The sequence below is a fragment of the Cyrtonyx montezumae genome, unplaced genomic scaffold (assembly GCF_038088225.1).
Source record: "Cyrtonyx montezumae isolate F1298 unplaced genomic scaffold, pur_monq_1.0 scaffold_71, whole genome shotgun sequence".
Lineage (NCBI taxonomy): Eukaryota > Metazoa > Chordata > Aves > Galliformes > Odontophoridae > Cyrtonyx > Cyrtonyx montezumae.
Genome location: NW_027072080.1, coordinates 20,165 through 308,522, shown reverse-complemented (window position 1 = coordinate 308,522; position 288,358 = coordinate 20,165). Strand labels below are relative to the sequence as shown.

General features: G+C 45.2%; 1 protein-coding gene and 1 pseudogene across 1 annotated transcript; one reads left to right on the top strand and one right to left on the bottom strand.

Annotated features, from left to right (window-relative positions):
• Nucleotides 1-78,590: 78,590 nt before the first annotated feature.
• LOC136058195 (E3 ubiquitin-protein ligase KCMF1-like) lies at nt 78,591-269,694 on the bottom strand. Its single transcript, XM_065751487.1, has 7 exons — nt 269,529-269,694; nt 159,552-159,719; nt 133,849-133,988; nt 97,847-97,948; nt 92,293-92,467; nt 80,889-81,168; nt 78,591-79,205 (listed from the first exon to the last, which is right to left on the bottom strand). The coding sequence occupies exons 1-7, from the start codon at nt 269,542-269,544 to the stop codon at nt 78,944-78,946; spliced, it is 1,143 nt and encodes a 380-aa protein (XP_065607559.1). The 5' UTR covers nt 269,545-269,694; the 3' UTR covers nt 78,591-78,943.
• On the top strand, nt 89,943-90,790 carry LOC136058196 (DNA replication complex GINS protein PSF2-like; annotated as a pseudogene).
• Nucleotides 269,695-288,358: the final 18,664 nt, after the last annotated feature.

The following is a 288,358-nucleotide window of genomic DNA, read 5'->3' as shown; positions in this document are numbered from 1 at the left end:
GGGAATTAAGGGAGTGGAAAGAAATGAAAGGTTGCAGTGCAAATGGGGGTGGAGCGAAGTGAAACGGGAGTGGAAAAAGGGAGTGGAGAGAACTGAAAGGTTGCGGTGCAAATGAGAGAGGGGCAGAGAAATTTGGTTGTGGAAAGAAAGGGAGTGGAAGGAAATTAAAGGTTGCCATGCAAATGGAAGTGGAACGGAAAGAAACTGAGTGGAGAGAAATGAAAGGTTGCATCGCAAATGGGAGCAGATTGGAGCAAAATGGGAGCGGAAATTAAGGGAGTGGAGAGATATGAAAGGTTGCGGTGCAAATGGGAGAGGTCTGAAATGGGAGCGGAAACAAATGGAGTGGAGAATAGCGAAAGGTTGCATTGCAAGTGGGAGTGGATCGGAGCAAAATGATTGTGGAAACAAATAGAGTGGATAGAATTGAATGTTTGCGGTGCAAATGGTAGTGGAAGAACAAAATAGTAGGAGAAACGAAGAAACTGGAGAGAACTGAAGGGTTGTGGTGCAAATGGGAGCGGTGTGAAATAAGATTGGAACCAAATGGAGGGATGAAAACTGTAAGTTTGCATCAGAAATGGGAGGAGAATGGAGCGAAATGGGAGTGGAGAGAACTGTAAGGTTGTGGCACAAATGAGTGCGGAGCAGACCGAAATGGAATCGGAAACAACGGGAGAGAAAAGAACTGAATGATTGCAGTTCAAATGGGATTAGAACGGTGAAATGGGAGTGTAGGGAACTGAAAGGTTGCGGTGTAAATGGGAGCGAAGCGAAAATGAAGCGGAAACAAAGGGACTGGAGTGAACAGACATGTTGCGGTGCAAATAGGAGTGGAGTGGAGCGAAATGGGAGTGGAAACAAAGGGGGTGGATAGAACTGATGGGCTGCAGGGCAAATGGGAGCGAAGCAGAGTGAAATGGCCGTGCAGAGAACTGATATGTTGCGTTGTAAATGGGAGCAAAGCAAAGTGAAATGGGACTGTCAAGAACTGAAAGGTTGTGGTGCAAATGGGAGGAGAGCAAAATAGGAGCAGAACCAAAAGGAGTGGAGTGAACTGTAAGGTTGCATCGGAAATAGGAGCAGAGCAAAGCAAAATGTGAGTGGAAACAAAGGGAGTAGAGAGAACGGTTGCGGTTCAAATGGGAGTGAAGCAGATCGAAATGGGAGTGGAAGCTAATGCAGTGCAAAGAAATGAAAGGTTGCGGTTCAAATGGGAGTGGAGCGGAAACAAAGTGAGTGGAGAGAACTGAAAGGTTGCAGCGCAAATGGGAGTAGATTGCAGCAAAATGGGAGCAGAAATTAAGGGAGTGGATAGAATTGAATGTTTGCGGTGCAAATGGGAGTGGAGTGAAATCGAGAGGATAGGACTGAATGGTTTTGGTGCGAATGGGACCAGAGGAAAAAGGGAGATAAAACAAAAGGTGTGGAGAGAGTGGAATGTTTGTGGCGCAAATGGTAGCGGAAGAACAAAATAGTAGCAGAAACAAACTGGAGAGAACTGAAGGGTTGTGGTGCAAATGGGAGCGGAACGAAATGGGATCGAAACCAAATGGAGGGAAGAGAATTGTAAGTTTGCATCAGAAATGTGAGGTGAGCAGAGCTAAATGGGAGTGGAAACAAAGGGAGTCGAGAGAACTGGAAGGTTGCAGCGCAAATGAGAGTGGAGCAGAACGAAATGGAATCTGAAACAATGGGAGAGAAAGGAACTGAATGATTGCGGCACGAATGAGATTAGAGCGGAGAAAACTGAAAGGATGCGGTGAAAATGGGAGTGAAGAGGGCACGAAATGGGAGCGGAAACATAGGGATAGGAGAGAATTGAAATTTTGCGGTGCAAATGTAAGTTGAGCGGAGTGGAATGGGAGCGGAAACAAATGGAGTCAGGACAAGGGGAAAGTTGCAACGCAAATGGGAGCGGAGCAGAATTAAATGGGAGCTGAAAAAATGGGACTGGAGAGAAGAGAAATGTTGCAGCGCAAATAGGAGTGGAGTGGAGCGAAATGGGAGCAAAAGTGGATTAGAGAGTACGGAAAGGTTGCGGCTCAAGTGGGAGTGGAGCACAGCGAAATGGGAGTGGAAACAAAGGGAATGGAGAGAACTGAAAGGTTGCATGGGAAATGGGAGCGGAGCAAAATGGGAGTGGAGAGAACGGAAAGGTTGCGGTTCAAATGGGAGCGGAAACTAAGGGAGTGGAGAGAACGGAAAGGTTGCGGTTCAAATGGGAGCGGAAACTAAGGGAGTGGAGAGAACGGAAAGGTTGCGGTTCAAATGGGAGCGGAAACTAAGGGAGTGGAGAGAACTGAAAGGTTGCGGTTCAAATGGGAGCGGAAACTAAGGGAGTGGAGAGAACTGAAAGGTTGCGGTTCAAATGGGAGCGGAAACTAAGGGAGTGGAGAGAACTGAAAGGTTGCAGCGCAAATGGGAGCAGTTCAGAGTGAAATGTGAGCTGAAATTAAGGGATTTGAGAGATATGAAAGGTTACGGTGCAAATGGGAGAGTGCTGTGGATATCAGGGTCCGAGTGGATTGCTCTCGGGCGGGGAGCACGACAGGACTCAATACATGAATGATCAGGCTTCAGTTTATTACCCGGACAGCCTTATTCTTATAGTGTTTAAGACAGGGGTGTACAGAGAATAGCACACAATCATTGGCTGAGAGCCTCAGAGAAAGACAACTTTGAGCAGTTCCCAACAATTAACAGCAGTGAGAAACCATCCTGAGGGAGGTAACTCTTGTTATCATCCTAATCCTAAGAAACGAGGCAGGAATGCGTCGACAGCGGATGTGAAAGGCAGTGCTGGCAGGGCGTCCCCTGTTTCAAAGTGCACTTTTCCTCTCCCACTCGCCACAGACCATCTCCTGCTTTTACTTTTCTCAAGGTTCAAACAGTGTAGTTTCCTTTGAGCATGGTATCAGCGTGGCCAGTGCATAACACAGAGCCCAAAGGGAACACCTGCTAGCTAAACAGAATAGATTACCAAGGACAGCTTACTCTAAAAATACCTATAGTTACAATTATCAGCAGTCCTGTGAAGCCTTCTTCACTGAAAGCAGGGTGAACAACATAATCACAGAAGTTTCCCATAGACATCTTGGCAGCTTGGCAACATCATGTCCGCTTTGAGTTGTTTGTCACTTGGCCCAGGAGCATCATGACCTCCTATCAACATCTAATACTTTTCCATGAGCATATAGTCTGTGCTGCAGTGCAAACTGTGCTCGTACATATCACTGTGACTTCCCTGCTCCTGCAGCCATTTCCCAACAGGAGAGGTCTAGAAATGGCTGCCCAAAAATATAGGAGTGGATTGAACTGAAAGATTGCGGTGCAAATGGGAGCAGAGCAAAGCTAAATGGGAGTGGAAAGAAAGGGAGTGGATAGAACTGATAGGCTCTGTTGCAAATGGGAGCGAAGCGGAGCAAAAAGGGAGCGGAAACATTGGGGTAGGAGAGAACTGAAATGTTGTGGCCCAAATGGGAGCGGAAACAAAGGGAGTGGATAAAACTGAAATGTTGCAGCTTAAGTGGGATCAACGTGGAGAGTAATGGGAGTACAGAGAACTGAAATGTTGCGACACATATGGGAGCAAAGCTAAGTGAAATGGGAGGGAACTGTAAGGTTGCGGTGCAAAAAGGAGCGAAGCGGTGCAAAATGGGAGCGGAAACATAGTGATAGGAGAGAACTAAAAGGTTGTGGCTCAAATGGGAGCGAAGCGGATCGAAATGGGAGTGGAAGAACAAAATAGTAGCAGAAACAAATAGACTGGAGAGAATTGAAGGGATGTGGCGCAAATGGGAGCAGAGTGAAATGGTAGCAGAACCAAATGGAGGGAAGAAAACTGTAAGGTTGCATCAGAAATGGGTGCAGAGCAGAGCGAAATGGGAGTGGAAACAAAGGAAGTGGAGAGAATTGAAAGGTTGCAGCGCAAATATGAGCGGAGAAAAATGGGTGTGGAACCAAATGGAGGGGAGTGAACTGTAAGGTTGCATCGCAAGAGGGAGCGGAGCTGGGTGAAATGGTTGTTGAAAGAAAGGGAGTGGAGGGAACAGAAATGTTTCCGCTCCCATTTGCACCGCAACCTAGGGATAGGAGAGAATTGAAATGTTGCGACGCAAAGGTAAGTGAAGTGGAGTGAACTGGGAGCAGAAACAAATGGAATGGGGACAATGGAAAGGTTGCGGTGCAAATGGGAGCGGAGCAGATTGAAATGGGAGCTGAAAAAAAGGGACTGGATAGAACAGAAATGTTGCAGTGCAAAAAGGAGCGGAGTGAAGCGAAATGGGAGTGGAAACAAAGGGAGTGGAGGGAAATGTAAGGTTGCGGCACAAATGGGAGCGAAGCGGAGCGAAATGGTTGTGGAAAGAAAGGGAGAGGACAGAAATGAAATGTAGCAGTGCAAATGGGAGTGAAGCGGAGCAAAATGGGAGTGGATTGAACTGAAAGGTTGAGGCACAAATGGGAGCGGAGATAAGTGAAATGGGAGAGGAAAGAAAGGGAGTGGATTTAAGTGAAAGATTGTGGCGGAAATGAGATCGAGCAGAACGAAATGGGATCGGAAACAATGGGAGAGAAAAGAACTGAAAGATTGCAGCACAAATGGGATTAGAGCGGAGAAAAAGGGAGTGGAGAGAACTGTAAGGTTGCGGCGCAAATGGGAGCGGAGCGAAATGGTTTGGAAAGAAAGGGTGTGGACAGAAATGAAAGGTTGCCGTGCAAATGGGAGTGGAACGGAAATATAGTGGGTGGAGAGAACTGAAAGGTTGTAACGCAAATGGGAGCAGATTGGAGTGAAATGGGAGCGGAAATTAAGGGAGTGGAGAGATATGAAAGGTTGCGGTGCAAATGGGAGTGGAGTGAAATGGGAGCGGAAACAAATGGGAGTGGATTGAACTGAAAGTTTGCGGCGCAAATGGGAGCAGAGCCAAGCATAATGGGAGCAGAAAAAAAGGGAGAGGAGAGAACTGAAAGGATGTGGCACAAATAGGAGCGGAGCAGAGAGAAGTGGGAGAGGAAACAAAGGGATTTGAGTGAAGTGAAAGGCTAGGGTGCAAATGACAGCAGAGCGGACCTAAATGGGAGCAGAAAGAAAAAAGTGTTGAAAGAACTTTAATGTTGAGGCGTAAATGGGAGCATAATGAAATGGGAGCTAAAACAATGGGAGTGGAGAGGACTGAATGGTTGTGACACAATAGGGAGTGGATCAGAGCAAAATGAGAACAGAAAAAAAGGGAGTGGAGAAAACTGAAATGTTGATGCGCAAATAGGAGCGGAGTGGAGATATTTGGAAGCAGAAACAAAGGGAGTGGAGAAAAATGAAAGGTGTTGACTGAAATGGGATTTGAGCAGAGAGAAGTAGGAAAGGAACCAAAGGGAGTCAAGAGAAGTGAAAGGCTACAGGGCAAATTACAGCAGAGCCGACCTTAATGGGAGCAGAAACAAAAGGGTGTTGAAAGAACTGAACGGATGAGGCGTAAATGGGAGCGGAATGAAATGGGAGCTAAAACAAAGGGAGTCGAGAGAACTGAAATGCTGCTGTGAAAATGGGAGCAAAGCAAAATAAGAGCAGAGCAGAGCGAAATGGGAGCACAGCGAAATGGGGGCATAAACAAAGTGAGTGGAGAAAACTGAAAGGTTGCGGTGCCAATGAAAGCAGAGCCAAGAAAAATGGGAGCAGAAAGAAAGGGAGAGGAGAGAACTGAAAGAATGCGGTGCAAATAGGAGCAGAGCTGAGAAAAGTGGGAGAGGAAACAAAGGGAGTCGAGAGAAGTGAAAGACTACGGCACGAATGACAGCAGAGCGGACCTAAATGGGAGCAGAAACAAAAGCGTGTTGAAAGAACTGAAAGGATGAGACGTAAATGGGAGCGAAAACAAAGGGAGTGGAGAGGACTGAATGGTTAGGGCACAAATGGGAGCAGAGTGAAGTGAATTGGGAGCAGAAACAAAGGAAGCGGAGAGAACTGAAAAGTGGCGGCACAAATGGGAGCAGGGCCAAGCAAAATGGGAATGGAAACAAAGGGAGTGGAGAGATCTGAAAGGTTAGATCGCAAATGGGAGAAGAACGAACTAGAAGCAGAAACAAATGGAGTGGAGAGAACTGAAAGGTTGCAGTGCAAATGGGAGCAAAGCCGACATATTTAGGAGGAGAAACAAAGGGAGAGGAGAGAACTGAAAGGTGTCAAAGCAAATAGGAGTAGAGCTGTGTGTGTAAGAGAAGCAAAAACAAAGGGAATGAAGGGAACAGAATGACTGAGGTTCAAATTGTTATAAATAGATTCAACGGACTAGGAATCAAAAATTCAACTATTGAATTTTATTAATCAAATTGAGCAATGAGGCAATGCAGCGCTGGGCGACAGGGGACTCTGTGTTCCACCAACTGTCACAACAATTGAACCAATACCCGATCCTTTTATGCAGTCCGTCTTCCCTATACGTGTCCTTGATCCAGTTGTTGTTAGGGGGTCTTCTTCTGCCTCCCGGTGGTCGTATGGGTTGAAGTAAGTATTCTTCCTCCATATCTTCCTCTTGACCTTGTCTGGTGGTTTTTCCTTCTCTGGTATGTTATTCATATGAACAAATCTCATTGGTTAATTGCATAATCACTAGTCCTTGAGCACTTGAGCGTGTTTAGGCTAGCTCCCGGTTTTTGTGCAAGTGTTGTGTTTTCGCAAGCTAAGCTTCTTTATACGTTACATGCTAAATCACAAACTACAGTTACTTATTTACAGGTTCCTTCCCTCTTACCATGAACAAAAAGATTACTTTCTCACAATTCCCTCCTTTTTCTTTTATTACTATTTTTGTTCGTGGTATCCCTGTACCTCTCTTTCATGAAGCTCCAGATAATCCCCTGTCCTTGTTTCATGGAGGGGCTCATATTTGGCCCTCAAGAGCATCAAATGGAAAGCCTCTAATCTCCTTTTCACTATAGAGATTAGTTTATTGAAAATACAAGGCCCAAAGGTTAACACTAGGATCAGTAGTATTAAAGGACCTGCTATAGTGGACAAAAGGGTTGTCATCCATGGGGAGCGATTGAACCAAGATTCATACCAACTTTGTTGCTCTTCTCGTTCCCTTCTCCTCTGTTCTAGTTGTTTTCGTAACTCTGTCGTGGTGTCAATTACTACCCCAGTATGATCTGCATAAGTGCAACATTCTTCCCTTAGAGCTACACACAGTCCTCCTTGTTGTAAGAATAGAAGATCCAGTCCTCTTCGATTTTGGAGTACTACCTCTGATAAGGACCTGACTGATTTCACTAATCCATCTATTGCCTTCTCAATTCGGCTTAGATCCTCATCTACTGTGTGTCTCAAGTCCTTGAATCCCTGTTGTTGGGTTACTAGAGATGCTACCCCAGTTCCCATCCCTGCTCCCCCAACACCTAATAGCACTGCTATTGTTAGTGCAGTGAATGGTTCTCTTTTTATTAGATGGTATTCCGGGGTAATCTGACGCTCATATACATAATCCTTAGGATGATATGATATTCGGGGAAGAATTAAAACTTGTATGCAATATTCTGATGTCTCATTAAAATTATCAATCGACAAGCATGGAGTAACTCCCAGGTTATTACAAATCCATTTTGTGTTAACTGCAGGAATGAGCCATTTGGCTGGCTTTTTCGGATCTGAGATTGATACCTTTACTTGGCAAAGGTGTTTTCTTTTTTCGGGTATACTTCCTACACACATTCCTTTGCCTTTCACCTGTGCCATTGATAATCCAGGTGTATTTTCTTTTCCCTTTCTCCAAACACATTCCCTGGGGTTTGTTCCATTACTTCGTCCTGGCTTAGCAGGGGATCCTACGGCTTCATAAAAGGGCGGTCTTGCTATATAGCACAACCAACATCCCTCAGTTAGATTTGGGTGAGTCTCATTTAGGACTTTAAATGTGGCCTGCATTATTTTCCACAGTGCGTTATATTCTTGAGTGGATTGATCATCTGGCCAATTAGTGGATTCGTTTTCACTCTGGGTCTCTTTTACTCCTGGGGTTATATTATTAGGACGCTTTGTTGTGCTCGTCAGACTTTCAATGTTAGCAACTGGATTGGGTCCTATAGGTACTGGGTCATGTGAGACTGGTTCCTTTTTTATGAGGAAGTATCCTCCCCGGTCTTTTCCAGATTCCCATAACCTGGCTCCCCAAAGTTTTCCCGTCAACCATACTGGATCATTAAGTCGATCCCTGATAACATCGATTTGTATTGCCTGGCAATTACCAATGCTTACTGGTGCACTACTCCATGATTCTATTACAGGAGGGTTACAACCGCGGGGGAACCATCCGAGAGTTATATATTTATCCCGTTTCCCTCCGGGGGTAAATCCATGAGCTACTGTCTCACAACCCCAATATCCACAAAAATAATGTCCAGGATAATTACAGTAAGGTTTCCCAGGGTTGGATGCAGGGCAAAAATAAAATCCGATCCTGTTTAAGCAAGGTTCTACCGGAATAATGTCGCAGGGGTTGCATCTAAATGAGGGACTTCCTGAGGTTATGACTACATGGAGGACCCGATGATCTTTCCATCTTATTAATGACCATTTGAAAGGTTCATGGCTTTCATGATTTGTCTCTGCTGTTACAATAAGGGGTCCTATAAGTTCTTCAATCATACATAATTTGAGAGCTAGGAGAAGTCCACTGCTGGATTTATTTAGCTTTTCGCCATTCTTTCTTTTCTTATTCCCAATGCTGTTCCCCATCCAGCCTTGGGTCTCCAAAAGTTCTGGTGCCATCTCAGTGTTTACGTTCCATGGGAGTTCCCTGTTTCCGCCTTTTATCCCTCTGCCTCGCCCGCCAACCAGGTTGCTGCTGGCTGCGGGGTAACCCATCTTCACGGCAGCAAGGATCTCAGGGGCAGGTATCACTCCTCTCTCCTTCCGGTGGTGAGGTATTACACTGAGGCTCCTTTGTGCACTTTATTTTTATAATACTTATGTTGGGTGGACCCAAAGGCTCATCGGGGTGATGATAGTAAGATTCAGAATTTATTTCTTCGAAATATATCTATCACTAAATTGGGGATCCCACTTTTAACTTTCGAGCTGCCACCTTCCGGTTTGGGACCGGAGCAGTCAGCTCGCGCTGCTCCTCCCAACAGGGCTGACACATACGCCTAGGAGCCCTCCCTTTTCCAGCAGTGAACTTACCACAACTCTTTACAAATTTCACAACAGGAGCAAGCAATAAGTGACAATTGCAATTTAGTCATTTACAGATCGCCCCTATATCATTAAGTCTTGCGTTATTTTAGTTTTCCCTATAGGGTTAACATGCAAACCCTTCTAGATATTTACTCAGTCAATCCCTACAGCCGTGCATCAGTTATATTCAGGGCAAATTTGGTAGACTGACCTCACTTAAAGTTCCATCAAACATTTGTCCTTCAAGTTTTAGGAAATGACTTTCATTCTTCTCTATACATAAACACAAATTCCTTTCCCACACTTAACGACTTTCCATAAGTAATACACAATTAATGACAAAATTAATGCTATCACAAACCCTATTAAACACTGTACAGCGAAGGGTAGGTGTTCAAACCATGCCCCAATCATTTTGCTTCTTCAGGTAGATTGAGATTTCTTCATCAAAGAGATTATATTGGTCTTCTTCGATTGTTCACAGAGGTCCCTGTGATGAAACAAATTCCCCAGATTAAGTTTTGTTTATTTCGATTTTCTGGACAACTTTATCTTCAGATCCCCTGCTTGGCTAGTGACTTCCCATTCATTGTTTTCTACTGGACCTTTAACACGACTGGCGTGTGTCCATCCTTTTTCTGCAGTTCGAACTGCCGTATTAGTGGTTAAGAGTACTAAATAGGGTCCCTCCCAACGGGGTTGTAAAGTGGCTTCTTTCCATGATTTTATAAGAACCCAATCTCCTGGTTTAATCTGATGTAGTTTAATATCAAGAGGGGGTCTTTGGGTTATTTGACCTCTTTCCCACAACTCTTGTCTATATTTCATTAATTCACTGATATAGGTATTAATGGTCTTATCCAAGATATTTGGATGATCATTAGGAACTCCTGCATCGTAAGGCATTCCATATAACATTTTGAAAGGAGATATTCCAATATCGGCCCTAGGTTGTGCCCTAATATTTAACAATGCTAAAGGGATACATTTTATCCATGAGAGTTTAGTTTCTAGTGTCAGTTTTGCCAATTGCTTTTTCAACTCTCCATTCATCCGTTCCACACGCCCCGAGCTTTGGGGATGCCAAGTAGTGTGTTCTTCCCACTTTATTCCCAGGGCTTCCGTCAAGTTCTTTATAATTTTAGATGTAAAGTGGGGACCTTGATCAGAGTCAATGACCTCAGTGACTCCGTATCTAGGGATTATTTGTTCTAAAAGGATCTTTGCAACAGTCTGTGCAGTCGCTCTAGAGGTAGGGAAAGCCTCAATGAAATGAGTGAGGTGGTCTATAATAACTAAAATATATTTGTAGTGTCCTACTTTGGGGAGTTCTGTAAAGTCAATTTGGACTCGAGAAAATGGTCTTACCGCTAGGGGTCTTCCACCCATAGGTACCCGTCTTTGTACAGCTCTATTGATCTTTAGGCATATAGGGCATCCTTGGGTAATTTTCTTTGCTAAGTCGTGGAGACCTATAGCCATATACCTGGTGGCGAAGTGGTCTACCAGACCCTGGCTTCCCCAGTGAGTTTGTTTATGTAAGTTAGTTAGGATATTAAAAGCTATCGATTTTGGTAGAACTTCTCTTCCATCTGATAGATACCATTTCCCTTCCTCGCTCTTAGTTACTTCCATTTGAGTAAGTTTCTGTTCTTCCTTAGGAGTGAACACGAGAGGTGCTATCTTCGATTCTGTATATTGTGGTTTATCTTTTGTTAGTACTAATACACGCAATGCAGCTTGTTTAGCCTCTTGGTCTGCCATGTTGTTTCCCCGCGTTTTATAGTCAATTCCTTTTTGATGCCCCCTTACATGTACTACAGCTATTTTAAGCGGTCCCCTTAATGCCTGCAAAACTTCCCTTATTAGTTCCTGATGTACTAAGTCCTTTCCCTGGGAGTTAATTAATCCTCTTTCTTCCCAGATTTTTCCAAAAGTGTGTACTACTCCGTAGCTATATTTAGAATCGGTATATATTGTTCCTGATTTTTCCCTCCAATCTTCTTAAGGCTTGCAGAACCGCATATAGCTCACAGGCCTGTGCCGACCAGGAGGGGCTCAATGGTCCAGATTCCAGTACCTTTAAGGTTCTCCCGTTTATTAGTGCATATCCTGATTTCCTTTTTCCATCTATCACCCTGGAGGACCCGTCTACAAAGATCCTTTCTCCCTCATCTAATTCTTCCTCCTCTAAGTCCGGTCTAATCTTTGTCTGATTCTCAATAGTTTGAAGGCAATTATGTAATAATTGTGATTCCTCGGGTCTGCCATATAAAAATTGTTCAGGATTTTGTAAATTAGTAGTTTCTAGGGTTAAATTTGGTGCTTCTAGCAAAATACCCTCATATTTCAGTAAACGAGAATCTGAGATCCACTTTTCAGCTTTCTGTTGTAAAACATTCCGGATATTATGGGGGGACAACACCCATATGTCGCTGTTAAAGGTAATTTTTCTGGCCTCTTCTACCAATAAAGCACATCCTACTATTGCCTGCAGGCAAGTGGGCCATCCCCTACTCACTGGATCTAATAATTTTGAAAAGTACCCTATGGGCTTTTTCTTTCCAGCCCATTCCTGAGTCAGGACTCCATATACTGTATCATCGTCTATATTGACAAACAAATAAAAAGGTCTCTTAAGATCAGGGAGACTTAAAACCGGGGCATTGACTAGATCTTCTCGCAATGCCTGCCACTTTCCCTCGTCATCTTCACCCCAAGTTATCCTTCCCTCGAGGGTTAACTTTTGATATAAAAATTTTACTTTCTTACTATAGTTCTCAATCCATTGCCTACAATATCCCACTAATCCTAAAATCTGCCTTATTTGTCTTTTACTCTGGGGGGGTGGCAGGGACGATATTCCTCTTATTCTTTCTGGATCTATCTTCTTTTCCCCCTTAGCAATATAGTGACCTAAATATCTGACTTCTTCTTCTACAAACTGTAATTTTGTCTTTGAGACTTTGAGGCCTTTTGACCCTAGAAAATTAAGGAGTTTAACACTTTCTCCCCTAACCTGTTCCTCCTCTTTTCCCGCAACCAACAGATCATCAACATACTGGATAAGAGTAATTTCTGGAGCTGGTTGATATTCTTGCAAAATTTGTTCTAGGGCCTGCCCGAACAGATTTGGGGACTCGGTAAAGCCCTGTGGTAGTACTGTCCACCTCAGCTGCTGTTTTCTCCTTGTGTCCGGGTCTTCCCATTCAAATGCGAAATAATCCCGGCAAGACTCATCTAGAGGGCAAGTCCAAAATGCATCTTTCAAATCAATTACGCTATACCATAGGTTTTCAGGGCTTAATTTACTCAATAAGGTATAAGGATTAGAAACTACAGGAAAGCGAGATATTGTCCTCTTATTTATTTCCCGTAAATCATGTACCAAACGATAGGTACCATTAGGTTTCTTTACTGGCAATATGGGAGTGTTGAATGGGGACATGCAAGGTTCCAGTAACCCCTGCTTTATAAGCCTCTCTATTTCTGGCTTTAGGCCTCTCCTTCCCTCCAATGAAATGGGGTACTGTTTTATTTTTATAGGAATTTCAGGGTCTTTAAGTTTAACTGAAAAAGGAGGTATTTCCAGACGTCCTACACTTTCGATTGTATACCATACTTCAGGGTCAATCCTTTCTTCATCCTCCACCCTTAAAGGGCAAAGTTCAATCTTTATTTCCATGTTCTTTACTTCCAAGCTTATCCCCAGTTCTATAATTAGATCTCGTCCCAACAAATTGAATTCAGCTTCTGGTACAATTAGAAAATCTCCCAATCCTAATTTAGATTCTGTTTCTATTTTTACATTTTTAACGACTCCTACCTTAAAGGGTTCTCCCTTAGCTCCTACTACTAGGGCTGTTTCTCTGGACAATTTACATCCAGAGGGTAGTTGTTGTATGGTGGATCTCTCAGCCCCCGAGTCCACTAAAAATTCTATCTCTTCTTGTTGGGGACCTATCTTTAATTTTATCAAGGGCTCACGGTGTTTCTGGGTCCCCAAGAGGTAAAGCCCCTGACCTCCCTAATCTTCTTTAAACACCTTTTCATCTTGTATCCTACTTCTACAATTTTTCTTTAGGTGGCCTTTCTTCCCACAGTAGAAACAAATCCGTTCTTCCTTTCTTTCTTTTGCTCCCCCGCTCTTCCCCTGATTAGAGGGAGGCTTTTGTAATGTTCGCCTTTCCTGCTTGTCTAATTCTCGGCTCTCTCTAACCGCAGCCACCATCATCCTGACTTGCCTCTTTTGGTTCTCATCGTCCCTGCGAACATAAACCTTCTGAGCTTCCCTTAATAATTCATCCATTCCTCTGTCCTGCCAATTCTCAATTTTTTCGAGTTTCTTTCGTATATCGTCCCAGGCTTTGGCCACAAACTGTGTTTTCAACAAAGCTTGTCCTAACGGGGTTTCAGTATCTAACCCTGAGTACATTTGTAAATTCTTTCGTAACCGCTCCAGCCAGTCATTAGGGGATTCCTCTTTCTTCTGTCTTTCGTTGAATGCCTTATTGATATTCTGGCCTCTAGGGACTGCTTTCCTAATTCCTTGGATAACTATACTTTGTAAATCTTGCATATGTATCCGGTGATTTGGGTTTTGGTGGTCCCATTGGGGCCTTTGTAGGGGCCATTTTACATCTGCCTGGGGTCCCTGGGCATGTTGGGCGTCCCAAACCCTCATTCCTGCAGTCCTAATCATATGTTTTTCTTCAGTTGTAAATAAGATGCCTAGGATGGACTGTAACTCATCCCACGTATATGTATTGGGGCCTAGAAATTGGTCTACCCTTTCCGCAACCCCTAATGGATCTTCCAAAAGTTTGCCCATCTCTTTCTTAAATTCCCTAACATCTCCCGAATTTAAAGGTACTGAAATGAACCCCATTTGCGGATTGGGACCCCCCATAGGTACCTCTCGTAATGGATATAGATTCTGTTGACGTGTCCGACTCCTAGTTTGAGGGCCCAAATTAGGGTCCATTTCCTGATTATCTGGATTGTCCTGATTATTTATTTCAGGCTGTGGAAAAGGGGGATCTATCGGCTGCGGTGGGACGTATGGTGGGGGTCCCATAGGGATCTCCTCTTCTCTACGAGACTTCGGTCTCTTAGTCTTTGTATCTATTTCGGACAATTTGAAAATTGAAACTCCCGGTCCCCCTGCGCGTGTGACCCAGATAGCTGCATATTCGCTTTCTTCCTGACTAAAGGGAGTCTTAGCGTTTACCCAGAAATTTAGACGCCGCTGTACCCAGTCTTCACTAGATCCATATTTCGGCCACCAGACCTCGGGGCCAATCTTTTGATCTCCCCATACTTCTACACAATAATGAATCATCTTGGCTTTACTCTTATTTCCTGTCCCAGGATAATACCTCCACATTTCTAACATGAATGCTAGAGGAGAATCCTTCGGGACTGGAGGACGTTTCATGGCTACAGGGGCCTTGCTTTTTCCCTGTCCCATCTTCCGGAGTGCCTTCACTCAGCCGTGTATGCGTTCCACTCGCTTCCCCTCGTTCGTGGCTCACGCCTTCGCAGGCAATGAGAACCGCACTACTAGAGGGTCCACACTCGCTTGGGTTAGTCCGAGCTACTGGCCCCCTCTCACACACACACCATTCGTCACACTCCGGGAAACCCGACCCCGACCGAACGGAAAACCCCTGCCAAAACGGCAGTTACTTACGCGTCCCGCGTCTTCGTCCGCACTTCTGTGCACAAAATTTATGGGGTCGACCGGTCCTGTCTTGCCTTTTTGCTCATAAATTTCGGATTGTCGGTAGGAGTGAGGCAGGGAATCAAGAGTGGGGCCACCAATTCCGGCGGGGCGCCTCCCCAACCCTCAGAACCCGGCCATTATTCCTATCCGAGTCACGGCACCAGTTGTTATAAATAGATTCAACGGACTAGGAATCAAAAATTCAACTATTGAATTTTATTAATCAAATTGAGCAAAGAGCAAAGAGGCAATGCAGCGCTGGGCGACAGGGGACTCTGCGTTCCACCAACTGTTGCAACAATTGAACCAATACCCGATCCTTTTATGCAGTCCGTCTTCCCTATACGTGTCCTTGATCCAGTTGTTGTTAGGGGGTCTTCTTCTGCCTCCCGGTGGTCGTATGGGTTGAAGTAAGTATTCTTCCTCCATATCTTCCTCTTGACCTTGTCTGGTGGTTTTTCCTTCTCTGGTATGTTATTCATATGAACAAATCTCATTGGTTAATTGCATAATCACTAGTCCTTGAGCACTTGAGCGTGTTTAGGCTAGCTCCCGGTTTTTGTGCAAGTTTTGTGTTTTCGCAAGCTAGGCTTCTTTATAGTAGTGTCTATCCTTTGTGGCAAGTGTTTTCGCAAGCTAAGCTTCTTTATACGTTACATGCTAAATCACAAACTACAGTTACTTATTTACAGGTTCCTTCCCTCTTACCACGAACAAAAAGATTACTTCCTCACAAAATGGGTGTGGAGTGGAGTAAAACAGGAGTAGAGACAACTGCAGGGTTGCTTTGCAAATGAGAGCAGAGGGGAGCAAAATGGGAGCGGAAACAAAGAGAGTGAAGAAAACTGAAAGGTGACGGCATAAATGAGAGAGGAACAGCTTAAAATGGGTCTGGAAATAATAGGAGTGGAGAGAACTGAAAGATGTCTGCGCAAATGAGAGCAGAGCGGAGTAAAACGGGAGTGGAAAGAAAGGGAGTGGAAAAAACTGAAAGGATGCAGCGCACATGGGAGAGGAACGAACTGGGAGCAGAAACAACAGGAGTGGAGAGAACTGAAAGTGTGTGGCGTAAATGGGAGCAGAGGAAAGCGAAATGAGAGCAGAAACAGAAGGAGTGGAGAGAACTGAAATGTTGCGTCTCAAATGGGAGCAGAACTGAGTGAAATTGGAGCGGAAACAAAGGGAGTGGAGAGAACTGAAAGGCAGCGGCGCAAATGGGAGCAGAGCAAAATGGGAGCAAAACAAAGAGATTGGAGAGAACAGAAAAGTTGTGTTGCAAATGAGTGCGGAGCAAAGCAAAATGGGAGTGGAAACAAGGGGAGTGGAGAGAACTAAAAGGCTGCGGCGAAATGGGAGCAGAGCGGAACAATTGGCCTCTGCAACTCGTCGTGTGGGGCTCCATACAGCAGATTTCCATCTGCGGTGCTTACCCACAATGTGACACGATCCATCTGTGAACAGGGCGTATCTCTTTTCGTTGTCTGGTAGTTCATTATATGGTGGGGCTTCTTTAGCACGTGACACCTCCTCAGCTGGCGTTGTTCCAAACTTTTTACCTTCAGGCCAGTCCATGATCACCTCCAGGATTCCTGGACGGTTGAGGTTCCCCATCCGAGCTCTCTGTGTAATCAGTGCAGTCCACTTACTCCAAGTGGCATCAGTAGCATGATGGGTAGAGGGAGCTGTTCCTTGAACATCCAACTCAGCACTGGCAGTCGAGGTGCCAGGAGGAGCTGCGTTTCAGTAACGATTACTTCGGAAGCAGCTCGAACCCCCTCGTATGCAGCTAAGATCTCCTTCTCAGTTGGAGTGTAACGCTCCTCAGACCCCCTGTACGCCCGACTCCAGAATCCAAGGGGTCGGCCTCGGGTCTCTCCAGGAGCTCTTTGCCACAAACTCCAAGTGGGACCTTCCTTTCCAGCAGCAGTGTAGAGGATGTTCTTTACATCCTGTCCTGTCCGCACTGGCCCCAGGGCCACAGCACAGGCTATCTCCTGCTTAATTTGTTCAAAAGCCTGCTGCTGCTCAGGGCCCCACACAAAATCATTCTTCTTCCGCGTCACCCGATAGAGAGGGCTCACAATGAGACTGTAGTTTGGAACATGCATTCTCCAAAAGCCCACTACACTCAGAAAGGCTTGGGTTTCTGTCTTACTGGTGGCTGGAGACATGGCAGTAATTTTGTCAATCACATCTGTAGGGATGTGACGACGTCCATCTTGCCACTTTATACCTAGGAACTGAATTTCCTGTGCAGGCCCTTTCACTTTGCTTCGCTTGATAGCAAAGCCAGCTCGTAGGAGAATTTGGATAATCTGCTCTCCTTTCTCAAAGACTTCCTCTGCTGTATTGCCCCATATGACAATGTCATCAATGCACTGCAGATGCTCAGGAGCACCACCCTGTTCCAATGCAGTTTGGATCAACCCATGGCAAATGGTTGGACTGTGCTTCCACCCCTGGGGCAAAGGGTTCCAGGTGTACTGAACGCCCCTCCAGGTGAAGGCAAACTGTGGCCTGCATTCTGTGGCCAGAGGAATTGAAAAGAAGGCATTGGCAATGTCAATGGTGGCATACCACTTGGCTGCTTTTGACTCCAGTTCATACTGGAGTTGTAACATGTCCGGTACAGCAGCACTAAGTGGGGGTGTGACTTCATTCAGGCCACGGTAATCTACCATAAGCCTCCATTCTCCACTGGCTTTACGCACCAGCCATATGGGGCTGTTGAAAGGTGAGTGAGTTTTGCTGATCACTCCCTGGCTCTCTAGCTGATGGATCAAATTATGAATGGGGAGCAAGGAATCCCTGTTGGTGCGGTACTGCTGTCTGTGGACTGTTTTTGTAGCAATTGGTTCCTGTTGCTCCTCCACTTGTAGCAACCCCACAACAGACGGATCTTCTGATAGGCCAGGTAAAACAGATAGCTGCTCAATGTTGTCTGTGTCCACAGCAGCTATTCCAAAAGCTCATCAGTACCCCTTGGGATCCTTAAAGTGCCCCCTTCTGTGATAGTCTATACTGAGTATGCATGGAGCCCCCTGTCCGTTCACTATAGGATGCTTCTGCCAGTCCTTACCAGTGGGGCTTATTTCTGCCTCCAACACAGACAATTCCTCAGAGCCCTCAGTCACGCCAGAGATATAGATCAGTTCTGTCCCTTTATAACTCGAAGGCTTTAGAGTACACTGTGCACCAGTATCCACCAGTGCCTCATATTTTTGTGGTTCTGATGTGCCAGGCCACCGAATCCACACAGTCCAATACACTCTATTATCCCTTTCCCTCCCCTGGCTGAGGGCAGGGCCCCTCTATTGGTTACCTGTAGTGACAGAAACATCTTCACTGGTCGTTGGTCTGTGTTGTAATTCTCTCACCCGTGCTCGCAGCGCAGGGGTGGGTTTTTGATGCCATTCCTCCATATCTTCTCCTTTTTCACGTAAGTAACTCCACAGAGCCGCGCGTGACATGAAGTTAGTGCTGTCATTTGCTCGAGCAGGACGGCGTTTGCTTCTGAAAGCTGCAATCTTTTCAACCCTATCAATCAGTCGGGATACTTTCTCTAACGCATCTTCCATCTGTCCTTCTAACCTTGATATGGCTGAAATGGAAGCGTGTGATGGTGGAAATTTTTTGTTCAAAGTTTTGAAGTGTAAGAATCAGTTCAAAAATGGGGTGTATTCTGTCTTGGTCCTCATATCTGTTGAATGTTGTCACTAGTGTACCGGCGTACCTTTCTGGTGCTGTTTTTGAAAGCTTCTGACATATTTCGGGTGTACTCCTTACTTTCTCTGGATCATGGTCCCAATCTTCAGGATCAAACGTGGGATCATACAGCATTTCTGCCACAGCTGTTTCTCTCAAATACTGGATGCCTTCCTCAATAGTTTTCCATCTTTTCACTTTAGGTGCCAGGTCACTCTCTCTCTCCAGAACAGTATATATACCTCGGTAAGCATATGCCAAGCCCCAGATAAGCTGTTCCACCTCAGATCTTTCTGAGCCACAACACCCATTACTCAGATACAGGCCTAGCTACTCAGGATCCTGCAAGTGCTCAGGAGTAAAATCCCATGTCACTGGGGGGACCCCATGCTTCTAATTTCTTTCCTAAAACTCTCCAATTTCCCTGCCATTCAACATTCTCTGTTTCTGGGAAAAGCTTCCTCCATGCGATGTAAAATCCTTTTACAGAGAGTACGTTCAGGAGGACTAATATCCCAATCGTTAACATAGTCCCTAAGCTGTAATCTTGAAAATTCATAAGGAACTGAGAGGAGAACCTGGACACACATTCAAATATTGTTTGGTTTGTTAACATGGTATCGTTTGTTACATTATCCGGGGTGCCCAGGTATCTGGTAGATGCCACCATCACTCCTTTTAGTTTGTCATATATGGACCAGGCTCCATAGATCAGACTGGCAAGCTTAACCAAGTTCCAGTACGTTTTGAGCACTAAAAGGGAAAAAGCAATGAAATACAATCCCTGTAAGGGCAGTTTTAAGAGAAACAGTAAAAACATTTTTTTTTTCTTTTACTCAAACAAGCTGGCAGCACCTGAAAAGTTTACAAATATCCCAGAAGAACTGGCAGTATGCCTGGACTTCAAGGTTGTGTTTTGCCGGACAGTACCTGCAGTACAGATAAGCTTCCTAACAAAAGACAGAGATTCACTCTAAAAGTATGTCTCTGTCTGGCTAAGGCAGCTAGTCGAGCCCCACGTTGGGCGCCAAAACTGTCACTGGTTTGTGGGACAGTTTGACCCGGTCCCGTGACAATTGAGGCAGGGGACCCACGGGCCCACACCCCGGGAAAGGGGAAAGGGAAAAAGGAGAAGGGAGGTGGGCCTAGGAACAAAACAGCAGCAACGATCTGAAAAGGAAAGGTAATTTACTAAATAAGATATCAGAAAGGAAAATAACACAATATAATATAATTGGAATTGAGGCAAATGAATCAAATAAAATGAGCAAGAGAGAGAGTGTCCGATAAACCAAAGGCCTTACACTAATGCTGAATGCGGACGGCTGCAACAAACACCCACTGCCGAGCTCGGTCCCGAAGGGAAGAGAGAGTCCCGTGACCACAGACAGTTTTTATCTTTCCCTCTGAGTGTAAACACGTAAGAACGCAAAGCATCGCAAAGTCCTCTGGGGAATGTAGTACTTCTTCTCTTCTGAGACAGGCATACCTGGAACTATCGATGATCCACAGAGCTGGAACATTAACTCTTTAACTCTAAATGCACTACTTGATGTTATGATGTGGAATACAAGTACCAAAAATCATAAAACCATGACATTCCACCCCTTATTCAACATCATTCCATCATGCTTAATATGTATATACATAAAGAAACAATGATTAACAAGCATTAAATACAAACACATACAACATACATATATACATAGTAATAGAATTACTGAGGGCGCTCTCCCCACATCAAATTCCCTTGTGGTACACACTGAACATCCCCATTCTTCTGCATCACCCACCAGGTAGATTCAGGTCCCTGAGCAAAAACAGTTCCACGGAGAGGTTTGCCCTCTCCAGAAGCTGGAAGAACCCAAACTGCTTTTCCCAACATGTTCTTCACATGTACTACAGGGACCTTATCTCCTTCTACAGTAGGTAGGTGTTGTGGTTTTGTGGTTTTGATGCCGGTATTCCACATCAGAGCATCATGCAGCAGTTAAGGAGTTAATGCTGGGGGAGCAGCAGAGGGGAGGGACGGAGCTCCACACGATGCGAGGCGGCGCTCGGTCTGGGCGCGTTGCTCTGGGCTGCCGTGGAGGTTCAGCACATGTGCTTCCCCTGCAGGTCCTCCTTAACGTAAGCTCATAGCTTTTGGTTTGGAAATTTTATCTCTCTCTCAATTGTTCTATTTTATTAGATTTAGTAAAGTTACCGTTCCTTCTCAGATCGTGCCGTTGTTTTCTTGTAGACCCATCTCTTCCCGCTGTTTCCCCCTCCCCCTCCCGGAGCGCGGCTCTGCTCGGGCGGCCGCGCGGCCACTGACTCAGTTTCTTTTTCTCTCCTCTCTCCCTTCTCGGTTTCCTTTGGGTCACTGTCACGGACAACACCGTAACAATTATTGGTGGAGAATGCGGGCAGTGCAGTATTGGCACTCCATTGTAAATCTGGTGCAGAGTGGACTAAGGTTTTTCATGTACCTTATAGCATGCTGGCGTCTTTTTAAGCTCCTCGCGTTCAGTACCGGAGTAATGTGGATATACAGCTACTTTAGTGTGCTGAGGGGGTTACATGCCTCCTACCTAAACACCCTGGCTAACGTGACAGATTATGCGGCATTTGGAATGGTTTCCAGTTACTCTTTTCAGGTCTTTACCTATATTCAGGATGTCAGCCTGGCAGTTGTGGCAGCTGTGTTATCTATTTTTCTGAATGCTCTCTTGGCAATTTATATCATGTGGAGGAAGCCTTCCTCAAAACCAGAGAGTGTTGAATGGCAGGGAAAGTGGAAAAAATTAGGAAAGAAATTAGAAGCGTGGGGACCCCCGGTGTTATGCAATTTTGATCTTGAGCACCTGTGGGATCCTGAGAAATTCAGTGAGTGTTTAGGTAAGGAGTCATGTGACTCAGGACGATCTGAGAAGGAATGTATTGTTTGGGGTCTGGCTTGTGCTTATCGAGCTATAATTGATATTCTGGAGAGAAATGGTTTCCAAACCAAGGTCCAAAGCAAAAATGAAAACCTCCAAGTTAGACCTGACCAATCACAGGAAGCACCAGTATCAGTGTCGGTTGCCCCTGTGGAAGGCCAGAAATGGACACGGCCGTCCTCGCGCCTAGAACGGAAAGAAGAAGAAGCAGAGAAAAAAAAGGAAGATCCAGGCGAGGGGCCCTCCTCAGCACCACCACCATCACCACCACCACCACCACCTAGAAAGGCCACTAAGAAAAGTGAGAGATATGGAGAAGACAGCGATGATGATGGAGTCGCTGTTACCACTACTCGTCGGCCCCTAATGATGACTGAAATCCAAGGTTCAAGAAAGGAGTTTGTACGGCGCTCAGGTGAATCTATTGTCACCTGGTTGCTGCGGTGTTGGGACAGTGGTGCCAGCAGCGTGTCCCTAGATGGCAGCGAAGCCCGCCAACTGGCAAGCATTGCCCGAGACCCAGCTATCGACAGAGGAATTGTCAGATGTCTGAATGGAGTCGCTACTCTCTGGGAACGAGTACTAGTGGCTGTAAAGGATAGATACCCTTACAAAGATGATCTGGAGCCTAAGGTGGAAAGATGGAACACCGTGGAGAAAGGCATCCAATTTTTGAGAGAAACAGCCGTAGTAGTGATGCTGTATGATCCCAATTTCGTCCCTAACAATCCACACCAGGACCGTGATCATGATAGAGTAAGGTGCACACCTGATCTATATCGCAAGCTCTCAAAAACAGCACCAGAGAGGTACGCAAGTACACTGGTAGCAATGTTCCATAGATTCAAGGGTCAAGACAGGAGACTCCCAGTTTATGAATTGACTATTACACTCCAAAACTTTGAACAACAGTTTCCACCATCACGTGCTTCCATTGCAGCTATAGTAGCAGAAGAAGTAGGTGAGATGAAGAAGACACAGAAAACTATACTGGAGGAACTGTCATTACTGATGAATAGGGATGAACCTGTGTCAGTATTGGAAGCACCTGATGAAGACGAGCATGACCCAAAGAATCTGATGAAGCAATCGAACAAACTGTTGAAAGTCTCGGCCACCAAAGGCAACCGCCCCTCTGCATGAGCAAATGACGGCAGTAACATCATGTCACGTGTGGCCATGTGGAGCTTCTTACGAGAAAACGGAGAGGACATGAGGAAGTGGCATAAAAAACCCATTCCTGCATTGCGAGCACGGGTGAGAGAAATACAGCAGAGATCAGCCACCGATGAAATTGCTCCCGTCACTGCAGGTAACCAATAGAGGGGCCCTGCCCTCAGCCAGGGGAGGGAAAGGGATAATAGGGTGTATTGGACTGTGTGGATTAGATGGCCTGGCACATTAGAGCCACAAAGATATAAGGCACTGGTGGACACTGGTGCACAGTGCACTCTGATGCCCTCGAGTTATAAAGGGACAGAATTGATTCATATTTCTAGAGTGACTGGGGGTTCTCAGGAACTGTCTGTGTTGGAGGCAGAAATAAGCCTCACCGGTAAAACCTGGCAGAAGCATCCCATAGTGACTGGACAGAGGGCTCCATGCATACTCGGTATTGACTATCTCAGGAGGGGACATTTCAAGGATCCCAAGGGGTACCGATGGGCTTTTGGAATAGCTGCTGTAGATGCAGACAACATTCAGCAGCTGTCTGTTTTACCTGGCCTGTCAGAAGATCCGTCTGTTGTGGGGGTACTGAAAGTGAAAGAGCAGCAGGTACCTATCGCTACAAAAACAGTGCACAGACGGCAGTACCGCACCAACAGAGATTCCTTGCTCCCCATTCATAACTTGATCCGTCAGCTAGAGAGCCAGGGAGTGATCAGCAAGACTCACTCACCTTTTAACAGCCCCATATGGCTGGTGCGTAAAGCCAATGAAGAATGGAGGCTGACGGTAGATTACCATGGCCTGAATGAAGTCACACCCCCACTGAGTGCTGCTGTGCCAGATATGTTGGAGCTGCAGTATGAACTGGAGTCAAAAGTAGCCAAGTGGTATGCCACCATTGACATTGCCAATGCATTCTTTTCTATTCCTTTGGCCACAGAGTGCAGACCACAGTTTGCTTTCACCTGGAGGGGCGTTCAGTACACCTGGAACCGTTTGCCCCAGGGGTGGAAACACAGCCCAACCATCTGCCATGGGCTGATTCAAACCACACTGGAACAGGGTGGGGCACCTGAGCACCTCCAGTACATCGATGACGTTGTGTGCGGTGATACAGTAGAGGAAGTTTTTAAAAAAGGAGAGGGAATAATCCAAATTCTTCTGGGTGCTGGTTTTGCTATTAAACGGAACAAAGTGAAGGGACCTGCCCAAGAAATTCAGTTCCTGGGAGTAAAATGGCAAGATGGACGTCGTCACATTCCAGGAGATGTGATTGACAAAATCACCAGTATGTCACCGCCCACTAGCAAGAAATAGACACAGTCTTTTCTGGGTGTAGTAGGTTTTTGGAGGATGCACATCCCAAACTACAGCCTCATAGTAAGCCCCCTCTATCAAGTGACTCAAAAAAAGAATAATTTTGCATGGGGTCCTGAACAGCAGCAGGCCTTTGAGCAAATTAAGCAGGAGATAGCCCGTGCTGTGGCCCTGGGGCCAGTACGGTTGGGACAGGATGTGAAAAACATCCTCTACACTGCTGCTGGAGAGAAAGGTCCCATTTGGAGTCTGTGGCAAAGAGCCTCTGGGGAGAGCCGAGGCCAACCCCTTGGATTTTGGAGCAGAGCGTACAGGGGTTCAGAGGAGTGCTACACTCCAACTGAGAAGGAGATTTTGGCAGCATACGAGGGGGTTCGGGCTGCCTCTGAAGTAATTGGTACTGAGACACAGCTCCTCCTGGCACCTCGACTGCCAGTGCTGAATTGGATGTTCAAAGGAAAGGTTCCCCCCACCCATCATGCTACCGATGCCACCTGGAGTAAGTGGATTGCACTGATTACACAGCGAGCTCGGATGGGGTACCTCAACCGTCCAGGAATCCTGGAGGTGATCATGGACTGGCCTGAAGGCAAGAAATTTGGAACATCCCCATCAGAGGAGATACCACGTGCTAAAGAGGCCCCACCATATAACGAACTACTAGAGAATGAAAAGACGTATGCCCTCTTCACTGATGGATCGTGTCGTATTGTTGGGAAGCATCGCAGATGGAAGGCTGCTGTGTGGAGCCCCACACGACGAATTGCAGAGGCCACCGAAGGAGAAGGAGAGTCAAGCCAATTTGCGGAGGTAAAGGCAGTCCAGCTGGCCTTAGATGTGGCTGAACGGGAGAGGTGGCCCATGCTATATCTTTATACTGACTCTTGGATGGTGGCAAATGCTTTATGGGGGTGGTTGCAGCAGTGGGAACAGGACAACTGGCAACGGAAGGGTAAACCTATCTGGGCTGCTGAACTGTGGAAAGACATTGCTGCCCGAACAAAAAGGTTGGGTGTAAAGGTGCGCCATGTAGATGCTCATGTGCCCAAGAATCGAGCTACTGAAGAGCAGAGAAATAACCATCAGGTAGATCAAGCTGCCAGAATTGAGGTGTCTCAGATCGATTTGGACTGGCAGAACAAAGGAGAGCTATTTTTAGCTCGGTGGGCCCATGAGACCTCAGGCCATCAAGGAAGGGATGCGACCTATAAGTGGGCTAGAGACCGAGGGGTGGACTTAACTATGGATGCCGTTGCACAGGTTATCCATGACTGTGACACATGTGCCATAATTAAACAGGCCAAGAGGATGAAACCCCTCTGGCAGGAAGAGCGATGGGAAAAGTATAAATATGGGGAGGCGTGGCAGGTTGATTATATCACCTTGCCACGAACTCGCGATGGTAAGCGTTACGTGCTCACCATGGTGGAGGCGACCACTGGGTGGCTTGAGACATATGCAGTACCCCATGCTACTGCCCGAAACACCATCTTAGGGCTCGAGAAACAAGTCCTATGGCGACATGGCACTCCGGAGAGAATTGAGTCCGATAATGGGACTCATTTCAAAAATTCTCTTGTGGATATCTGGGCCAAAGAACACGGCATTGAATGGATCTACCATATCCCCTACCATGCACCAGCTGCTGGTAAGATCGAGCGCTACAACGGGTTGTTAAAAACCACGTTGAGAGCAATGGGTGGTGGGACATTCAAGCACTGGGAGAAGCATCTGGCAGAAGCCACCTGGCTGGTCAACACTAGGGGATCAGTCAACCGAGAGGGTCCTACACAGTCCAGCTCCCTACAGACCATAGAGGGAGATAAGGTCCCTGTGGTACATGTGAGGAGCATGTTGGGAAAAGCGGTGTGGGTCCTTCCAGCCTCTGGAAAGGGCAAACCCCTCCGTGGAACCGTTTTTGCGCAGGGACCTGGGTGCACCTGGTGGGTAATGGATAAAAATGGGGACGTCCAGTGTGTCCCACAAGGGAATTTGATGCTGGGGGAATGCAGTATGTAATTACGTGTGTATGTATGTATATATATATATATATATGTTTCTATGTAACTTATGTGATTACTGTTTGGTTATGTATAGATGTGTGTTAAGCATGATGTGATGATGTGGAATAAGGGGTGGAATGTTGTGGTTTTGTGGTTTTGATGCCGGTATTCCACATCAGAGCATCATGCAGCAGTTAAGGAGTTAATGCTGTGGGAGCAGCAGAGGGGAGGGGCGGAGCTCCGCACCGGATGCGAGGCAGCGCTCGGTCTGGGCGCGTTGCTCTGGGCTGCCGTGGAGGTTCAGCACGTGTGCTTCCCCTGCAGGTCCTCCTTAACGTAAGCTCATAGCTTTTGGTTTGGAAATTTTTATCTCTCTCTCATTTGTTCAATTTTATTAGATTTAGTAAAGTTACCGTTCCTTCTAAGATCGTGCTGTTGTTTTCTTGTAGACCCATCTCTTCCCGCTGTTTCCCCCTCCCCCTCCCGGAGAGAGGCTCTGCTCGGGCAGCCGCGCTGCCACTGACGCAGTTTCTTTTTCTCTCCTCTCTCCCTTCTCGGTTTCCCTTGGGTCACTGTCACGGACAACACCGTGACAGTAGGGAACTGGATTGCCTTACATGATGTTATGATGTGGAATACCAGTACCAAAAATTATAAAACCATGACAGGAATGGAGCAATTTGGGAGCAGAAACAAAGGAAGTGGAGAGAACTGAATGTCTGCAGCGCAAATGAGAGCGGAGCGGAGAGAAATGGGAGCATAAACAAACGAGCTGAACGAACTGAAAGGTTGAGGTGCAAATGGGAGCGGAGCGAAGTGACTTGTGAGCGGAAACAAAGGGAGTGGAGAGAACTGAAATATTGCGTTTCAAATGGGAGCAGAGCGAAGCGAAATGGGAGTGGAAACATAGGGAGTGGAGAGAACTGAAAGGTTGCAGTTCAAATGGGAGAGGAGCAAAGCGAAATGAGAGTGTAAACAAATGGAGTGGAGAGAACTGAAAGGTTGCAGTTCAAATGGGAGAGGAGCCGAGATATTTGGGAGCAGAAACAAAGGGAGAGGAGAGTACTGAAAGGTGTCGGAGCAAATGGGAGCAGAGTGGTGCGTAGTGGGAGCAGAAACAAAGGGAATTAAGGGAACTGAATGGTTGAGGTGCAAATGGGGGTGGAGTGGAGTAAAATGGGAGCAGAAACAAAGTGAGTGGAGAGAACTGCAGGGTTGTGTTGCAAATGAGAGCAGAGGGGAGCCAAATGGGAGCGAAAACAAAGTGAGTGGAGCGAACTGAAAGGTGTCGGCACAAATGAGAGAGGAACAGCGTAAAATGGGAGTGGAAATAATAGGAGTGTAGAGAACTGAAAGATGTTGGCGCAAATGAGGGCAGAGCGGAGTAAAATGGGAGTGGAAACAAAGGGAGTGGAGAGTCACAGTGTCCCCAGAAACCCCTAAGCAATACATTTGCAGCATTGGATGTTGAAGAGGTGATAAGGGGTGAAGTGCAGGAAGATTCCCGCAGGAGGTCACCAATGGCAAGGCAGTCAACTCCGTGCATTGAGACTGCTACTACTAAGAAAGAAAGGAAGGTGATCGTAGTGGGTGGCTCCCTTCTAAAGGGAACTGAGGGCCCCATTTGCAGACCAGACCCAAACCGCAGGGAAGTATGCTGTCTCCCTGGGGCCAGGATCAGGGACATTGCTAGAAGACTCCCCGATTTGATATGCCCCACTGACTACTACCCATTACTCGTAGTTCAGGCAGACTGCAATGAAATATCTCAGAGAACTATGAAAAGAGATTTCAGGGGATTAGGGCGATTAGTTCAAGGGGTGGGAGCACAAGTGGTGTTTGCTTCCATACCTTCTGGGGAGGTGAAGGACACAGAATGGTCTAGGAAAGCACAGGTGATGAATAATTGGCTGAGAGGTTGGTGTAGAGACAGACACTTTGGGTTTTTTGACCATGGGACAGTTTACTCGGCTCCTGGCCTGTTATCTGTTGATGGGATGCACCTATCTCAAAGGGGGAAACGAATCCTAGCACGGGAGCTAGCTGGACTCATTGAGAGAGCTTTAAACTAGCTGTGACGGGGGAAGGGGATAAAACAGGGCTCACTAGTAAAGAGCCTAAGGAGGCTTTGCTGGAGAAAGGGGTGAGGCAGATATCTCAGCTGAAGTACATCTATACCAATGCACGCAGCATGGGCAATAAACAAGAAGAGCTTGAAGCCACTGTGAGGCAGGCTAACTATGACCTTGTGGCTATTACAGAAACATGGTGGGACCTCTCCCATGACTGGAATACTGGGATTGATGGCTACAATCTCTTCAGAAGGGATGGACAGGGAAGAAAGGGTGGTGGCATAGCTCTCTATATCAAAGAGTGTTTTGATGTTGAAGAGCTTGAGGTTGGAAATGATAAAGTAGAGTCCCTATGGATAAGGATCAGGGGGATAGTCTTTAGGAGTGACATCGTGTTGGGGGTCTGTTATATACCACCTAGTCAGGATGAAGAAATAGATGAGGTGTTCTATAAACAACTCGTAGATGTTGCACAATGGCCAGCACTCATTCTCATGGGGGACTTCAACTTCCCTGACATATGCTGGAAATATAATACTGCGCAGAGGAAGCAGTCCATGAGATTTCTAGAATGTGTGGATGATTGCTTCCTGACACAGCTGGTGCAAGAGCCTACCAGGGGAGATGCCTTGCTAGACCTACTTTTCACTAACAGGGAAGGACTAGTAGGAGATGTGAAGGTTGGAGATTGTCTTGGCCAGAGTGACCACGAAATGGTGGAGTTTGCTATTCTGGGTGACATCAAGAGGGTGACTAGCAAAACTACTACCTTGGACTTCCGGAGGGCAGACTTTGACCTGTTCGGGGTGCTTGTTGCAAGGGTCCCTTGGGACTTGCTCCTGAGGGGTAAAGGGGTCCAGGAAGCCTGGATGCTCCTCAAGATGGAAATCTTAAAGGCACAGGAGCAGGCTGTCCCGGAGTCCCGTAAGTCGAGCCGGAGGAGAAAAAGACCAGTGTGGATGAACCGGGAACTTTTGTTGAGACTCCGAGAGAAAAGAAGAGTCTATGTCCTCTGGAAGATGGGTCAGGCTACTTGGGGTGACTACAGAGAACTGGCCAAGATTTGCAGGCAGAAAGTTAGAAATGCTGAAGCCCAGCTTGAACTTAGACTGGCTACTGCTGTAAAGGAGAACAGGAAACCCTTTTACAAATATATTAACAGCAAGAGAAAAACTAAGGAAAATTTCTCTCCTTTACTCAACGAGGCAGGGAATGTAACCACAGATGATAAGGAAAAGGCTGAGGTTCTCAATGCCTTCTTCACATCTGTCTTTAATAGACAGAGCAGTTGTCCACAGGGTACTTGCCCTGACCTGCAAGTCTGGGATGGGGCGCATAATGCACCCCCTGTGATCCAAGCAGAGACGGTCAGAGATCTACTCCTCCATCTGAACTGCCACAAGTCCTTGGGGTCAGATGGGAAAAAAAGAGTGGAGAGAACTGAACGGCTGCAACACATAATGGGACTGGAGCAGAGCGAAATGAGAGCGGAAAAAAATGGAGTGGAGAGAACTGAAAGACTGAGGCACCAATGGGAACACAGCGGAGCGAAACAGGAGCAGAAAGAAAGGGATTAGAGAGAACTGAAAGGTGTTGGCGAAAATGGGAGCGGAGCAGAGAGAAGTGGGAGAGGAAACAAAGGGAGTCTAAATAAGTGAAAGTTTATGGTTCAAATCGGAGCTGAGCGGAGAAAAATGGGAGTGGAAACATAGCGTGTGGAGAGAACTGAAAGGTTGCAACAAAGATGGGAGCGGAGAGGAGTGAAATGGGAGCAGAAACAAGGGGATTAGAGGGAACTTTTATGTTGTGTAGGAAATGAGAGCAAAGCAGAGTAAAATGGGAGCAAAAACAAAGAGAGTGGAGAGACCTGAAAAGTTGCGGTGCAAATGGGAGCAGAGCGGAGCGAAATGGGAGCGGAAACAAAGGGTAGGTTGAGAAATGAATGCTTGTGGTGCAAATGAGAGAACAGCGGAGTAAGAACGGAGCAGAAACAAAAGGTGTTGAAAGAATGGAAAGACTGAGGTGCAAATGGGAGCGTAACAGAGTGAAGTGGGAGCGGAAACAAAGGGAGTGGAGAGAACTGAATGATTGAGGCACAAATAGGAGTGGAGCGGATAGAAGTGGGAGAGGAAACAAAGGGAGTCAAGAGAAGTAGAAGGCTATGGCGCAAATGAGAGCGGAGCAGAAACAAATGGGAGTAGATAGAACTAAAAGGTTGAGGCGCAAATGTGAGCGGAACAAAATGGGAGCGAAAACAAAGGGAGTGGAGAAAACTTAACTGTTGCAGCACAAATCAGAGCGGAGCGGTGCAAAATGGGAGCAGAAACATAGGGTGTAGAGGGAACTGAAATGTTATGTGGCACATGAGAGCGGAGCAGAGCGAAATGGGAGCGGAAACAACATGAGTGGATAGAACTCATAGCTGTCAGCGCAAATGGGAGCAGAGCAGAGCGAAATCAGAGCGTATACAAAGGGAATGGAGAAAACTGAAAGGTTGCAGTGCAAATGGGAGAGGAATGAACTGGGAGCAGAAACAAAGGGAGTGGAGAGAACTGAAAGGCGGCGGCGCAAATGGGAGCAGAGCGAAATAACAGCAGAGCAGAGCAAAATGGGAGCAGAGCAAAATGGGAGTGGAAACAAAGAGATTGGAGAGAACTGAATGAAAAGTTGTGTCGCAAATGAGAGCGGAGCAGAGCGAAATGGGAGCGGAAACAAGGACAGTGAAGAGAACTGAAAGCTTGTGGCGCAAATGGGAGTGGAGCGGAACAATTTGGGAGCAGAAACAAAGGTTGTAGAGTGAACTGAATGGTGTCGGCACTAATGGGAGTGGAGTGGAGCAATTTGGGAGCAGAAACAAAGGAAGTGGAGAGAACTGAAAGGTGTCGGTGCAAATGGGAGCAGAGCGGTGCATAATGGGAGGGAAAACGGATGGGAGTGAACTGAATGGCTGCTGCACAAATGAGAGCGGAGCAGAGTAAAATGAGAACATAAACAAGCGGGAGTTGAAAGAACTGAAAGGTTCACGCGCAAATGGGAGCGAAGTGAAATTGGAGTGGAAACAGGGAGTGTTGAGAACTGGGAGGTTTTGTCGCAAATGAGAGTGGATTGGAGCTAAATGGGAGCATAAACAAAGGGAGTGGAGAGAACTGAAAGGATGCGGTGCAAATGGAAGCAAAGTGAAATGGGAGTGGAAAAAAAGGGAGTGGTGAGAACTGGAAGGTTGTGTCGCAAATGGGAGTGGAGGGAACAAAACTGGAGGTGGAAAAAGGGGAGTGGAGAGAACTGAAAGGTTGTGGCGCAAATGAGGGTGGATCGGAGCTAAATGGGAGGGGAAACAAAAGGTAATTGAAAGAACTAAAAGGTTGCAGTGAAAATGAGAGCGGAACGAAATGGGAGCGAAAAAAAGGAGTGGACAGAAATGAAAGAATGTGGCTCAAATGGGAACAGAGTGGAGCAAAATGGGAGCGGAAACAAAGAGAGAACTGAATGGTGGTGGCGCAAATGGAAGCGGAATGAAATGGGAGCAGAAACAAAGGGAGTGGAGAAAACTGAAAGACTGGCACAAATGGGATCAGAGCGGAGCGAAATGGGAATGGAAACAAAGGGAGTAGTGAGAACTGGAAGGTTGTGTCACAAATGGGAGCGGAGCGGAGCGAAATGGGTGCGGAAACAATTGCAGGGGAGAGAACAGATATGGTGTGGCGCAAATGGGAGCGGAGCGGAATGGGAGCAGAAAAAAAGAGAAAACTGTAAGTTTGCAGCGCAAATGGGAGTGGAGCAGAGCGAAATGGGAGCGGAAAGAAGGGGAGTGGAGAGAACTGAAAAGTTGCGGCGCAATTGGGAGCGGAGCTTCCAGGTACACTTGTGACAACGTTCAATAGATATGAGGACCAAGACAGAATACACCCCATTTTTGAACTGATTCTTACACTTCAAAACTTTCAACAAAGATTTCTGCCATCACACGCTTCCATTTCAGCCATCTCAAATTTAGAAGACAGATGGGAGATGTGTTAGAAAAATTATCCTGTCTGATATATAGGGTTGAAATGATTGCAGCTATCAGAAGCAAATGCAGTTCTTCTGGAGCAAGTGTCAGCTCTAACTTCATGTCGCGCATGGCGCTGTGGAGTTACTTACGTGCAAATGGAGAAGATATGGAGGAATGGCATCAAAAACCCTGCACTGCAAGCACGAGTGAGAGAATTACAACACAAACAAACTACCAGTGAAGTTCTTCTGTCTCTACAGGTAACCAATAGAGGTGCTCTGCCCTCAGCCAGAGGAGGGAGAGGGATAATAGGGTGCATTGGACTGCGTGGATTTGGTGTCCTGGCACACCAGAACCACAAAAAAATGAGGCACTGGTGGATACTAGTGGACAGTGTACTCTAATGCCTTCGAGTTATAAAGGGACATAACTGATCTATATCTCTGGAGTGACTGGGGGTTCTCAGGAATTGTCTGTGTTGGAGGCAGAAATAAACCTCACTGGTAGAGACTGACAGAAGCATCCTATAGTGACAGGACAGGGGGCTCCATACATACTCGGTATTGATTATCTCAGAAGGGGACATTTCAAGGATCCCAAAGCATACCGATGGGCTTTTGAAATAGCTGCTGTAGATGCAGACAACATTCAGCAGCTGTCTACTTTACCTGGCCTGTCAGACAATCCGTCTGTTGTGGGATTGCTACAAGTGGAGGAGCAACAGGAACCAATTGCTACAAAACCAGTTCACAGACGGCAATACCGCACCAACAGGGATTCCTTGCTCCCCATTCATACCTTGATCCATCAGCTAGACAGCCAGGGAGTGACCAGCAAAACCCATTCACCTTTCAACAGCCCCATATGGCTGGTGCGTAAAGCCAGTGGAGAATGAAGGCTTACGGTAGATTACCGTGGCCTGAATGAAGTCACACCCCCACTGAGTGCTGCTGTACCGGACATGTTACAACTCCAGTATGAACTGGAGTCAAAAGCAGCCAAGTGGTATGCCACCATTGGCAATGCCAATGCCTTCTTTGCAATTCCTCTGGCCACAGAATGCAGGCCACAGTTTGTTTTCACCTGGAGGGGCGTTCAGTATACTTGGAACCCTTTGCCCCAGGGGTGGAAGCACAGTCCAACCATTTGCCATGGGTTGATCCAAACTGCATTGGAACAGGGTGGTGCTCCTGAGCATCTGCAGTGCATTGATGACATTGTCATATGGGGCAATACAGCAGAGGAAGTCTTTGAGAAAGGAGAGCAGATTATCCAAATTCTCCTACGAGCTGGCTTTGCTATCAAGCGAAGCAAAGTGAAAGGGCCTGCACAGGAAATTCAGTTCCTAGGTATAAAGTGGCAAGATGGACGTCATCACATCCCAACAGATGTGATTGACAAAATTACTGTCATGTCTCCACCCTCCAGTGTGTCAGAGACCCAAGCTTTTCTGGGTATAGTGGACTTTTGAAGAATGCATGTTCCAAACTACAGTCTCATTGTGAGCCCTCTCTTTCGGGTGATGCGGAAGAAGAATGATTTTGTGTGGGGCCCTGAGCAGCAGCAGGCTTTTGAACAAATTAAACAGGAGATAGCCTATGCTGTGGCCCTGGGGTCAGTGCAAACAGGACAGGATATAAAGAACATCCTCTACACTGCTGCTGGAAAGGAAGGTCCCACTTGGAGTTTGTGGCAAAGAGCTCCTGGAGAGGCACGAGGCCAACCTCTTGGATTCTGGAGTCGGGCGTACAGGGGATCTGAGGAGCGCTGCACTCCAACTGAGAAGGAGATCTTAGCCGCGTACGAGGGGGTTCGGGCTGCTTCCCGCAAACCGTTGACACTATGCCACTCTTTGTCCCCAAAGAACCCTTTTGAACTAGAAAACAGTCCCTCTCCTTTACCCAAGGCTATTAACCCCGGCACCTGCTTAATGGTGCTAGAATCTACCCCCTGCTTTCCTACGAAGCAGTGTAAAAGGTTTAGGGTTTCCTCTCCCTCCATGGTGCACTGCAACCCACATCCCACCGCTGTACATAGCGCCCACTCCGGGATTTACTTGGAGCTCTACTTCTTAGCCCTCCGGATCCGAGCAGGCCCCTCTTCAGTGGGTCCAGGCAGCAGTCTCCCAACTCGTAGATGTGATGCTGGGGCTTTTTATTTGAGCAGACTCCTCTCAGTCAGTCTAGACAGGTGCCTCCCAACACACAGACACTATGACGCTGGGGCTTTTGATCTGACCGCTCGCTTCCTGAGTCAGTCCTCCAGTCGTACGGTCCCCAGGTCCTGGTCTCTATTCGGGCGCCACTTGCTGAGGATCCTGGGTCCAGATCGATTGCTCTCAAGCGGGGAAGCATGACAGAAACTCAATATGAGTGATCAAGCTTCAGTGTATTACCCGGACAGCCTTATTCTTATAGTGTTTAAGACAGGGGCGTATAGAAAATATCACACAACCACTGGTAGCCTTGAGAAAAACAACTTTAGAACAACTCCCATCAATTAACAGCAGTGAGAAACACATTCTGGTGGAGGCGACTTTTGATATCATCCTAATCCTAGGAAACCAGGCAGGAATGCGTCGGCAGCGGATGTGAAAGGCAGCACTGGCAGGGCGTCCCCTGCTTCAAAGTGCACTTTTCCTCTCCCACTCGCCACAGACCATCTCCTGCTTTTACTTTTCTCGAGGTTCAAACAGTGTAGTTTCCTTTGAGCACCGTATCAGCATGGCCAGCGCATAACACAGAGTCCAAAGGGAATACCTGCTAGCTAAACAAAATAGACTATCAAGGACAGCTTACTCTAAAAATACCTATAGTTACAATTGTCAACAGTCCTGTGAGGCCTTTTTTGCTGAAGGCAGGCTGAACAACATAATCACAGAAGTTTCCCATAGACATCTTGACAGATTGGGTTGCTCAGCTGTAGCAGTTCTTGTCTGCCTTGAGTTGTTTGTCACTTGGCCCAGGAGCATCATGACCTCCTATCAATATCTAGTACTTTTCCATGAGTATGTAGTCTGTGCTACAGTGCAAACTATGCTCGTACATATCACCATGACCTCCCTGCTCCTGCAGCCATTCCCCAACAAGTCAAGGCTTCAATAGTTAACACGCTGAATGTAAGAAAAGATACAAGGTAATCATATAATAATGACAAGAAATACTATTAATCTTATTAACAAAAGCACAAACATATGTTTCACCTACAGCTTTAAGTTCCTGAAAACTAAAAAGAGTCTCCGAGGATCTCATTCTGTGTAAATCAGTAACTGATTAGGAAGAATCTTTTTATTTTTATATACTCTGATTTAGTGATTTTTTAATGTTCCCTAAGATTCACATAATACATGCCCTTAAAATCCTCACAATCATACCTTTGATTAATAATGGAAGATCAGTGGTGGCACAACTTTGTAAAGTTGCCTGTGAGATAGAATCAACATCAGTGGGCAAGCCTTCTGGAGGATCACTAGTGGTATTGCTTTCCTTTGCCAGCTAACATCCTGACTTGGTGAGTGTGGCTAAAGCTTGAGCAGTGCTATTTCAGGATATGTTTGGATCTGAGAGACAGGATGTCTCAGGAGTAGAGGCAAACAAACTATGCATTCAGGGCAACACAGAGGGTTAGAGTTTTAGTCACCATACACTCACACACACACAGACATCCATTTTAGACAAGTGTAAGCAAGAAGCAGAAACATCCTAAGCACCTGCATTATTAGCTATTGACCCTTGAGAAATGACAAGTCGCCAGAGAGAAGAGACAGAAGGAACATGCTGGCGGTGGATGTGATAGGCAGTGCCAGCAGGGCGTCCCCTACTTCAAAGTGCACTTTTCCTTTCTCACCTATCACAGATTCTCTCCTGCTTTTACTCTTCTCAGGGTCTGCAGAGTTTTTTCCATTTTTACACTGCATCCGCGTGGCCAGTGCGTGATACAGAGCCCAAGTGGAACACGTTTGCAAAACAGAATAAACTATCAAGTTTAGCTTTCTCTAAGAATACTTATAGTCATAAATATCAGTTGCCTTAAAACTATCAGAATACTTTGTTCCTTCCCAAGTTGCATATTGTATTGTATTGTATTGTATCGTATCTTATCATATCATATCATATCATAATGCTTCCCAAGAATTAGTTATTACATTAATCATTGATCTGCAAAAATTTGAAAAGCTCAAGCCATTGCAGCAAGCTCTACAACCTGAAGTGACCCATTGATGATATGCACATCTGACTGCCATCGTGTAGCAGTTGCACGCCAGAGAACTACTGCTTGGTGTGTCTTGCCTGAGCCATCTGTAAATACAGTAACAGCATTAGGTATTGGAACATGTGAAAGTAGAACATTTCTAGTAAGGGACAGATCACTCAAATTATGCAGTAACTGATGTTTGGGGGGATGAATGGAGGTTTGTCCGGTATAATCAGCCATAGCAGTCTGCAAAGCAAGTGAATGCACAAGCATCCAAGCTAGATCTGTTTTAGTACTGGGTATGTAGATGCAATCGGGATCAGAAGCTTGTAAAATTTGTAAAGGATGTCAACCTCGCCATATTAGCATTGCAAACATCTCCACTTGTGATGTAATGGTTTTTGAAAAGGTATGCAGTAAGAATACCCATTCCAGGATAATGAGAGGATCTTTTCTTAAGGTGTCCCATTGACATAACAAGCTATACAGCTGATAGGAATTTGATATTATTACAAGAGATACTGGTTTAAATGCATTTGCTACAGTCAACTAACATATTGTTGGACTATTAAGCATTCTCTGCATTAAAAAAGTCCAATGATATGTCTGAGCAAGGCTTTGTTGGATATTGTCAGCATTTGTAACTCCCGGAAAAAGAAAATGGTCCCATCCGTGTATGTCACCGGTTTGCGGGACAGTTTGACCCGGTACTGTGACAATTGAGGCAGGGGACCCACGGGCCCACACCCCGGGGAAGGGGAAAAGGGAAAAAGGAGAAGGGAGATGGGCCTAGGAACAAAACAGCGGCAACGATCTGAGTAGGAAAGCTAATTTACTAAATAAGATATCAGAAAGGAAAATAACACAATATAATATAATTGGAATTGAGGCAAATGAATCAAATAAAATGAGCAAGAGAGAGAGTGTCCGATAAACCAAAGGCCTTACGCTAATGCTGAAGGAGGACAGCTGCAACAAACACCCACTGCCGAGCTCGGTCCCGAAGGGAAGAGGGAGTCCCATGACCGCAGACAGTTTTTATCTTTCCCTCTGGGCGGAAATATGTAAAAATGCAAAGCATCACAAAGTCCTCTGGGGAATGTAGTTCTCTTCTGAGACAAGTACACCCAGAGCTATTGATGATCCACAGAGCTGGAGCATTACCTCTTTAACTCCCAATTCACCACATGATGTTATGATGTGGAATATCAATAATACAACAAAAATCATAAAACCATAACAGTGTAACAGAAGAACATACTAACAGGAGAGCACTGTTCCCATTCCTGAGGGGGCCCATGACAGCTGCTGGGATAAGAGTCACGTTTATATTGGTCAGCATCACTGACTGGGCGGTGGCCACATCTACTCCTGTGCTGCCGGCGGTAGCTGGTCTCAGTTTGCTGACCAGGCAGGGGCCGGCTGATTCGGGACCGTATTTGCTGTCAAAGTGCGCCGGCTCATGCTCGTTTTCCCATTTCCCAGCAGATCAGAGGGCCGTGCAGCAACAGGGAGTTTAGATTGGCAGTCTCTCGCCCAGCGTAGCCTCTTTCTGCACCGGGAACAGGGTTGAGGCGGAACAGCACAAGCTTGCCTAAACTTTTTACAGTAGTTTTGTAATTGACCGGCTTCCCCACAATTGTAACACTTCATTTTCTGAGCTATCCCTAGATCGAGTTGGGACACCAGCCTGTGCTGCTCTAAAGCACCGTAGTATACTGTAGAAAAAAATTACTTTCCCACTCCCTTCAAGTTATCATCAGGAGGGAAAGTGTTCGATTTGTCTTTCGGATCCATTGAACCAGGATCCAAAAGATCCTCTGGTTCTGCTTCATACCTCATCTTTAACATATCCGGGGTGGAGAGCGGCAGGGGCGTGGCCATCGTTGGGGGCGGAACATAGGGCGTCACCGGCGCGGATTGCAGAGGGGGGGGTGTTTGGGGGGGGATGACTAGCGGCAACGGCGCAGGGTGGGGGGGGGAAGAGGCGGGGGTGCGGCAGGAGGTGTCGAGTTCCCTGCTCTCCAGGCAGGGGTGAAGTTGGAATTGCAGATCGAGTCCCGGCAGGAGCTGCTTCCCATACCGAGGGGCGGTGACGGGTGTGGAGGGGGAGTGCATGGGGAACAGTCAAAAGTATTTGCCCTTCCTTGACGAGTTTGTTTGAGCGCTTCCGAAATTTGGTGCCACACGAGGAAAAGTTTGGCTTCTGTTTTGTCTTTAGTAGCAGCCTCCCAGTGTGCTATGCCAATTTTGTCCCAAAGCTCCTCATCAAAAAAAGCCCAGTTATCAGAAACTCAGGGACATTTTTACTTATCCATTTAAGAGAAGTAGCTAATGCTGAGCTAGACACAGACAGATTCTGAAACTTTAAAATTGTCTATAACGCTTCGAGATGTACTTGTTGCTCCTTCATTTGGGCACTCCCCACAGTTCCTGACTCCTCACCATCTGTCCTGCAGAATGGTGCTGTTGCACACGAAACCACCCCTCTGAAGTTCAGTCGGGTGGTGCCGCAGTCCCGCAGCTTCTCAACGCTGATAGATACACCTCTCTTAGAAAGTAAACTGAACAAAAGTTGGATTGCTGCCTCTACTTGTTCAGTATCAGTAATTTCACCAGCCCGAGACCCCTCTGTGACCTTTATGGAAGAGGATTCCAGTGCTGCTTTTATTTGGGCTGCTGTTGAACAAATGGGGTACCCTACGCCTGGTGATGGAAAGTCTAACAGGTTTATCGTAGTCGTTGGAGATGTAGTCGGAACAGAGGGAACAGACAGGGCTTGGACAGCTGCCGCTGCAACCTGGCGTTCTGCCTGCGCTTTCTTCAAGCTATTGATAATGGCCCATCAGGTTGGACTTAGCAGTTTTAATTGTTTTCCTTCCTTTTTCTCTTCTATAACTGTGTCCCACATACGATCTCCAATCTCACACCATTCAGAGACACTGAATATCAGTGCAACCTCTGCTAAATGTCCATTTTTGGGGGGCCTGTTTTTCCAGCTACAAAATGTCCTATTGGAGATGCCTGCTCACCTCTCTTAGAGAGAATACTTAGAAGCAATTTCTCTGCAGCTTCCCACTCCACGGTGGCACAGAGGGCAGGTCACAACCCTGCTTCCAGCTACTGCAACACTTACGTCGTTTAGAACGCTGCGGTGCCAACCGTCTGTGAAGCACCAGTCACCTTCCTCATGTCCCAAGCTCAGCAGTGGCTTCAGGGTCCCTGTTCAGGTGCCAGATGTTGTGGTGACCCCAGGAGGATGAACCACGGCCGCGTCAGAACGATCTTCTTAAGATGCCGATGCAAGGACTCAGAGAGACATCAATATGATTACACAGCTGAGCCAACTTCATTGCGCAGGTTACATACATATATACCCCTGACACATACTACTTTTAGAATAACTGTTAAGCAGTGGTTCTTGCTCTATCCCTGCAAGATAAGCAGTGTCCAATTAGTTGCACGTTTCCCACACATACCAGGGCCATCTGGTTCCACCGCAAACTTACTCCCTCATCGTTGCCCGGTCAACAGTGCACCACAGATGGTCAGAGACCTACTCCTCCATCTGAACTGCCACAAGTCCATGGGACCAGATGGGATCCACCCAATGGTGCTGAGGGAGCTGGCAGAGGTGATTCCCAAGCTGCTTTCTACCATCTATCAGCATTCCTGGTTATCTGGAGAGGTCCCACAAGATTGGAGGCTTGCCGATGTGACTCCCATCTACAAGAAAGGCCGTAAGGAAGACTCGAGGAACTACAGGCCTGTCATCCTGACCTCAGCATCAGGGAAAGTTATGGAGCAGATGATCTTGAGGGAAATCACACGACACGTGCATGGCAACCAGGGGATCAGACCCAGCCAGCACGGGCTCACCAAGGGCAGGTCGTGCTTGTCCAACCTCATCTCCTTCTATGACTGGGTGACCAGACAGGTAGATGAGGGAAAGGCTGTTGATGTAGTCTACCTGGACTTCAGCAAGGCCTTTGACACGGTCTCCCACAGAGAATACTGTGGAGGAAACTGGCAGCCCGTGGCGTGGACAAGTTCACTCTTCTCTGGGTGGAGAACTGGCTGGAGGGCCGTGCCCAGAGGGTAGTGGTTAATGGAGTTAAGTCCAGCTGGCGTCGTGTTACGAGTGGTGTCCCCCAAGGGTCAGTTTTGGGGCCCATCTTGTTTAATATCTTTATTGATGACCTAGACGAGGGAATTGAGTGTACCCTCAATAAGTTTGCAGATGACACCAAGTTGGGAGGATGTGTCAAACTGCCTGAGGGTAGGGAGGCCCTTCAGAGGGATTTGGATAGGCTGAACAGCTGGGCTGAGCTCAATGGGATGAGGTTCAATAAGACCAAGTGCCGGGTCCTGCACTTTGGCCACAATAACCCCATGCAATGCTATAGGCTTGGGGCAGAATGGCTTTGAAGAATGTAGAGAGGAAAAGGACCTGGGGGTGTTGGTTGATGCTCGGCTTAACATGAGCCAGCAGTGTGCCCAGGTGGCCAAGAAGGCCAACAGCATCCTGGCCTGTATTAGAAATAGTGTAGCCAGCAGGAGCAGGGAGGTGATCATCCTCCTGTACTCAGCTCTGATACGGCCGCACCTCGAGTACTGTGTTCAGATTTGGGCCCCTCACTACAAGAAGGACATTGAGGCCCTGGAGCATGTTCAGAGAAGGGCAACAAAACTGGTGAGGGGTCTGGAGCACAAGTCTGGAGCACTGGTGAGGAGCGGCTGAGGGAGCTGGGATTGTTTAGTCTGGAGAAGAGGAGGCTCAGAGGAGACCTTATTGCACTCTACCACTTCCTGAAGGGGGGTTGTGGTGAGGAGGGGGTGGGCCTCTTCTCCCTGATAAATAATGACAGGACGAGAGGGAATGGCCACAAGTTGCGCCGGGGAAGATTTAGATTAGACCTGAGGAAACATTTTTTTTCTGAAAGAGTGGTCAGGCACTGGAATGGCCTGCCTAGGGAGGTGGTTGAGACACCATCCCTAGCGCTGTTCAAGAAGCGTTTAGATGAGGTGCTAAGGGATGTGATTTAGTAGTTGGTTAGGGATAGTGATAGGAGGATGGTTGGACTAGATGATCTTGTAGGTCCTTTCCAACCTTATGAACCTATGAACCTATGAACCTATGAAAAGTGAGAGACATGGAGAGGACAGTGATGATGAAGAAATCACTGTTACCACTATTTGTCGGCCCCTAAAGATGACTGAAATCCAAGGTTCAAGAAAGGAGTTTGTACGGCGCTCGGATGAACCTGTTGTTACCTGGTTGCTGCTGTGTTGGGACAACGGTGCCAGCAGCCTGTCCCTAGATGGCAGCGAAGCCCGCCAACTGGCAAGCATTGCTCGAGACCCAGCTATCAACAGAGGGATTAGTAGATGTCTGAGTGGAGTTGCTACCCTCTGGGAATGAGTACTAGTGGCTGTAAAGGAGAGATATCCTTACAAAGACGATCTGGAGCCTAAGGTGGAAAGATGGAACACTGGAGAAAGGTATCCAATTTTTGAGAGAAACGGCTGTAGTAGAGATGCTGTATGATCCCAATTTCATCCCTACCAATCCACACCAGGACCGTGATCCTGAGAAAGTAAGGTGTACACCTGATGTATATTGGAAACTCTCAAAAACACCACCAGAGAGGTACGCAAGTACACTGGTAGCAACGTTTCATAGATATGAGGGCCAAGACAGAAGACTCCCCGTTTATGAATTGATTATTACACTTCAAAACTTTGAACAACAGCTTCCGCCATCACATGTTTCCATTGCAGCTGTATCAACGGTAGCAGAAGAAGTAGGTGAGATGAAGAAGACACAGAAAAATATACTGGAGGAATTGTCCTTACTGATTAATAGGGATGAACCTGTGTCAGTATTGGAAACACCTGATGAAGACAAGCATGACCCAAAGAATCTGATGAAGCAATTGATAAAACTGATGAAAGTCTTGGCCACCAAAGGCAACCGCCTCTCTGTTGAGCAAATGACAGCAGTAACACCATGTCACGTGTGGCCATGTGGAGCTTCTTATGAGAAAATGGAGAGGACATGAGGAAGTGGCATAAAAAACCCACTCCTGCACTGCGAGCACAGTTGAGAGAACTACAGCAGAGACCAGCCAGCAACGAAATTGCTCCCATCACTGCAGGTAACCAATAGAGGGGCCGTGCCCTCAGCCAGGGGGGGGAAAGGGATAATAGAGTATATTGGACTGTGTGGATTAGATGGCCTGGCACATTAGAGCCACAAAAATATAAGGCACTGGTGGACACCGGTGCACAGTGCACTCTAAAGCCCTCAAGTTATAAAGGGACAGAATTGATTCATATTTCTGGAGTGACTGGGGGTTCTCAGGAATTGTCTCTGTTGGAGGCAGAAATAAGCCTCACCGCTAAAACCTGGCAGAAGCATCCCATAGTGACTGGACAGGGGGTTCCATGCATACTTGGTATTGAGAAGGGGACATTTCAAGGATCCCAAGAGATACCGATGGGCTTTTGGAATAGCTGCTGTAGATGCAGACAACATTCAGCAGCTGTCTGTTTTACCTGGCCTGTCAGACAATCCGTCTGTTGTGGGATTGCTACAAGTGGAGGAGCAACAGGAACCAATTGCTACAAAAACAGTCCACAGACGGCAATACCGCACCAACAGGGATTCCTTGCTCCCCATTCATAACTTGATCCATCAGCTAGAGTGTGGATAATGGCAAGAGTGCAAGCCAGACAGAGCTGCTGGCTATGCAAGAATTTGACCACAAGCCTTGGATGCAGGCTGTGTAAAATAAGCTGACAAGGTAGAGATAGCCACGTCTGAGGAGTGAAAAGAAACAGGACACTGTAACAGAAGGCGATAGGGAACTGTTTATTTAGACAATCAGGAGTGCTTTGTATTGTTAAGATGTTTAACCTTAAGGAATGTAACTGTCGCCCAATCAGATCTTAACACGCGCTGCCTTTCTGTGTATATAAGCTTTGAGTTGTTGCTTAATAAATGAACATTAGCTTGCATCAAGGTGGGTTCCCATCCCTTCATTGCAGGAAATGGTGACCCCGACATTCAGGACTTTGCATATACCGGCTGCAAGACCCCAAGAACTTAAGAATTAGCTGCTGAAAGGAAGCAGGAAAACAAGGAGTACCTTGAGAATCAGCTGCTGAAAGGAAGCAGGAAAACGGATCCGTACAATCACCTCGAGATTGGTAGGTGAGCTTGGGGTAACTATGGAAAATTAAGTATCTTGTGAAGAGTGGGATGTTTTTTTATATTATGAGGGATTTAATCCCAAAGCATGAACAGACTGTTTCTAGCACTGACTTAAAACTCATCTTGCGGTGGGTACAGGATAAAATCCCCAGTACGGATTCTTCCACCATTTTTATGCTAGAATTATGGGATCAAGCTGGGGTTAAGTTGTGGGACACATCCACCTGAGACAATTCTGATGCGCAGAAACTTTTAACCGCTTGGAGAACTGTCTTTGAGATTCTTAAATCTAAGGAATCTAAATCATGCACTCCTTCCCTTGGTATAGAGGGGGAATCCTCCTCTGATATGACTCCTTAGTGACCCCCTGTTCCATCTGCTCTGTACCCCCCGCTCTGCAAGCTGCTCCGCTGCCGCCCTCTGCCCCACCCACATTGCTTGCTGCTCCCAAAGGATCAGTTTGATCCCGGTCCAGTAAATCTGGTGAGCAAACAGAACTTTTTCCCTCCTGAAGATGGTTTGAACGGGACGGGAGGCAGAAATGTTGCTGCTCCCACAGTGTACTACGATGCTTTAGAGAAGAACTGGGTCATGTACAAAAGGACTGTAAAAAACCTAGGCAAGCTTATGCTGTTCTGGCCCAACCCTGTCCCTGTTGTGGGAAGAGGCTACACAGGGCGAGAGAATGCCAATCTCAATTCCCTGTTGCTGCACGGCCCTCTGATCTGTTGGAAAACAGGAGGAAGAGCACGTGCCCCAGCAAACTGAGACCAGCTACCGCTGGCAGTGCAGGAGTGGATGTGGCCACCGCCCAGTCAGTGATGCTGACCGATACCAACGTAACTCTTATCCCAGCAGCTATCGGGTCCCCTAGGGAACAGGCGCAGAGCCCTCCTGTTAGGACGTTCTTCTGTTAAATGAATGGGTCTTTTTATTTTACCGGATGGATGTTACATTAACAGCAGCAGAACAAGGAGAGATGTTTTCAGTGCTAATACAGCGAGGTCAACATCGTTTGCAAATTTTACAAGCTTCTGATCCAGACTGCAACTACAGGACAAACCTCTGGTCATCCCCCAAAACATCAGTTACTGCATAATTTGAGTGATCCATCCCTTGCTAGAAATGTTTTACTTTCACATGTTCAAATACTAATGATGTTACTGTTTTTACAGATGGCCCTGGCTGGACACACCAAGCAGTGGTTCTCTGGTGTGCGACTGCTACACAACAGCAGTAGGATGTGCATTGGGTCTTTCAAATTTTTGCAGAGAAAAAGATTAATATAATAATTGACTCTTTGTATGTTACAGGTATCATTCGGAGAATTGAGGGATCTTTTCTTAAGGAAGTTAACAACCCTGTTTTCTTTGCACAGCTCAAACAAGTTTTGCACTAAACAGATGTCCCTCATGTTCATGAATTTGTCCGTCTCAAATATGTGCATAATAACGGAGCTGCATATACCTAAAAAAAAAAAAAAAAAGAGGGGGAATACGGGATCCACCACAAGAAAGGTTATGTAAGACTTTGCTTATACTTAAGTTTTTGAATCCTGATCATACAGATACACCTCGAGTAGACTGTCATTTTGGGGCCTCCCCAGTGCTCAGAGAAAGGCTGATAATTAACAATCAGAATATGGACACAGGGCATTGGGAATGTCCCTTACCACTGATAACTTAGGGTCAGGGATATGTTTGTGTTTCCACAGGGACTAGCCCTATATGGGTTCCAGCATGATATGTTTGGCCTCATCTCAAGGCAAAAAATAGCATCCAGACTTCATAATAACTGGGATTGTGTGTTTCTTACATATTGTTTTGTAAGTTGTTGTATTGTAAATAACTTAGGCATGCCATAGTGAATGATGAACAGCTGGATTATTAACAGCTGGATGGTATATTAGTAAAAACACTGGTCACGGAATGACAAAAATGTGTGCTTTTCCTGTGTTACCAGTGCAGCCTTTAGAAATAGAATTATTAGGTATTATTTAGGTTGTTATTAGCTATTATTTAGGTTATTGTGTGCAGCTTTTTCTATTTTTAGTGGAAGATTAAATATAAAAATGAACAGGATTTGATGTTTCCACTGATGGAATCTATGGAAATAACCTTTTTAGTTTAGTTTCATCCTTTCATCATTAGTTATAATGTTATTAGCCTATCAATGAGCCTTTTCTTAGTTTGTCAAGACAAAACCTGGAAAGGAGTCCCAGACAAAGGGATGACCCTGGCCTATAGAATGATTCACTCTCTTTCATCCACTAATCAGAATTTTAAAAATATGACTATGCATCACTTGAGACAAAAGCACACACTATCTTACTTCAACATATAATTCTAACAGAGAATGCTTGAATATTGCCCAACAGATATTTTAATTCACTGATTCTTTCAATTGGCATCTAAAGGCCCCTGATAGAAGAATGATCTTGGGAAGGAACAAAGTATTCCGATAGTTTTAAAGCAACTGATATTTATGGCTGTAAGCATTTTCTGAGAGAGCTGATCTTAGTAGTTTATTCTGTTTTGCAAGCAGGCGTTCCACTTGGGCTCTGTATCATGCACTGGCCACGCAGATGCAGTTTAAAAATGGAAAAAACTCTGCAGACCCTGAGAAGAGTAAAAGCAGGAGAGAATCTGTGATGGGTGAGAAAGGAAAAGTGCACTTGGAAGTAGGGGACGCCCTGCTGGCACTCCCTATCACATCCATTGCTAGTATGTTCCTTCTGTCTCTCCTCTCTGTCAACTTGCCATTTCTCAAGTGTCAATAGCTAATAATGTGCTTGCTTAGGATGTTTCTGTTTCGTGCTTACACTTGTCTAAAATGGATGTCTGTGTGTGTGTGAGTGTATGGTGACTAAAACTCTAACCCTCTGTGTTGCCCTGAATGCATAGTTTGTTTGCCTTTGCTCCTGAGACATCCTGTCTCCCAGATCCAAACATGTTGCGGTGACCCCAGGAGGATGAACCACAGCCGCGTCAGAACGATCTTCTTAAGATGCCGATGCAAGGACACAGAGAGACATCAATATGATTATGCAGCTGAGCCAACTTTATTGCGCATGTTACATACTTTTATACCCCTTGAACACATGCTATTTTTAGAATAATTGTTAAGCAGTGGTTTGTCACGGTGTTGTCCGTGACAGTGACCCAAGGGAAACCGAGAAGGGAGAGGGGAGAGAAAAAAAAGAAACTGCGTCAGTGGCCGCGCGGCCGCCCGAGCAGAGCCGCGCTCCGGGAGGGGGAGGGGGAAACAGCGGGAAGAGATGGGTCTATAAGAAAACAACGGCACGATCTGAGAAGGAACGGTAACTTTACTAAATCTAATAAAATTGAACAATTGAGAGAGAGAGATAAAAATTTCCAACCCAAAAGCTGTGAGCTTACGTTAAGGAGGACCTGCAGGGGAAGCACACGTGCTGAGCCTCCACGGCAGCCCAGAGCAACGCGCCCAGACCGAGCGCCGCCTCGAATCCGGTGCGGAGCTCCGCCCCTCCCCTCTGCTGCTCCCCCAGCATTAACTCCTTAACTGCTGCATGATGCTCTGATGTGGAATACCGGCATCAAAACCACAAAACCACAACATGGTTCTTGCTCTGTCCTTGCGAGATAAGTAGTGTCCAATTAGTTCTTCTTTTCCCACACATACCAGGGCCATCTGGTTCCACCGCAAACTTACTCCCTCATCGTTGCCCGGTCAACGGTGCATCACTTCTCAAAATTCAGTGATCTGAACATGCTGTTTTGTTCGCACTGCTACAAAGATAAGCACACACAACCTCCTTCCCTAAGCCAGTTCTCCACAATTCCCCCTTTTTCTTTTTGCGCTAAGAAAAGAGCAGAAGGTAGTTTGGACAGTAAGTGTTTTACAGTGCCAAGTATAAATTTACTGCAAAATCATAACATAAATTGCATTGGTAACATAACTACACCTTGTATGCAGCATCCCAACCACCTGATTTACAGCTTCCTTCATTTTGTGTAAAACTTTGTAACAGCATTGAAAGGTTCTTTTAGGTTATCACAAACTTAGTCAAGGCTTCAATAGTTAACACGCTGAATGTAAGAAAAGATACAAAGCAATCATATCATAATGATAAGAAATACTATTAAACTTATTAACAAAAGAACAAACATATTTTCTGCCTACGGCTTAAGTTCCTGCAACCTGAAAAAGAGTCCCTGAGGGTATCATTCTGTGTGACTCAGTAACTGATTAGGAAGAATCTTTTTAATTTTATATACTTTGATATAGTGATTTTCTAATTTCCCTAATGTCACCGGTTTGCGGGACAGTTTGACCCAGTACCATGAGAATTGAGGCAGGGGAGCCACGGGCCCACACCCCAGGGAAGGGGAAGGGGAAAAGGGAAAAAGAAGGGAGATGGGCCTAAGAACAAAACAGCGGCAACGATCTGAGTAGGAAAGCTAATTTACTAAATAAGATATCAGAAAGGAAAATAACACAATATAATATAATATAATTGGAATTGAGGCAAATGAATCAAATAAAATGAGCAAGAGAGAGAGTGTCCAATAAACCAAAGGCCTTACGCTAACACTGAAGGTGGACAGCTGCAACAAACACCCACTGCCAAGCTCGGTCCCGAAGGGAAGAGAGAGTCCCGTGACCGCAGACAGTTTTTATCTTTCCCTCTGAGCGGAAATATGTAAAAATGCAAAGCAGCACAAAGTCCTCTGGGGAATGTAGTTCTTCTCTTCTGAGACAGGTACACCCAGAACTACTGATGATCCACAGAGCTGGAGCATTAACTCTTTAACTCCCAATACACCGCATGATGTTATAATGTGGAATATCAATAATACAACAAAAATCATAAAACCATAAAACCTAAGATTCATATAACACGTGCCCTTAAAATCTTCACCATCATAGCTTTGGTTAATAATGGAAGATCAGTGGTGGCACAACTTTGTTAAGTTGCCTGTCAGATAGAATCAGTATCAGTGGGGAAACCTGCTAGAGCATCACTAGTGGTATAACTTTCCTTTGCCAGCTAACATCCTAACTTGGTGACTGTGATTAAAACTTGGTGCTGCTTCAGGGTATGCTGGATCTGAGAAACAGGACATCTCAAGAGCAGGAGCAAGCAAACTGCACATTCAGAGTAGCACAAAGGGTTAAAGTTTAAGTCAACATACACTCAGACACACGCAGACATCTATTTTCAGATAGGAGTAAGCACAAAGCAGAAACTCCTTAAACAAGTGCATTATTAGCTATTAACCCTTGAGAAATGGCAAATCACCAGAAAGAATAGAGAAAAGGAACATGCCAGTGGTGGATGCGAAAGGCAGTGCTAGCAAGGCGTCCCCTGCTTCAAGGTGCACTTTTCCTCTCTCACCCATCACAGATTTCCTCCAACTTTAATTCTTCTCAGAGTGTGCAAAGTTTTTTCCATTTGTACACTGCATATGCGTGGCCAGTGCATGATGCAGAATCCAAAAGGAACACCTGCTTGCAAAACAGAATAAACTACCAAGATTAGCTCTATCTAAAAATATTTACAGTCATAAATATCAGTTGCCCTAAAGCTATCAGAATACTTTGTTCCTTCCCAAGATCATTCTTCTGTCAGGGGCTTTTAGGTTACTAATATAAGTGCTAATTAAAGGAATCAGTGAACTTAAATATCTGTTGGGTAATATTTCTCTGTTAGAATCATATGCCAAATTGAAGTAAGATAGTGTGCTTTTATCTCATGTGATGCATAGTTATGAAGAACTATCTTGATTAATGAATTGAAAGAGAAGTGATCATTCTAAAACAAGATCATTCCTTTGCCTGGGATTCTTTTTCAGGTTTTTAACAAATTAGAAAAGAGCTAATTGATAGGCTAACAACATAACTGTGCATTCTAAATACATTAAAAGTGCTATTTCCATAGACTCCAACATTAGTAACATCAAATCCTATCTAATTCACACTCGATTTACTACTAAAATAGAAGAAGCACACAGCAACCTAGATAATGCCTAATAATTCTGATTCTTAAGGCTACATTGGTGTCACGCTCCAATATAAAGGAGGGAGACGAGGTTCTTTATATGTATATGTATACCCGATGGCGAGATTAAGACACAACAGGTCAAATGTTAGCCCAACCAGTTTATTACAAATACTAGTTACTTAGGGATATGGGGAAGGGAAGGTGTGCGATAGAAAAGAGATGAAAAGCAAGGAAACTTGGCAGAAAGCAAGAGAGATATAATCACCACCGTGGATCCAGAGAGGTTCGTAGTAGGTCCGTTGATCTCAGGAACTTGTCTGGTCACCGCGGGGGATGGGAGATGGCAGCAAGCAGGCCTCAGGGTCTGTCCTAAGTCTCTTCGGGAGTTCTCCTCAAAGATTTTTTTCTTTGGGAGTTCTTCTCCAAAGTTCTTTTCTGAAAGTTCTTCTCCCCCCCCAAAATCCTTAGTTCAGTGAAGGCCTTTTATCCCCCATTTCTCAGGAGTTTATTTGTGTGACATGTCTGGCCCAACAGATAAGCCAGCAGCGGATGTCGCCTTCATTGCCATGCAGGAGCATTGTCTTTGTGGTGGTCAGCTTCTCCAAGCCGTACTCCCACGGAAAAGACTATTTGCACCTATTTCTGCTTATCTTTACAACCATAAGCAGAGACAATGGCACCATAACACCCATCCAGATAACCGGCAGTTACCAGTCAGAGTCTTGTCACCAGAAAAGGCCTTACGAAGCAAGCTTTGAGACAAAAGAAAGGAAAACAGTTTCTGTCTTTTACAATTGATAACACAGAAAAATCACCCATTTTTATCATAACATGATCAGTGTTATTAGTGAGATACCATTCAATGGCTAATCCAGCTGTTTCTCATCACATACTATGGCATACATAAGTTATAAACAAATACATCAATCTGCAAAAAAAAAAGACAATAAGATAGAAACACACAATCCCAGTCCTTATGAAGGTTGGATGCTATTTTCTGCCTTGAGATAAGGCCAAATGTATCACGCCGGAATCCATGTAAGGTACTCATGTTTTCCTGTTGATCCATGCGATGAATTGTAGTTATTTCTGGTCATGCCAAGGGCGAACACAGTGAGCAGGAATCCAAATTGGTCCATTCTGATCTGTAGAGACACAAGAATAACCCCTACGGGAGAAGATAGTGTGGCTGGTCCAGACCATTCTCCTGTCGTCGGATCCCTATATTGAACTTTGGGCGATCTTTGGATTAATCGTAAGCTAATACCAGAGTGGTGTATTACAACAGGGGGATTAGTGGTATCCCCTCAGATAAATAAAAAGTTCAAAGCAAATAGAGCTTGATACAAACGCTCATGGATATTTAGAGTTGTCGGTACCTTAGATATCTGCATTTTTAAAGTAGCATGTGCTCGTTCAATAATCGCTTGACCTGTGGGAGAGTGTGGGATACCAAATAAATGCTGCACACCACATTTCTGCAAAAAGTCTTGAATGGATTTTGATCGATAGGCTGGTCCATTATCTGTCTTGATAGTATTAGGTATACCCATAATTGCAAAGCTTGCTCTGCAATGCCGAATTACATGTTTCGCTGATTCTCCCGTCTCAGCAGTAGCCCACAACATCCCTGAAAAAGTATCAATACTGACATGTACATATTTTAAACAGCCAAATTCTACAATATGGGTAATATCACTGCCAGATTTCTAAAGCTTTTAAGCCTCTGGGGTTAGTCCCTATACCAAGACCTCCATTATGATGACTGCATTGTGGACATGTTTGCACAATCAGTCTTGCATCAGCTTGACTGATATGAAACTGTCTCTGCAATCCTTTTGCATTTTGGTGAAAAGCTTCATGTGATACTTCGTCTGCCTCAAACAAATTCACTGGAACCGTAGTCACCAATTTGTCTGCTAACATGTTTCCTTCCCCTAAACCGAATTCTGTGAGATGACTTCTGATGTGGATCACACAATATGAGTGCTCTCTTGCTCTTAGTAGATCGCGTAATCTGATAAACTGCAATGCTAACTCCTCATTTCTCGATTCCCTCAAGTAGGAGTCCTCAATTCTTTTACAGATGCCGGCAACATACAGGGAATCAGTGTCCAGATTTAGGGGCTCATCACACCAATTCTCGAATGCTCATAGGACAGCCTTCAACTCTGCAATTTGTAGAGAATCAGCAGCCTTTATGGGCACATAACGGTGCTTCCATGTACCATCCCACCATGTACACACTGCTTTCTTTGTCTTTTTTCCTGCATCAGTATAAACTGTCCTCCCCTAACTGGTTGATCTGATTGTAATGGGGGCTTTACCCACTGCGTTTTCTCTAAAAATTGAGCTATCTTTGCGGAAGGCCTCAATGTATGTACAACACCGCCATACCCCTCTAGGACACTAATTAGTGGTGTTGAATGTCATAGTGTCCATTCTAACCAAACTTTTGCAAACGGCAGACTGATATCATCAGGCTCTCTCCCTGAAATAGCAACCACACGCTCTCGGCCTTGAACAATGAGTAAAGCTGCCATCTCTGTTCGTGTCAAAAGTGATGACTTTGGTTGAACAGCAGGAAACACCCATTCTAAAAGAAAAAAATTTTTTGGTGAACGATGTTCTCTCAGCTTATTAGATATAGGTAATCTGTCATTGCTTTTCTCTTAGTTTGTCAATGGCATCCTTCTTAGACATTGTAGATATTGCTGCCTAATATCCCCCACATCCCCCTTTTCTTTTTGCCATTGACAAACAACTGCAAAGGCATGAGTACTTTGGACATAGATAACAACCAATAACCTAAGGTCTGGACAATACCGATAAGATATTCCTGCTTTGATTATTTTGCTGATTTCCTGCAATGTATCAGTAGCTTCCTTAGTCAAGGTAATTTTAGTATTGGTGGACCGTTTTCTCCTAAGTAATTGTACCAATGGTTCTAAGTGATGATGCGTAATCCCTACTGTAGGTCGTAACCACTGTATATGGCCCAGAACTGTTTGTAAAGCAGTTACATTGTGCACATTCACATCAAGCTCTGCAACTTGTGGTCGAATCATTGCGTCAGACAAAGACCAACCAAGATACAAATAAGGACTTGACCGTTGAACCTTCTCAGGATCTACCTTAAGGCCGAACTCCTTAAGATGTTCAACAATGACTTTTTCCCATTGTTTTGTGAATGGTTCCTGTTGGCAAAAAAGAATATCATCCATATAATGGTAGATAATAGTATTAGGATTTTGCTGCCTGATTGGTACCAACACCATAGCTACAAAAAGTTGACAGAGCGTTGGAGAATTTGTCATGCCTTGCAGCAAAACAACCCATTCATATCTCTGTGCAGGTTGCATTTTGTTTATGGCAGATACTGAGAAGGCAAAACGTTTACAAACTTGCTCTGCTATAGGAATCGTAAAAGAGCAATCCTTAAGGTCTATGATCAGTATATGCCAGTTTCTGGGCAACATACATAGGGATGGCATTCCAGGTTGTAAAGTTCCCATAGTCTCCATCTGATCATTAATTTTTTAGAGATCATGTAGTAAACGCCTGTCACCGGTTTCCGCCTGTCACCATTGCAAAGTCCTCTGGGGCATGTAGTTCTTCTCTTCTGTGACAGGTACACCCAGAACTATCGATGATCCACGGAGCTGGAGCATTAACTCCTTAACTCCCAATACACCACACGATGTCATGATGTGGAATATCAGCAACACAATAAAACCATAACAACACCATTTTCCAGATTTTTTAAGGATTACAAAGATTGGAGTATTCCAGGGGCTTGTAGAGGGACGAATATGCCCTGCCATCATTTGTTCTTGAACCAATTGTTGTGTTATTTCAATGCGCTCTTTTGTCATAGGCCACTGTTCCACCCATACTGGCTCGTCAGTTTTCCAACTAAGAGGAATCGGTGGCGGCTCAACAGTGGCCACTATCCTAAATTTTGATTTGTTAGTTGCACACCCAATTGACTGAGTATGTCTCGTCCAACCAACATTTGTAATCCTCCAGGCAGAGGGGCTACATGCACCAAGCATGGCACTGGTCTCTCATGTACTATTTTTACTGTTACAGGATTAACAGCCTGTTTAGTTTCAGCTGCACCTCCCACCCCGCTAACTCCAGCTACTACCCTTGTCGGCCAATCCAAGGGCCACTTGTCTGTTGCCACAATCAAAATGTCAGCCCCAGAATCGAGCAATGCTGTTACCTGAATCTGTTTTAATTGACAGCATAACATGACACTGATGGTAGGTCGCTCCCCTAGATCAGTGACTAAGCAGACCGTTGCCCCTGTGGAACCAAAAGCACCTGACCGCTCACAGTCCATTACAGGATTCTGAGGAGTGGCCGGAATGGGGATAAGTTGCCCAATTCGAGTCCCTTTAGGGATAAAGACTGGAGCATTAACTGTAAAAACCATAGCGTAAATCACCCCTTTATAATCGGCATCAATTACCCCTGGTATTAGAACTACATGTGATACTCCGAGAGACGACCGTCCCATTAGTATCGCATGTAGTTTACAAGTGGTAGATAGTGGCCCCACAGCATCTAATGGGACCTTTTGCACCTGTGTATCTGTTAAATGAACATCTACTGCTGTTGCCACATCCACTCCGAGGCTTCCTCGGGTTTGTGGACAGTGGATATAGAGATATCCTGTTCCCTTGGCCCTGATATTTGTGTCCCTGCGCGACAGGGTTTCGTGCTGCACTTCCCGTTTCCCTGCTTCCTACAGGTTTTGGAATCGTGTGTAGGTTGGTTACATTTATCACACCACACCTGTTTTGTACACTGATGCCTCATATGTCCAAGCGATCCGCACTTATAGCATTTAATGGTTTCCCAAATTCGTGGTTCCTTCCTGCTTTTGCTTATTGCTGCTTGCACAGCAGCGGCAATATGTAATGCTTGTTGTCTCTGTTCTGTTCTCACTATGTGTTGTAACATAACCTCTACCGACACACCCTGTGGAAGGGTCGCAAGAATTGACTTGGTAGCCGCATTAGCATTATCATGAACCATTACTCGAAATAATTGCTGTTTCGTCTCCTCTGGTAATTCACTATCACGAATCGCAATCCACATACGATCAACAAAACGTGTAAAAGGCTTGATGACCCCTTGTCGCACAGAAGCGAAAGCTGGATCTCTCTTTCCAGCCAGTATAATAGCTTCTAGCGCTAGTTGGGCAGATAACTGATGAAAATTCCTTGGGAATGTGAGCTGAACCTCCCCACTACTGTACTGCCCAGCACCTATCAGCATATCAGTGGTAAGACCATAAAGGAGATCGTTGGGCTGACGAGTTGTCACCGTGACTTTACCTGCCCGATCTGCCCATTCCTGACTGAATAAAAGCAGTTCAGAAGGGGTTAGTAACATCTGCAGTAAAAATCCACTGAATAATTCGTTTAGACGCCTCAGATTTTAAACCGTATTCAGTAACAGTCTTTTTCGCCTGCTGCAATAGCTTCCAGTCGTGCGACTCTCATCGAGCCGCACCAGCCTGGTCATAGATGACTAGACACAGTACACGGGAGGCTGCTTGCCATTCCCCATCTAATATTGTGTCCCGTATAACTCCAGACCAACGAGAAGCCGCTGGCCGGGGCCCTGCTGGTGGTATCAGCAACAGTGGAGTGGATGGAATGGCCATCTGAGACCCCGGTGCTGCAGGTGTTGCAATCTTAAGCTCCAGTTGCCGAAGTCGTTCTGTTAGGGATTTAATACCCTCTTCTAACTGCGCCTGATTTGTATGAATCTCTCCGTCAGGCTCAGTTTCCGAGGGTGGCATGACAGCGGCTTGTGGGGGGGGGGGGGTGCGGAGAGGGGCAGCTTGCGGGGGGAGAGTGGGGGGGGGGCGATGAGCGGCAACGGCACAGAGTGGAGGGGGGGGAAGGAGGCAGGGGTGCAGCAGAAGGTGTCGAGTTTCCTGCTACCCGGGCAGGGATGAGGTTGGAATCCGAGATTGAGTCCTGGCAGGAGCTGCTTCCCATGCTAAGAGGTGGTGGCGGGGGCAGAGGGGAGGAGCATGGGGAACAGTCGGAAGAATTTGCCCTTTCCCGTCGAGTTAATTTGAGCACTTCCAAATCACGTCTATCCTGCTCCTTTACTTGTTCAGTACCAGTCATTTCAGCAGACTGAGCCCCCTCTCTGCCCTCTACATAGGAAGATTCCAATGCCACTTTTACTTGGGCTGCTGATGAACAAACGGGGTGCCCTATGCCTGATGATGGAAAGTCTAACAGGTTTATCGTAGTCGTTGGAGATGTAGTTGGAGTGGAGGGAGCAGACAGGGCTTGGACAGTCGCTGCTGCAATCTGTCGCTCTGCCTGCATATGGTTCAAGCTATTGATAATGGCTCGCCAGGTTGGGCCTAGCGATACTAATTGTTTTCTCTCCTTTTTATCTTCTGTAACTGCGTTCCACATATGATTTCCAATCTCACGCCACTCAGAGACAGTGAATATCAGTGCAACCTCTGCTAAATGTCCATTTTTGGGGGGCCCATTTTATCAGCTCTGAAATGCCTTTTGGAGATGCCTGCTTGCCTCTGCTAGAGAGAATACTTAGAAGCAGTTTCTCTGCAGCTTCCCACTCCATGGTGGCACAGAGGGCAGGTCGCGACCCTGCTTCCAGCTATGGCAAAACTTATGTCGTTTAGAATGCTGTGGCGCCAATCGTCTGTGAAGCACCAGTCACCTTCCTCATGTCCCAAGCTCGGCAGTGGCTTCAGGGTCCCTGTTTGGTCACCAGATGTTGTGGTGACCCCAGGAGGATGAACCACGGCCGCGTCAGAACGATCTTCTTAAGATGCTGATGCAAGGACTCAGAGAAACATCAATATGATTATGCAGCTGAGCCAACTTTATTGCGCATGTTACATACTTTTATACCCCTTGAACACATGCTATTTTTAGAATAATTGTTAAGCAGTGGTTCTTGCTCTGTCCTTGCGAGATAAGTAGTGTCCAATTAGTTCTTCTTTTCCCACACATACCAGGGCCATCTGGTTCCACCGCAAACTTACTCCCTCATCGTTGCCCGGTCAACGGTGCACCACTTCTCAAAATTCAGTGATCTGAACATGCTGTTTTGTTCGCACTGCTACAAAGATAAGCACACACAACCTCCTTCCCTAAGCCAGTTCTCCACACAAACATACCCCGCAACAGCACCACTCATCCAGGTTACAGGAACAAAGGGATGGGGAATGGGTGGACAAATTATTCTCAGGATGGGATCTCACAGGATGGCTTCGCAACACCTTAAAAATGATGTGCTATATAGTGCTGACTATTGTAACATTATTGCTTTTACTTCCTTGTATTTTACAATGTGTGCAAAAAATGACTGACAGTGCTACAAAGAAAATATTCATAGTGCAACAGAAAGGGGGAGATGTGGATAACGGCAAGAGTGCAAGCCAGACAGAGCTGCTGGCTATGTAAGAATTTGACCACAAGCCTTGGATGCAGGCTGTGTAAAGATAAGCTGACAAGGTAGAGATAACCACGTCTGAGGAGTGAAAAGAAACAGGACACTGTAACAGAAGGCGATAGGGAACTGTTTATACGTGTCACGCTCCAATATAAAGGAGGGCGACGAAGGTTCTTAGATTATGTATATACCCAGCGTGAGATTAAGAAACAACAGTTCAAATGTTGGTCCGACCAGTTTATTACCACTATAAACCAGGGAGATGGGGAAGGCGGACACTGTTAAGAGTGATGGGGAAGGGAAGGTGAGCCATCGGAAAGATAGGAAAGAAGCAAGGGTTTGTACAAAGCAGGGATAGTCACCAGCCAGGATCCTAGGGGCAGTCCAGTTGCAAGCGGCTCTGACGGTCCGAGGCAGAAGAGCAGGGGCGGCAGAAGCGGGGAGAACAGCAGCAGCGGCAGGCAGCCTAGAGCAGCAAGCAGCTGTCCTGGAGAAGCGGCACCGGGTCAGCACAGGAGAAGGGGTGCAGGGTCAGCACAGGAGATGCAGCGAGGGGTCAACCCCAGGAGGGGCAGCAGCGAACAGCTCGTGAGGTCTCTCCAAAGAGAAGGCCTCTCCGGGAAGCAGCAAGCAGTGATCAGCTCAGGAGGTGTCTCCAAAGAGAAAGCTTCTCCAAGAGGAAGCCGCTCCAGAGAAAACCCTCCAACTTCGTGGCTGCAGGACCCCTCTATTTATCTCCCAGATTTCTCCAGTCTACATGACGAACCCCTCGAACCCCTCCTGCTTGGGCGTCAGGCGGGTATCGCCTGAGATGGTTATCTCCCCCTGGAGGTGAGTTCCACAAAAGAGTGTCCAACGGCCACTGAGCTGCAGCTTAGGCTGCCCCTGGACATGCCCATCAGCTTGTCCCATAGACAAGGGATTTCACAACCCTTGCCCAGGACTAGCTTGGACATGTTCGGACATGTTCATCAGCAACCTTTGAGGCAATGGTATAAGATATTAGTCTCTTACAAGACAATTAGGAGTGCTTTGTATTGTTAAGATGTTTAACCTTAAGGAATGTAACTGTCGCCCAATCAGATCTTAACACATGCTGCCTTTCTGTGTATATAAGCTTTGAGTTGTTGCTTAATAAATGAACATTAGCTTGCATCAAGCTGAGTTCCCATCCCTTCATTGCAGCACAAGAGAGCCAGGGATTTATCTGCGAAATCCACTCACCATTTAACAGCCCCATATGGGTGGTGCATAAAGCCAGTGGAGAATGGAGGCTGACGGTAGATTACCATGGCCTGAATGAAGTCACACCCCCACTGAGTGCTGCTGTGACAGATATGTTGGAGCTGCAATATGAACTGGAGTCAAAAGCAGACAAGTGGTATGCCACCATTGACATTGCCAATGCATTCTTCTCTATTCCTTTGGCCACAGAGTGCAGACCACAGTTTGTTTTCACCTGGAGGGGCGTTCAGTACACCTGGAACCATTTGTCCCAGGGGTGGAAACACAGCCCAACCATTTGCCATGGGTTGATTCAAACCACATTGGAACAGGGTGGGGCACCTGAGCACCTCCAGTACATTGATGACATGGTTCTGTGGGGTGATACAGCAGAGGAAGTTTTTAAAAAAGGAGAGCGAATAATCCAAATTCTTCTGAGTACTGGTTTTGCTATTAAACAGAACAAAGTGAAGGGACCTGCCCAAGAAATTCAGTTCCTAGGAGTAAAATGGCAAGATGGGCGTCATCACATTCCAGGAGATGTGATTGACAAAATCACCAGTATGTCACCACCCACTAGCAAGAAAGAGACACAGTCTTTTCTGGGTGTAGTAGGCTTTTGGAGGATGCACATCCCAAACTACAGCCTCACAGTAAGCCCCCTCTATCAAGTGAACCAAAGAAAGAATAGTTTTGCATGGGGTCCTGAACAGCAGCAGGCTTTTGAGCAAATTATACAGGGGATAGGCTGTGATGTGGCCCTGGGGCCAGTACGGATGGAAGAGGACATAAAGAACATCCTCTACACTGCTGCTGGAGAGAAAGGTCCCATTTGGAGTCTGTGGCAAAGAGCTTCTGGAGAGACCCGAGGCCGTCCCCTTGGATTCTGGAGAAGAGCATACAGGGGTTTGGAGGAGTGCTACAATCCAACTGAGAAGGAGATTTTGGCAGCATACGAGGGGGTTCAGTCTGCCTCTGAAGTAACTGGTGCTGAGACACAGCTCCTCCTGGCACCTCGATTGCCAGTGCTGAACTGGATGTTCAAAGGAAAGGTTCCCTCCACCCATCATGCTACCAATGCCACCTGGAGTAAGTAGATTGCACTGATTACACAGCGAGCTCGGATGGGGAACCTCAGCTGTCCAGGAATCTTAGAGGTGATCATGGACTGTCCTGAAAGCAAGAAATTTGGAACATCACCATCAGAGGAGGTAGCATGTGCTAAAGAGGCCCCACCATATAATGAACTACCAGAAAATGAAAAGACATATGCCCTGTTCACTGATGGATCATGTCGTATTGTTGGGAAGCACCGTAGATGGAAGGCTGCTGTGTGGAGCACCACATGCCGAGTTACAGAGGCCACTGAAGGAGAAGGAGAATAAAGCCAATTTACGGAGGTAAAGGCTGTCCAACTGGCTTTAGGTGTGGCTGAACGGGAGAGGTGGCCAGTGCTTTATCTTTACACTGACTCTTGGATGGTGGCAAATGATTTATGGGTGTGGTTGCAGCAGTGGGAACAAAACAACTGGCAACGGAAGGGTAAACCTATCTGGGCTGCTGAACTGTGGAAAGACATTGCTGCCCAAACAAAAAAGTTGGGTGTAAAGGTGCGTCACATAGATGCTCATGTGCCCAAGAATCGAGCTTCTGAAGAACAGAAAAATAACATCAGGTAGATCGAGCTGCCAAAATTGAGGTGTCTCAGGTAGACTTGGACTGGCAGAACAAAGGAGAGCTATTTTTAGCTCAGTGGGCCCATGAGACCTCTGGCCATCAAGGAAGGGACGCGACCTATAAATGGGCTAGAGACTGAGGGGTGGATTTAACTATGGATGCCATTGCACAGGTTATCCATGACTGTGACACATGTGCCATAATTAAACAGGCCAAGAGGATGAAACCCCTCTGGCAGGAAGAGCGATGGGAAAAGTATAAATATGGGGAGGCGTGGCAGGTTATATATTCTATCACCTTGCCACAAACTTGTGATGGCAAGCGTTATGGGCTCACCATGGTGGAGGTGACCACTGGGTGGATTGAGACATATGCAGTACCCCATGCTACCGCCAGAAACACCATCTTAGGGCTCGAGAAACAAGTCCTATGGCGACATGGTACTCCAGAAAGAATTGAGTCTGATAATGGGACTCATTTCAAAAATTCTCTTGTGGATATTTGGGCCAAAGAACATGGAATTGAATGGATCTATCATATCCCCTACCATGCACCAGCTTCTGGTAAAATTGAAAGGTACAACAGGTTGTTAAAAACCACGTTGAGAGCAATGGGTGGCAGTACATTTAAGCACTGGGAGAAGCATTTGCCAGAAGCCACCTGGCTGGTCAGCACTAGGGGATCAGTCAACCGAGAGGGTCCTACACAGTCCAGCTCCCTACAGCCCATAGAGGGAGATAAGGTCCCTGTGGTACATGTAAGGAGCATGTTGGGAAAAGCGCTGTGGGTCCTTCCAGCCTCTGGATAGGGCAAACCTCTCTGTGGAACCGTCTTTGCACAGGGACCTGGGTGTACCTGGTGGGTAATGGATAAAAATAGGTTCATAGGTTCATTGGTTCATTAGGTTGGAAAGGACCTACAAGATCATCTAGTCCAACCATCCTCCTATCACTATCCCTACCCACTGAACTACTAAATCAAATCCCTTAGCACCTCATCTAAACGCTTTCTGAACAGCGCTAGGGATGGTGCCTCAACCACCTCCCTAGGCAGGCCATTCCAGTGCCTGACCACTCTTTCAGAGAAAAAATGTTTCTATCTAACCTAAATCTTAAACCTAATCTAACCTAACCTAATCTAAAATGGGGACGTCCAGTGTGTACCACAAGAGAATTTGATGCTGGGGGAGTGCAGTCTGTAATTCCATGTATATATATGTATATATATATGTTTGTATGTAATTTATGTTATTACTGTTTTGGTTCTGTATAGATATGTGTTAAGCATGTTGTGATGATGTGGAATAAGGGGTGGAATGTTGTGGTTTTGATGGCGGTATTCCACATCAGAGCATCATGCAGGCAGTTAAGGAGTTAATGCTGTTGGGAGCAGCAGAGGGGCGGAGCTCTGTACCGGATCCCAGGCTGCTCTCTGCCTGGGCGGGTTTTCTCAGCTGCAGTGGAGCAGGTCAAGCACGTGTGCTTCCCCTGCAATTCTTCCCTAATGTAAACTCCCAGCTTTTGGTTTGGAAACTGTCTCTGTCTCTCAATTGTTCAATTTTATTAGATTTAGTAAATTTACCGTTCCTTCTCAGATCGTGCCGTTGTTTTTTTTTTGTAGACTCTCTGTTTCCCCCTCCCCCCGGAGCGCACAGCTCTGTTCGGGTGGCCGAGTGGACACTGGTGGTGCAGTTTTGGTTTTTTTTCCTTTCCCTTTCTCTCTCCCATCTCGGTTTTCCCTTGGGTCACTGTCACGGATAACACCGTGTCAGGTATCCAAATCAAAACTACAGTTTACAGAAGCCGATGTTAAATATTTGGGACATTGGATTAGTCAGGGATCAAAGAAGCTAGACCCAGAGTGTATTTCAGGAATCTTGGCATTATCTCACCATAGGACAAAGAGGGAGGTAAGATAACTACTAGGTCTAGTGGGGTATTGTAGACAGTGGATAGAAAACTATAGATGTATGGTAAAATTTTTATACTAAAAATTGACTGCCTCCAAGATTTGTTGGGATGAGGAGAAGAACTCCCCAAGAAAGAAAAAAAACTTGGACAGAGAAGAACTCCAGGAGAATTCCCTGAGGGGAAAACCTCTGTGGAAGATCCCCTCTGGGGCCTGCTTGCTGCAAAGCTTCCTGGCTCTCTCCCATCACCCGCAGTGACCAGAGAGTTCCTGAGATCAATGGACCTACTACAGATCTCGCTGGATCCACGGTGGTGATGCTCTCTTCCTCTCTTACCTCCTGCCAAGTCTCCTTGCTTTTTCCATCTCTTTTCTATCGCCCATCTTCCCTTCCCCGTATCCCTAAGCAACTAGTATTTGTATAAAAATTCGGACATTTTTGCGTGCGCCTCTTGGGGAAGTGAGAAACTGTAGCTCTCCAAGAAGTTTAATTACTGTAGCTTAAGGAAGCTTGTTTTTATCTTTTGCGTGCTCCCCTCAGCAAGAGGGAGGAGTGATTGGAACAGCATTTACATTTGCTTAATAGATGTGTTGTGCCTCCCTGGGTAAGAGGTGATGAGGTGTGAATTGAGCTTTTGAGTACCTCCTCTCCCTCAGTGTAGATCTTTTCTGTGTAATGAGAAATGAGCAACAGTGTAGTCACAATGAAAGGTGAAGATGTATTATTTGACCTTTTAGAAAGGCATGGTGCCAGACCCTCATTAAAAGGGGTAGACTGGGTGTAAGAAACTAATATTTTATATCACTGCCTCAAAGTTCGCTGATGAACATGTCCCAACATGTCCAAGCTAGTCCTGGGCAAGGGTTGTGAAATCCCTTGTCTATGGGACAAGCTGATGGGCATGTCCTGGGGCAACCTAAGCTGCAGCTCAGTGGCCGTTGGACACTCTTTTGTGGAACTCACCTCCAGGGGGAGATAACCATCTCAGGCGATACCCGCCTGACACCCAAGCAGGAGGGGTTCATCACATAGACTGGAGAAATCTGGGAGATAAATAGAGGGGTCCTGCAGCCACGAAGTTGGAGGGTTTTCTCTGGAGTGGCTTCCTCTTGGAGAAGCTTTCTTTTTGGAGAGACCTCCTGAGCTGATCACTGTTCGCTGCTGCCCCTCCTGGGGTTGACCCCTCGCTGCATCTCCTGTGCTGACCCTGCACCCCTTCTCCTGTGCTGACCCGGTGCCGCTTCTCCAGGACAGCTGCTTGCTGCTCAAGGCTGCCTGTCGCTGCTGCTGTTCTCCCCGCTTCTGCCGCCCCTGCTCTTCTGCCTCGGACCGTCGGAGCCGCTTGCAACCGGACCGCCCCTAGGATCCTGGCTGGTGACTATCCCTGCTTTGTACAAACCCTTGCTTCTTTCCTATCTTTCCTATCGCTCGCCTTCCCTTCCCCATCACCCTTAACAGTGTCCGCCTTCCCCATCTCCCTGGTTTATAGTGGTAATAAACTGGTCGGACCAACATTTGAACCGTTGTTTCTTAATCTCACGCTGGGTATATACATAATCTAAGAACCTTCGTCGCCCTCCTTTATATTGGAGCGTTACACTGGGCACGGTAGAACTGACATAACCTGCAGAGCGTTTCAGACCATATTAATGTCCTGCAGAAAAACGGTCATACCCAAGCTGGAAAAGGGAAGGTATTTATTTGTGCAGTACTGGATTCGGCTCTTGTTGCAGCCATAGAATTCCATGACCAGCAGTTGAAATCAGAAAGTCAAACTATAGAGTCTCTTCAGGAATTGGTTAAGACTCTGCAGAAACAGACAGAGGAACTCAAAAGGCAATTAGGAAATAAAAAACATAATGCTAGCTCTTACTAGAAGCTCTGAAGGGTAACTGTAAGGATACCAGTGACACTGGTATTCAAAGTGTGCCTCAAGAAAAAATCTATCCTCTAGGACTGGAAGGTATAAAAGCAAGTCTAGACAAATTATAAGCCTCTGTAAGAGACTAATATCTTATACCATTGCCTCAAAGGTTGCTGATGAACATGTCCGAACATGTCCAAGCTTGTCCTGGGCAAGGGTTGTGAAATCCCTTGTCTATGGGACAAGCTGGTGGGCATGTCCTGGGGCAGCCTAAGCTGCAGCTCAGTGGCCATTGAACACTCTTTTGTGGAACTCACCTCCAGGGGAAGATAACCATCTCAGGTGATACTCCCCTCACACTGCAGCTCAATGACCGGAGAACACTCTTTTGTGTGGTACTCATCTCCGTGGGGAGATAGCCATCTCAAGAGAAGCTTACCTGGCAGGCTAGCACGGGATTTGCCAGGTAGGCAAGAGAAATGAAGGATAAAAGAGGGATCGATCACCATGAGATTGGTGTGGTTTTGTTGGTGTTGCTGTGTTGGTGCCCTTCCATCGGAAACCTCATGAGCTGATCCCTGCTGCTGAACTCCCTCCTGGGCCTGCTGCCTGAGACATGCTGCTTTCTCCTGGACCTCGCCACTCCTTCGAGGTGTTCTACCATCTGAACCCTCACGAGCTGATCACTGTTTGCTGCTTCTCCGGTGCTGACTGATGCTGTTCCTGTACTTTCCCCGCGCTGCTTCTCCTGTGCTGACCCGGTGCCGCTTCTCCAGGACAACTGCTTGCTGCTCAAGGCTGCCCGTCGCTGCTGCTGTTCTCCCTGCTTCTGCCGCCCCTGCCTCGGACCGTCGGAACCGCTTGCAACCGGACCGCCCCTAGGATCCTGGCTGGTGACTTTCCCCGCGTTGTACAAATCCTTGCTTCTTTCCTATCTTTCCTATCGCTCGCCTTCCCTTCCCCATCACCCTAACAGTGACCGCCTTCCCCATCTCCCTGGTTTATAGTGGTAATAAACTGGTCGGACCAACATTTGAACCGTTGTTTCTTCATCTCACGCTGGGTATATACATAATCAAAGAACCTTCGTCGCCCTCCTTTATATTGCCTGTTGACATTTCTAATGGCGTAGTCGGCAGGATACCCTTCGTGAGAGTGTTGTCCTTCCAGATATAATTTGAACCTTTTTTTGTGTGTGTGTGTGCCTCTTGGAGTTGTGAGGAGTGATATTTTTTCATTTAAATGTGTGTACCTCTCCAAGAAGATCACTCTGAATTCTGAATTTGATTACTTAAGTGTGAAATTTGAACCTTTTTCTCTGTGCACCTCCTGGAGTTGCAAGGAGCGATATTTTTGAAAACTTAGATGTGGGCACTTCTCCAGGAAGACCGCTCCAAATTCTGAAACTTCACTGTTTATGTGTATACCTCTCGAGGACTTGTGAAATACGTGCATGCTTCCTCGGGAAGACCTCTCTGCATTTGGTGTTTGATAACTAAAGCTTTTTCCTGTGCGCCTCTTGGGTAGTGAGGAATTGTGTACCTCCTCAAGAAGTTTGTTTACCTTAGAAAGTGTTGTTTTTAGCTTTTGGCTTTTTGTGTGCTCCTCTCAGCAAAAGGGAGGAGTGATTGGAACAGTATTTACCTTTTCTTGATAGGTGTGTTGTGCCTCCCTGGGTGGGGGTGAGGTGTTATTTGTGCTTTTGAATACCTCCTCTCTCCCTCGGTGTAGACTTTTTGTGGGTATTGAGAAAATGTGTGGCAGTGCCACAATGAGTTGTGAAGATGTATTATTTGAACTTTTGGAAAAGCATGGTGCTAAACCCTCGTTAACAGGAGTAGACTGGGCACGGCAGAACTGGTATAACGTGCAGAGCGTCTCTGACCGTATTAGTGTTCTGCAAAAGAATGCTCGTACCCGAGTTGGAAAAGGGAAGGCATTTATTTGTGCGGTATTGGGCTCTGCTCTGGTTGCAGCTGTAGAATTCCGCGACCAGCAGCTTAAAGCCAAGCTTTACAAGCATTGCATGAATCAGTTAAAGTAAGTCAGGAATTGATAAAAGCTCTGCAAAATCAAATTGTAAACCTAGAAGAGCAAGTAGAAAGAGAAAAACATAATTCTGATCTGTTGCAAATAGCTTTAAGGAAGTGTTAATGAGTAAGGATGCCAGTGGTACTAGTGCACCTCAAGAGAAAACTTATCCAAGGGAGGAATTGCAAGGTATAAAGGCAAGTGTAGACAAGTTAGAAGCCTCCCCAGCTCAGTTGCGTCCTTTAATAAAAACTGAGTATTCCTACGATAATAGCGAGGATTTAGATCCTCAAATGAACATTAAAGAAATCCCTTTCTCTACTACTGAGCTAGCAAAATTGAAAAGAGATTTTGGCCGCTCTCCTAAAGAATCAGAAACAGAGTACGTATGGAGGGTCAGCCTCAGTGGTGGAGATCAGATACTTTTAACTGAAAAAGAGGCTGAAGGTTATTGGGGACCAGGAGTATTTTTAACTACTGGTAACAGTCGTGCTCCTTGGTCCCTTACACAGAGAGCTGCATATTGGGCAGGTGGTCTTAATCCCCTAGAAAGGGGAGACCCCCTTGCCATTACTGGAACTGTTGATCAACTAGTAGAGAATGTTCAGAAGGCTGCCTGTCTCCAAATGATGTATGACAGGAAGCTACAGTTACACCATGAATCACCCATGATGTTGCCCGTTGATCCTGAGAGAATGACCCCTCTAATCAGGGGGCTTCCAGAATCGCTGAAACCCATAGGCATACAGTTGCAAGGAAAGATACAGGCTATGCCTCAGGGAGAAAGAACCCGGGCAATGTTAGAAGGAACTGCAACCTCTAATAATTTGCAGTCAGGATGCAAAGTATGGACATGGGGGGAGGTTGCCCAAGAGTTAATTAACTATGGAAGAAAATATGGGCCGGTGGTTTCTTCCTCCAGTAAATTTGAGCCAAGAGGAGTAAGGCTTGCAGCAGCCAGACTTGTCCTCAGGCCACCTAGCCCAAAGCTTAATGAGACTAAAAAGCTTTCATGCCCACTAAGAATGGGTAGGCGAAGCATTGATCATAAACGTAATGGTCTTTGGACTCTGGGCTGGAAAAAGGGCATTCCACGAAAATTGATGGATGGACTGACAACAGATAGGCTTGAGATGCTGGTGACTGATTGGCCTACTAGATTTGAGGAAAGTAAAACCCCAGGTCCTAGTGCTCCTCCCATAGCACCAGAAGAGCTGCGGGAACCATCGGGAAACTAATTTCTTCACCTCTCTCAAGTGAGCGGGGAGGTGAAGGATGGATGCATATTAGAAAGCTCACAATAAAAGGAAACGATCTATTAATTACTTGCATTGTTGAACCCAATTTAGTTCCAGTAACTTTTCTGGTGGATACAGGAGCACAAATTTCAGCTATCAAAAGGGGAGATGCTGACCGTGCGGGTGTAGCCCTATCCTGCAGGAAAATCTTTGTAGCTGATGCTATGGGAGGTGTACATTCACAAACCACGGCAACAGTGAGACTAAGGTTACCTGGGGAAGAACAGTCTCAGGATGTCCCCATGGTAGTGGGAACTCTCCCGCTTAATTTGTTAGGATTAGATGTCTTGAAAGGTAGAAGCTGGACTGATGACCAGGGAAGGAGCTGGGTATTTGGCACCCCCACTCTAGACATTCGCTTGTTGCAAGTAGCACCTCAACTTCCACCCTCCCACCTTACCTCTGTTAGACCTTACCCTTTACCTTTAGGAGCATGTAGTGGTATCAGCCCAGTTCTGGCAGAATTAAAAGAAGAAGGTATTGTGGTACCTACCCACTCCCCTTTTAATTCTCCAGTGTGGCCTGTAAGGAAACCAAATGGCAAATGGAGACTGACTATTGATTATCGCAGGCTTAATGCCAACACTGGACCACTTAACTGCAGCAGTACCCAACATTTCTGAATTAATAGCGGCTATCCAGAAACAGGCTCACCCTATTATGGCCACCATCAATGTTAAAGATATGTTCTTTATGGTGCCCTTGCATCCTGATGACCAACTCCGTTTTGCCTTTACATGGGAGGGTCAGCAGTATACCTTTACTCGCCTCCCTCAGGGGTTCAAGCATTCTCCCACTATGGCTCATCATGCTCTGGCAAAAGAACTTGAACAGATTCCCTTAGAAGAAGGAATTAAGATTTATCAATACATTGATGATATAGGAGGAGACCAGCTGACTACAGTAAAAACAATGCATGACAAAATAATAAAACACTTAGAAGGACTGGGTTTGACTATTCCTCCAGATAAAGTTCAGTTTCCTTCTGCTGAAGTAAAATTTTTGGGTATCTGGTGGAAGGGTGGTATGGCCTGCATTCCACAGGATACCCTCTCAGCTTTAGATCAACTTAAAATGCCAGAGAATAAAAAGGAATTACAGCATGTTCTTGGACTTTTAGTATTCTGGAGAAAACATATTCCTGACTTCTCCATTATTGCCCGTCCATTATATGATTTATTGCGGAAGGGAGTGTCTTGGGAATGGTCTCCAGTTCATGAAGAAGCCTTGCAGCTTCTAATTTTTGAGGCTATCACCTATCAGTCCTTAGGTCCTATCCATCCCTCTGACCCTGTACAAATAGAATGGGGATTTGCTTACTCAGGATTGTCTATACATCTCTGGCAAAAGGGTCCAGAAGGTCCCATTAGACCTATTGGATTTTATTCCCGTAGCTTTAAAGATGCAGAAAAACGTTATTCTCAATTGGAGAAGGGGCTATTTGTTGTTAGCCTGGCTTTGCGGGAAGCTGAGCAAACCATACGGCAGCAGCCTATAATATTAAGAGGTCCATTTAAGGTTATCAAGTCTGTTATGTCTGGTACCTCTCCACCTGACGGGGTGGCACAACGAGCTTCTGTCCAAAAATGGTATGCTCAGATTGAACACTACTGCAATATCTTTGTAGTCACAGAAGGTGCTCCAAAAACGCTCACAATACAAGAGGATATTTTCTCTATGACCGATACTGACCTTCCCTCTATGATTCAAATTGCTCCCCCCTACTCAGATCAGTTGCAGAATGTTTGGTTCACAGATGCCTCCTCCAAGCGTGAAGGAAAAATATGGAAGTATCGTGCTGTGGCCCTACAGATAGGGACTGATCTCACTATTACCACTGAGGGTGAGGGGAGTGCTCAGGTTGGGGAACAAGTAGCAGTATGGAGTGTGTTCCAACATGAATCAAAGTCCACTACACCTGTGCATATATATACTGACTCATATGCTGTTTTCAAAGGCTGTACAGAGTGGCTGCCATTTTGGGAGAAAAATGGCTGGGAAGTTAACCGCATCCCAGTCTGGCAAAAGGAAAAATGGCAGGAGATTCTCTCTATTGCTAAGAAGGGCCAGTTTTCTGTTGCATGGGTTGCATCACACCAGGAGGATGGGACCCCTGTTAGTCATTGGAATAACAAAGCTGATGAACTTGCTAGGATTGCGCCATTGAGACAGGGAGAACCAGATAGTGACAATTGGGAGAGACTTGTAGAATGGTTACATGTAAAAAGAGGACATACAGGTGCTCTTGATCTCTATCATTAGGCCCAAGCCCGTGGCTGGTCTGTCACCAGAGAACAGTGCCGCACTTGTATTTCCGCTTGTGATTTGTGTTGCTTCTGGACCGACACCCCTTACAGGACACTCCTCTTCATTTAAGGGAGGGAAAGCACCTGTGGGAAATGTGGCAGATTGATTACATTGGTCCTTTTCGTAGATCTGAAGGCAAACAGTATATGCTAGTAGGTGTGGAAGTAATCTTTGGCCTATTACAGGCTGAATCTTTCCCTAGAGCAACAGGGGAAAACACTATAAAGGCACTAAAAAAATGGTTTAGCATTCTTCCGAAACCTGATTGCATCCAGTCAGATAATGGTTCCCACTTTACCTCAGGGGTAGTGCAAGAATGGGCCAGAGAGGAAGGAATTCGTTGGGTTTTTCACACCCCGTACTACCTGCAAGCTAATGGTATTGTGGAACGATCTAATGGCCTCCTTAAGAAATTTATAAAACCAGAGAAGGCTAATTGGTCCACCCGTACCTCTGATGCAATCAGAAGAGTCAATGATCGTTGGGGAATCAATGGCTGTCCTCGATTTAACGCTTTCTATCCCAAGGCCCCATCACTTTTGCCAATTACTGTCATGGTTTTATGATTTTTGGTACTGGTATTCCACATCATAACATCATGTAGTGCATTTAGAGTTAAAGAGTTAATGCTCCAGTTCCGTGGATCATCGATAGTTCCAGATATACCTGTCTCAGAAGAGAAGAAGAACTACATTCCCCAGAGGACTTTGCGATGCTTTGCGTTCTTACGTGTTTACGCTCAGAGGGAAAGATAAAAACTGTCTGCGGTCACGGGACACTCTCTTTCCTTGGGGATCGACTCAGCAGTGGGTGCTCGCTGCCGTCCGCCTTCAGCGTTAGCGTAAGGCCTTCGGTTTATCGGACACTCTCTCTTGCTCATTTTATTTGATTTATTAGCTTTAATTCCAATTATATTGTATTATATTGTGTTATTTTGCTTTCTGATATCTTATTTAGTAAATTAGCTTTCCTCCTCAGATCGTTGCCGCTGTTTTGTTTCTAGGCCCATCTCCCTTTTCCCTTTCCCCCTTCCCCTTTCCTGGGGCGTGGGTCCGTGGGTCCCCCGCACCAATCGTCACGGAACTGGGCCGAACCTGCCCGTAAACCGTTGACAATTACTCTTAATCCAGACAAGCTAGGAGAGCCCTCTTACTCTCCCGGCCAACCTGTGTTGGTCGACCTGCCCAATGTAGGGTCAGTACCTCTGACCCTAACGGAATCTCTTAACAAATATGCTTGGAGGGCCAAGGACACCAGCGGAAAGGAATATAAAGTCAACACTCGCTGGATTATTCCCTCCTTCTGACCGTAATAACAAAGCCTGACTGGGCAAGTCGATGTCTCATTTTTGTTTTTCAGAAGACCTCCGTGGGACTCAAGCTGAACACAGTGGCAGCTGATTTCAATTATTGGTATTCTGTTTATTGTCTATGCAACATTCGGGTGAAATGTTATTTCTGCTAATCTGGGGTATTATGGGGGCTGCAACCTCTATAACAATCAGTTATCCCCTTTTAGAATCTGAGAATGGAGAAAATGGTATAAAAAACTCTTTTTTCCAACTGGCTGAGCAGGTAGCAAATGTCTATAACCTCACTAGCTGTTGGGTCTGTGAAGGACCCATGGGACTTGAAACCTGGCCCTGGGTATCAACCCCTATTGAACCTAAATGGCTGGCAAGCAACTTTAGTGGAACTAACCACAATACCCACTGGGAAGATAAGAATATTTCTCCATGGCCAGTTCAATATCCTGCTATGGGAATGTATTGTTTGAATCGTACTCAGGTGGGTGGCATCTATGTCGGGACTAGCAATTGTACTTGGATTTATCGTAAAGGGGTTCTTGATGTGGAGGGACAGTTAAGGGGTGATCAGTGGGCATGGTATAATCGGTCTGGAAAAAGACAAGGGTTTTCTCATTTTTGGTCTTCCACCAACAACACTTTGTTCACCAAAGATGGTGGTATGAAATGTACCTGGAAACCTGATGCTGGAGCTTGGAAATGTAAGTGGTGTAGGGATGAAAGTGCTATTGGTAATGGCTGGAACTGCAATGTGCCAGGACATCCTTTTGGACCTCTCAACACCACATACTTCCAGGCTAATGAACATGTAAATAAATTGGCCAATGGATGGAATGGACCTTTTGAAAATGGCTCGGTGGCACTAAAGGGACATTATTGGATTTGTGGTCATTATGCATATAAACGACTTCCTGCAAACTGGACGGGGGTATGTTATGTTGGAGTAATCCGCCCACTGTTCTTTTTGCTCCCAGGAAAGGATGGCAATGAATTAGGTGTCAGAGTATATGATGATCTTAACCGACACAGGAGGTCTATTGATACCTCCCTAACACGTGGTAGTGGCCAGACTTGGGGCAAAGATGACTGGCCTCCTCAACGTATAATCAAACATTATGGACCAGCTACCTGGAACCCCAACGAGTGGGTTAGTGGTGCTCAAGAGCCCATCTATAACCTAAACCGTATTATCAGATTACAAGCTGTCCTTGAAATCATTACTAATGAAACAGCATATGCCCTTGATCTCCTTGCAGACCAAGCCTCACAGATGCGGGCAGCAATACTCCAACATCGCATTGTTCTGGACTACCTGCTAGCTGAAGAAGGGGGTGTCTGTGGCAAATTAAATGATTCCACTTGTTGACTATAATGGGAAAATTGTCAAGCAAATTGCTCACGGTATATGAAAAATAGCACATGTTCCTGTTCAAACTTGGAAAAGCCCAGACCTTGACATCTTCTCCTGGTTCCCAGGTGGCCCATGGGTAAAACGTATTTTATTCTATATACTGTGTGCTATTGCAACTCTTATGTTTGTTCCTTGTATGATACCATGTTTTATTCAACTAATACAACATGTAGTATCTTCTATGTACTTTACTTCCTCCTCTGCTGATGGAGAAGTGAGACATATCAGTACGACAATTGTAACCAAGACTAAAAAAACGTGTGTAACAATTATATGAACATTTTGATTCCCTACACCCCTCCCTCCTTTACCCTTCTGCTTCCTATCTTTTTCTCACCATCATGGATCACCAGTGTCCAATTTTTAAGCAACCTTTGAGTCACGAGGTGGTGTAAGAGACTAATATCTTATACCATTGCCTCAAAGGTTGCTGATGAACATGTCCGAACATGTCCAAACTTGTCCTGGGCAAGGGTTGTGAAATCCCTTGTCTATGGGACAAGCTGATGGGCATGTCCTGGGGCAGCCTAAGCTGCAGCTCAGTGGCCATTGAACACTCTTTTGTGGAACTCACCTCCAGGGGAAGATAACCATCTCAGGTGATACTCCCCTCACACTGCAGCTCAATGACTGGAGAACACTCTTTTGTGTGGTACTCATCTCCGTGGGGAGATAGCCATCTCAGGAGAAGCTTACCTGGCAGGCTAGCACGGGATTTGCCAGGTAGGCAAGAGAAATGAAGGATAAAAGAGGGATCGATCACCATGAGATTGGTGTGGTTTTGTTGGTGTTGCTGTGTTGGTGCCCTTCCATCGGAAACCTCATGAGCTGATCCCTGCTGCTGAACTCCCTCCTGGGCCTGCTGCCTGAGACATGCTGCTTTCTCCTGGACCTCGCCACTCCTTCGAGGTGTTCTACCATCTGAACCCTCACGAGCTGATCACTGTTTGCTGCTTCTCCGGTGCTGACTGATGCTGTTCCTGTACTTTCCCCACGCTGCTTCTGTGCTGACCCGGTGCCGCTTCTCCAGGACAACTGCTTGCTGCTCAAGGCTGCCCGTCGCTGCTGCTGTTCTCCCCGCTTCTGCCGCCCCTGCTCTTCTGCCTCGGACCATCGGAACCGCTTGCAACCGGACCGCCCCTAGGATCCTGGCTGGTGACTTTCCCCGCGTTGTACAAATCCTTGCTTCTTTCCTATCTTTCCTATCGCTCGCCTTCCCTTCCCCATCACCCTAACAGTGTCCGCCTTCCCCATCTCCCTGGTTTATAGTGGTAATAAAGTGGTCGGACCAACATTTGAACCGTTGTTTCTTAATCTCACGCTGGGTATATACATAATCAAAGAACCTTCATCGCCCTCCTTTATATTGCCTGTTGACATTTCTAATGGCGTAGTCGGCAGGATAACCTCCATGACTCGTCTCCCTACTTTATATTGGAGCGTGACAGCCTCCCCAGCTCAATCGTGTCCTTTAATAAAGACTGAGTTAATCGTGCAGATGAGGAGGCAAAAAGGGCAGCACTTTTAATACTCACTAGAGAGGAAATAAGAACCCAAGATGACAAAAAGGAAACATCAAAAATCTATTCTCAAAAAGAAAGAGAGAGCTTTGAGGAATTAGGAGTAAAATGGACTGATAGTAAGTGGATTTTGCCTGATGGCTTGGAATTATTACCCAAGAACTTTGCCTGAAGAATTGTGCAGCAAATGCACCAGAGAACCCACTGGGGAACTAGGGCATTGGCGGATCATTTCTTAAAATTCTATGGGTGCATAGGGATATTTGGAATAGCAAAGCAAGAAACTAGAGGTTGATTAATTTGCCAAAAGTTTAACAAACAAAATCTACGACAAACACCATCAGGAGGGAGACTATTGGCACAGAGACCTTTTGAATGAGTACAGATAGATTTTACTGAATTACCAAAGGCAGGAAGGTATAAGTATTTGCTAGTAATAGTAGACCTATTAACTCATTGGGTAGAGGCATTTCCCACAACTAGGGCCACTGCTCAAACAGTGGCCAAACATCTCTTGGAAGACATTATCCCTAGATATGGTTTGATAGGGGTAATCAATTCTGATCAAGGAACCCATTTTACCTCCCGAATTTTAAAAGGTTTAGCAGAAGCCTTGGGGATAAGGTGGGAATATCACACCCCATGGCATCCACAGAGTTCGGGTCAGGTAGGGAGGATGAATGGTACCTTGAAGGCCCAGTTAACAAAGTTAATGTTAGAAACTAAGATGTCTTGGATAAAATGCCTACCCTTAGCCTTACTTAAGGGTAGGAGTATGCCCAATTTGGAACACAAGATATCCCCCTATGAGATGCTATATGGAATGCCTTACTCTCAGGGAATTCCCATTGATCATCTCAAACTGGGAGAGAGTTCTGTACAACAAAATATTACCACTCTAACAAAGAACTTGGAAGAGTTAAGGGAAAAGGGGATGTTAGCTCAAAGTACCCGCTTAGAACTTACAATACATAAGATAAAGCCATGAGATAGGGTGCTAATAAAAATCTGGAAAGAAACTTCCTCATGTTGGATTTGCAGAGGATCTCATACATAGTCATGAGGTTATTGGACAAATCTATATATCTAGAGAAGGAAAACAATTCAAACGATATTTAGGAGCTACCCCCTGCAAAATGGTATTAACCACAAACTCCGTGGAGGGACTGGGATATTGGTGACCTGTCTCTTCCCCCCGGAGAGAAAAGAATTTTGGGAAGAGCTGGGAAGGAATGCCTCAGATTGGAGGTCTCCTGATGGACTATTTTGGATCTGTGGTAAATGAACATATAACTGATTGCCAAAGGACTGGAAAGGCACATGTAATATCAGGGTAGATAAAAAGAATTGCCCATGTTCCGTTCAGAGGTGGAACTCAGTTCTAAAAGATGATTGGTGGAACCAATTACTTGGGGGTGCAGGGTTAAAATGACTGGGTTTCATGATATTTTGTGGGATGATTGGACTAATATTCTTGCCCTGTATGATTCCATGTCTTATTCGGATAATACATCCGGTGATACAAGGAATGCAGATTTCTGCAATGCCAATTGATACAAGACACGAATCACTGATGGGATCAAAAAGAGAAATGGGGGATTGTAAAACCTGTGGATGTGATTCGTGTCAAAAGACACAGTGTCAGGGATGCCGATACAATAACTGTAAACTAGCCTTAACCACAATCGGCAGAGAAAATCGCTTAATGGAGTAAAATTTCCTTATAAGGCATGGAAGGATAAAGTGAGAACAGAACTCTATCTGCATTTCAAACACAAAACCTTGCAAGATGGAGCCGGAGTGGCATTCCTCAAACCAAGGGGTGGCAGAGAGAAGCATTTCAAACACAATCCTTGCAAGGCCGAGCCTGGAGTGAACCAAGGGATGAATCAGAGGGCATTGAGGAAGACAAACAAACTTAATCCTAAAGACCACCTGAAGGAATGTGTGACCCCCTAGCGACTAGTCACACAAGCGTGGAATAAAATGATTAACCGAAAGGAGGAGGGGACTTCAGGGAATTTTAAATAAGACACTGTATAAAAGAAAAGGGAACCACCTGTCATAAACGCTCAGAGTCCAATCTGAGTTTTTAGAATATTTTATTATAATCAAAAGGTGAAAAGCAATAAGCAAGCAGCGCTGGGTGTGCCGGGGAGTCTCGCTCCACCAACGACACACCGCAAAGAAAGAAAGAATACCTATTTAAAAGTATAGTTCATACATATTCATCACATTCCAAACTCTGATTTATAGAGAGGATTACACTTAAGGGTTGATTTTGATGTAAATCTTCAAACCTTGAAGGGGAAGAGCCCCTCACTGGTATTTTGTTAGGAGGGGTAGCGATAAGCTTAACACAGCTGGTCCAACAGATAAATCAGTAAGGGAGTAGCACCTTTGGCGCCATGTGGTCCTTTTCCAGGGATTAGCTTCCCCAAGCTAAGTACCCCGAAAAAGGGCCACTGGCCCCATCTCTTGGTGCATTCCAGGCTAATCTTCCAAGGTCTGTGTTAGTTTCACCCCTTGGTGTGAGGAATACGCTTTTTGTTACACAAGACTGGTGTAGATAAATGTAGATAAAGTTCTATCCTTCCATGTCTCACAAGGACGTTTTACTCCTTTAAGTAACTTTGTATACCAATTGGAATTAATGCCAGTCTGAAGGTATTGTGTCAGCAGCTTTGACTTTTTATCTTTGACACGAATCACCTTTACATGTTTCGCACACCTTCTCGGGGTGCGCAGTCGGAGGAGTGGAGACTCCTTGGCACACCCAGCGGTATTTGCTTATTGCTTTTCGCCTTTTGATTGTAATAAAATATTGCAAAAACTCTGATTGGGCTCTGGGTGTTTATGACAATTGGGAAGGAGTTTCATTCCAGAATTTCTTCTGTAGCTATCTGGATAGTACATCATAATCAAAACATCAACAGAACAACAGTCCTTAACATGCTTTATTGAACTGTTTGTTTTGTTGTGTTGTTTTTTTTTTGTCAATATATTTTAATGTGCAGAATATGAGCCTGAAACATCTGTGTTTTGATTTTTATTTAAATTCTCAACAATCATAGAATCATAGAATATCCTGTAAGAGAGTATTCTTTTTTATGCCATTGACTCAAAGCTTGCTGATGAACAACTCTAAGCAAGTCCTGGGCAAGGGTTGCGAAATCCTTTGTCTAAGGGAAATGCAGATGGGCATGACCTGGGGCAATGAAAGAGAGATAAGTTGCAACTTAATGGACAGAGAACACTCTTTTGTGTGGTAGTCATCTTCGGGGCGGGGAGATAGCCATCTCAGAAGATACTTGCCTGACATCCTAGCATGGGGGATTTGTCACGTAGGCAGGAAAAATGGAGGATAAAAGGGATCGATAACCATGAGGATAGGTGTTCTTCCATCAGAACCTTCACGAGCTGATCCCTGTATGCTGACTCCCTCCTGGGCCTGCTACCTGAGACCTGCTGCTTTCTTCTGGACCCTGCCGCTTCTTCCTGGCTGCCCGTCGCTGCTGCTGTTCTCCCCACTTCTGCCACCCCTGCTCTTCTGCCTCAGACCATCAGAGCTGCTTGCAACCGGACCGCCCCTAGGATCCTGGCTGGTGACGTTCCCTGAGTTGTACATATCCTTGCTTCTTTCCTATCGCTCGCCTTCACTTCCCCATCACCCTTATTGTTAACAGTGTCCGCCCTCCCCTTCTCCATCTCCCTGATCATTATTTGTAATAAACCGGTCAGACCAGCATATGAACCATTGCTTCTTAATCTCACACCGGGTATACATATAATCAGAGAACCTTTTCTCCTTTCTTTATATTGGAGCATGACATATCACAATTTGGAAGGGACATATAAGGATCAAGTCCAACTCTGACTCTAGGCAGGACCACCCAAAAACCGGATCATATGTCTGAGAGCATTGTCCAGATGCTTTTTGAACTTCATCAAGCTCATAAATTCCTACTGTCTGTAACTCCTGAAATAATCAGAAGGTTAGCGTAAAAAGTTACCTTAAAATGTTTTCTATTGCAGAGACTAAATGAAGACAATCAGAATCGAAGAATGGAACTAAAATTTCAACCTATGGGGAGTGGGTTTTTTTTGCTGTTATCTTAGATTAACATATCAATTCTCTTTGAAACATCGTTAGTAACAACATAATTTTCGAGTCTAATTTTAATCAGAAGTTGTGTGCACTTTTGCCTTCATAATCTAACTTTTTATTCCAAATAACCAAAACCTTGTTGTCTCTTTTTTGGGGGATATTATAATAATCCATCCAAAAACAAAAACCTTATTTTAAAACATAGGATTATAACAGTATAGTCAAGTAGGTGACATGAATCAATTAAAAAGGTTTTATTTTTTTATATCAGAAATATAACCCAAAACCCCAATAAATAAAGGCTGATAGGAAGTTAGCATTATGAATTCAATTATAACACATGGAAGTATCTGGGAAGTCAAATCCTCAAGCTCTCCTGATACCGAGAATTATCTGCAAACTATGAAACAAATACATAACTCAAAATGATAAGGACTGTGAAAACTTACAACTAAGACAGCATAATCCAGGTTAACATCTCCTTCACAACAGTGAATATATGCATAATCTACACTTGAATAAAGTATATGTAACAGTTAAAAGAAATTAATCACAAAAAAAGAAAGCTTTAAATAATGGTGAACAGAATTTAGTTATGGGGTGCACAGAAACATTGTGGTAGATTCTAAGTAGTGGCTCTTGGTTTTTTGTTTCCTACAGATGTATATAAAATTGAATTCTACATGGTTATGATGTCTAACAGGGCAACATATTTGTTACAGTATAGCAAAACATCACACCCTGGAAATAACAACACAGCCCACTGCTGAGTTTGCATTAATACATTGGGAGAGAATACAGAAAAGTCATTGGTCATATTTTACTGAATGGCCACAAACTGCTAGTGAGCATTAATCTTATTTGTCAAGTTATTTTTGAATAATGAGAAAGTGTTGGGATTTTATAGTTTTACTCCTTGTACTTTTTAATTGTTTTAAATGATAAAGTCACTAAAACTCATGCACATTGCAAAAGACATCATGCAATAGTTCAACCATTCAAGCAATTTTTATTCATTAATATTCATAAATACACACAGCAGCTTCATTAGAGATTTTTCATTTTTCCCCCCTTCCATTTGAATGCAGAATATTAGGAGAGCTTTTTGCATGTCAAGCTACAGGACACAGAGCTTTTCTCTCTGTGCTGCAACCTATATTTACCTGCTAATAGTAAAAATTGGTTAAGTGGAAATGATTAGCATATATATCTTTTCACTCTTCTTTTGAATGTACACAATGTAACAAGAGTGACAGACTTGAAATAACAATCACCAAAACAAACCCAAGATAGTTGTTGTCCACTTTCATTGGCAAATACAGCACAGAGGACATTGTCTGCAAAGTGAGATGCCATCAAAGAGGAGGCGGAAGAGGCTCATTTGCTTTATTATTCTCTTTTAAATTTAGATTTTCTAAAGCGACATCTAGTGGCATAATATCTACACATCCCATAGCACCAAAATCAGCAAACTCTTTCCGCTCATCCTCATCTGAGGAGGAACTTTCTTCCTGCATCAAAGTGGACAGTAGAAGCTCTTGAACAAATAAGCTACGGTCTGCCTGTTCACTTTCCTTTGACTGACGCTCTGCTTCTGACATCTTAGGATCATTCAACCTGCATAGTGGCATAGAAAGAAAGAACACCTGCAGTTAGTGAAAGCCCATTTTATTATTACTGTCTAGCATCTGGACTGATGAATGTTGAATAACATCTGAAAACCATTCTTTTTGGAATCAACCAAGAATACTGATGTGTTTCTTTTGACACGTACATATCTGACAATGCCTGAAACTCCTGATACAAGAATGCAGACATTTAAATATTTACTCCTAGTTACTACAAAAAAATGTCATAGAAGTTGATTCTATGGCTGAATGAAAAAAGTAGCTATTTCCAATGTTTCTTACCCTTCAGATATATTTTATTTTTAAAGGGTGTTAAAATTCTCTAGTCATCCTGGAAGTGCCCATTTTGTCCCCAGTACAACTTCTAAATTCAAACCTGGCATAAAATGCATTATTTCACACAGTGCCCAGAGATTACCAAAGCACAGTACATGCATGCACCATCACTTAATAGAAGGAAGGAAATTACTTGCTTCAGTTCTATCCTACCTGACAAGATCAGTACTGAAATTTAAACATACTTGCATTAAAATTATTATTTTCAAAAAGTTTTTGATTGAGACATTATTATGAGTTTATAATCAGCATGATAGCAATAATTTGCCCCAAACCATCTTTATAGACACAGCAACTGTCTAAATATCTGTGCTTTCCCAACATCCAATTGAAAAAGTAATATTCCTTATGTTTCTCTTGAAATTGAGAAACAGCAAGTAATATTTATTCATTGCCAGGGAGCAGACATACAGCAGGTTTGAAAAGGAGATGTTACAAATGCAAAAAAAGCATAGTATCTCAACTATAAACTTCATTAGGTATCTGTCAGAAGTAGATCCATGGCTGGAACTATAAGCAGCTGATAAAGCTATAGCTCAAGTTATAAGACTAACCTCATTTCCAAGGTCTGCAGAAAACAACTAATCCATTTTCCAATCTAAATCTTTAAATACATTCCTAGACACGTAGAAGAAATGCAGCATGCCTGTGAGGCTGCCTCTCACTTTCACGAACACTGAGACTCCATGGGCTATTTCTGCAGCCAACTCTTGGGAGTTGGTTTTCTGAAAACAGAAGAATTCCCTTCAGGCCAGCTACCAACTACTACTCAGATAATATTTCCTTGGTTTTGCTTTACTCCTTATGGTGTGGATCTATCTAATTTTTGTGACTATATTATAAGTGTGTACATAAACACCTAACTGATACATAAACTGAAAAAAATGCCAATCACATTCTTATGATTACAGTACACAACAAGATGTGCTATTTAACATTAGTCTATTATTTTGAAAACTACAACAAAGTACAAACTACTACTACATCTTTAAGTACAAAGTAATCAGGTTTAAGAATAATTCAGTGGATGAAATTTAGCGCTTTTAATGGTGCTGCACTGAAGTGTGAAATATTTTTCTTTTACATAGAGTTATGAATTACAGATGTTCTGCAACAGCTATTGACCTCTAACACAAGTGTATTCTGTACAATTCAACGATTAGTCCATTAATCCTGGGATATATTTATCTGCAGTTAAGGACCCTATTTTGCTACACTAAAGCACATGCCTAACTAAACACATAGTAGTTTCACTGAGTCCTGTCTCTAACAGGGCCAAGGAAAACAGAAATGGCAGAAAAATTAAACCCTAAGTTAAACCCACAGAACAAGTTACCTTGTAAGAAGAAACTGGGAATTCTGAGTAGTCTGCTGATTGTTTTCTGTGTTAGATGAATTGGTTGCTACTATAGATTGTGTAAGAGTGGTGGGGATGCTGCTTGTGTTAGTGCGTCTAGTTGCATTGCGTGCAGTCTCCAGTTGTTGTCTTGCTGCTTGTGCATGCTGTCTCTCCAATTGCAGTTGCATCTGCAACTGCTGTAATTGAGACGCAGAAGGGCCAGAAGAGTTGAGCTGCCCTGCAGAGCGTCTCACACCTGATAATTGAGATAAAAGTTCTGCCAGAAGAGAGAGAAGTTTATACAGTGAAATCTGATTAAATACATATACATATAATTCAACAACATAAATATGTCCTGAATACTAGTGTATTAATTCCCTTGCTTTCAAAACCCTTCCATTAAATTAATGAACAAAATATTTATGATTTGAAAAGCTTCATGGGCTATCCACTATCCCCATCAGGGATTTGATTTAGTAGTTCAGTGGGTAGGGATAGTGATAGGAGGATGGTTGAACTAGATGATCTTGTAGGTCCTTTCCAACCTAATGAACCTATGAACCTATTATAAGCATCCCATGTCTCAAAGCCCATATGGTAAGAAAGATTAAGAGTCATCTAGAGTAACTGTACATAAGATTCAGAGCTTTTTAAAACAGTAAGAGTCAACCTATAGGGAATGTCCTATAAGCAATATCCTGTGCAATAATTCTCTAAAATGTTATCTTAAAGTCAAAATAGTTACTAAGAAAACACTTCAATTCTCACTTCAGTTGGTGGTTTTATTCTCCACCCAATATGCACCTTCAATGCGTATTCCAGAGGATAGTTGTGTTGCAGAAAGACATAAATATTGCAGCCTTGTTTCAGACATTTCTAGAAAATATTTTGTTCAGAAAGCTTTTTCAAATGCTATATGACATAAAAATATTTTACCAGAGCAGGCATTTTTGTACCTTTTGACCTCTACTTGAAATACTTGAAATAGATAAATGTTAATAATTATAAATAAATAAAGTCTGGCATGAATTCCTTTCTTCCAAAGTTCAAGACCAACAAATTCTGTCCATGCTAAGCATTTCCCAAAATAAATGTTAACAGTAAGTGATTTACTACAGATTATATTCCACAAAAAGTTGAGTACCACTTTACTGAGTTTAGTGCAAGAAAGACAGAAGATTAATTTGTTCCCCATCAATCATTAAAGCTGCAAGATATTATAAGACATAAAAAATTTCCATCTTACTTTCAAGATAAAATCCTTTGAAACTAGACATTTCTTAGGGAAATTAAGCTCAGTGCAGTAGCTCTTAGTATCAGGAACTTTTGATATGTAAACAGTAAATGCTCAAGTCACTACTTCTGGTAGTATGTAGTAATTATGACCCCAATAAAAAAGAAAGACATAACTGCCAGACAAGGCAGGTGTACTTATCTTCACTTTGTAAAATTACTTTGCATATAACCAAACAGTATACTGTTAGCAGATGTGAGCTTAAGACACAGTCTTGGTATGAGATAGACACCCAGCCAGACTACACTACATTCGCTGAATGCAAAAAAAACCAAACATGACAAACAATCAAACAAACAATCAAACAGGAAGACTCAAAGGAAAGCCATTTTATTACACATTTTATGTTCCTAAATGTGGGAATAATGCCTTGTAACTCAGCACTTACATAGCTGGTGAAAACATCATAAAGTCCTGGGAGAAGTGAAAACAAGTAATATGGTGAAAAGATCCTTGGGTGCCTTGCAGTCGCGCACTGTTTTGTTATAGTTAACTAATGAGTTGTTAAGTACTGTCTGTGAGCACAAGGGTATAAGAAGGGATCCTGTTCATAAAAAAAAACACTTCTATTTCCCTGACTCCTTGACTGAACCCTGGCACTGGTGTGGTTACCCTGCCACACCTAAATGGGAAGGCCTTGTGAGACTGTAACAAATTAAGGCAGTCACTTCACACTTAACTGAGCTGAACAATAAGTCTTGCATGCTGGGACACACAAACATCCTCCCTTCTTACACCAACTCTAGTGCTTTTCAGATTTGTGACCTAACTTTAAGTTACTAAAAACAGTTTCTTTCTCCTTTTTTTTTTCAGTTTCTTAATAGACAAATTATTTGTGAAAATCATAAAGCAGATTATATCCGTAAATACTAAAAACACCTGCATGATCATTGATAGTTAAAAATGATATATCTTGCCCACCACAGACCTCCTATGCCAAAATATGAAACAAAATGTTTACAAAATAGAATTACATAAGAATTTAAAGACTTAAAAGACCTCATAAAAATCACCAAGTCTGTACGGCAATCTGATTTGCTCAATTAATATTTTTAAATGTATATCAATAATAATTCCAGTTGAGCTAATTTCATCTTGCTGAACTCAAGTATAGCACTTTATATACTAAAAAAGGTAACATTCTTCATTTCTTCTATAAATATCTCTATGCATACTGAAAATTAAAGTTAGATACAGTAAAGTAAGTAATGGCATTAAAGTAGGTAATGATGGCTATAAACAATCACATTTAAAAATATCTACATACATATATGACAGCTGTTCCAAAAGTAATGCCTCCTATTTTATTATGTTGGTCCACAATGTCAAAGGTAGATGTTGGTGCAGTAGAGGTTGAACCTTCCCAACAGTCTTCCATTACATTTTGTTGCTGTGCAACAGATGGCAGCAGAGGGACAATCTGACAAAATGATGCCTGACATGGAAGTGCATATGAAGGAAAAATGTGGAACTGAATTCCTACATGCAGAAAAAAAATGCACTCATTGCTATTCATTGACATTTGCTGAATGTTGATGGATGTTAGCACAGTGAGATGGTAGTCTCAGTGACATGAGAGACAAGCCACGTTCTGCATGGTCATGCAGACTTTTATGAGCACAGCATGCAGGCTCTTGTTCATTTTTGGAAAAAATGCATAGCATGGTGGTAACTATGTTGAAAAATAGTGGTTTGTAGCCAAGAATTTGGTCTATCAAATAGTGTTATTGTGCTCTTAGTATCTGTTGTAGTTTCCATGGAAATAAATAGGAAGCTTTACTTTTGGAGTGATATATGTATATGTGAAGAGAGGTAAAGAGACCTGGGACTTTTCAGCATGGAAAATAGAAGGCTCAAGTGGGACATTTTATCAATGTGTATAATTGATGAGAACTGGCAACTCTCTAAGGAGACCTTGCTGAGTGTGCAAGCGCTCTCAATTCTCACATGTAAGAAATCAAGCAGGGAAGGACGGAAACCAGCATGACTGAGTAAGGACTTACTGGTCTAACAGAGGTGTAAGAAGGAAATGCACAGGTAATGGAAGCAGGAAGTTATGGCTGGGGAAGAGCATAAGGATGCTGCCCAGATGCATAGGGATGGGATCAGGAAAGCTAAGGAACAGTTGGAGCTGAACTTGGAAAGGGATGCAAATAAAAAGAAGGGATTGTACATGTATATTAGTCAGAAAAGGAAGACTAAAGAGAATGTACTCCTCTGATAAATTATATGACAGAATTGGTGACTACAGATATGGAGAAGGCTGAGGTACTCATATGTTCATAGGTTCATAAGGTTGGAAAGGACCTACAAGATCATCTAGTCCAACCATCCTCCTATCACTATCCCTACCCAACTACTAAATCAAATCCCTTAGCACCTCATCTAAACGCTTCTTCAACAGCGCTAGGGATGGTGCCTCAACCACCCCCCTAGGCAGGCCATTCCAGTGCCTGACCACTCTTTCAGAAAAAAAATGTTTCCTCAGGTCGAATCTAAATCTTCCCCCGGCGCAACTTGTGGCCATTCCCTCTTGACCTGTCATTATTTATCAGGGAGAAGAGGCCCAGCCCCTCCTCACCACAACCCCCCTTCAGGAAGTGGTAGAGTGCAATAAGGTCTCCTCTGAGCCTCCTCTTCTCCAGACTAAACAATCCCAGCTCCCTCAGCTGCTCCTCATAAGACTTGTGCTCCAGACCCCTCACCAGTTTTGTTGCCCTTCTCTGAATATGCTCCAGGGCCTCAATGTCCTTCTTGTAGTGAGGGGCCCAAAACTGAACACAGTACTTGAGGTGCGGCCGTACCAGAGCTGAGTACAGGGGGATGATCACCTCCCTGCTCCTGCTGGCTACACTATTTCTAATACAGGCCAGGATGCTGTTGGCCTTCTTGGCCACCTGGGCACACTGCCGGCTCACGTTGAGCCGAGCATCAACCAACACCCCCAGGTCCTTTTCCTCTCTACATTCTTCAAGCCATTCTGCCCCAAGCCTATAGCATTGCATTGGGTTATTGTGGCCAAAGTGCAGGACCCGGCACTTGGTCTTATTGAACCTCATCCCATTGAGCTCAGCCCAGCTGTTCAGCCTATCCAAATCCCTCTGAAGGGTCTCCCTACCCTCAGGCAGTTTGACACATCCTCCCAACTTGGTGTCATCTGCAAACTTACTGAGGGTACACTCAATTCCCTCGTCTAGGTCATCAATAAAGATATTAAACAAGATGGGCCCCAAAACTGACCCTTGGGGGACACCACTCGTAACAGGACGCCAGCTGGACTTAACTCCATTAACTACTACCCTCTGGGCACGGCCCTCCAGCCAGTTCTCCACCCAGAGAAGAGTGAACTTGTCCATACCACGGGCTGCCAGTTTCCTCAGGAGAATACTGTGGGAGACCGTGTCAAAGGCCTTGCTGAAGTCCAGGTAGACTACGTCAACAGCCTTTCCCTCATCTACCAGTCTGGTCACCCAGTCATAGAAGGAGATGAGGTTGGACAAGCATGACCTGCCCCTGGTAAACCTGTGCTGGCTGGGTCTGATCCCTTTATTGCCATGCACGTGTCATGTGATTTCCCTCAAGATCATCTGCTCCATAACTTTCCCTGATACCGAGGTCAGGCTGACAGGCCTGTAGTTCCCCGGGTCTTCTTTACGGCCTTTCTTGTAGATGGGAGTCACATCAGCAAGCCTCCAATCTTGTGGGACCTCTCCAGATAACCAGGAATTCTGATAGATGGCAGAAAGTGGCTCGGCAATCACCTCTGCTAGCTCCCTCAGCACCCTTGGGTGGATCCCATCTGGTCCCATGGACTTGTGGCAGTTCAGATGGAGGAGTAGATCTCTGACCGTCTCTGCTTGGATCACAGGGGGTGCATTATGCGCCCCGTCCCAGACTTCCAGGTCAGGGCAAGTACCCTGTGGACAACTGTTCTGTCTATTAAAGACAGATGTGAAGAAGGCATTGAGAACCTCAGCCTTTTCCTTATCATCTGTGGTTACATTCCCTGCCTCGTTGAGTAAAGGAGGGAAATTTTCCTTAGTTTTTCTCTTGCTGTTAATATATTTGTAAAAGGGTTTCCTGTTCTCCTTTACAGCAGTAGCCAGTCTAAGTTCAAGCTGGGCTTTAGCATTTCTAATTTTATGCCTGCAGATCTTGGCCAGTTCTCTGTAGTCACCCCAAGTAGCCTGACCCATCTTCCAGAGGACATAGACTCTCTTTTTCTCTCGGAGTCTCAACAAAAGATCCCGGTTCATCCACACTGGTCTTTTTCTCCTCCGGCTCGACTTACGGGACTCCGAGACAGCCTGCTCCTGTGCCTTTAAGATTTCCATCTTGAGGAGCATCCAGGCTTCCTGGACCCCTTTACCCCTCAGGAGCAAGTCCCAAGGGACCCTTGCAACAAGCACCCCGAACAGGTCAAAGTCTGCCCTCCGGAAGTCCAAGGTAGTAGTTTTGCTAGTCACCCTCTTGACGTCACCCAGAATAGCAAACTCCACCATTTCATGGTCACTCTGGCCAAGACAATCTCCAACCTTCACATCTCCTACTAGTCCTTCCCTGTTAGTGAAAAGTAGGTCAAGCAAGGCATCTCCCCTGGTAGGCTCTTGCACCAGCTGTGTCAGGAAGCAATCATCCACACATTCTAGAAATCTCAAGGACTGCTTCCTCTGCGCAGTATTATATTTCCAGCATATGTCAGGGAAGTTGAAGTCCCCCACGAGAACGAGTGCTGGCCATCGTGCAACATCTACGAGTTGTTTATAGAACACCTCGTCTATTTCTTCATCCTGACTAGGTGGTCTATAACAGACCCCCACCACGATGTCACTCCTAAAGACTATCCCCCTGATCCTTATCCATAGACACTCTACTTTGTCATTTCCATTGTTTTTTTTTTACTCAATAATTTTTTTGCCTTAGTCTTCACTGGCCAGTCACTCTTCCCACATCCCTGAAGTCCCTGAACCACAAGAGAGACTGGGGAGCGAAATCTGCCCCACTGTGAGTGAAGATTGGGTTTGAGACTACCTGAAGATCCTCAACAACATAAATAAGTCTACAGGGCCTGATGAGATGCATTCCAGGGTCCTGAGGGAACTGGCTGATATAGTTAACAGACCACTTTTTATCATATTTTAAGAGTCATGGCAGTGCAGCAAAGTCACCTGTAAATGGGAAACATCACATTCATTTTTTAAAAAGGGTACAAAAGAGAATCTGGGGAATTATCAACCACTCAACTGCATCTTCATGTCTGAGAGGATTAAGGAACAGATCTTCCCTCCTGGAAGCTATGTTAAGGTATATGGAAGACTAGGAGATGATTTGAGGTGGTCAACACAGTAAGGGTAAATCATGCCTGACCAATCTAGCGTAATTCTATGAAGGAGTGACAGCATTGGTGTTCAATAGAAGAGCAACTGATGTCATCTACCCAGATGTATGCAAAGTATTTGATACAGTCCCACACAACATCCTTGTCTCTAAACATGGAGAGACATGGATTTCACAGATGGACCACTTATGACATAAGGAAGAGTTGTAGTCAATAGCTTGATGTCCAAGTTGTAAGCGATTACTATTTTTTACACCACTGCCTCAAAGTTTGCTGATGAACATGTCCAAGCAAGTCCAAGCAAGTCCTGGGCAAGGTGTTGCGAAATCCTTTGTCTAAGGGACAAGTAGATGGGCATGACCTGGGACAATGTAAGAGAGATAAGTTGCAGCTTAATGGACAGAGGAATACTCTCTTTTGTGTGGTAGTCATCTCCCGGGGGAGATAGCCATCTCAGGAGCTGCTTGCCTGGCATCCTAGCATGGGGGATTTGTCACGTAGGCAGGAAAAATGGAGGATAAAAGAGGGATCGATAACCATGAGGATAGGTGTTCTTCCATCAGAACCTTCACGAGCTGATCCCTGTATGCTGACTCCCTCCTGGGCCTGCTACCTGAGACCTGCTGCTTTCTTCTGGACCCTGCTGCATCTTCCTGGCTGCCCGTCGCTGCTGCTGTTCTCCCCACTTCTGCCACCCCTGCTCTTCTGCCTCAGACCATCAGAGCCGCTTGCAACCGGACTGCCCCTAGGATCCTGGCTGGTGACTTTCCCTGAGTTGTACATATCCTTGCTTCTTTCCTATCGCTCGCCTTCCCTTCCTCATCACCCTTATACACCCTTCTAATACAGGCCTATGGCCTGTATTAGAAATAGTGTAGCCAGCAGGAGCAGGGAGGTGATCATCCCCCTGTACTCAGCTCTGGTGCGGCCGCACCTTGAGTACTGTGTTCAGTTTTGGGCCCCTCACTACAAGGAGTACATTGAGGCCCTGGAGCGTGTTCAGAGAAGGGCAACAAAGCCAGTGAGGGGTCTGGAACACAAGTCTTATGAGGAGCAGCTAAGGGAGCTGGGATTGTTTAGTCTGGAGGAGGCTCAGAGGAGACCTTATCACACTGTACCACTTCCTGAAGGGGGGTTGTGGTGAGGAGGGGGTTGGCCTCTTCTCCCAGATAACTAATGACAGGACAAGAGGGAATGGCCACAAGTTGCGCCGGGGAAGATTTAGATTAGATTTAAGGAAAAATTTTTTCTCTGAAAGAGTGGTCAGGCACTGGAATGGCCTGCCTAGGGAAGTAGTTGAGGCACCATCCCTAGCGCTGTTCAAGAAGCGTTTAGATGAGTTGCTAAGGGATTTGATTTAGTAGTTTAGTGGGTAGGGATGGTGATAGGAGGATGGTTGGACTAGATGATCTTGTAGGTCCTTTCCAACCTAATGTATCTATGAATCTATGAATCTTATTGGTAACAGTGTCCGCCTTCCCCTTCCCCATCTCCCTGGTCAGTATTTGTAATAAATTGGTCAGACCAACATTTGAACCATTGCTTCTTCATCTCATGCTGGGTATATATATAATCAAAGAACCTCATCTCCCTCCTTTATATTGGAGCGTGACACAAGAGGAAACCATTGATGAGTGGTGCCCCTCAGGAGTCTGGGACTGGTATTATTTAGCATCTTTATCAATGACATGGACACTGGGACTAAGCAAGTTTAGAGATGAAACCAAGATAAGAGGTACAGTTGATATTCAAGAGGGAAGGGATGTGTCTTAATTTCAGCTGGGACGTAATCGTTTTCTTCAGAGTGTCTGCTATGATGTTTTGGTTATAGAAGAAAAATAATGTTGATAAAACACCAATGTTTAAAGTCGCTGCTAACTAGTGTTGTACAGAGCCAAGGCCATTCTCAGTGAAGGGCCCAAGGAGCTGGGAACAGAATTAGGACAACTGACATAAACTGGACAAAGGGATACTCCATACCATATGACATCAAGTGGAAGGAGGTAGGATTTCATCTCATTGTCTTCCACTGCTTGGGAGGCTAGATGGACATTAATTGGTGGGTACTGAGCAATTGCTTGTGCATCACTTGTTATATACATTTATATATATTTTTTTCAAAATTATTATCCTTTTCCTTTTCTCTGTCTTAGTAAATAGTTTTATCTCAACTCATGAGTTCTACTTCGTTATTTTTTCAATTCTCTCTCCTATCCCATTGGGAAGGGGGTTAGTGAGTGAACAACTTTGTGGTGTTTAGCCACCAGCTGGATTAAACCACAGATATAAGGAAGAAATTCTTTACTATAATGGTGGTGAATCATGGTAACAGGTTGCCCAGAGTGGTTGTGGTTGCCCCTTCCCTGGAAGTGTTCAAGGACAGGCTGGACGGGACTTTGGGCAACCTGATCTAGTGTCCATGACAGAGGTGTTGGAACTAGATGACCTTAAAGATCCCTTCCTGAATTCCTTCCAGTACTCAAAAGGAGCTTATAAACAGGAGGGAGATTGACTTTTTTACATGGACAGATATTGATAGGACAAGGGGTAATGGCTTTAAACTAAGAGAGTAGATTTACATTAGATATTAGGTGGAAATTCTTTACTCAGAGGGTGGTGAAGCACTGGAACAGGTTGCCCAGAGAAGTTGTGGATGTCCAATCCCTGGAGGCATTCAAGGTCAGGTTGGATGAGGCCCTGGGCAGCCTGATCTAGTGGGTGGCAACCCTGCTCATGGCAGGGGAGTTGTAACTAGATGATGGAGTCATTTAAGCAGAGTTCCTAGCCAAGAAAGAACTGGGGGAATCTGTGTCTTTTCAACCCTGGTTTGCTGGTGTAAGTGCCTGTCTGGTTGGCCATCAGTCTGAAGCAGAGGTAGAAATGCTAGCTGATTCCCCTGGAGTGGATGGACATAGAAAAACTGGAGGAAATTTGGGACCAAGAATGCACCAGGACACCTTCACTCCCATGCCCAGTCCCAATTATGGGTATTTCACAAAGCTGCTTTTAAACTATGTCTCAAACGACATCCCCAAAGCTGAAGGGATTCAAATGCTGGTGAAGGATACATGGGACACATGGATGGCCAAGCTGCGGCTGCCTGCAGACAGCTTCATCTGACAGCAGGAGACCCATGCCATGCTGAATAACGTAATGTTGATGGAGATCAACACCATTGGGACTTTCCTTACTCAAGCTTTAGATCACATGTACAAACTCTGGACTAACCTCCAGTCTGACAGGAATGCCAAGTTCCAGGATTTCTGAGCTCCTCCATCCATGCTAGCCCTCCAACCATGTACATCCACCTGGCCAGTTTCCATCTTCCCGTGCACATCTCTCAAAACCCCATGAACCTTGTAAGCCATCGGTTGCATGCAGCCCATCCTTGGCATCAGCTGCAGGCAGACAGGACTTACCCTGCTGCTCACATGCAGACTGGAGAGTGAGCAGAACAGGAATCACTGCAGAGCTGGCATGGGACATTCCCTGCATAGGAGCTATGTGAAGCTCTTGCTCTCTCTTCGCAGAGCTTCACCTCTCTCCTTGGCTCAGAGAATGCTGCCAGAGATGTGTGCAGATATAGATGGTGGCTTGCCAGCACCCAGATGCTGGCTAATGATGTTGGGCAGATCCCTCTGCCCTGCAAACTGTGGGTGTACTTCATAGACGGAACTTCTGAGGGCAGCACAGGCCACACACTGACTTGAAAGCAATGTATTTCAAGGTAGTGCTTCACTGTGGATTTGTTCAGAGCCCTGAGATGGGGAAGATGCATTGGCAATGAGACAGCTGGGAGGCACATCCATCTGCTTCTTGGAGAAGGACAAAAGAAAATGACTTTCCCCTCTCCAAGCCAGCTTTTTTTGTACTATTATACATCTGACTTTTTTTTTTAAGCTGGAACTGCATAAAAAATAAAAACAAAATCAAATGAAAAAAAAATGAAGAAAATAAAAAAGGAGTTGGACTAGAAGACCTTTAAGGATCCCTTCCAACTCAAACGATCCTATGATTCTATGACATTAGGCGGAAATTCTTTATTCAGAGGGTGGTGAGTCACTGGAACAGGTTGTCCAAAGAAGTTGTGGATGTCCTGTCCCTGGATGCATTCAAGGCCAGGTTAGTAACCCTGTCCATGTCAGGGAGGTTTGAACTAGATTTATCTTTAAGACCCCTTCCAACCTGAACCATTCTACGATTCATCTGGTTTTCTCCTAGAACCAAAATATAGCATAATACCAGACACTCTGAAGAAAACAATTCCATCCCAGCTGAAACTAAGACAAGAAAGCACTTTCCTTCTGTGAGGTGGTCAAATACTGAAACAGGTTGTTCAGAGAGGTTGTGGAGTCTCCATCCATAAAAATATTTGAAACTCAACTGGACAGCATCCTTAACAATCTGCTCTACATGTCCCTATTTGAACAGGGAGTTGCACCAGATTATGCTGAGATGTCCTTTGCAACCTCAACCACTCTTATATCACTTGTGAATAGGTCAGTCATGTGAACCATGTCTAAAAGTCTCTGAATTGAAAAGCACAAGCTAAAGGCCAGTGTTTTTTATTTCAGAAGTTCCAGGTACAGAATCTAATCAAGGATACTGCTCATCAGGAAACATCCATCAGTTATGATGACAGTGGGAAGCATATACACACACACTCAACTTTAAATCATGGAAAAAACAAGGCACCTACTATTATTTTGGATTTTGTTTCAAAGTCTATTTAATGAGACTGGACTAAAATCAGCGGTTACAGCTCTTACCAGCTATAGGATCCATGGTTTCTCTATTGCTTGTAGAATATGAACTCTGAGAAGATGAAAGCCCACCAGTGGAACTGCTAGTAAAGTGCATGTTTGATCTACGTGCACGGGGGCCTCCCAAACCCCGGCCTGGGTGAAACATTCTACGTACATGTCGGACACCACTAGATTCATCATAAACAAGCAGTTAAGGAAAATCATTTGCTATCGAGTATTAAACAGCAAAAAAATGTAGTAGGGGACAATGATTCAACTTCTTAAGTGTGATGCAATAATAGCCACAGTGCCAGTCAGACCTATAGATACGGACCCAAGGCACTCAGTGTTACTCACACCAAATTCAACTTTCTTGGGCTTCTTATCATGTCTAAAAAGTCAGGATGAATTTCCTGTTTCTTGTATAAAAGTTTTCAACCAGGTAATTTAAACAGATGATACATGTTCAGCAGAAGACATTACTCAATAGACACAAGGATTTGAACATCAAAATTAGGATTTGTTTATAATCACTTTCAACTCCGAAGAGAATTTTTGAAAAAAATTTGAAAAAATACCTTTTCCAGTTCCCTAATATAGAATGGCAAGGAGTCCTCTGAGATGAGCTGACATAGTTCTTAATTGCAGAGGACCTGGGGTTCCTACATTGAGAATCTGCTCTCTGGATAAAAGAAAGAAAATCTGGCCCACTACTATCATCAACTACACCTCTGACAGATAGCAAAATTAAGACCATTGAATTCCAAACCTCTTTTTGGAATGAAAGCTTTATATTATGGGAAAAGAACAACTCTTGGGGGAGATATTTCTACTGTACTTGATGGATTCACATGAAGATGCTATATCAGAAAGCGTAGGCTTCTAGCCTTTTGTAGCTGGGCCTATGAAATCATTATCCTTAAAAAGAAATTTATCAGATTTCTGTCATAATTTTCATTACTCTAATTCTTTTTTATAAGTGTATTTATTCTTAACAACATGTACATGCTTGCAAATGTATGTTCATCTCTGAGCATTAAAAAAAGAAACCCACTTCATTTATTTCTGCATTGTCCTGCATTTCTAGAAATGTCCTATAATCCTTTGTGCTCAGTTTTCAGCTAAACATTTTAAACCCACTTACACTAGCAAAAAAAAAAAAAAGTAAAGTATAGTGATAGTTGGTGATTTGACACCTGTGCTCAGTTTGCTCTTAAAATAAATAACACTTCCAGGTGTGTTACATTATTTTGTGAGCTTAGTAAATAGCAATTATGGACATCCATTTTTCTCTTTTTAGTAAGATTAGCTTTCTTATGTATATATCAGTTGTCTTATATAGACATATCTTGTCTACATAACGGTTCTATGTATCAGAGTTTGACATCTAGAAATGTAACACTTTTCATTGAAGTCATTCCGTAGATCGCAACAAATGGCAACAGAGGGACAATGTGATAAAATAGTGTCTGACATGGAAGTGTGTATGAAGCAAAGGTGTGACACTGAATTCCTCCACGTGGAAAAAAATTACACCCATTCACATTCATAGACACTTGCTGAATGTTGATGGAGACCAAACAGTGGATGTTAGCACAATTAGGAGGTAGGTGGTGCCTTTCAGCAGTGGCAACAGTGACATGAAAGACAAGTCACATTCTGAATGGCTATGAACAGCTGTCATACCATGAAATTAAGAGCAGCTTAATCAGCTATCTGTGCAAATTGTCAGTTTGCAAACAGGGAACTGTGTACAGAGCTGAATGTCAGCTTCAGTGCATTGGAATCAATGGAGGCAATGTTGGAATATCACAAAACTTGTGCCAGGTGGGTCTCACAAATGCACACACACAAACAGCAAGAACACTGTATGCAAGTTTTCCAGAGCCTATTGAACCAATATGGGGTGGATGGTGACAGTTTCCTAGATTTCAACACTATCAGTGATGTGATGTGGTGTCACCACTGCAAGCCAGAGTCAAAATGGCAGTCCATGGAGTGACAACATGTGAATTACCCATTGAAGAAAAAGTTCAAGATGCGTCCCTCAGTGGGTAAAGTGATGTGCACTGTGTTTTGGGATAGGAAAGGTGTGATCCTTTCCTGGAACCTGAACAAACCATCAACTCTCACTGCTACATTGCAACACTGACTAAGCTGAAGGCTCAAACTTCCAGAGTCAGGTCAGAGAAGATGACAACGTTTATTATGCAACATGGTAATGCCAGGTCCCATGCCAGTTTGAAGACCATGGAGAACATTGCCAATCTTGGCTGGACTGTTCTACCACATCCACTATACAGTCTGTATTTGATGCCTTCTGACTTCCATCTATTTGAGCTGATGAAAGATGGACTGTGTGGGCAACGCTTTCCCAGTAATGATGCTATCATAGCAGCTGTGAAACAGTGGGTCAGATCTGCTGGTGCAAACTTTTATGAGTGTGACATGTAGGCTCTTGTTCATTGCTAGCTAAAATGCAAAGTTAATGGTGGTGACTATGTTGAAAAATTGTGTAGCTGAGAATTTGCTCTATCAAATAGTGTTATTGTGCTCTTTGTATCTGTTGTATTTTCCATGGAAATAAATAGAAAGCATTACTTTTGGAGCATTCTACATATATGTTTTAATTTTTCATTTTCTGGAGCTACTAGTACAAGAGAGATGTGGAACTGTTGGAACAAATCCAGAGGAAGGCCAGAAAGATGATCAGAGGGCTGGAGCACCTCTTCTATGATGAAAGGCTGAAGCAGCTGAGGTAGTTCAGCCTGGAGAAAAGGCAGCTCCAGGGAGACCTCATTTTGACTTTTAAAGGTACTTAAAGGGACCTTATAAAAAAGATGGAGATTTATTTTTTACACTATCTGACAGGGCAAGGAGAATGGCTTTAACCTAAAAGGGGCAATTCAGGTCAGATGTTAGGAATAATTTTTTTACTCAGAGGGTGGTAAGGCACTGGAACACATGCAAAGAAGTTGTGGATGCCTCAACTCTGAAGGCATTTAAGACCTGGTTGGATGGGGCCCTGGGAAGCCTGATCTGGTGGGTGGTAACCCTGTCCATGGCATGAGGGTTGTAACTAGATGATCTTTAAGGTCCTTTCCAACCTTAGCCATTCTATGATCCTATGATTTCTATGATTTTAATTTTGAGAGAACTGGAAGCAAAAATGCCCTATCCTTGGCCTAAATATGTAATTTTATTAAATACTTTTAATGCAATTTTTCACTTGCTGAAAACAATGGAAATCATATAGCTCTAAGTTTGCTGAAAGTGTGCCATAGGATGAGCCAGTGGGGAAGAAGATTGGTGTGGCTGAACAGGGAACTTCTGCAGAGACTCTGGGAGAAAAAAGTGTTAGCCTACTGTGGGAGAAAGAACAGGCAACTCAAGAAGAGCACAAAGAAATTGATAGGATATTCAGGGAGAAAATTAGAAAGGCAAAAGCTCAACCTGGCCACTGTAGTAAAAGAAAACAAAAATGTTTTTACAAATATATTAACAGTAAGAGGAGGGCCAAGGAGAATCTCCATCCTTTGCAGGATGTGTCTGGGAACATGACCACTGAGGATAAAAAAAAGGCTGAGGTTCTCAATGCCTTCTTTATATCTGTCTTAAATAGTCAGACCAGTTATCCTTGGGGTACTCAGCCTCCTGACAGGGAAGCCTGGGATGGGGAGCAGAATAAGCCCCCACGATTCAGGTAGAAATGGTAAGAGACCCCCTACTCCACCTGGACTGTCACAAGTCCATGAGGCCAGAAGGGATCCACTCGAGGGTGCTGAGGGAGCTGGTGAAAGTGACTGCCAAGCCGCTTTCACCATCTATCACCAGTCTTGGTCAACAGGAGAAGTCCCAGATGACTGAAGGTGACTCCCATCTACAAGAAGGATTGTAAGGAGGATCCAGGGAACTACAGGCCTATTAGCCTGACCTCAGTGCCAGGGAAGGTCATGGAACAGATAACCTTGAGTGCAATCCCACAGTATGTACAGGACAACCAGGGGATCAGTTTAACAAGACCAAGTGCTGGGTCCTGCGCTTTGCCCACAACAACCTCAGTCAATGCTACAGGCTTGGGGCAGAGTGGCTGGAAGGTTATGCAGAGGAAAAGAGTCTGAGGGTGTTGATTGACACTCAGCAGAACATAAGCCAGCAGTGTGCCCAGGTGGCCAAGGCCAATGGCATCCTGGCTTGTATCAGAAATAGTGTTGCCAGCAGGAGCAGGGAGGTGATCATCCCTCTGTACTCAGCACTGCTAAGGCTGCACCTCAAGTACTGTATTCAGTTTTGGGCCCCTCACTACAAGAAAGACATTGAGGAGCTGGAGTGAGCATGTCCAAAGAAGGGCAACAAAGCCAGTGAGGGGTCTGGAACACAAGTCTTATGAGGAGTGGCTGACAGAACTGGGACTGCTTCTTCTGGAGAAGAGGAAACTTAGGGGAGATCATCTAACTCTTTACAACTACCAGAAAGGAGGGTGTGGCGAGGTGGGGGTCAGCCTCTTCTCCTGGGTAACTAGTGATAGGATGATAGAGAATGGCACCAGGGGTGATTCAGGTTGGATATTAGGAAAAATTTATTCTCCAAAAGAGTGGTTAGGTGCTGAAACGGGATTCCCAGGGAGGTGGTAGAGTCACCATACCTGGAAGTGTTCAAGAAACATGTAGATGTGGTACATGGTTATGGTTTAGTGGGCAATATTGGTAGTAGGTGGATGGTTGAACTAGATGATCTTAGATCTTTTCCAACCTTAATGATTCAGGTAAACAATTTATAGAGATCACAGCTTTTCATGATAGCTTGTACATCCATAGAATACCTTCTGAAATTATGTTGTAGGTATATGCACAGCAAAAAATCAAGCCATGTTACTATTCCTAAGGACAAGTAACACAAAAGAAAATTGTTAAGTGTAAAGAAACTGACAGTTTGAGCTCTTATCATCAAGAGTAGTTATATCACCACATTCTGGAGATATTTGAAAGATAGCCCTAATTCCTAGAAAGACTCCTGATAGCTGTTCTAATTATACCTAAAATATGTCAATAACAGCTTGAAACTACCCCTATTGAAATACAGTGATAAAGTTAATCAAACACTTAAAATCACTCATTTCAACAGGGTTTAAAGTATCCTCTAACACATTTATTTTTTGTGAAATTTACTGCTTTAAGTCACATCATCATCTATAAAATACTAATGCATTCAGATTGCTACTTTCACCTACACTAAATGGCATCAGAACTAACAACCAAGGAGGGTAAAAACTGCAGTGCAGAATGAAGTAGCTTAGTATCAGAAACAACTTTAAAGGTTTGGTTATCAGGAATAGAACAAAAACAAACACATGCCCACACTGTCCAGCTACAGATTGTGCATGGGCTTTAGGTGATTATATATATGCAAATTTTCAAATATACAGACCCCAATATACAGACCAATATTATTAGCTATATACCCCAATAACTAAACACAACTTCTAAAAAATAAGCAAAACAGATGTAGCCACTTGACTACAAAAGTCAAAACAAGTAGTTACAACTATCAGTTTTTTCCTCAACTTAAGAAAGGATATTAAATCTCTAGGAGCTCTGTGTTCCAGTGTAAGATGAGCTGCAAAGTCATCTGTGACATGATTAGGATCCCCTCCAGGTAATGCTGCACATATTGGACAAATCTGAAACAACAAAGTAAGAAAAACAAAACAAAACAAATGCAACCAACTTTAAACAAATCACAAAACACATCATTCCAAGTTGATTGCTTGACTTGATTTCTGATACTTTAAATATCACACTCTAATCTTGTATCTAGACAGCTAAAGGTTTAAAGTAGTAAATGTGTTCAAATGCATCTTTTAATTTTGGCATCTTTTCAAGATCGACTTTTCTTTTTAATTATGCTTTAATAATACCACAGAAATCAAAAAGTAAAATTTTCACATCTCATTTGCAATGTTTCGGCTTTAAAACATGCATCCCAAGGCCCTAAAGGAGCTGGTTGATGTGGTTGCCAAGCCATTCTCCACGGTATTTGAAAACTCGTGGCTGTCAGGCAAAGTCCCCAGTGACAGGAAAAAGGGAAACATCACTCCTATTTTTAGGAAAAGGAGAAAGGAAAAGCTGGGGAACTACAGGCCAGTGAGCCTCACCTCTGTGCCTGGGAAGATCATAGAGCAGATTCTCCTGGAAAAGATGTTAAGGCACATGATGGACAAGCAGGTGATCTGAGACAGCCAGCATGGCTTCACCAAAGGCAAACTGTGACTCACCAATCTGGTGGCCTTCTATGATGGAGTGATGGCATTGGTGGACAAAGAAAGGGCAACTAATGTCATCTACCTGGACTTCTGCAAGGCCTTTGACATGGTCCCCCACCACATCCTTATCTCTAAATTGGAGAGATATGGATTTGAAAGCTGGACTATTCAGTGGGTAAGGAATTGTTTAGAAGGTCACATACAGAGGGTTGTTGTCAATGGCTATGTCCAGGTGGAGGCCAGTCTCAAGTGATGTCTCCCAAGGGTCCATCTTGAGACTGGTATTCTTTAACATCTTTATCAGTGACAGATGATGGGATCACTTGGTTTGGGACAATCCCAGATATGTCTACAGACTGGGAGAAGAACTCCTCGAGAGCATCCCTGCGGAGAAGGACTTGGAGGTTCTGGTGGACAAAAAGCTTGACACGAGCCATCAGTGTGTGTTTTCAGCCCAGAAGGCCAACAGTATCCTGGGTGGCATCAAAAGAAGGGTGGCAAGCAGGACGAGGTAGGTGATCGTCCTCCTCTACTCTGCCCTTGTAAGACCCCATCTGGAGGGGTCTTACAGGTCTAGGACCAGGTCTAGGACCCCCAGCATAAGAAAGATGTGGAGCTGTTGGAGTGGGTCCAGAGGAGGGCCACAAAGATGATCAGAGGGCTGGAGCATCTCTCCTACAAAGACAGGCTGAGGCTGAGCTTGTTCATCCTGGAGAAGAAAATGCTCCAGGGAGACCTCATTGTGGCCTTCCCATACTTAAAGAGAGCTTATAAAAGGGAGGAAAATCGACTTTTTACACAGGTAGATAGAGATAGGACAAAGGAGTACAGTTTCAAACTAAAAGAGAGGAGATTTAGATTAGATGTCAGAGGGAAAGTTTTCACTGAGAGGATGGTGAGGTGCCAGAACAGGCTGTCTGGAGAAGTTGTGAATGCCCCATTCCTGGAGGTATTCAAGACCAGGCTGGATGGGGCGGGCACTGGGAAACCTGATCTAGTGGCAGGCAACTGTTGTGGTTTTGTGGTCTTGATGCCTGTATTCCACATCAGAACCTCATGCTGGGAATTAAAGAGTTAATACTCTGGCGGGGAGCGGAAGAGGGGTGGAGCTCCAGACGAGACCCCGGCCGCGCTGGCCGGGGCAGTTTCTTTTGTCCGGCTTCTGAGATAGAGCACGTGTGTTTCTCCTGTAGTTTTGCTACCTTAAGATTCTCAGATTTTTTTATACTTCTGTCTCTCCCAGATTGTTCGATTTTGTTAGATTTAGTAAAATCACTGTTCCTCCTCAAATCGTTGCCGTTGGTTTTTTTTTTAGATCCATCTGTTATCCGCGTACCCTTCCCCTCCCCCACTCCCTCCCCCCCCCCCCCCCGGAGCGCACGGCTCTGCTTGGGCGACCGCGTTACCACCGTCGGTGCAGTATTTTTTTTCTTCCTTCCCTCTCCTGTTTTTTTACTTGTGTCCCTGTCACGGATAACGCCGTGACAGCAACTCTGCCCGCGGGAAGGGGGTTGGAACTAAATGATCTTTGAGGTCCCTTCCAACCAAAGTTATTCTATAATTTTTAGGAAATAATACTGAACAAAAGGTAATGGTATTTTAAGGAGAGTTTTTTGTTACTTTTTCTTTCCCCTTTCACTCAGAATTTCAATTTACTATATTCTACTTTCCAAATCTTTCAACACTACAAAAGCAATACAAATGTACATATAGCAGAACAGAACAGACATTTTATTATGATATGTAAGGAGGAAAAAAAATCGCCAGTTTATCATTAATGCATTGGATATAAAAGATGCTCTGAAAAAAATGCCTCCTATTTTATTATTTTGGCCCACAATATCAGAGACAGATATTGGTGGAATAACAGTAGAGGTTGAATCTTTCTGACAATATTCCATTACATTTTGTTGCCATGTGACAGGTGGCAGCAGAGGGGCAGTCTGACAAAATGACACCTGACATGGAAGTGCATATGAAGCAAAGGTGTGTCATTGAATTCCTCCATGCAGAAAAAATTGCACCCATTGACATTCACTGATGCTTCCTGAATGTTGATGGAGACCAAACAATGGTTGTTAGCACAGTGAAGTGGAGGTGGTGGGTGTTCTGTTTGAGGAGTGGTATCAGTGACATGCAATCCACATTCTAGATGGCCGTGCAGCTCAAGAGAGGTGATTCTGCCCCTCTACTCTGTACTGGTGAGACCTCAGCTGGAGTATTGCATCCAGATGTGGAGTCCTCAGTAGAGGAGAGACATTAACCAATTAGAGTGTGTCCAGAAGACAGCCATAAAAATGATCCAAGGGATGGAACACCTCCCTTATGAAGACAGGCTAAGAGAGCTGGGGCTGTTCACTCTGAAGAAGAGAAGGCTCCAGGGAGACTATGATAGAAGCCTTTCGGTATCTAATGGGAGGCTATAAGAAAGAAGGGGACAGACTCTTAAGCAGGATCTGTTGTGGTAACACAAGGGGGAAAGGTTTCAAACTAAAAGAGAGGAGATTTATTTTGGATATAAGAAAGAAGTTTCTTTCCAATAAGGCTGGTGAGGCACTGGAACTGGTTGCCCAGAAATGTGGTGTGTGAAACATGTAAAGGTGATTCGTGTCAAAGATAAAAAGTCAAAGCTGCTGACCCAATACTTTCAGACTGGCATTAATTCCAATTGGTATACAAAGTTACTTAAAGGAGTAAAATGTCCTTGTGAGACATGGAAGGATAGAACTTTATCTACATTTCAAACACCAGTCTTGTGTAACAAAAAGCGTATTCCTCACACCAAGGGGTGAAACTAACACAGACCTTGGAAGATTAGCCTGGAATGCACCAAGAGATGGGGCCAGTGGCCCTTTTTCGGGGTACTTAGCTTGGGGAAGCTAATCCCTGGAAAAGGACCACATGGCGCCAAAGGTGCTACTCCCTTACTGATTTATCTGTTGGACCAGCTGTGTTAAGCTTATCGCTACCCCTCCTAACAAAATACCAGTGAGGGGCTCTTCCCCTTCAAGGTTTGAAGATTTACATCAAAATCAACCCTTAAGTGTAATCCTCTCTATAAATCAGAGTTTGGAATGTGATGAATATGTATGAACTATACTTTTAAATAAGTATTCTTTCTTTCTTTGCGGTGTGTCGTTGGTGGAGCGAGACTCCCCGGCACACCCAGCGCTGCTTGCTTATTGCTTTTCACCTTTTGATTATAATAAAATATTCTAAAAACTCAGATTGGACTCTGAGCGTTTATGACAAATTGGTGACCCCGACGTGATGCGACTGGACTCGAGCGGGACATCCTGACTCCCGGGGAGGCGCCCTACCTTTTTGGTAGCCTCGGGAGAAAAGGATCCTTGCCCGACCTTTCGCATCACACGAACTTGGGAAAGCAATAAGCAAGGAAAAGAGCTCCCTTGGAAAAACTGCAGTAAATATCCTGTAATTCTTGTGCACGAAGATCCAGGCGAGAACATCGGACTGTGAGTATCGCTTGGTTGGGAGGGCGAGTTCCGGGGTGGAGAGAATTAAGTTGAGGAAAGCCTCTCGAGAGGGTGGTTAGAAATTCCCGGGGACCCACAGAGAGGCCCAGAGGAAGGGAATAGATCACCTAGAATTAGGAGGGGAAATAGCTTAAAGAAGGAAACCCCGGAATAAGAATATGGGGCAGAGAAAGTCTAAGTCTGCTGACCCCAGGAGGGACCCACAGAGAGGCCCCAAGGATAAGGAAGGGAGCAAATTACTTGAAATACCCCCAGACAGTCCGCTGGGGTTAATGATAAAATACTGGGGACATGGGGCAGAGAAAGTTGAAATCTGCTGACCCCAGGAGGGACCCACAGAGAGGCCCCAAGGATAAGAAAGGGAGCAAATTACTTGAAACACCCCCAGACAGTCCGCTGGGGTTAATGGTAAAATATTGGGGAAATGGGCCATCCCAGAAAGGGAAAACAAAACAAAAATTGATGGTCCATTATTGTGAATCTGTTGAAATTGTTGAAATGTCGGGTGGAAAACAAATAAGACCTGATCGGGTGCATTGGCCGATGTTTGTGAGTCGTGAATGAGTGTGCTGGATACGTGAGACGCAGCATCGCTGCGGAGCGAGTGCGGAGTCCCGATCCGCGGTTCCGTCCTCCCGCGAGGGAAACGGCCGGACGAAGCGAGTGACAACAACTGTCATTGTTCTCTTTGTGTGTACACCACTTGTCTTTTGTCTATATGTATGTCATAGGTGTAAAGGATGGGAGTTTCTGTCTTTTAAATGAGGAGGGCAGACCAATAGAGGAAAGGTGTCCATAGCCCTAAACGGGACTTTAAGCTATAAGATCAACTAACATTGTTTCTTAGGCGAGAAGGGAAACGGGATAAGGTAGCATATAGAAGTGCAATTGTTAACGGTATACGAAAGTGTAATTGAGGGTATGGATTGTGGGCAAAAGGGTTAAGGAGATCCTGATACTCCAGTGGGCAGGCAATAACCCAGTTTGTGGCCAGGTTTTGGACGGACATTAGAAAGAAATCGGAAAAGTTAGAAGACTGGCAGGAAACAGGGACTAGATGAATTACTGAGAGAAGCACAGAAAGTATATGTAAGGTGGGATGAGGAGAAACAAAAAGCAAAGGCCCGAATATTTGTCGCGGCTGTGAGAGGTGAAAAAAGGAGGAGATTCCTAAGAAAAGAGAAAACCTTAGGAATACTAAGAGCATTGGAAAGCCTCTGCAAAAGGGATCCGAACGAGGAATAGAATGTTATTATTGTGGGAAGAAAGGACACTGAATCGAAATTTAAAATAAATAAATGAATAGATAAACACGACAGGCTGGATGCGTTTAAAGAATAGAGGTGTTGGGGCTATATACATCCTGGGGACGAGACCAACTAAAGAGCCCATGATAAGGTTAAAAGTAGGTCCCCAGGTGGAAGAAATTATATTCTTAATAGATAAAGGAGCTGAAAGGTCCACAATACAGAAACTACCTAAAGGGTGTATAGTGAGCAAGGATAAAAGCCTGGTAGTCAGGGTGAAACATGAACCCTTATGGGTCCCAACTGGAAAAAAGGAAAAAAAATAAATAATAAAAATGAAAATAAAAAGGTGTAACGATTGAAGCTGAAACAAAAACTTGTTTAGGGAATTTATTAGTGGTCCCCGAGGCAGAACATAACTTACTGGGGAGGGATTTAATAGTGGTATTAGGAATAAACCTTGCCATAAATGAAGGAGAGATAGTTTCAAGACTGTGTGTTCTCACGCAAAAAGATGAGGAAGAAATCAATCCCCAGCGGTGGCATCCGAAAGGAACCACAGGAAAACTGGGAATTCCACCCATAAGCGTTAAGCTTGGGGAAGTGAGGAACTGTGTAGCTCTCCAAGAAGTTTATTTACTGTAGCTTATGAAAGTGTTGTCTTTAGCTTTCGTCTTTTTGTGTGCTCCCCTCAGCAAGAGGGAGGAGTGATTGGAACAGTATTTACATTTGCTTAATAGCTGTGTTATGCCTTCCTGGATGGGGGGTGATGAGGTGTTAATCGAGCTTTTGAGTATGTCCTCTCCCTCAGTGTAGACCTTTTCTGAGTACAGAGAAATGAGCGACAGTGTAGTCACAATGAAAAGTGAAGAGGTATTATTCGACCTCTTAGAAAGGCGTGGTGCCAGACCCTCATTAACAGAGGTAGACTGGGCACGGCAGAACTGGCATAATTTGCAGTGTTTCAGACGGTATCCTGCAGAAAAACGGTCGTACCCGAGCTGCAAAAGGGAAGGTAATTATTTATGCAGTATTAGATTCGGCTCCGGTTGCAGCCATAGAATTCAGTGACCAGCAGTTGAAATCAGAAAGCCAAACTACAGAGTCACTTCAGGAATTGGTTAAAACTCTGCAGAAATAGATAGATGAACTCAAAGGACAATTAGAAAATGAAAAACATAATGCAGCTCTCTTACTAGAGGCTCTGAAGGGTAATTGTATGGATACCAGTGACTGGGAGGAATAAAAGCAAGGCTAGAAAAATTAGAAGCCCCCCCAGCTCAATTGCATCCTTTAATAGAAACTGAGTTAATCGGGCAGATGAGGAGGCAAAAGGGGCAGGCTAACTAGAGAGGAAATAAGAACCCAAGATGACGAAAAGGTAACACCAAAAATCTATTCTCAAAAAGAGAGAGCTTTGAGAAATTAGGAGTAAAATGGACTAATAATAATTTTGCCCGATGGCCAGGAATTATTACCCAAGAACTTTGCCCAAAGAATTGTGCAGCAAATGCACCAGAGAACCCACTGGGGAAGAAGGGCACTGGCAGATTGTTTCTTAAAATTATATGGGTGCATAGGGATATTTGAAGTAGCAAAGCAAGAAACAAGAGGTTGCTTAATTTGCCAGAAGGTTAACAAAAGAAATCTACAACAAACACCCTCAGGGGGAAGGCCATTGGCACACAGACCTTTTGAACGAGTACAAATAGATTTTACTGAATTACCAAAGGCAGGAAAGTATAAGTATTTACTAGTAATAGTAGACCAATTAACTCACTGGGTAGAGGCATTTCCCACAACTAGGGCCACTGCTCAAACAGTGGCCAAACATCTCTTGGAAGATATTATCCCCAGGTATGGTTTAATAGGGGTTATTGACTCAGATCAAGGAACTCATTTTACCTCACGAATTTTGAAAGGCCTAGCAGAAGCCCTGGGGGTAAGGTGGGAATATCACACCCCATGGCATCCACAAAGTTCGGGGCGGGTAGAAAGGATGAATGGTACCTTGAAGGCCCAGTTAACTAAGTTAATGTTAGAAACTAAGATGTCTTGGATAAAATGCTTACCTTTAGCCTTACTTAATATTAGGAGCATGCCCAATTCAGAACATGGGATATCCCCCTATGAGATGCTGTATGGAATGCCTTATATTCAGGGAATACCCATCGATCATCCCAGATTGGGAGAGAGTACTGTACAGCAATATATAATAACTCTGACTAAGAACTTGGAAGAACTAAGGGAAAAGGGGCTGTTAGCTCAAAGTACCCCCTTAGAATTTACAATACACAAGATAAAGCCAGGAGATAAAGTGTTAATAAAAACCTGGAAAGAAACTTCGTTAACCCCATGTTGGGAGGGACCTTTTCTCGTTCTCTTAACTACAGAAACAGTGTGCGCACGGCAGAGAAGGGCTGGACTCACACCTCCCGTGTAAAAGGCCCCATCGACACTAAGGACTGGAAGGTTACATCGTCTCCAGGAGAACTGAAAATATGAATTCAACGATAACGTTCATGCAAGGGACTAAATCGCCCCCTTTAAGGATAAGTGTGGATGTTACCTTGTTGCATGACTTGTATGTGTTATTATTGTAAGGAGAAGTGGTGATACCACTGCAGGGGGGGGTGTCTGCAAAAGGGAAAATTTTGCAATGAGTAGTTGAAGGTAGGACGATTATATATATATATATATATAGGGAGGGAGGTAACTGCTCAGGGAACTCAGGCTCCTGACAGAGACGGTGAGAGCTCTTCATTCACAGGACCAAGGAACAGGGAGCAGAAAATATAAAGAATAGAGGACTACCAACAAAACTGGGTGCCCTGTAGTGTTCGACTTGTGAGAATACAAATTGGGAAATTTTGGGCAGGGGTGCGCAGGATATGACTGCTCGTATGGAGCCCCTGAAGACTATCCTTGCTGCCGAGAAGATGGTTTACCCCGCTGCCGGATGCAACCCGGTAGGCGGAGGAGGCAGAGGGATGAGAGAACGGTGGGGTACAGTGATGCTCTTAACCATACTGAGCTATCCTGGCAGTGGAACTGCAAACCCATGCTCAAAGTGCTACCAATACGTTAAATACAGTCGAACCACAGAATGGGCATTATCATTCCATACCCACATAAACGCGGCCTGTTATGATAGGAACGCATTATAATTGCTAGGCATGACCTCTGGGTGGCAGCTAACAAAGGAAAAAGTGGATTTGTAAATGGCCATGCTTGTCCAAAGGGAGAGGAGAACATCTGTTTCACTAAATCAGGGATGTGGGGATATTCTGATGGCGGGGGGGGTCCAAGATCAATACAAGGAAGAGCTAGTGAGAAATGTTACCAAGCAACTGCAGGTCAAGCAAAAATGCAGGAAAACAAAATACAGAAGAACAAAATGCAGGAAAACAAACAGTCACCCCTCTATGATGAGGTGAGAAAAATCCTAGGGGAATCTGGACCTACCAAGGAGGTTAACCTGTTCATTAACCTCATGCAAGAAATTGCCACTGAATTAAATATATCCTCATGTTGGATATGCGGGGGGTCTCAGATGACAGAACAATGGCCCTGGAGAGGGGAGGGACTAGAACCATGGCAATTACTAAATTGGAATCATACTCACAGGTCAACTGAAATGAGACCAGAGGGATGGATACTTAGTCATGAAGTTATTGGACAAATCTGTATATCAAGGGAAGGAAGGCAATTTAAACGACATTTGGGAGTTACCCCCTGCAAAATGGTATTAACCACAAACTCCACGGAGGGACCGGGATATTGGTGGCCCAGCCCTCCCCAGGGATATTGGACAAATAATTGTACATCTCTTACTAAACACTCCCTATGTTGGAAGAATGAGAGCAATGAAAATCCCTTCAGGGAAATAGAAGCCTTAAAGGAATTTTGGGAAGAGCCGGGAAGGAATGTCTCAGATTGGAGATCTCCTGACGGACTATTTTGGATCTGTGGAAGACGGGCATTTAATAAATTGCTAAAAGACTGGAAAGGCACTTGTACTATTGAGATAATACAACCAGCCTTTTTCCTATTACCTAGACAACGGGGGAAAACTCTGGGAGTGCCACTATACGAAACTCTGGCTAGACAAAAACGAGAATTAAAAATAGGAGGGACTCAAACCTGGAAGGATGATGACTGGCCTCCACAGAGAATAACAGAATACTACGACCCAGCTACGTGGGCCCAAGATGGTAGTTGGGGATATAGAACTCCCATCTATATGCTGAATCGAACTATTAGGTTACAAGCCGTGGTAGAAGTAGTAACAAACAAACAAACCAGCAGAGGCCTTAAAATTAATAGACCGATAACTCTCACAAACCAGGGCAGCAGTATATCAAAATTGGTTAGCTCTAGATTACTTACTGGTGGAGGAAGGAGGGGTCTGTGGAAGGTTTAACACCTCCGAATGCTGTCTCGAAATAGACGATAGCGGACAAGCCATAACAAATATTGCAGAAGAGATAAAAAGAATTGCCCATGTTCCGGTCCAGAGGTGGAATTCAATTCTAAACGATGACTGGTGGAATCAATTATTTGGGGGCGCGTGCTGGAAACGACTGGGTTTCATGATACTGTGCGGGATGATTGGACTAATATTTATACCTTGTGTAATTCCATGCCTCATTCGGATAATACCTTCCATGATACAAGGAATGCAGATTTCTGCAATGCCAATAGATCCAGAAGAAGCAAAGTCTGGAAGGACCCACAAATTGATGGTAGTAAAAACTGAAGCGGCTCCATTTTTGCAAGCTGCTAGGAAAGCAGGATTGAATTTAGAATACCGGACACGAATCACTGATGGGGATCAAAAAGGAAATGGGGGATTGTGAAACATGTAAAGGTGATTCGTGTCAAAGATAAAAAGTCAAAGCTGCTGACCCAATACTTTCAGACTGGCATTAATTCCAATTGGTATACAAAGTTACTTAAAGGAGTAAAATGTCCTTGTGAGACATGGAAGGATAGAACTTTATCTACATTTCAAACACCAGTCTTGTGTAACAAAAAGCGTATTCCTCACACCAAGGGGTGAAACTAACACAGACCTTGGAAGATTAGCCTGGAATGCACCAAGAGATGGGGCCAGTGGCCCTTTTTCGGGGTACTTAGCTTGGGGAAGCTAATCCCTGGAAAAGGACCACATGGCGCCAAAGGTGCTACTCCCTTACTGATTTATCTGTTGGACCAGCTGTGTTAAGCTTATCGCTACCCCTCCTAACAAAATACCAGTGAGGGGCTCTTCCCCTTCAAGGTTTGAAGATTTACATCAAAATCAACCCTTAAGTGTAATCCTCTCTATAAATCAGAGTTTGGAATGTGATGAATATGTATGAACTATACTTTTAAATAAGTATTCTTTCTTTCTTTGCGGTGTGTCGTTGGTGGAGCGAGACTCCCCGGCACACCCAGCGCTGCTTGCTTATTGCTTTTCACCTTTTGATTATAATAAAATATTCTAAAAACTCAGATTGGACTCTGAGCGTTTATGACATGGTGGATGCCCCATTCTTGGAGACATTCAACGTCAGGCTGAACCAGGCTCTGAGTAACCTGATCTAGATTTAGATGTCACTGTTCATTGCAGGGGTAGTTGGACCAGATGACCTTTAAGGGTCCCTTTTAACTCAAAGATTCTATGATTTTTATGACTGTGACGTACATGCTCTTGTTCATCACTGGTGAAAATGCATTGCTAATGGGGATTACAATGCTGAAAAACAGTGTTTTGTAGCTGAGAAAGTGCTCTATCAGATAGTGCTATTGTGCTCAATGTATCTACTGTAGTTTCCCTCAAGATCTGTCCCATTCCCTCATTTTGCTCAAATCTTAAGTTTTATTTTAACCCATTCTTGTCTCATACCCCCTTTAACAGGGACTCAAACCCCATTTCTCTTGGGGGGCTGATCTCAAGCACCCCCTCACTGTGTTACTTCCAGAAAACATGGAACCCACTGCACACTCGGGACATCTCCCTGCTTATGTGTGGGGTACCTATTCAAGGATCCCCTTACCTATGCTCTCTGTACATGATACAGACTTCTGTCATGCTTTACCAGAGTCAATAGAAAGGAATGCCTTTTTGTGTTCCAGGGAACTTGCAGTCAGTCTAGATGGAGCTGGGATTGGGGGGAGCTCCCCGATAATCACTTGGTGTGCATTCTGAATGGAGGTCCCCTCCAGTCCTTCAGCTTTGTTATTTATTTCCTGGCATGCTGCACACCCTCTACAGACCTGTTTAGCCAGGGTGTATAACCCTACACCTACATAATTTCCGTAGTACAGCATCACACATAGCTTGTACTCCCCATTGACTCCCTTGATGCAAGATGGTTAAAATTTCCCTTGTCACTTCCAGAAATGTTCAACAATTCCCTCCCATCTGGAAGGATCCATCCTCCTTCAGATCCTAATGCCCCCTAATTCCTAAAGGTTTCTTTTTCTTTTTCACTGAATATCTGTTTTTGTGGAGGAGGAGCTACTTTGGGCACAAGATAGTTCATTATAATTTGACCGTAAAGCAGCCTCACGAGCTGTTTTATCTGCTACTCTGTTTCCCTGGGCAATAATCGAATTCCCCTTCTGATGCCCTTTTACATGTACTATTGCAATTTCAGTGTGTAACAGTAAGCTCTACAGAACTTGTCTGATCAGTTAGTTCTTCATGAACCAATTATTTTCCTTTACTACTGATTAATCCCCATTCCTCCCACATTTTTCCAAAAGTATGTACCACTCTATATGCATAGCTTGAATCAGTAAATATAGCTCCTTCCTCTCCTTTAAGGAGGTGAAGTGATTGATTCAAGGCATATAATTCACATGTCTGAGCTGACCAATTATTAGGTAACCTGCCCATCTCTCTTACCTCCTGCTCTGCCCCATCCACTACAGCATACCCATTATATCTTTTCCCATGCACCACCCTTGAGGACCCACTGATAAACAAAAGCTTTCCTTCTCCAAGAGGGATACCTTGGAGATCAGATCTTACTTTAGTCTGATACTCAATTATATCCATAGAACTATGTTCTATATTTTCCCCTTTCTCCTCCTTCTTCTACAAGAAAGAAGCTGAATTCAGACAAGATTTGGTGGTTAACAGTAAACCATCCTTTTCAGTCAAGATTATTTCATACGTCAGAATTCTAGAGTCCGTTAACCATCTCCCAGCTTTTTGAGTTACAATGGTTTTCACCTGATGTGGGGTAGTGACTACCACATGGCTTCCAAAGGTCAATTTTCTGCTCTCTTCCACCAGAAGGGCAGTTGCTGCTACAGCTTGGATGCATTCTGGCCATCCCTGAGATAATGGATCCAGCAGCTTAGATAGGTATGCCACTTAGCTGACACTTATCCTTCCCACTCCTGAGTCAGTATGCCCAGAGCTGCCCTCTGATCTACAGTAACAAAGGCCTGAAAGGGTTTATTTAATGCAGGTAATTAGGCTTTGTTTTAGTTCTTCTATTAATTCATTCTCTTCAACAGTCCACTCAAGTGTGTTGGGTTCTTCATCTAATAATTTAAGGTATAATCCTTTGGTTTTCTGAGCATATGCCTCTATCCAGAGTCTGCAATATCCTACTACCCCTAGAAATTCATAAGTTCATAAGTTCATAAGTTCATAAGGTTGGAAAGGACCTATAAGATCATCTAGTCCAACCATCCTCCTATCACTATCTCTACCCAACTACTAAATTAAGTCCTTTAGCACCTCATCTAAACGCTTCTTGAACAGCGCTAGGGATGGTGCCTCAACCACCTCCCTAGGCAGGCCATTCCAGTGCCTGACCACTCTTTCAGAAAAGAAATGCTTCCTCAGGTCTAATCTAAATCTTCCCCGGCGCAACTTGTGGCCATTCCCTCTCGTCCTGTCATTACTTATCAGGGAGAAGAGGCCTACCCCCTCCTCACCACAACCCCCCTTCAGGAAGTGGTAGAGTGCAATAAGGTCTCCTCTGAGCCTCCTCTTCTCCAGACTGAACAATCCCAGCTCCCTCAGCCGCTCCTCATAAGACTTGTGCTCCAGACCCCTCACCAGTTTTGTTGCCCTTCTCTGAACACACTCCAGGGCCTCAATGTCCTTCTTGTAGTGAGGGGCCCAAAACTGAACACAGTACTCGAGGTGCGGCCGTACCAGAGCTGAGTACAGGGGGATGACCACCTCCCTGCTCCTGCTGGCTACACTATTTCTAATACAGGCCAGGATGCTGTTGGCCTTCTTGGCCACCTGGGCACACTGCCGGCTCATGTTGAGCCGAGCATCAACCAACACCCCCAGGTCCTTTTCCTCTCTACATTCTTCAAGCCATTCTGCCCCAAGCCTATAGCATTGCATGGGGTTATTGTGGCCAAAGTGCAGGACCGGGCACTTGGTCTTATTGAACCTCATCCCATTGAGCTCAGCCCAGCTGTTCAGCCTATCCAAATCCCTCTGAAGGGCCTCCCTACCCTCAGGCAGTTTGACACATCCTCCCAGCTTTGTGTCATCTGCAAACTTACTGAGCTTACACTCAATTCCCTCGTCTAGGTCATCAATAAAGATATTAAACAAGATGGGCCCCAAAACTGACCCTTGGGGGACACCACTCATAACAGGACGCCAGCTGGACTTAACTCCATTAACCACTACCCTCTGGGCACGGCCCTCCAGCCAGTTCTCCACCCAGAGAAGAGTGAACCTGTCCACACCACGGGCTGCCAGTTTCCTTAGGAGAATACTGTGGGAGACCGTGTCAAAGGCCTTGCTGAAGTCCAGGTAGACTACATCAACAGCCTTTCCCTCATCTACCTGTCTGGTCACCCAGTCATAGAAGGAGATGAGGTTGGACAAGCACGACCTGCCCCTGGTGAACCCGTGCTGGCTGGGTCTGATCCCTTTATTGCCATGCACGTGTCGTGTGATCTCCCTCAAGATCATCTGTTCCATAACTTTCCCTGATACCGAGGTCAGGCTGACAGGCCTGTAGTTCCCCGGGTCTTCCTTACGGCCTTTCTTGTAGATGGGAGTCACATCGGCAAGCCTCCAATCTTGTGGGACCTCTCCAGATAACCAGGAATGCTGATAGATGGCAGAAAGTGGCTCGGCAATCACCTCTGCTAGCTCCCTCAGCACCCTTGGGTGGATCCCATCTGGCCCCATGGACTTGTGGCAGTTCAGATGGAGGAGTAGATCTCTGACCACCTCTGCTTGAATCACAGGGGGTGCATTATGCACCCCGTCCCGGACTTCCAGGTCAGGGCAAGTACCATGTGGATAACTGTCCTGTCTATTAAAGACAGATGTGAAGAAGGCATTGAGAACCTCAGCCTTTTCCTTATCATCTGTGGTTCCTTATCATCTCATTCCCTCCATTTCCTCTTTGTTCTGGGCAAGGGTAGCTCAATAATTCCCCGAATCCTCTCTGGAGTTATTCTACATTTTCCCTCGGAGACCAAGTGTCCCAAATGTGAAGGACGGAAACTGATTTCCTTTCTTTTGTCTCAAAGCTTGCTTTCTGAGGCCTTTTCTGGTGATAAGACTGACTGATAACTGCTGATTTTCTAGATGGGTGTCATGGTGCCTCAGTGTCTCTGCTTATGGTTGTAAAGATAAGCAGAAATAGGGGCAAATAGTCTTTTCTGGGGGGTACGGCTTGGAGAAGCTGACCACCACAAGAAGACATTAATGCTCCTGCATGGCAATGAAGGTGACATCCTCTACTGGCTTATCTGGTGGGCCATGTCACACAAGCAAAGAGAAAAGGAAAAAAACCTGAGAAATGGGGAATAAAAGGCCTTCATTGAACCAGAGATTTTAGAGAAGAATTCCTAGAGAAGAACCTTCGGAGAAGAACTCCCAAAGAAAACATCTTTGACAGAGAACTCCCAAAGAGAAAAAACCTTTGGCGGAGAATTCCCTGAGGGGGGGGGGGAAACCTCTTTGGAAGAACCCCTTGGCCTGCTTGCTGCTAAGCTTCCCGGCTTTCTCCCATCCCCGGCGGTGACCAGACAAGTTCCTGAGAACCTTGGTGGATCCACGGTGGTGATTACATCTCTCTTGCTTTCTACCAAGACTCATTGCTTTTTATCCCTTTTCTATCACTCACCTTCCCTTCCCCATATCCCTAAGCAACTAGTATTTGTAATAAACTGGTTGGGCTAACATTTGACCCGTTGTGTCTTAATCTCATGCCGGGTTTACACATAATCAAAGAACCTTGTCTCCCTCCTTTATATTGGAGCGTGACACCAAATACCTAACTTCCTTCTATTTCCTTAGCTTATTCTTTGATACTCTCAGTCCTTGTTTCCCTAGGAAGTTTAGTAGTTCATTTGTGGCTCTTTTAACTTCCACTCTTTTTGGTCCTGACAACAGAAGTGTTATGGTTTTATGATTTTTGTTGTATTGTTGATATTCAACATCATAACATCATAACATCATGTGGTGTATTGGGAGTTAAAGAGTTAATGCTCCAGCTCTGTGGATCGTTGAAAGTTCTGAGTGTACCTGTCTCAGAAGAGAAGAACTACATTCCCCAGAGGACTTTGCGATGCTTTGCATTTTTACATATTTCCGCCCAGAGGGAAAAATAAAAACTGTCTGCAGTCACGGGACTCTCTCTTCCCTTCGGGATCGAGCTCAGCAGTGGGTGTTTGTTGCAGCCATCTGCCTTCAGCGTTAGCGTAAGGCCTTCGGTTTATCGGACACACACTCTCTCTCTCTCTTATTATATTTGATTCATTTGCCTCAGTTCCAATTATATTATATTATACTGTGTTATTTTTTTTCCTTTCTGATATCTTATTTAGTAAATTAGCTTTCCTCCTCAGATCGTTGCCGCTGTTTTGTTCTTGGGCCCATCTCCCTTCTCCTTTTTCCCTTTTCCCCTTCCCCGGGGTGTGGGCCCGTGGTTCCCCTGCCTCAATTGTCACGGTACCGGGTCAAACTGTCCCGCAAACCGGTGAGAAGAAGGGAAAGATGAACCCCTGTGTAACAACACAGAGCACAGAACATTCCCCTGGGCTGCCCAAGCCAGCTGTAACTTATCATAACCGGAATCTCAGTTGGGAATTACTCCCCATCCCCCTTATTGGTACCTGAAGGGCATGTAATCTTGCTATAGCCAGAACAGCAGCTTTAGCGTGCGGGCATTCTTTTTGTTAAGGCACCAAACCCCTTACAATTGGCACAATGATCTGCCAAACTGGTTACTCCAATGGGAGGGTCCCCCTCTCCCCCGCTCCTCTCCTGTTGCCCCTTTTTCTAGTGTTTAAAGTATACATCTTAAAGGAGATCTCTCCAAAAGTTATCCCTTCCATCAAAGGTTCATCACTGCCCCATAGAATAACATAATAGTGGCAACCCCCCCGCCAGAAACAGCATCTCATTTCCAAACTCCACACCTAATCGTTTGAATGACAGGTCTAGCCCCTTGTTCTCCTGCGGCATCAATTGCTAACAACGGAACAAACAAAAAAAACTTGTTCACAGCTCCTTCCAACAATTTCACATGCAATGCATTGCTCCCTCACGAACTAAGAGTTTTAGCTGTCTTATTTTATTTACCTTTTTTCCTTCTTGTCCGCAGGGAACACCCAAAACCTCTTCCCTCAAAGAGAAAGCCTGCTCTCAAGCAAATATAATTATCACATTTGCAGCATTATTATTATAATTTTTAATTATTATTAATATATGTATTTTTTTCTTCTCTTCTCCAATTTAACTTTGTTTCTTCCTTCATTACCTGACTGACACCACCTACAGTTCATCACCTATCTCATCTGGGTCCTTTTTGTTCCTGCTATTCTTTATCTCTCTTTCTTTCTCTGACCTCCCCCTTCCCTCGAGGCTGGGCACCGCTGCCCAGAAACCAGAGGCACAATCTCCTGGGGTCCGGGAGAGGAAGGTTGCCACCTTAATTTTCCATTCCTCAGAAACCCTTTCCTCTCCCCTTTCCTTCTAACACACACTTTCTATGCCTCCCTCAAAAGGTTTTCTAATGGTTGCTCATTCCATCCTTCTGTCTTCTGAAGCATCCTTTGCATACCAGCCAGGCTTTAGTCTCAAGATTGACGCTTAAAAGCCCTCAGGCTACAGACTAGTCAGGGTCCATCCCCGAATACCTTCACATCCTGTCTTTGTTTCCGGAAATTCAGTCGGGGTTTCATCTTTACCTTGCTGAACCGCAAAAGCTTTAGTAGAGTTCTGAGACTTGGGTACTGCGGAATAATTCCCACAATTATTACATCTCTCAAGTCCCTCAATATTATTCCCGTGTTGCTGATTGTAGTTATCCTAGTTAGGGTCTGCTAACGAGTATTTTTGTTGTTCTGTCGGGACAACCCCCCCTGTCTTGGTGGGTGGGTCCCCTCCCACTCAGCACAGCAGCCCACCTAATCAGTTCCCATTTTTCTTTGCTGAACAGCATGCTTAGAATAAACATAATTTCTTTCCAGTGGTATAAGTAGTATAAGTTTGATCCCAGGAACTGATCAAACTGCTCTGCGAGCCCTGTAGGATCCTCAGTCAAGGACTTCATTTCCTTCTTAAAGTTCCTTACTTCTCTGACTCTCTCTAGGACCCTGTACGGGATCAGCAGAGGGCCAATCCCTGCCTCTGCAAAGGCGGCTGCTGCTTACATTGCTTTAGAATTTTAAGGGGGGGGGGGGGGAGGGCAGGTTATCTAAAGGATCCCATTTTTGACCTTTCTGCTTCTCTCTTTTTTCTTTTGAACTTTGATTCCTTCTTGTGAGGAACTGTTTTACTTCTTGTACCCATTAAGAGGCATAAGCCAATTCTGTTTCAGAGAAAGGGATCTTATTGTTTACACATGAATTCAAAGTCTGACATACCCAGTCTTTGTCAGACTGGTATTTTGGCCAAAATACTGATGACTCAAGTATTGGTTTTTCAGATCACACTAATACGTAATACCTGACCATGTTTTTCTTATCCTTATTGCTTGTTTTAGGGTTGTGACTTGTAGCAACAAACTCTATAACCTAGAGTTAGGTTATAGAATCACTCAGGTTGGAAAAGACATTAGAGATCATCGAGTCAAAACACGACCTAAGCATACTACCCTAACTCTATCAACCCTCCGCTAAATCGTGTCCCTGAGCACCACATCCAAACAGTTTTTAAATACATCCAGGGATGGTGACTTAGCCACCTCCCTGGGAAGCCTATTCCAGTGCTTAACAACTTTTTGTAAAGAAGTGTTTCCTGATATCCAACCTAAACTTACTCTGGAGCAACTTAAGGCCATTTCCCCTTGTCCTGTCACCAGTGAGAAGAGACCAACTCCGCTCTCGCTGTAAGCACCTTTCAGATATTGGAAGAGAGCAATAAGGTCTCCCCTCAGCCTCCTTTTCCCCAGACTAAACAGCCCCACTTCCTTCAGTCTCCCCTCGTAGGGCATATTCTCCAAGCCCTTCACAAGCCTTGTTGCCCTTCTTTGGACCTGCTCCAGCACCTCAATGTCCTTTCTGTACTGAGGTGCCCAAAACTGAACACAGTACTTGAGGTGAGGCCTCACCAATGCTGAGTACAGGGGCGGGATTACTTCCCTAGTCCTGCTCACCACACCATTCCTGATACAAGCCAGGATGCCATTGGCCTTCTTGGCTACCTGGGCACACTGCTGGCTCATATTCAGCCGACTGTCCATCAGTACACCAAGGTCCCTTTCCATCAGGCAGCTTTCCAGCCACTCCTCTCCAAACCTGTAGGGTTGCCTGGGATTGTTGTGACCAAAATGCAGGACCCAACACTTGGCCCTATTGAAACTCATACAGTTAACCTTGGCCCATCGATCCAGTCTGTCCAGGTCCCTCTGTAGTGCCCTTCTCCCCTCAGGAAGATCAACACTCCCTCCCAACTTGGTGTCATCTGCAAACTTACTGAGGATGCACTCAATTCCCTCATCGAGATCATTAATAAGGATGTTAAATAGAAGCGACCCTAGTACCAAGCCCTGGGGGACACCGCCTGTGACTGGCCACCAACTGGATTTAACTCCATTGACCACAGCTCTTTGGGCCTGACCATCCAGCCAGTGTTTCACCCAGTGGAGCGTATGCCCATCCAAACCATGGGCAAACAGCTTCTCCATGAGAACGTTGTGGGGGACAGTGTCAAAGGTCCCCTCCGGTCCTTCAGTCCACAAGATTTCAGTCGTATTGTCCCATCTGGGGTGCCAAATTGTCACCCGAAACCCAGTAAGAAAACTCTCTAACTCCAATGTGGTGTTAGAAAGTGGTATTCCTTTATTCCTCACGATGCGCACCCTCTCAGAGCTCAGGTTCTACGTTTATACAGTTAAGACATACATATGCAGTCCATTGGCATACATATTCCTTCTTTTTCAAGGACTCATAGATATAAGTGCTAATGTCCCTTTGGGCATGCTCAGTGGTATTTAGGGTGGTCAAGTGCCCACCTACTTCTTCCCCTTTTTTCACCATCAGCTTCATCACTGAAACCTTTGACTCACTTTCATTCACTATTCCCCAGTTTGGAAGATTTCCATTGTTTATTAGACCACAGTGAGCCACTTTTTAAAAACAACGTATGTGGAACCCGAGGAAAATGTCCTTGCATGTTTTGAGGCAAAAGATAAAAGTATTCCATTGTGACTCCAGTCTTGTGAGGCAAAATCATTGAGGGGGAAGATAAAAGTATTCTATTATGTCCCCAGTACAAAATTATTGAGGAAAAAGAAGAGTGTTCACCCACTAAAGCTGAAATGGAAAGTTCTAGAACTATCACTTCTGGATTCCTTTTGCTAAACTAATATATTGGTTCTTAAACTAATGTACTAATCCCTATTCCAAAGTAAGCTAACTTAATAACAGACTAAACACTGTATTAAGAATAGGAATTCTAAACCAATGGTTTTGAGATATATTTTTCTGTTATGAGAACTTCACTTTTTTGTGCTGCTTTTGGAAAATTTATCAAACAGGTTATCTCCAGAGGAGTCTCACCTTATTTTACTGCATTGCAATTAACGGCAAAAGAAGAGCTGACACATCTAAAGCTAATTTAGAAAATTCTATCATAAATCCATTAAAATCAGTTAAAAAGCACCTTCCTTAGTGGTTTGATTGTAGTCCTCAATTATGTCATTTACACAACTAGTCAGTAGGAGAAACAGAAATGTATGTATAATAGGACAGATGGATATAGACCCAATTAACTTATTTATTATCAGCTTATTACAAGTAAGCTGAGTAAGTGTTTGGTACCAATAGGAAACATCATCTTCAAAGGAGAATTTATTTCTGCATGAGAGGGACACCGGAGTTCAAAAAGTAACAAATCAGAAGTAAGTTTAACCCAATTTAACGGAGCAAAGCAATTATTAGCAGTCCATATCATCCAAGTCTTTGGGAGAACATCAACTACAAAAAAAGTTACAAAGAACAATGAAGAGATAGTCTGACTGACTGTCCTAATCCTAAACTTCAAATATGAATTCTGTACACTAAAGTTTAATAACATTTTGTTTATAAAGTAGAACATCGTTAATTTGAAATGGAACTTTTAGTTAAGCGTTAGCTCTGGCAAAACAAACAAAAAAACCCAAACTTGGTCAGTCAGACTAGTTGACGAGGGCATGCAAGTATGAGAATGTTTATTCCAACAAAGTTGTCTGGTTGGGACCTTGTTAATTGGGACAACGACCATGACAAGAAGCAAACCTTGCCAGTGTCACAATTTTTGCTGGGACAGAGTTAATTTTCTTTGTGTAGGTTTGTATGGTGCTGTGTTTTGGATTTTTGATGAAAATAGTGGTGATAATTCTGACAGTGTTTTAGTTATTGCTGACTACTGCTTACACATGCTACCCTGACAGTGAGGAGGGTGAGGGGTACACAAGAAGTTGTGAGGGGGCACAGCCAGGACAGCTAACCCCAACTGACCAAAGGAGTATTGCATAACATATGACATCATTCTCAGCAATAAAAGCTGGGAGGAAAGAAGGAGGAAGGGGGAGACATTCAGAGTGATGACATTTGTCTTCCCAAGAAACGATTATGCATGATGGAGCCTTACTTTCCTGGAAGTGGCTGAATATCTGCCTGATGATGGGAAGTAGTGAATGAATTCCTTGCTTTGCTTTGCTCTGCTTGCAAATGCGGCTTTTGCTTTGCCCATGCTCTACTGCCTTTATCTCAATGTGTGAATTTTCCCCCTTCACCTTTCTGATTCTGTCCCCCATCCCTTGGAGAGAGAAGTGAGCAGCTGTGTGGTTCTTATCAGGGTGTTAAACCACAACAGCCAGCCACGCTAATTGATGGGCTGTGAAGAAACTACAGGCACCAATTCCAGAAAGATCAACCCGGACTTTGCAACTGATAAGACTGTAAACTAGGGTGGAAAGCTGACTGAGTGAGATAGAACAAGGGAATCAACAGAATCATACAAATTGACATGCAAAGGGATATGCAGGGGGAAGGGAGAGCGACGGGGAACAAAGGCTGAGGGGAGACTGTTACACAGAAAGGAGTATAAATCATAGAATCACAGAATATCCCAAGTTGGAAGGGACCCATAAGGATCATCGAGTCCAACTCCTGGCTCTAGACAGGACCACCCAAAAATCAGACCATGTGTCTGAAAGCATTGTCCAGACGCTTCTTGAACTTCAGCAAGCTCAGTGCCACAACCACTTCCCTGGAGAGCCTGTTCCAGTGCCCGACTACCCTCTGGGTGAAGAACCTTTACCTGATATCCAACCTGAACCTCACTGTTGCAGCTTCATGCCATTCCCTTGGGTCCTACCACTGGTCACCAGGGAGAGGAAATCAGCACCTGCTCCTCCACACCTCCTTGTGAGGAAGCCATAGCCCGCGATGAGGTCACCCCTCAGTCTCCTCTAAGCTAAACAAACCAAGAGACCTCAGACACTCCTCATACTCTGGCTTGGATTTAGGCAGAGAGACTGCAAAGACTTATCTGACCCTTGGAATATCGCCCTTTTTTGCTCATGTGTGTAGGCACTGATAACAACGCTAGGGTGGCCTTGAGTATATCAAGAGTAAATATAGAGCTATGGGAGCCTAGGTAGTGTTAGCTTTGAAATGAAGGGGAAAGGCTTGAGCAGGAGTGGATGCATTCATTAAACATCTGGCTGTATGTTTGGTGTCGCAGGAAGGGCTTCTGTTTTTATGACCGTGAAAACCTCTGAGGAATGAGGACTGCTGCGAAGAGATGGATTCCATAGGGCAAAAGCATCTTTGCAAGTTTTCTAACCTAGCACAGAGGCTTTAAACTAAGTATGGTGGGAGAGGGTTACTATAACTTGAAGATAGTTGGAAACATGGGGGATGGTGAGGAAGTGTCTGGGAGACAGTAGGATGGGGGAGTTTCTTCACAGTTTCTCTGAAAAGCAGAACAACTGGGACTCATCACATCTCAAGTGCCTGTGCGCAAACACACACAGCATAGGGAAACAAATTAGATGAACTGAAACCTGCACAGTTGCAGAGCTCTGATCTCACAGGGATTACAGAGGAGTGTAGGGGGATAGCTCACATCACTAGAGTAGTGCTACTGTGGATGCTGGTTCTTTGGGAAGGTCAGGCTGGGAAGGCAAGGAAGAAGAGATGTGCTCTATGCAAAGGAGCATCTCCAAAAGTAATGCCTCCTATTTATTTCCATGGAAACTGCAACAGATACAAAGAGTACAACAGCACTATTTGATAGAGCAAATCCTCAGCTACAAAACACTCTTTCAACAGTCACCACCATTAGTGATGCGTTTTTGCCACAGATGAATGAGAGCTCGTATGCCACACTTGTAAAAATCAGCACCAGCGGAGGTGACCCACTGTCACCACCGCTGAAACACACCTCCCATTGCCTTGCTGTGCTAACATCCACTGTTTGGTCTCTGTCAACATTCAGCAAGTGTTGATGAATGTCAATAGGTGCAATTTTTTCCGCGTGGAGGAATTCAGCGACATACCTTTCCTTCATATGCACTTTCATGTCAGACGCCATTTTGTCAGACTGCCCCCCTGCTGCCATCTGTCACACGACAAGAAAACATAATGGAATATTGTCTGGAAGGTTCAACCTCTGTTGTCATCCCACCAACATCCACCTCTGATGCCATGGGCCAACATAATAAAATAGGAAACATTACTTTTGGAGCAGCTCTCATACATGGAGCTTCGACTTGGAAAAGGTGACAAGACAGCCGAGAGCTTGTGGGTAAGGATAAAAAGACAGACCAAAGCGGTGGTGGTGACATAATAGAATCATGGGATCGTTTGACTTGGAAGGGACCTTTAAAGATCATCTAGTCCAACTCCCCTGTAATGAACAGGGACATCTACAGCTAGATCAGGTTGCTCAGAACCTGGTCCATCCTGACCTTGAATGTCTCAAGGGATGGGGCACCCACCACCTCTCTGGAAAACCCATTTCCAGTGGTTCACTACCCTGGTGGGTATCTGTTACAGATGGCCTGATCAAGAAGTGAAAGCAAGTGAAACCTTCCTTAGGCAGCTAGAAGCCAAGCCATGTGATTGCAGGTCCTGCTACTCATTGGAGGACTTCAACCAGCATGGCATCTGCTGGAAGTGCAATATGGCTGGTAACAAGTAATCCAGGACATTTGCAGAGTGCAGTGAATACAATTTATTGACACAAGGAGATGATCAAATTGACTAGAGGAGGTGTTTGGGGGTACCAGGTACAGTCAAACAAGAAACAACTGGTTGAAGACGCAGAAGACTTGAGATGGAGTTGAGGAGCCTGAGAAAAATGAACAAGGGAAACAGCAGAATCACAGTGTTTAACTTTGGAGAAAACAGATTTTGACTTGTTTGAGAATGTACTTGGCACAGGATCTCATAGGAGACTGCACGGGGGGGGGGGGGGGGCAGGACGCTGATCAAGGGGGACCTGAAGACCCTGAACAAGGCGGCCCAGGACGGCTGATTGATCTTCAAGGACAACCTCTTCAAAGCGCAAGTCCCGTTCCCACATATACAAAGTCAAGCAAGTGTTGCAGAAAGCCAGCTTGGATGAACAGAGAATTCTAAACTGAACTCACACAAAAAAGAAGCGCACAGAAAGTGGAAAGAGGAATGGGTTACCCAAGAGGAGCAGAGACATTGTCTGAACATGCAGGAACAAAATTCGGAAAGCCTGAGCTCTAGAGAGGGAGGTGGAGGACAACAGGAAAGGTTACAATGGCAGCAAAAGGGAGGCTAAGAAAACTGGACCTAATGCTCAATGAACATGGAAAAACCCAAGATACTTAGTCTCTTTACCTTGGTTTTCACTGGTAAGATCTGCCTTGTAGCATCTTGGGTCCCCGAGTCTAGTGACAATCTGTGGGAGTGAAGTATTACCCACAGTAGAAGAAGGTTACGTTAGGGCCCACTTAAGCCAATTGCAGATGGGATCAGATGGGATGCATCTGAAGGAGTTGACTGATGACATTGTGAGCCCACTCTCTGTCATTTCTGAACATAATAAAATATGTTTATTAGCCAAAACATAAGGGCTTTATATTTTAGGCAGTATACATTCTGCTTGCAGAGTCCCTTTGTTCACGGCTATAAATGTCAAAACAGTGTGTGTTGAGTTGATCTTGCCTACCACACCATTTACACACTCTTGCAACCACACCACACTCTTACTCCCCCTACTCAACAAGATAGGGAGAAAATATGATGAAACAAAAAAAGCTTCTGGGTTGAGATAAGGACAGGGAGATCACTCATCAATTACTGTCATGGGCAAAACAGATTCAGCTTGGGGAAGATTAATTTATTGCGCTGTCAACGGTTTACGGGCTGGTTTGGCTCGGATCCGTGACGGTTGGTGCGGGGGACTCACAGACCCATGCCCCAGGAAAGGGGAAGGGGGAAAGGGAAAAGGGAGATGGGCCTAAAAACAAAACAGCGGCAACGATCTGAGGAGGAAAGCTAATTTACTAAATAAGATATCGGAAAGCAAAATAACACAATATAATACAATATAATTGGAATTAAAGCTAATAAATCAAATAAAATGAGCAAGAGAGAGTGTCTGATAAACCGAAGGCCTTACATTAAAAGCTGAAGGCGAGATGGCAGCGAGCACCTGCTCCTGGGTCGATCCGAAAGGAAAGAGAGTGTCCCGTGACACGCAAACAGTTTTTATCTTTCCCTCTAAGCGGAAACAGATAAAAATGCAAAGCAACGCAAAGTCCTCTGGGGAACGTAGTTCTTCTCTTCTGAGACAGGTATACCCATAACTATCGATGATCCACAGAGCTGAAGTATTAACTCTTTAACTCTTAATGCACTACATGATGTTACGATGTGGAATACCCATACCAAAAATCATAAAACCATGACATGCGCACTGGTAACAGAGTAGGGCAGTGAGAACTAAACGCAAACTAAAACCACCTTCCCCTCCCCACCTCGTTTTTCAACTTCCTCCTCCTCAAGTAGTGCAGAGGGATAGGGAAAGAGGGTTGCAGTTAGTTCGTAATGCTTGGTCTCTGCCACTCGTTCCTCCTCACTCTCTTCCCCTGCTCCAGCATGAAGTCCCTCCCAATGACTACAGTCCTTCTTGAACTGATCTGACGTGGGCTTCCCATGGACTGCAGTTCTTGGTATCTGCAGGGTTGTTTCTCACTACATTTTCTCACTTCTCTTCCAGCTCCTGTGACACAGCTAAACACAGGTCACAACCAACATTGCTCATTGGCTCAGCTTTGACCAGCGGTGGTTCCTTTTTAGAGCCAGCTGCAACTGGCTCTTATTTAACATGGGACAGATTCCAGACTCTTCTCAGAGGCCAAAATGCTGCCACATAAACCCAGTACACAGTGAATCAAAATTGGGGTGATAACACAGGAACAAACGTGGTCAAATACAGAATTTTTCACCAGCATTTAATATATTATCTTGGGGGAGAGGAGGAAGGGAAGAAAAACTAAGACCATTTTAGCTTTAACTATTTTCAAAATGAAGTATATTTATTTCAACTCTTATACATAGATTGGAATTCAAAAGAATCTACATGTATAGCTTTTTCTATCAACAGGCCTTTCCAGACAGTGGGTGTTGCCTTTGGACAGGCTTTTGACATAGTCTTCCACGGTATCCTTATACCCAGTTCACATCTCACAAAATTGACAAAGTAGATGATCATGTGGTATTGGTGGGTGGGGAAAAACGTTTCATTGCTGGAATTGGAGGGTTGTGATCAGCAGTACAAAGTTCAACTGGTGGTCAATAACCCAGGGTCTCTTTTTGGGGTGGATACTTGGGTCAGTACTGTTTGATGTCTTTTAACAAGTGGGTAATAAACCTTTGTGCACTCTCTACAAGCATGTAGATAATCAATTGTGGGGAACGGTCAATGTGTTCTGAGTCTGGGCTGCTATTCAGAGGAATGTTGTACAATTCAACAATGAGAAATGACTAGCCTTGCACCTGGGGAGAAATAACACCCTACACCAGTTCAGACTGAGCACCAACTAGCTATAAAGCAGCTTTGCAGAAAGGGAGCTGGAGGTCCTGGTGGAGAAGTTCAGTATGATGCCTCAGTATGTCCTTGTAGTGAAGGTGTCAACAGTTTACTTGCTGGTTTGGCCTGGTTCCGTGACTAATGGGGCAAGGGGACCCACGGACCCACTCCCCGGAAAAGGGGAAGGGGGAAAAAGGGAAAGAGTAGGGAGATGGGCCTAAAATCAAAACAGCGGCAACAATCTGAGGAAGAAAACTAATTTACTAAGTAAGATATCAGACTGCAAAATAACACAATATAGCTAGGGATCATGTAGTACCAAGACGAGCAGCAAAAAAAGAGACAATTTTGGGACTTGTGTGCAGTTTTATTTTTCCCTCTGAGTGGAAAACGGGAACACAAAGTCCTCTGAGGCATGTAGTTCTTTTCTGAGGACCAAGTACCTGGAAATTCAGCAGTGCACGGAACTGGAGCATTAATTTTTTAATTCCCAGTGCCTTACATGATGTTATGATGTGGAATACCAATAACAAAAATCATAAAACCATGACAGAAGGCCAACCCAATACTGGTCTGTGTTAGCAAGTATGTAATACATGGTCAAGGGAAGAGATTCTTCCCCTGTATTCATCACTTAAGATGCAAGGTATGGTCTTGTACTAGGGAACACAGAACTACATACAAGATAGGCATGAACATACTGGAGTGAGTCCAGTGGACGCCACCAAGATAATCAGGCGATGGAGCATGTGATGTGTAAAGGGAGAATGGAAAAAAAACCAAAAAACTTGTATCTCTTGACGATAAGACTCAGAAAGATCTTTTTCCTGTCTAAAACTACCTAATGGGAGGGAGTCACAGTCAAAAGTGGTGTTCCCAGGGGTCGGTATCGGGGCCTGTCCTGCTCAACACCATTATTGATGACCTGGACAAGGGGACTGAGAGCTCCCTCTAAATTTGCAAATGACACAAAGTTGAGAGGAGGTGTCAATCTGCCAGGGGGTAGGACGGCCCTTACAGAGGGATCTGGACAGGCTGGATTGCTGGGCTGAAGCCAATGGGATGATTCTCAACAAGACCAAGTGCTGGGTCCTGCACTTTGCCCACAACAACCTCAGTCAATGCTACAGGCTTGGGGCAGAGTGGCTGGAAGATCCATATGGAAGAACTGGACCTGAGGATGTTGGTTGATGTTCGGCTGAACGTGAGCCAGCAGCATGCCCAGGTGGCCAAGAAGGCCAATGGCATCCCGGCTTGTATCAGAAATAGTGTTGCCAGCAGGAGCATGGAGGTGATTGTCTCTCTGTACTCAGCACTGCTGAGGCCGCACCTTGAGTACTGTGTTCAGTTTTGGGCCCCTCACTACAAGAAAGACATCAAGGGCCTTGGAGCATGTCCAGAAAAGGGCAACAAAGCTGGTGAGTGGTCTGGAGCAAAAGTCTTATGAGGAACAAGTGAGGCAACTTGAATTGTTTAGTCTGGAGAAGAGGAGGCTCAGGGGATACCTTATTGCCCTCTACAACTACCTGAAAGGAGGTTGTAGTGAGGTGGGGGTTGGCCTCTTCTCATGCATAACTAGCGATAGGACTAGAGGGAATGGCCTAAAGTTGCACCAGGAATGATTCAGGTTGAACATTAAGAAAAAAATATTTTCCAAAAGAGTGGTTAGGTTCTGAAACAGGCTTCCCAGGTAGGTGGGAGTCACTGTACCTGGAGGTGTCCCAGAAATGTTCAGATGTTGTACTCAGGGACGTGGTTTAGTGGGGAAATATTGGTGGTAGGTGGACGGTTGGATTGGATGATCTTGGGGATCTTTTTCAACTTTGGTGATTCTATGATCCTATGAATAGAAAAGCTGGAGCCAGCCTCTTCTCAGAGGCTTGCAGGGATATACAAGAGCAATATACATAAGATGGAACATGAGAAATTCTAAGTCTATATAGGGAAAAAGCTTTTTCAGCATGAAGGTGGTTGTTATGGTTTTATGGACTAGTAGGAGATATGAAGGTTGGGGATTGTCTTGGCCAGAGTGACCATGAAATGATGGAGTTTGCTATTCTGGGTGATGTCAAGAGGGTGACTAGCAAAACTGCTACCTTGGACTTCTGGAGGGCAGACTTTGACCTGTTCAGGACACTTCTTGCAAGGGTCCCTTGGGACTTGCTCCTGAGGGGTTGTCACGCTCCAATATAAAGGAGGGAGACGAGGTTATTAGATTATGTATATACCCAGCGTGAGATTAAGAAACAACGGTTCAAATGTTGGTCCGACCAGTTTATTGCCACTATAAACCAGGGAGATGGGGAAGGCGGACACTGTTAAGGGTGATGGGGAAGGGAAGGCAAGCGATAGGAAAGATAGGAAAGAAGCAAGGGTTTGTACAAAGCAGGGATAGTCACCAGCCAGGATCCTAGGGGCGGTCCGGTTGCAAGCGGCTCTGACAGTCCGAGGAAGAAGAGCAGGGGCGGCAGAAGCGGGGAGAACAGCAGCAGCGATGGGCAGCCTTGAGCAGCAAGCAGTTGTCCTGGAGAAGTGGCACGGGGTCAGCACAGGAGATGCGGCGAAGGGTCAACCCCAGGAGGGGCAGCAGCGAACAGTGATCAGCTCGTGAGGTCTCTCCAAAGAGAAGGCCTCTCCAGGAAGCAGCAAGCAGTGATCAGCTTGGGAGGTCTCTCCAAAGAGAAAGCTTCTCCAAGAGGAAGCCACTCCAGAGAAAACCCTCCAACTTCGTGGCTGCAGGACCCCTCTATTTATCTCCCAGATTTCTCCAGTCTACGTGATGAATCCCTCCTGCTTGGGCGTCAGGCGGATATCACCTGGTTATCTTCCCCTGGAGGTGAGTTCCACAAAAGAGTGTTCAGCGGCCACTGAGCTGCAGCTTAGGTTGCCCCAGGACATGCCCATCAGCTTGTCCCATAGACAAGGGATTTCACAACCCTTGCCCAGGACTAGCTTGGACATGTTGGGACATGTTCATCAGCAACCTTTGAGGCAATGGTATAAGATATTAGTCTCTTACAGGGGTAAAGGGGTCCAGGAAGCCTGGATGCTCCTCAAGATGGAAATCTTAAAGGCACAGGAGCAGGCTGCCCCGGAGTCCCATAAGTCGAGCCGGAGGGGAAAAAGACCAGTGTGGATGAACCAGGAACTTTTGTTAAAACTCAGTGAGAAAAAAAGAGTCTATGTCCTCTGGAAGATGGGACAGGCTATTTGGGGAGACTACAGCGAACTTGCCAAGATTTGCAGGCAGAAAGTTAGAAATGCAAAAGCCCAGCTTGAACTTAGACTGGCTACTACAGTAAAGGAGAACAGGAAATCCTTTTACAAACATATTAACAGCAAGAGAAGAAATAAGAAGAATTTCTTTCCTTTACTTTATGAGACAGGGAATGTAACCACAGAGGATAAGGAAAAGGCTGAGGTTTTCAATGCCTTCTTCACATCTGTCTTTAATAGACAGAACAGTTGTCCACAGGGTACTTTTCGCCCTGACCTGGAAGTCTGGGATGGAGCACATAATACACCCCCTGTGATCCTAGCAGAGACTGTCAGAGACCTGCTCCTCCATCTGAACTGCCACAAGTCCATGGGACCAGATGGGATCCACCCAAGGGTGCTGAGGGAGCTGGCAGAGGTGATTGCCAAGCCGCTTTCTGCCATCTATCAGCATTCCTGGTTATCTGGAGAGGTCCCACAAGATTGGAGGCTTGCCGATGTGACTCCCATCTACAAGAAAGGCCGTAAAGAAGACCCGGGGAACTACAGGCCTGTCAGCCTGACCTCAGTATCAGGGAAAGTTATGGAGCAGATGATCTTGAGGGAGATCACACGGCACGTCCATGGCAATCAGGGGATCAGACCCAGCCAGCACGGGTTTACAAAGGGCAGGTCGTGCTTGTCCAACCTCATCTCCTTCTATGACTGGGTGACCAGACTGGTAGATGAGGGAAAGGCTGTTGATGTAGTCTACCTGGACTTCAGCAAGGCCTTTGACACGGTCTCCCACAGTATTCTCCTGGGGAAACTGGCAGCCCGTGGTGTGGACAGGTTCACTCTTCTCTGGGTGGAGAACAGGCTAGAGGGCCGTGCCCAGCGGGAAGTGGTTAATGGAGTTAAGTCCAGCAGGCGTCGCGTTATGAGTGGTGTCCCCCAAGGGTCGGTATTGGGGCCCATCTTGTTTAATATCTTTATAGATGACCTAGATGAGGGAATTGAGTGTACCCTCAGTAAGTTTGCAGATGACACAAAGTTGGGAGGATGTGTCGATCTGCCTCAGGGTAGGGAGGCCCTTCAGAGGGATTTGGATAGGCTGAATAGCTGGGCTGAGCTCAATGGGATGAGGTCCAATAAGGCCAAGTGCCAGGTCCTGCACTTTGGCCACGATAACCCCATGCAATGCTACAGGCTTTGGGGCAGAATGGCTTGAAGAATGTAGAGAGGAAAAGGACCTGGGGGTGTTGGTTGATGCTCAGCTTAACATGAGCCGGCAGTGTGCCCAAGTGACCAAGAAGGCCAACAGCATCCTGGCCTGTATTAGAAATAGTGTAGCCAGCAGGAGCAGGGAGGTGATCATCCCCCTGTACTCAGCTCTGGTACGGCCGCACCTCGAGTACTGTGTTCAGTTTTGGGCCCCTCACTACAAGAAGGACATTGAGGCCCTGGAGCGTGTTCAGAGAAGGGCAACAAAACTGGTGAGAGGTCTGGAGCACAAGTCTTATGAGGAGCAACTGAGGGAGCTGGGATTGTTTAGTCTGGAGAAGAGGAGGCTCAGAGGAGACCTTATTGCACTCTACCACTTCTTGAAGGGGGGTTGTGGTGAATAGGGGGTCAGCCTCTTCTCCCAGATAACTAATGACAGGACGAGAGGGAATGGCCAGAAGTTGCGCCGGGGCAGATTTAGATTAGATTTGAAGAAAAAATTTTTCTCTGAAAGAGTGGTCAGGCACTGGAATGGCCTGCCTAGGGGGGTGGTTGAGGCACCATCCCTAGCGCTGTTCAAGAAGCGTTTAGATGAGGTGCTAAGGGATTTGATTTAGTAGTTCAGTGGGTAGGGATGGTGATAGGGGAATGGTTGGACTAGATGATCTTGTAGGTCCTTTCTAACCTAATGTATCTATTAACCTATGATTTTTGTAATATTCTTTATATTCCACATCACAACATCATGTAGTGTATTAAGAGTTAAAGAGTTAATGCTTTAGCTGCATGGATCATCAATAGTTCTGGGTATACCTGTCTCATAAGAGAAGAAGAACTACATTCTGCAGAGGACTGTGCAATGCTTTGTATTTTCGCGTGTTTCCGCTCAGAGGGAAAGATAAAAAACTGTCTGCGGCCACGACACTTGCTCTTTTTCCTTTCGGATTGACCTCAGCATTGGGTGTTTGTTGCAGCCATCCACCTTCAGTGTTAGCGTAAGGCTAATAAGGTTTATCAGACACTCTCTCTTGCTCATTTTATTTATTAGCCTCAATTCCAATTATATTGTATGATATTGTGTTATTTTGCTTTCTGATATCTTATTTAGTAAATTAGCTTTCCTCCTCTGATCGTTGCCGCTGTTTTGTTCCTAGGCCCATCTCCCTTCTCCTTTTTGTTTCCCCTTTCCCCCTTCCCCTTCCCCAGGGTGTGTGCACGTGGGTCCCCTGCCTCAATTGTTACGGTATCGACTCAAACCGTCCTGCAAACCGCTGACAGTTGTTAAATGCTAGAAGAGTGTACCAGAGAGGTTGCGGGATTGCAAGCCTTGGAGATATTCAACTCTCAACTGGACAAGGCCCTGAGCACCCTGCTTCTTGGCTCTACTTAGAGAAGGGGTTTAAACCAGTAAACTTCTGAGGTCCCTTCCCACATATGTTACTTCGTATTTGCATCACTTGTGATCCCTAGGTCAGTGATAGCTCTTGAAGTCATTATTGGTGTATGTATACAGCTATTTTGTCATTCCTTTTTACTACTTTCCTTCTGTTTGTGTACTGTTCGGGAGGGATGTTTAGGCATTTAATGGTAAGAAATAGGTTTGAGGCATGTAAAAATGATGTGAGATTAGAAGAGGATCATATTATGCTATATTGTCACGGTGTTGTCCGTGACAGTGACCCAAGGGAAACCGAGAAGGGAGAGGGGAGAGAAAAAAAAGAAACTGCGTCAGTGGCCGCGCGGCCGCCCGAGTAGAGCCGCGCTCCGGGAGGGGAAGGGGGAAACAGCGGGAAGAGATGGGTCTACAAGAAAACAACGGCACGATCTTAGAAGGAACGATAACTTTACTAAATCTAATAAAATTGAACAATTGAGAGAGAGAGAGAAAAATTTCCAACCCAAAAGCTGTGAGCTTACGTTAAGGAGGACCTGCAGGGGAAGCACACGTGCTGAACCTCCACGGCAGCCCAGAACAACGCGCCCAGACCCAGCGCCACCTCGCATCCGGTGCGGAGCTCCGCCCCTCCCCTCTGCTGCTCCCCCAGCATTAACTCCTTAACTGCTGCATGATGCTCTGATGTGGAATACCGGCATCAAAACCACAACATATATTTTGGATAATTTCTGTGTATAATAACAGGAGAGAAGTTAGAAGCCAGTGGGGTGATCCTTGATCGTGAGGCAGGCAGATGTTTGGGCTTTGTACTTGGGGAAAGCACAAGCCAACGGCTAAGAAGCATGGAGAGTAGTGAGTAAGAAAAAATGGGGGGGGAAATGGAAAAAGGTTAAAGCTTGACAAAAGAAGGCATGAAAATTCTTGAGGCTTTTTGTTAATTTTTTTTTTGTAAATATAAGGACTATATGCTTCCCGTATTAAAGACAGCATTTTCCTAGTATTGCTTTTCCTTGTAAGTCATGGTAATTTCTGCAGATGTGCTATCTGACCAGAAAAGATTAAGAAAGTGGGAATGGTTGCAAAGGTATTTGCTATACTTCCACTGAAAGAAAATGTTTGAGAATTTCTCACAGTAGTAATATCTGGTAATATTTAAATGATTAAATGTAGGTTGTTTATTTTTATGTTCTCTATGTATTTTTTTTTCAGTACATGGATGTTATTTTGGGTTAAAAGAAACACTTATTTTTGCACGCTTTTAGATTTCTTGCAGGGTTAAGGGAAGACAAATTTGAAGTTCAAAATGCTGTTCAAAATGATGAGGTTGTGAGTTCAGAAATATTCTGCTGGTGATGGGAAGATTCTAGCTACAGCTAGCTGCCTGCCTTATGTAGGAATTGCTGATACTTTACTTGACCAGTTGTTTGTATGTGTATTAGTTTTAAAGCTGTCCTAGTAGCACTAATGGAAATAAAACTTTGAACAGTTATTTCAGAAACCAGAGCTAGGAGTTGAGTGTGTTTAAGTTGTGATTAAAAACTAATCTCTGTAAGCATGAAGGAGTAGGTGGCATGGGTACGTGAGTTGCAAGGAAGAAAAATCAAAAAAGAGATCGAGAAAAGTGCATTGATGATATCAATTGTGGTGTACCACTTGGCTACCTTTGACACCAGTTTGTATTGAAGTTCTAGCATGTCTGGCACGGCAGTGCTTATCTGTGGCATGACTTCATTCAGGCCATGATATAGCCCACTGTTGCCTCCACTCTCCATTATACTTTTGCACTGGTCACAAGGGACTACTGAAGGGTGAGCAAGACTTGCTGATCATTCATTCCTTGGTTCTCCAGTTCGTGAATCAGCTTATGCATGGGAACCAAGTAGTTTTGGTTGGTGCAATACTGCCACCGCTACATTGTTGTAGTAGCGGTGAACACCTGCTGTTCTTCTACTCTAAGCAATCCCACAGCAGAAGGGTTCCCTGAGAGACAGGACAAGGTAGACAGCTGCTTAATATCCTATATCTCCAAGGCAGCCATACCAAGAGCTCACTGGTACCCTTTCGGGACCTTGAAGTACCCTCTACTGAGGTCATCTATGCCAAGGATGTATGGAATCTCTGGGCCAGCCACAATGGAGTGCTTTTGCCACTCATTCAGAAGAGCCTACACATGTAGCTTTTTCTATCAACAAGCCTTCCCAGACAGGATGCTGTGACAGTATTTTAGAATCTAAGGCATGGATATTAACCACCACCAAGCAAGTTGTTTGGCACTGATACCTCAGATAGACAATTGTAAATAGAAATGTTTCATGAAGCATATAGCATATTCTTTACCATGCCATCTATCTTAATGCTGGTGTGGTTGAGAGAAATAACAGTCATAATGCAAACAGAAGAACAATTTCCAATACAAAAATATACCAGATTACAAAAGATTAAAAAAAAACCCAAAACCCAAAAGATGTACAGACCAGTTGCATACCTTTCTCTGTCTCCAATTAAAGACGGCTGACATAATTATAGTCTTATATGACATTGTGAGCTGGATTGAGAACTAGACAACTAGTTGTGAAGAGAGAGACATCACTATATGAAATAACCATGAGAATATTCTAAATATTGCTAAAATATAGTAAATAAACTCCAAAAAGGTCAGCCTTAATATCAAGGCAACTATTTTTTTTTCCTCATCGTATACGATCAATCTTATTATATTAAATAATAAGTACAATGTGGGAAACTTCAACTCATTTCCTGAAAATGTTTTCTGGATTTTCATTTGTTTAAAAGGAAGAAAAAAAACCCAAACCAAAAAACCCCAGATCATTGTCCGATTAATTTAACACCGGCATGAAAGTTCTGAAGTCAATAAACCTTTTTTCTATTCATCCTGTAGACAGAATATAACTGTATTGATACTAATATTAATGGCCAGGGAGGCAGATGCTACATACAAATAAAATATTTAGTGTTATTCTACTACTGCATTAGAAGTTACCTAACTAAAAACTTAAGTAACAGAGGTGCACAGCTCAATGGTGACAATCTTTTTACATATACTTAAGCAAAATGAAGCATTTTATCGAGTGTTCTTACTAATTACAACAGCCCTAATAAAACATTCTCATCTCACAAATAAAGGTACATACCTTCCATTTCAATGAACACATACTTCAAGTTAAGAAATTTATTCATTGTGTGGGAGATAATTTTTCATATACTCTCATTGTAATGGGAAAAAAAATACTGAAGCAGCTTACCACCTCTGTTGATGTTTCTGAATGTTCAGAAGCAACATGTTCTTGAAGAGATGTTTCTGTATAACCCATCTTTCCACAATAAGGACAAGTAAAGGATTGTGGCTGCTCTACAGAGAAAGCTTCTCCACCATAATACAAATCTGGAAAAATATGTTAAATGAGGGGTTACTTTCAAGCAACATAGTGCATTATTTTATTCATAAACTCCTTATATAACTATATGCATGTAATCACAGTGAAATTCAAACATTATTTAATGTCATGGGTTTATGATTTTTGTTACCAGAATCCCACATCGTAGCACAATGTAGTATACTGGGAGTTAAAGAGTCAATGTCCCAGTTCTATGGATTGTCAATAGTTTCTGGGTAACTTTCTCAGAAGAGAATTACTACTTCTCCCAGAAGACCTTCACTGTTCTGTTTCCATTTTCTGTTTACAGGGAAAGTTAAATAAAACTGCTTTCAAGTCAAGGCACTGTCCCTTTCTTTTACTGCTCACCTTTGCAGTGTGTGCTCCCTAGGTGTCTCACTTTCAGCATTAGAGTAAGGCCTTTGGTTCTGGACACTCTCTCAATTTATTTGATATATTAGCTTCAATTCCAATTATATTGTATTATATCATGCTATCTTGCATTCCGCTATCATACTTAGTAAATTAGTTTTCTCCTTTAGCTTTTGGCCGCTGTTTTGTTTTTAGGCCCATATCAGTATCTTTTTCTTCTCTCATTCCCCATTCCTTCTCTCCTGTGGTGTGGGTCCCTCCAGCCCAATTAGTCACAGAACTGAGCCATACTTGCCCAAAATTGTTAACATTTTCTGGTGCATTGGCCAAGAAAGGCATACTTTCTAACAAAGCTCCCTGAGAATACAGAGAGCTTTGTTCTCAAAGTTCATCAGTACTGCAGGAATTGTACTGCAAACAAGGCCCTGAAGTCCAGGCAGACTGCCAATACTCTGGAAAGTTTGTAAATTCTGAGTGCTTTTATAAAGAAAAAAAGCTATCTGCTGTCTCTTGTAAAAGTGTTAAGAGATGGCATTCAATTTTTTTTCCCTCTTTTAATACTCTTTACATACTGGGCTTTTATTAAGTCTGCCACTATGCTCTTTGGAGCTGTATGTATGCATAAAAAACTAAAAACACTGATGGAAATACCCATTTCGTGTCTTCATACAATGTGGTATGAATTGGGCATTGAAAGTTGCGTCCCAGAGAGAGCTGCTAATTTTACAGAACATATGATGTTTAAACAGGCTTCTAGTCTCTCCCTTGAATCCCCTATATACTTTTCGAATGCTCATCCAACGATCATGTTGTCAATCTCCCTGAGTATACTCTTCATCATTTCTCTCAGTATCTGTATTTATAATATTTTGAGGAAGCCTTCCCCAAAGCCAGAGAATGCTGAGTGGCAAGGATTGTGGAAGGACTTGGGAGAGACTTTAGAGAAATGGGCATCCCCAGCATCCCAGAACTTTACTCCTGAATGTCTGCAACATCCTAAGAACCTAAGCAGGTATTTGATACAGGGATGTTGCAGCTCAGATAGATCTGAGGAGGCAGAAATTTAGGGCCTGGCTTACGCCTACTGGGCCTTATTCAATACTATCCCAGAGAGGGGGAGTCTCCTGGAGAGAGTACAAACTGAGCAGGACAGTTGCCAAACAAGACAACCTCCAAGCTGAGCTGGAGAAAGAGAACATCAAAATTGCGCAACCTGATCAATCACAGGAGGCACCAGTATGGATGTCAGTTCCCCCGTGTGAGGACAAGAATTGAAACAGATATCACCTTGTTTAGAATGAAAGGAAGAAGAGGAAGAAAAGGAAGATCATCCAGGGGAGGGGCCCTCAACAAGTCCACTATCACAGACACCAAGGAAGTTAACAACAAGAACTAAAAGAGAAGGTGAGGAAGACATTGTAACCATTACTACACGACCTCTGAAAATGACTGAAATTAGAGGTTCGAGAAAAGATTTTTTTACAGCACCCAAAGGAACCCATTGTCACCTGATTGCTTTGATATTGGGACAATGGGGTTAACAGTATGTCGCCAGACAGCAGAGAAGCTCGGCAACTGGGAAGCATTGCTAAGGACTCAGTCATTGACAGAGGTATTAGTAGATGTCAGGATGAGGCCTTCACCCTCTGGAAGTAAGTGCTATTAGCTGTAAAGGAAAAATATCCCTTTAAAAATGATCTGATGCCTGTGATAGAGAAATGGACTACTATAAAGACACATCTGCTATTTGAGGGAATTAGACATGGTGAAAAAGTTACATGACCCCATGATCCTTCCTAACAATCCATACCAGGTGCATGATCCTGAGAGAGTCAGGTGTGCACCAAGCATATGGCATAAACTCACAAGAACTGCACCAGAAAAGTATGCCAGTACACAAACAGGAACGTATGGCAGAGGACAAAAAAGATTCCTTTTATTTGAACCAATTATTAGATTTCATAACTTTGAAAAACATTAAGCTCCTCCACAAGCTTACATTCCAGTCACTTCAAAATGAATGGAAAGACTGGATAAAACCGAGAGTAATCAGAAAGGTACGAGGGAAGAAATGCCTTCATTGCTTAATCATGATGAACCCAATGAACCTGTGTTGTGGTTTTGTGTTTTTTGATGCCGGTATTCCACATCAGAGCATCATGCAGCAGTTAAGGAGTTAATGCTGTGGGAGCAGCAGAGGGGAGGGGCGGAGCTCCGCACCGGATGCAGGCGGCGCTGGGTCTGGGCGCGTTGCTCTGGGCTGCCGTGGAGGCTCAGCACGTGTGCTTCCCCTGCGGGTCCTCCTTAGCGTAAGCTCATAGCTTTTGGTTTGAAAATTTTTCTCTCTCTTTCAATTGTTCAATTTTATTAGATTTAGTAAAAGTTACCGTTCCTTCTCAGATCGTGCCGTTGTTTTCTTGTAGACCCATCTCTTCCCGCCGTTTCCCCCTCCCCCTCCCGGAGCGCGGCTCTGCTCGGGCGGCCGCGCGGCCACTGACTCAGTTTCTTTTTTTTTTTTTTTTTTTTTCTCTCCCCTCTCCCTTCTCGGTTTCCTTTGGGTTACTGTCACGGACAACACCGTGACAATTATTGGTGGAGAATGCGGGCAGTGCAGTATTAGCTCTCCATTGTAAATCTGGTGCAGAGTGGACTAAGGTTTTTCATGTACCTTACAGCATGCTGGCGTCTTTTTAAGCTCCTCGCGTTCAGCACCGGAGTAGTGTGGATATACAGCTACTTTAGTGCGCTGAGGGGGTTACATGCCTCCTACCTAAACACCCTGGCTAACGTGACAGATTATGCGGCATTTGGAACGGTTTCCAATTACTCTTTTCAGGTCTTTACCTATATTCAGGATTTCAGCCCGGCAGTTGTGGCAGCTGTGTTATCTGTTTTTCTGAATGCACTCTTGGCAATAGTAATTTACATCATGTGGAGGAAGCTTTCCTCAAAACCAGAGAGTGTTGAATGGCAGGGAAGGTGGAAAAAATTAGGAAAGAAATTAGAAGCGTGGGGACCCCCGGTGTTATGCAATTTTGATCTTGAGCACCTGTGGGACCCTGAGAAATTCAGTGAGTGTTTAGGTAAGGAGTCATGGGACTCAGGACGATCTGAGAAGGAATGTATTGTTTGGGGTCTGGCTTGTGCTTATCGAGCCATAATTGATATTCTGGAGAGAAATGGTTTCCAAACCAAGGTCCAAAGCAAAAATGAAAACCTCGAAGTTAGACCTGACCAATCACAGGAAGCACCAGTATCAGTGTCGGTTGCCCCTGTGGAAGGCCAGAAATGGACACGGCCGTCCTCGCGCCTAGAACGGAAAGAAGAAGAAGCAGAGAAAAAAAAGGAAGATCCAGGCGAGGGGCCCTCCTCAGCACCACCACCACCACCACCACCTAAAAAGGCCATTAAGAAAAGTGAGAGACATGGAGAAGACAGCGATGATGATGGAGTCACTGTTACCACTACTCGTCGGCCCCTAAAGATGACTGAAATCCAAGGTTCAAGAAAGGAGTTTGTACGGCGCTCGGGTGAATCTATTGTCACCTGGTTGCTGCGGTGTTGGGACAGCGGTGCCAGCAGCGTGTCCCTAGATGGCAGTGAAGCCCGCCAACTGGCAAGCATTGCCCGAGACCCAGCTATCGACAGAGGAATTGGCAGATGTCTGAATGGAGTTGCTACCCTCTGGGAACGAGTACTAGTGGCTGTAAAGGATAGATACCCTTACAAAGATGATCTGGAGCCTAAGGTGGAAAGATGGAACACCGTGGAGAAAGGCATACAATTTTTGAGAGAAACAGCCGTAGTAGAGATGCTGTATGATCCCAATTTCGTCCCTAACAATCCACACCAGGACCGTGATCCTGATAGAGTAAGGTGCACACCTGATGTATATCGCAAGCTCTCAAAAACAGCACCAGAGAGGTACGCAAGCACCCTGGTAGCAATGTTCCATAGATTCGAGGGTCAAGACAGGAGACTCCCAGTTTATGAATTGACTATTACACTCCAAAACTTTGAACAGCAGTTTCCACCATCACGTGCTTCCATTGCAGCTATAGTAGCAGAAGAAGTAGGTGAGATTAAGGAGACACAGAAAACTATACTGGACAAACTGTCATTACTGATGAATAGGGATGAACCTGTGTCAGTATTGGAAACACCTGATGAAGACGAGCATGACGCAAAGAATCTGATGAAGCAATTTATCAAACTGTTGAAAGTCTCGGCCACCAAAGGCAACCGCCCCTCTGCACGAGCAAATGACGGCAGTAACATCATGTCACGTGTGGCCATGTGGAGCTTCTTACGAGAAAACGGAGAGGACATGAGGAAGTGGCATAAAAAACCCACTCCTGTACTGCGAGCACGGGTGAGAGAACTACAGCAGAGATCAGCCACCAATGAAATTGCTCCCGTCACTGCAGGTAACCAATAGAGGGGCCCTGCCCTCAGCCAGGGGAGGGAAAGGGATAACAGAGTGTATTGGACTGTGTGGATTAGATGGCCTGGCACATTAGAGCCACAAAGATATAAGGCACTGGTGGACACTGGTGCACAGTGCACTCTGATGCCCTCGAGTTATAAAGGGACAGAGTTGATTCATATTTCTGGAGTGACTGGGGGTTCTCAGGAACTGTCTGTGTTGGAGGCAGAAATAAGCCTCACCGGTAAAACCTGGCAGAAGCATCCCATAGTGACTGGACAGGGGGCTCCATGCATACTCGGTATTGACTATCTCAGAAGGGGACATTTCAAGGATCCCAAGGGGTACCGATGGGCTTTTGGAATAGCTGCTGTAGATGCAGACAACATTCAGCAGCTGTCTGTTTTACCTGGCCTGTCAGAAGATCCGTCTGTTGTGGGGGTACTGAAAGTGAAAGAGCAGCAGGTACCTATCGCTACAAAAACAGTGCACAGACGGCAGTACCGCACCAACAGGGATTCCTTGCTCCCCATTCATAACTTGATCCGTCAGCTAGAGAGCCAGGGAGTGATCAGCAAGACTCACTCACCTTTTAACAGCCCCATATGGCCGGTGCGTAAAGCCAGTGGAGAATGGAGGCTGACGGTAGATTACCGTGGCCTGAATGAAGTCACACCCCCACTGAGTGCTGCTGTGCCAGATATGTTGGAGCTGCAGTATGAACTGGAGTCAAAAGCAGCCAAGTGGTATGCCACTATAGACATTGCCAATGCATTCTTTTCTATTCCTTTGGCCACAGAGTGCAGACCACAGTTTGCTTTCACCTGGAGGGTCGTTCAGTACACCTGGAACCGTTTGCCCCAGGGGTGGAAACACAGCCCAACCATCTGCCATGGGCTGATTCAAACCACACTGGAACAGGGTGGGGCACCTGAGCACCTCCAGTATATTGATGACATTGTTGTGTGGGGTGATACAGCAGAGGAAGTTTTTAAAAAAGGAGAGCAAATAATCCAAATTCTTCTGGGTGCTGGTTTTGCTATTAAACGGAACAAAGTGAAGGGACCTGCCCAAGAAATTCAATTCCTTGGAGTAAAATGGCAAGATGGACGTCGTCACATTCCAGGAGATGTGATTGACAAAATCACCAGTATGTCACCAACCACTAGCAAGAAAGAGACACAGTCTTTTCTGGGTGTAGTAGGTTTTTGGAGGATGCACATCCCAAACTACAGCCTCATAGTAAGCCCCCTCTATCAAGTGACTCGGAAAAAGAATAATTTTGCATGGGGTCCTGAACAGCAGCAGGCCTTTGAGCAAATCAAGCAGGAGATAGCCCGTGCTGTGGCCCTGGGGCCAGTTCGGTTGGGACAGGATGTGAAAAACATCCTCTACACTGCTGCTGGAGAGAAAGGTCCCACTTGGAGCCTGTGGCAAAGAGCCTCTGGGGAGACCCGAGGCCGACCCCTTGGATTTTGGAGCAGAGCGTACAGGGGTTCAGAGGAGTGCTACACTCCAACTGAGAAGGAGATTTTGGCTGCATACGAGGGGGTTCGGGCTGCCTCTGAAGTAATTGGTACTGAGACACAGCTCCTCCTGGCACCTCGACTGCCAGTGCTGAATTGGATGTTCAAAGGAAAGGTTCCCCCCACCCATCATGCTACCGATGCCACCTGGAGTAAGTGGATTGCACTGATTACACAGCGAGCTCGGATGGGGAACCTCAACCGTCCAGGAATCCTGGAGGTGATCATGGACTGGCCTGAAGGCAAGAAATTTGGAACATCCCCATCAGAGGAGATACCTCGTGCTAAAGAGGCCCCACCATATAACGAACTACTAGAGAATGAAAAGACGTATGCCCTCTTCACTGATGGATCGTGTCGTATTGTTGGGAAGCATCGCAGATGGAAGGCTGCTGTGTGGAGCCCCACACGACGAGTTGCAGAGGCCACCGAAGGAGAAGGAGAGTCAAGCCAATTTGCGGAGGTAAAGGCTGTCCAGCTGGCCTTAGATGTGGCTGAACGGGAGAGGTGGCCCATGCTATATCTTTATACTGACTCTTGGATGGTGGCAAATGCTTTATGGGGGTGGTTGCAGCAGTGGGAACAGGACAACTGGCAACGGAAGGGTAAACCTATTTGGGCTGCTGAACTGTGGAAAGACATTGCTGCCCGAACAAAAAGGTTGGGTGTAAAGGTGCGCCATGTAGATGCTCATGTGCCCAAGAATCGAGCTACTGAAGAGCAGAAAAATAACCATCAGGTAGATCGAGCTGCCAGAATTGAGGTGTCTCAGATCGATTTGGACTGGCAGAACAAAGGAGAGCTATTTTTAGCTCGGTGGGCCCATGAGACCTCAGGCCATCAAGGAAGGGATGCGACCTATAAGTGGGCTAGAGACCGAGGGGTGGACTTAACTATGGATGCCGTTGCACAGGTTATCCATGACTGTGACACATGTGCCATAATTAAACAGGCCAAGAGGATGAAACCCCTCTGGCAGGAAGGGCGATGGGAAAAGTATAAATATGGGGAGGCGTGGCAGGTTGATTATATCACCTTGCCACGAACTCGTGATGGTAAGTGTTACGTGCTCACCATGGTGGTGGCAACCACTGGGTGGCTTGAGACATACGCAGTACCCCATGCTACCGCCCGAAACACCATCTTAGGGCTCGAGAGACAAGTCCTATGGAGACATGGCACTCCAGAGAGAATTGAGTCCGATAATGGGACTCATTTCAAAAATTCTCTTGTGGATATCTGGGCCAAAGAACACGGCATTGAATGGATCTACCATATCCCCTACCATGCACCAGCTGCTGGTAAGATCGAGCGCTACAACGGGTTGTTAAAAACCATGTTGAGAGCAATGGGTGGCGGGACATTCAAGCACTGGGAGAAGCATCTGGCAGAAGCCACCTGGCTGGTCAACACTAGGGGATCAGTCAACCGAGAGGGTCCTACACAGTCCAGCTCCCTACAGATCATAGAGGGAGATAAGGTCCCTGTGGTACATGTGAGGAGCATGTTGGGAAAAGCGGTGTGGGTCCTTCCAGCCTCTGGAAAGGGCAAACCCCTCCGTGGAACCGTTTTTGCGCAGGGACCTGGGTGCACCTGGTGGGTAATGGATAAAAATGGGGACGTCCAGTGTGTCCCACAAGGGAATTTGATGCTGGGGGAATGCAGTCTGTAATTAAGTGTGTATGTATGTATATATATATATGTTTCTATGTAACTATGTTTCTATGTAACTTATGTTATTACTGTTTGGTTACGTATAGATGTGTGTTAAGCATGATGTGATGATGTGGAATAAGGGGTGGAATGTTGTGGTTTTGTGTTTTTTGATGCCGGTATTCCACATCAGAGCATCATGCAGCAGTTAAGGAGTTAATGCTGTGGGAGCAGCAGAGGGGAGGGGCGGAGCTCCGCACCGGATGCAGGCGGCGCTGGGTCTGGGCGCGTTGCTCTGGGCTGCCGTGGAGGCTCAGCACGTGTGCTTCCCCTGCGGGTCCTCCTTAGCGTAAGCTCATAGCTTTTGGTTTGAAAATTTTTCTCTCTCTCTTTCAATTGTTCAATTTTATTAGATTTAGTAAAAGTTACCGTTCCTTCTCAGATCGTGCCGTTGTTTTCTTGTAGACCCATCTCTTCCCGCCGTTTCCCCCTCCCCCTCCCGGAGCGCGGCTCTGCTCGGGCGGCCGCGCGGCCACTGACGCAGTTTCTTTTTTTTTTTTTTTTTTTTCTCTCCCCTCTCGGTTTCCTTTGGGTTACTGTCACGGACAACACCGTGACAACCTGTTAAACATGCAGAGGCATCATAGACACCTGGTGAAGATCAGGATGATCAAAGCAGACTATTGAAGAAGCTGATCAAACTGATTAAAGGTGAAGAATCCTGTTCCCCACCTGTGTCATCCAATATCTCAGCTAGTAAAAGCAGATGTCTCACTGCTAGAGCAAGTGACAACAATAAGTCTATGTTGTATATTGCCTTGTGGAGTTAATTATGCACACATGAGGAGAATATGAAGTGGCATAAAAAACCCACTCCTGCACTATGAACACAGAAGAAATACAAAACAGATAAAACACCAACATGAAATTCTCAAAAGTGATCACTGCAGTTAGTGCAGGACACAGAAAAAGCAGTAAGGGTCTTGATTGTGACTCATGAGAGAAGAACAATACAAGTCAGAATCAGAGGAGCCCTACCCCTAGCCAGGGGAGAGGAAGAAGAATAATAGAGTGTATTGGACTTTATGGATTTGATGGCCCAGCACATCAGAACCACAAAAAAAAAAAAAAAAACCAAACACTGGCGTAGGGTGAATACCCCAAAAGAATAGTACCCACACAAAATAATGAAAGCAAATAGCATACTTTCATGTGGCTTATCCAGATGGTAAAAAGACAACCAGCAAATTGGAAAGGCTCTCCCAAAACTTAACAGAAAAAGAATCTCTAACAAAAGATCCCTGACCCCCTCCTTTTGGTGGTCAACCCTTAAATGGGATCTGAGAGAGGTGGAGCCAGACTCCATCCCTTCCAGTCATTGCTTTCACCTGTGCTCCTGCGGCTGACTCAGTGATCACCTCAGGTGATCGATCAGTGGTTCAGGCTGTGATTCAACAGTTCCCATACAACTGATGCACAGTGCATTTTAACACCCTTGAGTCATGAAGGAACAGAATCAATTTATATTTCTGGGGTGACTAGGGGTTCTCAAAAGTTGACTGCGCTGGAGGCTGAATTAAGCCTCACTGGTAAAGACTGGCAAAAGCACCTTATTGTGACTGGTCCAGGAGCTGTACATATACTTCATATTGATTAGCTCAGAAGGGAATATTTTAAGAAGGTATCAATGGGCCTTTGAAATAGCTGCTTTAGAATCAGATGATGTTAAGCAGTTGTCTGTTTTGCCTGGTCTGTCAGAAGATCTGTATGTAGTGGGGTTGCTACAAGTGGAAGAGCAACAAGTACCAATTGCTACAAAAACAGTGCACAGACAGCAGTACTGCACTAACCAGAATTCCTTGCTCCTCGTCCATAACTTGATTTGACAACTAGAGAGCCAGGGAGTGATTAGCAAAAGTAACTCGTCCTTGAATAACTCCATATGGCCAGTGCAAAAAAACAGTGGAGAATGGAAGCCAAAAGTGGACTATTGTAGCCTGAATTAAATCACCACCGTTGAGTGCTGCTGTACCAGACACGCTACAACTCCAACATGAACTGGAGTCAAAAGCAGCCAAGTGGTATGTCACCACTGACATTGCCAATGCCTTCTTTTCAATTCCTTTGGCCACAGAATGTAGGTCACAGTTTGCCTTCACCTGGAGGGGCGTTCAGTACACCTGGAATTGTTTGCCCCAGGGGTGGAAACACAGCCCAATCATTTGCCATGGGTTGATTCAGACTGCACTGGAACAGAGTGGAGCTCCCAAGCATCTGCAGAACACTGATGCTATTATTGTGTGGGGCAGTACAGCAGGAGAAGTTTTCAAGAAAGGAGAGAGAATAATCCAGATCCTTCTGCAAGCTGGTTTCACTATTAAGCAAAGCAAAGTGAAAGGACTTGCACAGGAAATCCAGTTCCTAGGTATAAAGTGGCAAGATGGGTGTCGTCACATCTCAACAGATGTGATCAACAAAATCACTGCCATGTCTTTGCCTACTAGTAAAAAGAAACACAAACTTTTCTAGGTATAGTGGGTTTTTGGAGAATGCATATTCTCAACTGTAGCCTCATTGTAAGCCCCCTTTATCAGGTGATGCAGAAGAAGAAGAATTTTATGTAGGGCCCTGAGCAGCAGCAGGCTTTTAAGCAAATTAAACAGGAGATAGCCCGTTGCTGGGGCCAGTACTGATGAAATACACTGCTAGAATTGGTAGAACTGAATTATACAATGAGCTGTTAAAAACTATATTGAAAGCAATTGTGGAATATTTAAGCAATAGGTGAAGCATTTGGCAGAAGCCACCTAGTTGGTCAATATTTGAGGTTCTATCAATGAAGATGGTCCTGTCCAATCCAGCTCCCTACTTACTGTAGAGGAAGATAAGGTCCCCATAGTACATATATAGAGCATGCTGTGAATTATGCTTTGGATTTTCCCAGCTTCTGACAAGGGCAAACTTCTCTGTGGTACTATTTTTGCTCAGGGACCTGGGTCTACTTGTTAGGTAATGCTGAAAAATGGGGGTGCTCAGTGTGTACCAGAAGGAAGCTTGATGCTGGGGGAGTGCAGTCAGTAATTCCACGTGTATGTATGTGTATGTGTTTAATGCATGTTAATTGTTGTTTGTTTGTATATATATTAAGCGTGATGTGGTGATGTGGAATAAGGGGTGGAATGTCATAGTTTCTTTTTTTTTTCATCGATATTCCATATCATAACATCATGCATTGCACTGGGAGTTAATGCTGCAGTTCTATGGATTATCGATATATATTTCATGAGTTCTAGTTTGTGGTCTCAGAAAAGAAGAATGAACTACAACTCCCAAAAGATGACATTTTTCTATTTCTATTTTCCATATGAGGGAAAGATAAAAGGATAGGGAGTAATGAAATTTCCCTTTTTGCTCTCTGGCCACTTCACCTGCAGCATTAGAGTAAAGACTTCAGGTTTAGAAACTCTCACTCTTGCATTTTAATTTATTAGCTTCAATTTCAATCATATTGTATTATCTCACATTCTGCTACTATATTTAATAAACTAAATTGCTTTTTTTTTCCCTTTAGCTCCTTGCTCCTGTTTTCCTCATCCAGGCCCACCTCCCTACCATTTTCATTTCCATCCCTCCCCTACCCTCCTCCTTGGGGTGTGGATCCATGAGTTCCTTTGCCCCCTTATCTCAAAAACCTAGCCAAATCATGACTCACTGTTATCTATTGACTGCACGAGAAATTCAAGTGCACCCTTATTAAGTTCACAGACAACACCAAGTTGAGTGGGACTTGATCTGCTTGAGGGTAGAATGGCTTTGCAGGGGTATCTGGATAGGCTAGATCAATGGGCCGTGTCAATTTGCACAACGTTCAGCACTCCTAAATACTGGTTCTTGCATTTGAATCATAACCACCTCATGCAGTGGGGTACAGGCTTGGGGAAGAGTGGCTGGGAAGCTGTCCTGCAAAAAAGGACCTGGGGATGTTGGTCAATAGCCATCTGAATGAGTCAACAGTGTACCCAGGTGGTAAGAAGGTCAACAGCATCCTGGTCTGCATCAAAAAGAGCATGGCCAGCAGGATTAGGGAACTAAGTGACTATCCCACTCTACGCAGCACTGGTGAGACCTCGCCTTGAGTACTGTGTTCAGTTTTGGGTCCCTCACTACAAGAAAGATATTGAATTGCTCAAACATGTACAGAGAAGAACAACAAAACTGGTGAAAGGATTAGAAAATAAGACTTATGAGGAGCAGTGGAGGGAACTGAGGTTGTTTAGTCTGGAGAAGAGGAGGCTGAAGGGAGATCTCACAAATAAGCAAAAATAAAAGGAAATGAAGCCTAAGAAGAAATATCTAGACATTCAAGTATACATTTTCGAAAATATATTTGTGCATCACTCAAAAATATATCTGACTTCTCAGAACATAAATTTTGAAAGTCATTACAAGGTAGACATGGAGCAAGTAGAGAATTTCACATGAATGAGGAAGTTCTCAGAGAATTCAGAAACGCCTGATGAAGACGAGTATGATTCAAAGAATCTGATGAAGGAACTGATCAAACTAATGAAAGTCTCAGCCATCAAAGGCAACTGCCTCCCTGCTCGAGCAAATGACAGCAGTAACTCCAAGTTGCGTGCAGCCATGTGGAGCTTCTTACGTGCAAATGGAGAGGACGTGAAGAAGTGGCATTAAAAACCCACTCCTGCACTGTGAGCACAGGTGAGAGAATTACAGCAAAGATCAACCACCAACAAAATTGCTCCGGCTGCTGCAGGTAACCAATAGAGGGGGCCTGCCCCCAGCCAGGGTGGGGAAAGGGATAATAGAGTGTATTGGTCTGTGTGGATTCGATGGCCTGGCACATCAGAGCCACAAAAATATAAGGCACTGGTGGACACCGGTGCACAGTGCACTCTAATGCCCTCAAATTATAAAGGGACAGAATTGATTCATATTTCTGGAGTGACTGGGGGCTCTTAGGAATTATCTGTGTTGGAGGCAGAAATAAGCCTCACCAGTAAAACCTGGCAGAAGCATCCCATAGTGACTTGACAGGGGGCTCCATGCATACTTGGTACTGATTATCTCAGAAGGGGACATTTCAAGGATCCCAAGGGATCTAGAATCTAGGATTCAAGGATCTAGACCTATAAGTGGGCTAGAGACCAAGGGGTGGACTTAACTATGGATGCCGTTGCACAGGTTATCCACGACTGTGATACATGCGCCATAATTAAACAAGCTAAGAGAATGAAACCTCTCTGGCAGGAAGGGCGATGGCAAAAGTATAAATATGGGGAGGCGTGGCAGGTTGATTATATCACCTTGCCACGAACTTGCGATGGTAAGCGTTCTGTGCTTACCATGGTGGAGGCGACCACTGTGTGGCTTGAAACATATGCAGTACCCCATGCTACTGCCCGAAACACCATCTTAGGCTTAGAGAAGCAAATCCTGTGGTGACATGGAACCCCAGAAAGAATTGAGTTCGATAATGGGACTCATTTCAAAAATTCACTTGTGGATATTTGGGCCAAAGAACACGGCACTGAGTGATCTATCATATCCCCTACCATGCACCAACTGCTGGTAAGATCGAGCACTACAGTGGGTTGTTAAAAACCATGTTGAAAGCAATGGGTGGCAGGACATTTAAGCATTGGGAGAAAAATCTGGCAGAAGCCACCTGGTTCATCAACACTAGGAGACCAGTCAACCAAGATGGTCCTACACAATCCAGCTCCCTACAGACCATAGAGGGAGATAAGGTCCCTGTGGTGTACATAAGGAGCATGTTGGGAAAAGCGCTGTGGGTCCTTCCAGCATCTGGAAAGGGCAAACCCCTCCGTGGAACCGTTTTTGCACAGGGACCTGGGTGCACCTGGTGGGTAATGGATAAAAATGGGGACATCCAGTGTGTACCACAAGGGAATTTGATGCTGGGGGAGTGCAGTCTGTAATTCCATGTATATATATGTATATATATATGTTTGTATGTAATTTATGTTATTACTGTTTTGGTTCTATATAGATATGTGTTAAGGATGATGTGATGATGTGGAACAAGGGGTGGAATGTTGTGGTTTTGATGGTGGTATTCCACATCAGAACATCATGCAGGCATTTAAGGAGTTAATGCTGTGTTAGGAGCGGCAGAGGGGTGGAGCTCCACACCAGACTTCAGGCCTGCTCTCTCCACCTGCTGTGGAGATTCAGCACATGTGCTTCCCCTGTAGTTTTTCCCTAATGTAAGCTCTCGGGTTTGGTTTGGAAACTTTGTCTCTCTCAATTGTTCAATTTTATTAGATTTAGTAAATTTACCGTTCCTTCTCAGATTGTGCCTTTTTTTTTTTTTTTTTGTAGACCCATCTATTTCCTCTGTTTCCCACCCCCCCTCTCCTGGAGCGCATGTCTCTGCTTGGGCAGCCACGTGGCCACCGACAGTGCAGTTTTTTTTTTCTCTCTCTCTCCCTTCTGTTTCCCTTGTGTCACTGTCACAGATAACACCATGACACATCCTCAGAGAAAGACAAAAAACATAGCCTTTCAAGTTCTCGCTACTATCACGGTTCCTTATCATAGCACTTCCTGATACAGCATATTGAGGAAAGGGGGTATGTGTATTTGTAGCAGAAATGCTAAGTCACAGCATGAAACAGTGATTGAGCACCCAGTAAAAAGGCAGGGCCAACCCAGGGGAGCTCAGGTGCATGCAATGTACCTGAGTAACCAGAAGGGGTGGAGAAAGGGTCCACCCCTTCCCAGACCTCATTTAAGGGTTGGCAGTAGAGGAGAGGATATTTTTTGCTAGAGATCCTTGTTTGTTTGAGGCTTTCTTGAGATGAGTAATGGTATGGATTTTTTTTTTAATGACTATTGTATTTGGGCTTGTTCTTATTTGTTATAGCTGATGAGTTTGTCGCCATGCTGTTGTAGTGCTTTCTATTCTGTCACAGTGTTGTAATTGGCCAGACAGGTAGTTACTTACTTACAATGTATTATTTTAAGAAAAATAAAGTGTTGTCTGGCTACTGCGACTCCAGATATACTGTGAAGACTAGAAACTGTATTTATTTTTGTTGTCTCAAAGTTTGTTTTGTGTCGTAAGGCCTTTCTGGTTATAAGACTCCAGTTGTCAACTAGAAACTATCTAGATGGTTGTTGTGGCACCTCAATGTTTCTGTTTATGGCTGTGAAGATAAGCAGAAATAGGGGTAAGTAGTCTTTTTCAGGATACTGCTTGGAAAAGCTGATCACTACAAAGGACGATAATACTTGTGCATGGCAATGAAGGTGCTATTCCCTGCTTATTTATCTGTTGGGCTAGATATATTACACAAACTGAGAACAAAACTTAAAAATGGGGGTGGGCATAAATCAAACTCATACAAGAATATGGAGGCAGCTAAACTTTTCAATAAGAAAGCAGGACAGACATCCTGCTATCCCAACAAGATAACCAAACATGACTCCTTAAACAAAACACCCACAGGAGTGGTGAGGAGCTTTCCCCCTTCAAGGTTTGAAAATTTACAGCAAAATTGACCCTTAGGTTTAATTCCCTTGATAACCTGAGTTTGGAATGTGATGAATGTGCACGTGCTATACCTTTAAATATGTATTCGTTTCTCTCTTTGGTGTGAGTCATTGGTGGAGCGATTTCCCCCATCTACCCAGTGCTATAATGGGGGGAATAGCTGCTTGACATAACTCGTTGGTGTGTCAAGTTGCTCAGTCAGTTTTCTCGGCACCACTAAATCAAAGACTTTGAAGAAGAGACTTTCCTGAGGGAGATACCTGTTTGGAAGAACCCCCAGCACGGTGCCTGCTTGCTGCTGTTATGGTTCTATGATTTTTGTTGTATTATTAATATTCCACATTACAACATCATGTTCCTGGCTTTCTCCCATCCCCTGCGGTGACAAGTTCCTGAGATCAATGGACTATGGACCTAGCTGGATCCACGGTGGTGATGCTCTCTCTCTTCTCTCTTGCTTTCTGCCAAGTCTCCTTGCTTTTCATCTCTCTTCTATTGCCCATTTTCCCTTCCCCGTATCTTTAAGGAACTGGTATTAGTAATAAACTGATTGGGCTAACATTTGACCTGTTGTGTCTTAATCTTGTCATTGGGTATACATATGAAGAACCTTGTCTCCCTCCTTTATATTGGAGCATGACATATACCTAATGAGGAACTCCAGGGGGAACCTCTGGGATTACTGGGCTCCCCAGCTATGTGCTGCTCAGGTTATTGAAGAATAGGGCCCTATAAGGGGTAATGGTTCTATTAATAAATCCCCTTCAAAAGTGGATGTGTTTGACATCTTTCTACTCTTCTCTTATCTGCTGGTAAGGCCTGGAAAAATGGTAACAGAAGAATTCCTGTGGAGATCCAAAGAAGCCAGGAGCTGCCTCTCCAAAAAGAGCTGACTCAACCACCTTGGACTTATAAAATAAGGTATACCTTCATTAAGAATTATGCATGCCCTTCCTATTTGTAGGGGGATAGAGAGAGAAAAGAGGGAGGGGGGGAAAAAAGGAAGGGAAAGAAGTAATCATTATCAACAAAACAACACAGTCTCCAGTGACCCACTGCTACAGGAAATCAGTGCCTGAACTATGAGCCTCACTGGACCCACGGTGGTGGTTCTCTCTTGCTCTTGCTTTCTACCAAGACTCTTTGCTTTTTATTTCTTTTTTTTATTGCCCTTCTTTCTTTCCCCATATCCCTAAGTAACTAGGATTTCTATTAAACTGGTTGGGTTAACATTTGACCTGTTGTCTTAATCTCGCCATTGGGTATACATTTTTCTTTTTTTAAAAAAAAAGGACCTCTTCTCATATAGATTGGAGTGAGGCAGAATAGTAGCAGTATTTGCTGTGGTATGGCTGCTGCTTCTCACTGTGGATGCGTATCATTCCTTGGAGGAAGAATTAAGATGTCTAATATAAGCTTTCAAAAGCTCATTTTCAACTAGAAAATAAAAATGCATTTTTAACAGGGTGGATTGCCCCAACTTTGAATAGAGCTTTCGCCTTTGTTATCTACATTCCTAGAAAGGGACTTAAATCAGCAGGATCCTTGTTGAAGCCAAGAACAAAGAGAAGGCCAAGCAGACAAAGATCTAGCTGGAGGATCTGGGAACCTCCGGTCCTCTAGAAATAAGGCTGGTAGTAACTCAAAAACCAGAAAGTCCAGGGTAGACCAGCAGGGTTGGCACCCAAAGAGTGGCCCCCTGCAGGTATCACATCATGTGTAATCGAATAAAATTGAATTTAAATAAACAAAGACCATGAAAGAGCATGCCAGCTTGGCTCTTGAGGTCGTAAGATATGGGGGCAGGAAGTGTGGTTAATAATGGGCCTGAAATTTCTAAACAGGCAAAAAGACTATATGCAACTGTGATTAGATAATGAGGAAAGCCAGTCTCTAAGTTAATGGGTAATGATAGTGTGTGGAATCGTGGTTATGTTCTGATAAATACTGATCTGTGGACCTCAGTAGAGGAACTAAAAAGTTAGGTTAGAGAATTAAGAATGAGGGGGGTAGAGGTAGTTTATGATGATGCCTTTGGGACTTGGTTAAGTTCTCAGTGGGGATGAGGGACCTCATGCTACAGCAAACTTCTCCCTCACCAGTATAACACACTGGTGTCCATACTGAACCCCTTAGTGGCCTCAGAGGCCATCATCCAACAGGTTACCCAATTGATGGCTGTTCTATGGGAGACAGTGCCTTTGGACCAGGTGTAATACTTGAATATTGGGGGGGGCTGAGGTCCTACCTGTAATTAAAACCAGGAGACCTGCTCCACAGGCTCCTCAATGGGGACCCATACAGGTATCCTGAATGCAAGTGTTTAGTGATTTAATCCAGGTTGGGATTCAATTTTCTAAAATGGATTGCCAGCCCAATCATGTCCTTTTCCAGCTATGGAGGCAGTTAGAGGACAGTCAGAACTTCAAAATAATTCCCAAAAGACAGGGGTGACAACTATTGAAAAATACTGCCAACATGGAACCTGGAGGTTCCCAATAAAAGGAAAAAGCCTCCTCAAGTGACCCAGGCCCTTATGCTTGAGCCACCTGAGGAGGGAGAGTTGTTGGTTCTGGTGCCCTCAACACAAGAAGGACTCATGTTAGTAGTTGGAGCAGGCCCAGAGAAGGGCCATGAAGATGATCAGAGGGCTAGAGCATATTCCCTGAGGTGCTGAGGCTCTTCAGCCTGGAGAAGAGAAGGCTCCAAGGAGACCTTATAGTGGCTTTCTAGTACCTGAAGGGGGCCTACAGGAAAGCTGGGGAAGGACTCTTCATAAGGGCATGTAGCAACAGGACGAGGGGAAATTGTTTTAAACTGGAAAAGGGTAGATTTAGGCTAGATGTTAGGAAGAAATTATTTACTGTGAGGGTGGTGAGAGGTGCTGTAGCAAGTATATCTGCTCTGCCAGGGTACTCTATAGGCTGCATAGGAACCTGCTCTGGCACCTGGAGAATGTAGTTCCCTTTCGTCTTCAGACACCAAGGTGTGTGTAGGTTTGTTGCTCTTATTTTTACCTTACTCCTCTCTCTCACAGTTGCTGTTGTATTGTTTCCCCATTTCTCAAATATGTACTCAAAGAGGCACAAACAGCATTGCTCATTGGCTGAGCTTTGGATAGTGGTGTGTGATGATTGGTGGCTTTGGTGGACAGGCCATTCCTGTTACCCAGGCATGGTTGAAATTGGGGGTTGGGCATCTTCCACCCCAGGAGTATAAGGTGTCTTGCCCCAGTCTCAGAGTACATCTTGGGCATAGGTGTTTTATGGAGTCTGGTTCTCCAGACAACTGTAGGAAAGTTCAGACTCTGGCAGAGGTGCTGTGAAAGACAGAAACTGTTTTTTTGTCTCAAAGCTTGCTTTGTGAGGCCTTTCTGGTGTTAAGACTCTGACAACTGCAAATTATTTAGGGGGTGTCATGGTGCCTCAGTGTCTCTCTTTACAGTTGTAAAGATAAACAGAAATAGGGACCAGCCTGTCTTTTTCGGGGTTTGGCTTGGAGAAGCTGATCACTGCAAAGATGATAATGCTTGTGCATGGCAATGAAGGTACCACTCCCTGCTGGCTTATCTGCTGGACCAGGTATGTCACACTAACAGAGGGGAAAAAAAACAGAAATGGGGGATAAAAGGCTTTCGGTAAACTAATGACTTTGGAGAAGAACTCCCAAAGAAAAAACATCTTTGACAGAGAACTCCTGAAGTGCAAAAATCTTTGATGGAGAATTCTGAGGGGGGGGGGGACCTCTTTGTTAGAACCCCTTGGCCTGCTTGCTGCGAAGCTTCCCAGCTTTCTCCCATCTCCTGTGGTGACCAGACAAGTTCCTGAGATCTATGGACCTACTATGAACCTATGAATATGAGGTGGTGATTACATCTCTCTTGCTTTCTATCCTTTCTACCAAGACTCATTGTTTTTTATCCCTTTTCTATCACTCACCTTCCCTTCCCCATATCCCTAAGCAACTAGTATTTGTAATAAACTGGTTGGGCTAACATTGACCCATTGTGTCTTAATCTCGCCATTGGGTATACACATAATCAAAGAACCATGTCTCTCTCCTTTATATTAGGGCATGACAGGTGCATTCATGTCCAGGTGGTGTGGGTAATGTTGAGAGGCCATATAGAACATTAGCCTTTTTTCTTGCACAATCTATGTAGCATCACTGATATTAAACAGCATAGACTCCTCAGGGAGTAAGAGGAAGTCTCTAGATTGGTGCAGGAGCTAGGGAAAGTAGGGATCACAAGACCTGCATATAGCCCATATTATTCCCTCATATGGCCTGTATGGAAGTCACGCAGCACATGGATAATGTCAGTAGACTATAGAGAATTAAATAAGGTCATGCTGCCTGTTTGTGCAGCCGTACCCAATCACAGAATTGTAGGGGTTGGAAGGGATCTCTAGCTATCATCTAGTCCAACTCCCCCCTACCAAAGCAGGTTCCCTAGACCAGGTTGCACAGGCAGGTGTCCAGGCAAGTCTTGGATGTCTCTGGAGAAGGAGACTCCACAACTTCTCTGGGCATCCTGTTCCAGTGCTCTGTTACTGTGAAGAAGTTCTTAGGTATGTTTGTGCAGAGCTTCCTATGCTTCAGTTTGTGGTCATTTCCCCTTGTCCTATTGCTGTGCATGGCTGGAAAGACTCCAGCCTCGTCCCTTTGCTTCCTGTTCCTTAGATATTTATAGACATGGATCAGATCCCCTCTGAGTGTATTGGCTCCCTGATGGGCACGTTGATTAGGGAAATAAAAATCTACCATTGTATCCTAGACTTGGCAAACGTGCTCTTCGATATTCTGATTGCTGAAGAATGGCAGGACCAGTTTCCATTTACATGGGGAGGCAGGCAGTGGATCTTTCAGGTCCTGCCACAGGGGTACATGCATTAACCAACATATTGTCATAACCTAGTGGCATGTGACCTAGCAGAGTGGAGTAACCCTAATAACATCAAACAGTACCACTATATTGAGTCTGACTCACTAGAGGCATTAGAAAAGGCAGTAGGCTCATTAAGTACTCATTTATATAAACCTATAAACCCAGGAAAGGCATAGGGTCTGGGGCTATCTGTTAAATTACTGGGTGCACTTTCATCAGGAAAGACCTAAGTGCTACTCAGTGCACTAATAGATAAGGTTCAGGTGTTCCTAGTCCCTACTGCACCAAGGCAGCTGCAAGAATTTTTGAGTTTACTGGGATATTGGCATTCCTTTATACCCCAGTTTGTACAGCTGCTAAGGCCTTTGTATCCTTTGTATCCACTCAAAAAGAAGGGCCAATTATGGGACTGAGGGAGAATGGAATTTGAGGCTTTCCAAAAGGTGAAACTTACTGTTAAATAAACTCAGGTATTGGGTATATTTGATCCTACTCTTCTAGCTGAACTAGATGCCCATGTTAGGATGGGTTTGGCTGGGGCCTATGGCAGAGCCCAAATTCCATTTGGATGTCAGTTGGGTTCTTGTCTCAGGTCTGACATGGAGCAGAAGAGAGGTATAGTATGATTGAAAAACAGTTATCGGCTGACTACTCTGCAATACAGAGCCAACAACCTGAACATCTCAAATCATAGTCAAGACCGCTTTGCCAATTCAGGGGTGGGTTAAACATCTGACCCACCTTCTTAAGATGGGTGACCCAAGCACAGACAGTGGCATGATGGGTCACCTATCTCAGTCAGAGGAGTAGTCTGTCTTCATCACCACTGAAAGAAGAGCTTCAGAAGATCCTAGGCCCAGTGGCACATCATAGTGATGTATCAGAAGAGGCCGTGGTTATTCCACCAGAGAAGAGTCCCATCCAGGAAGGAAAGTATCCCATTCCTGAAGATGCCTGGTACACGGATGGGTCCAACAAGGGCAACCCAAGCAAGTGTAGAGCAGTAGCAATACCATCCTGCAACTGACATAATCTGGTTTGAAGAGGGGGATGGTCAGAGGAGCCAATGGGCAGAACTGTGAGCCATGTGGATGATTATCACCAGGGAACCTGGTGATGGTATCCTGAACAACTGCACAGACAGTTGGGCTGTGTACCAGGGGCTCACTCTTTGGATTGCACAGTGGGCCACCTGGAAATAGACTGTCAACACCCAACTGGTCTGGGGCAGAGATATGTGGTTAGACATATGGAATACAGTTAAACACAGAACTGTACATGTCTACAACATTTCTGGTCACGAACCCCTACAGTCACCAGGAAATGATGAAGCCGACACACTGGCCCGAGTTAGATGGGTTGAGAATTCACCATCTGAGAACATCGCCTGCTGGTTACACCAAAAGCTGCGGCATGCTGGGCACCAGGCAGTGTGGGCAGCTGCTTAAAGCATGGGGACTGCCCATAAAACTATCTGACATCGCTCAGGCATGCCAAGACTGCAACGCTTGCTCCAAGATGAGACTGAGATCGTTGCCCAAAACAACAGCCCATCTTGTCAGAGGACACAATCCTCTCCAGCAGTGACAAGTTGATTACATAGGGTTCCTCCCTCGATCTGAGGGGGTGAGATATGCCCTAACCTGCGTCAACACCGCAAGTGGGCTAATGCAGGCCTATCCAGTACCAAAAGCCAACCAGGCATATACCATAAAAGCACTCACAAGATTGATGGCTGCCTACAGGACACCACAAATCATTGAGAGTGACCAAGGGACTCACTTTACGTGTGCAGTGATACAACACCGTGCAGAAGAGAACAACCTTGAGTGGCAATTCCACCTGCCATACAATCCAATAGGGGCAGGCCTTATTGAACGTTATAATGGTATTCTCAAGGCTGCCCTGAAGACAGACTCAGTCTCTGCAGGGGTGGACAAAGAGACTCTGTGAAACTCTGCGAGACCTGAATGAAAGACCTAGAGGTGGCAGACCCAGTGCCTTGAAAATGTTACAAACAACATGGGCCTCCCCACTTAGGATCCAAATTACAGGCACCGATAACTGGATAAGGCCTCAGATTGGCAATGAGAATAATTTTCTCCTCCCTGTCCCTGAGAACCTTAAACCAGGCGCCAACAGAATAAAATGGCCTTGGAAGGTGCAGGTAGGACAAGAGTGGTGTGGCCTGCTTGCACCTTGGGAGACACTATTGGAGGTTGGGGGATCCTCCCTCCCAGTAGTAGGTACATGGCCTGCGGATGTGGTGGTCAAAACTCTGGTTTTCATCAATAAGGGGACCTTAAACATATCCCTGTGGCAAATCCAGATTCCACCCTTTGGTACTTGATATAGTTATGCTGCCTCAGATATTGGGTCCCAGGGTATGGTACAGACAGTTGAGATATGCCCCAGTACTAGTGGACGTGTTGACCCAGGACAGGAACATGTCCTGTATCTTTCTGTGGAGGGCAGATCTACCCATTCTGGTACCTCTGAAACATCTGTGTTACTCCCTGTGAGTCTCTTTGACTCCACAGGATCACTGGAAAGAGCAACATGACATCAAGATGCTCCAGTGTCACTATAAGATCAGCATGATACCCAGTGGTGGACTATATGGGACAGATGATAACCTAGTAGTTAATGGAGTTAAGTCCAACTGGCGTCCTGTTACGAGTGGTGTCCCCCAAGGGTCGGTATTGGGGCTCATCTTGTTTAATATCTTTATTGATGACCTAGACGAGGGAATTGAGTGTACCCTCAGTAAGTTTGCAGATGACACCAAGTTGGGAGGATGTGTCGATCTGCCTGAGGGTAGGGAGGCCCTTCAGAGGGATCTGGATAGGCTGAATAGCTGGGCTGAGCTCAATGGGATGAGGTCCAATAAGGCCAAGTGCCAGGTCCTGCACTTTGGCCAAAATAACCCAATGCAATGCTATAGGCTTGGGGCAGAATGGCTTGAAGAATGTAGAGAGGAAAAGGACCTGGGGGTGTTGGTTGATGCTCAGCTTAACATGAGCCGGCAGTGTGCCCAGGTGGCCAAGAAGGCCAACAGCATCCTGGCCTGTATTAGAAATAGTGTAGCCAGCAGGAGCAGGGAGGTGATCATCCCCCTGTACTCAGCTCTGGTACGGCCGCACCTCGAGTACTGTGTTCAGTTTTGGGCCCCTCACTACAAGAAGGACATTGAGGCCCTGGAGCGTGTTCAGAGAAGGGCAACAAAGCCGGTGAGGGGTCTGGAACACAAGTCTTATGAGGAGCAGCTGAGGGAGCTGGGATTGTTTAGTCTGGAGAAGAGGAGGCTCAGAGGAGACCTTATTGCACTCTACCACTTCCTGAAGGGGGGTTGTGGTGAGGAGGGGGTCAGCCTCTTCTCCCAGATAACTAATGACAGGACGAGAGGGAATGGCCAGAAGTTGCGCCGGGGCAGATTTAGATTAGATTTGAAGAAAAAATTTTTCTCTGAAAGAGTGGTCAGGCACTGGAATGGCCTGCCTAGGGAGGTGGTTGAGGCACCATCCCTAGCGCTGTTCAAGAAGCGTTTAGATGAGGTGCTAAGGGATTTGATTTAGTAGTTCAGTGGGTAGGGATGGCGACAGGAGGATGGTTGGACTAGATGATCTTGTAGGTCCTTTCCAACCTAATCTATCTATGAATCTATGAATTGACATGGTTCTAATCCCTCCCCATTCCAGGGCCATTGTTCTGTCATTTGAGATCCTCTGTAAATCCAACATGAGGATATATTTAATTCAGTGGCTATTTCTTGCAGAAAGTTAGCAAACAGGTTGGCCCCCTTGGTAGATGCGGATTCCCCTAGGATTTTTCTCACCTCATCATAGAGAGGTGACTGTTTTCCTGTATCCTGTTTTCCTGTATCCTGTTATCCATTATTCTTTGCCTGACCTGCAACTGCTTGGGAACATTTTTTACTACCTCTTCCTTGTATTGATCCTGGACTCCTCCACTATCAGAATATCCCCACTTTCCCGATTTGGTAAAACAGATGTTCTCCTCTCCTTTTGAACAAACGCGGCCATTTATGGATCCACCTTTTCCTTTGTTATCTGACACCCAGAGGTTATGCCCAGCAACTATGCAAGTCTCTAGTGAACCCCTTTCATAACCAGCTGCATTTATGAGAGTATGGAACGATAGTGCCCATTTTGTAGTTTGACTGTATTTAACTGTTATGGTTTTATGATTTTTGTTGTATTGTTGATATTCCACATCATAACATCATGTGGTGTATTGGGAGTTACCATTGGTAGGGATGGTGATAGGAGGATGGTTGGACTAGATGATCTTGTAGGTCCTTTCCAACCTAATGTATCTATGAATCTATGAAATGTGAGCTGAACCTTCTCTGGCCCAAACAACTGTGTGCCTCCTGGAGAACCATTGAGTACTGGCCCACAAAGGATTATGAATTTCAACAAAGAACCAATCATCTCATATTTTGTTTATCTACACTGCAATGTGCTAATTGTAAAAAGCATTGTGGTATACTGGATCATTGTAATGGAAAGGGTTTACTTTCAACCTACTCCATCATTGGTTCATGCTGTGAAGGGGTGGAGTTTAGTGGAAGTGTTAAGCCATGGCCTGAAACAGTGATTGAGCACTGGGTGGGAAGGCAGGGCTAACCCAGGGGAGCTCAGGTGCATGCAATGCATGTGAGTGACTGAAAGGGGTGGAGCCAGGATCTAGCCTTTCCCAGACCTCATTTAAGGGTTGGCAATGAAGGTGAAGGTATTTCTTGCTGGTGATCCTTGCCTATCTGAAGCCTTTTAAGGGTAAGTAGCTTCTTTCCTTCTTTTTTGTGGCTGTTGTTTTTGAACTTTTTCTCTTTTGCTGTAGCTGAAAAGTTTGCTGCCCTGCTATTATTGTGGTACTTTCTATTCCATCGTAACATTTAGATCTGTTGCACCTTTTGAATTAGATTCAAATTTAGGAATTAATTTGAGGTGATACCTTATGTAAAGGGCTAAGATAGATTTTATGTGCTTAGAACCAGAGATAAAACAAGCTTGTCAGTTAAAGACAGAGGATATTGCTATGGTTTTCAGCATGTTATTAAGGGGGGAAAAGAGGTTCCTAAGTAATAAAACAAATATACGTTTGTAATTACCATGAAGAGCTCTAATATTAATTTTTACTTACCAAAATCTACTCTTGTTAGTATGCACTGCATTGGGTGGTCAGTTGTATGTCTTGTTGTTGTTGCACCACTTTCATAACAAGTTGCACACAAATCGTAATCATAGCAAATTAAACACTTGTATCTGCGACCTCGAAAATTTCCTTTTAAACATGCATCACAGCTGACACCTGTGAATAAGAAAAAATAGGAAAGCAGAAGTTTTATATTGTTTCAATGATACAGATCTTTTGCTATCATCCCTCAACAACAGCCAGGAAGGAATTCAGCATAGAAACTTATGTAGGTGATGCCCATTAAAACAACTTTAAGCATGTGGGTATCTTTAAAAATGCAATGGTCAACCAAATTGAAAGTCATGCTGAAAGTGTTAAAAATACAACCAACCAACCACAGTCCATCGTTCAAACCAAGTCAATTAAGCTTTATTTTATAATCCATTCTTCCTTGTTCAGAAGCTTGATTCAAAATGTTTTGTGGATTAAACAGTGTATTGGTTGATTAGGAGGCTTCTACAAAAATGTGTAAACAGACTCCCCAGCACACCATCCCACAAAATACACAACACTATCCCTCCCTGGTTTTTCTGTTTATTTTTGTACATCCTGACAGTTCAATTCCGAATGCCTGCCACAATGCATATGTATCTGTGTAGTCATTTCACATCTGCAGGTAGCTCAGTTCTACTATACTGCTCTCTCATTCTACTCCTCAAAAGAACAGGGGCAGGGGGAAATGTGCAAAGCATTTGATGCTGTCCTGCATGACATCCTGGTCACTAAATTAGAGGAAAATGGATTTGATGGATGAACTGCTCTCTGGATAAGGAACTGGCTGGGTGGTTGCTCTCAGAGTTGTGGTCAATGGTTCAATGTCTAAATGGAAAATGGTGTCAAAATGGCATTTCTCAGGGATCAATGTTGGGACTGGTGCTGTTTCCCATCTTTGTAGCTGTATGAAAACTGCTGGGTTATGGCCTAAACCACTAATTGAGCACCTAGAGAGAAGACCTAGTCAGCCCTGGAAGCACAGGTGAGGGTAGTTAACCTGTGTAACTGGAAGGGATGGAGCCAGACTCTATCCCTCTTAGACCTTGTTTAAGGGCTGACTGTCACTGGGGAAGGATTTTTTTTTTTGAGATCCTTTTTTTGTGGAGTTCTTTTCTGTGAGCCTAGATTCTTGGATATGGGTGAGCATTTTTTATTTTTATTTTTTGTAACTTCTCATTGTGCTGGTCCCTCTGCTGTTACATTTGATGAGCCAGGCAGGTCAAAATATTAAAATGGGTCAAGGGGGAGAATGTTGCCCCTTTTAGTTCGAATTTTTACCAGGACATGTCCCAGTATTTCTGTGATTTTTTTTTCCCCCTATTGTGAATTAGCACCTATAATTGAAAATTTGGGTCCCTTGTGGGATAGTGGGAATATCTTTCAATCCCCACCCTGTGTGGCAGAATATTTTTATGGGTTGGGCAGACATTCTAGTCACAAAAGAGTGACAACTGGCTGCATCCACTGTGGTGTAGCCACTACTAAATACATGAAGTTGTGTGGAACTCTCAACACCCTAGAGAATGAAAATTGATTATTACATGATTGCACTGAGAAATTAGAACAACTTGGTATATTAACGGGGAAAAAACCAAGGTTAACTTTCCCTGTAAAACAAATCTGAAATATTGTGTTTGAAAATACCCAGGCCCCTGAATCAGTGGGCCTGGGTACTGCAAAGAAAAAAATTTAAAGATCAGTTCTCAAAGCCCTGCTTGGGGCAGATCCTTTTGAGATCTGACCTATAGTGACACAGGAAAACTAAGGAAAGTTCAGGATAAACAAGTAGGAGTTCCCCCACTCAAACCCATCTTCATGTGACAGCTTGCCCCTATACGATGCCTAAAATAATGGACTTATACTTTTGGTTTCTGGTGAAATCATTGTACTATTATCTTGATTACTTCAATTATGGGACTGTAAGAGACTAATATTTTATACCATTGCATCAAAGTTTGTTGATGAACATGTCCAAGCAAGTCCTGGGCAAGGGTTGCGAAATCCGTTGTCTAAGGGACAAGTAGATAGGCATGTCCTGGGGCAATGAAAGAGAGATAAGCTGCAGCTCAGTGGCTGCTTAACACTCTTCTGTGTGGTACTCATCTCCGTGGGGAGATAGCCATCTAAGGAGATGCTTGCCTGGCAAGCTAGCATGGAATTTGTCACATAGGCAAGAGAAATGAAGGATAAAAGTGGGATCGACCACCATGAGATTGGTGTGGTTTTGTTGGTGTTGCTGTGTTGGTGCCCTTCCATCGGAAACCTCGTGAGCTGATCCCTGTTGCTGAACTCCCTCCTGGGCCTGCTGCCTGAGACATGCTGCTTTCTCCTAGACCTCACTGCTTCTTCGAGGTGTTCTACCATCTGAACCCTCACGAGCTGATCACTGTTTGCTGCTTCTCCTGTGCTGACCTGGTGTCACTTCTCCAGGACAACTGCTTGCTGCTCAAGGCTGCCCATCGCTGCTGCTTTTCTCCCTGCTTCTGCTACCCCTGCTCTTCTGCCTCAGACCAAAGGAGCCGCTTGCAACTGGACCGCCCCTAGGATCCTGGCTGGTGACTTTCCCTGTGTTGTACAAATTGTTGCTTCTTTCCTGTTGCTCGCCTTCCCTTCCCCATCACCCTTAACAGTGTTTGCCTTCCCCATCTCCCAGGTCAATATTGGTAATAAACTGGTTGGATCAACGTTTGAACCGTTGCTTTTTAATGCCATGCTGGGTATACACATAATCTAAGAACCTCATCTCCCTCCTTTATATTGGAGCGTGACAGGGACACGAGGGCAGAAAGTGTTATGGTTAATGGACCAGAAATTTCTAAGTTTGCATCTATTACCTTGCGCCCTGCCCTTAGACTATATGCCACTGTACAACATAATGAGGAAAATCATTCATTAATGGATTGGTTAATGGCAGCATGCTGTATTACTTGGCCTAGTAAGGCTGATACCCCAGTACATACAGGTTTATGGTCCTCCATGGAGGACCTCCAAACATGTATCTGTGAGCTAGGTATGAAAGCAGCTATATGTGAAGAAGTCTTCAGAAGCCTGGGTTTAGTAGAATTTTCAGCTGGGATGAGGGACCTGATTTTACAACAGGCACCCTCTCACTATTGTGGTATATTAGTATCTTTTTTGAACCCACTGTGGTAGCCTCAGAGGCCGTTGTTCAGCATGCCTCCCAGTTGGTGGCTGATTTTGGGGAAGCATCACTTAAGAGCAAGGTGTAATATTAGGGGGGTGGGAAGGGCTAAAGGGGTACATTCATTGGTGGCTTGAGGATTTGCAATCAGAGACCATCACCCACTGGTTACATCAGATGCTGTGGCATGCCAGGTGAAAGATGATGTGCGCAGCAGACCAAAGTGATGTGGCTTAGTTGCACCTTGGGAGGAGAGTACTGATGGTGGGAGGCTTGGTAGTCCCTTTGGTATTCAGTACATGGCCTACTGACATTGTGGACAATATTCCAGTTTTCATTGCTGGGGGCCCCTCATTGTGTTCCTGTGGCAGATCAGAACCCCCCACCTTGGTGTCTGATACAGTTATACAGTCACAGGTATGTCTAAAGGGTGTGGTACAGATGGCCAGGACATGCCCCAGTGCAAGCTGAAGTGTTGACTCAAGACAGGAATATGGCCTGTATTTTGCCTTGGAGGGCAGACCTCCCCTTCTTGGTACCTTTGAAATGTTTCTGCTACTCTCCATAAGTCTTTAAGAGTCTCTAGGATCACCAGAGGAAGTAAAATGTCATTGAAGTGCTCCAGTGTCACTGTGAGATGAAGCATGACACCTAGTGATGGCTTATGTGAGACAGATGAAATTTAAGATAGACCTACACCAAACAACTGCATGTCTCCGGTAACATTATGAAGCACTGGCTCATGAGATAACATGAACCTCAACTACAAATTGAGCATTAGTCATCTTAAATTGTGTCAACCTGCATCATGAAGGGTGATTGTATGAGTGTTGTGGTGTGTTGGATCCCTGTATCAGGAAAGGCTCATCTTCCAGCTGGCTCTGTCATTGGTTCACGCCATATAGAGGTGAACTGTATAGGAACTGTGTCATGGTTTTATGATTTTTGGTATTGGTATTCCACATTGTAACATCATGTAGTGCATTGAAAATGAAAGAGTTATTCCTCCAGCTCCACGGATCATCGATAGTTCTGGGTATACCTGTCTCAGAAGAGAAGAACTACATTCCCCAGAGCACTGTGTGATGCTTTGCATTTTTACGTGTTTCTGCTCAGAGGGAAAGTTAAAAATTGTCTGTGGTCATGGGACTGTCTCTCTCCTTCCTTTGGGATAGACTCAGCAGTGGGTGCTCGCTGCTGTCTCGCCTTCAGCGTTTAGCGTAAGGCCTTCGGTTTATCGGACACTCTCTTGCTCATTTTATTTGACTTATTAGCCTCAATACCAATTATATTATATTGTGTTATTTTGCTTTTCGATATTTTATTCAGTAAATTAGCTTTTTTCCTCAGATCATTGCTGCTGTTCTGTTTCTAGGACCATCTCTCTTTTTCCCTTTTCCCTTCCCCCCTTCCCCTTTCCTGGGGCATGGATCTGTGAGTCCCCCACACCAATAGTTGTGGAACCGGGCTGAACCAGCCCGTAAACTGTTGACGTTTTTGGCACCCAATGTGGGGCGGACTTTTAGAACGTATCTCTCTTTGCTCTCAGAGAGATCTTTGTTAGGAAGCTTATCTGTACTGCAGGTGCTGTACTGCAAAACACGACCTTGAAGTCTGGGTGTACTGCCAGTTGTTCTGGGATATCTGTTAACATTTTTGGGTGCTGCTAGCTTGTTTTAGTAAAGAAAAAAATGATTTCTCTTTTAAAACTGCTCTTAAAGGCACTGCATTTCATTGTTTTTTTCCCTTTTAATGCTTAAAACGTGCTGGGACTTTTTCCCTGAACACCTGCAAGATCCTGAGAATTGTCATGGTTTTATGATTTTTGTTATATTATTGATATTCCATATCATAACATCATGTAGTGTATTGGGAGTTAAAGAGTTAATGCTCCAGCTCCATGGATCATTGATAGTTCTGAGTATCCTGTCACAGAAGAGAGGAAGAACTACATTCCCCAGAGGACTGTGCCATGCTTTGTCTTTTTACATGTTTCTGCCCAAAGGGGAAGATAAAAACTGTCTGTGGTCACTTTCCTTCGGGATACATCTCAGCAGTAGGTGTTTGTTGCAGCCATCCACCTTCAGCATTAGCATAAGGCCTTCAGTTTATTGGATGCTCTCTCTTGCTCTTTTTATTTGATTCATTAGCCTCAATTCCAATTATATTGTATTATATTGTGTTATTTTACTTTCCGATATCTTATTTAGTAAATTAACTTTCCTTCTCAGATCATTGCCACTGTTTTGTTTTTAGGCCCATCTCCCTTTTCCCTTTCCCCTTTCCCTTCCTGGGGTGTGGGCCCATGGGTCCCCTGCCTCAATTGTCACGGAACTGGGTCAAACCGTCTCACTAATCGCTGACAAGAACCTATGCAGGTATTTGGGGCAGGGATGTTGCGACTCAGACAGATCTGAGGAGTCCCAAATTATTTGGGGTCTGGCTTATGCCAATCAGACCTTATTCACTACGCTCCCAGAGAGGCATAGTGTTTCTGAAATAGAGCAAGAGAGTCTCTGAGCCGAAAGGGATAGTGTCCAGATCCAGGAAGAGACTTTTAGCTGACAAATAGACTCCTGTCTGATTTATTTAGCCTTCAGTCCAACTGAGATGCTCTCCAATCCAACATGGATGCCTTCCAGACTGTGCGAGACACCCTGCAGACCGAGCGAGATGCTTTCCAGTTCAAGAATGATGCCCTCCAATCTGTTCTCAACAACCCTCAGTCCCAACAAGATGTTTTCCAGCCTAAGCAAGACGTCCTCCAACCTGAAAGAGATATTCTCCAGTCCAAGCGAGATGTCCTCCTGTCTGAATGGTGCTCCTTCAGAACTGAGTGAGGTACCTACCAGCCACAATAGCCCCTGCCCCCCAGCCAGGTGGGGGAAAAGGATAATAGAGTGTATTGGACTGTGTGGATTAGATGGCCTGGCACCTCAGAACCACAAAAATATAAGGCACTGGTGCACAGTGCACTCTAATGCCCTCAAGTCACCAAGGGACAGAATTAATCTATATTTCTGGAGTGACTGGGGGTTCCCAAGAGTTGACAATTTTGGAGGCTGAAATACGCCTCACTGGTAAAGATTGGCAAAAACATCCTATTGTGACTGGCCCACGGGCTCCATGAATACTTGATATTTATTACCTTAAAAGGGGATATTTTAAGGATTCCAAGGGGTATTGATGGGCTTTCGGAATAGTTGCTGTGGACACAGACAACATTAAGCAGCTGTCTGCTTTGCCTGAACTGTCAGAGGATCCGTCCATTGTGGGGTTGCTAAAAGTGGAGGAGCAACAGGTACCGATTGCTACAAAAACGGTGCACAGACGGCAGTACCACGCTAATACTGATTCCTTGCTCCCCATTCATAAGCTGATTCGTCAGCTAGAGAGCCAGGGAGTGATCAGCAAAACTCACTCACCTTTCAACAGCCCCATATGGCTGGTGCGTAAAGCTAGTGGAGAATGGAGGCTGACGGTAGATTACCGTGGCCTGAATGCAGTCACACCCCCACTGAGTGCTGCTGTGCCAGACATGCTACAACTCCAGTATGAACTGGAGTCAAAAGCAGCCAAGTGGTATGCCACCACTGACATTGCCAATGCCTTCTTTTTCATTCCTTTGGCCACAGAATGCAGGCCACAGTTTGCCTTCACCTGGAGGGGTGTGTTTGCCTCAGGGGTGGAAGCACAGCCCAACCATTTGCCATGGGTTGATCCAAACTGCATTGGAACAGGGCAGTGCTCCTGAGCACTTACAATACATTGATGATATCACTGTGTGGGGCAATACAGTAGGGGAAGTTTTCAATATTTAGAGAGAATAACCCAGATCCTCCTACAAGCTGGCTTCACTATTAAGCAAAGCTAAGTGAAAGGTGCCTGCACAGGAAATTCAGTTCCTAGGTATAAAGTGGCAAGATGGATGTCTTCACATCCCTACAGATGTGATTAACAAAATTACTGCCATGTCTCCAGCCACCAGTAAGACAGAGACCCAAACTTTTTTGGGTGTAGTGTGCTTTTGGAGAATGCATGTTCCAAACTACAGTCTCATTGTGAAGCAGCTGGTAAACCGTTGACAAACTGCTATGTCGCAGTGTGCTTGAGCACCTGTAGAAAAGACCTGGTCACTACTGGAAGCAATTAACCTATACAGTTGGCAGGCTCTGCCCCTCTTAGACCTCAGTTAAAGACTGACTGTAACTGAGGATCTTCTAAGGCCAGCCATATCCTGAGTCACATCAAGAGAAACGTGACTGAAAGAGAGGTGACTTGGCCCCTCTACTTTTCTCACATGAGACACCACCTGGAGTACTGCATCCAGTTCTGGAGCCTCCAACACAAGAATTATCGTGGAGTGTGGGAATACAAAAAGTATATTTAGAGCTGCAGCTGTGGAACAGGATAAACAGCATGAGAAAGGAAGGCTGAGAACCAAGGACACTTCCAGAAGAAGAGGAAAACAAGTTCAAGTAAGCTGCATGATGGCAGGCCCTAATTGGAGGAAGAGTGCATGGCTTGGGAAGATTCACAGCCCTCATTGGATAATTGCCTGTATGCACGGTTAAGGACTGTTTTGGGAAGTTATATTGTTGATATGTAAAGGCAGGTGGGCAAGTTACAAGAGAGAAATTGTGAAAGTATAGAAGGGATGTTAAAACCTGTAATAAATTATTTGGATCGTTCACATCTGAGTCCGTGCCCGAGACACTGCAATGGAGTAGTTGGAGCAGGTGCAGAGAAGGACCACAAAGATGATCAGAGGGATAGAGCACCTCCCCTATGAGGACAGGCTGAGAGAGCTGAGGCCCTTCAGGCTGGAGAAGAGAAGGCTTCAAGGAGACTTTATAGCAGCCTTCCAGTACCTGAAGGAGGCCTATAGGAAAGCTGGGGAAGGACTCTTCATAAGGGCATGTAGCAACAGGACAAGGGGAAATGGTTTTAAACTGGAAGAGAGTTGAATCAAGGAATTGAATTGGATTGAATCTAAACTAGGTGTCATAGCTTGAGCAAACAGGTAATTTTAGGAAGAAACACAGGGACCGTAGAAATACACATACTGATGAAGAGAGCTGTTGTTTACAACTCAGTACAGGGGTGATCCCATGAAGATAAGGACAACACAATGGTGGTTGTTTACAACACGATGGAGGGTCCAGAGAATATAAGTGGAGTTGCTGTTTGCAACTCAGTGGGGGAGTCCCGTGAAGATAAGGAGGCAGACTTGCTGTTGGGGTGTTGGTTGATGCTTGGCTTAACATGAGCCAGCAGTGTGCCCAGGTGGCCAAGAAGGCCAACAGCATCCTGGCTTGTATTAGAAATAGTGTAGCCAGCAGGAGCAGGGAGGTGATCATCCACCTGTACTCAGCTCTGGTACGGCCGCACCTCGAGTACTGTGTTCAGTTTTGGGCCCCTCACTACAAGAAGGACATTGAGGCCCTGGAGCGTGTTCAGAGAAGGGCAACAAAACTGGTGAGGGGTCTGGAGCACAAGTCTTATGAGGAGCGGCTGAGGGAGCTGGGATTGTTTAGTCTGGAGAAGAGAAGGCTCAGAGGAGACCTTATTGCACTCTACCACTTCCTGAAGGGGGGTTGTGGTGAGGAGGGGGTGGGCCTCTTCTCCCTGATAAATAATGACAGGACGAGAGGGAACAGCCAGAAGTTGCGTCGGGGAAGATTTAGATTAGACCTGAGGAAACATTTTTTTTCTGAAAGAGTGGTCAGGCACTGGAATGGCCTGCCTAGGGAGGTGGTTGAGGCACCATCCCTAGTGCTGTTCAAGAAGCGTTTAGATGAGGTGCTAAGGGATGTGATTTAGTAGTTGGGTAGGGATAGTGATAGGAGGATGGTTGGACTAGGTGATCTTGTAAGTCCTTTCCAACCTTATGAACCTATGTGACAAAATGCAATTCCCTTAACAGTTGGAAATTTAATCCCATGACCATCGGAGATGTCAATGACTTTTGGAATTTCTGTCCATGTCCTCGGAATGTGATGAATATTTATGTATTGTGCCTTTAGATGTGTAGTCGTTTCTCTCTTCAGTGTGCATGTTTGGTGGAGTGATCCCCATGCAACCAGTGCTGTAATAAAGGGAATACCTGCTTGACATATTTAATTGGTGTGTCAAGTTACTTTGTCAGATTTCTTGGCATCAGGGTAGATTTAGGCTAGATATTAGGAAGAAATTATTTACTGTGAGGGTGGTGAGACACTGGAACAGGTTGCCCAGTGAGGTTGTGAATGCCCCTTCCCTGCAAGCATTCAAAGCTGCGCTTGATGGGAGTTTGAGCAACCTGGTCTAGAGGGAGGTGTCCCTGCCTATAGCAGGGGGGTTGGAACTAGATGATCTTAAAGGTCCCTTCCATCCCTAGCCATTCTATGAAATATGATGACAAAAGTTCATGTGTTCAGATAAGGCCAGGGGGATCACTCACCAGTTGTCACAGGCAAAACGGACTCAGCATATTAATGTAATTCATTACCTATTGATAACATTCTAGAATGGTAGAACAGTAAAAAATGAAAAAAAAAAAAAAACCAACACAAAACCCTTAATGCCTTCCCTGCCTTCCCCCCCCAATCAAATTATTTTACCACCTCTTCCCTAAGTGGCACAGGAGAATAGGCATTATAGTCTGTCCATAATGCTTCATCATCTATTTTTCTTTCATATTCACTTTCTTCCCCCGCTCCAGCATGTGGTCCCTCCCACAGGATGCTGTCCTTCCAAAACTTATCACAGGTGGGCTTCCCACAGACTGGAGTTCTTCAAGAACTGTTCCAATATGGGTCTGTACTATGGGATGCAGTACTTTGGGAATGGACTGTTCCAACATGAGTCCCCTGTGGGTGGCAGCTCCTGTCAATCTGCTGTCATCAGTTCCTGTATGTGCTGCAGCAAGTCTATCTGCTCTGCCATGGTACTCCATAGGCTGCATAGGAACCTGCTCTGGCACCTAGAGAACCTAGTTCCCTTCCATCTTCATGCACCTTGGTGTCTTTAGGATTGTTTCTCTCATTTTTACCTTACTTCTCGCTCTCCCAGTTGCTGTTGTAAAGTATTGTTTCCCCATTTCTCAAATATGTACTCACAGAAGCACAAACAGCATTGCTTGTTGGTTGAGCTTTGTCCAGTGGCAAATCTCTTTTGGAGTTGCTAGAACTAGTTCCTGGACTCTTCTCCCCCAGGTCATCCCTGCATCCCCCCCTCAGCTATCAAAATCTTGCCGCTTAAGCCTAATACAATTTGGGAGTTGAGATTAGTCTTTTATTTTGAAAAAAAGTTTAAAAGTAAGGTATATACAAAGCGAAGTAAAGAGCTGATGCAACATAAGCTTCTTTTTTTTTATTACACCAAGCTGAGTGATGCAATTGATAGAATAGAAGGAAGGGATGTCTTCCAGAGGGACCTGGACACATTTGGAAAGTGGGCCTATGTGAACAGAATGAGATTCAACAAGGCCAAGTGCAAGGTGTTGCATTTGGGTTTGGGCAAACCTAGTTATGTGTACAGACTGGGAGAAGAACTCACAGAGAACAGCCATTAGGAGAAAGACTTGGGGGTACTGGTAGATGAAAAGTTAAATATGAACCAGCAGTGTGCACTTGCAGCCCAGGAGGCCAACTCAAAAGAGGGGTAACCAGCAGGGGAAGGGAGGTGATTGTTCCCCTCTACTCTGCCCTTGTGTCGCAGTTTCAAGTGTAACAGGGAAAAGGGGCTCCTTTCTCACCCTTTCGCCCCTGAAGCTTAGAAAGTATGACCTTGATGAGTGGAATGTGAAAACTGGCTGACTGGCAGAGCTCAGAGGGTTGTCACCAGTGGTGCAAAGTCTAGTTGAAGGCCTGGAACTAGCAGTATTCTCCAGGGGTTAGTACTGGCTCTGATCTTGTTCAACATCGTCATCAACAGCCTGGATGAAAGGATTGAATCCATCCTCAGCAAGTTTGCTGGTGATGCAAAGCTGGGAGGAGTGACTGACACATTGGGAGGCTGTACTATCATTCAACAAGACCTAGACAGATGGGAGAGTTGGGCAGGGAGGAACCTGATGATGTTTAACAAGAGCAAGTCTAGAGTCTAGCACCTGGGAGGAATAGCCACATACATCAGTACAGGTTAGAGGATGACCTGCAGGAGAGGAGCTCTGCAGAGAAGGACCTGTGTATTCTGGTGGACAACAGGTTGTGCCCTTGTGGTCAAGAAGGCCAATGGTATCCTGGGGTGCCTTGAAAAGAGTGTGGCTATCAGGTCAAAGGAGGTGATCCTCCCCCTCTATTCTGCCTTGGTGAAGCCATATTTAGACTACTGTGTCTAGTTCTGGGCTCCCCAGCTCAAAAAAGACAGGGATCTCCTAGAAGGAGTCCAGAAGAGGGCTGCAAGGATGATTAAGGGCCTGGAGCATCTCCCATATGTGTAAGGGCTGAGTAACCAGGGTCTGTACAGTCTGAGGAAAAGAAGACTGAGAGGGGATCTGATAAATGTTTATAAATATCTAAAAGGAGGTGGTGCATTGCAATAGAACAAGGAGTTGTGGCCTAAAACTTGAACATATTAAGTTCTGTACAAACGTGGAAAAACTTGTTTACAGTAAGGGTGATGGAGCACTGGAACAGGTTGCCCAGAGAGGTTGTGGAGTCTCCTTCTATGGAGATATTCAAGACCCATCTGGATGCCTACCTGTGTGACTTAGGGTACCTGCTCAAGCAGGGGTGTTGGGCTAAATGATCTCTAGAGGTCCCTTCCAACCTCTAGTTCTGTATTTCTGTGATATAGTATGGAATCTTCCTTTTTGGGTCAGCTATGTGTTTTGTGTCCCCAGCCAACTGACTGTGTGCACCCAATCTCTTCACTACCAGGGCTCTATGAGAAGCCAAGAAATCCCACATAAGCGCTGTTCAACAACAACTGAAACTCAGTCTGTTATAAACATTATTTTCCTCGTAAATCCACAACATAGCACCATACCAGCTACTAGGGAGAAAGTTAACTATCTGAACCAACTGTCTACCTGTGTGACCTATTGTAGGGTACCTGCTTTAGCAGGAGATTTGGACTTGATGATCTTTTGAGGTCTCTTCCAACCCCTGTAATTCTGTGATGTCAGGTACAGCAGCACTCAATGGTGTTGTAGCTTCGTTCAAACTATGACAGTCCAGTCAGACTCCTCACCCCATTAGCCTTTTGCACTGGACATAGGGAACTCTTAAAAGGCGACTGTGTCTTACTGATTACCCCTTGGCTCTCTAGTTGACAGATTAACTTATGGATGGGGAGCAGTAAGTCCCAGTTAGTGTGATATTGCCACCTGTGCACTACTGCAGTAGCAACTGGCACTTGCTGTTCTACTTGTAACAGCCCCACAATTAAAGGGTCCTCTGAAAGGCCAGACATGGTAGACAGCTGCTTAGCATTCTCCATCTCTATAGCAGCTATTCCAGAGGCCCATCAATATCCCTTTGGGTCCTTGAAATATACTTTCTTAAGATAGTCTATACCAAGGATACATGGAGCCCCAGGGCCAGTCACAATGGAGTGCTTTTGCCAGTCTTTTCCAGTGAGGCTCACCTCGGCCTCCAACACAGTCGGTTCTTGAGAACCCCCTGTCACCCCAGAAATGGAGATAAATTCTGTTCCTTTATAACTCAGTGGCATCAGGGTGCACTGCACAACAGTGTCCACCAGAGCCCCATATTTCTGTAGTGCTGCTGTGCCAGGCCATCAAATCCACGCGGTCCACTACAGTTGATTGTCCTCTGCTTCCCCCCCATCACTGGAGGCAGAGTTCCTCTAAATTATCAGTAGCCAGGGGTGAGCAGCCTTTCCCATAAGAGAACCCTCATTTGTAGTCGACATTTTTGTAACTTTTTTACCTGGTTCCATAGGACTGAGGTAGGTTTTCTATCCCACCTCCCCATATCCTCACCATGATCACATAGGTAAAACCATAAGGTATTATGAGGTGTGAGTCCACTACTATTTCTTGCTTGAGTAGGAGGGCATCTACTCTTAACAAGGGAAACATTGGCTGGTACCCATGGGGGGGTTAGGTGCATTTTTTTAATTCTAGGATATCTGCAGGCAAACTTTTCATAGCCACCATAACCCTGTAAGTTAGGGGTCATATTTGCCATATTGTCTTGATTATCTCAAAGACCAGAACTCAGGTCACCCATTCAAGGTCATTCACCCTCTTTTCATTTCTTTGCTGCTAGTGTACTGGCAAACATTAGTGGTACAGCTTGGGTGAATTTTCCCCACATAATTGGTAAACACCGCATGACATTGGGGTCATGAAAGTCACATAGATCATCAGGATCAATATCATCATTGTATAGCATCTCCACTATAGCCTCTTAAGTACTGAATACCTGCTTCCATATTAGTCCAGGTGTTTATCTTGGATATCATATCCCCTTTATAGGGATATCTCTCCTTCATGGCTGTAAGGATTCACTTCCAAAGGATCAACTCCTGAGTAGGTCTTCAGCTAATTGCATTATCAATAGCTTTCTATCAGATATCAATTTCTGGTGAGATCTCCCATATGATGGGCTTCATTGCTATCCAGACACACACCACTAGCATGGTGTCATGGTTTTATGATTTTTTTATCAGTATTCCACATCATAACATCATGTGAGGCACTAGGAGTTAAAGAGTTAATCCTCCAGTTCCATGGACTGCCGAATTTCCAGGTACCTGGCTCTCAGAAGAGAAATGCATGCCCCAGAGGACTTTGTGTTCCCATTTTCCACCCAGAGGGAAAGATAAAACTGCATGGAAGTCCCAAGACTTCCTCTTTTGCTGGTCATCTCAGCAGTGGAGGTTCCCTAGCTGTCTCACCTTCAGCTTTAGCTGAAGTTGCCTTTGGTTTTTGGACACTCTCTCTCTCTATCTGATATATTAGCTTCAATTCCAATTATATTGCATTATGCTGTATTATTTTGCATTCTGATATCTTATTTAGTAAATTAGTTTTCCTCCTCAGGATACTGCTGCTGTTTTGTTTTTAGGGCCATCTCACTACCCTCTCCCTTTTTCCCCCTTCCCCTTTCCTGAAGTGTGGGTCCGTGGGTCCCCTGCCCTATTAGTCACAGATCTGGGCAAAACTGGCCCACAAACCATTGACAATCAATGTCCCAACAATGGAGTAACCAAGCAATAAGCCTTTCATCTCCACATCAACTGTAATCTTTCTGCAAACCCCAGATCTCAGTGAGAGGCTGAAGCATAGTGCTTTCTTCCTCATCTTCACGTTTCCATAAATTTAGCAGATCTTTTTACCAGTGGTCTAGTTGACAGCCCCTCCCCTGCATTGTCTTTCTCCTCCCTTTCTTCTTCTGTCCACTCTAAGCTGATATTCACTGCCATTTCTTTCCTTCTACAGGAGCAACTGACACTGATACAGATTCTCTTTTTGAGTAGTTGCATTTCTAGGAATATCCTCTCTCTCTTCCTCACTCTCCCATCGTATAGTGTTAAACAAGGCTCAGTAGGGATTCACCAAACCCCAAGTAATTTGTGCCTCCCTAGATCTGCTGGTACTGCATCCTTCCTCCCTTAAGTACCTGCCTAAACTTTCAGGGTTCTGCAGGTGTACAGAAGTGAAGTTCCATGGCACCAAAGGTCCCTACTCCTTTAAATACTCTCAAACCCCCTGCCATTCAGTATTCTTCATGGTTGTTTTTTTTGCCTTGGAAAAGGTTCAGGTTACCTCTGGGTGCAGTAGGTATAAAGGCTGCTTTAAAGATAATGCCAATCACATTCAGTGAACCTGATGATGTGGTTATTGTCCAGGCAGTCCAAAAATTGGGAGAGAAAATTATATTCAGTATCTCATAGGACTACTACCACTCTCTGGAATGTTATCTGTCATGCTCAAATTATACCCCATTGGATGCAGTGGGGTATAACATCTATGCAAACCCCAAAAACATCATGACTATCTTAAAAAGAAACAAATAGGTTTTAAGAACCATAAACTGGAGTATAATTGTGTGTAGCCTCTTAAGGAGCTGTTTTAAACTGAAAAACAATTTATTTTTGTCTTTCAACTGGAAAATAGTAAATTGTCACAATGCTAAAAACATTAATAAAAGTTTAATACATTGTCAGCAAATCTCTTATCTAAATCAGATCATTGTCCAAGATTAGGTGCCACTATCTGTTGTGGTTTTAAGCCCAACAGGGCAAGGGAGTCCCTTTTTCCTGTTTTCAGGGAGAAGGAATGAAAAATGACCCAATTAAGATAAGGAGAGAGAACAAATTTAATGAAAATGGTAACAGAACATAAGATAATAATAAGAGAGTTATTAATTGTAACTCAAGTGGGAGAGAGAGGAAAGCTATGACCATGCTGCTTTCTGCACTGCCAGAACCCAGAAGGCCCTTATCCCCTTCACTTGGAATCAGAGATCATGTAGGGAACAGTGGAGGTTCTTGGAAATAGTCTCCTTGGAGAGTCAAAACTCATGTGAAACTACTAGAGAACACAGGACCAGGAAGTACAGCTCCACCATGCACTGTGCCTCTGTACCCAATAACCTTCCACAATATTGATATTGATAAAACCAGGACACCTTGTAAGGCCCCATCTGAAGTACTGCATCTAGGCCTGAGGCCCCCAGCACAAGAAAGATGCAGAGCTGTTGGAACAGGTTCAGAGGAGAACCACAAAGATGATCAGAGGGCTGGAGTACCTCTCCTATGAGGAAAGGTTGAGGGAGCTGAGCTTGCTTAGCTTCCAGAAGAGAAGGCTCCAGGGAGATCTCATTGTGGCCTTCCAGTACTTGAAGGGAGCCTATAAACAGGATGGAGACTGACTTTTTACACAGTCTGATAGTGATAGGACAAGAGCTTTAAACTACAAGAGTGGAGATCTCAGCTGGATGTTAGACAGAAGTTTTTTACTCCACAGGTGGTGAGGCACTGGAACTAGTTGCTCAGAGAAGTTGCCTATCCTCCACTCCAAGGCCAGGTTGGATGAGGGCCTGGGAAGCCTGGTCTAGTGGATAGCAACTCTGCCTAAGGCAGAGGGAGTCAGAACAAGATGATCTTTGGAGGTCCCTTCCAACCCAAGACATTCTGAGATCATTTGGGGGAGGTTCAGTCCCTGCACTGCAAATCAGTCACACTATCCCTTTCAGGAAAAAGGTTCATAACTTCTAAAGATTTTGTGATTTTTCTCTGTTGTTTCAGTTGTCTACTGTTAATTTAGATAAGGGCAGAGGAAACATCATCTTTTCAACTGTCAAGGCCCACAAAAACATCCTTCACTTGCAGTAGTAAATTAAGGGTCTTCACGACAGTAACAAGTGTATACAACACAGTTTTCTTTAAGCTCTCTTTCAGCATCAATTTAAACAAGCTTTTCATACTTCAGTGAAGATCCAGAAAACATTACAGAAGCAATATTATTGACAGAAAGCCATGATATTGACTGCATGAGGACAAAGATCAGTAAGGTCTCAAAACTGCAGATCTCTTAATGATTATTTCCTAACTACAAATTCTATTATCACAGTTTAATAAAAAGAAAATCTAGTATTAATACAATTCACCACTGTTACTTGCAATGTCAAACCTATTATGAAGAATGTATGGTCAAGGGGAAATCATACCATTAAACTGAAATACATTCAGTGGTTTCTTGGACACAAACTGAGGCATAGGAAGTTCCACACAAATGTGTGTGGAAACTTCTTCACAGTGAGGGTGACAGAGCACTGGAACAGGCTGCCCAGAGAGGTTGTGGAGTCTCCTTTTCTAGAGACATTTAAGACCCCCCTGGACGCCTACCTGTGCAACCTGGTCTAGGGAGCTGCTTTGGACTCAATGATCTCTAGAGGTCCCTTTCACCCCCTACAATTCTGTGATTCTTGTTTTCTGTCTCAAACAGTATGAAGCATTACACATTTAGCAATATTTTGGAATACTTATATAAATTTCAGAAATACCAAAAGAAGAAAAGGTTACACACTAGTCACTACAAAGCCTACTTAAAATAGACATGAAACCTGAATCTGAGGTACTCAAGTAGAAAAACTTTCAGGCTATGAAATTCTCAATGAGGACACCAAGACTTGCTACAGAAACAGAATGGTATCTCAAGATTAGAAAAACAATACAGACTAAAACTCTTTAGTTGTAGCAAGATACTGAAGTAATGTGAAGGTTAAAGGAAGTTCCACTAATGTAAAATTCCTGTTAGGGTTTAAGTGTTCAAGAACTAGCCTGTAACTGTAATAAAGACCTTTCTTCATTAACACAGAGTAAGGATTAACAAATCCTTACAGGCCTGATCTTGTTCTTCTCTTCAGATGATCAGGACGAAAACTGGTTCATGGAAAATGCAAACATACATAGAATATAAATCTTCCCAGTAATTTGTCCCTCATCATCTCCCCCTTTCCTGGTACTTGGGCACGTGAACCCCCACTGCACCTGCAGCTATTGAGGCCTACTCATGCATGCACATATACAGACACACACTCTTCCAATAACTGACCTTAAATACCTAATTTATCTAGAAGTTGTCCACTGAATGCACAGGACTTCCACTTACCTTGCCCAGACACACAGAGAAAGGCCAGTACTGTAGGGGACAATAAAAGGGTCTTTTAAAAATAACTGCTAACAGCAAAAGGAGGACTACAGGAAAAAAGAAAAATTGGTCTGCTACTTGATGAGGATAGCTGCATCGCAAATACAGACATAGGCAAAGCAGATACATTTAAGGCCTTCTTAACCTCTGTCTTCAAAACCAATGACCTGCCCTGGAACCCCCAGAGCCCTGACTTGGATGACCATGACTGCAGGAACAATAAACTCCCAGATAACTCTCAACTTGTGCAGGATTTGCTGCTCCAGCTGGATGCACATAAGTCTATGGGGCCCAAAGGGATTCATCCCAGGGTACTCAAAGAGCTAGCTGATGTCATTGCAAGACCTCTCTCAAACATTTTTCAACAATCTTCAGAATGTGGAGAGGTCCCAGATGACTGAAGGATAGCAAACGTCTTAATTTGCAAGAAAGGCAAGAAAGAAGATCCCGTTATTTACAGACCTGTCAGTCTCACTTCAGTGTCTGGTAAGATTATACTGGAAGTTACTGAAAAACACCTGAAAGACAAACGCAGTCATTGGTCACAGTCAACGTGGGGTTCATAAGAGGAAAGTCCTTTTCAACTAACCTAACCTCCTTTTATGACAAAATTACCCACCTAGTTGACCAGGGAAGCCAGTAGACGCAATTTCAACAAAGCTTTTGCTATTGTGTCTCACAGTACCCTCCTGGACAAAATGTCTAGCATACAGCTAGACAAACATAATACAATGAGTGAACAATTGGCTGACGTGTCAGGGTCAAAAGGTTATAGTAAATGGGTTTACCTCAGGCTGGCAGCCAGTCACTTAGTGGGGTTCCCTGGTGTTCAATTTTAGGGCAATTTCTATTTAATGTTTTCATTAATGGATACAGGACTAGAATGTATAGAAAGTAAATTTACAGATGGCACTCAATTAGGAGGAACCATTGACTCCCTCAAGGTTAGAGAGGCCCCAAAGCCTGCACAGTAATACAAGGGTGACCTCTCTCCTTGACTCCTCTCACCAGATCTCACACCCAGACCATGAGCAGATAGTCCTCTGATAGCCCAGGGAACAGCTGACCCAGGGTGCTCCATTGGTTCCGATTAGGTTACTGGGCTTCTTCCATCTGGTAGTGGTGTTCTACTCCACCATGCTTACAGAGATTAACTTTTAATCACAACTTAAACACGCTCTGGTTTCTGAAAAAACTGCAAATATAAATGACAACTACGTAATGAGGTGGGTGAACAATCAGCTGACAGGTCAGGATCAAAAGGTTGTGACAACAGGATGTCCTGTTCTCAGCTGGGGCAGAGTTAATTTTTTTCTTTGTGGTATCTAGCATGATGCTATGTTTTAGCTCTAGGAGAAAAGCAATGATGATAACACATTGATGTTTTAGTTGTCACTGAGCAATGCTGTACTGAGCCAAGGACCTCTCCATTTTTAAGCTTCTTGTACTATCCTGCCAGTGAGTGGGCTGAAAGTACTCAAGGAGCTGGGAGAAGACAGAACCAGGAGGGCTGACCTAAACTGGTGTATGGGAACTGTTGAATCAGGGCCTGAACCACTGATTGATCATCCAAGGCAAGTACTGAGTCAGCCACAGGTGAAGGTAATATACCTGTGTGATTGGAAGGGGTGGAGTCTGGCTCCACCTCTCCCAGGCCCCATTTAAGGGCTGATCACCACCAGGGAAGAGTCTCTTGTTAGAGATCCTTCCCTAGTGGAGTCATCAGCATGTCTTGACCATCATAAAGCTGAGCCTTCCTTTTTTTTCCCAGTAGTTTGTGTACCATCTGTATAAAGCCATACAGAATTATACCATCCTCTGTACTATTCTATCTGAATTCTTTTCTTTAGAATTATTTGTTCTGCAATTGGTGAGCCAGGCAGGCTTAAAAAATAATTATATACATATATTCTAAACATGTCTTTCATTTGGAACACTTTCAAATGGGGCAGGGTGGAGGATGTTACTCCTGTAGACCAAACAATCCCTGGTCAAATTCCAGGACTTATGGGGTCACCCTATTATTGTTTGGCCACCATTGTTGAATAATAGTAACCCCTGTGGGTTACGGAGAATGTCTCTCCCTCTCCAGCCTGTTTAACAGGTTATTTTTCTGGCTTAGATAAGGATATGCTTATTATGAAGGAGTGTTGGCTAGCCGCTTCTGCGGTAGCCTGGCCTCTAATAATGGCATAGCATAAATTAGAAACAACAAAAACGAATATAGAGACTGAAAACCAATTATTAAGGGACGGCATTGGAAAACTAGAACAGCGATTGGGTATATTAAAAACTAAAAAAACAGGACTGAATGTCCGAACAAGACAGATATGTACCCTCTCAGGTGAGGATACCCAGGTTCCTGAGATAGCAGACCTGGATATTTCAGAAAATAAGATTTCTAAATTGGATCTTGAAGCTCCATCTATGATGGATCCATTTGAGATACGACCAATTGTGACCCAAAAAACAAAGAAAACACAAGATAGACCAGCAGGGGTGCCTCCTGATCAATGGCCCCCTGCTGAAACGCGCTTACATGTAACAGTTAGCCCATACGTGGCAAGTGAATTGATGGACCTAGTACAGCGATTCCATCAGATGCTTAGAGAGAGCATACCATCATGGCTCCTGAGATCATGGGGTGCAGGAGTTGAAAGTGTATTAGTCAATGGGACAGGGATGTCCAAATTGGCATCCATAACTATACATCCTGCCTTAAGGCAAAGATTGTACGCTGCCGTCTACTATAATAATGAAACCCATACTATTATAGATTGGTTGATGGCAGCATGCTGTTTGACGTGGCCTGATAAAACGGACGTACTGCTTAATACTGGTCTATGGTCTTCTATGGAGATCCTTCAAAAATATATTCGAGAACTGGGCATGAGGGAGGCTATGTACTCTGACATGTTTGAAGGCCCTGACACAGAGAAATTCACAGCAGGTACGCGAGACCTAATATCGCAACAGGTCCCCTCCCACCTTTATGGGACATTGGTCTCCATACTGAACCTGTTGGTGGCTTCAGAGGCCATTGTTCAACTGGCAGACCTAGGGGAAATAGAACGCATAAGAAACAGACGCATTATCTGCATGGTGGAGGAGGCTGAGGCCTCCCAATCAAAACCAAGAAGCCTACCCCACGAATACCCTGATCAGGCCCCATACGGGTATCTCAAAAAACTATGTTTAATGACCTTATTCGGGCCGGGGTTGCATTTGTTAAAATTGATGGGCAACTCAACCACATTTTATTACAACTTTGGAAACAACTGAGGCATGACCAGAAATTTCAGAGTACTCCCAGAAAATCAGGAGTATGACTAATACAGCAAGCACCAGCAACGACTTGGAATTTAGCAGAATTTATAATACTGAACAGAAGGAAAAAATATCTGCAGGTGTCGTGGGCTACAATGCCTGAGCTGCCTGTGGCAAGAGACCAGGATCTGGCAAAGTTCATGGAGTAATGAAAGACATTGGTCCCCATAGGGCCTCCAGACAGAACTGGAGGCCCTGTGTGGAGTTGATGATATATTGGTCAGAAACGCATGTTCAGAAGGTGATGGCTTTAGTGGATACTGGTGTGGAAACTTCAAATATATACGGAGATCCATCAGAGTTTAAGGGTAATAGAGTAATGATTGGTGGGTTTGGGGGACAGACCATTCCAGTTACCCAAATGTGGTTGAAATTGGGGGTTGGACGTCTTCTGCCTCAGGAGTATAAAGTGTCGGTTGCCCCAATTCCAGAATACATCCTGGGCATAGATATTTTATGGGGTCTGGCTCTCCAGACTACTGTGGGAGATTTCAGACTTCAGCAGAGGTACATTAGTATCTGGGTGGTACAGACAATATTGAGGGGCCGTGCGAAACATGAGCCCATTTGTTTGCCAAAACCACGCCGGATTACTAATGTAAGACAGTATAGACTGCCGGGGAGACAGGAAGAAATATCAATAACGGTGCAGGAACTAGAAAAAAAAGGTATTATATGGACTGTGTGCAGATCTTATAATTGTCCCATACAGCCAGTACGGAGGTCGGATGGAACATGGAGAATGACAGTGGATTATAGGGAACTGAATAAGGTCATACCGCCCATCCATGCGGCCGTACAGAATATTGCTTCCCTAATGGACATTCTCAGTAGGGAAATCAAATCCTACCATTGTGTCCTGGATTTAGCAAATGTGTTTTTTGGTATACCTATTGCTAAAGAAGGAAAGACCAGAGTACTACCCGGTGCCATCGTAGATAAGGTTCAGGCATTTCTAGTCCCTACATCACCAAAGCAGCTGCAGGAATTTCTAGGTATATTCGGATTCTGTCGTTCCTTTATACCTCATCTGGCACAGCTGCTGAGACCTTTATATAGACTCAGAAAAAAGGGCCAATTATGGGATTGGGGGAGAACAGAACAGGATGCTTTCCAACAGGCAAAACAGGCGGTTAAACAAGACCAGGCATTGGGTATATTTGATCCTACCCTCCCAGCTGAATTGGATGTTCATGTGACTCAGGATGGCTTTGGCTGGGGACTGTGGCAACGTCAGAGTTCTGTTCGGACCCCCATTGGATTTTGGTCTCAGGTCTGGCATGGAGCAGAAGAAAGATATAGTATGATTTGAAATACAGTTATTGGCTGCCTATTCCCCATTACAAGTAGTACGGCCAATACCCCAGACAGCTGAAGTTATAGTTAAGACCACTCTGGCAATTCAGGGGTGGGTAAGAGATCTGACCCACCTTCCTAAGACAGGGGTGGCCCAGGCACAGATGGTGGCACGATGGGTTGCCTATTTCAGTCAGAGGAGTAGTCTGTCTTCCTCACCGTTGAAAGAAGAACTCCAAAAGATTCTAGGCCCAGTGATGTATCACAGTGATGCACCAAAACAAACCTTGGTTGCTCCGCCGCAGAAGAGTCCCATCCAGGATGGAAAATATCCCATTCCTGAAGGTGCCTGGAACACGGATGGGTCTAGCCTAGCAAGGGCAACCCAAGTAAGTGGAGAGCAGTAGCGTACCATCCTGCCACAGACACAATATGGTTTGAAGAGGGGGATGGTCAAAGCAGCCAGTGGGCAGAGCTGCAGGCCGTGTGGATGGTTATAAACAAAGAACCTGGTGACGGTATCCTAAATATTTGCACAGACAGCTGGGCTGTGTACCAGGGGCCTCACTCTTTGGATTGCACAGTGGGCTACCCAAGACTGGGCTATCCACTCCCGACTGATCTGGGGCAAAGATATGTGGTTAGACACATATGGAATGCAGTTAAACACAGAACTGTATGTGTCTACCGTGTTTCTGGTCACCGACCCCTACAGTCACCAGGAAATGTTGAAGCCAACACACTGGCCTGAGTTAGATGGGTTGAGAACTCACCATCTGAGAACATCGCTTACTGGTTACATCAAAAGCTGCAGCACGTTGAGTAGAAGATCATGTGGGCAGCTGCTAAGGCATGGGGACTGCCCATACAACTATCGGACATTGCACAAGCATGCCAGGAGAGACTGTGACGACTGCTTCAAAACGAGACCGAGGTCGTTGCCTGAAACAGTCCATATTTCTAAAGGACACAATCCTCTACAAAGATATCAGGTTGATTATATTGGGCCCCTCCCTTGATCTGAGGGGGCGAGATATGCCCTAACCTGTGTCGACACCACAAATGGGCTAATGCAGGCCTATCCAGTACCAAAAGCCAACCAGGCATATACCATCAAGGTGCTCACGAGATTGATGGCTGCCTATGGGATACCACAAGTCATCGAGGGTGACCAAGGGAGTCACTTCACAGGTGCAATGATACAACGCTGGGCAGAAGAGAACAATATCAAGTGGCGATTCCATCTGCCATTACAATCCAATGGGGGCAGGCCTTATCGAATGTTATAATGGTATTCTCAAGGCTGCCCTGAAGACAGTCTCTGCAGGGGTGGATAGAGAGACTCCACGAAACCCTGTGGGACCTGAATGAAAGACCTAGAGACAGCAGACCCAGTGCCTTGAAAATGTTACAAACAACATGGTCCTTTCTGCTTAGGATCCAAATTACAGGCACCAGTAATGAGGTAAGACCTCAGATCAGCCGTGAGAGCAATCTTCTGCTCCCTGTCCTTGAGAACCTAAAACCAGGCGCCAATAAAATTAGATGGCCTTGGAATGTGCAGGTAGGACCATGATGGTGTGGCCTACTTGAACCTTGGGGGAGATTATTGGAGGTGGGGGTTTGGTAGTGTTATGGTTTTATGATTTTTGTTGTGTTGCTGATATTCCACATCATGACATCATGTGGTGTATTGGGAGTTAAGGAGTTAATGCTCCAGCTCCGTGGATCATCGATAGTTCTGGGTGTACCTGTCACAGAAGAGAAGAACTACATTCCCCAGAGGACTTTGCAGTGCTTTGCATTTTTACATATTTCCACCCAGAGGGAAAGATAAAAGCTGTCTGTGGTCACGGGACTCGCTCTTCCCTTCAGGACCGAGCTCGGCAGTGGGTGTTTGTTGCAGCCATCTGCCTTCAGCATTAGCGTAAGGCCTTCGGTTTATCGGACACTCTCTCTCTTGCTCATTTTATTTGATTCATTTGCCTCAGTTCCAATTATATTATATTGTGTTATTTTTTTTCCTTTCTGATATCTTATTTAGTAAATTAGCTTTCCTCCTCGGATCGTTGCTGCTGTTTTGTTCTTAGGCCCATCTCCCTTCTTTTTCCCTTTTCCCCTTCCCCGGGGTGTGGGCCTGTGGGTCTCCTGCCTCAGTTGTCACGGTACTGGGTCAAACTGTCCCGCAAACCAGTGACATTTTTGGCGCCCAACGTGGGGCTCGACTAGCTGCCTTAACCGGGCAGAGACATACTTTTAGAGTGAATCTCTGTCTTTCGTTAGGAAGCTTATCTGTACTGCAGGTCCCATATGGTAAAACACGACCTTGAAGTCCAGGCTTACTGCCAGTTCTTCTGGGATATTTGTAAACTTTTTGGGTGCTGCCAGCTTGTTTGAGTAAAAGAAGAAAAAATGTTTTTACTGTTTCTGGTAAAACTGCCCTTACAGGGATTGTATTGCATTGCTTTTTTCCTTTTAGTGCTCAAAACGTACTGGAACTTGGTTAAGTTTGCCATTCTGATTCATGGAGCCTGGTCCCTATATGATAAACTAAAAGCTGTGATGGAGGCACCTGCCAGATACCTGGGCACCCCGGATAATGTAAGAAACCAAACAATATTTGAATGGGTGTCCAGGTTTTCCTCTCAGTTCCTTATGAATTTTCAAGATTACAGCTTAGGGACTATGTTAGCATTTGGGATATTAGTCCTTTTGAATATATCCCTTATAATAGCACTTTACACCATGTGGAGGAAGCTTTTCCCAGAAACAGAGAATGTTGAATGGCAGGGAAATTGGAGAGTTTTAGGAAAGAAATTAGAAGCTTGGGTCCCCCCAGTGACATGGGATTTTACTCCTGAGCACTTGCAGGATCCTGAGTAGCTAGGCCTGTATCTGAGGAATGGGTGTTGCGGCTCAGAAAGATCTGAGGTGGAACAGCTTATCTGGGGCTTGGCTTATGCTTACCGAGGCATATATACTGTTCTGGAGAGAGAGAGTGTCCAAACTGAGGCTCAGACCAAAGAGGAAAACCTCCCAGGCACATCTGACCAGCCAAAGGAAGCACCGGTATCAAAGTCAGTTGCCCCGGTGGAAGGCCAGAAATGGAAACGTGTGTCCTCACGCCTAGATCGCAAAGAAGAGATGACGAAAGAAGAGGAAGATCCAGGCGAGGGGGAGGCCTCAACACCACCAAGAAAGGCCACTAAGAAAAGTGAGAGGCATGGACATAGTGATGATGAGGATGATGAGAGAGTCAAAGTTACCACATTTTGTCGACCCATGAAAATGTCTGAGATCCAAGGCTCAAGAAAGGAGTTTATTCGACATCCGGATGAGAGTATTGTTACTTGGTTGCTTCGGTTTTGGGACAACGGGGCCAACAGCGTGTCCCTCGACAGTAACGAAGCTTGCCAGCTAGGAAACATTGTCCATGATCCACCTGTCGACAGAGGGATCAGCAGGTATATGGATGGAATTGCCAGCCTCTGGCAACGAATGTTAGTAGCTGTGAGGGAAAGATATCCCTACAAGAGTGACCTGGCACCTAAAGTGAAAAGATGGAAAACTATTGAGGAAGGCATCCAGTATTTGAGAGAAACAGCTGTGGCGGAAATGCTGTATGATCCCACGTTTGGTCCTGAAGATCGGGACCATGATCCGGAGAAAGTAAGGAGTACACCCGAAATATGTCAGAAGCTTTCAAAAACAGCACCAGAAAGGTACGCCGGTACACCAGTGACAACGTTCAACAGATATGAGGACCAAGACAGGAAACCTCCAGTTGTTGAACTGATTCTTACACTTCAAAACTTTGAACAAAAATTTCCACCATCACATGCTTCCATTTCAGCCATATCAAGGTTAGAAGGAGACGTGTTAGAGAAAGTATCCCGACTGATTGATAGGGTTGAAATGATTGCAGCTATCAGAAGCAAACGCTGTCCTGCTCGAGCAAATGACAGCACTCACTTCACTAACTTAATGTCATGTGCGGCTCTGTGGAGTTACTTATAAGAAAACGGAGAAGATATGAAGGAATGGCATCAAAAACCCACCCCTGCACTGCGAGCACGGGTGAGAGAATTACAACACGGACCAACAACCAGTGAACATGTTTCTGTCACTACAGGTAACCAATAGAGGGGCCCTGCCCTCAGCCAGAGGAGGGAGAGGGATAATAGTGTATTGGACTGTGGATTCAGTGGCCTGGCACATCAGAACCACAAAAATATGAGGCACTGGTGGATACTGGTGCACAGTGTACTCTAATGCCTATGAGCTATAAAGGGACAGAACTGATCTATATCTCTGGAGTGACTGGGGGCTCTCAGGAATTGTCTGTGTTGGAGGCAGAAATAAGCCTCACTGGTAAGGACTGGCAGAAGCATCCTATAGTGACCGGACAGGGGGGGCTCCATGCATACTCGGTATTGACTATCTCAGAAGGGGGCATTTTAAGGATCCCAAGGGGTACCGATGGGCTTTTGGAATAGCTGCTGTGGACACAGACAACATTAAGCAGCTATCTGTTTTACCTGGCCTATCAGAAGATCCATCTGTTGTGGGGTTGCTACAAGTGGAAGAGCAACAGGTACCAATTGCTACAGAAACGGTGCACAGATGGCAGTACTGCACCAACAGGGATTCCTTGCTCCCCATTCATAACTTGATCCATCAGCTAGAGAGCCAGGGAGTGATCAGCAAGACTCACTCACCGTTTAACAGCCCCATATGGCCGGTGCGTAAAGCCAGTGGAGAATGGAGGCTGACAGTAAATTACCGTGGCTTGAATGAAGTCACACTCCCACTGAGTGCTGCTGTGCTGGACATGCTACAACTCCAGTACAAACTGGAGTCAAAAGCAGCCAAGTGGTATGCCACCATTGACATTGCTAATGCCTTCTTTTCAATTCCTCTGGCCACAGAATGCAGGCCACAGTTTGCCTTCACCTAGAGGGGCATCCAGTACACCTGGAACCGTTTACCCCAGGGGTGGAAACACAGCCCAACCATTTGCCATGGGTTGATCCAAACTGCATTGGAACAGGGTGGTGCTCCTGATCATCTGCAATACATTGATGACATTATTGTGTGGGGTGATACAGCAGAGGAAGTCTTTGAGAAAGGAGAGCAGATTATCCAAATTCTCCTACGAGCTGGCTTTGCTATCTTTGCTATCAAGCGAAGCAAAGTGAAAGGGCCTGAACAAGAAATTCAGTTCCTAGGTATAAAGTGGCAAGATGGACATGGTCACATCCCAACAGATGTGATTGACAAAATTACTGCCATGTCTCCAGCCACCAGTAAGACAGAAACCCAAGCTTTTCTGGGTGTGGTGTGCTTTTGGAGAATGCATGTTCCAAACTACAGTCTCATTGTGAGCCTTCTCTTTCGGGTGATGCGGAAGAAGAATGATTTTGTGTGGGGCCCTGAGCAGCAGCAGGCTTTTGAGCAAGTTAAGCAGGAGATAGCCCGTGCTGTGGCCCTGGGTCCAGTACAGATGGGACAGGATGTAAAGAACATCCTCTACACTGCTGCTGGAAAGGAAGGTCCCATTTAGAGAGTGTTGTCGAAACTTGGCTCACCGAAAAGGGCCTTGGAGACCAAATACAGCTGGTCAGCAAAAATAATAGTAGCTAAGGGCATGCTGACCTGGTGTATAAGACAGGAACCATAAGAACAAAGATAAGATCGTTGTTTTAAGGAAGTGCTAACCGCAGAAACCGCAAGAGCAGACACATGGAATAGCTCAAGCTTAGCCAATAGGGAGCTCAGGCTTGCAATATGTATGAACCTCATTTATCTAACAGTATAAAAGAATGTAGCCTTCTGATTAAAGTTGAGATTTACTGATCATCTACGTGGTCATGTGTTTGTCTCCCGCCGCTCCGACAGTCCCACTTGGAGTTTGTGGCAAAAAGCTCCTGGAGAGACCCGAGGCTGACCCCTTGGATTCTGGAGTCGGGCATACAGGGGGTCTGAGGAGCGCTACACTCCAACTGAGAAGGAGATCTTAGCCGCGTACGAGGGGGTTCAACCTGCTTCCGAAGTAATCAGTACTGAAACGCAGCTCCTCCTGGCACCTCTACTGCCAGTGCTGAACTGGATGTTCAAAGGAAAGGTTCCCTCTACCCATCATGCTACTGATGCCACTTGGAGTAAGTGGATTGCGCTGATTACACAGCGAGCTTGGATGGGGAACCTCAACGGTCCAGGAATCCTAGAGGTGATCATGGACTGGCCTTAAGGTAAAAAGTTTGGAACAACACCAGCAGAGGAGGTGTCATGTGCTGAAGAAGCCCCACCATATAATGAACTACCAGACAACGAAAAGAGATACACCCTGTTCACAGATGGATCCTGTCGCATTGTGGGTAAGCACCGCAGATGGAAATCTGCTGTGTGGAGCCCCACACGACAAGTTGCAGAGGCCACTGAAGGAAAAGGAGAATCAAGTCAATTTGCAGAGGTAAAGGCTGTCCAGCTGGCCTTAGATATTGCTGAACGAGACAGGTGGCCTGTGCTTTATCTTTACACTGACTCGTGGATGGTGGCAAATGCTTTATGGGGGTGGTTACAGCAGTAGGAACAAAATAGTTGGCAACGGGGGTGTAAACCTATTTGGGCTGCTGAACTGTGGAAAAACATTGCTGCCCGAATAAAGAATATGGTTGTAAAGGTGCACCACGTAGATGCTCATGTTCCTAAGAGCCAGGCAACTGAAGAACAACAAAATAACCATCAGGTAGATCGAGCTGCCAAAGTTAAGGTGGCTCAAGTAGACTTGGACTGGCAACACAAGAGTGAATTATTTCTAGCTCGGTGGGCCCATGAGACCTCGGGCCATCAAGGAAGAGATGCAACATATAAGTGGGCTAGAGACCGAGGGGTGGACTTAACTATGGATGCCATTGCACAGGTTATCCATGACTGTGATACATGCACCACAATTAAACAAGCAAAGAGGATGAAACCTCTTTGGGAGGAAGGACGATGTCAAAAGTATAAATATGGGGAGGCGTGGCAGGTTGATTATATCACCTTGCCACGATCTCGCAGTGGTAAGCATTATGTGCTCACCATGGTAGAGGCAACTACTGTGTGGCTTGAAACATATGCAGTACCCCATGCTACCGCCCGAAACACCATCCTAGGTCTCGAGAAACAAGTTCTATGGTGACATGGCTCTCCAGAAAGAATCGAGTCCGATAATGGAACTCATTTCAAAAATTTTCTTGTAGATACTTGGGCCAAAGATAATGGCATTTAGTGGATTTATCATATCCCCTATCACGCACCAGCTTCTGGTAAAATTGAAAGGTACAATGTGGAGAACTGGCTTAGGAAAGGAGGTTGTGTGTGCTTATCTTTGTAGCAGTGCGAACAAAACAGCATGTTCAGATCACTGAATTTTGAGAAGTGGTGCACCGTTGACCAGGCAACGATGAGGGAGTAAGTTTGCGGTGGAACCAGTTGGCCCTGGTATGTGTGGGAAAAGAAGAACTAATTGGACACTACTTATCTTGCAAGGACAGAGCAAAAACCACTGCTTAACAATTATTCTAAAAATAGCATATGTTCAAGGGGTATAAAAGTATGTAACCTGTGCAATAAAGTTGGCTCAGCTGCATAATCATATTGATGTTTCTTTGAGTCCTTGCATCGGCATCTTAAGAAGATCGTTCCGGTGCGGCCGTGGTTCATCCTCCTGGGGGTCACCGCAACAGTACAATGGGTTGTTAAAAACAATGTTGAAAGCTATGGGTGGCGGGACATTTAAGTACTGGGAGAAGAATTTGTCAGAAGCCACCTGGTTGGTCAACACCAGAGGATCCATCAATCACAATGGTCCTGCCCAATCCGACTTTCTACCTACTGTAGAGGGAGATAAGGTCCCTGTAGTACATGTGAAGAACATGTTGGGAAAAGCAGTTTGGGTTCTTCCAACTTATGGAGAGGGCAAACCTCTCCGTGGAACTGTTTTTGCTCATGGACCTGGGTCCACCTGGTGGGTGATGCAGAAGAATGGGGATGTTCAATGTGTACCACAAGGGAATTTGATGTGGGGAGTGCGCCCTCAGTAATTCTATTAGTATATATGTATGTTGTATGTGTTTATATTTAATGCTTGTTAATCTTTGTTTCTTTATGTATATATATAAAGCATGATGTAATGATGTTGAATAAGGGGTGGAATGTTATGGTTTTATGATTTTTGTTGTGTTGCTGATATTCCACATCATGACATCATGTGGTGTATTGGGAGTTAAGGAGTTAATGCTCCAGCTCCGTGGATCATCGATAGTTCTGGGTGTACCTGTCACAGAAGAGAAGAACTACATTCCCCAGAGGACTTTGCAATGCTTTGCATTTTTACATATTTCCACCCAGAGGGAAAGATAAAAACTGTCTGCGGTCACGGGACTCTCTCTTCCCTTCAGGACCGAGCTCAGCAGTGGGTGTTTGTTGCAGCCGTCCACCTTCAGCATTAGCGTAAGGCCTTCGGTTTATCGGACACTCTCTCTCTCTTGCTCATTATATTTGTTCCATTTGCCTCAGTTCCAATTATATTATATTGTGTTATTTTTTTTCCTTTCTGATATCTTATTTAGTAAATTAGCTTTCCTCCTCAGATCGTTGCCGCTGTTTTGTTCTTAGGCCCATCTCCCTTCTTTTTCCCTTTTCCCCTTCCCCGGGGTGTGGGCCTGTGGGTCCCCTGCCTCAGTTGTCACGGTACTGGGTCAAACTGTCCCGCAAACCAGTGACAGGTAGTTCCTCCGGTAATTGGTACATGGCCTGCTGAGATCGTGGTCAACACTCCAGTCTTTATTGCTATAGGGACCCCTATCATGTCTCTGTGGCAGATCAGGACACCCCCTTTGGTGCCTCATATAGTTGTGCAGCCACAGACATTGAGCCAAAAGGTTTGGTACAGGCAGCCAGGGCATGCCCCTGTACAAGCTGAAGTGTTGACCCAAGACAGGAATACGGCCTGTATCTTACCCTGGAGGGCGGACCTTCCCCTCTTGGTACCATTGAAGCACCTGTATTACTCCCCATGAGTCTATGAGTCGCTGGAAGGAACCAAATAATGCTGAAGTGTTCCAGAGTTGCTATAAGATCATGTGCAACATCCGGTGATGGTCTACCTGGGTCTGATGAAGTATAAGCTGGACCTGCACCATGTGACCGCATGCTTCCAGTAGACACCACCGAGTACTGGCCCAAAGAAAAATACAATCTATATGCCAATCATCACTCATCTCGGATTACATCGATATGCATTCTGACAGGCAATTATGTAAGCATCGCGATGTATTGGGTCTCTGTATTAAGGAGGGCTCACCCTATAGTTACTTGATCAGTGGTTCTTGTAGTGAAGGGGTGGATTGTATGGAAACTGTTGAATCAGGGCCTGAACCACTGTTTGATCACCTGAGTCAAGTACTGAGTCAGCCACAGGTGAAGGTAATGTACCTGTGTGATTGGAAGGGGTGGAGTCTGGCTCCACCTCTCCCAGACCCCATTTAAGGGCTGACCACCACTGTCAAACTCTTGTTGGAGATTCCTCCCTAGTGGAGTCATCAGCATGCCTTGACCATCATAAAGGTGAGCCTTCCTTTTCTTTCCCAGTAGTCTGTGTACCATCTGTATAAAGCCATATGGAAATATACCATCCTCTGTACTATTCCATCTGAATTCCTTTCTTTATAATTATTCACCCTACAACTGGCTGAAGGAATATTCCATACCGTATGACATCAAGTAGAAAAAAAACTTGAATAACTAGAGAGAGCTGGCTGAGGGGGCAGGTAGTTCTGGGGACTGGCTGTTCATTGGTTGATGATTGGTGAGCAATTATATTGTGCATCACTCATATATATACATATAGATACACACACAGGTCACTCTAAATGTAATGCTGCCTATTTATTCTTATGGAAACTACAACTAATATGAAGAGCACAATATCACTACTTTATAAAGCAAATTCTCAGCTACAAATCATTTTTTTCAGCGCAGTTACAACCATTAAGTATTGTAGGGCAAATAACCCCCCCAAGATTGGTACTCAATGAAAATAGCGCGGTAGTAGGCCTATGTAAATGGTACAGAGGCAACTAGCAAAAGAGAGCGGCTCACCTTTATGATGGTAGAGGCTTGCCATTGACTCCACACGGGAGGGATCTCTGAGAAAAGATCCTTTCCTGGTGGTGGTCAGCCCTGAAATGGGGTTTGGGAGAGGTGGAGCCAGGCTCCATCCCTTCCAATCATGCAGGTATATCACCTTCACCTCTGCTCCTTGTGGCTGATTTGGTGCTTGCCTCAGGTGATCAACCAGTGGTTCAGGCCCTGATTCAACAGTTCCTATACTAGTATGTATTTTCACCAGCAATTAACAAGAGCCTGCATGTTGTGCTTATAAATATCTACGTGGTCTTATCACCTGTGAATTACCTTGCTTATCCTGATATGCAATGCTGTTATATATATATTACACATATATACAGGCACAGTACAATACTAAGGAGTGATCCAGACATCATACCAGCCAGGTCTTGTGGGAGATGTGGAGGTCAGGGGCTGTCTTGGACAGAGTGACCGTGAAATGGTAGAGTTCTCGATTCTTGGTGGAGCCTGGAAGGGGAACAGCAAAACTGCTACCTTGGACTTCCGGAGGGTGGACTTTGAATTGTTCAGAAGACTAGTAGGGGGAGTCCCCTGGGATTCAATCTTAGAGAGTAAAGGGGTCCAAGATGGCTGGTTGCTCTTCAAGAAGGAAGTCTTAAAGGTGCAGGAGCAGGCAGTCCCCCTGGGCTGCAAAATGAGCCAGCGGGGAAGAAGACTGATGTGGATGAATAGGGAGCTATTCTTGAGGCTCCATGAGAAAAAGAGAATCTACCTCCTGTGGAAGGAGGGACGTGCAACTCAGAATGAATACAAAAAAGTTGTTAAAATGTGCAGAGGGAAAATTAGAAAGGCAAAAACCCAGCTTGAACTCAGCCTGGCTGCTGGGGTAAAAAGGAACGAGAAACTCTTATAAATACATCAATGGTAAGAGGAGGAAAAGGAGAATTTCCACTCTTTGCTGGATGAGAGGCTGGGAATGTGACCACTGAGGATAAGGAAAAGGCAGAGGTTGTAGGCGGATGTAGTCTACGTAGACTTCAGCATAGCCTTTTGTTGGGAAATGGCTGCAGGAGCAGGGAGGTCATGGTGATATATATGAGCATAGTTTGCACTGCAGCACAGACTATATACTCATGGAAAAGTATTAGATGTTGATGGGAGGTCACAATGTCCCTGGACCAAGTGACAAACAACTCAAGGTGGACATGAACTGCTTCAGCTGAGCAACCCAAGTTGCCAAGATGTCTATGGGAAACTTCTGTGATTATGTTGTTCAGCCTGCCTTCAGCAAAACAAGGCCTCACAGGACTGCTGATAATTGTAACTATAGGTATTTTTAGAGTAAGCTGTCCTTGGTAGTCTATTCTGTTTAGCTAGCAGGTGTTCCCTTTGGGCTCTGTGTTATGCACTGGCCACACTGATACGGTGCTCAAAGGAAACTACACTGCTTGAACCTCGAGAAAAGTAAAAGCAGGAGATGGTCTGTGGCGAGTGGGAGAAGAAAAGTGCACTTTGAAACAAGGGACGCCCTGCCAGTGCTGCCTTTCACATCTGCTGCTGACACATTCCTGCCTGGTTTCTTAGGATTAGGATGATATCAAAAGTCGTCTCCTCCAGAATATGTTTCTCACTGCTGTTAATTGATGGGAATTGTTTTAAAGTTGTTTTTCTCAAGGCTCTCTACCAATGGTTGTGTGATATTTTCTATATGCCCCTGTCTTAAACACTATAAGAATAAGGCTGTCCAGGTAATAAACTGAAGCCTGATCACTCATATATAGAGTCTTGTCGTGCTTCCCCACCCAAGAGCAATCGACTTGGACCCTGATATCCACGGCAGCCTTTGACACTGTCTCCCACAGTAGTCTCCTGCAGAAGCTGGCAGCCCGTGGCTTGGACAGGTACGCTCTTGGCTGGGTAAGGAGCTAGCTGGAGGGTTGAGCCCATGGAGTGGTGGTGAATGGACTTAAATACAGCTGGCAACTGGTCACGAGTGGTGTTCTCCAGGGGTCGGTGCTGGGGCCTGTCCTCTTCAATATCTTTATTGATGACCTGGATGAGGGCATTGAGTGCACCCTCAGTAAGTTTTCAGATGACACCAAATCGGCTGGAAGTGTCGATCTGCCTGGGGGTAGCAAGGCCCTACAGAGGGATCTGGACAGGCTGGAGAGCTGGGCTGAAGCCAATGGGATGAGGTTCAACAAGACCAAATGTCGGGTCTTGCACTTTGGCCACAACCCCAGGCAACGCTACAGGCTTGGGGCGGAATGGCTGGAAGCCTGTGTAAAGGAAATGGACCTGGGGATATTGATTGATGCTTGGCTGAACGTGAGCCAACAGTGTGCCCAGGTGGCCAAGAAGGCCAGTGGCATCCTGGATCAGAAGACCTTGCATCAGAAACCTTGCATCAGAAACAGTGTTCCAGCAGGAACAGGGAAGTAATTGTCCCCTTGTACTCAGCACTGGTGAGGCCACACCTCAAGTACTGTGTCCAGTTTTGGGCCCCTCACTGCAGGAAAGACATTGAGGCCCTGGAACATGTTCAAAGAAGGGCAACAAGGCTGGTGAAGGGTCTGGAACACGTCTCATGAGGAGAGGCTGAAGGAACTGGAAATGTTCAGTCTGGAGAAGAGGAGGCTTAGGGGAGACCTAGTTGCTCTATAACTTCCTGAAGGGGGGTTGTGGTGAGCTGGGGGTTGGCCTCTTCTCTCATGTAATTAGTGATAGAACTAAAGAGAATGGCTTCAAACTGCGCCAAGGGAGATTCAGGCTGGACATTAGGAAATACTACTTCTCTGAAAGGGTGGTCAGGCACTGGAATAGGCTGCCCAGGGAGGTGGTGGAGTCACTGACCCTGGAGGTGTTCAAGGAACATTTGGTTGTTGTGTTGAGGGACATGGTTTAGTGGGAGCTATTGGTGATAGGTGAACGGTTGGACTGGATGATCTTTTAGGTCTTTTCCAACCTTGGTAATTCCATGATTCTATGATTCACGCACTGCAGAGAGGAGTCCAGCCTCATCCCTTTGCCTCCCACACCTTAGATATTTTAAATGTTGTAAAAGCAAAAAGACCAACACAAACAAGAAGTTACAAAAGAAAGAAAATGAGTGCTCACCCCTCTCTGAAGCTCTAGGTTCATAAGGAAAAAAAAAAAAACTCCACAAAGAAGGAATCTCAAACAAGAGGTCCTTTCTCAGTGGCAGTCAGCCCTTAAATGAAGTCTAAGAGGGGTAGAGCCTGGCTCCACCACTTCCGGTCACACAGGTGTACCCCTTTCACCTGTACTCTCAGGGCTGACCAGATCTTTCCTTCAGGTGCTCATTCAGTGGTTCAGGCTGTGACTCAGTAGTTCCCATTATATTTTTAGATGTGGATCATATCCCCTCTGAGTCTTCTTTTTTCAAGATTGAACAGACCCTGGTCTCTCACTCTTTTCTCATAAGAGAGATGTTCCACATCCTTTATTATCTTTGTGGCCATCCACTGGACTCCTTCCAGGAGGTCTGTCTTTTTTGTACCAGGGAGCCCAGAACTGGACCCAATACTCCAATTGCAAAAAATAAATAAATAAAAAAGACATTAATGACTAGCAATTGTCAAGCTCCTCTAATGTTTATAACGGTCTTGTTTTAACATGCTCCAGTTAGATGTGCTTGTATCTCTTTCTTGTTGTTTATCATGTCTGCAAGTTTGGTTAAGGTTGTCATTTTGTTGTGCTGTGTGACTTTGGTTTATGATAGGATAAAATTACTGGTTGGGAAACTAATCTGGTGTTTGTGCTCAGCACTGCGGTCATCTTTGTGCTTCAGGAACTGTATCTTTGTGATTTTTTTTATTTTTTTTATATTTTCCGCTGTGTTCTCAGACTCACCTTTTTTTTCCTTTTTCTCCTAGCCTAGTTGCAATAGTTCTTGAGAATTTTGAGTATCCTTGGAATGTTCAAACTAGCATGTTCCTATGTCTCCTGAATGTGTTTCTGTGGGAATACAAAAAGTATATTTAGAGCAGAAGCTGTGGAACAGGATAAACAGCATGAGAAAGGAAGGCTGAGAACCAAGGATACTTCCAGAAGAAAAGGAAAACAAGTTCAAGTAAGCTGCATGATAGTAGACCCCAATTGGAGGAAGAATGCATGGCTTGGAAAGACTCATGGCCCTGATTGTATAAATGCCTGTATGCATGGTTAAGGACTGCTTTGGGAAGTTATATTGCTGGTATGTAAAGGCGGGTGGGAAAGTTACAAGAGAGAACTTGTGAAAGTATATAAGGGATGTTAAAACCTGTAATAATAAATGATTTGGATCGTTCACATCTGAGTCTGTGCCTGAGACACTGTATGTTTCAATTTTTGTTTAGGATTAAAAAACTATTTAAGAATATCACCCAGAGATCTACCCTGAAGTTCTATAGTTATGAGTGCCATGTGGCAGGGGTTGGTATGGGCAGATGCCTGGAGTGGTGGGCACCGCCAGTGGTTTGGAACTTCACCCCTGAACAACTGCAGAATCCTGAAAAACTAGGAAAAAATCTGCTGCTGCCCTGACAGTTCTCGAGAGGCACAAACCACTGCAGTGTACTGGCAACTGCCCTATGCTTACCAAGCTCTGTTCAACACTATTCAGAACCCTCAAAGGGAAAAAAATGCCTCTGGATCTGATGACAATGCAACAACTCCCACGACAGGCCCTGTGGTTGCTCTAACCCTGCAGTTGTGACAGGCCCTGCAGTCGCTCCAGCCCCTGCAACAAATTCTGCTTTCTCTCTGACCTCTGTGAAGGGCCCTGCTGTTGCTCCAGTCTCTGTAACAAGCTCTGCATTTCAACCACAGAACTCAACCACAGAACTAATCGGTGCCAGTATCATTTTTCCTTATTTCCTTATACACAAGAGGAAAAATGGCTGTGAAAGTCAGATCATTTAGTAAGAAATGGAACTCCTAAAAAAACAAGGATGGAAGAAGAGAATGAGGATGAAGCAGGACCATCTCAAGTACAGGAGGAGGAACAGGCAGAATTCATAACCTTCTGACCCATAACCATGAGCTGCAAGATATGAAAAAAGACTTCAGAAGTCATCCAGGCAAGCACGTTACCACCTGGCTGCTCCAGTGCTACAATAGTGGGGCCAGAAGCATGGACTTAGAGGGCAGTGAAGACAAGCAGCAGAGATACATTTCTAGGCAAAGGGGCATTGACAAAGCAATTGGAAAAGAGATGTAGGCCCTCACCCTATGGAGGCAACTCTTCTCAGCTGTGAATGAAAGATACCCCTTTAAGGAATATCTGGTATGTTACCACGATGGAGAAAGGTATCTAGTACCTGAGGGAATTAGCTGTGCTGGAGGTGATGTATAATATTGGCCTGGATTATGATCGTTTATCCCAATATCTAGATGACGTCAGGTGCCCACGATCAATGTGGTAGAAATCTGTATGGAATACACCATCATTATATATAAAAAACAATATACATAATTTTATATAAAAACAAAACAGCAGCCAAAAGCTAAAGGAGAAAACTAATTTACTAAGTATGATAGCGGAATGCAAGATAGAACGATATAATACAATATAATTGGAATTGAAGCTAATATATCAAATAAAATGAGAGAGTGTCCAGAACCAAAGGCCTTACTCTAATGCTGAAAGTGAGACACCTAGGGAGCACACACTGCAAAGGTGAGCAGTAAAAGAAAGGGACAGTGCCTTGACTTGAAAGCAGTTTTATTTAACTTTCCCTGTAAACAGAAAATGGAAACAGAACAGTGAAGGTCTTCTGGGAGAAGTAGTAATTCTCTTCTGAGAAAGTTACCCAGAAACTATTGACAATCCATAGAACTGGGACATTGACTCTTTAACTCCCAGTATACTACATTGTGCTACGATGTGGGATTCTGGTAACAAAAATCATAAACCCATGACATTAAATAATGTTTGAATTTCACTGTGATTACATGCATATAGTTATATAAGGAGTTTATGAATAAAATAATGCACTATGTTGCTTGAAAGTAACCCCTCATTTAACATATTTTTCCAGATTTGTATTATGGTGGAGAAGCTTTCTCTGTAGAGCAGCCACAATCCTTTACTTGTCCTTATTGTGGAAAGATGGGTTATACAGAAACATCTCTTCAAGAACATGTTGCTTCTGAACATTCAGAAACATCAACAGAGGTGGTAAGCTGCTTCAGTATTTTTTTTCCCATTACAATGAGAGTATATGAAAAAATTATCTCCCACACAATGAATAAATTTCTTAACTTGAAGTATGTGTTCATTGAAATGGAAGGTATGTACCTTTATTTGTGAGATGAGAATGTTTTATTAGGGCTGTTGTAATTAGTAAGAACACTCGATAAAATGCTTCATTTTGCTTAAGTATATGTAAAAAGATTGTCACCATTGAGCTGTGCACCTCTGTTACTTAAGTTTTTAGTTAGGTAACTTCTAATGCAGTAGTAGCATAACACTAAATATTTTATTTGTATGTAGCATCTGACTCCCTGGCCATTAATATTAGTATCAATACAGTTATATTCTGTCTACAGGATGAATAGAAAAAAGGTTTATTGACTTCAGAACTTTCATGCCGGTGTTAAATTAGTCGGACAATGTTCTAGGGTTTTTTGGTTTGGGGTTTTTTTTTTCTTCCTTTTAAACAAATGAAAATCCAGAAAACATTTTCAGGAAATGAGTGAAGTTTCCCACATTGTAAGAATTATCATAGAATCATAGAGGTTGGAAGGGAACTCAAGAGATCATCAAGTCCAACCCCCCTGCCAAAGCAGGTTCCCTTCACCAGGTTGCACAGGTAGGCATCCAGGCGGGTCTTGAATATCTCCTGAGAAGATACCACAACTCCCCTGGGCAGCCTGTTCCAGTGCTCCGTCACACTCACCGTAAAGAAGTTCTTGCACACATTCATCCTGTGCTGCAGTTTCAGACCGTTCCCCCTTGTCCTGTCTCCACACACTTCTGAAAAGAGTCTGGCCTTGCCGCTTTGTCCCCCACACCTCAGATATTTATAAACCTGGATCAGGTCCCCTCTCAGTCTTCTTTTCTCAAGGCTAAAGAGACCCAGTTCACTTAGCCTTTCTTCATAGGGAAGATCCTCCAGGCCCTTCACCATCTTTGTGGCCCTGCGCTGGACTCTTTCCAAGAGATCCCTGTCTTTTGTATACTGGGGAGCCCAGAACTGGACACAGTACTCCAGGTGAGGCCTCACCAGGGCACAGCAGAGGGGGAGGATCACCTCCCTTGACCTGCTGGCCATGCTTTTTAATGCATCCCAGAATGCCATTGGCCCTCTTGTCCACGAGGGAAAACTGCTGGCTCATGGTCAACCTGTCATCCACCAGGACACCCAGGTCCCTCTCTACAGAGCTCCTCTCCAGCAGGTCATCCCCCAGCCTGTACTGGTGCATGCAATTATTCTTCCCTAGGTACAATGTTGTAGTAGGTGTGGCTGGGACATCGGGATGTTACAGGACAGGACCTTCCCTGCTCTGAGAATAATTAATTATGCATGCTTAGGGGTGTAGACGATGATAGATGTATGTATATAAGGAGCTGCCGTGCCTTATTAAACGCCATTTTGCCATTTTCTACATAACCATATTGGTGTCTGTGATGGCAGTGGCCCTAGCGTGGGGAGATCTCTAGTCCACAGTGGTCCAATCTCCAAGAATGGAGACAACATATGGTGCCCCGTGTGAGGCAGATTGGACCGCTACCCCCCTTTCCCCCTCTTTTTTCCCTCCAGCTTGAAGCAGTGTGGTGACTGTACTGAGCCAGGGCCCCGTAGAAGTGGAAAGGCACGGTGATGGTGCAGAAAATCCGGGTCTTGAACTGACCGTACGTGACCAGTAGAGAGCAGCGGGGTGACGACGCTGGCTGGCAGTGCAGATCATGGAATCAGTAATTGAGTTAATATTCTTGCTATGTAAGGATTACTTTGATAAGAATGCTCCTTATAAGAAGGAGATTACTGCAGTTATTTCCCAGTTAGAACGGGAGGGGGAGGTTAAAACTCCCCCGAGAGATTCTCGACCACCAGAGATGGGATGACCTCACCTCTGGGCTTGTGCAACATACTGTGAGTACCCAGATAGGATCCGAGTTAAAAATGTGGGGTCTCATTTTGGGAGCATTGAAAGCGGCTAGAGAGGAGGGAAAGATATGGGTGGAGGCTGAAATACTTTTGAGCTTAAGCAGCGACAGTGGGGGCGAGGCACCAGACGGGGGGGGGTTCCGGAGGGGATCCCAGCTGTACGTCCAGTGAGGGCCTGGGAGAGATTGTCATTTGCAGAGACCAAAAAGAGTCAGAGCCGACTGAAGTGATCACTCTGCCACTGATGGCTGTGAGCAAGATAACGCTGGCAGAATTGGCCACACTCGGCTCGGGAAAAAACAAGGGCAAGATGGTACCGACAGCACAGATCATCTCCTGTTTGAAAAATGAAAAGCAACAAGTTGGTGGAAGCCTGCAGCTGCTTACTTACCCGCCACCGTCATATCTTGAATTCCTAGTCAAAACATTATATCCTTTATCTCAGTTACATTCCATACATGGGGGGAGTAATGGAGGAAATAATGGAAGGAGCGAGGCAATGGGTGACTCTCGTGGGCAGGACCAGCTTACTGCCCAGCTCGTTACTCCCTCTGGGAGGGGCCAGACCAAAGATCTGCCTGGATTGGATGAGGGGCAGGGCTTACCTTCCTCAGTCATACCTAGGGGCGTATCATTTCCGTCTACAGACGGGAGTGGGTGGGGCACACTGTCCGCGGCTGTTCCCAGGAGTTTACCATTTCAAATTTCAGGCAGCAATAGCAATTCAGAGGAACGGAATTTATTTTTATGGGGCAATATAAAAGTTTCTTTTTCCCCTGGACTTCTTGATTTGCCCTGGGCTCCTGGACTTGTCTTATCAACGTTGCCTGGCAACTACTGGGGCCCAGCGCGGCTGCTGGCTGTGCGAGTACGGGTCTCCCACGCGTGACAAGCGAAGAGGCTGCCAGCTGTGCTATTCCAGCTGTGCATTCCAGCATTTAGTACACGGCAGAGTTTGTAGTGACTGTGCTTTTTCTACTCTAGTAGTAAATTAAGTGTGAGTTAGATAAGATTTGATGTTACTAATGTTGGAGTCTATGGAAATAGCACTTTTAATGTATTTAGAACGCACAGTTATGTTGTTAGCCTATCAATTAGCTCTTTTCTAATTTGTTAAGACAAACCTGGAAAAGAATCCTAGGCAAAGAGATGATTCTGTTTTAGAATGATTAACTCTTTCATCCACTAATCAGAATTTTAAAAATATGACTATGCATCACTTGAGATAAAGACACACACTATCTTACTTCAATTCAACATATGATTCTAACAGAGAAATATTGCCCAACAGATAGTTAAGTTCACTGATTCCTTTAAATAGCATCCATATTAGGAACCTAAAAGCCCCTGACAGAAAAATGATCTTGGGAAGGAACAAAGTATTCTGATAGCTTTAAGGCAACTGATATTTATGACTGTAAGTATTTTAGTGAGAGTTAACCTTGGTAGTTTATTCTGTTTTGCAAGCAGGTGTTCCACTTGGGCTCTGCATCATGCACTGGCCATGCAGATGCAGTGTACAAATGGAAAAAACTCTGCAAACTCTGAGAAGGATTTAAGTTGGAGGAAATCTGTGATGGGTGAGAGAGGAAAAGTGCACTTTGAAGCAGGGATGCCTTGCTAGCACTGCCTTTCGCATCCACCACTGGCATGTTCCTTTTCTCTCTTCTTTCTGGTGATTTGCCATTTCTCAAGGGTTAATAACTAATAACACACTTGCTTAGGGACTTTCTGCTTCATGCTTACTCTTATCTAAAATGGATGTCTGTGTGTGTATGTTGACTTAAACTTTAACCCTTTGTGCTACTCTGAATATGCAGTTTGCTTGCTTCTGCTCTTGAGATGTCCTGTCTCTCAGATCCAGCATACCCTGAAACAGCACCACTTAAGCTTTAGTCACAGTCACCAAGTTAGGATGTTAGCTGGCAAAGGAAAGTTATACCACTAGTGATGCTCTAGCAGGTTTACCCACTGAGGTTGATTTTGTTTGACATGCAATTATTCCTTTTAATCAGTTACTGGTACGCAAAGAATGGGACCCTCAGGGATTCTTTTTCAGGTAGCAGGAACTTTAAGCTATGCGTGAAATGTGTGTTTGTTCACTTCTTATTAAGTTTAAGAATATTTCTTGTCTTTATAATATGATTGCTTTGTCTCTTTTCTTACATTCAGCAATACTGTTATAGTGTTATTAGTTTGTAGTATGTTAATAGTTTGCTAATAAATAATAAAGGGGGTTAAGAACATCTGACAAAAGATTCACGAGAGCCGTCCACGAGACCACAAGAGATCAAGAAGCAGAGAAAGAAAGCGGAGCAGGAGTCGTGACCAAAGGAGACGCAGAAGCCATGATAGATCAGAAAGGTGTGGACAATTATACTACCTTGAGGAGAGACTGAAGATGTCAACAATAATGAATGAGAGATATATCATAAAGGTGTTAACGAATGGTATTGTTATAGATAGAAGAAATCACAGATGGACTCGTGACTAAGACTACTGTTTAAGGCTTTTTGCAATAGGGCTCACAATCTTTGTATATATTTTGATCTGTCTGTCATGCTTTATAGAATGCTTGCTACTGTGCTTTGTAGAATGCTTGCGAAGCTGCTTGCAACAAATAATAGAAAGGACTTTTGTCCAACAGATCAATGATAGTATCACGGGTTACGTGGGAGGTTTTGGAAGGGTGCAGGTAGCGTTCGCACTGTAACGGGCAAGGCTTTACCGAGCATAAGGGAGGGGGAGATGTTGTAGTAGGTGTAGCTGGGACATCGGGATGTTACGGGACAGGACCTTCCCTGCTCTGAGAATAATTAATTATGCATGCTTAGGGGCGTAGACGATGATAGATGTATGTATATAAGGAGCTGCCTTGCCTTATTAAACGCCATTTTGCCATTTTTTGCATAACCATATTGGTGTTCGTGATGGCAGTGGCCCTAGCGTGGGGAGATCTCTAGTCCACAGTGGTCCAATCTCCAAGAACGGAGACAACAGTACAAGACTCTACACTTGCTTTTGTTGAATTTCATCTGGTTTTGATCTGGACTATTTAATATAATAAGATTGATTGTGTATGAGGAGCAAAAATAAACTTTAGTTGCCTTCTGTCATGGTTTCATGATTTTTTGTATGGGTATGATGCTGAAATAAGCCTCACTGGTAAAGATTGGCAAAAACATCCTATTGTGACTGGCCCACGGGCTCCATGAATACTTGATATTTATTACCTTAAAAGGGGATATTTTAAGGATCCCAAAGGGTATTGATGGGCTTTTGGAATAGCTGCTGTGGATGCAGACAACATTAAGCCGCAGTCTGCTTTGCTTGGCCTGTCAGAAGATCCGTCTGTTGCGGGGTTGCTACAAGTGGAGGAGCAATGGGTACCGATTGCTACAAAAACGGTGCACAGATGGCAGTACCACACTAATACTGATTCCTTGCTCCCCATTCATAAGCTGATTCGTCAGCTAGAGAGCCAGGGAGTGATCAGCAAAACTCACTCCCCTTTTAACAGCCCCATATGGCCGGTGCGTAAAGCCAGTGGAGAATGGAGGCTGACAGTAGATTACCCTGGTCTGAATGAAGTCACACTCCGACTGAGCGCTGCTGTGCCAGACATGCTTCTACTCCAGTATGAACTGAAGTCAAAAGCAGCCAAGTGGTATGCCACCACTGACATTGCCAATGCCTTCTTTTCAATTACTTTGGCCACAGAATGCAGGCCACAGTTTGCCTTCACCTGGAGGGGTGTGTTTGCCCCAGGGGTGCAAGCACAGCCCAACCATTTGTCATGGGTTGATCCAAACTGCATTGGAACAGGGCGGTGCTCCTGAGCACTTACAATACATTGATGATAACATTGTGTGGGGCAATACAGCAGGGGAAGTTTTTGAGATCTGGAGAGAATAATCTAGATCCTCCTGCGAGCTGGCTTCACTATGACCCGAAGAAAATTGAAAGGGCCTGCACAGGAAATTCAGTTCCTAGATATAAAGTGGCAAAACGGACATCGTCATATCCCAGCAGATGTGATTAACAAAATCACTGCCATGTCTCCACTCACCAGTAAGACAGAGACCCAAACTTTTCTGGGTGTAGTGTGCTTTTGGAGAATGCATGTTCCAAACTACAGCCTCATTGTGAGCCCCCTCTTTCAGGTGATGCGGAAGAAGAATGATTTTGTGAGGGGTCCTGAGCAGCAGCAGGCTTTTGAACAAATTAAGCAGGAGATAGCCCGTGCCATGGCCCTGGGTCCAGTACAGATGGGACAGGATGTAAAGAACATCCTCTACACTGCTGCTGGAAAGAAAGGTTCCTCTTGGAGTTTGTGGCAAAGAACTTCTGGAGAGACCCGAGGCCAACCCCTTGGATTCTGGAGTCGGGCACACAGGAGTTTTGAGGAGCGCTACACTCCAACTGAGGAGATCTTAACCGCGTATGAGGGGGTTTGAGCTGCTTCCGAAGTAATTGGTACTGAAACGCAGCTCCTTCTGGCACTTCAATTGCCAGTGCTGAACTGGATGCTCAAAGGAAAGGTTCCCTCCACCCATCATGCTACTGATGCCACTTGGAGTAAGTGGATTGCACTGACTACACAGCGAGCTCAGATGGGGAACACATCAGTCATCCAGGAGTCCTAGAAGTGATCATGGACTGGCCTGAAGGTAAAAAGTTTGGAACAACACCAGCAGAAGAGGTGTCATGTGCTAAAGAAGCCCCACCATATTATGAAAAAACAGACAATGAAAAGATATTCTCTGTTCACAGATGGATCGTGTTGCATTGTGAGTAAGCACCGCAGATGGAAATCTGCTGTGTGGAGCCCCACACGACAAGTTGCAGAGGCCACTGAAGGAAAAGGAGAATCAAGCCAATTTGCAGAGGTAAAGGCTGTACAGCTGGCCTTAGATATTGCTGAACGTGAGAGGTGGCCAGTGCTTTATCTTTACACTGACTCATGGATGGTGGCAAATGCTTTATGGGGGTGGTTACAGCATTGGAAACAAAATGGTTGGCCTATTTGGGCCGCTGAACTGTGGAGAGACATTGCAGCCCAAATAAAGTATATGGTTGTAAAGGTGCGCCATGTAGATGCTCATGTTCCTACGTGCCAGGCAACTGAAGAACAACAAAATAACCATCAGGTAGATCGAGCTGCCAAAGTTAAGGTGGCTCAAGTAGACTTGGACTGGCAACACAAGAGTGAATTATTTCTAGCTCGGTGGGCCCATGAGACCTCGGGCCATCAAGGAAGAGATGCAACATATAAGTGGGCTAGAGACCAAGGGGTGGACTTAACTATGGACGCTATTGCACTGGATATCCATGACTGTGATACATGCACCACAGTTAAACAAGCAAAGAGGATGAAACCTCTTTGGGGGGAAGGGCAATCTCAAAAGTATAAATACGGGGAGGCGTGGTAGTTCGATTATATCACCCTGCCGCGATCTCGCAGTGGTAAGCGTTATGTGCTCACCATGGTAGAGGCAACTACTGGGTGGCTTGAGACATACGCAGTACCCCATGCTACCACCCGAAACACCATATTAGGGCTCGAGAAACTAGTCCTGTGGCGACATGGCACTCCAGAGAGAATTGAGTCAGATACTGAAACTCATTTCAAAAATTCTCTTTTAAATACTTACGCCAATGATCATGGCATCAAGGGGATTTATCCTATCCTCTATCATGCACCAGCTTCTGGTAAAATTGAAAGGTACAATAGGTTGTTAAAAACCGTGTTGAAAGCAATGGGTGGTGGAATATTTAAGCTCTGGGAGAAGAATTTTGGCAGAAGACACCTGGTTGGTCAGATCTCGAGGATACATCAATCGCGATGGTCCTGCCCAATCCAGCTCTCTACCTACTGTAGAGGGAGATAAGTTCCCTCTGGTACATGTGAAGAGCATCTTGGGAAAAGCGGTTTGGGTCCTTCCAGCTTCTGGAGAGAGTAAACCTTTCCGTGGAACTATTTTTGCTCAGGAACATGGGTCTAACTGGTGGGTGGTGCAGAAGAATGGGGATGTTCAATGTGTACCACAAAAGAATTTGATGTTGTGTGTGCGCTCTCAGTAATTCCATGTATATATGTACATATGTATATGTGTGTATATGCATATATATGTATATATATTTTTTGTGCATGTTTCTATATAATGCTTGTTAATCATTGTTTCTGTATATATTAAGCATAATGTAATGATGTTAAATAAGGGGTTGAATGTCATGGTTTTATGTTTTCTGTTATATTATTTATATTCTTCATCATAATATCAAGTAGTGTATTGGAAATTAAAGAGTTAATACTCTAGCTATGTGGATTATCTATAGTTATGGATATGCCTGTCTCAGAAGAGAAGAATTATGTTCCCCAGAGGACTGTACGATGCTTCACATTTTTATCTGTTTCCGCTTAGAGGGAAAGATAAAAACTGTTTGTGTGTCATGGGACCACTCATCAGCTTTGTTGCCCTTTTCTGGACATGCTCCAAGGCCCTTGATGTCTTTCTTTTAGTGAGGGGCCCAAAACTGAACACAGTACTCAAGGTGCGGCCTCAGCAGTGCTGAGTACAGAGAGACAATCACCTCCATGCTCCTGCTGGCAACACTATTTCTGATACAAGCCGGGATGCCATTGGCCTTCTTGGCCACCTGGGCATGCTGCTGGCTCACGTTCAGCCGAACATCAACCAACATCCTCAGGTCCAGTTCTTCCATATGGATCTTCCAGCCACTCTGCCCCAAGCCTGTAGCATTGACTGAGGTTGTTGTGGGCAAAGTGCAGGACCCAGCACTTGGTCTTGTTGAGAATCATCCCATTGGCTTCAGCCCAGCAATCCAGCCTGTCCAGATCCCTCTGTAAGGGCCGTCCTACCCCCTGGCAGATTGACACCTCCTCTCAACTTTGTGTCATTTGCAAATTTAGAGGGAGCTCTCAGTCCCCTTGTCCAGGTCATCAATAATGGTGTTGAGCAGGACAGGCCCCGATACCGACCCCTGGGAACACCACTTTTGACTGTGACTCCCTCCCATTAGGTAGTTTTAGACAGGAAAAAGATCTTTCTGAGTCTTATCGTCAAGAGATACAAGTTTTTTGGTTTTTTTTCCATTCTCCCTTTACACATCACATGCTCCATCGCCTGATTATCTTGGTGGTGTCCACTGGACTCACTCCAGTATGTTCATGCCTATCTTGTATGTAGTTCTGTGTTCCCTAGTACAAGACCATACCTTGCATCTTAAGTGATGAATACAGGGGAAGAATCTCTTCCCTTGACCATGTATTACATACTTGCTAACACAGACCAGTATTGGGTTGGCCTTCTGTCATGGTTTTATGATTTTTGTTATTGGTATTCCACATCATAACATCATGTAAGGCACTGGGAATTAAAAAGTTAATGCTCCAGTTCCGTGCACTGCTGAATTTCCAGGTACCTGGTCCTCAGAAAAGAACTACATGCCTCAGAGGACTTTGCGTTCCCGTTTTCCACTCAGAGGGAAAAATAAAACTGCACACAAGTCCCAAAATTGTCTCTTTTTTTGCTGCTCGTCTTATAAGTTCATAAGTTCATAAGTTCATAAGGTTGGAAAGGACCTATAAGATCATCTAGTCCAACCATCCTCCTATCACTATCTCTACCCAACTACTAAATTAAGTCCTTAAGCACCTCATCTAAACGCTTCTTGAACAGCGCTAGGGATGGTGCCTCAACCACCTCCCTAGGCAGGCCATTCCAGTGCCTGACCACTCTTTCAGAAAAGAAATGCTTCCTGAGGTCTAATCTAAATCTTCCCTGGCGCAACTTGTGGCCATTCCCTCTCGTCCTGTCATTACTTATCAGGGAGAAGAGGCCTACCCCCTCCTCACCACAACCCCCCTTCAGGAAGTGGTAGAGTGCTATAAGGTCACCTCTGAGCCTCCTCTTCTCCAGACTAAACAATCCCAGCTCCCTCAGCCGCTCCTCATAAGACTTGTGCTCCAGGCCCCTCACCAGTTTTGTTGCCCTTCTCTGAACACGCTCCAGGGCCTCAATGTCCTTCTTGTAGTGAGGGGCCCAAAACTGAACACAGTACTCGAGGTGGGGCCGCACCAGAGCTGAGTACAGGGGGATGATCACCTCCCTGCTCCTGCTGGCTACACTATTTCTAATACAGGCCAGGATGCTGTTGGCCTTCTTGGCCACCTGGGCACACTGCCGGCTCATGTTGAGCCGAGCATCAACCAACACCCCCAGGTCCTTTTCCTCTCTGCATTCTTCAAGCCATTCTGCCCCAAGCCTATAGCATTGCATGGGGTTATTGTGGCCAAAGTGCAGGACCCGGCACTTGGTCTTATTGAACCTCATCCCATTTTGCTCAGCCCAGCTGTTCAGCCTATCCAAATCCCTCTGGAGGGCCTCCCTACCCTCAGGCAGTTTGACACATCCTCCCAGCTTTGTATCATCTGCAAACTTACTGAGGGTACACTCAATTCCCTCATCTAGGTCATCAATAAAGATATTAAACAAGATGGGCCCCAAAACTGACCCTTGGGGGACACCACTCGTTACAGGACGCCAGCTGGACTTAACTCCATTAACCACTACCCTCTGGGCACGGCCCTCCAGCCAGTTCTCCACCCAGAGAAGAGTGAACCTGTCCACACCACGGGCTGCCAGTTTCCTTAGGAGAATACTGTGGGAGACCGTGTCAAAGGCCTTGCTGAAGTCCAGGTAGACTACATCAACAGCCTTTCCCTCATCTACCTGTCTGGTCACCCAGTCATAGAAGGAGATGAGGTTGGACAAGCACGACTTGCCCCTGGTGAACCCGTGCTGGCTGGGTCTGATCCCTTTATTGCCCTGCACATGTCGTGTGATCTCCCTCAATATCATCTGTTCCATAACTTTCCCTGATACCGAGGTCAGGCTGACAGGCCTGTAGTTCCCCGGGTCTTCCTTACGGCCTTTCTTGAAGATGGGAGTCACATCGGCAAGCCTCCAATCTTGTGGGACCTCTCCAGATAACCAGGAATGCTGATAGATGGCAGAAAGTGGCTCGGCAATCACCTCTGCCAGCTCCCTCAGCACCCTTGGGTGGATCCCATCTGGCCCCATGGACTTGTGGCAGTTCAGATGGAGGAGAAGATCTCTGACCGTCTCTGCTTGAATCACAGGGGGTGCATTATGCACCCCGTCCCGGACTTCCAGGTCAGGGCAAGTACCATGTGGATAACTGTCCTGTCTATTAAAGACAGATGTGAAGAAGGCATTGAGAACCATGATCCCTAGCTATATTGTGTTATTTTGCAGTCTGATATCTTACTTAGTAAATTAGTTTTCTTCCTCAGATTGTTGCCGCTGTTTTGATTTTAGGCCCATCTCCCTACTCTTTCCCTTTTTCCCCCTTCCCCTTTTCCGGGGAGTGGGTCCGTGGGTCCCCTTGCCCCATTAGTCACGGAACCAGGCCAAACCAGCAAGTAAACTGTTGACACCTTCACTACAAGGACATACTGAGGCATCATACTGAACTTCTCCACCAGGACCTCCAGCTCCCTTTCTGCAAAGCTGCTTTATAGCTAGTTGGTGCTCAGTCTGAACTGGTGTAGGGTGTTATTTCTCCCCAGGTGCAAGGCTAGTCATTTCTCATTGTTGAATTGTACAACATTCCTCTGAATAGCAGCCCAGACTCAGAACACATTGACCGTTCCCCACAATTGATTATCTACATGCTTGTAGAGAGTGCACAAAGGTTTATTACCCACTTGTTAAAAGACATCAAACAGTACTGACCCAAGTATCCACCCCAAAAAGAGACCCTGGGTTATTGACCACCAGTTGAACTTTGTACTGCTGATCACAACCCTCCAATTCCAGCAATGAAACGTTTTTCCCCACCCACCAATACCACATGATCATCTACTTTGTCAATTTTGTGAGATGTGAACTGGGTATAAGGATACCGTGGAAGACTATGTCAAAAGCCTGTCCAAAGGCAACACCCACTGTCTGGAAAGGCCTGTTGATAGAAAAAGCTATACATGTAGATTCTTTTGAATTCCAATCTATGTATAAGAGTTGAAATAAATATACTTCATTTTGAAAATAGTTAAAGCTAAAATGGTCTTAGTTTTTCTTCCCTTCCTCCTCTCCCCCAAGATAATATATTAAATGCTGGTGAAAAATTCTGTATTTGACCACGTTTGTTCCTGTGTTATCACCCCAATTTTGATTCACTGTGTACTGGGTTTATGTGGCAGCATTTTGGCCTCTGAGAAGAGTCTGGAATCTGTCCCATGTTAAATAAGAGCCAGTTGCAGCTGGCTCTAAAAAGGAACCACCGCTGGTCAAAGCTGAGCCAATGAGCAATGTTGGTTGTGACCTGTGTTTAGCTGTGTCACAGGAGCTGGAAGAGAAGTGAGAAAATGTAGTGAGAAACAACCCTGCAGATACCAAGAACTGCAGTCCATGGGAAGCCCACGTCAGATCAGTTCAAGAAGGACTGTAGTCATTGGGAGGGACTTCATGCTGGAGCAGGGGAAGAGAGTGAGGAGGAACGAGTGGCAGAGACCAAGCATTACGAACTAACTGCAACCCTCTTTCCCTATCCCTCTGCACTACTTGAGGAGGAGGAAGTTGAAAAACGAGGTGGGGAGGGGAAGGTGGTTTTAGTTTGCGTTTAGTTCTCACTGCCCTACTCTGTTACCAGTGCGCATGTCATGGTTTTATGATTTTTGGTATGGGTATTCCACATCGTAACATCATGTAGTGCATTAAGAGTTAAAGAGTTAATACTTCAGCTCTGTGGATCATCGATAGTTATGGGTATACCTGTCTCAGAAGAGAAGAACTACGTTCCCCAGAGGACTTTGCGTTGCTTTGCATTTTTATCTGTTTCCGCTTAGAGGGAAAGATAAAAACTGTTTGCGTGTCACGGGACACTCTCTTTCCTTTCGGATCGACCCAGGAGCAGGTGCTCGCTGCCATCTCGCCTTCAGCTTTTAATGTAAGGCCTTCGGTTTATCAGACACTCTCTCTTGCTCATTTTATTTGATTTATTAGCTTTAATTCCAATTATATTGTATTATATTGTGTTATTTTGCTTTCCGATATCTTATTTAGTAAATTAGCTTTCCTCCTCAGATCGTTGCCGCTGTTTTGTTTTTAGGCCCATCTCCCTTTTCCCTTTCCCCCTTCCCCTTTCCTGGGGCATGGGTCTGTGAGTCCCCCGCACCAACCGTCACGGATCCGAGCCAAACCAGCCCGTAAACCGTTGACAGCGCAATAAATTAATCTTCCCCAAGCTGAATCTGTTTTGCCCATGACAGTAATTGATGAGTGATCTCCCTGTCCTTATCTCAACCCAGAAGCTTTTTTTGTTTCATCATATTTTCTCCCTATCTTGTTGAGTAGGGGGAGTAAGAGTGTGGTGTGGTTGCAAGAGTGTGTAAATGGTGTGGTAGGCAAGATCAACTCAACACACACTGTTTTGACATTTATAGCCGTGAACAAAGGGACTCTGCAAGCAGAATGTATACTGCCTAAAATATAAAGCCCTTATGTTTTGGCTAATAAACATATTTTATTATGTTCAGAAATGACAGAGAGTGGGCTCACAATGTCATCAGTCAACTCCTTCAGATGCATCCCATCTGATCCCATCTGCAATTGGCTTAAGTGGGCCCTAACGTAACCTTCTTCTACTGTGGGTAATACTTCACTCCCACAGATTGTCACTAGACTCGGGGACCCAAGATGCTACAAGGCAGATCTTACCAGTGAAAACCAAGGTAAAGAGACTAAGTATCTTGGGTTTTTCCATGTTCATTGAGCATTAGGTCCAGTTTTCTTAGCCTCCCTTTTGCTGCCATTGTAACCTTTCCTGTTGTCCTCCACCTCCCTCTCTAGAGCTCAGGCTTTCCGAATTTTGTTCCTGCATGTTCAGACAATGTCTCTGCTCCTCTTGGGTAACCCATTCCTCTTTCCACTTTCTGTGCGCTTCTTTTTTGTGTGAGTTCAGTTTAGAATTCTCTGTTCATCCAAGCTGGCTTTCTGCAACACTTGCTTGACTTTGTATATGTGGGAACGGGACTTGCGCTTTGAAGAGGTTGTCCTTGAAGATCAATCAGCCGTCCTGGGCCGCCTTGTTCAGGGTCTTCAGGTCCCCCTTGATCAGCGTCCTGCCCCCCCCCCCCCCCCCCCCGTGCAGTCTCCTATGAGATCCTGTGCCAAGTACATTCTCAAACAAGTCAAAATCTGTTTTCTCCAAAGTTAAACACTGTGATTCTGCTGTTTCCCTTGTTCATTTTCCTCAGGCTTCTCAACTCCATCTCAAGTCTTCTGCGTCTTCAACCAGTTGTTTCTTGTTTGACTGTACCTGGTACCCCCAAACACCTCCTCTAGTCAATCTGATCATCTCCTTGTGTCAATAAATTGTATTCACTGCACTCTGCAAATGTCCTGGATTACTTGTTACCAGCCATACTGCACTTCCAGCAGATGCCATGCTGGTTGAAGTCCTCCAATGAGTAGCAGGACCTGCAATCACAAGGCTTGGCTTCTAGCTGCCTAAGGAAGGTTTCACTTGCTTTCACTTCTTGATCAGGCCATCTGTAACAGATACCCACCAGGGTAGTGAACCACTGGAAATGGGTTTTCCAGAGAGGTGGTGGGTGCCCCATCCCTTGAGACATTCAAGGTCAGGATGGACCAGGTTCTGAGCAACCTGATCTAGCTGTAGATGTCCCTGTTCATTACAGGGGAGTTGGACTAGATGATCTTTAAAGGTCCCTTCCAAGTAAAACGATCCCATGATTCTATTATGTCACCACCACCGCTTTGGTCTGTCTTTTTATCCTTACCCACAAGCTCTCGGCTGTCTTGTCACCTTTTCCAAGTCGAAGCTCCATGTATGAGAGCTGCTCCAAAAGTAATGTTTCCTATTTTATTATGTTGGCCCATGGCATCAGAGGTGGATGTTGGTGGGATGACAACAGAGGTTGAACCTTCCAGACAATATTCCATTATGTTTTCTTGTCGTGTGACAGATGGCAGCAGGGGGGCAGTCTGACAAAATGGCGTCTGACATGAAAGTGCATATGAAGGAAAGGTATGTCGCTGAATTCCTCCACGCGGAAAAAATTGCACCTATTGACATTCATCAACACTTGCTGAATGTTGACAGAGACCAAACAGTGGATGTTAGCACAGCAAGGCAATGGGAGGTGTGTTTCAGCGGTGGTGACAGTGGGTCACCTCCGCTGGTGCTGATTTTTACAAGTGTGGCATACGAGCTCTCATTCATCTGTGGCAAAAACGCATCACTAATGGTGGTGACTGTTGAAAGAGTGTTTTGTAGCTGAGGATTTGCTCTATCAAATAGTGCTGTTGTACTCTTTGTATCTGTTGCAGTTTCCATGGAAATAAATAGGAGGCATTACTTTTGGAGATGCTCCTTTGCATAGAGCACATCTCTTCTTCCTTGCCTTCCCAGCCTGACCTTCCCAAAGAACCAGCATCCACAGTAGCACTACTCTAGTGATGTGAGCTATCCCCCTACACTCCTCTGTAATCCCTGTGAGATCAGAGCTCTGCAACTGTGCAGGTTTCAGTTCATCTAATTTGTTTCCCTATGCTGTGTGTGTTTGCGCACAGGCACTTGAGATGTGATGAGTCCCAGTTGTTCTGCTTTTCAGAGAAACTGTGAAGAAACTCCCCCATCCTACTGTCTCCCAGACACTTCCTCACCATCCCCCATGTTTCCAACTATCTTCAAGTTATAGTAACCCTCTCCCACCATACTTAGTTTAAAGCCTCTGTGCTAGGTTAGAAAACTTGCAAAGATGCTTTTGCCCTATGGAATCCATCTCTTCGCAGCAGTCCTCATTCCTCAGAGGTTTTCACGGTCATAAAAACAGAAGCCCTTCCTGCGACACCAAACATACAGCCAGATGTTTAATGAATGCATCCACTCCTGCTCAAGCCTTTCCCCTTCATTTCAAAGCTAACACTACCTAGGCTCCCATAGCTCTATATTTACTCTTGATATACTCAAGGCCACCCTAGCGTTGTTATCAGTGCCTACACACATGAGCAAAAAAGGGCGATATTCCAAGGGTCAGATAAGTCTTTGCAGTCTCTCTGCCTAAATCCAAGCCAGAGTATGAGGAGTGTCTGAGGTCTCTTGGTTTGTTCAGCTTAGAGGAGACTGAGGGGTGACCTCATCGCGGGCTATGGCTTCCTCACAAGGAGGTGTGGAGGAGCAGGTGCTGATTTCCTCTCCCTGGTGACCAGTGGTAGGACCCAAGGGAATGGCATGAAGCTGCAACAGTGAGGTTCAGGTTGGATATCAGGTAAAGGTTCTTCACCCAGAGGGTAGTCGGGCACTGGAACAGGCTCTCCAGGGAAGTGGTTGTGGCACTGAGCTTGCTGAAGTTCAAGAAGCGTCTGGACAATGCTTTCAGACACATGGTCTGATTTTTGGGTGGTCCTGTCTAGAGCCAGGAGTTGGACTCGATGATCCTTATGGGTCCCTTCCAACTTGGGATATTCTGTGATTCTATGATTTATACTCCTTTCTGTGTAACAGTCTCCCCTCAGCCTTTGTTCCCCGTCGCTCTCCCTTCCCCCTGCATATCCCTTTGCATGTCAATTTGTATGATTCTGTTGATTCCCTTGTTCTATCTCACTCAGTCAGCTTTCCACCCTAGTTTACAGTCTTATCAGTTGCAAAGTCCGGGTTGATCTTTCTGGAATTGGTGCCTGTAGTTTCTTCACAGCCCATCAATTAGCGTGGCTGGCTGTTGTGGTTTAACACCCTGATAAGAACCACACAGCTGCTCACTTCTCTCTCCAAGGGATGGGGGACAGAATCAGAAAGGTGAAGGGGGAAAATTCACGCATTGAGATAAAGGCAGTAGAGCATGGGCAAAGCAAAAGCCGCATTTGCAAGCAGAGCAAAGCAAAGCAAGGAATTCATTCACTACTTCCCATCATCAGGCAGATATTCAGCCACTTCCAGGAAAGTAAGGCTCCATCATGCATAATCGTTTCTTGGGAAGACAAATGTCATCACTCTGAATGTCTCCCCCTTCCTCCTTCTTTCCTCCCAGCTTTTATTGCTGAGAATGATGTCATATGTTATGCAATACTCCTTTGGTCAGTTGGGGTTAGCTGTCCTGGCTGTGCCCCCTCACAACTTCTTGTGTACCCCTCACCCTCCTCACTGTCAGGGTAGCATGTGTAAGCAGTAGTCAGCAATAACTAAAACACTGTCAGAATTATCACCACTATTTTCATCAAAAATCCAAAACACAGCACCATACAAACCTACACAAAGAAAATTAACTCTGTCCCAGCAAAAATTGTGACACTGGCAAGGTTTGCTTCTTGTCATGGTCGTTGTCCCAATTAACAAGGTCCCAACCAGACAACTTTGTTGGAATAAACATTCTCATACTTGCATGCCCTCGTCAACTAGTCTGACTGACCAAGTTTGGGTTTTTTTGTTTGTTTTGCCAGAGCTAACGCTTAACTAAAAGTTCCATTTCAAATTAACGATGTTCTACTTTATAAACAAAATGTTATTAAACTTTAGTGTACAGAATTCATATTTGAAGTTTAGGATTAGGACAGTCAGTCAGACTATCTCTTCATTGTTCTTTGTAACTTTTTTTGTAGTTGATGTTCTCCCAAAGACTTGGATGATATGGACTGCTAATAATTGCTTTGCTCCGTTAAATTGGGTTAAACTTACTTCTGATTTGTTACTTTTTGAACTCCGGTGTCCCTCTCATGCAGAAATAAATTCTCCTTTGAAGATGATGTTTCCTATTGGTACCAAACACTTACTCAGCTTACTTGTAATAAGCTGATAATAAATAAGTTAATTGGGTCTATATCCATCTGTCCTATTATACATACATTTCTGTTTCTCCTACTGACTAGTTGTGTAAATGACATAATTGAGGACTACAATCAAACCACTAAGGAAGGTGCTTTTTAACTGATTTTAATGGATTTATGATAGAATTTTCTAAATTAGCTTTAGATGTGTCAGCTCTTCTTTTGCCGTTAATTGCAATGCAGTAAAATAAGGTGAGACTCCTCTGGAGATAACCTGTTTGATAAATTTTCCAAAAGCAGCACAAAAAAGTGAAGTTCTCATAACAGAAAAATATATCTCAAAACCATTGGTTTAGAATTCCTATTCTTAATACAGTGTTTAGTCTGTTATTAAGTTAGCTTACTTTGGAATAGGGATTAGTACATTAGTTTAAGAACCAATATATTAGTTTAGCAAAAGGAATCCAGAAGTGATAGTTCTAGAACTTTCCATTTCAGCTTTAGTGGGTGAACACTCTTCTTTTTCCTCAATAATTTTGTACTGGGGACATAATAGAATACTTTTATCTTCCCCCTCAATGATTTTGCCTCACAAGACTGGAGTCACAATGGAATACTTTTATCTTTTGCCTCAAAACATGCAAGGACATTTTCCTCGGGTTCCACATACGTTGTTTTTAAAAAGTGGCTCACTGTGGTCTAATAAACAATGGAAATCTTCCAAACTGGGGAATAGTGAATGAAAGTGAGTCAAAGGTTTCAGTGATGAAGCTGATGGTGAAAAAAGGGGAAGAAGTAGGTGGGCACTTGACCACCCTAAATACCACTGAGCATGCCCAAAGGGACATTAGCACTTATATCTATGAGTCCTTGAAAAAGAAGGAATATGTATGCCAATGGACTGCATATGTATGTCTTAACTGTATAAACGTAGAACCTGAGCTCTGAGAGGGTGCGCATCGTGAGGAATAAAGGAATACCACTTTCTAACACCACATTGGAGTTAGAGAGTTTTCTTACTGGGTTTCGGGTGACAATTTGGCACCCCAGATGGGACAATACGACTGAAATCTTGTGGACTGAAGGACCGGAGGGGACCTTTGACACTGTCCCCCACAACGTTCTCATGGAGAAGCTGTTTGCCCATGGTTTGGATGGGCATACGCTCCACTGGGTGAAACACTGGCTGGATGGTCAGGCCCAAAGAGCTGTGGTCAATGGAGTTAAATCCAGTTGGTGGCCAGTCACAGGCGGTGTCCCCCAGGGCTTGGTACTAGGGTCGCTTCTATTTAACATCCTTATTAATGATCTCGATGAGGGAATTGAGTGCATCCTCAGTAAGTTTGCAGATGACACCAAGTTGGGAGGGAGTGTTGATCTTCCTGAGGGGAGAAGGGCACTACAGAGGGACCTGGACAGACTGGATCGATGGGCCAAGGTTAACTGTATGAGTTTCAATAGGGCCAAGTGTTGGGTCCTGCATTTTGGTCACAACAACCCCAGGCAACCCTACAGGTTTGGAGAGGAGTGGCTGGAAAGCTGCCTGATGGAAAGGGACCTTGGTGTACTGATGGACAGTCGGCTGAATATGAGCCAGCAGTGTGCCCAGGTAGCCAAGAAGGCCAATGGCATCCTGGCTTGTATCAGGAATGGTGTGGTGAGCAGGACTAGGGAAGTAATCCCGCCCCTGTACTCAGCATTGGTGAGGCCTCACCTCAAGTACTGTGTTCAGTTTTGGGCACCTCAGTACAGAAAGGACATTGAGGTGCTGGAGCAGGTCCAAAGAAGGGCAACAAGGCTTGTGAAGGGCTTGGAGAATATGCCCTACGAGGGGAGACTGAAGGAAGTGGGGCTGTTTAGTCTGGGGAAAAGGAGGCTGAGGGGAGACCTTATTGCTCTCTTCCAATATCTGAAAGGTGCTTACAGCGAGAGCGGAGTTGGTCTCTTCTCACTGGTGACAGGACAAGGGGAAATGGCCTTAAGTTGCTCCAGAGTAAGTTTAGGTTGGATATCAGGAAACACTTCTTTACAAAAAGTTGTTAAGCACTGGAATAGGCTTCCCAGGGAGGTGGCTAAGTCACCATCCCTGGATGTATTTAAAAACTGTTTGGATGTGGTGCTCAGGGACACGATTTAGCGGAGGGTTGATAGAGTTAGGGTAGTATGCTTAGGTCGTGTTTTGACTCTATGATCTCTAATGTCTTTTCCAACCTGAGTGATTCTATAACCTAACTCTAGGTTATAGAGTTTGTTGCTACAAGTCACAACCCTAAAACAAGCAATAAGGATAAGAAAAACATGGTCAGGTATTACGTATTAGTGTGATCTGAAAAACCAATACTTGAGTCATCAGTATTTTGGCCAAAATACCAGTCTGACAAAGACTGGGTATGTCAGACTTTGAATTCATGTGTAAACAATAAGATCCCTTTCTCTGAAACAGAATTGGCTTATGCCTCTTAATGGGTACAAGAAGTAAAACAGTTCCTCACAAGAAGGAATCAAAGTTCAAAAGAAAAAAGAGAGAAGCAGAAAGGTCAAAAATGGGATCCTTTAGATAACCTGCCCTCCCCCCCCCCCCCCCCTTAAAATTCTAAAGCAATGTAAGCAGCAGCCGCCTTTGCAGAGGCAGGGATTGGCCCTCTGCTGATCCCGTACAGGGTCCTAGAGAGAGTCAGAGAAGTAAGGAACTTTAAGAAGGAAATGAAGTCCTTGACTGAGGATCCTACAGGGCTCGCAGAGCAGTTTGATCAGTTCCTGGGATCAAACTTATACTACTTATACCACTGGAAAGAAATTATGTTTATTCTAAGCATGCTGTTCAGCAAAGAAAAATGGGAACTGATTAGGTGGGCTGCTGTGCTGAGTGGGAGGGGACCCACCCACCAAGACAGGGGGGGTTGTCCCGACAGAACAACAAAAATACTCGTTAGCAGACCCTAACTAGGATAACTACAATCAGCAACACGGGAATAATATTGAGGGACTTGAGAGATGTAATAATTGTGGGAATTATTCCGCAGTACCCAAGTCTCAGAACTCTACTAAAGCTTTTGCGGTTCAGCAAGGTAAAGATGAAACCCCGACTGAATTTCCGGAAACAAAGACAGGATGTGAAGGTATTCGGGGATGGACCCTGACTAGTCTGTAGCCTGAGGGCTTTTAAGCGTCAATCTTGAGACTAAAGCCTGGCTGGTATGCAAAGGATGCTTCAGAAGACAGAAGGATGGAATGAGCAACCATTAGAAAACCTTTTGAGGGAGGCATAGAAAGTGTGTGTTAGAAGGAAAGGGGAGAGGAAAGGGTTTCTGAGGAATGGAAAATTAAGGTGGCAACCTTCCTCTCCCGGACCCCAGGAGATTGTGCCTCTGGTTTCTGGGCAGCGGTGCCCAGCCTCGAGGGAAGGGGGAGGTCAGAGAAAGAAAGAGAGATAAAGAATAGCAGGAACAAAAAGGACCCAGATGAGATAGGTGATGAACTGTAGGTGGTGTCAGTCAGGTAATGAAGGAAGAAACAAAGTTAAATTGGAGAAGAGAAGAAAAAAATACATATATTAATAATAATTAAAAATTATAATAATAATGCTGCAAATGTGATAATTATATTTGCTTGAGAGCAGGCTTTCTCTTTGAGGGAAGAGGTTTTGGGTGTTCCCTGCGGACAAGAAGGAAAAAAGGTAAATAAAATAAGACAGCTAAAACTCTTAGTTCGTGAGGGAGCAATGCATTGCATGTGAAATTGTTGGAAGGAGCTGTGAACAAGTTTTTTTTGTTTGTTCCGTTGTTAGCAATTGATGCCGCAGGAGAACAAGGGGCTAGACCTGTCATTCAAACGATTAGGTGTGGAGTTTGGAAATGAGATGCTGTTTCTGGCGGGGGGGTTGCCACTATTATGTTATTCTATGGGGCAGTGATGAACCTTTGATGGAAGGGATAACTTTTGGAGAGATCTCCTTTAAGATGTATACTTTAAACACTAGAAAAAGGGGCAACAGGAGAGGAGCGGGGGAGAGGGGGACCCTCCCATTGGAGTAACCATTTTGGCAGATCATTGTGCCAATTGTAAGGGGTTTGGTGCCTTAACAAAAAGAATGCCCGCACGCTAAAGCTGCTGTTCTGGCTATAGCAAGATTACATGCCCTTCAGGTACCAATAAGGGGGATGGGGAGTAATTCCCAACTGAGATTCCGGTTATGATAAGTTACAGCTGGCTTGGGCAGCCCAGGGGAATGTTCTGTGCTCTGTGTTGTTACACAGGGGTTCATCTTTCCCTTCTTCTCACCGGTTTGCGGGACAGTTTGACCCGGTACCGTGACAATTGAGGCAGGGGAACCACGGGCCCACACCCCGGGGAAGGGGAAAAGGGAAAAAGGAGAAGGGAGATGGGCCCAAGAACAAAACAGCGGCAACGATCTGAGGAGGAAAGCTAATTTACTAAATAAGATATCAGAAAGGAAAAAAAATAACACAGTATAATATAATATAATTGGAACTGAGGCAAATGAATCAAATATAATAAGAGAGAGAGAGAGAGTGTGTGTCCGATAAACCGAAGGCCTTACGCTAACGCTGAAGGCAGATGGCTGCAACAAACACCCACTGCTGAGCTCGATCCCGAAGGGAAGAGAGAGTCCCGTGACTGCAGACAGTTTTTATTTTTCCCTCTGGGCGGAAATATGTAAAAATGCAAAGCATCGCAAAGTCCTCTGGGGAATGTAGTTCTTCTCTTCTGAGACAGGTACACTCAGAACTTTCAACGATCCACAGAGCTGGAGCATTAACTCTTTAACTCCCAATACACCACATGATGTTATGATGTTATGATGTTGAATATCAACAATACAACAAAAATCATAAAACCATAACACTTCTGTTGTCAGGACCAAAAAGAGTGGAAGTTAAAAGAGCCACAAATGAACTACTAAACTTCCTAGGGAAACAAGGACTGAGAGTATCAAAGAATAAGCTAAGGAAATAGAAGGAAGTTAGGTATTTGGTGTCACGCTCCAATATAAAGGAGGGAGACAAGGTTCTTTGATTATGTGTAAACCCGGCATGAGATTAAGACACAACGGGTCAAATGTTAGCCCAACCAGTTTATTACAAATACTAGTTGCTTAGGGATATGGGGAAGGGAAGGTGAGTGATAGAAAAGGGATAAAAAGCAATGAGTCTTGGTAGAAAGCAAGAGAGATGTAATCACCACCGTGGATCCACCAAGGTTCTCAGGAACTTGTCTGGTCACCGCCGGGGATGGGAGAAAGCCGGGAAGCTTAGCAGCAAGCAGGCCAAGGGGTTCTTCCAAAGAGGTTTCCCCCCCCCCCTCAGGGAATTCTCCGCCAAAGGTTTTTTCTCTTTGGGAGTTCTCTGTCAAAGATGTTTTCTTTGGGAGTTCTTCTCCGAAGGTTCTTCTCTAGGAATTCTTCTCTAAAATCTCTGGTTCAATGAAGGCCTTTTATTCCCCATTTCTCAGGTTTTTTTCCTTTTCTCTTTGCTTGTGTGACATGGCCCACCAGATAAGCCAGTAGAGGATGTCACCTTCATCGCCATGCAGGAGCATTAATGTCTTCTTGTGGTGGTCAGCTTCTCCAAGCCGTACCCCCCAGAAAAGACTATTTGCCCCTATTTCTGCTTATCTTTACAACCATAAGCAGAGACACTGAGGCACCATGACACCCATCTAGAAAATCAGCAGTTATCAGTCAGTCTTATCACCAGAAAAGGCCTCAGAAAGCAAGCTTTGAGACAAAAGAAAGGAAATCAGTTTCCGTCCTTCACATTTGGGACACTTGGTCTCCGAGGGAAAGTGTAGAATAACTCCAGAGAGGATTCGGGGAATTATTGAGCTACCCTTGCCCAGAACAAAGAGGAAATGGAGGGAATTTCTAGGGGTAGTAGGATATTGCAGACTCTGGATAGAGGCATATGCTCAGAAAACCAAAGGATTATACCTTAAATTATTAGATGAAGAACCCAACACACTTGAGTGGACTGTTGAAGAGAATGAATTAATAGAAGAACTAAAACAAAGCCTAATTACCTGCATTAAATAAACCCTTTCAGGCCTTTGTTACTGTAGATCAGAGGGCAGCTCAGGGCATACTGACTCAGGAGTGGGAAGGATAAGTGTCAGCTAAGTGGCATACCTATCTAAGCTGCTGGATCCAGTATCTCAGGGATGGCCAGAATGCATCCAAGCTGTAGCAGCAACTGCCCTTCTGGTGGAAGAGAGCAGAAAATTGACCTTTGGAAGCCATGTGGTAGTCACTACCCCACATCAGGTGAAAACCATTGTAACTCAAAAAGCTTGGAGATGGTTAACGGACTCTAGAATTCTGACATATGAAATAATCTTGACTGAAAAGGATGGTTTACTGTTAACCACCAAATCTTGTCTGAATTCAGCTTCTTTCTTGTAGAAGGAGGAGGAGAAAGGGGAAAATATAGAACATAGTTCTATGGATATAATTGAGTATCAGACTAAAGTAAGATCTGATCTCCAAGGTATCCCTCTTGGAGAAGGAAAGCTTTTGTTTATCAGTGGGTCCTCAAGGGTGGTGCATGGGAAAAGATATAATGGGTATGCTGTAGTGGATGGGGCAGAGCAGGAGGTAAGAGAGATGGGCAGGTTACCTAATAATTGGTCAGCCCAGACATGTGAATTATATGCCTTGAATCAATCACTTCACCTCCTTAAAGGAGAGAAAGGAGCTATATTTACTGATTCAAGCTATGCATATAGAGTGGTACATACTTTTGGAAAAACGTGGGAAGAATGGGGATTAATCAATAGTAAAGGAAAATAATTGGTTCATGAAGAACTAACTGATCAGACAAGTTCTGTAGAGCTTACTGTTACCCACTGAAATTGCAATAGTACATGTAAAAGGGCATCAGAAGGGGAATTCGATTATTGCCCAGGGAAACAGAGTAGCAGATAAAACAGCTCGTGAGGCTGCTTTACGGTCAAATTATAATGAACTATCTTGTGCCCAAAGTAGCTCCTCCTCCACAAAAACAGATATTCAGTGAAAAAGAAAAAGAAACCTTTAGGAATTAGGGGGCATTAGGATCTGAAGGAGGATGGAACCTTCCAGACGGGAGGGAATTGTTGAACATTTCTGGCAGTGACAAGGGAAATTTTAACCATCTTGCATCAAGGGAGTCAATGGAGAGCACAAGCTATGTGTGATGCTGTACTACAGAAATTATGTAGGTGTAGGGTTATACACCTGTCATGGTTTTGTGGTTTTCGTTGTGTTGTTGATATTCCACACCATGGCATCATGTGGTGTATTGGGAGTTGAAAAGTTAATGCTCCAGCTCTATGGATCATATATAGTTATAGATATGCACGTCTCAGAAGAGAAGAACTACATTCCCCAGAGGACTTTGCGATGCTTTGCATTTTCACGTGATTCTGCCCAGAGGGAAAGATAAAAACTGCCTGCGACCATTGGACCATCTCTCTTCAGGATTGAGCTCGGCAGTGGGTGTTTGTTGCAGCCACCCAACTTCAACATTAGCATAAGGCCTTCGGTTTATCAGACACTCTCTCACTCATTTTATTTGATTCATTAGTTTCAATTTCAATTATATTGTATTATATTGTATTACTTTGCTTCCTGATATCTTATTTAGTAAATTAGCTTTCCTCCTCAGATTGTTGCTGCTGTTTTGTGTCTAGGCTCATTTCCATTTTCCCTTTCCCCCTTCCCTGAGGTATGGGTCTGCAGGCCCTCCACACCAATTGTTGGTGAACTGGGCTGAACCTGCCCATAAACTATTTACAACATTCTGGCTAAACAGGTCTGTAGAGGATGTGCAATATGCCAGGAGGTAAACAACAAGACCATTTGCAGTTGACCTACAGGGGCAAGAGAACCAGGGATTTGACTTTTTCAAAGTATCCAAGTAGAGATCACAGAACTTCATAAAGTGGGCAGAGTTTGTAGAGGAATTAAACTGGTTAAGTAGAAGCATTTCCATCAGTGGATGATGCTGCAAACACAGTAACCAAGGTAATTTCATAACACATATTCCCCAGGTATTGTGTGGTAGAACACATCAATTCAGACCAAGGTAGTCATTTTACTTCACAAATCTTACAGAAACTAACACATACTCTAAAGATTGAGTGGGAGTTTCATACCCCTTGACATCCCTCATTGTCAGGGAAAGTGGAACAGATAGACCAGTATAACATAAATAATCTCAAAGATGACACTCAAAAATAGTATAGATGATAGCATATTTGAGTAGGTCTATAAATAGATGGTACACAAATAATACAAAAATAAATAAATGGTACACAAATAATACAAAAAGGAAGATGACTCACCTTAAAGATAACAAAGGCTCACAGTAGACCCCACATAAGAGGAATCTCCAAGAAGAGATCTTTTCCTGGTGGTGGTCAGCCCTTAAATGGGGTTTTGGGAGAGCTGGAGCCAGGCTCCACCCCTTCCAATCACACAGGTATATCACCTCCACCTGTGCCCCATTGCTGACTCAGTGATCACCTCAGGTGACCAATCAGTGGTTCAGGCTGTGATTCAGCAGTTCCCATACAACCAGATAAAAAAAAGCACCTGACTAAGTTGGTCTTGGAGCCTTGATTTTCTTGGACTGTGTTTGCCCTTGGCACTTCTCCAAATCCAAACAGTTCTAAGGTAAGATGTGGAGGGATGCCCATATGAGATATTGTTTAGATTGCTATAAGGAAAGAAAAATGAGATACCACAGTTTGAAACTAAAGATGTTTTTCTTAAAGGCTATATATTTGGGTTGTCCTCCTCCTTATCATCTCTCAGGGTCTGAGGGTGTTTCTGACCCAAGTAATAGTTCCCTAGCTAATAATGAAAATAATAAAGGGTAATCATTAAGCTACATGCTGGGGATCAGATTCCATCATCAGTAATCTAAAGACTCAAATTTTAAGTGTACAAATGGGAGAAATGGTGAAAAGCATGGTGAGCAAGTGTGAAGCATGCCTGAAATACAATCCAAGGAATGCAAAAAGACTACTTCCTAGAGTCACAAGGAGAGTAGACAGCCTGGGACATAGCCCAGGACACTATTAGCAAGTAGACTTTTCTGAGCTCACATGAGAAACTGACTACAGGTACTTATTGGTGTTACTGATTGATACTTTTTCAGAATGGCTGGAGGCTTATCCCTGTCACACCAATGAAGCAAGGGAAACAGTAAAGGTTATGCTAAAAGAAGTTATATCTAGATTTGGGGTACCAATAGGAATATATTCAGATAGAGGTTCACATTTTGTAGCAGAAATTGTTCAAAACCTGGGAAAAATCACTGGAATACTGTGAGATGTACAAACTCTGCATAGGCCACATTCTAGTGGGAAAAAAGGAAAAAAAATGAATCAAACTTGACAAACCAAACAAATTAGTAACATAGGTTTAAAAAAAAAAAGACTTGAAATGGCCTGAGGCCCTACCTCTCACCTTCCTATAAGTTATGGTAAAACAACGTGCTGAAGAGAAAATCAGTCCTCATGAAATTACATATGCAGGACCATTTCAGGTATTGGCAGGCAGTATTCACAGAATCACAGAACTGTAGGGGCTGGAAGGGACCTCTAGAGATTATCTAGTCCAACCCCTCTGTGAAAGCAGGCTCCCTAAACCAGGTTGTGCAGGCAGACATCCAGACGGGTCTTGAACATCTCCAGAGAAGGAGACTCCACAACCTCTCTTCTAGACTTGTTCCAGTGCTCCATTACCCTTACTGTGAGGAAGTTCCTGTGCACGTTTGTGCAGAACTTCCTATGCCTCAGTTTGTGGCCATTTCCCCTTATCCTTATGCTAATGCACACACTTCTGAGAAGAGTCCAGCTTCATCTCCTTGCCTACCACTCCTTAGATATTTATAGACATGGATTAGAACCCCTTCTGAGTCTTCTTTTCTCAAGGCTAAAGAGACCCAGTTCACTTAGCCTTTCCTCATAGGGGAGATCCTCCAGGCCCTTCACCATCTTTGTGGCCCTGCGCTGGACTCTTTCCAAGAGATCCCTGTCCTTTGTATACTGGGGAGCTGTAGGGTAAATAACTCCTAATGACGATACTCCACCAGGGAATAGTATAGAAGATGGTATATTTTAAGTAGTTCTATATAAACAGTTATACAGGTAATACAAAAGAGAAGATGGCTCACCTTTAAGATGACAAGGCTCGCAGAGGACTCCACATGGGAGGGATCTCCAAGAAGAGATCCTTCCCTGGTGGTGGTCAGCCCTTAAATGGGGTTTGAGAGAGGAGGAACTAGGCTCCACCCCTTCCACCCACACAGGTATATCACCTTCACCTGTGCCCCCATGGCTGACTTGGTGCTCACCTCAGGTGACCAATCAGTGGTTCAGGCCGTGATTCAGCAGTTCCCATACACGAGCCCAGAACTGGACACAGTACTCCAGGCATCCTCAGTACACTGCCTCACCAGGGCAGAGTAGAGGGGGAGGATCACCTCCCTTGACCTGCTGGACACGCTCTTCTAAATGCACCCCAGGATGTCACTGGCCTTCTCGGCCATGAGGGCACACTGCTGGCTCATGGCCAAACTGTCCCGCTCCTCAGATCTCATCACCAGCAGGTCATCCTCCAACCTGTACCGGTCGGTGCATGAGGTGCAAGACCCTACACTGGCTCTTGTTAAACCACATCTGGTTCCTTTCTGCCCAACTCCCCAGCCTGTCCAGGTCTCACTGAATGGCAGCACAGCCTACCAGTATGTCAGCCAACTTTGTAATCATCAGCAAACTTAGTGAGGGTGGACTCTATCCCCTCATCAAGGCCACTGATGAAGATGCTGAACAGGACCGGACCCAACACTGACTCCTGAGGAACACCACTAAGTACAGGCCTCCAACTGGACTAGACTACATCCACTGCTCTCCCCCAATCCACCCAGCCAGTAATGGCATCATAGAAGGCTACCAGGTTGGTCAAACGCAAACTCCCATTGATGAACCCACACTGACTACTCCTGATAACTCTCTTCCAATTGCCTGGAGACAGCATCCAGAACAAGCTGTTCCATCACCCTTCCAGGGATGGAGGTGAGGCTGACTGGATCCTCCCTGGATCCTCCTTCTTGCCCTTTGTGAAGGGTAATGGCTGTCCTTCAGTCTTCAGGCACATCTCCCATTCTCCGAGACCTCTTCAAGATGATAGAGAACGGTTCAGCAATCACCTCTGCCAACTCCCTCAGCATGCGTGGATTTATCCCATTGTGGCCCATGGATTTATGTCCACTAATGTTGCATAGACACGCTCAGACCATCGTCTCCCTCACCAAAGGGGAACCTCCCTTTCCTCAGACCCTCTCACTTACCCCCATGGTCCAGGAGTCCTGAGGGGGAGTTCCCACAGGGAAGACAGAAGCAAGGAAGGCATTCAGTATCTCAGCCTTCTCAGCATCCCCCCTTACCAGAACACCCCCCTCATTTAGTAGGGAACCCACATCTTCCCTAGTCTTTCTTTTACTGTTGACCTACTTAAAAAAACCTTTCTTATTATCCTTTATCTCCTTTGCCAGGTACAATTCCAGGTTGGCTTTGGCCTTCCTTGTCACATCCCTGCAGGCCCTGACAACGTTCCTATATTCTTCCCAAGTGGTGAGACCATTTTTTCACATTTCATGGACCTTTCTCTTCCCTTTGAGTTTATGCATGAACTCCTTGCTCATCCACAGAGGTCTCCAACCACCCTTGCCTGATTTCTTACTCACAGGAATGCACCAATCCTGAGCTTGGAAGACGCAGTGACTAAATGCTGATCAGCTCTCACAGGCCTGTATGGGAACTTCTGAATCACGGCCTGAACCACTGATTGATCACCTGAGGCAAGCACTGAGTCAGCCACAGGGGCACAAGTGAAGATAATTCATAGATTCATAGATACATTAGGTTGGAAAGGACCTACAAGATCATCTAGTCCAACAATCCTCCTATCACCATACCTACCCACTAAACTACTAAATCAAATCCCATAGCACCTCATCTTGATGAGGGAATTGAGTGTACCCTCAGTAAGTTTGCAGATGACACAAAGTTGGGAGGATGTGTCAAACTGCCTGAGGGTAGGGAGGCCCTTCAGAGGGATTTGGATAGGCTGAACAGCTGGGCTGAGCTCAATGGGATGAGGTTCAATAAGACCAAGTGCCGGGTCCTGCACTTTGGCCACAATAACCCCATGCAATGCTATAGGCTTGGGGCAGAATGGCTTGAAGAATGTAGAGAGGAAAAGGACCTGGGGGTGTTGGTTGATGCTCGGCTCAACATGAGCCGGCAGTGTGCCCAGGTGGCCAAGAAGGCCAACAGCATCCTGGCCTGTATTAGAAATAGTGTAGCCAGCAGGAGCAGGGAGGTGATCATCCCCCTGTACTCAGCTCTGGTACGGCCGCACCTCGAGTACTGTGTTCAGTTTTGGGCCCCTCACTACAAGAAGGACATTGAGGCCCTGGAGCATATTCAGAGAAGGGCAACAAAACTGGTGAGGGGTCTGGAGCACAAGTCTTATGAGGAGCGGCTGAGGGAGCTGGGATTGTTTAGTCTGGAGAAGAGGAGGCTCAGAGGAGACCTTATTGCACTCTACCACTTCCTGAAGGGGGGTTGTGGTGAGGAGGGGGTGGGCCTCTTTTCCCTGATAAATAAAGACAGGACGAGAGGGAATGGCCACAAGTTGCGCCGGGGAAGATTTAGATTACACCTGAGGAAACATTTTTTTCTCTGAAAGAGTGGTCAGGCACTGGAATGGCCTGCCTAGGGAGGTGGTTGAGGCACCATCCCTAGCGCTGTTCAAGAAGCGTTTAGATGAGGTGCTAAAGGATTTGATTTAGTAGTTGGGTAGGGATAGTGATAGGAGGATGGTTGGACTAGATGATCTTGTAGGTCCTTTCCAACCTTATGAACTTATGAACTTATGAACTAAACACTTCTTGAACAGCGCTAGGGATGGTGCGTCAGCCACCTCCCTAGGCAGGCCATTCCAGTGCCTGACAACTCTTTCAGAGAAAAAAATTTTCCTCAAATCTAATCTAAATCTTCCCCGGTGCAACTTGTGGCCATATATGTACCTGTGTGACTGGAAGTGGTGGAGCGTGGCTCCACCTCTCCCAGACCCCATTTAAGGGCTGACCACCACCAGGGAAGCATCTCTTCTTGGAGACCCCTCCCAAAGGGGGGTCAATGGCAAGCCTCAACCGTCATAAAGGTGAGCCACTCTCTTCTTGATAGTTGTCTGTATACCATCTACATAAGCCTACCAAAAATATACCATCTTCCACACTATTTTCCTTGAGTGCAATTCTTGGGGGTTGTTTGCCCTACAATTGGTGAGCCAGGCAGGCTTAAAAATAATAATAATAATATATATATATCAAATATGTCCTTTATTGGGAATATTTTCAAATGGGGCAGGGGGGAGAACATTACTCCCCTAGACCAAACAATCCCTGGTCAAATTCCAGGGTTTATGGGGTCACCCTATTATGGTTTAGCAACGGTTATTGAAAAATGGGGACCCCTGCTGTTTACAGGGAGTGCCTCTCCCTCTCCAGACCATTTGACAGACTATTTTCATGGACTAGACAAGGATATGCTTATTACAAAGGAGCGTCGGCTAGCCGCTTCTGCAGTAGCCTGGCTTCTAATAATGGCATTACATAAATTGGAAATAACAAATACGGACATAGAAACCAAAAATCAAATATTAAGAGATCATATTGAAAAGTTGGAACAACAATTAGGCACATTAGTAACCAAAAAGCCTGGACTAAATGTCCCAACAAGGCAAGTACGCAGCATATCAGTGGAGGACACCCAAGTCCCTGAAGTAGCGGACCTGGATATTTCAGAAAACAACATTTCTAAATCGGATCTTGAAGCTCCATCTATGATGGATCCATTTGAGATCTGACCAATCATAACTCAAAAAACGAAGAAAATGCAAGATAGACCAGCGGGGGTGACTCCTGACCAATGGCCTCCTGCTGAAACATGCTTACATGTGACAGCTCGCCCGTATACAACAAATGAATTCATGGACCTAGTACAGCGGTTTCATCAAAAACCTAGAGAAAGCATGCCATCATGGCTCCTAAGGTTATGGGATGCAGGAGCCAAAGCCAGGAGTCAATGGGACAGAGATGTAGAAATTAGCATCTATAACTGTCATGGTTTTATGATTTTTGGTACTGGTATTCCACATCATAACATCATGTAGTGCATTTAAAGAGTTAATGCTCCAGCTCCATAGATCACTGATAGTTCCAGGTATACCTGTCGCAGAAGAGAAGAACTACATTCCCCAGAGGACTTTGCGATGCTTTGCGTTTTTATGTGTTTACGCTCGGGGGAAAGATAAAAACTGTCTGTGGTTATAGAACACCCCCTTGTCCTTAGGGATCGCCTCAGTAGTGGGTGCTCACTGCCGTCTCGCCTTCAGCGTTAGCGTAAGGCCTTTGGTTTATTGGACACTCTCTCTTGCTCATTTTATTTGATTTATTAGCTTTAATTCCAATTATATTGTATTATATTGTGTTATTTTGCTTTCCGATATCTATTTAGTAAATTAGCTTTCCTCCTCAGATTGTTGCCGCTGTTTTGTTTCTAGGCCCATCTCCCTTTTCCCTTTCCCCCTTCCCCTTTCCTGGGGCGTGGGTCCATGGGTCCCCCGAGCCAATCGTCATGGAACCGGGCCAAACCTGCCCGTAAACAGTTGACAATAACCATACACTCGGCTCTGAGGCAGAGATTGTATGTTGCCATTCAATATAACAATGAAAATCATTCTATTATAGATTGGTTGATGGCAGCATGCTGCCTAACGTGGCCTAATAAGATGGACATACCACTCGATACCGGTTTATGGTCCTCTAAGGAGGACCTCCAAACATACATCCGGGAACTGGGTATGAGGGAGGCCATGTATTCAGATACGTTTGAAAGCCCTGATATGGAAAAGTTTACGGCAGGTATGCGAGACCTAATACTGCAGCAGGCCCCTTTCCAACTTTATGTGACGTTGGTCTCCATACTGAACCCATTGGTGGCTTCAGAGGCCATCATCCAACAGGCAGCCCAGTTGATGGCAGACCTGGGGGAAACAGAGCGCATAAGAACCAGGAGCAATGTCTGCATGGTGGAGGAGGCTCAGGCCTTCCCAATGAAAACCAAGAAGCCAAAAAGACCATGTTTAACGATCTTATATGGGCAAGGGTTGCATTTGCTAAAATCGATGGGCAACCCAACCACGTTTTGTTACAACTTTGGAAACAACTAAGGAACAACCAGAAATTTCAGAGTACTCCCAGAAAATTGGGAGTACAAATAATACGGCAAGCACCAACAACGACTTGGAATTTAGCAGATTTTATAATACCAAATAGAAGGAAAAAACATCCGCAGGTGTCGCAGGCTACAATGCCTGTGCCACCTGTGGCAAAAGACCTGGATCTAGCAAAATTAATGGAGTAACGAAGTACATTGGTCCCCTTAGGGCCTCCAGATGTGACCAGAGGCCCTAAGAAGAAATTGAAATATTTAGAACAGAAAAGAAAGGTCAAAAAGTGATGGCTCTAGTGGACACTGATGCAGAAACATCGATTATATATGGAGATCCAACAAAGATCAAGGGCAATTGTCATGGTTTTATGATTTTTGGTACTGGTATTCCACATCATAACATCACCGTGGATCATCGATAGTTCCAGGTATGCCTGTCTCAGAAGAGAAGAACTCCATTCCCCAGAGGACTTTGCGATGCTTTGCGTTCTTACGTGTTTACGCTCAGAGGGAAAGATAAAAACTGTCTGCAGTCACGGGACTCTCTCTTCCTTTCGGGACAGAGCTCGGCAGTGGGTGTTTGTTGCAGCCGTCCACCTTCAGCGTTAGCGTAAGGCCTTCGGTTTATCGGACACACTCTCTCTCTCGCTCATTTTATTTGATTCATTTGCCTCAATTCCAATTATATTATATTGTGTTATTTTCCTTTCTGATATCTTATTTAGTAAGTTAGCTTTCCTCCTCAGATCGTTGCCGCTGTTTTGTTCCTAGGCCCATCTCCCTTCTCCTTTTTCCCTTTTTTCCCCCTCCCCCTTCCCCGCGGTGTGGGCCCGTGGGTCCCCTGCCTCAATTGTCACGGTACCGGGTCAAACTGTCCTGCAAACCGATGACAGCAATAGAGTGATGATTGGTGGGTTTGGGGGACAGACCATTCCAGTCACCCAAATGTGGTTGAAATTGGGGGTTGGACGTCTTCTGCCTCAGGAGTATAAAGTGTCGGTTGCCCCAATTCCAGAATACATCCTGGGCATAGATATTTTATGGGGTCTGGCTCTCCAGACTACTGTGGGAGATTTCAGACTTCAGCAGAGGTACATTAGTATCTGGGCGATACAGACAATATTGAGGGGCCATGCGAAACATGAGCCCATTTGTTTGCCAAAACCACGCCGGATTACTAATGTAAGACAGTATACACTCCTGGGGGGACAGGAAGAAATATCAATAACGGTGCAGGAACTAGAAAAAGAAGGTATTATATGGACTGTGTGCAGATCTTATAATTGTCCCATACAGCCAGTACGGAGGTCGGATGGAACATGAAGAATGACAGTGGATTATAGGGAACTGAATAAGGTCACACCGCCCATCCATGCGGCCGTACAGAATATTGCTTCCCTAATGGACACTCTCAGTAGGGAAATCAAAACCTACCATTGTGTCCTGGATATGGCAAATGTCCTTTTTGGTATACCGATCACCGAGGAGTCACAAGATCAATTTGCATTTAGGTGGGGAGGCAGGAAGTGGACATTTCAGGTCCTGCCACAGGGGTACGTGCATTCAGCAATGTACTCTCATAATTTGGTGGCGCATGACCTGGCTAATTGGGGGAAACCTAATAACGTAAACCTATACCACTATATTGATGATCTCCTGTTAACATCCAACTAGCTGGAAACACTAGGAGAGGTGGCAGATTCATTAACTGCCTACCTAAGTGAAAGACGATGGGCTATCAGTCCTCAAAAGGTGCAAGGTCCAGGCCTGTCTGTAAAATTTCTGGGAGTAGTCTAGTCAGGAAATACCAAAGTGCTACCCAGTGTCATCGTAGATAAGGTTCAGGCATTTCCAGTCCCTACAACACCAAAGCAGCTGCAGGAATTTCTAGGTATATTCGGATTCTGTCGTTCCTTTATACCTCATCTGGCACAGCTGCTGAGACCTTTATATAGACTCAGAAAAAAGGGCCAATTATGGGATTGGGGGAGAACAGAACAGGATGCTTTCCAACAGGCAAAACAGGCGGTTAAACAAGACCAGGCATTGGGTATATTTGATCCTACCCTCCCAGCTGAATTGGATGTTATTGTGACTCAGGATGGCTTTGGCTGGGGACTGTGGCAACGTCAGAGTTCTGTTCGGACCCCCATTGGATTTTGGTCTCAGGTCTGGCATGGAGCAGAAGAAAGATATAGTATGATTGAAATACAGTTATTGGCTGCCTATTCCCCGTTACAAGCAGAACAGCCAATAACCCAGACAGCTGAAGTTATAGTTAAGACCACTCTGGCAATTCAGGGGTGGGTAAGAGATCTGACCCACCTTCCTAAGACAGGGGTGGCCCAGGCACAGATGGTGGCACGATGGGTTGCCTATTTCAGTCAGAGGAGTAGACTGTCTTCCTCACTGTTGAAAGAAGAACTCCAAAAATTTTAGGCCCAGTGATGTATCACAGTGATGCATCAAAACAAACCTTGGTTGCTCCTCCACAGAAGAGTCCCATTGTTCTGGTTTTGTAGTTTTGATGCCGGTATTCCACATCAGACCATCATGCAGCAGTTAAGGAGTTAATGCTGTGGGAGCAGCAGAGGGGCAGAGCTCCGCACGGGATGCCAGGCGATGCCAGGCGGCCGCTCTGCCTGGGCGTGTTCCTCTGGGCTGCCATGGAGGTTCAGCACGTGTGCTTCCCCTGCAGTTTCCTCCTTAACGTAAGCTCACAGCTTTTGGTTTGGAAATTTTATGTCTCTCTCAATTGTTCAATTTTATTAGATTTAGTAAAGTTACCGTTCCCTCTCAGATCGTGACGTTGTCTTCTTGTAGACCCATCTCTTCCCGCAGTTTCCCCCTCCCCCCCGGAGCGCAGCTCTGCTCGGGCAGCCACGTGGCCACTGACGCAGTTTCTTTTTCTCTCCTCTCTCCCTTCTCGGTTTCCCTTGAGTCACTGTCACGGATAACACCGTGACAATTATTGGTGGAGAATGCGGGCAATGCAGTATTGATACTCCATTGTAAATCTGGTGCTAAGTGGACTAAGGTTTTTCATGTACCTTATAGCATGATGGCATCTTTTTAAGCTCCTCATGTTCAGCACCGGAGTAATGTGTGCATACAGCTACTTTAGTGTGCTGAGGGGGTTACATACCTCCTGCCTAAACACCCTGGCTAACGTGACAGATTATGCGGCATTTGGATTGGTTTCCAGTTACTCTTTTCAGGTCTTTACCTATATTCAGGATGTCAGCCTGGCAACTGTGTTATCTGTTTTCCTGCATGCACTCTCTGCAACAGTAATTTACATCATGTGGAGGAAGCATTCCTCAAAACCAGAGAGTGTTGAATGGCAGGGAAGGTGGAAAAAATTAGGAAAGAAATTAGAAGCGTGGGGACCCCCGGTGTTATGCAATTTTGATCTTGAGCACCTGTGGGATCCTGAGAAATTCAGTGAGTGTTTAGGTAAGGAGTCGTGTGACCCAGGACGATCTGAGAAGGAATGTATTGTTTGGGGTCTGGCTTGTGCTTATCGAGCTATAATTGATATTCTGGAGAGAAATGGTTTCCAAACCAAGGTCCAAAGCAAAAATGAAAACCTTGAAGTTAGACCTGACCAATCACAGGAAGCACCGGCATTGGTGTCGGTTGCCCCTGTGGAAGGCCAGAAATGGACACGGCCGTCCTCGCGCCTAGAACGGAAAGAAGAAGCAGAGAAAGAAAAGGAAGATCCAGGCGAGGGGCCCTCCTCAGCACCACCACCACCACCACCACCTAGAAAGGCCACTAAGAAAAGTGAGAGACATGGAGAAGACAGCGATGATGATAAAGTCACTGTTACCACTACTCGTCGGCCCCTAATGATGACTGAAATACAAGGTTCAAGAAAGGAGTTTGTACAGCGCTCGGGTGAATCCATTGTCACCTGGTTGCTGCGGTGTTGGGACAATGGTGCCAGCAGCGTGTCCCTAGATGGCAGCGAAGCCCGCCAACTGGCAAGCATTGCTCGAGACCCAGCTATCAACAGAGGAATTGGCAGATGTCTGAATGGAGTCGCTACCCTCTGGGAATGAGTACTAGTGGCTGTAAAAGATAGATACCTTTACAAAGATGATCTGGAGCCCAAGGTGGAAAGATGGAATACCGTGGAGAAAGGCATCCAATTTTTGAGAGAAACAGCCATAGTAGAGATGCTGTATGATTCCAATTTCGTCCCTAACAATCCACACCAGGACCGTGATCCTGATAGAGTAAGGTGTACACCTCATGTATATCGTAAGCTCTCAAAAACAGCACCAGAGAGGTACGCAAGTACACTGGTAGCAATGTTCCATAGATTCGAGGGTCAAGACAGAAGACTCCCAGTTTATGAATTGACTATTACACTCCAAAACTTTGAACAACAGTTTCCACCATCACGTGCTTCCATTGCAGCTATAGTAGCAGAAGAAGTAGGTGAGATGAAGAAGACACAGAAAACTATACTGGAGGAACTGTCATTACTGATGAATAGGGATGAACCTGTGTCAGTATTGGAAGCACCTGATGAAGACGAGCATGACCCAAAGAATCTGTTGAAGCAATTGATGAAACTGATGAAAGTCTCGGCCACCAAAGGCAACCGCCTCTCTGCTCGAGCAAATGACAGCAGTAACATCATGTCACGTGTGGCCATGTGGAGCTTCTTACGAGAAAACGGAGAGGACATGAGGAAGTGGCATAAAAAACTGCACTGCGAGCACGGGTGAGAGAACTACAGCAGAGATCAGCCACCAATGAAATTGCTCCCGTCACTGCAGGTAACCAATAGAGGGGCCCTGCCCTCAGCCAGGGGAGGGAAAGGGATAATAGAGTGTATTGGACTGTGTGGATTAGATGGCCTGGCACATTAGAGCCACAAAGATATAAGGCACTGGTGGACACTGGTGCACAGTGCACTCTAATGCCCTCGAGTTATAAAGGGACAGAATTGATTCATATTTCTGGAGTGACTGGGGGTTCTCAGGAACTGTCTGTGTTGGAGGCAGAAATAAGCCTCACCGGTAAAACCTGGCAGAAGCATCCCATAGTGACCGGACAGGGGGCTCCATGCATACTCGGTATTGACTATCTCAGAAGGGGGCACTTTAAGGATCCCAAGGGATACCAATGGGCTTTTGGAGTAGCTGCTGTAGATGCAGACAACATTCAGCAGCTGTCTATTTTACCTGGCCTGTCAGAAGATCCGACTGTTGAGGGGGTACTGAAAGTGAAAGAGCAGCAGGTACCTATCGCTACAAAAACAGTCCACAGATGGCAGTATTGCACCAACAGGGATTCCTTGCTCCCCATTCACAACTTGATCCGTCAGCTAGAGAGCCAGGGAGTGATCAGCAAAACTCACTCACCGTTTAACAGCCCCATATGGCCGGTGCGTAAAGCCAGTGGAGAATGGAGGCTGACGGTAGATTACCATGGCCTGAATGAAGTCACACCCCGACTGAGTGCTGCTGTGCCAGATATGTTGGAGCTGCAGTATGAACTGGAGTCAAAAGCAGACAAGTGGTATGCCACCATTGACATTGCCAATGCATTCTTTTCTATTCCTTTGGCCACAGAGTGCAGACCACAGTTTGCTTTCACCTGGAGGGTCGTTCAGTACACCTGGAACCGTTTGCCCCAGGGGTGGAAACACAGCCCAACCATTTGCCATGGGCTGATTCAAACCACACTGGAACAGGGTGGGGCACCTGAGCACCTCCAGTACATTGATGACATTATTGTGTGGGGTGATACAGCAGAGGAAGTTTTTAAAAAAGGAGAGGGAATAATCCAAATTCTTCTGGGTGCTGGTTTTGCTATTAAACGGAACAAAGTGAAGGGACCTGCCCAAGAAATTCAGTTCCTGGGAGTAAAATGGCAAGATGGACGTCGTCACATTCCAGGAGATGTGATTGACAAAATCACCAGTATGTCACCACCCACTAGCAAGAAAGAGACACAGTCTTTTCTGGGTGTAGTAGGTTTTTGGAGGATGCACATCCCAAACTACAGCCTCATAGTAAGCCCCCTCTATCAAGTGACTCGAAAAAAGAATAATTTTGCATGGGGTCCTGAACAGCAGCAGGCCTTTGAGCAAATTAAGCAGGAGATAGCCCGTGCTGTGGCCCTGGGGCCAGTTCGGTTGGGACAGGATGTGAAAAACATCCTCTACACTGCTGCTGGAGAGAAAGGTCCCACTTGGAGTCTGTGGCAAAGAGCCTCTGGGGAGAGCCGAGGCCGACCCCTTGGATTTTGGAGCAGAGCGTACAGGGGTTCAGAGGAGTGCTACACTCCAACTGAGAAGGAGATTTTGGCAGCATATGAGGGGGTTCGGGCTGCCTCTGAAGTAATTGGTACTGAGACACAGCTCCTCCTGGCACCTCGACTGCCAGTGCTGAATTGGATGTTCAAAGGAAAGGTTCCCCCCACCCATCATGCTACCGATGCCACCTGGAGTAAGTGGATTGCACTGATTACACAGCGAGCTCGGATGGGGAACCTCAACCGTCCAGGAATCCTGGAGGTGATCATGGACTGGCCTGAAGGCAAGAAATTTGGAACATCCCCATCAGAGGAGATACCTCGTGCTAAAGAGGCCCCAGCATATAACCAACTACCAGAGAATGAAAAGACGTATGCCCTCTTCACTGATGGATCGTGTCGTATCGTTGGGAAGCATCGCAGATGGAAGGCTGCTGTGTGGAGCCCCACATGACGAGTTGCAGAGGCCACCGAAGGAGAAGGAGAGTCAAGCCAATTTGCGGAGGTAAAGGCTGTCCAGCTGGCCTTAGATGTGGCTAAACGGGAGAGGTGGCCCATGCTATATCTTTATACTGACTCTTGGATGGTAGCAAATGCTTTATGGGGGTGGTTGCAGCAGTGGGAACAGGACAACTGGCAACGGAAGGGTAAACCTACTTGGGCTGCTGAACTGTGGAAAGACATTGCTGCCCAAACAAAAAGGTTGGGTGTAAAGGTGCGTCATGTAGATGCTCATGTGCCCAAGAATCGAACTACTGAAGAGCAGAAAAATAACCATCAGGTAGATCGAGCTGCCAAAATTGAGGTGTCTCAGATCGACTTGGACTGGCAGAACAAAGGAGAGCTATTTTTAGCTCGGTGAGCCCATGAGACCTCAGGCCATCAAGGAAGGGATGCAACCTATAAGTGGGCTAGAGACCGAGGGGTGGACTTAACTATGGATGCCGTTGCACAGGTTATCCATGACTGTGACACATGTGCCATAATTAAACAGGCCAAGAGGATGAAACCCCTCTGGCAGGAAGGGCGATGGGAAAAGTATAAATATGGGGAAGCGTGGCAGGTTGATTATATCACCTTGCCACGAACTCGCGATGGTAAGTGTTATGTGCTCACCATGGTGGTGGCAACCACTGGGTGGCTTGAGACATATGCAGTATCCCATGCTACCGCCTGAAACACCATCTTAGGGCTCGAGAAACAAGTCCTATGGCGACATGGCACTCCAGAGACAATTGAGTTCGATAATGGGACTCATTTCAAAAATTCTCTTGTGGATATCTGGGCCAAAGAGCACGGCATTGAATGGATCTACCATATCCCCTACCATGAACCAGCTGCTGGTAAGATCGAGCGCTACAACGGGTTGTTAAAAACCACGTTGAGAGCAATGGGTGGCGGGACATTCAAGCACTGGGAGAAGCATCTGACAGAAGCTACCTGGTTGGTCAACACTAGGGGATCAGTCAACCGAGAGGGTCCTACACAGTCCAGCTCCCTACAGACCATAGAGGGAGATAAGGTCCCTGTGGTACATGTGAGGAGCATGTTGGGAAAAGCGGTGTGGGTCCTTCCAGCCTCTGGAAAGGGCAAACCCCTCTGTGGAACCGTTTTTGCGCAGGGACCTGGGTGCACCTGGTGGGTAATGGATAAAAATGGGGACGTCCAGTGTGTCCCACAAGGGAATTTGATATTGGGGGAATGCAGTCTGTAATTACGTGTGTATGTATGTATATATATATATATGTTTCTATGTAACTTATGTTATTACTGTTTTGGTAATGTATAGATGTGTGTTAAGCATGATGTGATGATGTGGAATAAGGGGTGGAGTGTTGTGGTTTTGTGGTTTTGATGCCGGTATTCCACATCAGACCATCATGCAGCAGTGAAGGAGTTAATGCTGTGGGAGCAGCAGAGAGGCGGAGCTCCACACCGGATGCCAGGCAGCGCTCTGCCTGGGCATGGTGCTCTGCCTGGGCGAGTTCCTCTGGGCTGCCGTGGAGGTTAAACACGTGTGCTTCCCCTGCATTTTCCTCCTTAACGTAAGCTCACAGCTTTCGGTTTGGAAATTTTATCTCTCTCTCAATTGTTCAATTTTATTAGATTTAGTAAAGTTACCGTTCCTTCTCAGATCGTGACGTTGTCTTCTTGTAGACCCATCTCTTCCCGCTGTTTCCCCCTTCCCCCCCGGAGCGCGGCTCTGCTCGGGCGGCCGCGTGGCCACTGACGCAGTTTCTTTTTCTCTCCTCTCTCCCTTCTCGGTTTCCCTTGAGTCACTGTCACGGATAACACCGTGACACCCATCCAGGAAGGAAAATATCCCATTCCTGAAGATGCCTGGAACACAGATGGGTCTAGCAAGGGCAACCCAAGTAAGTGGAGAGCAGTAGCGTACCATCCTGCGACAGATACAATATGGTTTGAAGAAGGGGATGGTCAAAGCAGCCAGTGGGCAGAGCTGCAGGCCGTGTGGATGGTTATAAACAAAGAACCTGGTGACGGTATCCTAAATATTTGCACAGATAGTTGGGCTGTGTACCGGGGGCTCACTCTTTGGACTGCACAGTGGGCTACTCAGGATTGGACTATCTACTCCCGACCGATCTGGGGCAAAGATATGTGGTTAGACATATGGAATGCAGTTAAACACAGAACTGTACTTGTCTACCATGTTTCTGGTCACCGACCCCTACAGTCACCAGGAAATGATGAAGCTGACACACTGGCCCAAGTTAGATGGGTTGAGAATTCACCATCTGAGAACATCGCCTGCTGGTTACACCAAAAGCTGCGGCATGCTGGGCAGAAGATCATGTGGGCAGCTGCTAAGGCATGGGGACTGCCCATACAACTATCGGACATTGCACAAGCATGCCGAGACTGTGACACCTGCTCCAAAATGAGACCGAGGTCGTTGCCTGAAACTACAGCCCATCTTGCTAGAGGACACAATCCTCTACAAAGATATCAGGTTGATTATATTGGGCCCCTCCCTTGATCTGAGGGGGTGAGATATGCCCTAACCTGTGACGACACCGCGAGTGGGCTAATGCAGGCCTATCCAGTACCAAAAGCCAACCAGGCATATACCATCAAGGTGCTCACGAGATTGATGGCTGCCTATGGGACACCACAAGTCATCAAGAGCGACTAAGGGAGTCACTTCACGGGTGCAATGATACAACGCTGGGCAGAAGAGAACAATATCGAGTGGTGATTCCATCTGCCAAACAATCCAACGGGGGCAGGCCTTATCGAACTTTATAATGGCATTCTCAAGGCTGCCCTGAAGACAGACTCTCAGTCTCTGCAGGGGTGGACAAAGAGACTCCACGAGACCCTGTGGGATCTGAATGAAAGACCTAGAGATGGCAGACCCAGTGCCTTGAAAATGTTACAAACAACATGGGCCTCCCCTCTTAGGATCCAAATTATGGGCACCATGTATGGGAACTGCTGAATCACGGCCTGAACCACTGATTGGTCACCTGAGGTGAGCACCAAGTCAGCCATGGGGGCACAGGTGAAGGTGATATACCTGTGTGGGTGGAAGGGGTGGAGCCTAGTTCCTCCTCTCTCAAACCCCATTTAAGGGCTGACCACCACCAGGGAAGGATCTCTTCTTGGAGATTCCTCCCATGTGGAGTCCTCTGCGAGCCTTGTCATCTTAAAGGTGAGCCATCTTCTCTTTGTATTACCTGTATAACTGTTATATATAGAACTACTTAAAATATACCATCTTCTATACTATTCCCTGGTGGAGTATCGTCATTAGGAGTTATTTACTCTACATTTGGCGAGCCAGGCAGCTCTAACTAAATCCATAATGTCGTTTATTTGGAGTATGTTTAAATGGGCCAAGGGGGAGAACGTTACCCCCCTAGAACAGACAATCCCTGGTCTAATTCCAGGATTCATGGGGTCACCCTACTATGGATTGGCATCCGTTATTGAGAAATGGGGACCCATGCGGGTTCCAGGGACTGCCGCTCCTTCTCCATCTTATTTGACTGACTACTTCGTAGGATTAGATAAAGACATACTTGTTACCAAGGAGCGGCGGTTAGCTGCCTCTGCAGTAGCCTGGCCATTAGTAATGGCCATACTCAAGTTAGATGTTGCAAATGTTAATATGGAGACTGAAAATCAGTTATTACGAGACCGTATTGAGAAACTGGAACAACAGCTGGGTACGTTAACAACCAAAAAGCCTGGCCTAAATGTCCCCACAACACAAATAAGGAATATATTGGTAGAAGACACCCCAAAATCAGAGGAAGAAGACTCTGATATGACAGGGGAAAAGATCTCTAAGGCAGATCTCGAAACTCCATCTATGATGGACCCATTCGAGATTCGGCCTATTATAACTCAAAAAACAAAGAAGGTACAGGATAGACCAGCAGGGGTGCCTCCTGACCAATGGCCCCCTGCAGAAACCTGCCTCCATGTGACCGCTCGTCCATATACAGCTAATGAGTTGATGGACCTAGTACAACGGTTCTATCAGAAACCAAGAGAAAGCATACCATCATGGCTCCTAAGGTTATGGGATGCAGGAGCTGAAAGTGTTTTAGTAAATGGAACAGAAATGTCAAAATTAGCATCTATAACGATAAACCCGGCATTAAGACAAAGATTATATGCAGCTGTCCATTATAATGAGGAAAACCATTCTATTATAGATTGGTTGATGGCTGCATGCCGCTTAACATGGCCCAACAAAACCGATATCCCTCTTAATACTGGTTTGTGGTCCTCTATGGAGGACCTCCAGACCTATATCAGAGAACTGGGTATGAGGGAGGCTCTGTATGCGGACACTTTTGAAAGCCCCGATACGGAAAAATTTACAGCGGGCATGAGAGATCTAATACTACAGCAGGCCCCCTCCCACCTATATGGGATGTTGGTTTCCATATTAAATCCATTGGTGGCATCAGAAGCCATCGTACAGCAGGCAGCCCAGTTAGTAGCAGACTTAGGGGAGACGGAGCGCGTAAGAACCAGGCGTAATGTTCGTGTAGTGGAAGATGCTGAGGCCTTCCCTATTAAAACTAAAAAGCCTGCTCCACGGATGCCCCGATCAGGCCCCGTACGGGTATCCCGGAGGACTATGTTTAATGATCTCATACGGGCTGGGGTTGCATTTACCAAAATTGATGGGCAACCCAACCATGTTTTGTTACAGCTGTGGAAACAGCTTAGAAATGATCAGAAATTTCAGAGTGCTCCCAGAAAATCGGGAGTACGAATTATAGAAAAAACACCACCAACAACCTGGAATTTGGCTGACTTTATAATACCGAACAGAAGGAAAAAATATCCGCAGGTGTCACAGGCTACAGTGCCTGAGCCACCTGTGGCAAAAGATTTAGATCTGGCAAAATTCATGGATTAACGGAAAATTCTGGTCCCCATAGGGCCTCTAGCTGTGACCGGAGGCCCTATGTAGAACTAACAATATTCTGGTCCAGGACAAATGTGCAGAAGGTGATGGCTCTAGTGGATACTGGCGCAGAAACATCGATTATATATGGAGACCCAACGAAATTTAAGGGTAATAGAGTGATGATTGGTGGGTTTGGGGGACAGACTATTCCAGTCACCCAGACGTGGTTGAAATTGGGGGTTGGGCGTCTCCCGCCCCGGGAGTATAAGGTGTCGATTGCCCCAATTCCAGAATATATCTTGGGCATAGACATTCTATGGGGTCTGGCTCTCCAGACAACTGTGGGAGAGTTCAGACTACGGCAGAGGTACATTAGTATCCGGGCAATACGGACAATATTGAGGGGCCATGCGAAACATGAGCCCATTTGTTTGCCAAAACCACGCCGGATTACTAATGTAAGACAGTACAGACTCCCGGGTGGACAAGAAGAAATATCAAAAACAGTGCAGGAATTAGAGAAAGTAGGTATTATAAGGCCTGCACACAGCCCATATAATTCCCCCATATGGCCAGTACGGAAGTCGGATGGAACATGGAGAATGACGGTGGATTATAGGGAACTGAATAAGGTCACGCCGCCCATCCATGCGGCCGTACCCAATATTGCCTCCTTAATGGACACTCTTAGTAGGGAAATTAAAACCTACCATTGTGTCCTGGATTTAGCGAATGCGTTTTTTAGTATACCTATTGCTAAAGAATCACAAGATCAATTTGCATTTACGTGGGGAGGCAGGCAGTGGACCTTTCAGGTCTTGCCACAGGGGTACGTGCACTCACCAACATACTGTCATAATTTGGTGGCATGTGACCTGGCTGATTGGAGGAAACCAAACAGTGTGAACCTATACCACTATATTGATGACCTCCTGTTAACATCCGACTCACTGGAAGCAGTAGGGGAGGCAGCAGATTCATTAACTGCCTGTCTAAGTGAAAGAGGATGGGCTATCAATCCTCAAAAAGTGCAAGGTCCAGGACTGTCCGTAAAATTTCTAGGGGTAGTCTGGTCAGGAAAGACCAAAGTATTACCTGATGCCATCATAGATAAGGTTCAGGCATTTCCAGTCCCTACAACACCAAAGCAGCTGCAGGAATTCCTGGGTATATTGGGATATTGGCGTTCCTTTATACCTCATTTGGCGCAGCTGCTGAGACCTTTATATAGACTTACCAAAAAGGGCCAATTATGGGACTGGGGGAGAACAGAACAGGATGCTTTTCAACAGGCGAAACAGGCAGTTAAACAAGCCCAGGCACTGGGTATATTTGATCCTACCCTTCCAGCTGAGCTAGATGTTCATGTAACTCAAGATGGCTTTGGCTGGGGCCTGTGGCAACGTCAGAGTTCTGTTCGGACCCCCATTGGATTTTGGTCTCAGGTGTGGCATGGAGCAGAGGAAAGATATAGTATGATTGAAATACAGTTATTGGCTGCCTATTCCCCGTTACAAGCAGAACAGCCAATAACCCAAATGGCCGAAGTTATAGTCAAGACTACATTGCCAATCCAGGGGTGGGTAAGAGATCTGACCCACCTTCCTAAGACGGGGGTGGCCCAGGCACAGACGGTGGCACGATGGGTTGCCTATCTCAGTCAGAGGAGTAGTCTATCTTCCTCACCGTTGAAAGAAGAGCTTCAGAAGATTCTTGGCCCAGTAACGTATCATAGTGATGCACCAAAACAAACTTCGGTTGCTCCACCACAGAAGAGTCCCGTCTAGGAAGGAAAATATCCTATTCCTGAAGATGCCTGGTACACGGATGGGTCCAGCAAGGGCAACCCAAGTAAGTGGAGAGCAGTAGCGTACCATCCTGCCACAGACACAATCTGGTTTGAAGAGGGGGATGGTCAAAGCAGCCAGTGGGCAGAGCTGCGGGCGGTGTGGATGGTTATAACCAAAGAACCTGGTGATGGTGTCCTGAATATTTGCACAGATAGTTGGGCTGTGTATCGGGGGCTCACTCTTTGGATCGCACAGTGGGCCACCCAGGATTGGACTATCCACTCCCGACCGATCTGGGGCAAAGATATGTGGTTAGACATATGGAATACAGTCAAACACAGAACTGTGTGTGTCTACCATGTTTCTGGTCATCAACCCCTACAGTCACCAGGAAATGATGAAGCCGACACACTGGCCCGAGTTAGATGGGTTGAGAACTCTCCATCTGAGAATATCGCTTACTGGCTACATCAAAAGCTGCGGCATGCTGGGCAGAAGACCATGTGGGCAGCCGCTAAAGCGTGGGGACTGCCCGTACAACTATCGGACATCGCTCAAGCATGCCGAGACTGTGACGCCTGCTCTAAGATAAGACCGAGGTCGTTGCCTGAAACTACAGCCCATCTTGCTAGAGGACACAATCCTCTACAGAGGTGGCAGGTTGATTATATTGGGCCTCTCCCTCGGTCTGAGGGGGCGAGATATGCCCTAACCTGTGTCGACACCGCGAGTGGGCTAATGCAGGCCTATCCAGTACCAAAAGCCAACCAGGCATACACTATCAAGGCACTCACAAGGCTGATGGCTGCCTACGGGACACCGCAAGTCATCGAGAGCGACCAAGGAAGTCATTTCACGGGTGCAGTGATACAACGCTGGGCAGAAGAAAATAATATTGAGTGGCGATTCCACCTGCCATATAATCCAACGGGGGCAGGCCTTATCGAACGTTACAATGGTATTCTCAAGGCTGCCCTGAAGACAGACTCTCAGTCCCTGCAGGGGTGGACAAAGAGACTCCATGAGACCCTGCGGGACCTGAATGAAAGACCTAGAGATGGCAGACCCAGTGCCTTGAAAATGTTACAAACAATATGGGCCTCCCCACTTAGGATCCAAATTACGGGCACCGATAATGAAGTGAAACCTCAGATTGGCAATGAGAACAACCTTCTGCTCCCTGCCCCTGAGGACCTAGAACCAGGTACCAATAGAATAAAATGGCCCTGGAAGGTGCAGGTAGGACCACGATGGTGCGGCCTACTTGCACCTTGGGGGAGATTATTGGAGGTGGGGGGTTCGGTAGCTCCTCCGGTTATAGGTACATGGCCTACTGAAATAATGGTTAACACTCCAGTCTTCATTGCTAAGGGGACCCCTATCATGTCTCTGTGGCAGATCAGGACACCCCCTTTGGTGCCTGATATAGTCGTACAGCCACAGACATCGGGTCAAAGGGTTTGGTACAGGCGACCAGGGCGTGCCCCTGTACAAGCTGAAGTGTTAACCCAAGACAGGAATACGGCCTGTATCTTGCCCTGGAAAGCGGATCTTCCCCTCTTGGTACCTCTAAAACACTTGTATTACTCCCCATAAGTCTATGAGTCACCAGAAGGAATCAAAACAATACTGCAGTGTTCCAGAGTTGTTATAAGACCATGTGAAGCATCTGGTGATGGTCTAACCGGGACTGATGACACGTAAGATGGACCTGCACTGTATGATTACATGCTTCCAGTAGATACCACCGAGCACTGGCCCAAAGAAGAGTTCGACGGTTGCGCCGATCATCACTCATATCAGATTACATCAGCATGCGTTGCGACGGGCAATTATGTAAGCGTCGCGATGTATTGGGTCTCTGTATCAAGGGGAACTCACCTTATGGTTACTTGATCAGTGGTTCATGTCGTGAAGGGGTGGAGTGTATGGGAACTGCTGAATCACGGCCTGAACCACTGATTGGTCACCTGAGGTGAGCACCAAGTCAGCCATGGGGGCACAGGTGAAGGTGATATACCTGTGTGGGTGGAAGGGGTGGAGCCTAGTTCCTCCTCTCTCAAACCCCATTTAAGGGCTGACCACCACCAGGGAAGGATCTCTTCTTGGAGATCCCTCCCATGTGGAGTCCTCTGCGAGCCTTGTCATCTTAAAGGTGAGCCATCTTCTCTTTGTATTACCTGTATAACTGTTATATATAGAACTACTTAAAATATACCATCTTCTATACTATTCCCTGGTGGAGTATCGTCATTAGGAGTTATTTACTCTACAGCACCAATAATGAGGTAAGACCTCAGACCGGCCGTGAGAGCAATCTTCTGCTCCCTGCCCCTGAGAACCTAAAACCAGGCGCCAATAAAATAAGATGGCCCTGGAAGGTGCAGGTAGGACCACGATGGTGTGGCTTACTTGCACCTTGGGGGAGATTATTGGAGGTGGAGGTTCAGTAGTCCTTCTGGTACATGGCTTGCTGAGATCATGGTCAACACTCCAGTCCTTATTACTAAAGAGACCCCTATCATGTCTCTGTGGCAGATCAGGACACCCCCTTTGGTGCCTGATATAGTCGTGCGGCCACAGACATCGGGCCAAAAGGTTTGGTACAGCCGGCCAGGGCATGCCCCTGTACAAGCTGAAGTGTTGACCCAAGACAGGAATACGGCCTGTATCTTACCCTAGAGGGCGGACCTTCCCCTCTTGGTACCATTGAAACACCTGTATTACTCCCCGTGTGTCTGAGTCGCTGGAAGGAAGCAAATAATGCTGAAGTGTTCCAGAGTTGCTATAAGATCATGTGCAACATCCGGTGATGGTCTACCCAGGACTGATGAAGCATAAGATGGACCTGTACTGTGTGATTGCATGCTTCCAGTAGATACCACCGAGCACTGGCCCAAAGAAGAGTTCAACTGATATGCCAATCATCTCGGATTACATTGATATGCATTGCGACAGGCAATTATGTGAGCGTTGCGATGTATTGGGTCTCTGTATTAAGGAGGGCTTACCCTATAGTTACTTGATCAGTGGTCCACATCGTGAAGGGGTGGAGTGTATGGGAACTGTTGAATCACGGCCTGAACCACTGATTGGTCACCTGAGGCAAGCACAGAGTCAGCCACAGGGGCAAAGGTGAAGGTGATATACCTGTGTGATGGGAAGGGGTGGAGCCTGGCTCCACCTCTCCCAGACCCCATTTAAGGGCTGACCACCACTGGGGAAGCATCTCTTCTTGGAGATCCTTCCTGTGTGGAGTCAATGGCGAGCCTCAACCATCATAAAGGTGAGCCACTCTCTTCTTGATAGTTGTCTGTATACCATCTACATAAGCCTTCCAAAAATATACCATCTTCTCCTCTATTTTCCTTGAGTGCCATTCTTGGGGGTTATTTGCCCTACACAGGCCCCCTTACCTTCTAATACCCTTGCCCATGGTATAGATCCAAAAAGGTCCCAGAAGAGACCAAAGTCGGCTCTCCTCTAGTCCAGGGTAGTAATTTTACTTTTTGATATGCTTCTTCCACTCAATATCTTGAACTTCATCATCTCATGATTGCTACATCCCATGCTGCCCCTGACCTTCACTTCCCTAACAAGCCCATTCTTATTATTACGAACAAGGTCCAGTAACCCCCCTTCCTCATTGGCTCCTCCACCACCTGCATCAGAAATTTATCTTCAACACACTGCAGGAACCGTCTGGAGTGTGTGTACCTGGCCATGTTGCTTTCCCTTTAAATAACTGGATAATTGAAGTCCCCCATAAGAACCAGTGCATGAGATTACCAGGCTACTTCCAGCTGCTTGTAGAAGGCCCCATCAACTTCCTCCTCCTGAGGAGCCTATAATATATATATAATAGTAATAATAATAATATATAATAATATATATAGGGGACCTATTTTACACCCCCACAACAGTGTTCCCCGCACTAGCCTGCCTCTTAATTCTCACCCACAAGCACTCCACTGGTTCATCAACCTCCCCCAGGTGAAGTTCAATATATTTTAGCAGTTCTCTCACATGAAGAGCAACTCCACCACCTTGCCTTGCCATCCTATCTTTCCTAAAGTGCACACGGCCATCCATGACAGCCTTCAAGTCATGCCAGCTGTTCCGCCACATCTCTGTGATCGCTATGAGATCATGGCCTTGAGACTGTACGCAGACCTCTAACTCTTCCTGTTTATTTCCCATGCTGCATGCATTAGTATACAGACATTTCAGGGAAGCAGAAGGTGCGGGTATTCCTAAAGGGATGTGAGAAGATTTCAGGCAGGGGATTTGCAATGGTAACTCCTCTGGTGAGTCATCACAAGACTCTACAGGACGCTCCAGAGATTTTTTTTTGCAGTCTCCTACAAAGATAGCATCCCCAAGTCTTTCTCTGTCCTGTTGACCTCCACCCTCTTCCCCCATCAGATCTAGTTGACAACTCTAAACTACACTCTCCACCCTAGGAAACAACATTTTCTCTCCTTCCCCTCCTTCATACCTACTTTAACACTCTCTCAACAAGCCCTAACAGCTTCTGGCCTAGGATCCGCTTTGCCCTTGGAGACAGGAGAGACCTGTCTGCAGCCATCAGGCCAGGCACTGAGTAAACGGTCCCATGATCAAAGAATTCAAAGTTCCTGTGGCAGCGCCGGCCTTTCTGACACTTATTCAGAGCATGAGTTTTCCTAGATTGCTCCATGTTCCTCACCACCCCAGAAGGCAGAGAGGAAAAGACCACTTGTGCACCCACTCCCTCAACCAACCTCCCTAAACCCCTGAATCCCTTTTGATAGTTCGCAGGCTTCCCTGAGCGATTTCATCACTACCTGCCTGAACTATCAATAATGGATAATAATCAGAGGATCGAAACAGACCTGGGAGTTTTTTGGTGATGTCCCTGATCCAGGCCCCAGGCAGGCAGCACACCTCCATACGGGTTGGGTCTGCATATGGGGCCCTCTGTTCCCCTGAGAAGGGAACTGCCTACCACAATTACCCTTCTGCCTTTCCTGGCAGAGGCAGTCTCAAGACATGGGGATGACCGCCTCACTCTAGTCCCCCTCACAGGCAGATCCTCCCTTGCCTACCTACTCACCTCCTCATCAGTTTCCAGCACCCCAAACCTATTGTTTAAGGGGACCTGGGGAAGCAGTGTAGGTAGGCAGGGGGTATGCACTTGACTGCAAGCCAGGACTCTTTTGCAACCTTCTTCATTTGTCAGATCTGTCCGACTGTGACAGTATAGGGGACCCACCACTTTTCTGAGGGTATCTCCCTAGCACCCCTCCCTCTGTCCCACCAGCAAATCACTGCAGCAGTCAATCTCCTGCTCACACTTCCCTGATGGCTCTCAACCTCTCCACCTCCTCCCTGAGCTCCACTGCCAGGCTGAGCAGCTCATCCACCTGCTCGCACCTCACGCAGGTTAAATCCTGGCCACCCTCTTCTGGCAGCAGCAGGCTCAGGCACTCCCTGAAGCCAGAGGCTTGAACCACCACATTTCTAGGCAGACTGTCCATCTGAGACGCCACAGTCTTCTTGGGGCAAGCCCACGGTCTGGTGGAGACCATGGTTAAACATACAGTCTCAGAGACTACCAATAAGAGAGCTGGTCTCCTGAGCAAAGAGGGACAGCGCTTATTCACCTAGCCACTCAATCCACCTCCCATACCTGTTGCTGCAATACTTTATAGGCAGTGTGGGCAGTCCTCACACTCTGACTACCCCCTCCCTGTTGTCAATGGGCAGCAACACCCTTTTCTCACATTATGTGCTATGTGGAAGGAAGCTAGCTTCCACCCTCCCTAGGGCTGCTTTTAGCCTGGCACTCAAGAGTCAAGGTCAAGGAGTGGGCAGTGCCAGCTCCACCCCTGCTAGCTCAACAGCCCTCCCACAAGCTGCCAGTCCCAGCACAGGCACAGTGCTTTTGCTGGCATCAAAAAAACCCTAAAAAGTGCTTCTTGGTTGTCCTTTTTTTTGCTTTAGATCACTTGTCCAGTTCAGTCTTACCTGCCTTGAAGCTGGTCTCCACAGCAATGTATTGATGTAAACCAATTAGGCGAACTAAAACTAAGAGAATGTCATCTCTTTAGGAAAAGTTTTATCTTCTATCCATAGCTCAGGCAGCACCAACACCTCTGGAAGTCACAGTACTTCCACTCCAACTTGACGAGTGGGTGTATCTATGAACCTGGAGCTCTGAACCACTACAGGAAAAGTGGAAAGGACCATATCAAATACTAATGACAACACACACTGCTCTCAAGGTGACAAGAGTAGATTCTTGAATTCATTACATGAGGACAAAAAGCGCCCAGCCCACAGTGGCAAGTAGAATAGACTGAACTGATGAAACTGAAATTTTCACATAAATGAATACAACTTGTAAATGGGGAAATGAAAAATATTATCATGAAATTGAATGTAGTTATTGAGATATAGTTATCTTTAGAGAATATAGTGATTGTTTGCCTTATATTAACTGCACTGATTGCTTATATTAATTGTTCAGAAAAAAACACAACCCTCTTTTGCAGTTATTAAGGGATATATATTCTTTTTGTCTAAAACGATAACAATAATTTTAGCAATACTTATTTATGCCTATCAATTGGATGCATGAGATCAAAATAAACATATGAAATTTATGAAAAAAGGTGTTCGATATGCTCAGAATTGCCAAAATATGAGGCAATTCCATACCCATTATGGGATCACCACTACCAAAACAGAGTTGGGATACAGTATTTGTTAATAAATCCGTACAGTACTTTGCAGATACAGAATCACAGACGTGGCTTGTAGGGACCCAGCCTATGAATTATATCATTTGTCTGATGGACATAGGGACTAGTCAGTTAGGGAAGGCTCCAGTAGGAAACTACCTGCACTGTAAATGGACAGTACAAATGACAAATTTGTATTTTGGAAAAAAACAGGGATTAATATTGGGTGTCAGCTAAAGGGAAAGGACAGTATTGGCTATGTGGAGATCAAACTTGGAAGATATTACCCCCATGGTAGACTGGAACCTGTACCCTAGGAATAGTAATGCCAAAGGTGATAGCAACAGATAAGATAACTGGGATAATACAGGCCCAAGTACCCTCAAAAGTCCAGAGAGAACTGCTCAGTCCACAAACAGAAAGACCTAGTAAATTTCACTAATTTGTCAGGTGGTTGATTCCCTCTCTAGGAGTTGCAGAATTAAAAGGGCTATAGTAAACATCTCAGCAGTTATGAAACACCTCAAAAATAAAACATCAGATACTATTATTGCCCTTAAATAAGTAGTCCAAAGCTTAACCGGGGTGGTATTGCAAAACATAACAACTTTAAATATATTGTTAGCTGCACAAGGAGGAATTCGAGCAGTAGTAAATGCTAGTTGTTGTCAAAGTGGTAGAATAGTAACAGGCATATATAAGATATGGCACCAAACTGAAATACTGCATAAAGTAAGCCAGGATGATGTAAGCTGAAAGCAAAATGACTTCCCAGCTTCCCAGATTGGATTGCTTAAACAAGTTATTAGTGGGGATAGTGTATGTAACCGCTATATATATCCTTGCTTGTTGCATGATTCAGTGTTGAAAAGGTATCTCTAAATGTGAAAGGTTAAGGGTGATGAGGATTAAGATATAAACATCATAATCCTCAAAAAGAAAAGGAAGGATTGATATAGGTTGACTTGCTTTGGAATAGGGATTAGTACATTAGTTTAAGAACCAATATATTAGTTTAGCAAAAGGAATCCAGAAGTGATAGTTCTAGAACTTTCCATTTCAGCTTTAGTGGGTGAACACTCTTCTTTTTCCTCAATAATTTTGTACTGGGGACATAATAGAATACTTTTATCTTCCCCCTCAATGATTTTGCCTCACAAGACTGGAGTCACAATGGAATACTTTTATCTTTTGCCTCAAAACATGCAAGGACATTTTCCTCGGGTTCCACATACATTGTTTTTAAAAAGTGGCTCACTGTGGTCTAATAAACAATGGAAATCTTCCAAACTGGGGAATAGTGAATGAAAGTGAGTCAAAGGTTTCAGTGATGAAGCTGATGGTGAAAAAAGGGGAAGAAGTAGGTGGGCACTTGACCACCCTAAATACCACTGAGCATGCCCAAAGGGACATTAGCACTTATATCTATGAGTCCTTGAAAAAGAAGGAATATGTATGCTAATGTACTGCTGTCATGGTTTTATGATTTTTGTTATTGGTATTCCACATCATAACATCATGTAAGGCACTGGGAGTTAAAGAGTTAATGCTCCAGTTCTGTGGACTACTGAATCTCTGAGTACCTGCTTCGCACAAGAAAAGTACTACATACCCCAGAGGACTTCCCAAAAATTGCTCTTTTTGCTACTCATAGCTAGTGGCAGTTTCCTAGCCATCTTGCCTTTAGCTTTAGAGAAAGGCCTTTGCTTTCAGACACTCACTTGATTTATTAGGTTTAACTCCAATTATATTATTTTGCATTTCGATATCTTATTTAGTAAATTAGCTGTCCTCCACAGATCACTGCCGCTGTTTTGTTTTTAGGCCCATCTCCCTGCCCTCCCCCTTTTCCCCCATCCCCTTTCCCTAGGTGTGGGTCATCCGCCCCATTAGTCACAGATGAGGGCCAATGCGGCCCATAAACCGCTGACATTTTTAGTGGAAAACGCAGGCATGGGCTGTCTTGGCTAGGAAAAAGACATACATTTAGAACAAATCTCACTCTGTACTCAGAGAGCTTTGTTAGAAAGCTTATCTGTAATGCAGGTGCTATACTGAAAACACGGCCTTGAAATCCAGGCAGTCTGCCAATATTCTCAGATATTTATAAACTTTCTAGGTGCTGCCAGACTGCTTCAATAAAGAAAAAGGAAGATAAAAATGCTTCCTTTTATAAAACTGCTCTTCAATGGATTACATTCCTCTGTTTTTTTCTCTTTTAATGCTCAGAACATAATGGGAATTAATTTGCCACTCTGATCTATGGAGCTATATGTATACGCAAAGTTTTATGATTTGAACATTGATAGTTACTCCCTCTGGGATGTAACGGATTTTACAAACAACTCTATGTTCAGAACAGTTTCCAGATTCTCTTCAGTTCCTTGTGCATTTTTGGAACGCGGAATTAGTGATCAACCTCTCTCAATGTATATCTCTTCATTTACTTCAATATTTGGAGGAAGCCTTCCTCAAAACCAGAGAATGCAAAGCATCTACAGTATATTGACAATGTTGTGTGGGGCAACAGCTGGATTCACTACTAAGTGAAGCAAAGTGGAAGGACCTGCACAGGAAATTCAGTTACGAAGTACAAAGTGGCAACATGGTCATCATCACATCCCAGCAGAAGTGATTAACAAAATCACTGCCATGTCTCCACCCACAAATAAAGAGGAAACTCAATCTTTTCTGGGTGTTACAAGCTTTTGGAGAATGCATACTCCAAACTATAGCGTCACTGAAAGCCCCCTTTATCAGGTGACATGGAAGCAGTATTATTTTGTGTGGGGTCCTGAGCAGCAGCAGCAGGCTTTTGAGCAAATTAAGCAGGAGACAGCCTGTGGCCCTGGGGCCAGTACGGACGAGACAGAATGTAAAGAACATCCTCAACACTGCTCCTGGAAAGAAAGATCCCACTTGGAGTCTGTGGCAAAGACCCTCAGGAAAGATGACCCTGGATTCTGGAGTTTGGTGTACAGGGGGGGCCAAAGAGTGATACACTTCAACTGAGAAGGAGATCTTAGTTGCGTGCGAGGGGGTTCGGGCTGCTACTGAAGTAATTGAGACTGAAACACAGCTCCTAGCACCTCAACTTATGAACTGCAAGTGCTGAACTGGATGTTTAAAGGAAACTTTACCCATCATGCTACTGACGGAACTTGGAGAAAGTGGATTGTGCTGATTATAGAGCGAACTCGGATGGGGAACATCAGTCATCCAGGAGTCCTAGAAGTGATCATGGACTGGCCTGAAGGTAAAAAGTTTGGAACAACACCAGCAGAGGAGGTATCATGTGCTAAAGAGGCCCCAACATATAATGAGCTACCAGACAATGAAAAGAGATATACCCTGTACACAGATGGATAGTGTCGCATTGTGGGTAAGCACCACAGGTGGAAATCTGCTGTGTGGAGCCCCACACGACAAGTTGCAGAGGCCACTGAAGGAAAAGGAGAATCAAGCCAATTTGCAGAGGTAAAGGCTGTCCAGCTAGCCTTAGATATTGCTGAACGAGAGAGGTGGCCAGTGCTTTATCTTTTATACTGACTCATGGATGGTGGCAAATGCTTTATGGAGATGGTTACAGCAATGGGAACAAAATGACTGGCAGCAAAGGGGTAAGCCTATTTGGGCCACTGAACTGTGGAGAGACATTGCTGCCCAAATAAAGAATATGGTTGTAAAGGTGTGCCATGTAAATGCCATGTTCCTAAGAGCTGGGCAACTGAAAAACAACAAAATAACCATCAGGTAGATTGAGCTGCCAAAGTTAAGGTAGCCCAAGTAGACTTTTACTGGCAACACAAGGGTGAATTATTTCTAGCTCGATGGGCCCGTGAGACCTTGGGCCATCAAAGAAGAGATGCAACATATAAGTGGGCTAGAGACCGAAGTGTGGACTTAATTATGGACGCTATTGCACAGGTTATCCATGACTGTGATACATGCACCACAATTAAACAAGCAAAGAGGATGAAACCTCTTTGGGAGGAAGGACGATGGCAAAAGTATAAATACGGGGAGGCGTGGTAGGATGATTATATCACCCGGCCACAATCTCGCAATGGTAAGCATTATGTGCTCACTATGGTGGAAGCAACCACTGGGTGGCTTGAAACATATGCAGTACCCCATGCTACCGCCCGAAACACCATCTTAGGTCTCAAGACACAAGTCCTATGATGACATGGCACTCCAAAAAGAATGGAGTCAGATAATGGGACTCATTTCAAAAATTCTCTTGTAAATACTTGGGCCAAAGAACATGGCATTGAATGGGTTTATCATATCCCCTATCACGAAACAGCTTCTGGTAAAATCAAGACACAGTGGATTGTTAAAAACAATGTTGAAAGCAATGAGTAGTGGAATATTTAAGCATTGGGATAAGTACTTGGCAGAAGCCATCTGGTTGGTAAACACTCAAGAATCTATCGAGATGTATTTACCCAATCCAGCTCCCTATATGCAGTAAAGGTAAATAAGATCCCTGCAGTACATGTAAAAAGCATGTTGGGAAAAGCGGTTTGGGTCTTTCCAACTTCTGGAAAGCGAAGACCTTTCCCTGGGTCTGTTTTTGCTTAGGGACCTGAGTCCACTTGGTGGGTGATGCAGAAGAATGGGGATGTTCAATGTGTACCACAAGGGAATTTGATGCTGGGGGACTACAGTCAGTTATTCCATAAATATATATGCATATAGATATGTGTGTGTAATGCATGTTAATCATTGTTTGTTTGTATATATATATAATGATAGGACAAGAGGGAATAATGACAGGATGAGAGGGAACGGCCACAAGTTGCGACGGGGAAGATTTAGATTAGATTTGAGGAAAAATTTTTCTCTGAAAGAGTGGTCAGGCACTGGAATGTCCTGCCTAGGGAGGTGGTTGAGGCACCATCCCTAGTGCTGTTCAAGAAGTGTTTAGATGAGGTGCTAAGGGATTTGATTTAGTAGCTTAGTGGGTAGGGATGGTGATAGGAGAATGGTTGGACTAGATGATCTTGTAGGTCCTTTCCAACCTAATGTATCTATGAATCTATCAGGCATGAATATGAATCAGGCATGATGTAGTGAATAAGTGGAATAAGGGGTGGAATGTCATGTTTTTTTAATTTTTGTTATCAGTATTCCATATCATAACATCGTGTAAGGCACTGGGAGTTAGTGTTAATGCTCCAGTTCCGTAGACTGACGAATCTCTGGGTACCTGGCTCTCAGAAGTGAAGATCTACATTCCCCAGAGGACTCCACTTTCCTGTTTTCCACTCGGAGGGAAAGATAAAACTGCACGCAAGTCCTGAGACTTCCTTGTTCTTTTTGCTGCTTGTCAGAGTGAGAGCTTCCTAGCCATCTCATGTTTAGCTTTAGAGTAAGGCCTTCTGTTTTGGACACTCCCTGTCATTTTATTTAATTTATTAGCTTCAATTCCAATTATATTGTATTATACTGTTTTATTTTGCATTCCAATATCTTATTTAGTAAATTAGTTTTTTTTTCCACATATCATTGCCACTGTTTGTTTTTAGACCCATCTCCCTACACTCTCCCTTTTCCCCCTTCCCCTTTTCTGGGTCGTGGGTCCGTGTGCCCCCCTGCCCCATTAGTCACAGAACCGGGCTGAACTGGCCCATAAACCATTGACAGAGGTCATCAACCACCCTGATATCTGTCAGAGGGACAACACAGGAGTGCACCAGAAATCAAAGAAGTTGCTGTAACGTGTTGATAACTTCCTCTTCCAAGCAATCCAGGAATCCATGAGAAAAGGGGCTATGTTGGACCTTTTCCTCATCAACGTGGATGGGCTGGTGAGTAATGTGAATCTCAATGGCAGCCTTGCTTGTAGTGACCATGAGGTGGTAGAGAGCAGATATGCTTGCTGAAAGTGAAGATCAGGTTTGAGACCATCTAAAGAACCTTAAGGTCCACAAGTCCATGGGACCCAATGAGATCCATCCCTGGGTTCTGAGGGAACAGGTGGATGAAGTTGCCAAGCCTATATCTATAAAATTTGAAAGGTCAGAGCAGTCTGGTGAAGTTCCCACTGACTGGAAAAGGGGAAATATAACCACCATTTTCAAGAAGGGAAAAAAAAAAAAAAAGATCCAGAAAACTACAGGCCAGTCAGTCACATCTCCGTGCCTGGCAAGATGTTGTGAAGGTTGGGGATTGTCATGGCCAGAGTGACCATGAAATGGTGGTTTGCTATTTTTGGTGATGTCAAGAGGGTGACTAGCAAAACTGCTACCTTGGACTTCCAGAGGGCAGACTTTGACCTGTTCAGGACACTTGTTGCAAGGGTCCCTTGGGACTCACTCCTGAGGGGTAAAGGGGTCCAGGAAGCCTGGATGCTCCTCAAGATGGAAATCTTAAAGGCACAGCAGCAGGCTGTCCCGGAGTCCTGTAAGTCGAGCCGGAGGAGAAAAAGACCAGTGTGGATGAACCGGGAACTTTTGTTGAGACTCCGAGAGAAAAGAAGAGTCTATGTCCTCTGGAAGGTGGGACAGGCTACTTGGGGAGACTACAGAGAACTGGCCAAGATTTGCAGGCAGAAAGTTAGAAATGCTAAAGCCCAGCTTGAACTTAGACTGGCTACTGCTATAAAGGAGAACAGGAAACCCTTTAACAAATATATTAACAGCAAGAGAAAAACTAAGGAAAATTTCTCTCCTTTACTCAACGAGGCAGGGAATGTAACCACAGATGATAAGGAAAAGGCTGAGGTTCTCAATGCCTTCATCACATCTGTCTTTAATAGACAGAACAGTTGTCCACAGGGTACTTGCCCTGACCTGGAAGTCTGGGACGGGGCGCATAATGCACCCCCTGTGATCCAAGCAGAGACGGTCAGAGATCTACTCCTCCATCTGAACTGCCACAAGTCCATGGGGCCAGATGGGATCCACCCAAGGGTGCTGAGGGAGCTGGCAGAGGTGATTGCCGAGCCGCTTTCTGCCATCTATCAGCATTCCTGGTTATCTGGAGAGGTCCCACAAGATTGGAGGCTTGCCGATGTGACTCCCATCTACAAGAAAGGCCGTAAGGAAGACCCGGGAAACTACAGGCCTGTCAGCCTGACCTCGGTATCAGGGAAAGTTATGGAGCAGATGATCTTGAGGGAGATCACACGGCACGTCCATGGCAACCAGGGGATCAGACCCAGCCAGCACGGGTTCACAAAGGGCAGGTCGTGCTTGTCCAACCTCATCTCCTTCTATGACTGGGTGACCAGACTGGTAGATGAGGGAAAGGCTGTTGATGTAGTCTACCTGGACTTCAGTAAGGCCTTTGACACGGTCTCCCACAGTATTCTCCTGGGGAAACTGGCAGCCCATGGTGTGGACAGGTTCACTCTTCTCTGGGTAGAGAACTGGCTAGAGGGCCGTGCCCAGCGGGTACTGGTTAATGGAGTTATGTCCAGCTGGCATCGCGTTACGAGTGGTGTCCCCCAAGGGTCGGTATTGGAGCCCATCTTGTTTAATATCTTTATTGATGACCTAGATGAGGGAATTGAGTGTACCCTCAGTAAGTTTGCAGATGACACCAAGTTGGGAGGATGTGTCGATCTGCCTGAGGGTAGGGAGGCCCTTCAGAGGGATCTGGATAGGCTGAATAGCTGGGCTGAGCTCAATGGGATGAGGTTCAATAAGACCAAGTGCCGGGTCCTGCACTTTGGCCTCAATAACCCCATGCAATGCTATAGGCTTGGGGCAGAATGGCTTGAAGAATGTAGAGAGGAAAAGGACCTGGGGGTGTTGGTTGATGCTCGGCTTAACATGAGCCGGCAGTGTGACCAGGCGACCAAGAAGGCCAATGGCATCCTGGCCTATATTAGAAATAGTGTAGCCAGCAGGAGCAGGGAGGTGATCATCCCCCTGTACTCAGCTCTGGTGCGGCCGCACCTCAAGTACTGTGTTCAGTTTTGGGCCCCTCACTACAAGAAGGACATTGAGGCCCTGGAGCATATTCAGAGAAGGGCAACAAAACTGGTGAGGAGTCTGGAGCACAAGTCTTATGAGGAGCGGCTGAGGGAGCTGGGATTGTTTAGTCTGGAGAAAAGGAGGCTCAGAGGAGACCTTATTGCACTCTACCACTTCCTGAAGGGAGGTTGTGGTGAGGAGGGGGTGGGCCTCTTCTCCCTGATAAATAAAGACAGGACGAGAGGGAATGGCCACAAGTTGCGCCGGGGAAGATTTAGATTAGACCTGAGGAAACATTTTTTTCTCTGAAAGAGTGGTCAGGCACTGGAATGGCCTGCCTAGGGAGGCAGTTGAGGCACCATCCCTAGCGCTGTTCAAGAAGCATTTAGATGAGATCCTAAGGGATTTGATTTAGTAGCTTAGTGGGTAGGGATGGTGATAGGAAGATGGTTGGACTAGATGATCTTGTAGGTCCTTTCCAACCTAATGAATCTATGAATCTAAGATAACAGAGCAGATCCTCCTGAAGGCCCTACTAAGGCACATGGAAAATAAACACTAAGTGATTGGTAGTTACAAACATGTCTTCACCAAGAGCAAATCATGCCTGACAAACTTGGTGGTCCTTTACGATGGAATTACAGCATCAGTGGATAAAGGAAGAGCAACTGACATCATCTACATGGACTTGGGCAAAGTGTTTGACACTGTCCTGCATGACACCCTGGTTGCCAAAGTGGAGAAAAATGGATTTGATTGATAGACCACTTGCTGAATAAGGAATTGACTGGACAGTTGCATTCAAGAGAGTTGCAGTCAACAGTTCAATGTCCAAGTGGAGACTGGTGTTAAGTAGCATTCCTCAAGGGTCAGCATTAGGACCAGTGTTAATTCACATCGTTGTAGGAGATACAGTGGGATCAAGTGTACCCTCAGCAAGACTGCACACCACACCAAGCTGAGTAATGCAGTTGACATGCTAGAGGGTGTATGGGAACTGCCGAATCACAGCCTGAACCACTGATTGGTCACCTGAGGTGATCACTGAGTCAGCCACGGAGCACAGGTGGAGGTGATATACCTGTGTGATTGGAAGGGGTGGAGCCTGGCTCCACCTCTCCCAAACCCTATTTAAGGGCTGACCACCACCAGGAAAGGTTTTCTTCTTAGAGGTTCCTCTTATGTGGAGTCTATTATGAGCCTTTGTCATCTTTAAGGTAAGCCATTTTCCTTTTTGTATTTTTTGTGTACCATTTATATATGGATCTATTCTTATATACCATCATCTCTACTATTTTTTTGAGTATCATCTTTGAGATTACTCACATTACAGAGGAAAGGGATGCTGTCCAGAGGGACCTGCCCAGGCTTGAGAGGTGGGCCCATGCCAACCTCATGAAGTTCAACAAAACCAAGTGCAAGGTCTTGTACCTAGTCAGGTCAATCCCAAGCACAGATGCAGGTTGGTCAGAGAATGGCTTGAGAAAAGCCCTGAGGAGAAGGATTTGTTAGTGTCAATTGATGAAAGATTCAACATGAGCAAGCAGTGTGTGTTTGCAGTCCAGAAGGCCAACCATATCAAGAGCAGTGTGACCAGCAGGTCGAGGGAGATGATGCTCTTTTCTCGTGAGACCCCACCTGGAGTACTGCATCCAATTCTGGAGCCCCCAACACAAGATCATGGAGTAGTTGGAGCAGGCTCAGAGAAGGACCACAAAGATGTTCAGAGGTCTAGAGTACCTCCCCTATGAGAACAGGCTGAGAGAGCTGAGGCTTTTCAGCCTGGAGAAGGCTCCAAGGAGACCTTATAGCAGCCTTCCAGTACCTGAAGGGGGCCTATAGGAAAGCTAGGGAAGGACTACAAGGGCATGTAGAAACAGGATGAGGGGAAATGGTTTTTGTAGGGTTGCAAGGCAGGGCTGTGGGTTTCTGTGGCTGGCAGTGGCCTTGAGGAGAGCTTGCAGGAGGGAGGAACTCGGGTGCGATCAGGAGTTTCTGGTGTACGGGTATTGTGGGAATACAAAAAGTATATTTAGAGCTGCAGATGTGGAACAGGATAAACAGCATGAGAAAGGAAGGCTGAGAACCAAGGACACTTCCAGAAGAAGAGGAAAACAAGTTCAAGTAAGCTGTGTGATGGCAGGCCCTAATTGGAGGAAGAGTGCGTGGCTTGGGAAGATTCACAGCCCTGATTGGATCATCGCCTGTATGCATGGTTAAGGACTGTTTTGGGAAGTTACACTGTTGATATGTAAAGGCGGGTGGGAAAGTTACAAGAGAGAACTTGTGAAAGTATATAAGGGATGTTAAAATCTGTAATAAACGATTTGGATCGTTCGCATCTGAGTCCGTGCCCGAGACACTGCAGGGTATAAGAGGCTTTGTTGTGCAGCATTAAATTGGCACTCAGCACTTGACACTGTGTGTCTGACCCACTTGTTCCTGGACTGGGGATGTCCAGAATGGAGGGTATATAGAGCCTTAAGCTGTACTGTGTCTGGCCAACCAGTAGCAACAGTTTTAAACTGGAAAAGAGTAGATTTAGGCTAGATATTAGGAAGAAATTATTTACTGTGAGGGTGGTGAGACACTGGAACAGGTTACCCAGTAAGGTTGTGAATGCCCCTTCCCTGCAAGCATTCAAAGCTGGGCTAGATGGGAGTTTGAGCAACCTGGTCTAGAGAAAGGTGTCCCTGCCTATAGCAGGGGGGTTGGAACTAGATGATCTTAAAGGTCCCTTCCAACCTAAGCCATTCTATGATATGTTGATATTGTTTTTAACTGAAGTATGTGTGAAAATCCATCCTTTGAAAGTAAAAATCTGATTCACAAAAACAGTACAGAACTGTATTTTTAATCTGAGTCATCATTAAGGACAGTTGGGGAAAAAGCAAATGCACAGTTCTGTCAACACCAAATAAGCAATAGATCAACATATTTTAGAGGACAAATAAGAAATATAGGTTTATTAGCTTCACTATTACTGTGCCACACAATCCAAATAATAGTAGAAAATTTAATAATAAGAGAATTCACTTTTGTTTCTATAATACAAAAGAATCATATGCTATTTTCAATAAAATATTGATCTGCTTCTATGTGTCTAGAGACTGAAGACACATTATGACTTTTAATTTAGTGCATTTATTTTTGATTTGGGACAATGACTCCAAAATGTTTCCCTTAAAGTAGTCACTGTGGTTTCTGTGCTTCAACATTAACTCCTTTTAAAATGCTGAAGACAAGATCTCAAATTTAAGCAATTGATTAACTTGAACAAAAGGCAAACAAACACACCAATTTTGCTTAGTATACTGCTGAGTCATCTGAAGAAATACCTTCACGTAATTTGCACCTCCAATAGTTAACACCTTCTTTGAATACACACACAAAATGCATTTAAGATTGCAGCACACAGGCATGAGGCTTTCTCAAGTTTTCTTCTAGAAAGCACATGACAAACATAACTCTGCCTCCCCCACTGTTTTACAACATCAAGACAGCCCAGTCCTCTTGTCTAGGAAATTGGTAAATACATGATAGTCCATCAGTTCATTTCAGTTTTTAAGAAGGTGCCATTTGGGGGATGCCCTAGTCTATAGGGTAAATTTATCCATAGTACAATACTTCCATATTTCTAGTAGAACTTTAAACAATCTTATATTCACATGTTCTCTTTGCTATCCCTTTGCTATCCCATTCTGTCTCTTTGTATGGGAACTGTTGAATCAGGGCCTGAACCACTGATTGATCACCTGAGGCAAGTACTGAGTCAGCTGCAGGGGCACAGGTGAAGGTAATGTACCTGTGTGATGGGAAGGGGTGGAGTCTGGCTCCACCTCTCCCAGACTCCATTTAAGGGCTGACCACCAACAGGGAAGGATCTCTTGTTGGAGATTCCTCCTGTGTGGAGTCATTGGTGAGCCTCAACCATCATAAAAGGTGAGCCACCCTTCACTTAACAGTAGTCTGTGTACCATCTGTATAAAGCCATACATAAATATATCATCCCCTGTGATATCTCCTTTGAATTCCATCCTTTCAAATTATTTGCCCTACACTCTTACAGGAGATTGTAAACATTAATTGCTCTGCTTCCAGGTTCTGCCACACATGCCAGAGCAGTAATATTGCTTTGCAGAGTACTAATTCAGAAGCAGTTCAGCACCTTCTATCAGCCTCCTGACACTACCAACAGATGTTCAAAACATCTGTAATCCTGAATTTTCCTGTTGGGGGGAAGATAGCTAAGTTCCTATGCGCAGCAGCTATAATATTGACCACACAGTATATTTTACTAAAGCAGCTCAAACCTTTTCAAGTCAGAGCCTACAGACAAGTCTGCTTTTCTTCTGCACCATTTGCAAAGGCCTTAAAACTACCACAGGTATAAAATAAAAGTATTCCCAACCCTACTGCTTATTAGTAACTTCTCTAGTCTCCTTAACCTCTAAATTCTTTTTCACTTGAAGTATATAAACCTAATCCTTATTGCTCTCCACAACTTTCTGAGAGGAAATGGGGAGGGAGGTACTGATCTCTTCTCCCTAGTAATCAATGATAGGATGCGTGGGAATGACACAAAGCTGAGCCAGGAAAGGTCCAGACTAGACATTAGAAAAACTTTCTTTACTGTGATGGTGGTCGAACACTGGAATAGGCTTCATAGCAAGGTAGTTGATTTTCCATGCCTATCAGTGTTCAAGGAGCATTTGGATAACATCCTTAATAACTTGCTTTAACTTTTTGTTAACTGTGAACAGATCAAGCAGTTGGACTAAAAGATCTTTAAAAGGTCCCTTCCAACTATTCTATTCTAATAATTCAGAAGTATTGCTTCCATTTTAACTGGAAGAAACTAAATAATCATAGACTTTTGTAACTGCATTATGGAGAAAAAAAGAGAAGAAAAAGAAAGCAGGCAACAACTTCTTGTAGTCTGGAGAGGTTTCACACACCATCTCCCACAGTATTCTCCTAGATTCTGTGATAATCTGTCAGCCCATGGCTCAGACAAATACACATTTAACTGGGTAAAAAAAACTGTCTGGACAGGCAAACCCAGAGTGTGGTGGTAAATGGAGTTCAATCCATCTGACAACCAGTCATTAGTGGTGTTCTTCAGGGGTCAGTATTGGGGCTGGCCCTGTTTAGTATCTTTATTGATGAGAGGATTGAATGCACCCTCAGTAAGTTTGCAGATGATACCAATTTGGGAGGAAATGTTCATCTGCCTGAGAGTAGGAAGTCCCTACAGAGGGATCTGGATAGGCTGGATTAATGAGATGCCTCAGCTCATTATCTTCATCAATGACATAGATGATGGAATCAAGTGCACCCTCAGCAAGTTTGTGGATGACGCCAAGCTGAGTGGTGCAGTCGATACACTGGAAGGAAGCCATCCAGAGGGACCAGGACAGGCTGGAGAAGTGGGCCCATGAAAACCTAATGAGGTTCAACAAGGCCAAGTGCAAGGTGCTGCACTTGGGCCAGGGCAATCCCAGGTATTTATTATACAGACAGGGGGAAGGACTCCTGGAGAGCAGCCCTGCAGAAAAGGACTTGGGGGTCCTGGTGGATGAGAAGCTGGATATGAGTCAGCAGTGCAAGCTTGCAGCCTGGAGAGCCAACTACACCTTGGACTACATTAAATAAAGGGTGGCCAGCAGGGAGAGGGGGGTGATTGTCCCCCTTGTGAGCTCTTGTGAGGCCCCATCTGGAGTACTGCATCCAGGCCTGGGGCCCCAGCACAAGAAAGACGCAGAGCTCTTGGAATGGGTCCAGAGGAGGGCCACTAAAATAATCAGAGAGCTGGAACACCTCTCCTATGAGGAAAGGTTGAGGGATCTGGGCTTGTTTAGCTTGGAGAAAAGAAGGCTTTGGGGAGACCTCATTGTGGACTTTCAATACTTGAAGGGAGTGTATAAACAGGAGGGTGAACTACTGTTTACACAGGTTGATAGTGATAGGACAAGGGGGAATGGTTTTAAACTAAGACAGGAGATTTAGGTTAGATATTAGGAGGAAGCTTTTCCACTCAGAGGATGGTGATGCACTGGAACAGGTTGCCTGGAGAGATTATGGATGCCCCATCCCTGGAGGCATTCAAGGCAAGGTTGGATGTGGCTCTGAGCTGCCTGCTCTAGTGGTTGGTGATTCTGCCCACGGCAGAGGGGTTGAAACTAGATGATCTTTAAGGTCCTTTTCAACCCAGGCCATTCTATGATTCTGTAAATAGTAACTTATAGAGTAGCATTCTCTATAGCTTACTTTTGCAAAGCTTTGATGTCCTTAAAGAACAGCTTGAATTTTTCTAATTCATACCTTTTAATAGTCAAATTTACAAAGTCCTTGCAGCTAGACAACAGATTCATTCAGAGATTTAGTTCTAACAATCATAGAAGTCCAGCTCAGAAAAGCTTATCTATACTGAGATGCCCAGTAATTTGAAGATTTGCATACAAGCAAAACTTTTTCTGAAATACAACCAACACAGACATAAATTAGGCAATAAACCTGTAGCCAATAAAACTGAACACTATTTTCTGTCAACCCCCCCTTCTTAGACTCAACTTTGTTCCTACATTCCCAGACATTTTCTCTCTGGGAATGTTCAGCCTGGAGAAGAGATGGATCTGGGGAGATCTGATAGCAGTTTTGCAGTATCTAAAGGGGGGCTATAAGAATGAAGGGGACAGATTCTTAAACAGGATCTGCTGTGACAGGACAAGGGGAAATAGTTTTGAAGTAAAAGAGGAGATTTAGGATATAAGGAAGAATTTATTTATATATATATATATATATATATATATATATATATATTTATATTTTTTTTTACGTTAAGGGTGGTGAGGCACTGCAATAGGTTGCCCAGAGATGTGGTAGAAGCCCAGTCCCTGGAGACATTCAAGGTCAGGCTGGACCTGCTCTGGGCAACCTGATCTAGCTGTAGATGTTCCTGTTCATTGCAGGGGAGTTGGACTAGATGACCTTTAAGGGTCCCTTCCAACTCAAACAATCCTATGATCTCTATTGCTGAGTGCCACAAGGGGAACATGTTATAAACTAACCAGAGTCCCCTATTCCAACTACTCCTCACACTTCTCCCCTTCTCCTGCAAAACCTCTAAGTAGGCAACAGTTCACATCAGGAGCCAGCTCCAGTGAGGATTTCTCCACACACTGTAAGGAAATATCCCTGCTCCTGCACAGTCCCCATTCAGTGGGACTTCAGAGCCCTGAGACACGTGAATTCCAAATTGTCTATCATTTATCTTGTCAAATACATCCTTCTCCATCACAACACTAATTCTGGCAAGAAATAGATAACTGAATCAACCCTTATTTGTAACTTCAAGAACAAGACATTTTTGCAAGAACAGGCAGCAGAGATACAATTTACTAATACGATTGAAGCTCACTTTTTCTCCTATACCTTATCTTTCTAAAAATGACTTCCATCAACTTGCAGCCATAGATCCTATGTCAAGGTAACTCATTCTAACCCTGTAACTAATTTAAAATTAACACGTTTATTTTTAAATAAGGAATAAAAGAAAATCATAAAGAAAACTCAAATCACTTTCCTATAAAAATATGTCCAAGTATAACTGCTGGTGTAGCTTTATCTCATCAGTTTTGATAGGCTTTCTTTTAATATATTTAAAGGTGTTTATGACAACAAAACATCAGAAAAACCACACATCAGCATATTAGAGGATAACTATTTCCATTTCTAAATAAAACATGCTTCCCATTATTTCCATACTTTGTTTTTTGCTGAATATAAAGACAGAATATATATTTCCTCCTTTCCCTACAGATAAAACCTAATATCAACTAGGGGAAAAAACAATAATTAAAAAAAAAATCTCAAAAATTCAAGGGGTGTTCTGAAAGTAGTGCCTCCTATTTTATTATGTTGGCCTATGATTTCAGAGGCAGATGTTGGTGGTATGGCAGTAGAGATAGAACCCTCCCAATAATATTTCATTACATTTTGTTGCTGTGAAAGACGTAGCAGAGGTGCAGCCTGACAAAATAGTGTCTGACATCGAAGTGCATATGAAGCAAATGTGTATAATCAAATTCCTCCATGTGAAAAAATGTCACCTACTGACATACATTGACACTTGCTGAACGTTGATGAAGACCAAACAGTGGATGTTAGCACAGTGAGGCAGTGGATGACGTGTTTCAGCAGTGATAACAGCAATGTGAAAGACAAGCCAGATTCCAGACAGCCATGCACAGCTGTCAAAACAGAAAATGAAAACTGTCTCAATCAGTTCATCTCCAAGACTGAAATATTTTTAACAAGTATTACCATTTAACAGTGTTTCAGATTTTCATAAGAGTTAACAATGAACAATCAGAGAACACACCACTTCTGTAGCTTGATTCATAACAATCTAACAAGTCTGCATCATACTACAATACTTTAAGTTGCATACCACTGATATCTATCAGAACAGCAATTTACAAAGTACTTTCTTCAATAAAATCACACCAAAAAACTTAACTACAGAAGTGTTAGCAGATTTAGGCAAAATTGGTCTTCAATATACGAACACTCACACTAACCAAGTACAAAGATCCATCGTGCTCTATTTTGGCATCAAGCTACCAATCCTCTATCTAGAAATCATCACTAACATAATCCTTCTACCATGCTGCTTCCAAAACATTAAGATTAAGGATGCCTCCATTCCTTTTAAAAGGATTATTTTCGTAGCTCTAAAGATAATCTAAATAATTTATGGAGACAGGTATTAAATTTAGTTCCTAACACAGGGAAAAAAAAATAACCTTTCAAGAAACAAGGTAGATTTTTTACTAGTCCAACTACCTGTAAGAAGAGATGAACCAAACAAACAAAACACCAAGGCTTTTCTTAAAAAACACAAGTATTATACACAGATCTTCTCTACAGAAATTCTCTTCCTCACTTTCAATTTTCCCTCCGTGCTTCTCATGGCTTTTTTTTTTCCTCCTTCCAAGGAATCAACTATCCACAATAACAAGAGCAAACAAAAATATATATGCAATGAACTCTCTTAATGTTACAAGAGCTGCTACTATACTACTATCAGCATGTATCTTCTTTTAAAATACAAAAGATTACTTCTCAACCTGCCAAAGCTATCAAAATACACCTAAACAAGGCCTTGAGAATTGTACAAATTCTTGTTCTCCCAATACTGCAGCCAATTGAATGCATGAGTTTTATCCACCTGCCGTGTAACCTGTACTAAAGCAGACCTCAACACAATCTACTTCCCCTAAACGCCATGCCATCTTCTTTCTACCACCTCCCCTCAAGCACTACCCTCGCATCTCATGCACCACAGTCCCTTCTCCACTTCCCTACCCTAAGAAATTTGGAGATACTTTCCTCACAAAGAGCATATCATGCCAAGCCTGCCTCCTCATTCCCTCCTGCGCCCCTTATCCCTTCACACTGTGATATTCACAACTCACAGGATGTCAGTAAGACACCTCAACACACACCTCCCACTCTCATACACCTTGAACTTTCCTCCTCCCCTCCCAAAAACAAATTCCCTTAGAGACATCCTTCAAACAGTGCAGTAAGAGAAGTGAAAATAAACAGTTCTCCTGTTTCTTCTCCTTTATTTTCTTCCTCGGACACACTTCTCGTCCAGACAGAGGCAAGGTCCAAACCACAAACTAGTGACAGAGAACAGAGGCCTGCCCCAAGCTGCAGCAAGCTCCTCAACCTCAGTGAGCACAGATCCAGCGTGTACCCTTATTGGCGACAGAAAAAGGACTCGGGGCCTACCCGTAACGGATAGGGCCACCGCCTCTCCTCCCATGACACTGCAAAGTGGGGCCTGGTCGTCGCCTTCCTCCTCCCACCACGGCCACTTTCCGCGACCGACTCCACAGGCCCCGCGCTGTGACGGCGGCGCCGCCATGTTAACCGACCTCACACGGCAACATACCAAACCCTAACGCCGTGCGGAGTTCAAGGATACCTCTTTTTTTCTTCTCCTTTTTCCCCGCCGCCGCCACCCCCACCCTTGGATCTCTCACCTTCATGTCGGGACATCCTAGTTTTGAGGCTGCAGCCCAGGCCTATCCCTAGGCTCCCACAGGAATGTTCAGGCGCCGCTCCAGCTTAGGTCCCTCCGTCTTACACGCTGAGCTCCTGTCGCGAAGCAACTAAACAATTGAAATGAGAAAGAAGGCAAAGAGGCGACTGTTGCGACAGCCCCAGCCTGCTTCACTGTAGCTCCCTCCCTCGGAGGGGGGTGGGGGGGGGAAGGAGGAGGTGAAAGGGGTGGATCTACCAACAACGATTTTTCAGGCACCGCGATACAGTGAATCTTAGGCCCCCGCCGGATCCTAGCTATGCCTTCCTCTTCCGCCGCTGTAATCCACACACCCCTTCGTTTTTCTTCCCGAGTCCCTACTTCGGTTTCCTCTTCCATTGCTACAGCAAGAACAGACTCCTTGTACTCTTCAGCTCTTTCCCGTCCTAAGCTCTTCCAGTTCATTTTCGAATTCTTTTTCTCTTTTTTTGTTTTTATTCGTTCCTTCTCTGCTCAATAGCTGCTGCCTATTCCATGCAGGAAGGAAAAGGAAATGCACAGACAATAGAAATGAGGATTGACACCATTCAACATGAAGAAAAAACATAGGGTTCACCATAACCTACACGTCCTGCGTGGGATTCTCATTTTGCTCTTACAAACTAGGAAAGACTGCTGTTTCCAGGCATTCATCTGAGACACAGCCTCTTCCACTGCCTCTGGAAGCCGCTGCCCACGTGACACGGGAGAAGGGCTGACTCTCTCCACTCACTCCTGTTGTAGAACCTGCTTCTGTAGTTATGGGGTTGTTTCTTTGTGCTTGCATGGAGACTCCGTCTTTGTCCCCTGATAAAGATGCTAGAGAGCAAAGAGTAGTTGCAACGGAAAAGTTCATAGTACTTTCCATTGCCTCTCCTTCTAAACGTGGCTTGCAAAACTCTCTCTGTAATAGGAGAGGTGCAGAAAGTGCTGAATGTGATAAATGTCCTGATGTTTCCTGTCTCATCCTAATTGTCTGACTCCTGCAATGTTTGGGGATATTCAGGTAGCTTCTAAATCAGTCAAGAAAGGGAAATGTCAGCTTGCCTGCAATGGGTGCAATACTGTCCAAGCATGGGTTTTACCTAGTATTAAAAAGTCACAGTGTTTGTCCTTAGGTAGCAAAGTGCTGAGTTGAAGACCCTGTAGCCACAGTAACTTAGACTGATTTGTCATGCATGAATTAAGCCACATTAGGGGGATATTACCATATTTTTCTGTGCATCTTGTTATTGGCTTTCCCACTTTTGCAAAAAGATGTTGGTTTAAGAGAAAAAGTTGTAAAGAGGAGGAGGGGGAAAGAGGAGGGGGAAAGGGAGGAGGGAGATGGACAAAAGCAGGTGGAAGGGAAGACTGGATTAGATGGGGGAGGGGTGGGAGGAAGAACGAAGGAGGGTGGGAAAAGGATTGGAGAGAGAAAAGAAGGATGAGTGGGAAGGGTAAGAGGGAGATGGGGAAAATGGGGAGGAGTTGAGTGAGGAAAACAGATGAAAGGGGGAGAGGGAAGAGGAGAGTAGGGAAGAGTAGGGGGAGGGAGAAGGAGGCAAGAAGAAGGGCTAGAAAGGAAGAGGGGAGAGTAGGGGAAGGGATAAAGGAATAGGGGATTTAGGGAAAGGGGGAAGGCAAAAGAGAAGGGGTTAAGGGGGAATAGAGAAAGAAGGGAATTAGTAGGAAGGGGGTTTGGATATACAATAGAAGAGGTGAAAGTGGGGGGGAGGGGAGATAGTGGATTTGGGATTAAAGAGGTGAGTGGGGATGTTTTGCACCAGGAGGTGCAGGTTTATGATTACCTGAAAAAAAAAGCACTTTAATTCTGTAATGTATCATATAAAATACTATTTATTAGAGACAGCACTTCAAAGAAAATCATTTTATGCCCCTTCAGAAACTAGGAACCCTGAGTTGTGCAGCACTGAATAGGCCTCTGATTAGGGTGCAGAATGCCATGCAGACCCCATCTGTAAAAAGGGTTTATCCCATATTGGTCTTTGGCCTATTATAGAGTTTTCTTACAAGAAAACAACTCTATTTGTTCATAGGTTCATAAGGTTGGAAAGGACCTACAAGATCATCTAGTCCAACCATCCTCCTATCACTATCCCTACCCAACTACTAAATCAAATCCCTTAGCAACTCATCTAAACGCTTCTTGAACAGCACTAGGGATGGTGCCTCAACCACCTCCCTAGGCAGGCCATTCCAGTGCCTGACCACTCTTTCAGAGAAAAAAACGTTTCCTCAGGTCTAATCTAAATCTTCCCCGGCGCAACTTGTGGCCATTCCCTCTCGTCCTGTCTTTATTTATCAGGGAGAAGAGGCCCACCCCCTCCTCACCACAACCCCCCTTCAGGAAGTGGTAGAGTGCAATAAGGTCTCCTCTGAGCCTCCTTTTCTCCAGACTAAACAATCCCAGCTCCCTCAGCCGCTCCTCATAAGACTTGTGCTCCAGACTCCTCACCAGTTTTGTTGCCCTTCTCTGAACATGCTCCAGGGCCTCAATGTCCTTGTAGTGAGGGGCCCAAAACTGAACACAGTACTCAAGGTGCGGCCGTACCAGAGCTGAGTACAGGGGGATGATCACCTCCCTGCTCCTGCTGGCTACACTATTTCTAATACAGGCCAGGATGCTGTTGGCCTTCTTGGCCACCTGGGCACACTGCCGGCTCATGTTGAGCCGAGCATCAACCAACACCCCCAGGTCCTTTTCCTCTCTACATTCTTCAAGCCATTCTGCCCCAAGCCTATAGCATTGCATGGGGTTATTGTGGCCAAAGTGCAGGACCCGGCACTTGGTCTTATTGAACCTCATCCCATTGAGCTCAGCCCAGCTGTTCAGCCTATCCAAATCCCTCTGAAGGGCCTTCCTACCCTGAGGCAGATCGACACATCCTCCCAACTTTGTGTCATCTGCAAACTTACTGAGGGTACACTCAATTCCCTCGTCTAGGTCATCAATAAAGATATTAAACAAGATGGGCCCCAATACCGACCCTTGGGGGACACCACTCGTAACGCGATGCCAGCTGGACATAACTCCATTAACCAGTACCCTGCTGGGCACGGCCCTCTAGCCAGTTCTCTACCCAGAGAAGAGTGAACCTGTCCACAACACGGGCTGCCAGTTTCCCCAGGAGAATACTGTGGGAGACCGTGTCAAAGGCCTTACTGAAGTCCAGGTAGACTACATCAACATCCTTTCCCTCATCTACCAGTCTGGTCACCCAGTCATAGAAGGAGATGAGGTTGGACAAGCACGACCTGCCCTTTGTGAACCTGTGCTGGCTGGGTCTGATCCCCTGGTTGCCATGGACGTGCCGTGTGATCTCCCTCAAGATCATCTGCTCCATAACTTTCCCTGATACCGAGGTCAGGCTGACAGGCCTGTAGTTTCCCGGGTCTTCCTTACGGCCTTTCTTGTAGATGGGAGTCACATCAGCAAGCCTCCAATCTTGTGGGACCTCTCCAGATAACCAGGAATGCTGATAGATGGCAGAAAGCGGCTCGGCAATCACCTCTGCCAGCTCCCTCAGCACCCTTGGGTGGATCCCATCTGGTCCCATGGACTTATGGCAGTTCAGATGGAGGAGTAGATCTCTGACCGTCTCTGCTTGGATCACAGGGGGTGCATTATGCGCCCCGTCCCAGACTTCCAGGTCAGGGCAAGTACCCTGTGGACAACTGTTCTGTCTATTAAAGACAGATGTGATGAAGGCATTGAGAACCTCAGCCTTTTCCTTATCATCTGTGGTTACATTCCCTGCCTCGTTGTGTAAAGGAGAGAAATTTTCCTTAGTTTTTCTCTTGCTGTTAATATATTTGTTAAAGGGTTTCCTGTTCTCCTTTATAGCAGTAGCCAGTCTAAGTTCAAGCTGGGCTTTAGCATTTCTAACTTTCTGCCTGCAAATCTTGGCCAGTTCTCTGTAGTCTCCCCAAGTAGCCTGTCCCACCTTCCAGAGGACATAGACTCTTCTTTTCTCTCGGAGTCTCAACAAAAGTTCCCGGTTCATCCACACTGGTCTTTTTCTCCTCCGGCTCGACTTACAGGACTCCAGGACAGCCTGCTGCTGTGCCTTTAAGATTTCCATCTTGAGGAGCATCCAGGCTTCCTGGACCCCTTTACCCCTCAGGAGCGAGTCCCAAGGGACCCTTGCAAAAAGTGTCCTGAACAGGTCAAAGTCTGCCCTCTGGAAGTCCAAAATAGCAGTTTTGCTAGTCACCCTCTTGACATCACCAAGGATAGCAAACTCCACCATTTCATGGTCACTCTGGCCAAGACAATCTCCAACCTTCACATCTCCTACTAGTCCTTCCCTGTTAGTGAAAAGTAGGTCTAGCAAGGCATCTCCCCTGGTAGGCTCTTGCACCAGCTGTGTCAGGTAGCAATCCTCCACACATTCTAGAAATCTCATGGACTGCTTCCTCTGCGCAGTATTATATTTCCAGCATATGTCAGGGAAGTTGAAGTCCCCCATGAGAACGAGTGCTGGCCATCGTGCAACATCTATGAGTTGCTTATAGAACACCTCGTCTATTTCTTCATCCAGACTAGACGGTCTATAACAGACCCCCAACACGATGTCACTCCTAAAGACCATCCCCCTGATCCTTATCCATAGAGACTCTACTTTATCATTTCCAACCTCAAGCTCTTCAACATCAAAACACTCTTTGATATAGAGAGCTATGCCACCACCCTTTCTTCCGTCTATCCCTTCTGAAGAGCTTGTAGCCATCAATCCCAGTATTCCAGTCATGGGAGAGGTCCCACCATGTTTCTGTAATAATAGTAATTACGTAATAATATTTAGAGTAAGGCCTTCAGTTTTTGGACACTCTTTCTCTCATTATATTTGATTTATTCTCTTCAATTCCAATTATATTGTGTCATTTTGCATTCCTGTATCTTATTTAGTAAATTAGTTTTCCTCCTCAGATCGTTGCTGCTGTTTTCTTTTTAGGCCCACCTCCCTACCCTCTCCCTTTTTCCCTGTCCCCTTTCCCAGGGTATGGGTCCCCCGCCCTATTAGTCACAGAACCAGGCCAAACCAGCCTGTAAAACGTTGACAGTTTTGGTGGAGAATGTGGGATAAGCTGCCTTGGCTGGAAAGAAAGACATTGTTTTAGAACAAATCTCTCTCTACACTCAGAGAGCTTTGTTAGAAATTTTATCTGTACTATAGGCGCTGTACTGAAAACGTGGCCTTGTGTTCCATCTGTTTTTGTCTTTTAATGTTCAGAACATACTGGGACTTAATTAAGCTTGCCACTCTGATCTATGGAGCTATAGGTATATATGATATATTCAGGGCACTGATGGAGACACCTGCCTGGTACCTATATGCATTGTTTTAAGATTTGAACATTGATAGCTACATCCCAGAGGGAGTAGCTAATTTTACAAGCAGCACGATGTTTAGACCAGTTTCACTTTTCAGCTCCTTATGCATTTTTGGAATGCTGAATTAGTGATCATGTTACTCATGTTATCAATCTCTCTGAACATACTCTTCCTCATTAACAATATCTGGATAAACCTTTCCTCAAAAACAGAGAATGCTGAGTGGCAGGGAATATGGAAATGCTTAGGAAAAATACTGGAAGCACGGGGACCCCCAGTGCCATGGGATTTCACCCTTAAACACCTGTGGGATCCCAAGAAACTAAGCAAACTTTTGAGTCTTGAGCATTGCTGCAAAGAGCAGCTACAAGGCAGGTAAGACTGCACTGGGCAAAGGATCTAAATCAAAAAAGGCTGACCAAAAAAAGTTTTTTATAGGGCTACTTTGATGCCAGCAAAAGTGCTGTGCCTGTGCCAGGGCTAACAGCTTGCAGGCAGGCTGCTTAGCTAGCAGGGGTGGAGCTGGCATGGCCCATTTTTTATCTCTTGTCCTTGATCTTTGTCTACTAGGCTATAAACAGCGTTAGGGAGGGCAGAAGCTAGCACATCAGGTTAAAAAAAAAGCTGTTGACAGGAGTTCTCTTCCTTTTTCCAGGAGTCACAGTGAGGACATACCACATTGCCTGTACAGAACTACAGCAGGTGAGTTGAGTAGCAGGGTGTACAAGTGCTGTCCATTTTTTTGCTCAGTTGACCAGTTCTCTTATTGGTAGTCTCTGAGACTGTAGGTTTAACTGTGGCCTCCACCAGACTGTAGGCTTGCCCCAAGAAGACTGTGGCGTCTCAGATAGACAGTCTGCCTAGAAATGTGGTGGTTCAAGCCTCTGGCTTCAGGGAGTGCCTGAGCCTGCTGCTGCCAGAAGAGGGTGGCCAGGATTTAACCTGCGTGAGGTGCGAGCAGGTGGATGAGCTGCTCAGCCTGGCAGTGGAGTTCAGGGAGGAGGTGGAGAGATTGAGAGCCATCAGGGAAGTGTGAGCAGGATGCAGTGATTTGCTGGTGGGACAGAGGAAGAGGTGCTAGGGAGATACCCTCAGGAAAGTGGTGGGTCCCCTGTCCTGTCACAGTCAGTAAAATCTGATAAATGAAGAGGGTTGCAAAAGAGTCCTGGCTTGCAGTCAAGTGCGCACCCCCTGCCTACCTACCACTTCAACAGGTCCCCTTAAGCAATAGGTTTGGGGTGCTGGAAATGGATGAGAAGATGAGTGAGTAGGCAAGGAAGGATCCACCCGTGAGGGGGACTAGAGTGAGGCGGTCATCCCTATGCCTTGAAACTGCCTCTACCAGGAAAGGCAAAAGGGTAATTGTGGAAGGCAGTTCCCTTCTCAGGGGAACAGAGGACCCCATACGCAGCTGGAAGTAGACTGCCAGGAATAAAATGCTCACCATTACAATGGTCAAGGCATGCTGATGACTCCACTAGAAAGAGATCTCCAACAAGAGACCCTTTCCTAGTCCTGGTCAGACTTTAAATGGGGTCTGGGAGAGGTGGAACCAGACTCCACCCCTTCCTATCACACAGGTATATCACCTCCACCTGTGCCCCGGTGGCTGACTCAGTGCTCACCTCAGGTGATCAATCAGTAGTTCAGGCCCTGATTCAACAGTTCCCATACACACCACCCCTTCACTACATGAACCACTGATCAAGTAACTATAGGGTGAGCCCTCCTTAATAAAAAGACCCAATACATCATGACGCTTACATAATTGCCTGTCGCAATGCATATCGATGTAATCTGAGATGAGTGATGATTGGCATATAGATTGTATTCCTCTTTGGGCCAGTACTCGGTGGTGTCTACTGGAAGCATGCTGTCATATGGTGCAGGTCCATCTTATACTTCATCAGACCCAGGTAGACCATCACCGGATGTTGCACATGATCTTATAGCAACTCTGGAACACTTCAGCATTATTTGCTTCCTTCCAGCGACTCATAGACACACGGGGAGTAATACAGGTGTTTCAAAGGTAACAAGAGGGGAAGGTCCGCCCTCCAGGGTAAGATACAGGCCATATTCCTGTCTTGGGTCAACACTTCAGCTTGTACAGGGGCATGCCCTGGCCGGCTGTACCAAACCTTTTGGCCCGATGTCTGTGGCTGCACGACTATATCAGGCACCAAAGGGGGTGTCCTGATCTGCCACAGAGACATGATAGGAGTCTCTTTAGCAATAAAGACTGGAGTGTTGACCACGATCTCAGCAAGCCATGTACCAATTACTGGAGGGATTACCGAACCCCCCACCTCCAATAATCTCCCCTAAGGTGCGAGCAGGCCACACCATCGTGGTCCTACCTGCACCTTCCAAGGCCATCTTATTTTATTGGCGCCTGGTTTTAGCTTTTCAGGGGCAGGGAGCAGAAGATTGTTCTCATGGCCGGTCTGAAGTCTTACCTCATTATTGGTGCCCATAATTTGGATCCTAAGTGGGGAGGCCCATGTTGTTTGTAACATTTTCAAGGCACTGGGTCTGCTGTCTCTAGGTCTTTCATTCAGGGCCCGCAGGGTCTCATGGAGTCTCTTTTTCCACCCCCTGCAGAGACTGAGTCTGTCTTCAGGGCAGCCTTGAGAATACCATTATAATGTTCGATAAGGCCTGTCCCCGTTGGATTGTTTGGCAGATGGAATCACCACTCGATATTGTTCTCTTCTGCCCAGCGTTGTATCATTGCACCTGTGAAGTGACTCCCTTGGTCGCCCTCGATGACTTGTGGTGTCCCATAGGCAGCCATCAATCTCGTGAGCACCTTGATGGTATATGCCTGGTTGGCTTTTGGTACTGGATAGGCCTGCATTAGCCCACTCGTGGTGTCGACACAGGTTAGGGCATATCTCGCCCCCTCAGATCAAGGGAGGGGCCCAATATAATCAACCTGATATCTTTGTAGAGGATTGTGTCCTCTAGCAAGATGGGCTGTAGTTTCAGGCAACGACCTCGGTCTCATTTTGGAGCAGGTGTCACAGTCTCGGCATGCTTGTGCAATGTCCGATAGTTGTATGGGCAGTCCCCATGCCTTAGCAGCTGCCCACATGATCTTCTGCCCAGCATGCCACAGCTTTTGGTGTAACCAGCAGGCGATGTTCTCAGATGGTGAGTTCTCAACCCATCTAACTTGGGCCAGTGTGTCAGCTTCATCATTTCCTGGTGACTGTAGGGGTCAGTGACCAGAAACATGGTAGACACGTACAGTTCTGTGTTTAACTGCATTCCATATGTCTAACCACATATCTTTGCCCCAGATCGGTCGGGAGTGGATAGTCCAATCCTGAGTAGCCCACTGTGCGATCGAAAGAGTGAGCCCCCGGTATAGCCCAACTATCTGTGCAAATATTTAGGATACCGTCACCAGGTTCTTTGTTTATAACCATCCACACGGCCTGCAGCTCTGCCCACTGGCTGCTTTGACCATCCCCTTCTTCAAACCATATTGTATCTGTGGCAGGATGGTACGCTACTGCTCTCCACTTACTTGGGTTGCCCTTGCTAGGCTAGACCCATCCGTGTTCCAGGCATCTTCAGGAATGGGATATTTTCCTTCCTGGATGGGACTCTTCTGTGGCGGAGCAACCAAGGTTTGTTTTGGTGCATCACTGTGATACGTCACTGGGCCTAGAATCTTTTGGAGTTCTTCTTTCAACGGTGAGGAAGACAGACTACTCCTCTGACTGAAATAGGCAACCCATCGTGCCACCATCTGTGCCTGGGCCACCCCTGTCTTAGGAAGGTGGGTCAGATCTCTTACCCACACCTGAATTGCCAGAGTGGTCTTAACTATAACTTCAGCTGTCTGGATTATTGGCTGTACTGCTTGTAATGGGGAATAGGCAGCCAATAACTGTATTTCAATCATACTATATCTTTCTTCTGCTCCATGCCAGACCTGAGACCAAAATCCAATGGGGGTCCGAACAGAACTCTGACGTTGCCACAGTCCCCAGCCAAAGCCATCCTGAGTCACAATAACATCCAATTCAGCTGGGAGGGTAGGATCAAATATACCCAATGCCTGGTCTTGTTTAACCACCTGTTTCACTTGTTGAAAAGCATCTTGTTCTGTTCTCCCCCAATCCCATAGTTGGCCCTTTTTTCTGAGTCTATATAAAGGTCTCAGCAGCTGTGCCAGATGAGGTATAAAGGAACGCCAGTATCCCAATATACCTAGAAATTCCTGCAGCTGCTTTGGTGTTGTAGGGACTGGAAATGCCTGAACCTTATCTACGATGGCTCTGGTATTTCCTGACCAGACTACCCCCAGAAATTTTACGGACAGGCCTGGACCTTGTACCTTTTCAGGATTAATAGCCCATCCTGTTTCACTTAGGTAGGCAGTTAATGAATCTGCCACCTCCCTTACTGCTTCCAGTGAGTCAGAGGTTAACAGGAGATCATCAATATAGTGGTATAGGCTCACAGTATTTGGTTTTCTCCAATCAGCCAGGTCATGTGCCACCAAATTATGACAATATGTTCCATCCAACTTCCGTATGGGCCATATGGGGGAATTGTGGAATACAAATGTATATTTAGAGCTGCAGTTGTGGAACAGAATAAACAGCATGAGAAAGGAAGGCTGAGAACCAAGGACACTTCCAGAAGAAGAGGAAAACAAGTTCAAGTAAGCTGCGTGATGGCAGACCCTAATTGGAGGAAGAGTGCATGGTTTGGGAAGACTCACAGCCCTCATTGTATAATCACCTGTATGCATGGTTAAGGACTGTTTTGGGAAGTTATATTGTTGATATGTAAAGGCAGGTGGTAAAGTTACAATAGAGAACTTGTGAAAGTATATAAGGAATGTTAAAACCTGTAAAAAACGATTTGGATCGTGCACAGTCCATGCCCGAGAAACTGCAAATGGCACCTCTGCGTGGTGCAAATCAAGCCACGGCTGAGCAAGCCTGGTCCAGCAGCGTCGCCCGACTGACCTTCCGAGAGATTGTTTCGCGCGCGCCTGCACCGTTATGCATAAGGTGAGCAGTCGGGAACTATGGGGAGTTCACTAACAAAGGAGCAACAAGTAAATCTTGAAGTATTACAGTTAAAGTTCCAGGATCAGCCTGTATCTAATTCAGAACTAGCTACTTTTCTTAAATGCATAAGCAAAAATGTCCTTGAATTTTCGAAAACTGGGTTCTCTCTTGATGGAGAACTCTGGGAGAAAATTGGCACAAAACTCTGGGAGGCTTCTATTACTAAAGACAGAACGGCTGCCAAACTTCTACCTGCTTGGCGCCAAGTAATGGAAGGGCTTAAACAAATTCGACAAGGAAGTTCTTCCGGCTATTCTCTATCGCCCTCCTTCCCACCCCCGCCACTGCCTTCCGATTCGGGAAGCAGCTCCTGCCCGGACCCGATCCGCGGCTCCGAACCCCCCCCCCGGCCGGGGAGAAGAGAAATCGCAGCCGCCCCCCACGCTCCCGCCCTCCGCTCCGCTTCCGTCGTTCATCTCCACTCCGCCCTCCGCTCCGCTTCCGTCGTTCATCTCCACTCCGCCCTCCGCTCCGCTTCCGTCGTTCATCTCCACTCCGCCCTCCGCTCCGCTTCCGTCGTTCATCTCCACTCCGCCCTCCGCTCCGCTTCCGTCGTTCATCTCCACTCCGCCCTCCGCTCCGCTTCCGTCGTTCATCTCCACTCCGCCCTCCGCTCCGCTTCCGTCGTTCATCTCCACTCCGCCCTCCGCTCCGCTTCCGTCGTTCATCTCCACTCCGCCCTCCGCTCCGCTTCCGTCGTTCATCTCCACTCCGCCCTCCGCTCCGCTTCCGTCGTTCATCTCCACTCCGCCCTCCGCTCCGCTTCCGTCGTTCATCTCCACTCCGCCTCCGACGCTCGCCGCGCTCCCGCCCTATGTTCCGCCCCCGTCGCTCGTCGCGCCGCTCCCGCCCTCCGCTCCGCCCCCGACGGTCGCCACTCCCCTGCCGCCCTCCGTTTCGGCTACGTCGCTTACTGCTGCTGCTCCGCAGCCTGCGTGTACCTTGGTAAAAAATGAGGACGAACCAGAACCAGAGGATCTTTCAGATCCTGGTTCAGTAGATACGGACGACAAATCGAACATTTTCCCTCCTGATGATAACTTGAAGGGAGCGGGAAAGAACATTTTTTTCTACAGCATACTATGGTGCTTCAGAGCAGTGCAGAAAAGAAGCAATATTACGGGGTGATGCTGATATGTTGCAAGCCTTTCCTGTGTTGTATCATGCAAATCAGCCCCCCCGGTGGGAATCTCTGCCTTATGAGGCAGTGAAGGTGTGAAAGACAGAAACTGTTTTCCTTTGTCTCAAAGTTTGCTTCGTAAGGCCTTTTCTGGTGACAAGACTCTGACTGATAACTGCCGGTTATCTGGATGGTTGTTATGGTGCCATTGTCTCTGCTTATGGTTGTAAAGATAAGCAGGAATAGGTGCAAATAGTCTTTTCCGTGGGAGTAGGGCTTGGAGAAGCTTACCACCAAGAAGACAACGCTCCTGCATGGCAACGAAGGCAACATCCGCTGCTGGCTTATCTGTTGGGCCAGACATGTCACACACAAATAAACTCCTGAGAAATGGGGGATAAAAGGCCTTCACTGAACTAAGGATTTTGGAGAAGAACTCCCAAAGAAAAGATCTTTGAGGAGAACTCCCGAAGAGACTTAGGACGGACCCTGAGGCCTGCTTGCTGCCATCTCCCATCCCCCGTGGTGACCAGACAGGTTCCTGAGATCAACGGACCTACTACGAACCTCGCTGGATCCACGGTGGTGATTATATCTCTCTTACTTTCTGCCAAGTCTCCTTGCTTTTCATCTCTTTTCTATCGCCCACCTTCCCTTCCCCATATCCCTAAGCAACTAGTATTTGTAATAAACTGGTTGGGCTAACATTTGACCCGTTGTGTCTTAATCTCGCCATCGGGTATACATATACATATAAAGAACCTCGTCTCCCTCCTTTATATTGGAGTGTGACAGAAGGAACTAAGGAAGTCAGTGAGAGATTATGGAATTCAGTCACCCTTTACATATCATCTTTTGGCTGCAATTGGTGACAGTTATATTATGACCCCTCACGATTGGAAAATTGTGTTACTAACAGTTCTGTCTCCCATGCAGTACACCATGTTTATGACTGAGTATTGGGAACTGGCTACCATCCAGGCTATGAATAATTTGAATAACCTCAATCATATTGGCATAGAGGAACTCATGGGGGAGGGGGTCCAGGCAATACCTCAGGCCCAGGCACAGATGGACAGGCAATGCTTTGAACAAGTTAAGACTTTGGTGTTGCGTGCTATCCGTTGGATACCTGACACTAATTCATCTAGCACATCATTTACATCAATTAGGCAGGAGGCTGCCGAGCTCTACATTAAATTTCTTGACCATTTACAAAATATGCTAGAGAGACAAGTAGAAAATCAAGCTGACCAGGTGGCTTTGCTTAAGCAATTAGCAATAGAAAATGCAAATGCAGACTGTAGAAAGGTCCTACAGTCCTTAAAGAATGCAGATACATCCAGTACTGATATGATTGAAGCCTGTCAAGATGTAGGAACAGAAAGCCATAAAATGGCCTCACTAGCAGACACCCTGGCAGCACGACTTGGTTCAGGGACAGCTCAAAAAATAAAGTGTTACAACTGTGAGGAACCCGATCATGTACAAAGGGACTGTAAAAAGCCTAAACAAGCAGATAAAAATGCTTGTGCTCTTCCTACTCGACCCTGTTCTTGGTGCGGGAAGGGGCTACACTGGGCAAGAGACTGCCGATTTAAACTCCCTGTTGCTGCACGGCCCTGCTACCTGCCGGGAAACGAGAAGAAGAGCACGAGACCGCGCGCTATGACAGTAAATACAATCCCAAATCAGCCGGCCGCTGCCTGGCCAGCTCACTCAGACCAGCCACTGCCGGCAGCGCAGGAGTGGATTTGGCCACCTCCCAGTCAGTGACGCTGACTGATACCGCCATAACTCTTATTCCAAACTTGTGCCCAAGTGGCCAAGAAGGCCAACAGCATCCTGGCCTGTATTAGAAATAGTGTAGCCAGCAGGAGCAGGGAGGTGATCATCCCCCTCTACTCAGCTCTGGTGCGGCCGCACCTCAAGTACTGTGTTCAGTTTTGGGCCCCTCACTACAAGAAGGACATTGAGGCCCTGGAGCATATTCAGAGAAGGGCAACAAAACTGGTGAGGAGTCTGGAGCACAAGTCTTATGAGGAGCAGCTGAGGGAGCTGGGATTGTTTAGTCTGGAGAAAAGGAGGCTCAGAGGAGACCTTATTGCACTCTACCACTTCCTGAAGGGAGGTTGTGGTGAGGAGGGGGTCAACCTCTTCTCCCAGATAACTAATGACAGGACAAGAGGGAATGGCCAGAAGTTGCGCCGGGGAAGATTTAGATTAGATTTGAGGAAAATTTTTTCTCTGAAAGAGTGGTCAGGCACTGGAATGGCCTGCCTAGGGAGGCAGTTGAGGCACCATCCCTAGCACTGTTCAAGAAGCGTTTAGCTGAGATGCTAAGAGATTTGATTTAGTAGCTTAGTGGGTAGGGATGGTGATAGGAGGATGTTTGAACTAGATGATCTTGTAGGTCCTTTCCAACCTAATGTATCTATGAATCTATGAATAAAGTTAGCTGTGTGATGGCTGCATGTTGATGACCCTGTTTGGAAAAAGAGAACATGGCTAAGAATGACTCACGACTCTAATTCGATAAGTGCCTGCATATACAGTTAAGGAGTGTTTGTGGAATGTTTTGTTGACATGTAAAGGTGGGTGGGAAAGTTAAAACTGAAAACTTGTGAATGTATATAAGGGAATTTAGAACCTGTAATAAACAATTTGGATTGTCCATATCTGAGTCTGTGCCTCAGATTCTGTAAATGGCGCCTACTGTTTGGTGCGAATGAAGCCAAGGCTCAAAGAGCTTGGTCTGGCAGCATCACCTGATTGAACTGCGGGGAGATTGTTTTGTGCATGCCAACGTCCTTCAGGACAGAAGGTGAGTCATCGGGAACTACGGGGAGTTAAGTAAAGGGGAGCAACAAATACATCGCAAAGTATTACAGAGAATTTTGAAGTTTCAGAATCCATCTGTATCTATCTCAGCATTAGCTACTTTTCTTATATGTATAAACAAAATTATCCCAGAGTTTCTGAAAAGTGGGTTATTTTTTGATGGGGAGCTTTGGAACAAAATTAGCGTAAAACCCTTGGATGCTGCAACTACTAAAGACAAAACGGATGCTAAGCTTTTACCGGTTTGGCACCAAATACTGGAAGCATTCAAATATATTTGACAAGGAAAGGTGTCGTCGGAGAAAATGGCCAGAAGCATGACATACACCAATATGGTTATACTATGCTCCTTTATTATTACCTCACAGCCTTATTCTTTATAGTGTTTAAGATAGGGACATATAGAAAAAGCACACAATCATTGGCAGAGAGCCTCGAGAAATACAACTCTAAAAACAGTCCCAGTGGATAACAGTTCTGCAAAACACATCCCAGAGGAGGTAACTTCTGATTGCAATATTATCCTAGTTCTGCAATGTCTCTGCTGAAGGTAAGCTCCATGAATCATTCCAAGCCATGCACTCTTCCTCCAATTAGGGTCTGCCATCCCACAGCTTACTTGAACTTGTTTTCCTTTTCATCTGTGTCACGGTGTTATCTGTGACAGTAACCCAAGGGAAACCAAGAAGGGAGAGAGGAGAGAAAGAAACTGTGTCAGTGGCCACACGGCCGCCCGAGCAGAGCCGTGCTCTGGGGGAGAGGGGGAAACTGCGGGAAGAGATGGGTCTACAAGAAGACAACGTCACGATCTGAGAAGGAACGGTAACTTTACTAAATCTAATAAAATTGAACAATTGAGAGAGAGATAAAATTTCCAAACCAAAAGCTGTGAGCTTACGTTAAGGAGGAAACTGCAGGGGAAGCACACGTGGTTAACCTCCACAGCAGCCCAGAGGAACTCGCCCAGGCAGAGCACCGCCAGACATCCGGTGCTAAGCTCCGCCCCTCTGCTGCTCCCAACAGCATTAACTCCTTCACTGCTGCATGATGGTCTGATGTGGAATACCGACATCAAAACCACAAAACCACAACATTCCACCCCTTATTCCACATCATCACATCATGCTTAACACACATCTATACATTACCAAAACAGTAATAACATAAGTTACATAGAAATATATATACATACATATACATGTAATTACAGACTGCATTCCCCCAATATCAAATTCCCCTGTGGGACACACTGGACGTCCCCATTTTTATCCATTACCCACCAGGTGCACCCAGGTCCCTGCGCAAAAACGGTTCCACAGAGGGGTTTGCCCTTTCCAGAGGCTGGAAGGACCCACACCGCTTTTCCCAACATGCTCCTCACATGTACCACAGGGACCTTATCTCCCTCTATGGTCTGTAGGGAGCTGGACTGTGTAGGACCCTCTCGGTTGACTGATCCCCTAGTGTTGACCAACCAGGTAGCTTCTGTCAGATGCTTCTCCCAGTGCTTGAATGTCCCGCCACCCATTGCTCTCAACGTGGTTTTTAACAACCCGTTGTAGTGCTCGATCTTACCAGCAGCTGGTTCATGGTAGGGGATATGGTAGATCCATTCAATGCCGTGCTCTTTGGCCCAGATATCCACAAGAGAATTTTTGAAATGAGTCCCATTATCGAACTCAATTGTCTCTGGAGTGCCATGTCGCCATAGGACTTGTTTCTCGAGCCCTAAGATGGTGTTTCAGGCGGTAGCATGGGATACTGCATATGTCTCAAGCCACCCAGTGGTTGCCTCCACCATGGTGAGCACATAACACTTACCATCGCGAGTTCGTGGCAAGGTGATATAATCAACCTGCCACGCTTCCCCATATTTATACTTTTCCCATCGCCCTTCCTGCCAGAGGGGTTTCATCCTCTTGGCCTGTTTAATTATGGCACATGTGTCACAGTCATGGATAACCTGTGCAACGGCATCCATAGTTAAGTCCACCCCTCGGTCTCTAGCCCACTTATAGGTTGCATTCCTTTCCTTGATGGCCTGAGGTCTCATGGGCTCACCGAGCTAAAAATAGCTCTCCTTTGTTCTGCCAGTCCAAGTCGATCTGAGACACCTCAATTTTGGCAGCTCGATCTACCTGATGGTTATTTTTCTGCTCTTCAGTAGTTCGATTCTTGGGCACATGAGCATCTACATGACGCACCTTTACACCCAACCTTTTTGTTTGGGCAGCAATGTCTTTCCACAGTTCAGCAGCCCAAGTAGGTTTACCCTTCCGTTGCCAGTTGTCCTGTTCCCACTGCTGCAACCACCCCCATAAAGCATTTGCTACCATCCAAGAGTCAGTATAAAGATATAGCATGGGCCACCTCTCCTGTTTAGCCACATCTAAGGCCAGCTGGACAGCCTTTACCTCCGCAAATTGGCTTGACTCTCCTTCTCCTTTGGTGGCCTCTGCAACTCGTCGTGTGGGGCTCCACACAGCAGCCTTCCATCTGCGATGCTTCCCAACGATACGACACGATCCATCAGTGAAGTGGGCATACGTCTTTTCATTCTCTGGTAGTTCGTTATATGCTGGGGCCTCTTTAGCACGAGGTATCTCCTCTGATGGGGATGTTCCAAATTTCTTGCCTTCAGGCCAGTCCATGATCACCTCCAGGATTCCTGGACGGTTGAGGTTCCCCATCCGAGCTCGCTGTGTAATCAGTGCAATCCACTTACTCCAGGTGGCATCGGTAGCATGATGGGTGGGGGGAACCTTTCCTTTGAACATCCAATTCAGCACTGGCAGTCGAGGTGCCAGGAGGAGCTGTGTCTCAGTACCAATTACTTCAGAGGCAGCCCGAACCCCCTCATATGCTGCCAAAATCTCCTTCTCAGTTGGAGTGTAGCACTCCTCTGAACCCCTGTACGCTCTGCTCCAAAATCCAAGGGGTCGGCCTCGGCTCTCCCCAGAGGCTCTTTGCCACAGACTCCAAGTGGGACCTTTCTCTCCAGCAGCAGTGTAGAGGATGTTTTTCACATCCTGTCCCAACCGTACTGGCCCCAGGGCCACAGCACGGGCTATCTTCTGCTTAATTTGCTCAAAGGCCTGCTGCTGTTCAGGACCCCATGCAAAATTATTCTTTTTTCGAGTCACTTGATAGAGGGGGCTTACTATGAGGCTGTAGTTTGGGATGTGCATCCTCCAAAAACCTACTACACCCAGAAAAGACTGTGTCTCTTTCTTGCTAGTGGGTGGTGACATACTGGTGATTTTGTCAATCACATCTCCTGGAATGTGACGACGTCCATCTTGCCATTTTACTCCCAGGAACTGAATTTCTTGGGCAGGTCTCTTCACTTTGTTCCGTTTAATAGCAAAACCAGCACCCAGAAGAATTTGGATTATTCCCTCTCCTTTTTTAAAAACTTCCTCTGCTGTATCACCCCACACAATAATGTCATCAATGTACTGGAGGTGCTCAGGTGCCCCACCCTGTTCCAGTGTGGTTTGAATCAGCCCATGGCAAATGGTTGGGCTGTGTTTCCACCCCTGGGGCAAACGGTTCCAGGTGTACTGAACGACCCTCCAGGTGAAAGCAAACTGTGGTCTGCACTCTGTGGCCAAAGGAATAGAAAAGAATGCATTGGCAATGTCAATGGTGGCATACCACTTGTCTGCTTTTGACTCCAGTTCATACTGCAGCTCCAACATATCTGGCACAGCAGCACTCAGTGGGGGTGTGACTTCATTCAGGCCACGGTAATCTACCGTCAGCCTCCATTCTCCACTGGCTTTACGCACCGGCCATATGGGGCTGTTAAACGGTGAGTGAGTTTTGCTGATCACTCCCTGGCTCTCTAGCTGACGGATCAAGTTATGAATGGGGAGCAAGGAATCCCTGTTGGTGCAATACTGCCATCTGTGGACTGTTTTTGTAGCGATAGGTACCTGCTGCTCTTTCACTTTCAGTACCCCCTCAACAGACGGATCTTCTGACAGGCCAGGTAAAACAGACAGCTGCTGAATGTTGTCTGCATCTACAGCAGCTACTCCAAAAGCCCATTGGTATCCCTTGGGATCCTTAAAGTGCCCCCTTCTGAGATAGTCAATACCGAGTATGCATGGAGCCCCCTGTCCGGTCACTATGGGCTGCTTCTGCCAGGTTTTACCGGTGAGGCTTATTTCTGCCTCCAACACAGACAGTTCCTAAGAACCCCCAGTCACTCCAGAAATATGAATCAATTCTGTCCCTTTATAACTCGAGGGCATTAGAGTGCACTGTGCACCAGTGTCCACCAGTGCCTTATATCTTTGTGGCTCTAATGTGCCAGACCATCTAATCCACACAGTCCAATACACTCTATTATCCCTTTCCCTCCCCTGGCTGAGGGCAGGGCCCCTCTATTG

Coding starts and splice junctions, on each gene's coding strand:
- LOC136058195 (XM_065751487.1), bottom strand. Junction 81,169..92,292: donor AACCATGGATCCTATAGCTG/GTAAGAGCTGTA, acceptor CTCTTCTGGCAG/AACTTTTATCTCAATTATCA. Junction 79,206..80,888: donor TCCCAGTTTCTTCTTACAAG/GTAACTTGTTCT, acceptor GCCACTATGCAG/GTTGAATGATCCTAAGATGT.